Consider the following 225,000-nt stretch of genomic DNA (forward strand, 5'->3'; position numbering starts at 1 on the left):
TGCAGTGCTCTATAGCACTTCAGCAGAGACCCGCATCCATTGGCCCCTCTGGTGCCACAGCAACGGGGGGGGGGGGGCTGTGAAGTCATTGTGGCCGTGAGCAGAACGAGTGCTATTTACAGTGCCTGTTTAGAAATGAGATCTGTGTCAATGAGAGAGGCCTGGTATATTTTCCACATGAACAACAACAGGTTGGTGTCTGGTTCAAACTTCTCTGGAGCACATGAGCTGAGAAAATAGATGTTTGATATGTTCATTCTGAGCATATAAGGCTATAATCGTACAGCATGTCCATTGGTCTTATTTTTGTATGTAAATGTATATTTTCTAATAAATGTTTATTACTTATTAATTTATTACACAGTGAAAGAAGAGTTGACTTGATGCGTGTGTTCAGGAGCAGCACTGGACTGTGTTGTCACTTTGTGGTCACATCAGAACTACAGGTTATTTGATGCCTGAGGAGTTTATGTCTACAGGCAATATATACGTCATTTATATAGAAACATTACTTTATTATTAATCACAAAAACATTACTTCACTTATGTAATAACAGCTTGAAAGCCTCCAAACCCTCTTGGTTCACATTCTGGATTTAAAGCTTGTAGAAAAAGAAAAACACAAGATTTAACAAGGAGCCTGTTTGAAGGTATTGTTAGTCAATCAAGAGCCAACTTAAAGCAACACTTTCACTAAGCAACAGCGCCCTCTGCAGCCACACATGGTGATTCATTCTTTTGGACTCCGTGTCTGATTTCTATATTTTTGGGCATTTCGTCTTTATTGATAGGACGGCGAAAATGTGCAATGGTGAGCGAGAGCGGGGAAGACACGCAGCAAAGGGTCGGAACCGAACCTGCGGCTGCTGCAGGAAGGCTAAGAAAACAAGGCCTATCAATCTCTTGACCTCAATTACAACACAACTGAACACGTAAATATTCCTCATGATCCCTCCTGAACCATAAATGCTGGTTTTTAATGACGTCTAAGTCTTTTTAACAGAGCCACAGTTTAACGTTAGTCTTGAACTCGTTAGACCTGATTCTAACAATTTAAGCTGCAACTTCCATTCTCCCTCTTCCACATCAGTTTCCTCTTGACCACTTGAAGTCCCGTCCTCACAGGGAAGTCCAACTCTGAACAAAGCAGGTGATTCCTATAACATTGCTTCTACTGGTTAATGTAAGGATGCCAGATATACACACGGCATGTACATAAGTCAAGGTTGGAGTTACCAGGAGGAACATTCCTCCTCCTCCTCCTCCTCCTCCTCCTCCTCCTCCTCCTCCTTGTCCTCCTCCTCCTCCTCCTCTTCCTCTTCCTCTTCCTGGCTAAATGTGTCACACCTCCAGCCCGTGAACCTGTGATGTCTTTGCAAAATTTTTAAATTGTAAGTCACACATTACTGTACTGCACACTTTTCTGTCTCTCATGAGCCTCCCTTCTTTTCCCAGTTACAGGTGATTGGGATGAGTCACATCTACAGTCACTGAGAGCAGCTGACCTACGCTGCTGGGTCACATTAGGATGAAGGTCCTCGTCCCCATAAACAGAAACAGCATGAACTCTGCGTAACTCTCTGTGATGCTGGTTTGGGATTAGAACATTTTGTCCCGAGCATCCCCACCCCCTCCCTCCGTCTCTTTTTTTTTTTTTTGGCCACTCCCCGCCCTCGCTTCCTCTCTCTCTCTCTCCGGTGTCTGTTTGGATTTTTGAAATTCTATGTTATGCTCTCTCTCTCTATCATTCCCCTTTAAAAGAAGAGAGACTGAAACTAACACTTGAACACACACAACAATTTAAAACTAACAGACAATTTAGGTGTAGGTGTGTAAGATACACATATTTTACTTGATGCATACATACTCCTGTGTATTTATGTGTGGGAGCTTGTGAATATGTGTATTAATATGTCTCACATTGGATGAAGACTAGTTTTTAACGACACATTCAACTGGAGCAGATGCAAAAAACAATCTGAATTTGTGGGAGTGATCTCAACAGACTGAGAGAATTCAGTAACGGTTTCCACAGTCGTTTGTTTTAAGTGCAGTTCTGCCTGTATTTCCTGTACTGATTATCAGTGGTGGGAATTCATACAAGCCTTAAGGAAATCATACCGCGTTTGCGTTCAGTTGCATGTCAAGGCATGTGTAATTCCATGTTGACATTTAAAGTGGTATTTTTAGTTCCAGCCTCGTCAATGCAAGAAACTGTCATCTGTCATGTTTATTATTCATGCTAAAGAGGGTGCGGACAATGTTATAAATGAATGGTTGTTATGGAACTGCCACATTTTTTGTCCTTCCTCCTCATCATAGATAAATACCTTCCTATTAACCTACCTACTGACCTACTGACCCACCAACCTACCCAGTTAGGAAGGCTACTTCATTAAAGATCACCCCCTCAGGTCACCGTCTCAAGGTGCCTGTTATGAGAAACAAGAGATATAAGGTTTCCTTCGTCCCGATTGCCATTCACATGGTAAACTATATGTCCTGATGTCTCTATCGGTTGTCCACCAATGTGTTAGTGTTTTATGTGTGTGGGCGTTTTGTTTACAGTTTGTGGTTTTGTCTGTTTGTACGATCCTGGCTGCAAATCGATTTATACATTGAACTTTGAACCTCCTAACACCTGATCTCCTCCCTACCCACCTACACAGATATCCTAACTACCTACCTTCCCACCTGCGCAGCTATCCTACCTCCTTACCTACCTACCTATGCAGCTGTATTTATCCAGATGTAAAGCAGTAGGTATAGATGTAACAGAGAGACATGTGGTAACAGTGTCCTAGTTTCCCCTACATTGAGAAGGTACTATTTTTAGAAAGCAGGAAGATAAAGGGGGAAACAGATTCCCTGGGAGTTGACAGCAGCAGCTTCCTTTTCTGGACAATTTACAACCTCTTATGCTACGATGACCTTTCCCTCTTCATCGTTCACTCATGGAAGTCCTCCCTCTGTCCACTTCTCCTTTGTACTGTGCCCTTACCTTTCTCGGTTTCCCCTCTCGACACTTTGTCCTTCTCCTGCACTTTGTTCTCTTCTCTCCTGCTTTCATTTTTCCTCTTGATTTATGTCTCATCTCCTTCATACTGTGTCCTGCTTGCAAGCATTCAGACCTTATGTTCCCCAATCATCTTCCTTCACCTGTCCTCCATACGAGGAGTGTAATACAGCAATGGTGATGTTGTGTGTAAGATTTAAAGAAGAAAATCAGTCAGTGTTTGGATGTTTTTCTTTGTAGTACCAAAAACTTCCACATTACATTCCCTTGCCACTGCCTGTTTGTATGTGAATTTACATACTACACTAATGCTGGTATATTTCTCATTCTATCATAGTAATTTATGAGTGTCAATATTTTCGTCCCTCCGCCTGTTCCCTTCCCATCTGGCAAATTTTGTATTCTAACTCAACACACAGACCAGCTGTGCTCTGGAGAGCTGCTACTGACACTGTGTGTGCATCTGTGTGTGAAGGTGCACACGTCAAGTGCAAGTATACATCCAGTGCATCAGGCGCAATCTACCAACCCATCTGGCTGACTGCTTGTGGAGGCATTTGTAGGGCGAGTGACACTGTGTTTGTGTGTTTGTGTTTGTGTGTTTGTGTGTGTGTGTGTGTGTGTGTGTGTGTGTGTGTGTGTGTGTGTGTGTGTGTGTGTGTGTGTGTGTGTGTGTGTGTGTGTGTGTGTGTGTGAACAATGAACAGGAAATTGCAATATATTCTTCTTCCAACCGGCAATATTCAGTACACAGTAAAAGGACCTGTGTCCTGTGAACACAATGTTAGCTTAAAAAAACTAATTTGTTTTTATTCTTAGGCCTTAGAATTAATGACATTATTTTGTTTTGATGCAAGTCGTGTTCATCTATGACAATAATTTGCACTTATAGAAAACTCAAAACTGTATTGAGGTTATATTTTTATATTCATGTACAGGATTGTGTCTTAACTGGGACTTAAACTGATATATGATTATGTTATTCTGTGTATTCTTACACACTTATAATATTACTTTTATAAACCTACTTTGCTAAATATTGTGCTGCCCCCTAGTGGACAGCTGCATTGATTGCACTACACACAGAAAAACAACAGCACAAGAACTGTAAAATCCAACACTCTTTCACTTTTACTTGATGCTCAGCGAATCTTAGCACATTCGTCCATTTACTATGACTAACTGGAAACTTGCTCAGTAGAATTATGGGGAGAAGCTGCTGTGATGATGGTTGTAGCTGAAGTTTTACTGAGAAACCATGTAAATTATTCTGGATTTCTGAGGTGCTTTAGTTTTCTTCAGAGAAACCAACCAACCCACACCGAGTTCTTCACCGACACTGTGTCACTGAGGACGTTGCCCCCCCCCCCCTCCCTCTTGTACCTGTGTGTGTGTCTGGCTTATTATTATGGTCTGTCTGGCAGGCTGCCTGGCTGGTGGTCTCTCAGTGAACTTGTTACTGGAATCAGCAGCCAGCTGTGATGAGCAGAGCATCAAGGGGGCCGCGTGGAGCTGGTCTGGAGCTCAGCCAGTCACTTAACACTTGTCAACAGCTCTAATGAAAGTGGCCTATTCCTTGGTGGCCTCTTTTTCATTAGGGGGGTCAGAGGTCGCCGCCGAAGGCTGGCTGTATGTCAGTCTGCGTTGTCAGACAGTTGAGGAAGACGGCGGAGGAAGGGGGATAAAGAAGGGGGGGGGCAGAGGGGGGAGGGGGAAAACATTCACTGGTGAGTTGACTCCTTACGTTTTGTTTCCTGTACATCCTGCTGGTCCTGGTGCATTTAATTCTGAAGGCACCCTATGGTTTAGTTAAGCCCAGACTTACTCCTCACATGACATTGCACCTGTGTGCACGTTTATACTCATGCACGTTCTCATTTTTTCACTAGCCAGGATTCCCCCACAATCTTAGCTAGAAACTCTACAAAATACTTTTAATACTGTTGATGAAGAAAATTAAAAAGTCAAGCTATAACGTGACTTTACATGAGGTTTACATCCCCTTATTTCTACTTGACCTTCGCCTTCCATCCCTCTCTCTGTTCTCTACTATGGCTCTTAAGCACAGATGTGTACAACTCTGGGAAGGAAAGAGAGAGAATCAACCGACGTCCCACTCCTCCTCCTCTTCCCCTTCACCCCGGCCTCTTGCACATGAAAGGGGCCGCACAAGGCCAATGGAGGGCCGGTGGGGTGTGTGTTATGCGAGGGCCCCAGACCCAGACACAACACAACACACAGCTCTGCAGGCCACCACAGCTGGGCTGGAATGTGACCTGCTTCAGATTTTAATGCCAGACTAGGCCCCCGTGTGTGTGTGTGTGTGTGTGTGTGTGTGTGTGTGTGTGTGTGTGTGTGTGTGTGTGTGTGTGTGTGTGTGTGTGTGTGTGTGTGTGTGTGTGTGTGTGTGTGTGTGTGTGTGTGTGTGTGTGGAATACAAGTGGAAAGAGGAGGACATGGATGGAGGAACCTCGGCTTCAGAGCGGAACATCCACTGCCCACATGGGTCTTTGAGGAATTTGGTCCCGAGCAGTGACAAACCTCAACAACAAAGCACCAGAAAGCAAGGACAATGTCATATTTTCTAAATTACTTTTATTTAAGTTGCCATCATATTATTCCATACAGGTTTTACCGAACACTAGCATATAATTGATAAAATAAAAATATGTCTCTCAAAGAATGAGAAATAGATCAAGAAAAATAAATATGACGCAGAGAAGTACACATACATATTCTGTAAATTAAAACAAAATAGATTCCAAGAAAATGGAACCAACAAGCTTATTTGATTCTGGTCGATGAACTGAGGCTTCATTGCATTATCATGAGCTCAAGGGCTCAGAATAGTTGTTATACAATGTCTATTATGGGTGATCCCAGATAAAGAGAAAGCAAACAACCTAATTGATTTAAAACGTACTGCTAAATGGACGACATTGCAGGAAATTACATCAGGAGAGGAAAACTATAATGTCATTTAATAAAACAGTTATGAAGATTAAATACTTTATACATGGTATATGTTTATATTCTACTTGCCTTTTTCAGTGTGTCTCGGGCGTTGACAGCAAAACTGTCTCGGCGTGATTCTAATAAGAAAGGACAGTTCTGACACAGCGTCTGAGAGGAAATCATGGATGAAAACGACTGATGATCAACTATGACACGTGATTATGAGACTTTGTCAAGGAGCAAACGAGGGAAAGAAAAGCATCTGAATCAGGCAACAGAACCTCTGATGTTACAGATGAGTGATTGCAGCCGGTCGCGCTGGTGAGGTCACTGGAGCTTATAATAATCTGAAAACAACGAAACTGACTTTCAGCGGTTGTGAGATTTTTAAAAGACTCTACTGGACGGCAGAGAAATCTTTGAGAAAATCGCATGTTTTCTTGTGGACGACCTCGCGGAGCTTCCTGATTCTGCGAGTGCTGGAGGAGCCCACGAAGCTGTCGGGCTGCAGGACGGCCATCCCGTTTTGAACGTCTCCCATGATGATGAGCTGCCCGTTGGCCACGGTGATGTTGGGGCAGGGACAGTTCCAATCCATGTTCAGAAGAGTCACCTCCAACGGTTCCTTGCCGAAGAACCTCAGACCCATCTTCTCATCCTTCAGGATCTCCTCCACGGTCACCAGGGCGTGGCCTGACTCTTGCTCCTCCGTCAGGTCCGTCACACGCCCCAGGATCACAAAGTCACTCTTGCAGAAGCTGGCGAGCATCTTGCCTCGAGGTTTACACATCTTGCAGTTGTGGTTCTTCGGAAACGGGCACATCTCTTCACAGGCCTCTTTGGACTCAAAGTTGTTCTCGTTGCCACCGCAGCCTCCGTAGACGAAGGACTGGCACTTCTTCAGGTCAGTGCTGTAGGCCCAGCGAGGCTCATAAGCCTTGCAAGGCCCTTGGAGGCTCGGGAGGCTACAGGGAGCCGCCAGATCTCCTCCACACGACAGCATGCAGGTTTCGTAGGTGTCGAAATGATTGCGGTTTTTGTTGCACTGGCTGTAAGTGAAGGTGAAGCAGTTGTTCCTCTTTGGTTCATAATACCAGCTCATGCTCTCCTCACCGCAGTCGTCTGTGTCCGGGCTCTTCAGGCACTCCTCGGCTGGAAAAGGCAGGTTTGTACTGTTCCCGTCTGCGCTCTTACCTTTCACTTCTCTCCTGATCACCACCAAGGGAAAGTGCGATGATACTCTCCCCCCAACATTTTTGGCTGTGCATGTATAGATGCCGGCATCCTGAAGCTGTGCATTGTATATGACCAGCTGGCCGATGTTAGTAACCACAACGTTCCCTTGTACGTGATTAGGTCTCATTACGATGTTCTCTTTGCCCTTCAGCTGCTTCTCCCAGGTGATTTCCGGATGCGGCTTCCCCGACACGTCACACAGGAAACTGGCCGTCTCTCCGACAAAAACAGCCAGCTGGGTGGGGCCGCTGTGTATGGCAGGGAGTTGGATGTCAGCTGGGAGGGTGGTCTGGAGGGCAGTGGTGGGATGGAGGGTGGTCTCCGCAGGGATTGGGCTGGTGTTCGGCCAGGTCAGGTGATACCTGTGGGTAGGTTGAATAAGAAAGGAATTAATCAGAGTCAAAGGCTCCTGTTGACATGACACAGAAAACTATACTATGCTGACATTCTGTACACAGTATACACACAGTTTTTTTTACACCGGAACAATTAGAGTTTTCAAATTTCTTAATTGTGATGACTGGAAAAAAATAATACAACTTTACCTTATCACACCAAAAACAAAAAGTAGAGGTCTAAAATACTTAACATGTTACCTGCAGGTGACCTCAGAGATAGAGATACCCTTGGAACAGGCCTCTGCATCCATGTAGCACTTGTTATAATATGTCATGCCGTCAGATGCACACGTGAAGTGGGGCTCCCTCTCGCAGCGGTCGCGGCACTTACAAACAGGCTGGCTGTCCCAGATGTCGCACTCGGACCCTTGCTGAGAGCACATGAACTTGTCGCAGGTGGCACCCTTCGGCATTCCAATGGGGCCCTTGTTGCCCTTGATGTGTATGTAGCGTGCGGCCACGCAGCTCTTGTTTCCACATACATTAGGGCAGCACTTTTCAAACGACTCACAGTCCTATGAGGATGGAAAAGGAACAAAACTTTTTGTACCACATATTTGATTCAATTTGGATAAGAGGGTCCTTTACATGCATGCTCTCAGTGTGGATGGTTCCACGATGACACAATATGAACAAGTTAAAACATATAACATTGCATTACTATTAAGACTTTTTTTGTTTGGTTTGGTTTCCTCTTGTGTTTTTCCTTTAACCCCCCCCCCCCCCCCCCCCCCCCCCCCCCCCCTCCCCCCAGGGGATAAGATTTATCCCACCAGGCAGTAATTTATGCACAGAGCAATGAAAAACAGGAATAATTGGGAGATGGTGATTTGGTTATTTTGCTGTTCAACATTCAGGGGAATCTGAACCCTTTATTTTCCAGTGGAGCCTCATATAAATCGTTAGGATTACACACAGGAGTTGGAGCTGAATATTCATGTTGCCCATTATTTTGGTTGTTTGTTCAACCTTGACAAATATTCAATAATTGCCATATTAAAAACCTCCATATTCAGTAGTGTCGGGAAAGTTGTGCAAAAATTATCTGCAAGAGACAAAATCGGATATTTAACCATCGCTAGACATTGTTTTAAAATGTCTTTTAGAAAAAAAATTGAGATATACAGTCTGACTTTTTTATTTTAACCCTTTTGTGAAACACTTTTCTCAAATCAAATCAAATAATTCTGCCTGAGGTCGTGAAGAGATCAGCCCTATGTGGACTTCACGTCACTCCCAGCAGGCTCCGTCAGCACCAGCAGCAGAACTCACCTGGTCAGATTCACACTCGCGCATACAGGTGCTCATCGCGTCCACCCACAGGTTGGGGTTCAGCTCGTTGGGGCACAGGCCCGCATGAGAGTACACCACCTTCGCCGCGGACATGGGCATCGGCATCGCTCCCACGCAGCGGCTGTCCATATGCAGCAGGAGAGTGTACCAGTGTCCCAGGAGAAACCAAATCCATCGGGGAAACAGCATCCACCACATATCCGGCGCGCGTAAAAGAACCAGCGCGAAAGAAATCCCGAGGGGGGGGGGGGCGGGGGAAACAAAAAAACAAATCCAACGAGAGGCAGATTAGTTTAACACGAAATTAAAGTTGTGGAAAAGTCTTTGCAGTTGAGCCAAAGTACATTTGGGAGCGGAGGGAGCGGAGGGAGCGGAGAGAGGGAGCGCGCAGGAGCCGTGTGGCTGTGCAGAGCTCTCCAGGTCGGTCGCCCCTACGTTTAATAGTAGCAAGAGATTAAGGTTGCGCTGTGCAAACCCACGTAAGATCTAACTACATGAATTACAGTGACCTGTCTCGTCACACAGCAAATCCCAGCTGGGTTACAGTTATGATCAACTTAATTAAAGGAGGAAGAAAAAAAAAAAAAAAAAAGAGTCGGGGACACCTGTGCGTAAAGCTCTGCTGCCTTAACCCTTAGCTTGCAAAGATGCTGTGGGGAATGTTATACATGTTTTGCCATAATGAAACATATAGAAGATAATTTTACTATAACTACAATTTAGACGTAACCTCTTAGAATAGTTTCTTTAGCACATTCAAAAATAAGGCTACTGACTACTGCCTATAAATTAAAAGACAATTTGTATTATAAAGCTTAGTCACACTTTCTACCCAGCTCCTTATTCTCACTTATCAATATTTACAAACCTCAGTTTACATTCCAGCTCATAATTATTATTATTAACACTATTACAATAATATAATCATGATATTATAATGGATTATAATATGATGTAATTATTGTTATGTGGATGTTTGTATTGTGCTGTATGATGCGTAAAAATTACACGTTGGTTACTGTACAATCTGCTGTTTATCAGAACTCTCAGTGTCCAGAAGATGGCGCCAAACTCAGTGCAGTCCCTGTTCGGATTTGGCGTCTTCTAAAAGTTCAATCTATATCATTCTATTATTATATAAAACTGTACATGTTTACATTATGAGTCTGTATATGCTTTGTGAAGGTTTTTGTACTCGTACACTTTAGACTTCTACGTACTACTTCTGCTTGTTCTTTGTCCTCTTCCACCTTCCTCCAAGTGTCTGTCCCACAAAAACCCTGCTACCATCCAAACCCCTATTATCTGAGTTGCCTCTCGTGGAGACCCAAACATTTTCCTTCAGAGTACCCTTGAAACACTTTTAAATCTCTCATACTCGATGCAATAGCCATTCAGTTTGTTGCACGTGGTACGGAACGCGTTGTCAAATGTCCCGGATTAGAAACCATAATGGAAATATGCACAAAAACGCAACATACACTGTGATAGGACAGTGAGTTGTCATCAGTACAGGTGTAGCCATCTGATCGACAATTTCCAGAAGGTGAGTATGTCGCATTTTTCAGTCTACGACACAAATGCCACAATAACTGAAAAAAATCCTAATCTTCAAAGCATTGTCAATGGTAATATGACAATATTGTGTGTGTGTGTGTGTGTGTGTGTGTGTGTGTGTGTGTGTGTGTGTGTGTGTGTGTGTGTGTGTGTGTGTGTGTGTGTACGTGTATGTGTGTGTGTGTGTGTGTGTTGATATGGAGTCTGTGCTTCCCAAGCTGAGTCCCTGCTGAGACCAAAGAGGCCCTGCTCTCTAGGCCGAACCCAGCAGTCTCAGTCTGGTCTGCTGTCTGTGAGCCCTCTCTGAAAACACACACATACACACACGGGTATTCTTCATGTACCTGCATCTATATAAAGTACTTAAGTATAAGTATAAAGTAAGACAGATACTGGTGGTACAGGTTATATCCATCATCTTTCTCTCCCTCTCTCTCGCTCTTGCTCTCTCACACACACAAAGTGCAAGATCTCAAATGTATGCAAATGCACAAACATAGTCAAGCTGTGTTTTCAGTGTCTGCTCTCCCACTCGCCCCCTCTGGCCCTCCACCCTTAACCTTCACCCCTCGAGACCCTGCATTCCCAGCATAGCCGACGCTGGGGCCACAGGGCACGTCCCATGTTGAATAAAGCCACGCGGAGGACCCCACGCAGGGTGCTCCGACGCTCAATCTGCCTTCAGGACGTGTATTGTCTGAAAAACAGACCTTGACTTTGACCTCCTCTGTGCCCCCTCGCCCGCCATCTTTCTGAGCACCGTCCAAAACAACTATGGAGCTCCCGTGACGTCTCCATTTATGTTTATTTACCGTGCAATATGGATGTTTTTGTGCATGTTTACAACTTGTGAGGACATTTACTGTAATGATAAAAAAATCTATGAGGATGGAAGAAGTTTGTGTGGCATTTCACTTTATGTGCAGACTTTCTGGTTCGGCATATTCTCTCAAGTATAAGAGGTTTTCATAAAAATAAAGCCGGGTTTAGTGTCTCATATAATATTCATTCCTAAAACACAACATCATTCAACTAAGTTAAACAAGGCATTTTTATTTAAAGCATGGAAGGTGTGATAAAAGAAACAAAAGGCCACAAGACATGAGATGTAAAGAAAAGTGCAACAGGAAACAGAGAGTTTATGGATAAAGATAAATCATAAAATATTCCTCCGACTGTTGCCCTCACATCCTGGAAGAAATGTGTTATAGGGACAAGGAACAAAGTGACCTAATCTGTCTCTCAGGTCCTGTGTCACTTCTTTCCTTTGGACAAAACAGGATTTTAAAGAGGAAATAGGTGTCACTCCCTAAAGTCTGTTGTCACCCATGTGGAAACTTCTTCCGTGTATGTGTGATGAGACAGTGAAAACATCAATGTGGGTTTAAAAACACAAGTGACTTTCTGCCAACGTAGAGTTCAAGGACCTGAAATGCTTCCCCTATGTACGTTACATCTGTATGACCCCGGTATTTTGTTTGGTCCTAAATATCCTTAAATTTGACTCAACAAGCCTTTAGCTTCACTGCATCATCAAATGGATTCTTTCCTTCCTTTATTCATACTCCAGACTAACAGCACAGTACGAATCAATCACGGGTTGTCCGGGTCTATACGTTAAAGCTACATCTTACTTCAGCATTAATCTTTGTGGCTTTAGGGTGCCATGCATGCATTCGTGTTGTAAATAAGTAGCTCTGTATATTGGCTTTGTGCATTATGCCTGTTGGAGAGGGGCACAAACTGCACCGCGGGCCATAGTCCAAGCCCATCGGCCGAGGCACGTACCTGCGGGGAACGTCGCCTTCTGCCTCCATTGCTAAAATGCTCTTAGAGGTTCCTGACCATGCAGGTCCACAGCTTCTCTGGCCCACGCCTGAGGCCTGGGAAGCTGGCGGAGCTGGTTCGGAACAATGGACGTGTTATGACTGTTCATACTAAGCTTATTATGAGTGTCTCACTCCTGAACAAAGGAGAGCGACACGTCCAGCCACAGCAGGGCCCTAAGCTGATTCTTCAGCCCCCGTCTAGACACACAAGCCAACATGCTGATGGACAGACATGCAGGCATACATGCCCGGATTCACAGGCCTCCAGCAAAATGTATATATCCTGATTGCCATACATTCCTCTGCCCCCATGTTTAGATTACACATACACACACGTTTAACCTTCTCAACGCTGTTCTGCACAGATTATGCAATATTTGTGCGCTCCAGATTGCAGCTGAACATCTGCTCACCACATGAACACTCACTTCACCGAAGAGGTTGTGGATTTCACAGATAGACGGAAAAGCTCAGTATGACCATAACTTAGGTGTTGTTTATGTTCTTTAAATCAGAACTGGAACATAACAACAGGCCGTGTTAGTTAAGTTCATCACAGGATGTACGACATCGGCTCGCTGTGCAAGACAAAGACACAACTACAGCTGGACCGGACAACAATACTGAGCCTCGAAATGTGGAACGATTCCAGATTTCTTTCGTGTGTGTTATTAATGCAGCAAACAAAGTGGCACGTTTAATAAATAGTTGAAAGGAAGTCTAAATCAACCGGCGAACACATGTATCAGTAAGTAAAGGTTGATTTTCCAGCAGTTACAGATATATTTGAATGTATTTAACAATATCAACTTTATTTTACCTGGTTTAAGGTTTTTTTTTTTTATCAAACAGGTAAAATCCCGCTGGAACAAACACTGAAGGATATTTGATTTTCAAACTAAAAGCACTGGGGTGACGTCCTCGTTGATACACGGTGGCAAAAGAGAAAAATGCAGTGTATGGTTAAGTGATATGTCGATATCTACTGTGTGACTTTATTAATTTGAGTTAATAAATTAAGGAGTTTGCCTTTTCATTTATCCCGGAGGAATTGTAGGCATTATAGCAGATATACAACAACATATCCCATCAGCAGTGGAATCAAGGGCAGAAAGTTTAGTCAAGGGCAAGGTTTATTATTGAGGAGTTTATTAGAATCATTGTATAGTTAGGATTTAATGTAAATATGTCATCAGCCTTTGAATGCTACACTTTAGTTTTGAAATGATTCATTCAAAACAGGGAAAAATCACTTTCAAACAGATGTTGACACACAAATGAAGATCATCCTCCTCAACAACTGGAGAAAAATACTTTTATTTTATGATTGCACATGAATTGTTCGAATTTGATTAAGAGTTTTGCATCGTCAGTTAGTCTTGAAACCTGAGTCGGCGACTTGACAACCGAGGCCTCATGTTTGCTTACTCTGAAAGATCCTATATACTCTAATGAGCTGAGTGCTGAAGGTGCATCATCTTGCACAGCAAGACCAAGGCACCGAGACACTGGTGCATTTCAGTATAAAGATGAGATGAGCAAATATTAGAACATTTGTTAGTAGTTCAATTAAAGCCAAGCAGAATAAAACTCTATCTTATTTAAATGGTAAGTAACTTCTGGTACTGTAGTACATGGCTCACCTAATGCCAATATTTGCTCTTCTGCTCTCTCTAGTGGCCATCAGCTGTAACACATATTTCAAATCACCACCAGCAGGGATGACGTGACACAGTAGCCTTCATTCAAAGCCAGACACTGTTCACATGGATCCATAAGTCTGATGAACGTAAGTTTTTACAGGACTCGAGGCCCGTTTGAGAGAAGGAGAGGAAAGAGATCAAGTCGTTCACCATGCTTTATCAAAGAACAGATACAGGTCTCCAGAACAAAAACACACAACTCAAACAGTGCCTTGGATTAGTTCTGCACGTACACAGGACGTACTGTATATAAAAATATCAGACTCTGAATGCATAGGTTAAGTCAAACTGTATTCTGCTTGTTCTAGAACAGTAAGCAACCCCATAAATACAATGTTAGTCATCTGCTTTCCACACGATCAAAACATGATCCTATAAAAAACGATTTCAAACGTGCTGCTCTCGCTCACCCAGGGCACCACACGGCCTGGGGGTGGGGGGGGCATTTTCCCCCCACATCCACTCACTCCTTCCAACCGAGCCCCTACCTTGAACATGTGGCTCAACTTCTCTTAAAGCATTTAAAATAGTTGGGGACATAAAATAAGTCGTTTCACCTCACAGCAACTTCCTGCAAACACGCCCCCCCCTCTCTACATTGCACTTGGCTTCAACAATAGCATCTCACCACTTTACTTTTCACCCTATTGTTAAACTCTTGCTTGTATGACAGTATTATTTGACACAAAACACAACAGGCCTAAGCTGGTTAAGAAAAATTATACAAATTAATAAAAAACATATCAGAAAAAATACAAATACAGTAAGAGCATCAGGTATACATTTGAACAGTAAACAGTTACCACTGGGTAAGAAACTTTTTGATTGTATGATGTATTCTGAGCGCCTAGTGCACTGCTTAAAAGTGAATGAGACCCAGCACTGAGAGTTAAAGGAATAGAACGTGATGATAGAAGCAGCATAAACAACATAACCAGCTGTTCAATTCTTAATATATAGTAGAAGAATGTTTTTTTCTTTTCGTGGGTGTAAATATTCACGTTGTCAGTCTCCATCTAAGACGAACAGCAACGCCTCCGATTTAAGTAATAAATAGAAAACATTGACAGAACTCAAACTAATTATTTCTTTAATAAAAACAAGAAGATATTAGAACTAGAGTGGCCTCGACAAACAAACTGAAGCCATATATACTGATGTCGCCTTCAGTGACTCAGTGCAGCGGACGTGAACATGTCAGAGAAAGTAATGTATATTAGTGTTGAGAGGAAAAAAGGAAGCACTCAATCGTAAAACCAAGATCCTTTCGTTTTTCTTTCCTCTTCGCTGAAAAAAGAAAAGGCAATCTTATTAAGGCTGCTTTCTTTTCTGAAGCAGTCATAGTATTTTTCTGCTGTTAGTATCTTTGCTGGCTAAGTTAGTTTTTGGTTTTGATTCTAATTACAGTTAACACAGACAAGACAAAAATATATACGACGCAGAGCTTAATTTATATGATAAATTAAGTGTGAGCCTCGTACACGACCTTCGCTGGGAGCTTGAACCTTTGTTACTCTGGAGAACAAATGTACGGGCCCTCTATACGAAAGAATCAACATGACTCAAAAATTGAAACGAAATACTTCACAGGTGACAGTTAAAATGTTATGTTGACTGAATTTAGTAACGAACCCTGCAAAGCAGAGGTGCTTTATAACTATTTAAACAAAATGGCTTGCATGAAAAGACACAAGGGAATAATTCTAACAAAAACTAATTATTCCTTTCACACAGTGTACGACTGAAGTACTTCAATATGTAGGGGAATCAATATTCCTATTCAAATGTTTCCATTCGCGTGTGGGTACAGGTTAAAGCATTCTGTATGTGTGGTCAGCAAATTAAAGTACTATAAGTCCAAAGATTCCCTCCACCCTAACAACTAAGCCAGCAACGGATGCCCCCTGCAGGCAAAGACACTGAGGGTTATGCCTAGAGCTTGTATGAAAGCGTGTGTTCGCCAGCAGGAATATCTGATAACTCTACATGTCAGTTTCTTAGAAATCCAAGTCACCTTGTGCAAGTCCACTGTGCTGCCATCCGTCCTGTTCTGTGGACTGATGAAGAGCTTATCAATAAGAGTTTATGTAAATCCTTCCCGGTCGTCCTCTGCTCCCGATCCTCGACAGGCCAATTTCCACTGTGACCATAGATCACAGCCAGTATAGGGATGTGTCCATGTAAGGCTATTGCAAAATCCCATTCAAGTTCAGTCCATACGGAAGGAAGGCCAATGTCCCCCTCTGTTGTCCCATTAGAGCCTTGGCACCAAGCGGGCAGTAGGAGGAGAGACGAGAGATAAAGAGAGGGGCCCAAATACTTTCGCACATAATCGAGTATACCATGCATCAGTAATCGCTTAGAACTGTTTGGGTACACTAAAGCGGCAGGAGGGCCAGAGGAGGACAGGAGGTGGACAATAGCTACAGAACTTGGGAAACAAAAATAAATCCTAGTTAGAAAATAGGCAAAACACCAAACCTAAACAAAGCTGTAACAAGGGACGTGGGCAGGCAACCAGTTGCTTGTGGGGAGCTACAGGAGAGAGACCTCGGGCTCTGCGGCAGCTCTAGTAGGTGAGGCGGGAGGCCTTCATGTTGTAGCAGGGTCTGTCTGTTAGGCCCCCGGCCCCAGAGAAAAGGGACAGGCCCTCTGCTTTCTCCAACACAACCTCCAGCTCCTGAAAGTCCTGAAGCCGAGCCACGTCCTTGTCCTGGACACGGGAGGGAAAAAGATTGAACTAACCATTAGTTTAAAATCAACAGCATAGAGTGTCCATTTAAAATGATTACACAGTCTCACTCTTTTATGGCACATTGAAAAGAGAAGGAATGTTGAAGCAGTGTCTTATATTTTATCTATCTTATCGACCAAAACACATTCACTGACTCACTCAATCGTGTTGCTTTATAATTTGGCACTTGTTTGACATTACACAGACCGATCAATCAACTGAAAGTGATCGTTAATTGCAGTATTAACACAAAAAAACTCCCCTTTACAATTATTCTCATGCGGTCAGACTTTATGCTTTCAGTTTTGTCTTGTTTTGTCAGTCACCGTGGATAATGACACAAACGCAGTGTACACAGAGGGAAGAGACAGAGATTTCAGTGTTATGGTACAGTGAGTCGCAAACAACTTAATTATAGAGCTGGGTCAGTGTTCATGCATGAGTCAGACAGAGACTGAATAACTTTAAACCCTTACGGACACAGTGTTTTTACACAAAGCTAGGTTGTCCTCTGTCTCACTAAAAGACAATCCTGTTTTGAAAATATAGCTCCTATAAGATTTGGGAGGATCTCAAGAGGAAGTATGTTTCCATGGAGTCAGCTGTCATGGACCTTTATTTGCATTTATAACAATGGACAATGGTAATGATGATGAATAAATATATATACCGTCAGTTAGTCACATGGAATCTAAGTGTATCAAGTCTGTGAGTTCAGATCTCACTGACCTACGACTCAGATTAAAACTTTCATCTGAAAGATCGATATATTTTAAGTTATGCCTTTTGTAACCTATTTTGCATTTATAAGTTGTTAGTACACTGAATGTTGCCTTGTGTATTCATGTCACTGACCAACAACCTATGTCAGGGATGCATTCTTCTCTCCCATACCTTTCTCAACATGGTGTTTGGCAGCTTGCGGATCTTCTCCACATGCTCGGCGCTGATGTCCAGCTCGCGGCAGCAGACCCTCAGAAGGGAGCGGTAGGTGAGCTCCTGGCGGTCCAGCTCCACCTCAATGAAGTCGTTCTCCCGTGCACTGGGATTCTGGATTCGCACTTTCAACACCAATTCTAGGGAGAAGAAGAGTGAAGAGGAATGATAATCGTTTAATGCTTATGAAGGACATGTCTAATACACAAGATAACTCAGGCATGAATGATGTTTCTCCACCTTTATGCACGTTCCAAAACAAATACTTGTTTTGTGTCATTATTTTTGTAAAACTTGATCGACCCCTCCCTGCTCGGACCATCCTCAACTGTGATACTGTTTGATTGTACAGACTTTTTTCTGTCTCTGCCTGTGAGTCTGTGACATTTAAGTTATTGTAGTGAGAAGTGCTGTATCTAGGCAACTAACAACCTTTTCAGGTTTGACGAGTTGGCTGCAAACGCACAGGCTAACAAGAGTGTTGGCATTCGTGTGATTCTATCAGTCGCTAACCTGAGGAAAAGTAACTGCTTAGACGTGACAGATAAAAGGCTGAATTGCGGAGTCTACCAGAAGCTTTACCACTGTACATGCATATGGATTTTAAGTGGCACCGTCGTGCAAGGATTAAATTCACAGTGAATGGTATCCTGTCAGTCTACAGTCTGTATGTGTGGACAGGGGGTTACAGATAATAAAACATAGGATTTCTCTCTCACCTTGCACGTTGACAGGGAAGGTGCTAGTGAAGAAGAAAGGCTGGAAAGCCGGCATGGTCCCACCGGCCTGGCCGTAGCTCAGTTGCTGTGGGATCGACTGCTGCCTGCTCATGGTTGGGTTCGCGCTGGCCACTGGGGCCTGGACCCCGCCGTTACTGGCCAAGCTGGGGCTGGGTGAGGCCAGCGGAGGTGAGCACATAGTGCCATTGTGTCCCACAGCATGCGGGTGGTCAGCGTGGTTGACAAGGTGTGGCTCGACTGACAGGTCCATCGGCACCCTGCAGTTCACGACAGTGTGGTTGTGGGATGAGGCCGCACTGGGTGACACGCCATTTTGCTCAGTCACAGGAATGAATTCCCCGGTCAGGGCTTGGCTGTGGGCGGCGGGGTTTGAAGGAGGAAGACAGTCGTCAGAGAATTGACTCTGGGATTTCTGAGGCTCATGGGTTGGAGAGAGGGAGGCTGAATCACTGTGTGTGTCCTCAGCATGTTCTTCAGAACCATTCTGTAAAATCTGTTGTGCTAAAAGGACCTCTGATTTGTTATCCATCTTGGAGAACATGAAGGGCGGGTCAGACAGGTAGTGGGGAATGATTGGCAAGTCAGACTCCTTGACTTCAGGCACTTCCTCCACCTCAACCTCAACTGTGGCGATAATGTGCAGGGGAAACAAGAGGATTATTTCTTTAGAAACAATCCAAGGCAATAACAAAAAAACTTTTTGGGACTCTGCAAAAGCTGCAAACAGCTATAAACAAAGATAAAGCATCAACACCCACCGGAACATTACATGTCAAAGTACTACAAAGTTGTTACAAGGCTGTGAGAGATGTGCAGTTTACCTCCTAGCAGTCGTTTGATCTCTGGCTTGGATGTGAGCTGTGAGGCCAGCTCCTCCTTAGCCGTGAGGATTTCTTTATCTGCTCCACAGCTGAGTAAGTAGGACACTATGTGCTTATGGTTCCTCTTGCATGCCCAGTGCAGGCATGTCCTAATGGGATTATTGAAGAGAGAACTCAGTTTAATAACCCAAACCTCGCAACATATGTTTATATAAAATGACTGTAACTCTAATCATCTATAACAGGGTTCTGCAGATTTCAACAAGCTAAGATTTAGATCATCAGTTATAAGTTCCATGTTAGTCTTGTTTATAGTTTAATTACAGCATGCTAACATCTAATATCGCGGGAAAACAGACTATTCATGCCACTAAAACATTTCACTTAAAATAATGTTTTAAGCACGACTGTTAACATAATTAAGATCTACCTAAACATATTTAAGTCCAACTGTGTAATATTTTAAACGTTTTTTGAAAGATTTTTAACATGACATTTCCATGGGTCCACCCATCATCACATAGGATGTGTATTAAACTATCCTGGAGTCAGTCAGCACCTGCATCTGTGGCACTGACATGCAGAATAAAAGACTTCTAGTCACTTCAGCATTTAAAGATCTGAATAACTAAGCCAAACTATTTTAACTCCACTGGTAATGAGCACAGACGACAAGATACGTTACACATTTACCTGGAAGGTTTGGCCCATGACATAGTTGATCACATATTTCGAATTTAGCGCTCGTGCGATGTGCTGCATGTGGAACACTGTTTGAGCTAAAGTTTAAATAACGTGTAAAATAAATGTATGATTGTAAGATGATAATCAAGTCACCTTGTAAACGGACATTTCAAACTTGTTCAATTCCCTAAACACAATCCAACAAGGCATGTATTTGCTATTTGGATAAGGAGTAGAAACGGTGCCTTGTTCCGGTTAATAGGATACCACTGATCGGGTTTTAATCCCTGTAAAAACTGATTCTCCTCCTCTGAACTGAACTTTTCAACAGGCGCCCTGAATACTGAATATTCACAAATCAGACACCAGCACTTGTTGACTTGCGCAGTGGAGCCCACGTTTGCTCATTTCAAAACAAACAAACAAACAAACAAACAACAACCAAACACTCACCATCCGTTTATTTCGTTCTGCGAGTTGACGTTCGCTCCGCTCTCCACCAGCGACCGCACTTCGTCGATGTCCCCGATGGCGGACGCCTCTCTCAGCCGCTCCTGTAACTCCCGATCCAACGAAGCGGTGGACATTTTGGCGCAGGAGACTAACGCCGTGAGATCATAGGATGCACGGAAGCCTCTCGGATTAGGCTGTCACGGCGAATCAGCCCCCGGCGAGTCGATGGAACACGGGTCCGGTGGAAGTGGTTCGCTAACATTAGCTGCCCGGCTAACCTCAGCCCTTAGCTAGCTTGAGGGGAGGATAGCAGAAGGGGGGGAGAGCTTCTGCTGACGGAACTTGTTCGTGTTGCTGGTCGTGGTCTGGTGTGTTTTATGCGGCAGGTTCCGTCGTCGCCATTTATTTGTGTTGTTGGTCCCGCTGCCGACCCTCACTCACGGCTGTTCCGCGGTGTCAGAGCTCCGTCGGCGGGCTGCTGCCTCTGCCTCACCAGGGGGACATCTTTACATGTAACAACCGTGCGTCCCAAACGTTCGTTCCCCCCTCTCACCCCGCTCCGCATTTTTGTTTCCCCTAATTACCATAATGAAGTCAAACGTACTAATAAACTTCCCACACACATAAAGCAAGGATCTTAAAGTCTCACCCATCCTCTGGATTTTTTCATGTTTTGGGATTTTAAGAGTCTATTCAATGCACCAATAAAACTGGTATGATTAAAAAAAAAACTTTTTAGAGAAATTGTATTCACTGCCTGCCTTTATATATGTTTTATTATGTTTTACTTCAAGTTTATTCTCATTCCGCTACACTGATGTATTTAATTTATGCCTCAGTTCCTTTGTCGTGATGCCTTTGACGTTTTTTTTATTTTTGCCCATGTCATGTCTTGTCCGGGGCTGAAATTTTGGAGAAATGCATATATTTATTTGAAAAAGTGTGATTCACTTTCCGATTTACAAAATTATTGCATTGTGTAGTAATTATAATAATGTTCTTTGCATATTCTTTTCTGTCACCACATGAGGTGTGTTTAAATTGTTGTGTATACTTATTCTACAATGTGTTGTTGGTGACTGAATAAAACAAAAACAATCAATCAAAAGACAATCAACTGTGGGGAACCACGTCATTGAATGTGAACAGATTGTTTTAGTCAGGACCAAAGACCTGAGCTGGGTTCTGGATTCACAGTATTAATAAAAAACTGATAACTGGTTTTATATACAGTCTATGACGTGAACCTGTCCGCGTGGTCGCGCGCTGTACTTCCGGTTCAGAGGTCTCGCGGGGAGCCATGCGCGGGGCGTTGTTGTCACGGCGTCTGCCATTTTGACCAGAGCTGCTTAGCGCGCAGTAGATGGTGTGATCCGGCTCCTCGGGAAACAACCGCTTCACTTCACCACCCAGGCGACTCTCCCCGGCCCCAAACATGCTCTCAGCAGCCCAGCTACTCGACGAGTTGATGGGCCGAGATCGAAACTTGGCCCCGGACGAGAAGCGATCAAACGTGCGATGGGACGACGAGAGCGTAAGTCGGCGTCCGAGCTAACGTTAGCCTAGCATAGCTTCGTGGGATAGCATAACGGTTAGCCGGTTAAAGATGCTCAAAGTGAAACTATATAGGGACGCGAGGCTCAATGCGTCTGAGTGTGTTGTGCTTTACTTTCTTAATAACATTTTTAACGCAAGCTGTTATTTTTCCGACTTTTTGACACTCGTGCTAGTGTCAGTTTAGCTAATGCTAATGTTTAATTGGCTCACAATGAGGTTTGAAGCGTTGTGGCTGTTGCTCTGATGCACATTGAGTTACAGCTGTTGTTGGATATATTTGTCTCGTGCTTTGGGTTGTGGAGCCAGTATCCTTTTTGCTAATTTGACATTTACACGTGAACATGTTGCTGTTAAATTCAGTTGCGTTAAAAAGTGAATTTAGCAATTAGCGGAAGTTTGGAATGTGATCAGAATCGTGGTTTATTGCCGAGCGGGTTCACACATAACACACCCTAACCGACATAAATGCTGTGGGGTACTTGTGCAAGTAGAAATATAGAAAATAGGAAACAAAAATTAAATGTACAAGATTCTATAAGCGCCAGGGGAGGGATTGTGCCCTATGTGCAGATCTATCGCAACACTAAGTTTAGAGATATTTTTTAAAGGTAGAAGTATTATTTGTAACGTCAAGATTATCTTCTCTCTCTTATCAGGTTTGTCGATACTATCTGTGTGGGTTCTGTCCGGCAGAGCTGTTCACCAACACCCGCTCGGACTTGGGTAAGTAAACAACTATAACAATCTTTAATAAAGCCGGAGCTGACAGATGCACCTGTGGTGTTTTGAAGATTAAAAAACCGTTCAAATCATTTCTCCAGGTCCTTGTGAGAAGATCCACGATGAAAATCTCAGAAAAACGTAAGTTTGGGTTGTGGGTTAAGAAATCCTGTGTGTATGAATTGATATTTCCTCTTTGTAACATGTTCCTAACCCAACACATCCAGGTATGAGAAGAGCTCTCGGTTCATGAAGGAGGGCTACGAACGGGACTTCCTGCGCTATCTGCAGTCGCTCCTGGCAGAGGTGGAACGGCGGATTCGGAGAGGGCATGCCCGACTGGCACTTTCCCAGGCTCAGCAGAACGCAGGGGTCAGTGCTTTGGTTTTAGGACATTGATTTGTCACTTGTTCTTATAACTGAGTTTTTCTTGTAAGATGGAAAAAACTAATTTTCAATGTACTCAGATCAGTTTTTATGATGTAAGCTCGAAGTGGAATTGTTTTGTTTTACGTGGTGGTACTTGAGATAAAGTGAGTGTATTCCTGCAGGGTCCTGGTCCATCAGGGAAGAATGACGAGAAGAGTCTGGTTCTAACAGAGAAGATTGAAGACTTGGTTGCACAGGTTTGTAGTAAATTTGAAAATGGTGCATAGATTTTATATTAGTTTTTTTATTATTATTGTTAAGTGCACATTAGATTGATAACTTGGAATATATCGAAGCAAGACCACAATGCAATTTGAACATTTGTCACACATTATCACATCGTGTGTGATGATCTTATAAAACATCAATCGAAATCATCATTGTCTAGTTATCAATGTTAATATATTCCTTTGTGATTTAAAATTGTGATTTCACTGGTCTGTTTTGCCGTTGCACAGATTGAGGAGCTGGGGTCAGAGGGCCGAGTGGAGGAGGCCCAGGGGATGATGAAGCTGGTGGAGCAGCTGAAGGAGGAGAGGGAGCTGCTCAGCTCCAGTCCCTCGGTGAGTCACCTAACTTCAGGCAAATCTGCCCACAGACACTGATCGGGAGAGTAGGTCATGAAGTCTACATGTCGATAAACAAGCTTCATGATCAAAGCTGGCTGGAACTAACATTCAGCATGGCTTGCTGAAATATTTTTCTTAAAAATCATAATTCAGATTTGTCCCAAAAGAATAATGTGTGGACAAGCAAGATGTCTGATATCATTTCTGTGTTTTTTTATTTCCAGACCATTGAAAGCTTTGCAGCCCAGGAGAAGCAGATGGAGGTGTGTGAGGTGTGCGGGGCATTCCTCATTGTGGGTGATGCCCAGTCCCGAGTGGACGACCACTTGATGGGCAAGCAGCACATGGGCTATGCCAAGATCAAATCCACTGTAGAGGAGCTCAAGGTAACAGGATGACCTCTCAAAAGATGATGATGTGAATTATGTATAAATTTTGTATACTATAAGTTGTTGGATCTTTTTTGAGACCAGAAAAAGAAAAAAAGCCAATTTAATAGTGACAGAATTGTGGCTAATTTTGAGGATTCTTGTTTAGAATTTTTTGGACTCAAAAAGAGCGAGAAATTATATATGTATTTGGTGAACAGACTTCAAAAGTCCAATCTAATGTCACATTAAGTTGAATCCATGAACTGTTTACGTCCGAGTATTGGCAATGTTGCAAGAGAACATAGTGCTACATCGTTTCTATCCCATGTACAAATAATGCACGACAGGTTATTCTACCAGGACAGCGTGTTTGTTTAAGCTCATTATTGTATCATTCTTGTACGCCTAGGAGAAGCTGCGTCGCCGCTCAGAAGAGCCTCCAGGTGAAAACCCAGTGGTCAAGAAGGACAGAGAAGACCGCGAGCGTGAGAGGGAGGAAAGGGAGAAAAAGCGCAAAGAGGAGGAAGAGAAGGAAAAGGAGCGTGAGAAGGAGAAGGAAAAGGAGCGCGAGAAGGAGAAGGAACGAGAGAGAGAGCGGGAGAAGGAGAGGGAGAGAGACAGAGAACGGGACAGAGATAGAGACAGGGAGAGGGACAGGAGGGCCCGTCGAAGCCACTCCAACAGCCGCCACTCCAGTCGGGCATCGGACAGGAAAAGGAGCAGATCCCGTGATCGCAGACGGTCTAGAAGCAGAGACAAGGAGAGGGAGAGGGAACGCAAACGCAGCAGGTATGGCTGTTTATCTACAAACGAAACTAAATATTAGTGTGTGAAATCACTCTTGGCTTGATTTTGTAATGGAAATAATCAAGTGAAATGGATTTAGGTGACAAAAGATGATTTATGATGTAATCATACAGTCAAGAGCTACCAACACCCTCAGTTCCTCATCATACAGGATATTCACATGTTCATTTTATTTCTTTTATCACTTGACCATGCATTTCTTTTTTTTTCTTTTTATTAAATACATTTTCCATTCTTCCTGTAGGAGCCGGGATAGAGACAGGGAGAGGAGGCGCAGCCGTGAGCGGCCTGACAGGAAGCGTCGCTCCCGCAGTCGTGACAGGAAGAGGTCACGCAGCCCCGAGCGCAAATCTCACCGTCACCGCAGCCGCAGCAAGGACAGGGAGAAGGAGAGGGACAGGGACAGAGATCGGTCATCGAAAGACAAAGGTGGGGCCTTTGGATATTTTTATGTTTTCATGTCTTAGAATAAGTACAGATTCCTAATTATTAGTTTGTAACAGCTGTAGCTATTACAGCCAAATCCTTAACAGTTGTCCATCAAGGAGAAAAATACTGTTGTGGTGTTTTCTCAGACCGTAAGGCAACAGAGGAGAGGAGCAGCTCTAAGAAAGACAAGCACTCTGACGGCAATGCAGCTGCCATCAAGGCTTCATCAGAAGCGGAACCCATGGAGGCCGAGGCGGCCGCCTCTGCCTCCTCCCCTCTGCTCAATGGCCAGCAAGAACTCTTCCATTCTGAAGGTGACACTCAGTCCAATTAAAACTGATCTGATAGGACCTCAGATCAGGCTCAGGTAAGTGCGTCCTCCTCCTCGCTTCCTTCTGGCTCTCAACCCAAACCCACCACCCTCCCACCCCCACTCCCCCTTACCTCTCCCATCTCCCCTACCCACCCCCTCTCTCCCACCCTGTGTACGTTCAGTTCAATGCCTATGATTTTATCTTATGTACTATGTGCATATATCTTTATCCTGTTTTCAAATAGTGCATCATAAGTATGCACTGAAGATGAAGGACTAGGCCCGATGAATGAGAAGAAGGTAGCAAACTTTCACACAAAGCCAAGAGGGAAAGGCCAGTGTAGCCCTGAGCAAACATGCCCGGAGGTACCCCTCGTTTTGTATCGGTTTTTTAATCCTTATAGATGTATATTTGTCTTTGGACAAAATGGCAGCAAAAAGAAAGTATTAACATATCTAATCAAAAGTTCCTGCCTGTATTTACCTGTTTTTATTTATTTTGTTGTCTTTTTTTACACCTTTTTAAGTAGGAAAATGTAGTAATATTTACTTGATAGGGAGAAGGTTAAACCAGGGTGTTTATACATGTTTGTTTATATATAAATATATATATGATATATATTTTTTATACATCTCCACATATATCATGTGGTTTGGGCTTTCTCATATGTAAACTCAGACATACTTTTTTAGCCTTTTTCCAAGGTGTATGTGGAAAAACAAGCAATTTCTTTTGCTGAATCTTAACTTCAATGCCATGGATTTTTTTTTGTCCAGCTTATTGTGCCTGATCATGCCATGCAGTGTGTGTTTGGGGGTGTGGGGTGTTATAGCACCGGGGGGGCCTAACGTCACTAACTAACTGGAGGGTAGGGTTTATCGAATGAATTGCAGCTGACTTCCATACCTCACACAGCGTTGGTGTTGTGAGCGAGACCACATGAGAAAAGGGCAAATTAAAAATCATGGATACTCTGACTGTCAAACTGTGCAGGTACTCACCCCAGGTACTCCTTTCTCTACCCACATCCATTTCTGAATGCTGTTGCCTGTCAGAAAAGAAACACAATTCTTTACTTCTCCAAAACATGAACGTGGCAACTTGATTGTGTATATTTTTTATAAACAGTTTCGTTAAGTTTGGGGGAAAAATGTCATTTGATAGAAATGTGAGAGACACATTTTTAAAACGCTGAGATGCACAGACAGCCTGCTTGATATACCTGCGCCAACAGCTGAAATTGTCACTGATGTGTTCATTTCTCCACAGTGTCTTGTTCAGGGCTTAAACCTTTTCAAGGATATTTCAATGTCACATTTTTTCCGTTGATAGGATAATGTGGTAATATATTTAATTGTAAACCAGATACAATAATAAAACACATCATGTGCACTTTCAGATTGGAAAAGTGAATATCAAACAGTTCTGTCACAAATTTGTATAAATATGGTAGTGACCAGAACTTTGAGTATTGTTCAATCTTTCAATCAAAGTAAAATATACAGCAACATATTTAGAAGACAGCAGGATATCCTGGCCAAATGCAGTCAGCTCTTCAGAAGTCCACTGTGCTAGTGAATAGATTGTACTTGTGCATCATTAGCAGTGTCTCTTGTGTATGTTCTGCTCTCTCCCCTGTTACTTAACTAAGGGACCTATTTGACTAGTAGTCATGTCGATGTTATTGTTGCTCCAGAAGCAGCAGTTGTTGCTACAAACACATGTTGCGGGTCCTTTGCTAACATCGCATTTTGTGAACATTTTTTTTGCTCGACAGGGGAAGCTGGGATATCTGGTGGAGGAAGAAGTGGAAGAGCGCATCCATCCTTACCCTGAACCTGACACTTCGCTGCTTAAAAACAAGGTGAACCACAGATGTGTAGTGGCTTATCCCAAACCATAAACACACACGTGTAAATGAGAAGAGAGTAAAAGAATTACATAAACTTTTATGTTACCTTACGCATCTTTTGGCTGAATGAGGGTAGTTGTGGTTCATCTGATGTATTTTGGTCTAGACACCAGCCCGACATCACTTAGTTAAAAACCAAACTTAGAGGAGAAGCTCAGTGTGGTTTATTTTTTTTTTTTTTCTTTTTCTTATTTTGGAAATCTTGACACATCCTCCTTGTTTCTTGGCATTTAGTGGTAATGAAATAAAATCGTGCTTGTGAGTTTCTTTTGGTTTGTCAGGTTCCATTTCACTTGACCTCGTCTTTAACAGAAAGCGCATGTACAGTGTTAGACGACGATAGGGCGTGTCTCCTTTCCTCCACTTTAGAGCTCACATTGATTGCTCTTGTCCCCTTACTGTAAAATATACTGATTGAATTTTGATCAAAGGGTTTTGAAGACTGAAGATCTGTTTAATTTTGTTCTGCTTTTAATGTCCATCTTGTCTTGATGAATAAAAAGAAAAAAATTGTCAAAGTGGTGTTTATTTATTTCCCCCCTCAGTGGGACTGTCTACAAGAGATCAGCTCAGTATGTTGTGCGTTTGCTCTTTTCAAGTTTCCCACAAGGAGCATGTTGCAATAGTTTTCCTCCCAAGATCAAGTACTTGTAAAGATGTGGGGTCGATACATGTACTGTCTGCTGATGACTTCAGCATTCTTGATTTTCATTATTGATGATAAACTAAATATTCTCTTTTACACTCTGTATTCTGGCCTCATGAGTATAATTATAATTTAGTATAATAATTAGTTTTATCACATTGGAATAAATCAAACAAATGCCGTCTTGTACCACTGTACTAATCTACAACTAAATAGTGCAACTCGTTGGGATTTGATTGATGCTTATTCATCATAGATATAGAGAATATCAAAAGGGAAACAAGAAAAGCATTTCCTGCCTTTTTTGCAGACCGATACCTTTTATTCAAACTGTAAACTTGACTAAGAGCCATCTTGGCATTTTGCTCAACAATGGCTTTTGTTGTTACTTGGAAAAAAAGCCTAGTTACAGGTCTGTGGTGATCACAGCAGAAGTAAAAAAAAATGATGCAGCAGCTCTCCTCATTCCTGGCGCCCTGTGACAGTATCGTATTACTGCAGACATTGAGACGTGGATGCTAAAGGTGAACTGTATCCTGGCTCAAAGCCTCCTGCCTTGACGGATATATAATCATCAAACTCTTCAATTAAGCAATAGCAAAGTCTTGGTTATGCTTCCGGACTTTCTGAATGCAATCTGCTGTCATGCTGAAAAAGGTAATAGTATATAACTAATTCACGTCTGCTCAAAAACATTTCTATTTCCCTTGGTGCCAACAATGCCTGACACAGGAGAAACAATCGTAGTGAAGAGTGAACGCCACCTAACAGGTTTTTCTGGCTCATTGGTTTACACTTTGCCAAAATAACGTTTGACACCTGACTGACATCTTGGTCTGTCACTAAGACACTTAATTAATTGAATTCTTAATTTAACACAAGTTTTTTTTCTTTTCATTCTCATCCAAACATAAACTCTGTGGACATACCAGAGGCAGATGTTTGTACCTTGGTACAGACCTTTCCAGAATACGCACTCTGGCTATTGTAAATGGTTTGTATTTATGTTGTGCTTTTCCAGTTTAATCGACCACATACAGCACTTTTTATATGCAGCTCCTTCTCTATCACACAGCATTCATGCACTCGGCTCAGCTGTCGGGCAATTTGGAGTTCAGTATCTTGCCCGAGGACACTTCACAATGCACACCGGAGAAGCTGGAAATCAAACCGCTGACCTGGTCAGTGGACGACCTACCTCCTTAGCCTTGGCCGCCCAAAGTGAAGGTTTCCAACTTAACACCCTGCACAGGATTCACCACGAGGGACACATGCCAAACCCTTTTCTCTCCCACTGATGTAATTATCCCACTTGATCCAGGACCTCTGCAGACACGGCTTCATTTTGTCACATTTCCTCTCCTGAAAATGTCTGAAATTAAAACAGTCTCCTTCTGGACTTGTGTGGCACATTTTTGCTCCACACACTGTCGTCAACAGAAGAGTTCAGCTGTGTGTATTTGTGTACTCCCACAAGCAAATCATCCGTCAGTTGCACATAACCATGCTTGATTGTGCAGGTGGAGTGGCCCAGCTGTGACCCCTGCTCTGTCTTTGCCCTAGATTTGCCTCCCGTGAAAATGATTTGCCCCCCCCTCTGTCCCAGAGCACCTCGGTGGCAGGTGGGCCTCAGACGGTCTGTTAATTTCAAGGATTGATGTTGAAATATGGAACAATGAACCGTGAAGTGCAGGCCCCCGGGCTGGAAACTCATGCATCAATTGGGCAGATACATTGGCACCAGGTAGCAGCAGACATGCTTGTTAAGGAGCAGGATGTGGTGTCAGTGGGCTACATTAACGTTGTCTTGCAGCACTGAGCAGCAGGAGGCAGTGTGTACCAACGTTTGAGCGACACTCCAAATCCCCATAGTGAGTGCACACCAGTGCAGATACAGTATTTCCTGAGACGCTGAGCCTGTCATTGTGTGCTCGTTCACACACGGGAGCCTGGACGACACCCAGAGAGTAATGACTTAAAACAGTGTCAACGTTAGCATCCCGTTCCCTCTGCAGCATGTCATTAGGAGAGCATCTCCCCAGGGTAGCAGTCGCAGGGAGCGGAGCAACAGAAGGAAGAAACAACAGGAAGACAGTGAGCTGAAGAGAAAGAGGGGGGGTTGAATGAAAAAGTGATAGAGTAGGAGACAACGGGAGAGATGGAGGGAGTCAGTCTGATGTGACGCTAAACAACCAGGGTGAGAAAGAATAATGGAGACAGATTGTCTCTACTTATACTCTCTTTCACACAGACTCGCAGTCGATCTCGAGAGGAGCTGGAGAGGGAGGGCTGCGTGTAGATTATGCAGTGGAGAAGGCAATTCATCAGTGCTGTCGACGTGCTGTCTGATTAATGATCCAAACTCCAACACACACAGCTTGTGTCAGCTGTCAGTCATGTTCTGAGGGGGGTGTATAATTTCCCCTAAAGGCATCTGCCATTTGTGCTGAGCTGGTGCCTATTGAGTGCTCCTTGCACAGCTGTGGCTCTAATTCTCCATCCTCCGGTGTATTCCTCTATGTTATTACAGGTGATGTAGTGATACTAGAAATCCTTGGCGTTGTAGAAATGCTCAAACTGCAGCATTGCGTTAGTTACACTGATACAAATCCAACTAAGTTTTTAATCTTAATTCAATCTATCAGGTGCAGCCAGTACCCGTCAGCGTATTTGGCTTGAACATCCTCCACCACCACCATTCACATGCAGTACTAATTACTAAATCTGTCCCGTTATACCCAGAGGCAGTAGCAGCGTTCCACCGGCTTGTGTGGCCGGACACGAGCGTCTTATTGTGACCAGTTCGTTCTGGTCATGGACGTCAGCACAAATGTTCCACTTCAGTGTCACCATTGTTTGTGTGAGGAAGGTAGATGCACTGAAAACAAATATTTCACAGCAGAATCATATCAATCGTGTTGGAAACGGCTGTAAAAAATAAAAGATATAAGTTACAGCAAAATGGACACGTACATGATGGTGTTACCACACATATTCCTACTCATTGTCATGGACATTTTAGGAGCAGGGTTGAGTTGGGAAGCTTGAAAGATAACAACTGGAGAAAGGTGCATGTTATCTCTGAGAGGCCCCTCAGGCTTCCCTGGAGACAGACCGATGGCGAGATGAGACAAGGTTTAAATATGTTTGTCCATTAGAGTCGCTCTACATGAAGACTAATGGTACGTGCGTCACTGTGACCTGGCGAGATTATAACACTGCTTTTTGCAAGGACATCACAGATTTGCTGACGGCTTTACTTGTAAATTTTCTGCTCATCAGCCTGGTTTCCCTAATGCATCCGGTATTGAGAGTAAATACTTAAGATATCATCTGTTTTCCAGGAAATACTTCATTCCTTCACACAGGAAGATTTCCCTTCACACTCAGAATGTGTTGCTACTGAAGCACTTTAACAGCAAAGGCTCAACGGCTGCAGGGCCTTGACCGCAGACCTCTCCAAGTTCACCTGCTGTTTTGGTTCATGAAGGTGCAGCGGTGCAAAGTGTAAAACCGGGCTGGATAAGGTGGAGTATAAAGGAGGCTGTTTGTATGACCACATCAATCCAGCCCTGTTTTAGTTCCACTGTATCTCACTTCACACTGTAAATTTGTGTCACAACAGAATTTGCACATCGCAAGAATAAAACCTGTAAATCCGCCTTTGCAAACAGTAAAGTAACAAATGATTCAATGATGCACCGAATTAACGAGCTGCTGTAATCAACGTCCCCCACTTAAAACCAAAACAGTCTGCACACGGACCCGTCTGATGTGTGTAGCATTGTGTGGTGTAACTTTGTAATAGCGTACGTGATTTAATAAAGATAAACAAAGTGGACAGCTGTGTGTAGCGGCGCGCTGCTCAATTCCGAGGCTGCAGATTTATTAACGTGCCGTGCTGCCTTCAGGTGGCTGCAAGGATTTAATAAAGTGGAGGAGAAGATTTTCATGCAGAATAAATCACTCGCACTAATGTATGCACAGCTGATAAATGCAGACTGATTCGCTTTAGGTTTTATTTTAAGACAATGGATGTGGAGTAAATTCACAAAGTGGATTTTACAATTCAGCCGTCGCTGCTTTCGCCACAAAAATAAACAAGTGTCATATTCACACAGATCCAATTATTGTTGTTCTTCAGCAGCCTGCCATATGCAGAGTTTTGAGTGTGATCCCCTGGTTTCATTCCAATTAGTATCTGATGAAGTTGTTCATATGGCAGTTCTTCATACAGGACGCCTGTGTCCATCTGTTCCGTCTTCTGAATGGCCAATTTACAAACTGGACAGTCTGTCTTTGAGGTTGTTTGGCATGATGAAGGTTATCGGCGAAGCACAATGAGGACAAACGGCCTTTACTTGATTATGATCAATGCAACTGCACCAGGAACTACACCTCTAATAGTACCACAGAGTTGATTCGTCTCCTGTGTACCTCCACCAGGGAGATTATGTTTTCACCACTGCACAAACAGTAATGGACAGATTCCCATGAAACTTGTTGGAACGGGCGAATCCAGGAATATTTCAACATTTTCACTGATTTCTCAGGGAATAATTCACTGACCTTGATGGGAAAAAAGGGCACTGGTATTTATAAGGGTGTGCATATGGTTCAGCTTGATTGGATGTAAGTGGGACCATTGGTGGACGTATGCGCTCAATCCTAGTTTAACACAGTTTCCTCTGAAGTTGAACAGTATCGGTTTCACAAAGGTGCGATTTGTTGCAGGTTGCATTGCATTACACGTTCGCTTCTATGATTCGGCTCCTGTGTATTTTTAGACTGTCTGGGTTCAGTGAGGCATTCAGCAGTTTCACCTATACAATCAAAACTCTCAGTAGTGGCGATGGAGCCAGGGTGGATCATTGTTTGTCTCTCTCCTTCCCTCAGCAGATGGCTCCACCACAGGAATGGGCTTCCGAATCGATGATTAACAGCCCGGGCAGCTTTATCTCTGTCTTTCTCTCCGACCATCTCTTCCTTCATGTTCTCTTTTTCTTTCCCCTCTTCATTTCCTGCGGGGCTGGCGGTTCTGGCCCGAGTTCAGCCACCTGCAGCCAGGAACCAGGGTGGCAGCCAGTGAGTGTTTTCAGTCCTCCCACCTGAGCATCAAAAGCCTTTTTGTGGGCGTTGGAGTGAGGACAAGCCTGTCCCCCTGTACCGTCCCCCTGTACCGTCCCCCTCGCTGAAAGCTCTGAAAGCAGAGTGAATGACGAGGATTAAAAAAAAAAACGAAAAAACGTGGGAAGAATGCTTTTGCAAAATGATTTGCATTATTTTTTAGAAGCTGATAGAACGCCCAGAGTTTGGAACATGTTTGTAGAAAATAATGAGCGCATACTTCTGAAGGATGTTCTGCGATTAAAAGAATCTTTAGATAAACAGTGATATGAGGATGTGATGTGTGGATGAGGATCTATTTCAACTCAGCTCCGCCAAGAACGCGCTCACTGACACATATTCTCATCCCCTGATGTAACCCTGTCTCCATGGCAACGGCTCAAGCTGACCTTGCCTAATTTGTACCATAACAACCGGCGGTCGCGCCGCACACTGAAATATGCACCAGGTGAAATGAAAGTAATGCTGCCTTTGTGTGTGCCGGCACACAGGCAGCAGGGGAGAGAGACCTGGAGCAGAACAAATGACGGTTCCCACCAAAGTCTGGCTGAACAATGAAAAGAGCATCATTGAAGAAGACACTCGTTTTCAATGACCACTGAAGGTAAAGCCAAAGATAACAAACCAACATGTGCTTCCTTTGAGCTGCATGTTGAGACTCTTCCTGTGACCCTGCGTGATGAGCTCCAGCATCATTGGAAGACCATTAACATCCCCTATATTTAGTTATTGATCCCAGATCTCATTACAGACTGAATCTATGATGCTCTTCTTTTTTTTAAATCTAGGGATAATTGTTCTCTAAGGTTCATTGGTATCGACAACTTGTTGTTGGTCGATTGCCATCAGATCGATTCATCTGTTGTCCATCAGAGCTGAAGCATTATTGATCACGCTCTGATGCGTTACAGACCCAGAGACGTTTCATAGATTATTTCGTTATCATCAGTGCTTTTACAGTGAGGAGCTACTTATAGATGAATTTAGTTACATGTCTATATATTTGATTTAACGTTGCCAGCCGTTAATATATGGGCTCCATCAGGGTGGTGTCTCAGCTCAAAGGGGTTAAAAGACAACTTGATGTCATTTTTGTTGATTCCACTGGGGTCGAGTTTGTTCTGAAAAAACAGAGCATAGGAAATTTGTGACGGTTATTCTTAAGGAATAGAAGAATAAGGTTAAAGGAATTATATAAAATCTGATTTGCCATCTGTGGATCAGCCACAAAATGTCATGGCGGCCAGTAGATTTTCATAATATCCCCTTTGTCTTTTCTTTTGCTTTTCTTGCCCGGTGTATATATTTATTCACAACTAATTCGTGTACATGTTTATTTCAATAAAAAGTAAAAAGGGGAAAGAAAAGGATGATGATAAATTATGTAATGATAAAATATGGCATGTTTTGTCATATTATGAAGTTCATCAGTTGACAGATCGTTTCAATTTTGTTATTGAAACTCGTGCTTTGTGTGTGTGTGGGTCAAACACAATAGGATTGTTACAAACACACACACCAGCGTTCTCCTCTTAACTTCCCAACAAGGAAGTGCTGATGATGCAGTGTTATCTCCGCTCCCCCTTCCTCATGTTTCCATCCCATTAATTAGGGCCCGAGCACCGAATGGTGAGAGGCCCTATTGAAATTGAAAGGATTTTTATTATTAGGGCCCGAGCACCGAATGGTGAGAGGCCCTATTGAAATTGAAAGGATTATTCTTATTATTAGGGCCCGAGCACCGAAGGTGAGAGGCCCTATTGAAATTGAAAGGATTATTCTTATTATTAGGGCCCGAGCACCGAATGGTGAGAGGCCCTATTGAAATTGAAAGGATTATTCTTATTATTATTATTATTATTATTATTGTCATCCAAATGAATTGGCTTTTTGAGGGCTTTAACATACTGAACTTCTTACCAAACTTTGCAGGAAATTAGAAAGTGGTGAAAATTTACGTATTCTGGAGTAATTTGAAATGGGCGTGGCAAAATGGCTCAACAGCGCCCCCTGGAACACAGCCCCTAGGTTTCCCTTTTACCGATCTTCACAAAAATCGTAGCCCAGGTGTATCGTGACCAATCATGAAAAAAAGTCTCAAGGAGCATTATGAAAAACGCAACAGGAAGTCCGCCATTTTGGTTTTAGTGGCCATTTTGGCCATATTCCACATTTTTACTTTGATGTACTTGTCCCAGGGCTTTTATCTGATCAACTTCTAATTGAGATGAGTGTCATCACAACAAGACGGAGATCAAAACTAACTCAAAGATCGATTTTTCGTCACACGGTGTGACCGTGGCGTGGCGTCAAAATTTGATTACACGCCATCAAAACACGAGGTTCTGTATCTCGGACATACATGGTCCAATCGAGTCCAAACTAGACACGTAAGACAAGAGTCCCGGCCTGATGACATCTACACAGAAATCATGACTTAAAATCACAGCGCCCCCTGGTGGCAACAGGAAATGTCTTGTTTTTGGAACCTCTTACACGTGGAGGTATTCCTCCTCACCCACTGCCCGCAGCCACGTCAAACCTGTGTCAAATGGGTCTCAAGACATTGATAATGAAGGCATAAGATTACTGTGACTTTTCGTCAAACGCCATAATAGTGGCGTGGGGTCAAAGTTCATCAACTCGCCAGGACACACGAAATTACTATAACTTCGGTGTTGGAGGTTCAAACTCCCTCAAACTACATTTGTGTAGCAACAGCCCCCCCCTGCAGACATTCAGATGGTTTTAAGAAATGGGCGTGGCATAATAACTGACTAGCGCCACCTAAAGTGCAGCCCTGGCACTACGATTGGCCGACATGTACAAAAATCGACAGGGACATGTGTCTTTTCATAACAAACAAATAAGTCTCTTGGATAGATATGCTCGACCAAACAGGAAGCCCGCCATTTTGACTTTAGTGGCCATTTTGGCCATATTCCACATTTATACTTTGATATACTTGTCCCAGGGCTTTTATCTGATCAACTTCAAATTGAGATGAGTGTCATCACAACAAGACGGAGATCAAAACTAACTCAAAGATCGATTTTTCGTCACACGGTGTGACCGTGGCGTGGCCTCAAAGTTTGATTACACGCCATCAAAACACGAGGTTCTGTATCTCGGACGTACATGGACCAATCGAGTCCAAACTAGACATGTAAGACAAGTGTCCCGGCCTGATGACATCTACACAGAAATTATGACTTAAAATCACAGCGCCACCTGCTGGCTACAGGAAGTGACATGTTTTATACTTTGATGCACTGCTCCTGGCTGCTTTACAATACACAGCTCAAAAGAGCTCAGTCAAGTCATTTGACCATGGTCAGAATTGTGACATTTCCTCAAACCGTGTAAACATTGAGGTGCGGCGAAGGATCATCCTTCGCCAAAGGACACGATGTTGTCATAACTCCAGTGTGCATTGTCCTATCACCGCCAAACTTCTGTCACATGATTATAGTCCAAGCCTGAACAGCTCCACGTGTCAATATTTCCTCAGTGTCATAGCGCCACCTACTGATTCGCCATGACACAGGAAGTACTTTGTAAATCCACTCTGCATTATCCAACCGGCTCCGAACTGCTGACCTATGATCACAATCTTGACCTGAACACATCCATGTATTAATATTAGTTCAGGGTCATAGCGCCACCTACTGATCAGTGTGAAAATTAAGTTGTTGTAACATTGTCCGATTGACACAAAATTGCTCACGCTACATCAGAGCCCCTACTTGAAGAGATATATTAGTCTGTAGGTAATAATAGTGATGGCGCCACCTACTGGCAACAGGAAGTAAGCTTTGTTTTACAACTATCGTTCGATTTACATAAAATGTTCACAGTGTGTTGTGCAATTGATGGCGTGGATCGTAATGAGCAATTAGCAGGCAAGGATCGACGTCGCTCGACGGACGCAGGAAGTGAAGCGTTTGTCCTTGCCGCAGTGCGCAAAACGCGTGCAACGCGGAGACGTGCGCTTGGTCATTGATCGCTCTCTCCACCGACCGCAACAGGCTTCAACGTGCGGGTGCTCGGGCCCGTCAGTGCTACAACGTAGCCCTAGTTATTATTATTAGGGCCCGAGCACCGAATGGTGAGAGGCCCTATTGAAATTGAAAGGATTATTCTTATTATTATTATTATTATTATTATTATTGTCATCCAAATGAATTGGCTTTTTGAGGGCTTTAACATGCTGAACTTCTTACCAAACTTTGCACAAAATTAGAAAGTGGTGAAAATTTACGTATTCTGGAGTAATTTGAAATGGGCGTGGCAAAATGGCTCAACAGCGCCCCCTGGAACACAGCCCCTAGGTTTCCCTTTGACCGATCTTCACAAAAATCGTAGCTCAGGTGTATCGTGACCAATCATGAAAAAAAGTCTCAAGGAGCATTTTGAAAAACGCAACAGGAAGTCCGCCATTTTGGTTTTAGTGGCCATTTTGGCCATATTCCACATTTTTACTTTGATGTACTTGTCCCAGGGCTTTTATCTGATCAACTTCTAATTGAGATGAGTGTCATCACAACAAGACGGAGATCAAAACTAACTCAAAGATCGATTTTTCGTCACACGGTGTGACCGTGGCGTGGCGTCAAAATTTGATTACACGCCATCAAAACACGAGGTTCTGTATCTCGGACATACATGGTCCAATCGAGTCCAAACTAGACACGTAAGACAAGAGTCCCGACCTGATGACATCTACACAGAAATCATGACTTAAAATCACAGCGCCCCCTGGTGGCAACAGGAAATGTCTTGTTTTTGGAACCTCTTACACGTGGAGGTATTCCTCCTCACCCACTGCCCGCAGCCACGTCAAACCTGTGTCAAATGGGTCTCAAGACATTGATAATGAAGGCATAAGATTACTGTGACTTTTCGTCAAACGCCATAATAGTGGCGTGGCGTCAAAGTTCATCACCTCGCCGTGACACACGAAATTACTATAACTTCGGTGTTGGAGGTTCAAACTCCCTCAAACTACATTTGTGTAGCAACAGCCCCCCCCTGCAGACATTCAGACGGTTTGAAGAAATGGGCGTGGCATAATAACTGACTAGCGCCCCCTAAAGTGCAGCCCCGGCACTACGATTGGCCGACATGTACAAAAATCGACAGGGACATGTGTCTTTTCATAACAAACAAATGAGTCTCTTGGATAGATATGCTCGACCAAACAGGAAGCCCGCCATTTTGACTTTAGTCGCCATTTTGGCCATATTCCACATTTATACTTTGATATACTTGTCCCAGGGCTTTTATCTGATCGACTTCAAATTGAGATGAGTGTCATCACAACAAGACGGAGATCAAAACTAACTCAAAGATCGATTTTTCGTCACACGGTGTGACCGTGGCGTGGCCTCAAAGTTTGATTACACGCCATCAAAACACGAGGTTCTGTATCTCGGACATACATGGACCAATCGAGTCCAAACTAGACATGTAAGACAAGTGTCCCGGCCTGATGACATCTACGCAGAAATTATGACTTAAAATCACAGCGCCACCTGCTGGCTACAGGAAGTGACATGTTTTATACTTTGATGCACTGCTCCTGGCTGCTTAACAATATACAGCTCAAATGAGCTGAGAGAAGTCAATGGATCATGGTCAGAATTGTGACATTTCCTCAAACCGTGTAAACATTGAGGTGCGGCGAAGGATCATCCTTCGCCAAAGGAGACGATGTTGTCATAACTCCAGTGTGCATTGTCCCATCACCGCCAAACTTCTGTCACATGATTATAGTCCAAGCCTGAACAGCTCCACGTGTCAATATTTCCTCAGTGTCATAGCGCCACCTACTGATTCGCCATGACACAGGAAGTACTTTGTAAATCAACTCTGCATTATCCAACCGGCTCCAAACTGCTGACCTATGATCACAATCTTGACCTGAACACATCCATATATTAATATTAGTTCAGGGTCATAGCGCCACCTACTGATCAGTGTGAAAATTAAGTTGTTGTAACATTGTCCGATTGACACTAAATTGCTCACGCTACATCAGAGCCCCTACTTGAAGAGATATATCAGTCTGTAGGTAATAATAGTGATGGCGCCACCTACTGGCAACAGGAAGTAAGCTTTGTTTTACAACTATCATTCGATTTACATAAAATGTTCACAGTGTGTTGTGCAATTGACGGCGTGGATCGTAATGAGCAATTAGCAGGCAAGGATCGACGTCGCTCGACGGACGCAGGAAGTGAAGCGTTTGTCCTTGCCGCAGTGCGCAAAACGCGTGCAACGCGGAGACGTGCGCTTGGTCATTGATCGCTCTCTCCACCGACCGCAACAGGCTTCAACGTGCGGGTGCTCGGGCCCGTCAGTGCTACAACGTAGCCCTAGTTATTATTGTCATCCAAATGAATTGGCTTTTTGAGGGCTTTAACATACTGAACTTCTTACCAAACTTTGCACAAAATTAGAACGTGGTGAAAATTTACGTATTCTGGAGTAATTTGAAATGGGCGTGGCAAAATGGCTCAACAGCGCCCCCTGGAACGCAGCCCCTAGGTTTCCCTTTGACCGATCTTCACAAAAATCGTAGCCCAGGTGTATCGTGACCAATCATGAAAAAAAGTCTCAAGGAGCATTATGAAAAACGCAACAGGAAGTCCGCCATTTTGGTTTTAGTGGCCATTTTGGCCATATTCCACATTTTTACTTTGATGTACTTGTCCCAGGGCTTTTATCTGATCAACTTCTAATTGAGATGAGTGTCATCACAACAAGACGGAGATCAAAACTAACTCAAAGATCGATTTTTCGTCACACGGTGTGACCGTGGCGTGGCGTCAAAGTTTGATTACACGCCATCAAAACACGAGGTTCTGTATCTCGGACATACATGGTCCAATCGAGTCCAAACTAGACACGTAAGACAAGAGTCCCGGCCTGATGACATCTGCACAGAAATCATGACTTAAAATCACAGCGCCCCCTGGTGGCAACAGGAAATGTCTTGTTTTTGGAATGTCTTACACGTGGAGGTATTCCTCCTCACCCACTGCCCGCAGCCACGTCAAACCTGTGTCAAATGGGTCTCAAGACATTGATAATGAAGGCATAAGATTACTGTGACTTTTCGTCAAACGCCATAATAGTGGCGTGGCGTCAAATTTCATCACCTCGCCGTGACACACGAAATTACTATAACTTCGGTGTTGGAGGTTCAAACTCCCTCAAACTACATTTGTGTAGCAACAGCCCCCCCCTGCAGACATTAAGATGGTTTTAAGAAATGGGCGTGGCATAATAACTGACTAGCGCCACCTAAAGTGCAGCCCCGGCACTACGATTGGCCGACATGTACAAAAATCGACAGGGACGTGTGTCTTTTCATAACAAACAAATAAGTCTCTTGGATAGATATGCTCGACCAAACAGGAAGCCCGCCATTTTGACTTTAGTGGCCATTTTGGCCATATTCCACATTTATACTTTGATATACTTGTCCCAGGGCTTTTATCTGATCAACTTCAAATTGAGATGAGTGTCATCACAACAAGACGGAGATCAAAACTAACTCAAAGATCGATTTTTCGTCACACGGTGTGACCGTGGCGTGGCCTCAAAGTTTGATTACACGCCATCAAAACACGAGGTTCTGTATCTCGGACATACATGGACCAATCGAGTCCAAACTAGACATGTAAGACAAGTGTCCCGGCCTGATGACATCTACACAGAAATTATGACTTAAAATCACAGCGCCCCCTGGTGGCTACAGGAAGTGACATGTTTTATACTTTGATGCACTGCTCCTGGCTGCTTAACAATATACAGCTCAAATGAGCTGAGAGAAGTCAATGGATCATGGTCAGAATTGTGACATTTCCTCAAACCGTGTAAACATTGAGGTGCGGCGAAGGATCATCCTTCGCCAAAGGAGACGATGTTGTCATAACTCCAGTGTGCATTGTCCCATCACCGCCAAACTTCTGTCACATGATTATAGTCCAAGCCTGAACAGCTCCACGTGTCAATATTTCCTCAGTGTCATAGCGCCACCTACTGATTCGCCATGACACAGGAAGTACTTTGTAAATCGACTCTGCATTATCCAACCGGCTCCAAACTGCTGACCTATGATCACAATCTTGACCTGAACACATCCATATATTAATATTAGTTCAGGGTCATAGCGCCACCTACTGATCAGTGTGAAAATTAAGTTGTTGTAACATTGTCCGATTGACACAAAATTGCTCACGCTACATCAGAGCCCCTACTTGAAGAGATATATCAGTCTGTAGGTAATAATAGTGATGGCGCCACCTACTGGCAACAGGAAGTAAGCTTTGTTTTACAACTATCATTCGATTTACATAAAATGTTCACAGTGTGTTGTGCAATTGACGGCGTGGATCGTAATGAGCAATTAGCAGGCAAGGATCGACGTCGCTCGACGGACGCAGGAAGCGAAGCGTTTGTCCTTGCCGCAGTGCGCAAAACGCGTGCAACGCGGAGACGTGCGCTTGGTCATTGATCGCTCTCTCCACCGACCGCAACAGGCTTCAACGTGCGGGTGCTCGGGCCCGTCAGTGCTACAACGTAGCCCTAGTTATTATTATTATTATTGTCATCCAAATGAATTGGCTTTTTGAGGGCTTTAACATACTGAACTTCTTACCAAACTTTGCAGGAAATTAGCAAGTGGTGAAAATTTACGTATTCTGGAGTCATTTGAAATGGGCGTGGCAAAATGGCTCAACAGCGCCCCCTGGAACACAGCCCCTAGGTTTCCCTTTGACCGATATTCACAAAAATCGTAGCCCAGGTGTATCGTGACCAATCATGAAAAAAAGTCTCAAGGAGCATTATGAAAAACGCAACAGGAAGTCCGCCATTTTGGTTTTAGTGTCCATTTTGGCCATATTCCAGATTTTTACTTTGATGTACTTGTCCCAGGGCTTTTATCTGATCAACTTCTAATTGAGATGAGTGTCATCACAACAAGACGGAGATCAAAACTAACTCAAAGATCGATTTTTCGTCACACGGTGTGACCGTGGCGTGGCGTCAAAGTTTGATTACACGCCATCAAAACACGAGGTTCTGTATCTCGGACATACATGGTCCAATCGAGTCCAAACTAGACACGTAAGACAAGAGTCCCGGCCTGATGACATCTGCACAGAAATCATGACTTAAAATCACAGCGCCCCCTGGTGGCAACAGGAAATGTCTTGTTTTTGGAACGTCTTACACGTGGAGGTATTCCTCCTCACCCACTGCCCGCAGCCACGTCAAACCTGTGTCAAATGGGTCTCAAGACATTGATAATGAAGGCATAAGATTACTGTGACTTTTCGTCAAACGCCATAATAGTGGCGTGGCGTCAAAGTTCATCACCTCGCCGTGACACACGAAATTACTATAACTTCGGTGTTGGAGGTTCAAACTCCCTCAAACTACATTTGTGTAGCAACAGCCTCCCCCTGCAGACATTCAGATGGTTTTAAGAAATGGGCGTGGCATTATAACTGACTAGCGCCCCCTAAAGTGCAGCCCCGGCACTACGATTGGCCGACATGTACAAAAATCGACAGGGACATGTGTCTTTTCATAACAAACAAATGAGTCTCTTGGATAGATATGCTCGACCAAACAGGAAGCCCGCCATTTTGACTTTAGTGGCCATTTTGGCCATATTCCACATTTATACTTTGATATACTTGTCCCAGGGCTTTTATCTGATCGACTTCAAATTGAGATGAGTGTCATCACAACAAGACGGAGATCAAAACTAACTCAAAGATCGATTTTTCGTCACACGGTGTGACCGTGGCGTGGCCTCAAAGTTTGATTACACGCCATCAAAACACGAGGTTCTGTATCTCGGACATACATGGACCAATCGAGTCCAAACTAGACACGTAAGACAAGTGTCCCGGCCTGATGACATCTACAAAGAAATTATGACTTAAAATCACAGCGCCACCTGCTGGCTACAGGAAGTGACATGTTTTATACTTTGATGCACTGCTCCTGGCTGCTTTACAATATACAGCTCAAAAGAGCTCAGTCAAGTCATTTGACCATGGTCAGAATTGTGACATTTCCTCAAACCGTGTAAACGTTGAGGTGCGGCGAAGGATCATCCTTCGCCAAAGGACACGATGTTGTCATAACTCCAGTGTGCATTGTCCTATCACCGCCAAACTTCTGTCACATGATTATAGTCCAAGCCTGAACAGCTCCATGTGTCAATATTTCCTCAGTGTCATAGCGCCACCTACTGATTCGCCATGAAACAGGAAGTACTTTGTAAATCCACTCTGCATTATCCAACCGGCTCCGAACTGCTGACCTATGATCACAATCTTGACCTGAACACATCCATATATTAATATTAGTTCAGGGTCATAGCGCCACCTATTGATCGGTGTGAAAATTACGTTGTTGTAACATTGTCCAATTGACACAAAATTGCTCAAGCTACATCAGAGCCCCTACTTGAACAGATATATCGGTCTGTAGGTAATAATAGTGATGGCGCCACCTACTGGCAACAGGAAGTAAGCTTTGTTTTACAACTATCATTCGATTTACATACAATTTTCACAGTGTGATGTGCAATTGATGGCGTGGATCGTAATGCGCAATTAGCAGGCAAGGGTCGACGTCGCTCGACGGACGCAGGAAGCGAAGCGTTTGTCCTTGCCGCAGTAAGCAAAACGCGTGCAACGCGGAGACGTGCGCTTGGTCATTGATCGCTCTCTCATCCGACCGCAACAGGCTTCAATGTGCGGGTGCTCGGGCCCGTCAGTGCTACAACGTAGCCCTAGTTATTATTATTTCCCTTTGGGGGACTTTTTCAGGGCCTAGACATGCTCAAAAAGTTATGAAACTTTGCAGGAAATTCAAGGCCTACGGATATTTTATTATTCTGGAGTAATTTGAAATGGGCGTGGCAAAATGGCTCAACAGCGCCCCCTGGAACGCAGCCCCTAGGTTTCCCTTTGACCGATCTTCACAAAAATCGTAGCCCAGGTGTATCGTGACCAATCATGAAAAAAAGTCTCAAGGAGCATTATGAAAAACGCAACAGGAAGCCCGCCATTTTGGTTTTAGTGGCCATTTTGGCCATATTCCACATTTTTACTTTGATGTACTTGTCCCAGGGCCTTTATCTGATCAACTTCTAATTGAGATGTGTGTCATCACAACAAGGCGGAGATCAAAACTAACTCAAAGATCGATTTTTCGTCACACGGTGTGACCGTGGCGTGGCGTCAAAATTTGATTACACGCCATCAAAACACGAGGTTCTGTATCTCGGACATACATGGTCCAATCGAGTCCAAACTAGACATGTAAGACAAGAGTCCCGGCCTGATGACATCTACACAGAAATCATGACTTAAAATCACAGCGCCCCCTGGTGGCAACAGGAAATGTCTTGTTTTTGGAACCTCTTACACGTGGAGGTATTCCTCCTCACCCACTGCCCGCAGCCACGTCAAACCTGTGTCAAATGGGTCTCAAGACATTGATAATGAAGGCATAAGATTACTGTAACTTTTCGTCCAACGCCATAATAGTGGCGTGGCGTCAAAGTTCATCACCTCGCCGTGACACACGAAATTACTATAAATTCGGTATTGGAGGTTCAAACTCCCTCAAACTACATTTGTGTAGCAACAGCCCCCCCCTGCAGACATTCAGATGGTTTTAAGAAATGGGCGTGGCATAATAACTGACTAGCGCCACCTAAAGTGCAGCCCCGGCACTACGATTGGCCGACATGTCCAAAAATCGACAGGGACATGTGTCTTTTCATAACAAACAAATAAGTCTCTTGGATAGATATGCTCGACCAAACAGGAAGCCCGCCATTTTGACTTTAGTGGCCATTTTGGCCATATTCCACATTTATACTTTGATATACTTGTCCCAGGGCTTTTATCTGATCAACTTCAAATTGAGATGAGTGTCATCACAACAAGACGGAGATCAAAACTAACTCAAAGATCGATTTTTCGTCACACGGTGTGACCGTGGCGTGGCCTCAAAGTTTGATTACACGCCATCAAAACACAAGGTTCTGTATCTCGGACATACATGGACCAATCGAGGCCAAACTAGACATGTAAGACAAGTGTCCCGGCCTGATGACATCTACACAGAAATTATGACTTAAAATCACAGCGCCCCCTGGTGGCTACAGGAAATGACATGTTTTATACTTTGATGCACTGCTCTTGGCTGCTTAACAATATACAGCTCAAATGAGCTGAGAGAAGTCAATGGATCATGGTCAGAATTGTGACATTTCCTCAAACCGTGTAAACATTGAGGTGCGGCGAAGGATCATCCTTCGCCAAAGGAGACGATGTTGTCATAACTCCAGTGTGCATTGTCCCATCACCGCCAAACTTCTGTCACATGATTATAGTCCAAGCCTGAACAGCTCCATGTGTCAATATTTCCTCAGTGTCATAGCGCCACCTACTGATTCGCCATGACACAGGAAGTACTTTGTAAATCCACTCTGCATTATCCAACCGGCTCCGAACTGCTGACCTATGATCACAATCTTGACCTGAACACATCCATGTATTAATATTAGTTCAGGGTCATAGCGCCACCTACTGATCGGTGTGACAATTAAGTTGTTGTAACATTGTCCGATTGACACAAAATTGCTCACGCTACATCAGAGCCCCTACTTGAAGAGATATATCAGTCTGTAGGTAATAATAGTCATGGCGCCACCTACTGGCAACAGGAAGTAAGCTTTGTTTTACAAATATCATTCGATTTACATAAAATTTTCGCAGTGTGATGTGCAATTGACGGCGTGGATCGCAATGAGCAATTAGCAGGCAAGGATCGACGTCGCTCGACGGACGCAGGAAGTGAAGCGTTTGTCCTCGCCGCAGTGCGCAAAACGCGTGCAACGCGGAGACGTGCGCTTGGTCATTGATCGCTCTCTCCACCGACCGCAACAGGCTTCAACGTGCGGGTGCTCGGGCCCGTCAGTGCTACAACGTAGCCCTAGTTATGTATGTGATTAATTAGGCTCCTCATCACAGTCTATGGTCAACTGGAACCCCCCCCCCCCCTTCTCTGTTCTGATTCAAACATAAAATGGCCCTTTTAGTTTTCCTCCTTTCCTCCTTTCCTCCTCTCTCCTGCTGTTGTTTTCTGCTGTGTGTGTCACGGACGAGAGGGAGGGCCTTGGGATTTTGCTGCGCCCCTCGGGCCGAAGTGCGGCGCGGCGCGGGGGGATACAATGAAATAACAAGATAACAAGATAAAAGCCTCGTGTTGGACTTCAAAAGCAGAACGGCTCGAATAGAAGTGGAGTGATGCACAATCTGCTGATTTCAAAGACTGCTCGTGAGGGGCTCCAACAGGATATGCAAACCTGGGACGTCGCACACGATCACACACATGTACACGTGACGCCCTCATGCATCAACTTGCCTCTTGGTGCTCCAGGTTTTTGACACCCTATCTCATTTTCACTGGACCTATCAGATTAGACCATATGAGTCCAGGCTTCACAACGTCACATGTTTTTCACCAAGTGACCTAAAGGTGTAAATCTCACGCAAACCTGTAATTCCTGGAGGACCACAAGCCCCCGTCCCCAGCCCAACGAGCCATGTGTGCAATAAATTTGCCCAGCAGTTATTGATCCGGGCTGTGCTCACAAAGGTGGGCTGCCCTGGCACCTTGGAGGCAGTAAAACACACACACACACGTTCATGCTCTCCAATGACAGCAAGGATATCAGTGTATGTCTATCTATATCTGTGCAGATCCCTATACACACATCTTAGAAGCTTTATGTGCAGCGCTCACACTGTAAGGCAATGGGAGGGTGTTGGGAGGTGGCCTCTGCATCGTGAATCCTTTGGCCTTTCATTGATCAGGAGCTTCAGTTGCTCGGTATCGATCGTCCCTCTTTCCTTGTACAGAGATCAGTCATGTACCTGTCCACTGACGCTCTGCGGCCCGCAGCACTGTCTTTTATGCTTACCCAGCAGAGGGTTAATACGGACGAGCCGGTGAGGTTCAACGAGGTGGGCCCCTATGCGAACGGACAACGTGGCTCCGAGTGACAGAAGATTCAAGGGTTCAGACCACCGGGACAATGCACGTTCGTGTGTCCGGGTGTGTGTCGTCATCCTCGTGTCAGACGACATTACTCTTCAGTATTTGTCTGCACTCAAGCGTGTCTCCGTGTAGGTGTTTTTGTCCACGTTTATGTGTCTTCACTTTTCCCATCCTGTGTGTGTGCGTTCCCAGTGACTAATGGAGCGGCGGCTGTCTGGTGCTGCTGCTGTGTGTAATCATGCAAATCAGCACCGTGCTCAATCCCGGCAAAGACATCACAGGCGATGCCGGACACTGAGCGAGGCCGACCTCCAGTTCCCCACTGATTTACTCTCCGCAGCACTAATGTAAAGGATGACAGGCAGGGAGAGATACAAAGAAGGGCGAGGGAGCGTGGATGTAATGAGCAGAGGGGGAAATTGGCCGTAGATAGAAATACCAGTAAAGTTGATGCACAATTTAGTGTTAACACAGTATTCTGTGTGTATTCAGATTCATTTTTGATGGCGAATTGCGAATCGTAATCGTGGTGGCAGCTGATCGTGGATTAGATTACAACTAGTTTGATTAGATATACAATATGGCTGCTCACATATACTAATATTATTAGCAAAACCTCTATCAGTACAATAGTAATAGCTGCTCCCTTCATATCTGACAGACTTTTTATTTTGTAGAAAACTGTACTAATCAATCAATCAAATTGCAATTTCTATGGTTTTTGTCCCTCATTGTTGCTGAGGATTAAAGGCAGAATTGTGATTTGTGAATATGAACTAATACAATTGGATCGATTGATGGAATTTTTAAATGTCGTTCTCTCTTTCTGCATTAACACAGTGGTTTCACCCGAGTAAACAGCTACATTACATGAAGGTACACAGAGTATGTGCATTGGAGGATCTGTGACCACGAGTGCAGGGGGTTGCAACTGTGTTGTGTCCAAGTGTGTGACTGTGTGTGTGTGTGTGTGTGTGTGTGTGTGTGTGTGTTTTCGGGGATGAAGTTGATGAGTAATGGCATTTGCACTGATGTGTACTGAAGTGGAAAATACAGCACAGACTGACACCTGACTCTCACCTCAAACGAAGAGCAGGTCCACTTTATGAGACTCTCACACAAGCACACGCACGCACGCACACACACACACACACACACACACACACGCGCGCGCACACCCACATGATAAAACTCTGAGTTCAGGTTAAAGCACATGTTTGTTACCACTTCACAGAACAGAGCAGAGTTTTTTAATGTCAACATCATTAATTTCTCTCAGACATCAATCCGTTCTGCACCTGATGGGACAAATACACTAATCGCAGGGATTTGAGAGGAAATGAGTCACGTCATGAACCAAACGCTCCCTGCTGATTGGGCCGTGACATTATTTTCCACTTGACTTGACCAATCCTGTGACGTGACTAATCCATTTCTGTGGTGAATGTAAACACACAGGCTGGAGTGAAAGTGGCGTAGATTCATGTCTCTGCGTGTAAATGAGAACCCTCAACTGACGGAGAGGCTCCACAGCAGCCTGCAGAAAAACCACAGGACAATGAGGTTATATGCTTCACCTACGGAGCAACATCTGTTGTGTTTTGTGTTTTTTGATTTGCTGTGTTTGGTGATTTGTTGTGTTTTGTGATTTGTTGTTGTATTTTTGGGTTTGTTGTTGTATTCTTTGATTTGTCGTTTTGTTTTGTGATTTGTCGTTGTGCTTTTGATTTGCTGTTGTATGTTTGATTTGAATGAATTGTCTATGCTTGGTGTCTCTTTAGTTAAAGTCTCCACCACCACACTGGAGGATAAGACCTTTAAGTTGAATGTGTGTAAGTGAATGCACTTGTGCTTGTAGACTGCTGATGTCCACTGATCTGGTGTGGTCCTGACAGATTTTAGGAGTTCAGCCACTTTAGGGGCGATGACATGACTCAAATCAAACATGGTGCATTCAAATGAGTGGCTGTGTAACACTTTTGATGTCTGTGGCTTTGATGCTCGTGTGGTGGGAGGTGAGGGCAGATGCTAATGGGCAGAGAAGAGGAGCTGACGCCGGGACGCTTCAAGGAGATGAATTTATCAAACGGCTTGTATCGAGGTCTGTGAAGGAGCTTCTGGAGAGTTTCTTTTTTTTCTCGTCTGTATGTTTTCTGTTCGGTCGGCTTTCTTCTTCAATCAACTCTTACTTTAAGAACACCATCGAGTATTTAAATTCACACCTTGAGGTATACGTTTGTCTAACTGATGAGGAGTGGTTAGAGGATATGGTTAACAACATCTGTGAAGATTGTGGTATCTTCAGGTTATTGCACATGTGCACATAGACTCGGTTGTGTTTCTTGCAGATGTTTCAGCTCCTCAGTTTGAACTGACTAGTGGGAGGTTTCAGGTATTTAACCTCTGTGGGTCTATGTTGTAAGTCGTTGTGTTCAACATGTAGGTCGTTGGGGTCCCCTTGGTCAAGGTGTGAATGGCTATAAGTCGTATTCCCACCTTTCTATTGTGTGACTTAATGGGGTCAAATGAGTTGTGGATAAGCTCTCTGGGTAAGGGAATGATAGTTGGTTCCTTAAACCACCTCCTCTGTTGAGGGATTTTGAAAAGGATGACTTCTTTCACACCTCTTTCCAACCATCTGTCTTCGCTGGCCAATATAGGAACCTTAACATACTCTCAGTCAAGATTAATTCTCGCAGAGGTAAAAGACCTGAACCCCAAAATAGTCTCTCTCTCTCTCTCTCTCTCTCTCTCTCTCTCTCTCTCTCTCTCTCAACCACCTACCTCCGAATACTCCAACCCTCCCACCTCTCTTCCCATCAACAAAGCCCCACCTACGATGGATGGAAGAGCCCTGAAATATCCATCCAGACTCAAACTCATGTCGTTCTAGCTCTAGTCAGTTAGATAAGACAAAATGGATGAAGGTAGCCGACATCTTTAGGATTGTGTAAGAGAAGAACAGATCTACTCTACAGTCGGTTAGAGTAGATCTTGTCGGTTCTACTAGTGGAACAAATTGAGCCAAGAGAGAAATCTGAGAAAACTCCATTAAGTGTTTTAATTGAACCTTGACTTAAGATTTTATAGTCCAAATCGTTACAGACATTTTTCCTCCTTTATTTACAGGTTTTCATAATGGAAAATCTATGAAGTTATAATGGAGTTTATCAGTCGTCAGACCCTTTTGGTCCGTTTGAAGCAGCTACTGCAGAATCTGCAACCACAACTATTATTCCCTGTATTACTAAAAACCATTAAGTGGCCTCTAGAGCAACTTCCTCTATCAAAAAGAAAGAGCGATAGAGGAAATTAAAGGATGTAGAGTTTTGACAAGACAAAACGATCCGAACAACATCCTGACAGCAAGTAATTACTTCTTGTAAATTGTTTATCTTTTGCTACAATTTGATGTTGATGGGTTTTATGTGTTGTATTATAAAACATACATAACCTCTGGTAAGAAAATAAAATGGGAAAACTGACTTCTGCCATAAAAAGGCAATTTACTTGAATTTGAAACGATTACACTCAAAATAAAATCCAATTTGGCCGCCTGAATGGATTTATTCATATTTGAACGTAGAATATTGGGTGTTTTCGGACACCCAATATTCGGAGGTATTTTATTAGTCACACGGTTTCAAGGGACACTGTGGGCTGATTTCCTTGGTTTATTAGTTTAATAAGAGCTGGGAATGTGTAGTGTCACTGTGTTGTACTCTCTCAGGGGTTTGTATCATGCTACGTGTTGGACTTGTGTGCGTGTGTTTCCTCCCTGTTCTGTGGCAGATGTTCTCTCTCCTGAACATATGTTATGCAGTCACGTAAAAGTAAAGTACACGTCTATTTGCTGCGCCTCCGCTCTGTATTCACAGGTGATAATGCTGGGAATGACAAGGGGTATGTGTGTGTTAATGTATGTGTGTGTGTGTGTGTGTGTGTGTGTGTGTCTTTGTGTGTGTGTGTGTGTGTGTGTGTGTGTGTGTGTGTGTGTGTGTGTGTGTGTGTGTGTGTGTGTCTTTGTGTGTGTGTGTGTGCGTGCACAGCAATAGTTTTCATCCATGTGTAATTTGACATTTGAATTGTAATGTAAAAGTATCTGGTACTTGTATCATTTAATAAACTGGGAGTGTGTTTGCACAGAACATCTTTATACAACAAATCACAAAACACAACAAACAACCAAAAACAAAACAACAATTCACAAAACACAACGACAAATAAAAAAACACAGCGACTAAACACAAAAAACATAATGACAAATCACAAAAAATACAACAACAACACACAAAAAACACAACAACAAACCACAAAAACAATTAGTCATTTCTTTTGCCACTTCCTCTCACTACCCAGAAATGAAGCCAGAATATCTCTGATTCAAACGCTGCCATCTTGTGTCAATGACCTCGTCTGGAGCCGGAGTTTGTGCATTAGCGATCAGGGGGCGGAGCCACGGTATCAAGATCCTGCCGATACACGTACTTATTGACCGAGCACAAGTCAGTGTCAGTGCTTTGCAGTAATGAATGTATTATATAATCATTTGTTCTATTTAAATGCTTATTCCTTTTTTCCTAATAGTTTATCTGGTTCTTTCTTCTCTTTCTCTGTATTTCTTGTCGTCTCCTCTCTTTCCCCTCTCCCCCATCTTATTATCTCTCTCAACCTTTCCTCCCTTTGCCCTCTTCCCCTTCCTTCACCCCCTGTACCCTTAACGCTCACCTTCATATGGATACATCCTGTGCACGGGGCGTTGGCTTCACTTTCACTTCCTTGGCTCCTGTGGATACACAACATATGTTCAAAAGCTAAATATGGACCTTTTCTCCTCTTTTCTCCAGTGGAGTTTGAAGTGAGGCAATGCGACACGCTGCGCTTGTCTTGTCTCGCTGATGCTTTGTTAAATGGCTTTGGCACATCTCTCCCGTGCTTCCATTTTGTTTCAACCTCAGTCATCTTTCCACCTGTTCTTTGCATTCTTTTGTCCCCCCTCCCTCCCTCACTTCCCCAATCCTTCTCTTCCTGTCTCAGCTGGCTCCCTCTGTCAGCGATATCCTCTACATCCTCTCTACGATATCGCTCTACATGAGCGCAGACGCGGCGAGGACAAAAGACTACAATTCGTACAAAGGAAACCTGGTGACTTCTTGATCCAGGATGCAACAAAAGGCAGGAGAACATGACAATCAACATCTTCTCAGTCTTTCTCTGCCTCTGTCTCTCATACACAAGCGTGCACACAGCAGGCTCTTAGGTAAACAGGGCTCCAGTGGAGGAGAAATGTGGGCCCAGTGTGGGCCTACATGCTCAGCAGTGCGACTAATTGCAGTGATAAATATGAGATGGAGGAGATGGGAGACAAAGGCTTGTAGGAAACTCTCCTCACATGAACCGGGGGGGGGGGGGGCGCACACACGAGTGTTCTAATGCATGCATGCAGCACACACACTAAAGAAAGAAGAAAAATGAAAAAATCTACACGAACGTGGCTCCAGAGGAGTGTTAAAGAGGACATTTAGTCTGAAATCACACTGTGTCGATGATGGTGTTGAATGTCGGGGTTTACCGACACTTGGATGACACCACAGGAGCAGTATGGAGGCATGTTGTGTTTTTTCTGTTGTTTTAATAATTGATTTCATACTTCAATTGTATTGGATTTGGCTGCAACACTGTTTAGCCCTGAGAAGTGTTTTGTGGACTCAAACACTTCACCCACCCCTCCATCGGCATAGTGGTGAGTAGATGATGAGGGGATTTTTGGGTGAACTATCCCTTTAATCAGCTCAGATGGAGGTTTTCTTGTTAAATATGGTACGATCAACTTCTGTTTTCACTTAAATTCTGTCTTAAAAGCTTCCATCGCCCAACGTGGGGCTCGAATCCACGACCCTGAGATTAAGAGTCTCATGCTCCACCGACTGAGCTAGCCGGGCCTGTGTTCTTAGAAAAAAACCTCATATTTCCAAACAGAAAACAGAAAGCACTCTGCCTACAAGCTTTCATGAAGACCTGGAGATCATTTATAATCCTAAAGGATGAGAGAGCGTCAACTGAACAGAACACGTCTGTTATGCCTTTTGGGGTATTTTGCTTTCCTTTTTGTCTGTCAAAGGTCTAGTGCGGTCACAGGTGAGAGACAAATAGAAAGGAAAAGCAGAATAACTGTGCAGCCTTCTACTTATAAACATTAGGAATAAAACAGAAGAAGACGATATTAATTCATATTTACCTAATGGTTCAAAGTGACACAATGCATACAAGAGGTTCAGTTGAACACTTGTCTAGTTACATGAAATACCAATATTCTGTTTCATGCTTCATGAATATGTTCACGGACACTGCAGCACTGTGGCACAAGGATCTGAGGGCGAGTCCACGTTCATGTTTTTGAATCCTGATTAAATTGGAGACACGAGTACAGATGTATTTAGGCAAATTTGAGGGCTTTGAAATTCATGAGGGTCGTTTGCCCTTCTCCACAACCTTGTGTCATGCATAATGCCAATTTGAGTGTGTGTTCTGAGTCGGAGCTGATGTTCTGCCTCGTGTTCCCACTTCCCCTGGACCCACGGCACAGCTCGCCTGGGAGGCTACAGCCAAAAGCTCTTAACACCAAGACCCGGCTTCTGAAAAAGGAGTTCAACAGTGCAACAGGCATCAAACCCGTGCACTTCACCATTACGTCCACTCAGCACCTCTGACACGTTTCATATATCTTGACTCGGCTGCTTTTCTTGTGTGTGGGTTAGTCCATATTGACTGAAGCTTCCTCGATAAAAAAACACTCTTCAGTTTTACATATTTACAAGCTGAGAGGAGTCGAAACTCAGCAAATCTAAAACCAGCCACTCCCTGCTTGTGCACAGCCCAACTCCGAAATAGCTTTTTATGTAAATTGTACAAGGCAGCCATAATTAAAGGTCTAAGAAAATATCAAATAAATAAACTGTGGATAAAAATAATGAATTTCTTGCTCTGGATACTCCTCTGATTTGGGAGTACATAAAACAGAACTTTTGTTTTCTACGCCATAATTTGACAGAGGAGAAAACCTTATTACAAATTCAGCAGAGCAAGTTGCATAAGACTGTGTCTGGTCACCTTATGTAACTCTCCTTCAGAGGGCAGGGTTTATTTTGTACTCCAGCTTCACTCACAACTTTGCTTTGTCAGCAGTTTTGGTGAATTTTTTGCAGGTATTGTGTTACGGCTTCCGGGCTGCAGCCGGGTAATTCAATCCGACCCGTGTTCTTGGGCATTAACAGAGGTTAGGTCCGACTCAAACACAGACTGGTTCAGTCAGTGGGACAGTGACACCCTCAGTTTGAAAGAAAAGAATAATGCCACAGTCACTTCCTGCAGGGGGATATTTTACAGCATTTTTGGCCACTTGGGGGCAGTGGAACCTGCGAACGCATGAAGCCATTATCACCTTTTAGGTTGATGAGTCAAGATTATTAGCGATTAGTTGCTTATTCACACATCCTCCACTTGCAAAGGATGAACCTTTGGAGGCTATGTCGTCATCTGTTAGTTTGTGTATTTGTTACTGCCATGAAACTTGGTGGACGGATGGGTCAGAGAGGAACCCATCAAATTTAGGCGTGGATCCGGACAAGGGGCTCCAGAATTATTTTTTTCTTGAGATCTTGATGAAAACAATCAGGCACATTTACATTTGTCATTGTGTTTCAGTTAACCCAACAAATCTATGTCCATTTATCTTGGTTTTTGGTCTTTATCAAATCCTGAGGGAAACATCTGACTCCGCTACACATCCAGCTAGTTGCTAAATGTGTCTAATGTTTGGTGTTGAGCTTTATCTGCTGCTGGAATAGGTCTAAATAACTCTCTGTAGTTTGATCACAATCATTACTTGATACAGTGTAATTTAAAAAATGCTTTAAAGGTGCAGTTTGATGGATTCAAAAGAGGCAGATATTGGTTGGTTTTTCATGAATGTCTTCCTTTGTGTATGATCACCTGAATCTTAGATGGGTGCATTCGACACCTTAGAATACGCCCTTTATATCATTAATGGGAGAAGATACTCAACTGTGTTTCTACAGATGTCCAGATAGGACAAACCAAACACTGGCTCCTGAAAAGGCCTTTCATGTTTAAATGGCCACCGTAGCTTCTCTTACACACTGGGAAGAGGACAGCGAGGCCGAGGGTATTTAGTTGGTTGCAGTTTGCGAAGTTACTGCTCGATACTTTCCTGTTTTGCCAGTAAACCTAAGTTCCACAACATTTGTTTACCTCCCTGATCCATACTTTAGTCCTCGTGCTTTTCATTCTTTCTCACAGAGCGGTGAATATAATAAGAGGATTTCTTACGAATACCAAGGGGGAGTTTTGCCAACCTTTAAAATTGTTTTGAGGAGAGAAAGATTGTCCTAAAGTCAAACAAGGACGTGACAGCTTGAACTGGGATTTTATATCAGTCTGCTGAGAAAAAAAAATAAAATACAGCTGCAAAGCCGAAGCTGCACTTTGAATAAATCGTTCAAAGCATAAACCGGTGGCTCGATATTGTTAGTGTATTATTTTTCACCATAATCTTACAAAACAGCAGGCCAGGTGTTGGGAAAAGCAGTCAATCATTCATCATGATGAAAGCGCAGCCAGGCTGAAACTCGCAGCGTCAGCACTGCTCCCAATCTCATGGATTCAGCTGTCACAGCTTCTTTCTCTGCTGTTACGTTGCAGAGGTAAAGCAGGAGACACGGGGAGAAGAGGGGAAACACTGATATGCACAGGATGTTAAAAGTTCGTAAGCTGCCCATTTGAATTGATGCAGACAGGATGAAATGTGTTTACTGCGTCGGCTTAAATCATCCCCTGAAGTCAAAGAAGGAAGAAAGGGAAAGAAACCAGGCGTCTCTATGTGTGAGAGTGAGAGGGGGGAAGAGAGGGGGAGCAAACAACAAAGAAACACTTAAATCAGGAAAATAGTCCATGGAACCATATGAAATATCATCTGGAGATTGACAGACATTTTCCCCTAATAATATATGGTCGGCTCATTTCAGCAGCATCTCATTTATCCTTTTGTTGTGCCACATTCATAGCCCGCCTTTATCCGCCTCTCTGTCCCTGGGGGCCGTGATACAGTCGATGGGGCCTGGACACCTCCCTGGACATTTAGCCTTGACGGCTGACAGGAGCTGGAGTCCACACTGTGGCGGGGATGTACAGTATGTGTGTGTGAGGAGAGACTCAGGCGTTTCATGGACTGAAATAAATGCAGGGGAGTGAAAGAAGATAAGCTAACATCCTCATTCTTACTGTTTTAACCCGTTAACATCAGAAAACCACTCATGAATCGTTCATTTCTAGTTCGTCCAAGTTCACTGACCTTTCGATTGGCTGTGTCCCAATTCAGGGTCCGCCTCCTTCAAATGCGGCTGACAAATGCGTCCTTTCATCCCCGGGCCACCAAGGCTCCAACGGGTGGATCCTTCACGGGATCAACCTATTCCATGATTCATGTGCTTCAGTGATGACCCGTTTTTCAAAGAGGTAATGGCGGCGGCAAGCAACGAAACCAAACCATCACACGCTTAGACTTTTAAATGCAACTATCAGGCTTCAACTCAACCGCACAGCTCATGCTAAACAAGGGCATTAAGACTTTCTCGAAGGCCGCCTACTCCGTGGGCCGCGATGACTGCAGCCTCCCTGAATTGGGACGCAGCTAATTTGTTTCCTCAGAGCGTGTTGCATCCACATCACGGGATCATGGCCCATGCTCCCTGCTCATAGCGGCACCCAGGCCACCTCTCCACACATCAAAGACACTCATTAGGTGACCAGGCGCCTGAAACAACTCGTGATTTACTCACTTTCCGACTACAAAGCTTCGCAGCTCCCTCAGGAAATGAAAAACTCATCCACAGTAAGAAAACAAGTTGTTGTTAAATGTTTTCAGTTCCTCCCTTTTGGGCTCAGAGACAAACAGTAATGAGATGCATCTGTTTTTCCAGTTTGGACTTTTTTGACAAAACTCTACATTTAGCTTGATTTTCCAGACCTGACATTTGTGCCACATGAACCTGCCCCATGAGGAATAATGACAATTTCAAATTTCTGTAGCTACTGGAAGTTGCAGGTAACAGTCAGATACAGAGGATTGTTGCGATCGGTTTGTAACTTTAGAGTTTATATCAGCTCAATATGGATTGAGTTCAAATGCAGATAGTTTTATATTGAAATTTCAAGTGACTGTATTTAGTCACTTGACAGGTTCAGCACCCAACATGGGGCTCGAACCCATGACCTTGAGTTTAAAAGTCTACCATCTGAGCTTTTTTCACATAAAGCATCACAGAGTAACAGCTGACATACGCATCTACTAACTAATTTCAATTGATCACATTGTCTAGTCTTGTGATTGCTTTGTACCTTTAGGCTTCATAGGCTCAGGTGTATCCTCATGGTCCAGGTCAAATTCATCTGCAGATCCTCTTCTTGACTGATTCAAGCCCTTGTGTTCCACATTTTGGAATATCTCTCCTCTGAAACCTTACATTGTCCAACGCTTAAACCCTGAGACTAAGATTGTCATGCTTTACGCAGTGAGGCAGCCACATCACCTCTAAACAGAAAAACACTGCTCAGATGACACATTTATCGAAGTGAGTATGATGCTTTTCACCAGGACACAATCCAGGAGATCCATGATTCTAAAGAGAAAAAGGAGAGACTCAACTAAACAAAGCTCACAATTTCAATTGATCACATTGTCTGCTACTAATGTAGTGGTCTACAACCGGGATTAAAGAACACAGGGTGTGTCTTCTTACACATTGAGGACAACTGGAAGCAGCGAGTAACAGTTGCAGGAGCTCATTGCAATGTAATTGGCGTGTACCTTTAGATCTCATAGGCTCGTATGTGGATTACATTCGGATGCAAACACTCTGTGACTCTATAATCTTGCCTAAATCTCGAATTTAACTACCGACTGAGCTAGCCGGGTTTAAAAACAGTTAAATAATCAATCAGTGACAGGTGACATGCTTTTCAAACATCATTTATAATCGTACAGTGTGAAAACCAGCTCCTGTTAAAAGTTTTCAGTTTCTCCCTTTTGGGCCCAGAGATAAACATTAATGAGACACTAGACACATTAGTTTGGACTTTTGGACTTTTAACATTTCCCTAAATTTTCTGTGGCAGAGTAAAACAGACAAGATGAGGAATTATTTCTTGGAAATTAAGCCTAACCCACTTAGATTCAACTTATCCAACTTACCCCAATAAGGTTATAGCCGAGACAAAACAAGCAGATTTCCAGGTGAGATGAAAAAATGATCTAGTTACCCAAGAGGCTTTGGAGTCTGAGGACACTTTGTGCATTGCTATGGGGGCTAATCACTCAAATCATCACACGAGCCCCCAGAGGCTTATTGGACATTGACGTTTGGAGTTTATGTTGCAAGACCCAGATGTGGTGGAAGGGAAAGCAGAGGTAAAGCCCAACAATTTCAGAACGCTTATATCCACTCACACATACTTGTTTGCATCAACCCTCGCACAAATGCACTGACATGCACGCTTAGCGCACACACCACACACACCTCCCGCCCCCCGTGGTGACAGTTGAGGGACGGCAGCCTGCAGGGAGAGCTGGTTTTTGAGAGGTTAGACGAGGTGGAGGGCTCTGCTGGTTTGGGGAGTGTGAGGTAAACAACACCTCCGAGTTCAGCGTGCATGCCTAATGTGCTCTCTCGCACTGATGGCTCTGCTGGGCAAGGCTGCCCGATGACAAGCTGTCTCAAGAAGTCTCCCGCTCCTGCAGCATCTCACCGCGGCAGCCTCTCACAATGCTGGCTTCACTCTGTCCAGCTGTCCGCGTCAACTCTGTGCACTTTCGGCTTTTTGTGTCCCTGTTGTGTCTCTGGCTTTCTCGTTCCCTGCTTTAAACTCGCCTGACTCAACCTCCTGCTGTCATATCAGATACGTATTCAAATATACATCACATGGCATCGAGATGAGAACTGAACCGCAGCCTCTTACTTCTTACTTGAAGGATGTGCTGGAAGAAACAAACTCTTCTTTTCCTTTTTTTGGGGCTTGAACTGATTATTATTTTAGTGGTTTCAAATCATCAGTCACAAAACACTGAATCATTCCCTTTAACTTTGTACAATTTTATGAAATGCATACTAATGATATAATCATGGTCACTGGCAGCAATGCATACATGCAGATCAGAATACAAAGATATGTACAAATGTGAATTGTACACCCTTAAGGTCTGTTCAGACCGAACACAAAGCAAATTTCAGAGGCAGCAAACACATTGCATACAAATTCGATGTGGGGGGTGCACACGGGTTTGCTCAAGGCAGCGTGACTTGAAGCATAAATGCGTCCGCACATGTTGAAAATACTGGACATAATGAGTTATCCCCAGCTGTTGAACTCCACTCCACAAAACTTACAGAGACAAGGCGGTTGGGGGGGTGGGGGTGGGGGTGGGGGTGGTGGAGGAAGTCAAATGATGGAAAAACAGCTTGAGCTCCCGGTCCGTTTTGTCAGAGCTACAGCACAATAACTGTACAAAGGCACGCTCTGCTCACACACCCAGTCGGTGCATTGTTAGCTAACATGTGGTGCGCTGGCTGTTCTCCGGCGTTCGGGTTCGGAGCACAGAAACACTCCAGCGGTCAAATTTGTGCGAATAAAAGCGAGGTGAACATTTGCTTTGCATTCCGTCTGAGCACACCTTTACAACTGTCTTAAAAACTTTAATAGTGGTTTTTACCCCCCGACCTGAGTTCAAGAACCTAATTTGTTCATGCCGTCCAATTGCAACCCATCTCTCTACTGATTGGTCTCCGAGAGGGCACAAGTGCTTTTTCTCATTGGTTGTGAGTTCAGACGTGTAGAAGCAAAAGCAGACAGCAACGAATACTGTTGTATTCCGAGGAGATAAAAATCACATTGACATCATTTACTCAGGGCATACACATAGAACATTTATTGCTGTATAGTCAAGCTTTTGCCTTTGATGCCATATTCATTGACACAAGGATTTGTCTCGGAAAGATCGGAGGACACATCTTTGAAGCTAAAACAGCCCTTGGTTGCTCTGTGTTTTCCCTCTTCATCTTTTTAATCTCAGGTGTCTTTACCGACGCAACAGGACACTTCAGGGAAAGGCGTTCGCTTCACCTGAAGTCATGAACACACACGCACACATACGCACACGTAGCTGTCTTTAACCCACGCATCACTAACCCAACGTCTTGTGATAAAACATAGTCATTAAAGTGATTTTGCATGATAAAAAAGGTCAAACCCTTGGATTTTCTCACATCACCTCATTCTTATAGAGAAATAAAGAAAACGTAAGGTAATGTTAAAAAATACGACGGGTACAACAGTCTACCTCTAGAAAATCAGGCTTGAACATGACCTTTTTTGGATGGAGCGATTAGTCAAGTGGCCGAAGCCAAAATAACTTTGCACTAAAAGATGCAAAAGTTTTGTTCTTTGTTACAGTGTCAGCTTTTGATATCAAACTATGGTGTGTGTTGCTACAACATACTGTGTGTGAGAGGAGATGGGGGAAGAGAAGATGAGTGCATTAGGAAAAAAAATCTGTATTGCAATCCCAGAACCATGCTCAAGGAACACAAATGTGTCCATAATCGATATGTTGTGGTGTAACACTCAAATTAAAGCTTTGACAGAGATGGTTTTCGCTATTCGTGGATTTTAGCAGAGGAGGCTGAAAAGCAAACAAAGCTCCCTGTGTGCAGCCGGTAATGTCTGTGAGCTAGAGCGATCCTCATGTGCTAAGTGAATATGGCTGTCCCCATCTCCGGTTGTCCTCTGGGACTCCCAACATCTGAAAAAAAAAAAAAAACCTACAAGGAACCAATGTTCCCAAAGAGAAATGTGCTGGAGGGAACAATCACTTCAGCGCACAAAGTTCGTTTGAAATTTTTTGCTTCGTTGTTTATACACTGTCCAAACCTTTAAAAAATGGTATAAAACTGGAAGCCACTGGCAGACAAAAAGTCCTAGAAAACAAGTCAAAGACCAGATGGGTTAAATTAAATTGGGACAAAGTAACGGCAACACTTGCACGTGCCTATTCTCTTTTTTTCTACAAAAATAGTGGAATAGAAATCACATGGTTATCACCCAACATTGACATCTTGATACACTTCTGTATATAGATAAAACTCTTGGTTAAATGCAAGTCCATCATGCAGTCAAGGTCCCTCGCGACTCTTGTGGTGTCGTCTGTTCATTTCAAATCCTTAAGCCTGTTGATAGGAGGTGCTGTCAAACGGGAGTGTGCTCAAAGTCCCACTTTATTAACCATGCGTTGGTGCACACAAGGCTGCCTCAAGGAATCCGTTATTGTTTCCCCGGATGGGGTTTGTAAAGCTCCATCTATCCACGCCATTTTTCACACTCACTTCTTCATGTCTGAGCGATTGAAAGAAAAATAACCAATTTCACGAACCAGTCCATGCAATCATTTCTTTTCATTTTTCCACTGCCACTCAAGACCAAGTTGACAGAGGCACAAAGCTTTGATCAGTCAATACCTATCCCCTTTTCCCAAAAAAATACAGAGGTATGGTGAGGTGATGATAAGGATTTAAGTCATGCCTTGGATACCTGAGGCAGTGCTCTCACACACAAGCACACACTGTGAACACACACTCTTGAACTCTCCTCCACCTCACATATCTGAACCCAGCAGAAGGTCCTGTGCCGGAGTGAGTAGGACCTGTTGTTTCCGTCTGCCAGAGCAGATGGACATTAGATCCGCTTTCTGCTTTCCCAGCCAAACAAATGACCTGCCTTCTCCGTTCCCAGGCTTACTTCCACCTTCATATATTCCTCCATCTCTGAGCCTCCGCCCACTTGCATGCTGCACTGCCTCTGAGACATAAACGAATCAAAGCAGTCTCTGTTGGCGTTGATAGCTGTTTCAGTTTGGGTGCTTCTGTTTTTGCATTTTAAACCTCGGTGAACCGACATGGAGGAGAGGTAACTACAGTCGAGCAACAACAAGGCTCTTTCTTGCGTCTTCCAATGTGAGGCAGAACCTTCCACAGCCTCCTCCATAGGTACAGCCGCTAAGATGATATCAGGACCGATCTTCAGCGATTGGGCCTCAACTCCGCAGGCCACTTTCTCATCAGCAGATCGCAACCGAGGCCACTCCCCTAGGCAGCTCAAAATGGGCTTGTCACAAATGTATAGAAAGGGGTTGAAGGGGCAGGATGAGGGTTGGGTTTTGGAACACGGGACATCATGTGTCATCGAGCCTCTCTCTCACTGAGGAGAGCAGAGAGAGTGAGAGGGACGGCAATGGGTTTAGATCCAAGGAATGGAAAGACAAAGGAGGAGCTTACAGCAGGTTTCATCTGTTTTTTCGACAAGGCCCCACGGTTGTTTGGCTTGAGCTCTTCCCTTTGAATCCTTCTTCTCCAACTCCTATTTCCACACTTCCGTCTCCTCTTCTTTTATCGACTAATGCCCCTGTCCAGGGATTGGCCAAGAAGCCCTGGGGGTCCATAAGCTCCAGGCCCAGAATCTCCCTGCGGCCATCCTTGCCCCGGGATGACAGCAACACCCCCCCTTGGTCCAGGCTGCCTGTGCTGTTGCACTTCTTCACTGCTCCTCCCGGGTACACCAGGGAGCTGGGGGACAGCAGTGATGTCAGTGACAAGCTGCTCAGTGTCTCTGACAAGTGTTCACTGTTGCCCGCTTGGCTGGAGCCACAACCACCAATTGACGATCCAATGCCTATGCCTAGGTCTTCATCTGAAGGGTCAATGGAGTCGTCGCGGGTGTAGCATGGGCTGGTGCTACCTCGCCCGCTGCTCTGGCTCCGCTGGTGGCCCCTGGTGGCCTGAAGGGTTAAAGCTGACGAGGGACTGGACCTTGGTCTCAGGGTCTGGACCGGGGAGGAGAGGATAGTCCTATCTTCAGGCAATGGGAGAGGGCACACAAGTGGTAAGGGAGCTGTTGGCAGTGGCAGCTCCAAGTTCTGTGGCGGAGAGATGCTGAAGCTCAGTCCCTCTTCCAGGGTGGTCTGGAGGCTACCTTCAGAGCTGCCTGTAGCAAGGGACGAGTCACTGTGGGACGGGAACTGAAGAGACAAGGGAGAAAGGGGGTGAGACAAGAAAGAGAAGCACATTAACTTGTTTCATTTTCATACACGTATTATCATCTGTTGTTGGAGATCAAACTTCAGGCCATTTCTCATTCACATGAGTAAAAAAATAAATATCTTTCGCTTTAGCGTTAACATCAAATTATGTAATTGTTCAAGCTCAAACCTCAATGAAACCTCATAACCATTTTTTTTGTTTCCACTGTAGATTGTGTTCTTCCCTGGCTCTCCCCTCCCCCTACCTGTGTACAGAGCATCTCTCTATGGGCTCCCGGGGAGCGGAGTGAAGCCCAGGAGGCTGGGGAAGTCAGCTTATGGCTCCTTGTCAACCTTAGGCTCCTACTGCGGGGAGGCGCTGGGATGATTACTCCTGCGGGGTGGAAGAACTCTGCAGGCAGATGGAAGAGAGGAGAAATGCCTCTGTCTCCTCCTGCTCCTTCTTTGTTTCTGTCCTTGTTGCTGCTCCTTGAAACGCCACCTTGAGGAGGGAGTACAGTCTTTCCATTTCTATCCTGATGTCAATTCATCTATTGTTTCTACTTCCCCATTGAAAATGACTTGTATGAGAGGGATATTTTTATCAAGTTATTCATGTTTATATATATATAAATACATTTTTTTATCATTTATATGAAGCAAAAGTAGTTAAGAAGCTACTATGACAGCAAGTCAAGTGGGTGGATGTTGTGAGTGAATGATGATGCAGAACTAGCTGTTAATGCTAACATAGAAATAGCCCAAACTAGTCTACCTATGTTACTTCAATTCAACAGATTTTAGATACGTGTTGATACCATTTCGGCATTTGATGATGGAGTCTAATCAAATTAATTTGAAAAAATGAACAGTAATAGCTGGTTGCACCCGTACAACAACACAGATGCCATGTAAACACAATTTTGACAATCTATTGGTTGAGGTTCAAGTGCTGCTTGTAGTCAACCAAGGTAGATTTTTATCTTATCTAATTCTTAATTTGACCCTTTCAATTGGTCGATTGGTTGGTTGATATGCTCTCGTCCAACCAAATTCTCATTGGTCGGACAATCTCTTGTGTTACTTTCATAGGGAGAAAAATGCTACTTTAGTCAAGAATGCGTACATTATTTGTCTTAGTAAAAACACAATTTTTAATCTTTACATTTTTGTTATTTTCTTTGAAAATGAACCTGGTTATAAAGAGAAATCAACTTTTCTAGATTTACTCACCGGGGCTGCAGTGAGGTGAACGCATGTGTGCTTGGTGTGTTTGCAGGTCCATCTCCTGAAGAGTGGTGTCCATCTCAGAACCAGTGCAGAGGGCCCTGCAGGGCTGACCCAGCCCCTGCACCTGACTCTGCACCACGGTTCGAGTCTGGTGGCCTCCACCTCCGGCCTCCTCAGAGTCACTGCTGCTACTTCCCTGGAAGAGAACAGAACGGAGAAGTTCTCTTATCCAGGATGGATGCATCTGTGATTTTCCCCACATTTAAAAAAGAAAATAAATTAAACATGTAGAGGTTGGTTAATTGAAAAAATGAAAAAAGGGTACCTCGCGGCAGGTGCTAGTTTATAGGAGCCTACAGCGAATATTTTAAATTAAGCCTATGTTGAAAAGTGACAATTCCTGGTTCAGAACAAGCCTGATAGAAAAGGATTGTTATATAAAATCAGACCCTCCGGCGTGCAGGAATCAAACATGGCCTCTAATTCACATCATCCCTCGGGCTTTCCATTTCAGTGAGAGTGTAAGGGTGAGAGCTGATCATGAGAAAAAAGAGCCTGCTATTGTCATGTTAATGTTATATATGGTAAAGATAAATGCTTGGTTATGAACGTGTTAGTGTGTGTGATGGCTGCTGGAGCAGGAGGCAGATTAAGGCTGGAGTTAAAGCTTTGTGAGCTCTTACCTTGTTCCGTTTAACTAACATCATGTTGGGACTGCACAATCATCTAGTGTGTGTATATGTGGCCACACTTTTTGATTCCTTCATTAGTGTACCTCATTCAGTCATTCAGGCCGAGCCCCTGAACAGCCAAACACCCAACCCCACACAGCCTTGCCACCCTCACTCACCAAACAACTCTTAAAATCCTTAACCTGAAATCCCTTCTCACCTTCTTCCCCTCTTTCTCTATCCCTCTCTTTTTCCCATCCACTAATGAGCAGGTTCTCAGCCGTGCTCGGCGACTGCAGGCTTATCTGGCTATCCAGCTCCAAGGAGCATTACCCCCGTTACAGAGGAGAGATATCTAGGAAAGGACAGATGATAAGGGATGGAGATAGAGAGGGCCTGGAGGGAGGTGCAGAGAAGGTGTGCAATTACCAGAGGGGGTAACGGTGAGAGAGAGGAGAAGAACGAGCGATAAAGACGAAGAGGGGGAGAGCAGGCGCAGGGGAGGGAGGCATGAGGGCCACAGAGGGAGAGCCTGGTGGAAAGATTTATTCACGAGGTCCGTGGTGGATAGAGACTGTGGATTCTTCAAAGACAAGATAGTTGCCACTGATACACAGAGGGAAAGAAATAGAGCCGCATGTGGAACCCAAGGTTTATAACAGTAATTCACAAGAGGGCTTACAGCACGGCCGGGAAAAATGATTTTATTATGGTCATTTGTTTTTGAGCTTCCTGCAATGGATAGGAAAAAAAAATCATCAGTGAGCCTCTGGCATTGTTTGCTGGTTACTCTCTTGGGGCGCGTCAAGTGCAAAGAGGAGCGCGTACTGGAATCTAACCACTGAATTCCAGGTGCAATTGCTGCTGTAGTGCTCAGTGGGTTTTCTTTCTCTGCAGCTGTTTCCACACAGAATGTTGCAGAGGATCTGATCTGGGTTGAAACGCTGTGAGAGGAGGACACGCAGGTGTAAACTAAGTTCTCCTGGCACTGAATCAGGTGCGTTTTCTATCAAACACACACAGGCACACACTGTTCTGTGCACAGTGGGGAGTTAAGTCCAAGTAAAAACAATATCTTTGTATTTATACATTATTACTATACTGATCAAGGCTCACATCCAACCTTTTCTACTAGTGCATGTACAGTACACGTGTGCAATGATCAGTGCTGTGCATGTTCTGCTCTATGAGGGGTGGAAGCAATAAAGTTTGAAATATAATTCCAATCAAATAAAATAACAATATATCACTCATTTTCATCACCTCCATTTTTTTGTTATCTTTTGTTACTTCCACCCTTGAGGCTACTTTTCCTAGATGATAAATCGTGTTTTGTGAAGGACAAATGATGAATGTAAAAAAAAATCATTCCATTCAAAACAGCTTTAAATTCATCAAATCACTTGATATAACATCCCTCAATTTATCATTTCGCCTTAATTTCTACCGCTCCATTTTTCACTGCACGTGCATTTTCATTACCTCCATTTGTATCAGTCAGTTTTTCTCTCCTCCACCCCTCACACTATACACTTGAGGCTGCACACCCACCTTGCCCCCTCGCGCCAGCAGCTGGTAGGAAGTGTTCTCGTCCAGGCTCAGGTCGTCTGGCAGCGCAGGGGACGAAGACTTGTCCGACAGCTGCTCTGATTTCAGAGACGCCTGCTCAATCTCTGCCATCCTGATCTGCTGCAAGGAAGTGACCTCAGTTATTCACATCTTACAACGACAGGTAGTGGGAACAGCGGCAGTTGAACACTTCCTGTGGTGCTGTCTCATTAACACTCAGGCTAATGATTCGTGATATTTTTCTACAGTTAATAACAATCATGACTTCAGTATCGCACATATTTGTACATATACATAAAGGTGACATTTATGAAGGATCTGCTCCGAGCACATCTTGCATTATTTATATAGAGCTGCATCACGGAGAGATGGGTAAAACCTCCACCAAGCCTCGATATGCTTCACCAGATGTTGCCAATTCAATGTGGCCATAATGCCGAGGCACCTGTCGGCAAAGAGAGCAGGGTGAGAGATTTCACAAAGTAATAAAATGATTTCGTCTGCATCAACTGGACGAATGTTTCCCCAGGGCCACAGTAATATGCGACGAGGGCGGCTGAATGAAAGGCAAACTGCAGATATCCAAGCGGTGCATATGCAGCAGGTACGGCGTGTGGGAATGGTTTTGTGTATGTGCATGCATCCGCAGAATCTGTATGTGTACGACACGGTGCTGTGGTGGCACCGGAAACCTCCCAATTCTGCAGCCAGAGGTGAAAGGTTGTTGCTGCATGTCTGCTGATGGTGTCGGCCGTACTCTCACACCAGCACAGCAAATCCGAATGAGACAACATTACCGAGCACAGAATAATTGGGAAGTGAGAACACTTCACTACCTCCCTCTCACATTTGTTCAAACATCGGCTCCAGCTACGTTTGTTTCATCTGGGCTGCAGGTGTCTCTGCCCATATGGGCTATTGAGCTGGTTTTGAACCATCACTGCATGAGCCCCCCCTGTAAGCTCCAACCTCTCCTCTACCCCCTCTCTCCGCATGCAGCACAATTTCAAAAAAGATACAGCTGACGGCGAACTGGAGGGGGAATTTCAGAGGTCTGTGGGTGGTACAATGCGCTCAAGCAGTGTTTCTCTAAAGAGTCACAGCAATAAATGGCCAGAGAGAGAACACTTAAAGTGATATTCAATGGAGCGAGCCCTCGTAGAGATATATTAACACGTGCCTGTAGATGAGAAAGACAAAGAGGTGCATACAGGAAGATTCATGGCTGATATGCAGCAGTAAATTACCACTGCCGGGGGCCCCAAGGAGGGAGAGAGAGACAGAGAGAAAGAGAGAGAAACAGATATAGAGGTGGATTTAGGCAATGAGAGGAAGCGAAGCAGAAGCAGAGCAAATCTTTGATTTAAATCTGTTTTTCTCTTTTACCTCCATGCATCAACTCTCACTAACACTGCTATAGTATGTGACAGCACTATAGAAGCTGCCAGGCTCAGTGTCTCAGGGGTGGGCTGCAAATATCCAAAAAAAAAGGTCCCTGCGAGTCATTGGTTGGTTCATTTATTGACAGGTAATGGAAATAGTGAAAAAGGTCGATTCGGCAAAGGAAGAGTTTCTACACTGCTGCTTCCGAGGCAACTTCCTCACTAAAAAGACAGAATCCGGTTAGAGAAGTCGTGGTTATTGAGCATCGCTGGGAGGCAATGAGAGGAGCAGATAGTGTAACTGAGCAAGAACATAAGCATGACGAGTATCTCATGGCCACATCACATGAATCATGCTTGTCTGGACACAGCGAGCGTAGGCAATGTAATTTATGCTACATACAAAGCGAGAGCAAGACAAGACAACAAGCGTACAGGCAGTCAGATGATCATTTTACACCAAACTTACATGAATGAACAGGCACACCTCTGCTAACTGAGAGGTGGGAGCCACCGGAGCCAAAAGTGTCACTTCACTCACATGAATCCTTCAAGTGATTTGAAGTATTTTAATGTTTTTTCATAACGGCATCTACAGAATTGTTTTTGCCAGAGTATTAAACATTTGGGCTTATCTTACGAAAAATGAAATGAGGTGTGAAAGATGCATCGTACCTTGACGCAGTATAAAAGTGATTGCACTTCTGACCAACAAAACCTGGTCTGAAGTCAGTCACTGTTGTTTTAAGGTTGTGGTACTAAGATACAGTAGTTTATAAGATAGTAGCCTTATATGCATCTATATCAGCAGGTGTTCAACTCGTGCATACTTCTACTGTCACACGCCCCTGCAGGGTCACGAGATGCTGAGGAGGGGCGACGACACGATCTCCAGAAAACAAATAGCATTTTTATTAAACACTTGTTTTTTAGTTACAAAAGATTACATTTAAATGTCAAATTAGAACCATTAATTTGTTCCCGCATGACCTCTGAGGTCAATGTGACTCACAGCAGGTGAGTGGCGACACCAACGGCTGCAGGAGAAAAATTACGTGACCAGATTTTAGGTTGATTTATTTTGTGGAGTAGTTTAAATCCGATGTTTCAAACCCGTAACTCATTTTCCTTCATTTTCAATCAAGTCTATGCTGAGTGTGCTTTGCTACAGTTTGGCACATTCATATTCAGGTAATTTACAGAATGATACTTTCAAGAAACCTTCTGAAACTCTGATGCCGCCTCTAAAGATGGTGTCCTTCCTAAAACCCTGTCGTGTAGATATTGTGTTCGTGAATGCTTGAGGATTTAGAGCAACTACATGACTGGCACAGGCCTTCACTGCTCCACTGAAGTGTTCTCGACAGACTAAGAACTCAAGTCCTTGTTAGGCAGCTACTTGTTGAATGTTTTGAATATTTCCACTGTCACACACACACACACACACACTGCACGGAAAACACAACCATTCTGCACATAGCTCCCACCAGTCAAAGTCTCATCTGTCTGAAAGTTGCACACCCCCACACAAGCTCTCTCCCACACAAACAAACAGCCACAATGCACAAGTTTGATGGTCGCAGAACATGGGAAAATTGAAGGGGAACAACAGTGGATCAGATACAGTGAATCAGAGAGGGATCCAGCGAAAGCCGTCAGAGCACGGGGACAGACGGAGAGAAGAAGCAAGTAAAAGAGAGAGAGAGAGAGAAGATTGATGGTTTGACAGCATCTGCAGACAGGCAGAGAGCCAGACTGACAGGTGAGGAGGTGCAGAGCCCAGTTATTGCCTCCTCTGTGCTGACCCGCTGCACTTTGTCATTGTGATCGACAACACTGGCACATGACAGTAGATTTGTGAGCGTGTGTTTTGAGCAGTGAGTATCTGTGCACGATGCATGCATATCCGGAATGGTCGCATTCGAGTGTGTGTAGCCATGCAGGGGGCCTCATTAATCAACATGTCTGTGCATATGGAAAGTTGATGTCTTGTGTTGATATTGTGTTTAATTAAGATTCTCCATTATACTGTAACATAATGGCACATTTAGCAGTTGACACGCTTCACAAAGCATGAAACATTTTTCACTCAGACTCTTGGTGATGAATGAAGCCCAGTGTGTGTGTGTGTGTGTGTGTGTGTCTATTAAAGTGTGTTCCTATTGCAAATCCACATGCATGCATGCAATCTGGCTAACAACACCAGTTGTCTTTCTCCCTCTCTAATTATTTGTATCTGTGCACAAAGGCGTGTGTGTGCATGTGTATGTGTGTGCGTGTGTATGTGTGTGTGTGTGTGTGTGTGTGTGTGTGTGTGTGTGTGTGTGTGTGTGTGTGTGTGTGTGTGTGTGTGTGTGTGTGTTTGTATCTAATATTTTGGGTTTTCTAATAACATTGAATCAGGCCAAACTTAGTTTTTCCACATCACACATATACTGGTGTATCCTGTTACATGTAGATTTTTGGACATGTCCACATATGTATGCTGAGGAAGGGCAGATTTTTATCGGTCTCATATTTTTGAATTCACAACTTTTGGATCTGTGAAGACTTAAACTACCACAGTGAGAAAAACCACAGCATTTTAAAATACTCTGGAGGTATTCTGATTCAGTTCGGCTGCAGATTTGACTCTCCTCAAAGTAAAGTATTACATTTGCTCTAAAGTTATTAGATTTGTTGTGAAGTTAGGTTAAAATAACCTGATGACATGTTGGATAAATATGGACCTTATTGGGTGCAGCCTGTCACTAACAATGTCCATTGTAATGTGTGTGTGTGTATGTGTGTGTGTGTTACGTGTGTGCTTGTGGTGTTCAGGGTGGTACCTCTTGCGGGTGGCTCTTGCAGTCTTTGCAGATGGGTGCAGGGGAGGAGTAGTGGTGGAAGACAGAGCCAGAGAGGTTGTCGATCATCAGCATCTCCCCCTCTAGCGTGTCCTTGATCAGAAGAGAAACGCTGTCCAGCCACTGGCTCTCCTGGAACACATACACATGCGCACACACAGACACACACACACACACGGAGACACACACACGAGACGCAGGCCGGCAGACCAGTATTGCACGCAGGCACAAACATGTGCACATGCGGACATGCGAGGACAAAGAACACGCAGGGAAATGCATACACCATTGTAAGGGTTATAAAAATGTTCGAGTGCACACGCAGGTATGTTTTTACACTTTCATATGTTCTCACTCACAAAAGTCACATGTGCACATTCACTCACACACATATGTCGATTTCAAATAGAGTCACACTCTTTCTTTGAGAGAGCGCAGAGCAAATTAATCATAATTTTTTGGCCTTCAGGGCAAAAAACACTGTTCCTCAATATTATGACTCCAAACCTTCATTAACAAGTGACACAGAATGTTTCTATCAAAGCCCTGAGCAGCGAGAGTGGTGCAATTACATTTGATGTATCGCCTCAATTAGACTGTTCAATACCTTGTTGAAACAATTTAAGAGTTAAGCGTTTGCTTTGTGCGCTCTGTATTATTAGGATTAAAGCAATTTAGACTGAATCACTCAGGGCTTTTCTGCGACTTAAATGATCCCCCCCCTTGCTTGAATTTCAGATTGGTTTCTAGGAAAAACCAATCCGGCAGAAAAGGAGGAAACTATAGTGACAGGAAAAAGTGATTTCTGTGTGATTTCTTGGCAGGGTGCTGCACTTCACCGTGAATTGTATGCACTGTGCCTGCAGCACATTTATAACAGCCAAAATAACTGTATTACATCAGCAGATACAGCCCAGAAGACACTGTGAAACAGGGTCACTCCTCCTCAATCCCCACACAAGCCTATTTCCATCGCACATTTCCACAACATTGCTTATAGGACTAACATCAGTTATGCAAACGCACATTTTCTGACTCACACCGTTCTATTACCATCACTCACGGCTCATACTTTGAAAATGAGGGGGCTTCGAATTCAAGAAGCAGGTTACTGTACTGTACCCCCAGCGTTATAAATACTAATAAATAAACCTGCATCATGATGGTTTATGAAACAGTCCCACATTTTGGCCCAATGACAAACTGACTCTGCAGCTTCTTTTTATACACAAAAACGACACGTCCTCTCTTCTTTCTCTCACACCCTCACAGGCTGCCCGGTCCCAAGAGACTTCATTGTGTGTAGGTGGAGAGCTTGATATATAATGTATGATTGACTGCATTGGCCTATGTGCTGCCCTCCATTTATAACTGTATTAGTGGACAACAATAGGGCCAGTCGACGGGGAATGGAAGTTTTTGAGAGAGAGGACAGCGCTGAAATTAATTACTGCCTCTATCTGACTGTCGCTGGCTCAGTTATTATCTCTCCTCTCTTATCCCTTTACTCTCTCTCGCTCTGTGTGTGCCGACTTTCTACAGCGTCTCCTCTGATCCCCGTGAAAGTCTTCACTAGTCTCTCGCTATACACTCAAATGGCACTTGTTAATTGTATAATATAGCACATTAGAGGACCGACGAGTTGTAGCTGCAGTCTTTTGAAACACAGTCTCTGTCTGAACACTATCATTTTTAAATCCATCACGATTATGGGTGACATTTGAGATAATAAAAAAACTGTTTTTGTGTCTGTTAAGAAATACACAAAACCCCCAAAAAGAGAATTTAATTAACTGGAAAATCAATAGACTTTATATGAAGATGAATGAAGCGTCTCCACTTCCCATTCTCCAGAAAAGACTAAATATTTAATACGAACTCTGCTTTCTTCAATTGGTGTGTATTTTGACATTTTAGTTTGGCCCCTAACCCGTCCACCAACATGGAGAAGGTTTTACGCCCTGTAATGCACCCAGCCACCAGGGGGCGATCAAAGTGCTTTGACTTCACTTCATATGCTGTCTATGGGAAAATCTATAAGCTTGGAACGAAACTCATCAAAGGTGTCAAAGTGTGCACAAGGTGTTCTTCACACGAGCCTCATTCAACTGCACACACACACACACACACACACACACACACACACACACACACACACACACACACCAGGACTTGTGTTGTGCAAATCCTTTATTGCGTCACTCTTTTTTTTTTTATGGCAGAGAATGAGAGAGAGGGATCTCGAGATAGATGGGAGATGGAGTGGGTGGTGGGGGAGGGGCTGCAGCCAGTGATTTCTCTCTGGTCTGCACCGACTTCCTTCGTCAGCCAACGCCGAACTGAAATATCTCTACAAAAGGTGAAAACCGGGCTTTGTTTAGCTGCGGTGATGATTTAACAGATTTGGTCATCGTCTCGCTGACTGTAACATCGACGCCTCTCCCTTTCCAACTCCTGCTCGAGGCGCGGCGACTCTGTGCAGTCTTCTCCTTGACATTAGGTGTCGCCACTGAAAAAAATACAACCAGGAAAAGACCGGCTCGTTTCCTCCGGTAGCTCCACTTTGGGCTCGTACGCGCTTCTTTGCCTTGTCAAAGAGTTCGTGGATGTTTTTCCTTAGTTTCCTGAAGCCTCATCTTTACCAACAGTCTCTGCAATAACCCTCATCTATATCCTACCTTCTTAATGACATGGGCTTTATGCAAAAAGAGTATTTTCTGCCCCCACTCCCTTTCCACCATCTTTACCACAGACCCTGGGCTTTTCAACTCTGCTTTTACATTCAGAAAAGAGGAAAAACTGAAAAAGCATAATTTGTCTCTTTTAAAGTTGCCTGGCTCTCCTTGCTGACATCATGGGTTGCTATGACTACAGTAAAGAAAGAAAAAGACATGCTCTCAAAAGGTATAATCTAAATATATGACCGAGCCTTTACTACTTTATATTACTTTGGTAGATTTGTCTCATTTCGGAAAATATTTCCAGTCCCGTTTCCCCCCCATTTGCCGATTCGAACCAATTGCAGCAAAACTTTAAAAGCATCACAGACTTGAAAATTGAAGCTAAACCAATATTACATTTTTCTTTTGGCCCAAACTATTTTCAATCCCTGGCTGGCACATCCCAGACTCTGCTGGCCACTGCCGATATCACTGCTGTTCACTTGTTTACACTTCACTGTTTAAGGCAACGGTTCCAATGGTTTTAAAGACGCATAACAGAGCATTACAGCTAAGATGCAGTTAGGTTACAATAAAGATCAGAAATTGTTCTAGATCTTGATCAGCCTGATCCTGATCCCACTAATCTGGTTTGAGACACAATGCACACACCCTCCACACACACACACACACACAAACACCAGTCATACAGGATAGGCCTCTCTCTCACCAGCATCACATCCACACACACACATATGCACATGCTTACTTGTGCTGGTGAGTAAAGGGTCCGACTGGAGCTGCGGGAGTTGTACAGTCCTTGGTGTGCAGTGGCTGCTGCGTGCCTCATCTTCCTCCCTGCTTCTCCTCGGCCGTCTCCTCTCTCCCGGCCTCCTGCCGGGCCTCCGGGCCCTGATCCTGCGACGACCAGTCCCTTCTCCACCCCCCCACCCCCGCAACTGGGGGCGCCCATGCAACAGAGGGTGCCCTGGGCCAGCTCCAGCTCAATTTCTGCATCCATCTCCGCCTCCTCTTGGGCCTCCTTGTTGGAGTCGTCCAGGTGCTTCATCAGCACAGCCACCACCACATTGATGAGCACGAACTGGGCGGTGAGCACGAAGGAGACAAAATACATGGGCGAGATAAACTGAAGGCTCGGATTGCAGGCGTAGTCCATGTCGGTGCCGTGGTCGGGCGGGCACTCCCGCAATGTGTCCTGGCGTCACAGAGGCAGATTGTGAGGAGAGAGGAGAGGAGAGGGTTTGTCAGGAGGAGACGAAACAAGAAACAAAGACAGATCAATTGATGAATACTGCAACAATACAATAATTATATTTTGTAAAATTGATTCATTCAAATATGACATTATTCGATGGTGGGAAAAAATGCAATAAACTTGTCTCATCATCACACATTTAATTGTTTTGCTTCTTTGCAAAGCAACAGGGGCTTTTTTTTTCTTTCCTCCTTGATCATTTTTCCGGTGCGTTTCCTCTCCGGTTAACTCGTTCACAGCAGAGTTCAGTCAGAGCAGAACCAAAGTGACAAGTGTTTTCTGGAGGAAATACACATATCTCACCCAGGCAGTGACCACACATAACAATTTCATCCCTCTGAGCTGGAGCTGGTCTTTTATAGCTAACTTGGCATGACATTCACACACTGTGCACCTTCACACAACATCTCCCTTTTCTGCCCTCACTCCCTTTCCACCGTATTTATTTACATAGTTTTGTTCTCTCCTCATCCGAATCTCCATTTTCGCACCCCCCCCCCCTCTCTCCTGCTGCGTACTCCATTTTTGCTGTGCTTTCCTGGAAGAGAGGATAAAGCATAATGACTGGCCACTACTTTAAATCCTCTCCCTTCCCTTCATCCGTCTCGTAATACAATTCGATGCTGTTTGCTTTATTCCCCACTGCCCTATTACCCATCGTCCTCTGCCTCATTATTTCCTCTCGACTCTATCGTCACCGCACGACTAATTATCGCTCTGCCTTACCCGCTTCTTACCAAACCAAAGCAGGTCTCTCCCTCTCACAGCCCAGGCAGTAATTTAATGGCTAAAATGACAGAGATTTACTCTGAGAGGAAGCATCTGCCGCCCGCTGGCTCACTTCATGGCCCACTAGCAACCGGGCTGCCTGTATACCCAGTGTGTGTTTAATGGTCCACGCCAGACATGCTCCGGCGTAATCCCTATTCCCACGCACAGCCTAGGTGTGCGGAGGAGTGGTCCTAGCTGCCGGTGTGTAGTAGAAGTGTGTTCAGGGGAAATTGTTGCTTTGTGTGCGCGCGTGCATTGAGGCACAGGCAGTCCCTTTTCCCATCAGTACGGAAATCTGCACTCCCAGTGCTGAGCAAGCACATTTCCTTATCATCAGCGACTACCACTAGAGCGAGAGATGGGATGCATGGGAGGAATAAAGGAAAGTTTATCTCGTCTCTCCTGGAAATCTATTCAGTCAATGGTTTAATTTATTTTCGAACACAAACTCTTATCTGTATGAGGAATTATCTTACTTTAAACACCAGATTAGGGCAATGCACTGTTTTAGAAAACAATAATCTGAGCTTTACCTGACTACATTCAATAATACATAGACGGTATATAAAGAGGGACGATGTGTCTACACTTCCTCTCTCTATCCAGAAATGAAGCCAAAAATATCCTGGACACAAACGCAGCCATTTTGCATTTGGAATCAAAGTCTGCACATGAACCATGTTAGTGACGTCCTGCCGATACAAGTGCTCGACCAATCGTGAGTCAGTCTCAGTTGTCAATCATGATGTTTCACCACAATATTATAGCATCAAATAACAAAATAAAAACAAACTTATAGAGAAAATGAACATTTGAACAAAAATCTGTGTGATTCAAACTAGCTACAATCACAGAAAGCATCTTTGAGAAGAAAAGAAAAGAAGATGTGTACTTTGACATTTTGGGACTTTGGGGAATTTATGACCTTTACAGCAGCCAGCCACCAGGTGCTGATCAAGATGCGTTGGTTTCCCTTTAGGGAGCACTCATGTCGTCCATCTTCACATAAAGTCTGTGATTCACACATTCAATTCGCATTATATCCCAGCAAACGAACATCCAGTTGAGCTGTGTACCTTCATGATGCCATTCCAGTTGTCGCCCGTGGAGACTTGAAACAAGGTAAGGAAGGCCATGCCAAAGTTCTCAAAAGTAGCGTGACGACTCATACCCTCACATGGGTAGTCCGCATTGCAAACTGAGGAAGAGAGGAAGGGGGTGGGTGGAGGGAGAGGAGAAGTGGTTGGGTCACAGATAAGACAAGAGGTGAGGGGAGAAGAGAAATCGAAGGAATGTAAGATCTCAAGGTTTAACAAGTCATTGCTTCCAAAGGTTGCAGAAGCATCAACCATTTGTGTCACTAAGCTGCTTGGATGATTGTCCAAACAAGCCAACTCCGTGTAGACACAGTTATCAAATGAGCAGCATTGGGACAAAACGCTATTTGTCTTTGAGCTTACATCCCAAGATAATCTCTGAAAACTGCCTCAAGAAAAGAGACACTTGCATTTGCCACTAATCCGTTCCAGGCTCCAATAGGAAGCAGCGCTGCAGCTGCAGCAAACAAGGGGAACGTGACAGCTTGGAAGACGCATCTTCCAAATTCAATGTGGGTATTTTAGGACAGTACTTATGTACCAGAATACTGCGGAGTGGGTAGATTCCCTAATGGCTGTCTGACTGCAGGAGAGAGAACTGATAACACACAGAAGACAGGATGGAAGGGAAATAAGGAGATTTTCATGGTAAAGACAATACAAGTCTGTGTACTTTTATCTGCACTAGTGTAGTAAAATTAGTGTACAAATACTTAAAGCCACACTTTTATTTACGTATTCATACCTGAATGGTCTGATGAGGATGGACATATCTCTTTTCCCTGAGGTTGAGAATATTCTTATACTGTTTCCTATTCTTATATTTATGCTTGTACTAACACACAACAGTTAATTCCTCGTCTTCACATACACCAGATCTCAACCGACAGGATTTGGAGCTGACGTGTCAGACAGCGCTCTCGACCTCATTCCCTCATCAAATAAGAGAATATATTTCAGAAGACAGTGTCTGCTCTGGTGTCACATTACTTCCTAAGACACTTACTGTAGGGTTTTTCCTTTGTCACCTGTCAGCAGGTTGACTTCCCACTGCTTTACACAGTGATGGCGTGTGGACATTAGGCTCTTGGACTACACTTGGTATAATCCTGTCATCACACTACTACATATATGCGATGGGAGGATTAATCCAAGTAGGGAATGAGATTATGTACATTATCACACATATGGTGCGTATTTAGTTCCGTGCCAGAAATGGGATAATACACATCTTCTTTAAGGTTTTCAGATTAGCATTGAGATCAAAGCCTAGCCCATCACGTGTCAACACAGAAACTGTCCGAAAGTAAAAATCTTTGAAGTAATTCTTTTGAAGACAATTCCCCTTTGAAAGCCTCAAGCAAGCATTTTTTTTTTTTTTGTCGTTTGATATATGTAAAAACAACACCGCACATATCTTATATAACTCGCTTAACATAATTTATATTAGGTTTAATGTGAGATGGTTTTCCATTGTAGCATCCGACTTACCTAGTTCTCCGAAAAGCTCTACTCCTAAGGCGGCGTAGATGAAAAACAGCAGCATGAAGAGCAAGCCCAGGTTACCCACCTGCAGAACACACACACACACAAATGGAGACACACACCCACACACACACACACAGAGAAAAACCTCTTACCAAGCATATGTCACAAACCATCTGACAGCATTCAAGCATCTGAGACATTAAACTGCTCCCTAAACAACTCAGTGACGAGGTTTCATGCACCGGTTCCATTATAAAGTCAAAATCTGACGTACAACACATTGGTGCTAGTTTCTTGTCTGTAAAAAAAATGAAGTTGAACACATCAGCAGGAAACATAATACAAATAATGAATGTGCACGAAAGTGGTCACACAGGATTACAACTTATTTACAGTGCGCGGCTGCTTGGCTCCGCAAACACCCGCAGAGACTTTGCTAAAACCGAACCCCCGGTGCCGTGGGGAATTTTCAAGTTTGGCTCCATTCCACCGCAAAACAGGACACTGTTCCCACAACTTAATGGTGATGATGATATTGCACGATAAACACTCAGGGCAAATTCTAATCCCATTACAGGGATACAGAGCCCAGTCTCCTATTCACTGTTTTTAATACTCTGCTAACAACTCTGCTCCACTGGGAACGAGGACATGCGCCGAGAAGTAGTTATAAATACACTCCATGTTTTCTGAGGAGAGGTTTAGATTAGGTCATCTGTTTTTCAGGGAAAACATTATTTAAAGAACATTTTAAGTTCAATTAAGTAAAAATTAATTAACTTTATGCCAGTTACAGAACTTGCTTAAAGAGGCTTTGTGATGCAAATAAAGTTTATTACAAGATGTTGAGGTATTTGCAGCAGAGGCTTTTTGGCTGTATTTGAATGGGGTTGGCAGAGCTATAAAGATCTAGCTGCAGGTAAACAGGAGACAAGTTACACGCTTGTGACCATGATTGAAGTTAAATGACATCAAACTGAACTACAACCATAATCCAGATTTAGTAAGAGAAAAAACGTTGCAGATATTTTTGCTAGTGTCTTACTCTCATTAAAATAATTAATTTCCCTCTGACCTATTAAGCTTATTTAGTGTAAGTATATGGATTGCTCATTACGTCTGTCACAGCCTATTAAATATATAAACTCCTTGTGGAGCTTGTTAAGTATTCACATCACGTTTGATATTATAAATTATTATTCGAGCAGAAATCTACCCCTGTGTGTTATGAAGTCATTATTTATATATTCCTGGCTTCTTTGTTCCTCCTCCTGAAGCCATTGTTGAAATGTCAATATTCAATGGGATGTAATGGGGAAAAAAAGTGTTGGCAGCTTGCCACTTCATTTTCACAGTGAAATGAAGAGTAATATCGCCTCAGATTAAATATCTCGGCAGGTGCAACAGTTGCCCGCTGTCGTTCTTTCCGTACCTGAATATGCACTCGCACACATATACACTGGCAGAGACCTCCTGAAACTGTTTAATTAGCCCGAGTTTTAATTACCTCGCCTGCTGCCCTCGGGATGGAGCAAGGGGCTCAGTGTTAATGAGAGGGGGATCAATAGAAAAGAAAAGACAAGGAATCTGTTCTCCCTCACCTCTGCCTGCACTCCTTTCTCCACACCACCTGTTTCCCTCTGTTTGCTTCGTCTTACTTTTCTTGGTCAATGGGTCAGACTATGTGTGTGTGTGTGTGTGTGTGTGTGTGTGTGTGTGTGTGTGTGTGTGTGTGTGTGTGTGTGTGTGTGCCTGCATGTCCATAAATAAAGCTGTGTGTTTGTCCTTGCACCTGCACGTCTAGAAGATTGCTTTTTTTTGGCTTAGTTTTTATTCAAACAGAGTAGGTTTTGTACGGATTAAAACAAAACCACACAACCACGATGCCCACCGTTCAATATAGAGACCTTTGTCATGTGTCACACTCCTCAGTCCTCTCCCTGCCTGTGTTTCTTAAGCTAAGCTAACCAGCTGCTGCCTCCAGACACATAAATACAGATGTGGGAGTAGCATCGGCAAAACAGTAAATACGCATAATCCAAAAACCATCGCTTTAAGTTTTCACAGGTAAAACAATTTGCCAAAGTTTATAGATACACCTAAATATTACATATACAAAACAACTTTTTATCTTTGTTTCATTGTCAAATTTGTTCTATAGAATCAGTCTGAGTGTCTGAACCAGAGAAGGTTTGAGGAGCAACTTCTGTTTCTAGCACACTGTGGTGGGAGTCCGAGTGCTCTCCATGGTCCTGAAAGTGAAAACACTTAAGATTCCCATCGAACACTACTGGAACTGAAATGGCCATTTGGGTCGACATGAGCTGACATGTCACAGTAGGAGAAGCAAAGGTGTAAATGATAAAATGAATGATGTCTGGATTGCATTTTGCTGCTCAAGCAAGAGGGTAAAGGTATCGAACATTCTGGCTCGTTGTCACACTGTCAGGTCTTATCTGAACTGAACGGGCCATTAAGTTTTGCTTTCTATGTCAAAATGTCTGTTGTATTTTGAGACTTTTGAGTTAAAGTTTAAAAGATGACTATCACACAAGTTTACAAGATTTACTTTGTGGTAATTAAATGTGGATTTCTTTGAACACACGCAATTTTCAAACAACAAACGTGGAACATGTTCGACTGACTTCAGATTGATTATTAAAACAGCTCTGTCTACATGTCTTGTCTAGCTTTTTGTTAAAAGAGATAAACTAACATGATGACCAGAGAGTTGTGTAGGAGAAAAGCCATTTTGAGAAAAGAGAAACAAAATCGACCAGAGCCATTGCACAAACATTGGATGTAGCCAGACAATAATTTGGAATGTCCTGAAAAATAAAGAAACTGCTGGTGCACTGAGCATCTGACATCGAACAGGTCGGTCGAGGACAACAACAGCAGTTTAATGATAGAAACCTAGTTAGAGCTTTGAAGAAAAAAACCCCCAAACAACAGTCAGTGACACCACAGGGCAGCGGTGAACATATCACAATCCACTTAGAGCAGAAATAAAGAGGTAAGATTCTGAACTCTCGTCTCATATTAATCTGACAGACGTCTTCAAAGCCGTTCCACAGGTTTACAAAAGAGATTGTTTGTATATGCTCTAACACGGGTGTGTGTGTGTCAGTCCACCAGTTTGTGGTATGAATGAGTCTTTTATTAGAGCTGCCTAAGGGAGCTGAATATTGAGAGAGATCGGCCAACTCCCAGGTGGACATTGTGCGAGTGGTTGTGCATGTGTGTGTGTGTGTGTGTACCTGAGGCAGGGCTTGGACCACCGTATCCAACAGGGCCCTCATTCCTGTCGCCATCTTCAGCAGCTTCAGCACTGTGTGTGTGTGTGTGTGTGTGTGTGTGTGTGTGTGTGTGTGTGTGTGTGTGTGTGTGTATGTGTGTGTGTGTGTGTATGTGTGTGTGTGTGTGTGTGTGTGTGAGCAAGAGAGAGAGAGAGAGAAACAGAGAGAGATATTTTAAGAGTGGGGATTTAGGGGGAAAATCCCTCAGGTTCAATTACAGACTAAATGAGAAACATTAAACTGTGGAAAGGTCAGTTCTTCATTTACACGCCATGTTACACACACACACACACACACACACACACACACACACACACACACACACACACACACACACACACACACAGTAGACATGAGCTATGCTACAGCTAACAGATATGCAAAAGTTGTTTCATTTCACTCATAAGACCAAATCAATATTCTCTGTCCCTAAAAAGGACGCACAGGAAGTTCAGCAGAATTCGTGAGCGAGTTTGTGTGAGTGTTTCTCACGAGTGGAGTTAACGTACCTCGTGCTATCCTCAGTACTCTCATGATTCTGATGATGGTGGGGTTGATGGGCAGAGCGGAGCTGATCTCAATCTCCTCCAGAATGATGCCCATCACGGACAGAAGCACAATGGCCAGGTCCAACTGGTTCCACCTGGCACACACACACACACACACTGTCAAAGTCACACTTAAAAAGCCGGAGCTGTTCCCTTGTTGGCACTTACTACATTAAATGCAGTTCTGCTGGTGGCACGTGTGTTTGTAAGCTACCTGCTACTCCGATAACCCAGTTGTAGAGCTGGCCTGAGAATCACCCCGGATTATAAATCACACTATGCACAATGACTGCTCGCGGCTTTGCTGACACTACATAAAAAGAGACAAAGTGCCAGCTGATAACAGTGTGATAAATTCTCTCTATATCCGTCCATCTCTTTCTCATTTCATCACTCTTTTATCCTGGTCTGTCTTTGTCTTTGATCAGTCCAGCTTCCCTTCCCATATATTTTACCATCTGTCTCTCTCCCTCTCTCCCCTTATCTGTCTCTCTCCCTCTCTCACCTTATCTGTCTCTCTCCCTCTCTCACCTGATCTGTCTCTCTCCCTCTCTCACCTTATCTGTCTCTCTCCCTCTCTCACCTGATCTGTCTCTCTCCCTCTCTCACCTTATCTGTCTCTCTCCCTCTCTCACCTTATCTGTCTCCCTCCCTCCTCTTTCACTTCACGGACTAAAATAGGTCAATGACATTAAACTACCATCAGTGTAATATAAGCTCCTAAATCTGTATCTGCCTTTAATAAGTCACTGCATATCCCTGAAAGAATAAGACGTCTCATCCCCGTGCACATTCAGGTGAGTGACAAATCAATTAGTCTGGGCTCTGAGTGAGGGATTGTGCTGAGGTGTGTGTCCTGCAGAGGTCACACAAAGTACAGTACAGGTTCAGTGGTATCACATGCAGAGAACTAATAAAGAACTAAGACACCTCTGGGCCAAACAGTCCCCTTATGAAACCACATTTAAAATTCACTCGATCCAGATTTTTATTTGAATCGGCACCAAATTGCACACACACGCATATAACAGTAACATGCATGATTACTGTCATCAAGATCCATTAATTTTTCTCTGAGAAATCATTGAAAAATATTAAAAAAACACACAATCTTGCAATGTTAGAAAGTGGAAAAAGTTTAAAAAAAATTAAATGGAAGTTTTGTTTTAATCCGCCCAGTTGTTTCAGTGTAATCCTGCTAACTAACAGACCGAGAGACAGACAACTGCAGATGAAAACATGAACTCCACGGCGGAGGTAATTAGTTTTTGTTCAACCGAATAAAGTCTTTTTTTTCCATTTAGACTGAGGTCATTTAATTCAAACTAATATGATAAAAAAAAACTCTCCTCATCAAAGGCTGTTACATTCACACGAAATGAAAGTTTGATTTAATCAATGTAATTAATTGTAAATTAATTAAAGTTTTTTTTTAAGCATCATAGGATGACTCAATGTAATAAGGGAACTTATAAAAAAAAAAGAAAACCATAAACTTTGAACTTGCTTCTGAAAGAGGACACTTCTGTTTTCTTTCATAAAACTGCTGATGTGTGGTAATAGTCATGAAATCTGTATGAGCACCAGAGAACGGATTAGTCAACTTAACAACAGAACACATGAGAGCCAGCTCACATGCTCACAAGCATATTTCATAATCCTCTATAATATCATCATTCGGTCCATTTATAATGATCAAAGCAAAAGGCGGATTTGTTCAGCTATTACACTTTGAGCTAAATAACTGTTGTTGCGGCACTATTTATATTATATGTTCATTCAAGAGATTATGGCATGTGCCCGGAGCCGTGTTATTTATTTTAACGTCTAATTTTCCTCCACATCATATACAGGATAAGTGACTTCGCTAAACAGACAAAGGCATACTGTAATTTTAGTGACACTAAATCTCCAACTGTCTTGAAATATAAAGCTTATTTTTTTGCAGCATCTAATCCAAGGGGGTGCTTGCGTTTTCAGGCAGGACATTAAAAAAAGGCCCAGAAGAGAAGCTGATACGTTCACTTACACGCAGACACACAGGGGGGGGGAACTCTCACACACAATCACACTGTCAACACGCCAGGTATAAACACACACTGTACCTTTCTTTGAAGAAGCGTCGAAAGCCGAAGGCGATGAGTTTGAGCACAGACTCCAAAACAAAAGTGGAGGTGAAGAAATAGTTGCAGTACTTCAGGGCAAGATCCAGAGACTGGAAAGAGAGGGTTTAAAAAGTGTGTGTTTTCGTGTGCGTTTGTGTGTGTGTGATGGTGCGGTGTGGCTTATCCGCAGCATCGGCAGGGAGACACTGCAGTGTGCCTATTGTTTGCAGAGTGAAATCAAGCACGCCGGAGGCAAACACAGAGCATCCTCACATTATGTCGCCCCAACAAACACATATTTTTTTAAGCTAAACTGTTGTATTTGTCTTCAACGTTCAGTCCAGCTCCCTGTTACTGCAGAGGCTGGATCGTATTTCTAACTGCTCTCTACTCTAAAAGAGAAAAACAGACCTGTAGCCTGTAGCAAGGGGGAGGAGGCCAAATGTCAGGACCAACAGCTGACAAGTGCAGCCGAGACCTGAGATATTTATCTGATGCTCGGCCAGTTGTTGGAGGGAAGCTCGCTCCGCTTTAAAGGTCAAACTGGCATCTTATCTGAAGAATAATCACCTCCCTCTCCCTCGCGAAAAATAAAAAATAAAACGCCATCAGGCTTTTCAGCGTCCATTCATCCCGACTGAATGGGCAGATACACGCACGGTGCGGCTAACACCTCTCTGACAGCGGCCCGCGTCAAATCAGCAGCGCAATCACGGCTCCTTTGTGGCGACTGCAGCTACTCACAACACGGGCTGCAGAGTCTGGACGCAGTTTCACGGTGGTGGAGCAGTCAGTGGTATCACTGTGTCTTTTTGGAGAGGACGGGGATTTATCAGACTGCATGAAACCAGCATTAATTCCATTTACTGATGAGGTGCTTGAAGGAATCTGTTGAAGAAGCTTGGGTTTGTTTTCGTCAAGTCACTCAGTTTTTAACCACAGACTCTATATAAAGATGGACGACATGATAGATAAAGTGTCTCGATCATCGCCCCCTGGTGGTTGGCTGTAGCCCAGGTCATAAACTCCACTTCCTCCATGTTAGTGAATGGGACAATCCAAAGTATACATCAAAGAAACTGATGGTTTTGGTTACTTCAGCTAGTTCACACTTGTTTAAGTGCAATTTCTTCCAGTAAGTTTGGTTTGAATTAGTTATTTGTTGCTATACAAACGAGGTGAAATGTTATGATTGACAGCTGAGACTGACTCACGACTGGTGGAGTGCCTGTATCTACGTGACCTCGACCCTGGCTCCACATGCGCTAGATGGCAACATTCGTATCCAGGATATTTTGACTTCGCTAGTGGGAGGAAGTGGAGACGCATCGTCCATCTTTATACACATTCTATGATTTCAACGTATTTCCTTTTTTTCAAATGAACATATTTTGGAGTGGGGACTAGAGGCATCCCTGTGTGCAGCTGCCTGGCATTTACCAACAGTCTACGTGTGAGGTGTTTAGGGGACAACTGTAAATTGTAGCTTCACAAAAATAACTTTGGGTCACACTCCCCCCTCTTCATGCACATCGGTCATGTGGCGCCCCACGGACAAGTCAACGCTCAGCCTGTGGGAAACCCTGTCTTTGCACAGACAGGTAGACACTCCTTCTTACGTGAGGTTGATTGAAGTGCTCGAGGGACATGGTGATGACGTTGATGCAGATGATGAAGGTGATGATGAGGTCCAGGTAGTGGTTTGTGCACAGTGTGTGGATCATCAGGCGCACGTTGCAGTAGCTGGCGTAGTACGGCAGCTTGTGGGCTTCTGTTGGTGGAAAAATACACGAATGAAGCTTTGAAACATTATCAATTTGTACTTGTATCTTTTCGTTTCAGTTGAAGAAAGTAAATGTTACAATGTACAACAAGTAGATCTCACATTATATATAAGTTAGTTCAAAACAAACTGCTATGATCTCTATCGTGTGGAGCAGAGGATTTTTCCACAGAAGATCTGCTGTCTGTCACCACTTAGATCTGCATTTCTGAAGTACAATTTTATCATTTTTTACAAACTCTCTCTCTCTCTCTCTCTCTCTCTCTCTCTCTCTCTTACTCCTCCTCTTCTTTTCCATGCGCCGCTGACGCTTCTCCTCTCGCCTCTTGGCCTCCTCCACCTCCTGGTGCTGGCGGCACTTGTGGAAGTTCTCCACCACCACGCCGACAAACATGTTCAGGACGAAGAAGCTGACGATGAGCAGGAAGGAGATGAAATACAGCAGCATCCACGGGTTGTTGTTGGTCACCGGCTGGGGTTGGAGTGGTGAATTTGTTCATGTAGAATTATGTGACAGGAAATGAAGGAAGTGAGAAACAAACAAAGAGATGAGAGGAAAGGAAAGAAGAGTTTGTCAGATCAAAAAATATAAGATTTACATTTTGGATTGTGAAGATTGTGCCGCAAGGTTTTTTATGAAATATAAGTTTTGTGCAGGTTATATGCAGGTACCTGTTGGTCCACAGCAACAGCATCCAGGCCGTGATACATGATGTTAACCCAGCCGTCTTTGGAGGCAAGGACAAACAGGGACATCAGAGCCTAGACAACAGAAGCCGGAGAAACAGAAAGGAAAACTGAAATTCTTATTTTATGGAGAAAAGTGTTTTTTTCTGCTTGCAGATAAAAAGCATAACGCTCACACAAAAAGCAGAGAGCACTAACCTGTCCCAGGTTGTCAAAGTTGTACTTGTGGTGAACCCACTTGTAGTTGGCTTGCAGACAGTCAGACTTGTTGGTAATGTTCTTGACGTCGGGGCCGAAGCAGTAGAAGAACTTGCCTTTAAACAGCTGTCGGTAAAAGAACAGGGACATCTATCTGTTAATGCTGTTACTCATAAAGAAACAGAGGAATAAGCCTTCACAGGGCCCGACAGAGACATGAAAAGATGCTCTTGAGTGAAATAATGAGCTGGTCAGAGATCAGCGCAGCTGACAATTTTCTGCAGTGATGAAAGAAGAGGGAAGACAATGAAAGTTAACTGAAAAGAGAGAGAGATGTAGAATAGCTTGTGCGCTTCAAAGAGACGGAAGAGAGGGAATTAGAGTTTTTCAAAAAAGCTCATAATGGGGAGAAAAACACAGTGCACACAAATAGGTTATTTGGAAAAAGTTAACATGCAATTAATTTGCTTTCTACCTGTACACCGAGAATACCAAAGATGATGAAGAAAGCACAGCAGATGAGGACGATGTTGCCAATGGGCTTGAGGGAAGTGATGAGGGTCTCCACCACCAGCTTCAGACCCGGAGCTCTGCTGATCACCCTGCAGAAAGAAGACAACAAAAACAGAGATTAGAATCATTGTGTCTGTGCATTGTACGCACAGACTGTGTATAAAGATGGACGACACGCCTCGTCTAACATGTGTGTGGCTGCTCCATTTTAGCATCTATAAAATAGCACTGATGTTATTCCTGGGGGGAACATATTAGATTTTTTCTTTGACTTCTATATATTTAGTACAAACTGTGTGGCCAGAAGGAAACTTGAGAAAGAGAATTTAAGTTCCCTGTCTGCTCTTGAAAAATAACAGTAAAAAAAAGTTGTTTAAAAAACAACCCTCGTCCAAACCTGAGAGGACGCAATGTCCTGAGCAACCTGAGGACTCGAAGCACCCCCAGGATCTTGGCCCCACCCGCCATGGACACAACGATGTCGATCAAAGACACAAACACCAGGAAGCCATCCAGGACGTTCCAGCTGCTCCGCAGGTAAGCCTGGTCACCCACATACAGACCCATGGAGACCACCTGAAGATGAGAGGAGACAGAGATGAAGAGCAGGGACTACACTTAGTTCACAGCTGCGTAAACACAATTAGAAGATATAAAGTATGTGTATTGTTAGTTTCTGAATCAACTCTGTAAAGTAAACTGTCAAATTTAAAACCCAAAAATCAAATATGTGGCACGAAATAAAAAAAGGTGAAACTAAATTATCTAGATGATCGGCAGAAGATTGGTGTTTGACAAAAAAACGTGTGTAACATGTCTCGTTAGTATCAAACACAAACGCACTAAAAACATGTTCTTATCTGGCTGTTGAAACAACACACACACACACACGCACACACACACACACACACACACACACACACACACACACACACACAGAACTCTTCAAACAACACCTGCTTTTTGAGAGCAGAGCCCCTAGAGCAGATGTTGACTTTATCTGACATACACATACAGTAGGGCACCCACACGTACGGGGGCACACACACACACACACAAACACACCACTCATACAGATTAATAATAACATACACACCCTTGACACACATGCAAACTGACACACTATCCAAAGGGAGTACACGGGTACCAGTGTGTTTGATATCTGGTGGTAGAGTAATAATGTTGCACTGCCTGTGAATCCATTTGTCACATGACTGTACTTAATTCTGCTGTGAGTTAAAACAGTGAGAGACACATGTGTCACAGGCACCGCGTTACTCATGCACAACCTGAGCAGTGGAAGCCTTGTGTCTGACATTTGAATCTGTTTGCCAAGTGTCCGGCGAAGCTTCAGGGGGATTGTGGGGGTTAGAGTACAAACATTTCAAGATGTTTGAAAGATCAGTGTCTGGCAAACATAGCGGGTCTGAATGCTAAAAAGTCAAGTGAATGTACAGCACAAGGCTGCAGTGTGTTTGCAGCTTGACCAATTCGTCAGTCCTGCTGTGCTGTGCTTTTTATTTAGTCTTGCACCCAACAACAAACTGTGTTGGAGTCCTACTGAGGGATGAAAGCTACACAATCAAACGCTCAACAAAACACACAATGGAGACACACAAGGCTCAGACAGAGACATGGAGGGAGACGTGTACGGCTCAGCCAGGGTTCTGACAAGCCTGTAGCTCATTGACGGGCTGTGATTGGTTAATAATTGATCGCGGGGGTGCATAATTGATGGTCCACTTGTCCCGGAGCCCTTTGCAGAGGGTGTAAAGACAATGGCAAAGAGAGGGAGAGCAAATAAATGAGAAGGAACTTGAAAGAGTCTGAAAAGGGACTGATGAGAACAGAGGGAGGTGAAAACCGACTTGAAGAAGAAGCAGCTGGAGACTGGCCGCATCCATAAGAGAAGACTTGCCACTAATTAATGACATTGTTTAATTGCACTATCCTCCAAAGGAACATGGAAACTGCAATGAGAGGAGGGAAAGCACTGAGGCGAAGTCAACTCAATGTGAGAGACAAAACACTGGAAGACAAGGGACAGACAGACAAAACTAAAAATACCCCATTGCAGTTTCATGCCTCCACCAACGAGAAGTGTTTCAGACTCCATTCTATTTTGCAGAGTCATATCACCGTGACCTTTGACCTTTAACCGCCCAAATCTTATCAGTAAATTTGTGAGTCTCAACATTTGTACCAAATTTTGAAAGAATTCCCTTGAGGTGTTTCTGAGAAATGTGTTTTGTGTTGTTGCAGTGACCTTGACCTTGAAACCATCTGAGCGTTTGGACCGAATTTGAAGAGACGGGCGGACGGACAACGCGTAAACAAAATGCCTCCAGCGGCCACTGGCTGTCGCCGGCGCGGAGGCATAAGGAGTGTGACTCTGTGTAGTACGGCCACACACGACTCTTTGGACTCATCGGCGGAGGGAGACAGGCTGTAAAATGTTACCTTGAGTGTCATCTCGCTCACGAAGATGGCCGTAAAGATGTAGTTGGAGATGGTGAGAAAGACTCTTTCCTGGATAGGGAGAGAGAGAGAGAGAGAGAGAGAGAGAGAGAGAGAGAGAGAGAGAGAGAGAGAGAGAGAGAGAGAAGATGGGGCAGTTAGGGCTAGTAAAAGTTTACTCACTGATCCTTTTAGATAGTAAAACTGAATTTATCCTCAGAGAATAGAAAAAGCAGCCGTGCAAAAACGGCACATGCACACAAATGCGCTCAAGCACACACACACACACACACACACACACACACACACACACACACACACACACACACACACACACACACACACACACACACACACACACACACAGAGACAGACACACTGGCGATGGACTTACCAAGCTGCCCTGTAATATCTTGGGCCTCTCCAGAGCTACCGTGATGCAGTTGGAGAAGATGAAGGCCAGCACCACATAGTCAAACAGCTTATGGGCTATAATCGACTGGCATATCTGCCTGAACCTGGAGGGAGAGGAGAGGAGAGGAGGAGAAAGGAAATTAGACAGCGAAAAAGTTAAAATCCTCATTTCAAAAGTGCCTGAAAAATGGGGGGGGGGGACACTGCAGACGTCTGGCTACACTCTGTCCAAAACAAAATGCAACACTCTCTTCCATCCAATCAGAATGGGAGCCAAGTTCCCTCACAGCGTACGGGAGCTCCCTCGCATCTTGGCGAGTAAATAGCCTCATTCAGCCCCTGTTTACATTGCTCCTAATTCAAAACAAATTATATTAACAACACTCTCAGAGGCAACAGACTCCTGAGTGCGCTGCTCTGCTGGGATAACAGAAGAGGGAGATAAGAGAGGAACAAACGGAAAGAGAGATAGAGAGATGGGACACACAAATACTGAATATGTATTTCTAAAACTTCACATGTGACACTGCGTCCTGCCAAAAAGCAATTAACTACCTCCACTGCAGTGTTTACTGGAACAGATGAGAAGACACCGAATGAATCAAGTAATGGAGGCATCAAATTTATTCTAAACTATTTTGGAACACATGGACACATTTCAGTGTCTTTTATTTAAGACTCGACTGAGTGTCTTCCTCTGACGCGCTACTGCCAAATTTAATGAATTGCCTATGGTAATGCGTATAACCCCCGGGGCACGTTTCGTTCTCTAACAGGAGGGGGCAGTGTTGAAAATATCCCTTCGTTATTAACAAGGTGGTGATCGATTCTCTTAATGTAGTCCTTCTCTGTGGAAGCCTGGCAACCTGTCCTTCGTATTGATGAGATGGGGAACAGGAGCTTCCCACCCATCCTTGATTATGCTCTGGTGAGACGCTGTATGACAACTGATAAAGTGTTTGTGTGTGTGTGTGTGTGTGTGTGTGTGTGTGTGTGTGTGTGTGTGTGTGTGTGTGTGTGTGTGTGTGTGTGTGTGTGTGTGTGTGTGTGTGTGTGTGTGTGTGTGTGTGTGTGTGTGAGGCAGTGGGTATAAAAGAGCATTTTAATTCAACGCACAGTCGATGCACTTGATAAATTAACATACCTGCCAACATTTGGCTGTGAAAAAGAGGGAGATTTTTCCACTTTTACCCGTAAAGACCACGTGATGGTTGATAACGTGGCTTGGGGTTAAGAAATTTAAGGTCTTGCTCCAATCTGACTGATATTTCGATGCGCATTTCTTCCTCTTCTGGAAGTGTGGTTGAAAAAATGCACATATGCCACACAGAAACCAAGAAACACCCATTTGATTTTACTAAGAAATCTGGAGATAACAGGAGAAATGATCAATCGGGAGCACAGCGGGAGAAAAGGTTATAAATAGGGAGACTCCTGCAAAAAATCAGGAGTGCTGGCAGATATGCAACGGGGGAAAAAGGACGATGGCGACTCACTTGTTCTGTGGGGAGAACAGGAAGACGGACCAGTCCTCTCTGCTCTCACACCAGTCCGGTCTGTACGCCTCTAACATCTTCTGGATGCGGAAGCACAAGCTCTGCAACAAACACATGTGTCAGCTCACAACGCGGCTCATACACCACGCACAGCAGTAAACACAAAAACACACCGAGAAACTTCCTGTTTGGACTCGCGTTCTGAATTATTTACAAAAGTGAAACACGTCCATAGCAACAGCTCGGAGCATCTTCCAACGCCGCCATCTGCAACGCTCTCTCCCCCGCTGTCTAAATAGTCCTTTCTAATTAACCTTGTTTCTCTTGTACACAGGCTTGTTTACAATGAAAACAATGGGGCTCCCATGAGTGCAGGCTTTACACAAAGTACTCGAAGATCCTACACGAGACAGCAGGAGATTATTGTATGTGTGAAATCCTGAGCTTGAACATAAAAGCTAATGATTCGGTTACTGGGAATCACAAGGATAGATTGTGTTTCTCTATCTGTTACATACTGGTATAGTGATGGTAGATGACTATAACATTACTTCACTTTCTCACCATCTTGTCCTAATGCTGTTACTGTTTGATTCCCTCCCTCCCTCCCTCCCTCGCTCACACAAACACAAAACAGGAACCTACATATTCGATGTCATCATCCAGGTCCTCCCGGTCCTTGCTGCGCGCGTTCACCTGGGGGAAGACGTCAGTCATCAGCTGGCTCTGGGGGTCCGCCCCTCCGGCCTGCTCGGTCTGGTGTCTAGTTGGGGGCTGGAGAAGCTGAGACAGCGGTGTCTTCCCGTTACAGTCCTGGTGGACCCCCCCTAACCCACCCAGACTGTCGAGGCCACCGCCACCACCTGCGCTGATTATCATCCCACCAGAGACGCTCTTCTTCCTGTGGAGTGCCATGGGGGGCGGTAGGTGGTGTGGCGGCGGCGGCAGTGGTGGAGGGTGTGGGGGTCCCGGCACCTGCAGCAGGTGGGGCAGCTCCAGTGATAGAGCTCTGCGGTCCCTCCTGGGTACAAAGTGACCTGGGAGCATAGGGTGGGGGAGGTGAAGAGAGTGGGAAGCAACAGCGGGAGGAGAGAGCAGAGCCTCCTCCTCGTCTGGGTGGACGCCATGGAAGTGTCGGTGCGGGGATGACGAGGCACGGGGACCACGGATACGCAGGCTCCCTCCAACCAACCCTCCCAGACCACCTAGGCCGTAGCCATAGAAGGGCCTTGCGGAAGTGGGAGTGAAGGATGGACTGGCGCAGGGAGATGAGGAAGAACAAGGCCGGCCGCCTCCCAGGCTGTTCCAGCTGGAACGACGGGCCCACAGGGCCTGAGGGTGGTGAGGCAGCGTGCGTCCCCAGTTGTGGTAACGCCGACAGGGATACTGAGGGAGAAAGAGACAGACAGAGAACCATGTCCAGACTGGATCAGCTTTGACCCTCTGGTTTACTAACAATAATAAATAGAGATCCACACATATCTGATAATAATAAAGAAGAATAAAGCAACATAATCATATGCTACTGATTACAAAAAATGTGTGAGAGCAGCCCATACTTAAATTTGTAGTCAATTAAGTAGCGTGGCATTTAATGAGAACTTGCTGATGCATAATATCGTCCTTCAAACCAATAAAGCATTAAAAAATGATTTGAAATACCCCTTAAAAATACAGACATGACCCAAAACGAAAGCAATCACCCACAATATTTCTCTCACACAGTTTCAGAGGAGTCAAAATGAAATGACCAGTCAACAACTAACAAACAGCAGCTATGTGTTTTCCATCCTGTCTCTCATTACGGCCATTTCCACTCACCAAAGCCCTCTGCTCCAGGTTGGCCCTGCCAAGAGAAATAGCGCTATTCTTCCTGGAGCCAAGAGCAAAGGTCAACCTCTCTCCTGGAAACAGACCAGCAGGCAGGGAGGACAAGTCCATGTGCCCATTGGGGGTCAGCGTACAGATCTTTGGGTCTGAAGGACAGAGGGAGTGGAAAGAAGAAGGCATAAGGGGAATAATGAGGAGGGAAAGAAAGAGGAGTGGTGGGAGGGATGAACAACACTCAGTAGAGAGCCTTCCTCCACAGTCCCCTTATGAAGGCACATTTAAATTCACTAAATTTTCAATTGAATCTGCAGCAAATTGCACACACTCCTAAATATCAGTCCCCTAAACTATTCGAGAAAGTGATCTGCCTTGGATCCCCTCTCCACCAAATTTCATGGAACTCTTTTGAGTAGTGTTTGCGTAATCTTGCAAACTAAGAAACAAACATAACCTCGTTGGCGGAGGTAATGAAGGAAAGATCATTAAACAAGAAGTCATTTCCCTTTGTTTGTTCTTCTCTGTTGCTGTCACACGAACAAAACTTTGTATTCTTCATCAGCCGGCACCATAAACATCCTGAAACAAGGTTACGCGCGGCTCAGAGAGACAGAGGAAGGATTCATTTACACTAAACCAACTCACAGGAGTCGGAGAGGAGAAGTGGTTCCCAGACTGTGGCGGCCCGCCATTGTCCAATTTGTCCTGCCACAGAGTCATAATGATCCACTCTTTTTTCCCAAACATTTCTCATAATAACACAAATGATCTGTTTTGTGCTGCGGCTTCATTGCAGCGCTCTTTGCCCCCCCCCCCCCCTCTCTCGGGAAGGTATTTCTTTCGCTGTGCGCATTGCAGTCCTCAGCAGGCAAACACGCCAGCCCTCTCTGTGCACCGCGTGCGTGTAATAATGTACTGCATGCGTGTTCACAGGGCAATCATCAACCCCCCCCCCCCCGCCTGCACCCCGCAACCCAGCAGCTACCGACATAGATTGAATCACATTCTGTGGGAAACACTGGAGGAGACTTGTAAGAAGTGTAAGAAGAACATCTGCCAGCGGTTTGTCCTTCCTCAACATATTCATAATGTGTTTGATTGTACTTGAATGGAACAAAGTAAACTGACATTTAAAAGGTATTTTTGGGTTCAGGAGAACAGCGAGCCCCCCCGGAGTGCAGCTAAATGCTGCTCTACCCTACGCTGCTCAACAGCATGATGCTTTGGAGAGTTCACTTTTGTTATGCCCACAGGGAGAGTAGAGGAGGGGGATGGATGGAGAACTGGCATCAGGCATGCATTATTAAAAGTGTGTGCAGCTTACATTTCAGACTGTTGCTCGGCAATGTTTGTGGAAATCGGGCAACATGTCTGACGCCCGGGGCACAACAAAACAACCTGAATGCTGAAAGGTTGGAAGATTGGGTTCCTCTTTAGCCAATCAGATGTGACTATTTACTAAGGAAACAGTGTGAGATAATGATTAGTCTAGAATAAATATTTAATGCAACAATTCTGTGTGTTTGTGCTTCTTTTATAATAGACCCCTTTTTTCACAGCTGCCACAATCTAATCAGTTCACGCTCGAGTCCTAATTTGAGGAAATTCCCTCGAGGCGTTTCCTGAGAAAAGAGGTGGACGGATGGACAAATCAAAAAACGCCTCCGGTCAGACCTGAGAGCTGCAGAGAGTCTTTCTGCTTTTCAGTCTCCTCAAAATTACAGGAGGACCTGTCATCTTCCGAGTAGGAGCGGTTTGCGTCGCCCTGTATCCAGGAAAGTGACAGAGAGAGAAAAAGAAGGAGAAAGAGATGCAGAGGGAGGCGGAGAAGGAGAGGGAGCCCATGGGAGGAGGTGAGGAAACAAAGAGTGGGAGAATAAGCAAGGGTAGAAAAGTCAAACAAATTTCAACGTTTGATTCATACTTTTTTATTTTGCTCACTGCTAATGCCCTAAATCTGAGGATAAGAAAAAAAGGTCTCACCTCAGCTTGGAAGCCCTCAACCAAGATGGCGACCAGTAAGTTGAAGAGCACATAGTTTCCAAACGTCATGAGAGCCACAAAATAGAGAGCAGCACAGGGGGAGGTGGAGGCCATGCCGTTGTAGAGCACCATGTTCCAGTCCTCCTGAGTCAGAATCTGCAGGAAATAGACACACAGTGTGGAGCAGGGACACACACACACACACAGACACACACACACGTGGATAGAGGTAGAAAGAATTTGCATGCCCTCACAAGCACATCTGTACAGGTTGTGATATGAAAGTGTGTGTGTGTCATTTGTACCTGAAAGACAGTGACAATGGCCCAGAGCAGGGAGTCAAAGTTCTTCCTGTCGGGCACCGTGTCTCCGGCCTCTGTCTTCAGACTGAACTTGCAGCCAAATATATGCATCCCCAGGATACTGCAACACACAGGAGAGATTTTAACATAATAGATTCAGCTGCACATCCTGTCGTAGGAATAAGAAGAGAGTGCATTCATGCTGTTAAGTTGCATGTCAGTGTTTCCCATTAATTACCAAGAGTAGGACGGCCTGCTTCTTTGATAATAAACCATTTTTTACACCTCTCCTAAAAACAAAACACAGCACGAAACTCTACATTAGAGATAAAAGATCGCTAATGTAGTGTTTTGTGCTGTTGCTTTTTTTTGCAGATCTGTCGGCAGCACATCACTTTAACTTATTCTTGCCCTACTTCCACTTTCAGTCTCACAAACACATACAGATCTGTCTGAGCAATCGGGATAAATCCAAGAGAGTTATTACCGTTTTTGCCATATCTCTGATTCTGTCAATCCAAACACTAACTTTATGCCTTTTAAGACAATATGCTTCAGACCATACACTGAAGACATACACAGAAACAGACAAACACACATCAAATCAGCATAACCAGGGCAATTGTCTCTTCAAGTTTTATTCTAGCATTTGTTTCCGGCTTGTGTCACTGTGAAACCCAGTCGGCGCCGTTCATATTCTCATCCGTCACTTTCTCTGGAGTGATTATGAAGAGGTTTTAAATGTCGCAGCTGAGAGGTACTTTGCATTAACTGCCCCAAAAAGCACCAGTTGCTCAGGATGGCATTAGCAGACTAAAAAGCTCTGATGCCATCTGTCTGTACGTGTCAAGAGGCAGGTTTGCAGGGACACGTATATACACACATACACACACACATTCGCACTCTGTGTAACTTAGATTTTGCAGTCTACCTCGTAGAGTGACTGGTATGGTTCTTTACTGGATTCAGGTAAAGCTAAAGCATTGCTAATGGTGTATTACTTCTAAAAACAACATATATTCATGCTAAACTAAAATCATCACTGTGCAATTTGAGCCCAGTCTCTAGGTGTCACTTTGAGAGCTGCGGTTTATTCTTATCACTGTTCTTTGGCCCAAAGCCTATCTGTCATATTTAATGGAATTTCAAATGTTTCATGCAGTCAAACGCTCTGAAGTAATGTTGGAGAAGAAGACAGGTTAACGAGATAATCCCTGACATAGATGGGAAAGCAAGAATGTGTGTGTGTGTGAAGGGGGGGGGGGGTTCAGCCATAGCTTTCAGCAGCCTGCGCAGAGTTCATCTATTGATAATCGATCGTCTTAGGCTTTAAACTATCATTGCACTGTACCTCACAGTGCATACACAGTATTTACATACAGTACGTACAGCTAACAAACACCACAGTCTCTCTTCTCTCTCACTTTTTATCCACACTTCTCTGCCCTCTTATTTTTTTATTTCCTTTCTCTGAGTCACACTCCACATAAATCTGTGCCCCCCCCCCCCCCCCCCCCCCCGGTTACCTGAAGATGAAGATGAACAGCATGAGCAGCATACAGAAGGTGGCCACGTTGTCCATCGTCTTCATCAGCACCACCAGCTGCCGCCTCAGTGCAGGCATGAACCTCACCAGCTTAATGACCCTCAGCAGCCGGAAGGTCCTCAGCACTGACAGGCCGCCGTCTGCTTGGCCGATGATTTCACACACACTGGGATGTGTCATATGGGAGAAAGTGAGAAATTGGAGAATTGGAGAAGAATATGAAAATGGTAGAGAAAAACATGTGTATTGTTACAACCGGGGAGTTAGATTTAAAAAATGAAAATCAATGTAAAGGAGGGAAAGACCAGATAAGAGAAGATTAAATAAGTGGACAAGGCGGTAACACTACTGCACATTCTAAAGAGGCAGAGAATCCATACTGGTGATTAGAAATATTTCTGACGTTACATATTTTATCCCCATGATGCAGGACATTTCCTATATTTATCATTTCAAAAGAACAGTGAAATGCAAAGCTTCATGTGGAATCATGAATATACGCATTGGAAGAAAGTTAACGTTCTCCACACGAGGGGAAATCTTCAAACTGCATTTGGATGCAATTTATTCAGTCAGTACACGTTGTGACAGCTGATGGTATTTTTTCAGCGAGGAGACATTTGAAGCTGCATACGACAGCTTTGAATTCGGTTTTGGGACTTTACTATTGAGGTGAAACAATAACTTGATCAGTTGATTGATTGAATATTAATCTGCGACTATTCTCCACATCCCAGCTTTGCTATAGAGATGATTTTCTATGTTTCTCAGTTTTGTATCATAGTAGATTAAACAGTATTAGTTTGGGAATTATAAATCGGACCATGCAGATGTTTATAACATCAATTTGATATTATAAAGGGAAATGCTCAATCTTTTCTGACGTTTTTGGGACAAAACATGCATTTAACTAATTCTAAAGCAGATTACAGACCTGATGATAACAATGATGCCATCAAATATGTTGTAGGGGTTCCTCAGGTACTCAAAGAAGCCGAACGCAGTCAGCTTGAGGATCATCTCCAGCGTGAACATGCTGGTGAAGACGATGTTGCAGATCTCCAGGACGTTGGTCAGCTCCTCGGGCTGGGTGGAGGTGGGTAAAGGGGTGGAGGGAGGTCAGAGAAACGACAAAACAAAAATAAAACAGCAGGTGAGATGTGGGCTAGAGGTGTAAACTTTCTTAAAAGCAGAGAACTGAGAGAGACACAGACATAAACACATAGTCGATATTAAACCACTGCTTTGCAATCACAGCTACGGCAACAAAAGATGCAGGAGGACTGTGGAGAAAACAACAATGTACCCGTCACCTTCCTCCGCCTGTGTTTAAAAAAGCTGTCACTCAGACTGTCAGTCACTCACAAAGAGAAATCTCTTGTAACCTGGCAAATAGAATCAGCACACAGAGGAAATAGAGAGAGAGAGAGAGAGAGAGAGAGGCATGAGAGCGAACTATAAAGGTTAAAAATCTTGTTTTTTATAGAGTCAGACTGATATGGATTTTCGGTGGCCGATGCTGATATTGACGTGGATATATAAAATATCCAGTACCGATATATCCGCCGATAAAAAAACAATTGGCACTGATTCCTAAGGAGTTGCCATCAAAACTTTATAAAAAGGAAGGCTCAATATTTCACAGGTTAACCATAAACTTGATCATAAATGACTATAAATAAAAGTTGAGTCTTTATTTTACATAAAATAATATACCTATATATCAGTGGAAGGCTCATATCGGTTGCTTTTCATTGACCAGCCAATGGCTCCTGTTTTTTTTTTTTGTTTTATCACAGATGTTTAAGTGAAACTTGCCAGAAGAAAAAAAAACTCTCATTTGCAAATATGAACAGTAAAATGAGAAATAGGACGGAGAGGGTAGAGGGTCACACAACTTGGTGGCTGAATAGGAGGATTTTATCTGGAACCGGGAGAGGATACCCAAACACATAAAAACCACTCACACACAAAAGAAACACAAACTCATCCTCCGGTCAATCCCGGGTTTATTTCCATTTGTATGTGCGCGTGCGTGTGAGACTGAATGTGTGTGATGCACGATATGGATCAGATGCTTTCACTGATACCCCCTGTGAATTTCGGTTTCAAAGCCAGAGGAGAAATAGCCAGTTAGCCCTGCCAAAGTTAGCAAACCATGTCAGAGAAAAACCCACTCTCAATCCTCCCCTCCTCTAATCCGCTTTCTCTCTCAGTCTATCTCCACCAGCCCCCTGGATCCATCCATTTTTCTTTCTCTTTCGGAGTCTCATTATCAGGCAGGGCCATCTATTCCCAGTCAATATCCTGCTGTCCATCAGGGGAGGGTGAACGGGATGGGAAGATCCCGGCCGAACGGAGAAGAAAAAGTGGAGTAGGCGGAGGGATTATTTGGGAGGAGATGATGACATGATGGGAGAGGAGGAGAGGAGAGGAGAGAATAATACTTGATCGGAGGTGAGAATGAGGAAGAATGTAAAAGGGACGGAAATGGAAATAATCTGACAAAACCAGCATAAATCTCTTGAGCTAGGTTTTAACTGGAAGATTTCAGTCTGAGACTCAGGAACTGGGAGCTGGACAGATCGGCAGACGACAGGTTGGTTTCGGTAATGACACGACATCTAGAATTAACACCTCATTGCTGTTTGCCTCCACCACCAGTAACCTTGAACTTTGGTCTTTGTCGACCAAAGCAAATCTCCTTTGAGTCCAAGTGAGTATTTGTGCCAAATTTCAAGAAATCCGCTCCAGGCTTTCGTGCACAGCATAAAAATCTATATGTCATCGAACTGATATTTAAAAAGGTGCTAACTGTGGTGGGGAATGCAGAGCGAAGGGATGAACGTGCACAGACACAAACAAGTTTCCTCCCTCCGCTGTTGGCTCTAACCTTGACCTATGTCCAGAGCTCTCTCACCAGTCGACAGGACAAACACAGGATATGAGATTTATTGCTATTGACAGAACCATCACATCCCCTGACATCACACTTTAACTCAGACAAAATACCATCATTCCACCCTCCCCTCGCTCTCTCCCTCCTCGCTGCTTCCCTTCTTCTTGCCCCATTACCTTTTATTCCCTCGCCGTGTTTCTCCTCATGTCCTCGCGCCTGCTTTCTCCCATGCTGCTTCAAAACCTGCTCCGTCACTATCCATCACCTGAAGAGTATTTCATATTTTATCCGGCCAAACAAATGTCCTCCCTCGTATTCTCAGTGCCCGCAGCGAGTGCACGTTGCTCACATATGAAATATGAATGGATGAGCTTCAACTTTGCCAGCCTTGGATTCTAATGTGCCAATTTATTTTCCACAAACAGACATGGACACAGTTAAAGTAATCTCAAATAGTTTGTCTTCAATGTTAGTGTGTTGCATCCTACATGATTATGACCTCTCATCATCAAAGACAACAGTAAATAACTGCAACGTCATACCAACACAAAGAAATAAGTTTGTTTCCCTCGGGCAGGTTGTGGTGCTCTGTGGTTCCTCATTTTTTTGTCAGGGAGAAGCACATCAGCTTCAGATTTCCTGTTTTAGAATAAAATCTGCTGCAGAACCGAAACACATACTTTTCCCTCTGTTTCTGTGCCAGCCTGGGGAAATTGTGGAGGGAGGAGGGCTCCAAAGAAAGACAGACAAAGCATCTGTGTGTGTGTGTGTGTGTGTGTGTGTGTGTGTGTGTGTGTGTGTGTGTGTGTGTGTGTGTGTGTGTGTGTGTGTGTGAGTGTTTGTGTGTGCATGCATGCAAATGTATGTGTGTTTCTGAATACATGCCTACTTTCAAACGTACACAGAATCACACGGGGAATTGAGCTGAAAACTGCTGTGTAACCGGCATCTGCCTCGCTCTTCCCCATCTCACTCGTCGCCTCCTCTTCCTTGCCACCACCATCTCCCCCCCAACACAACCCCTCGTTTATTTTTAGAGTCTTCCGAGATGAGAGAAAGCAACTACTCTGTCAAAGAGTGTGTGGGTGGATATGAGAGACAGAGAGAGAGAGAGAGAGAGAGAGAGAGAGAGAGAGATAGAGAGAGAGAGAGAGAGGGAGAGAGAGAGAGAGAGAGAGAGGGTAAAACAGAGTCAGAGTAGATGAAACACTTGAAGTAAGGCAGGAAGGATGGATGGGAGGAAGGAAGGAAGGAAGACGATACGGCACAAAGGAAGGAGTGGGGGAATGTGGACGGGTGCACAGAGGGATTTATGGGGGAAATAAGGGGAGAGGGGTGGAACCAGCGAGGGAGAGAGCAGAGGAGATAGAGGGAAAAAAAAAAGTGAGGAGAGAAATGAAGGCAAATGAAAAAGCTGTTTTATGTAACAGCTTGTGAGTGTGTGCGCCTGAATGTGTTCCTGTTTAAAACATATTTATTTATGTGCATACACACAGGATAAAAAAATAAATGCGTATTGTAATGTGTGCACACTTGGATGTACTTGTGTTTGCATGTTTGCGTGCGTGTGTGTGTGTGTGTGTGTGTGTGTGTGTGTGTGTGTGTGTGTGTGTGTGTGTGTGTGTGTGTGTGTGTGTGTGTGTGAGCCTGTGCGTGTTCTTGGCAGACGTCTCTCACTCTCGCTTGCAGACACCTGCCTCGTCTGCCTCCGAGGAGCCGGGGCCGATGTTAAAAGCCAGCTCGGTTTTGTCTGCCGCAAGGCTAAATGTTTAAACCTCTGTCAGGGAGCTGCATGGCAGAGTGATGCTCCACTCCCACACACATCCCTCTGAATGTCATCTGCTATTGTGATAGTTGCAGCAGCGATGGCTCATCAGCGGCGATAGTGGCTTATGTGATGAGGCCATGGTGATTTGTGGGCGTGAGAGAGGAGACAGAAGTGATTACACTATTGACACTATAGTATGTCAGTGTAGATCACTCATATTGCTGCAATGATAGCAGGATGATAGAATGGCACTCAGTAGAGCGCATGCACCGAGGCCCAACGGTCCCTTTCTGAAACCACATTTAAATTCACCAGATCCAAACTCCTCCCCTAAATATGCCAGAGTTTTGAAACATGCCCGATCTCACAATGTCAAGTCCTGGATCTGCAGCCTGATCCGGATCCACGCCAAAATCTAACCCCTACACACAATTTGATGGAAATTGTTTTTTTTCCTCAATCCTGCTTACTAACAAACAAACACAGATGAAAACATAACCTCCTAGATGGGGGATATTATTGAACGTCTTTATTGAGACCTTTAAGGTTTAAGGTTAAAAAAATGAAAGTTGAGTTTCCACCAATTAAACATCATCCTGCTATACTCACAAGCCTGATTTCCTCTTTTTTTCCACAGCAATGTTGTGCTTCTCTTTCAATATTGATATATAATATGATATATAATATATAATAATAAATTATATTCTGCTTTTCTAGATTATTAGTCTGATGTCAAACGCAATTCTCTCCATACTTAAATTTCACAATAAAAGCAAGAGGATAACGGCTTCTGAATCACTCGTATGCTTTTAATGTGAAACACATGGAAGCACTATTGAATTTGCACCCCACAGCAGCAACAGGAAATGGAAGCAGGTCAAATATATTTGTTAATAGAAATTATCACTGTAAAAAAAAATACTTGGTGTGACAGGACTGAGAATCGTACCTGGTTATGATGCTCGATGCCCATACTGATGGTGTTGATGAGAATGGCGATCATGATGCCCCGGCTGAAGTACTTGCTCTCCACAATGCCCCAAAGTTTCCTCCTCATACCCTTCCAAAGGTCCCTACAGAGTCCGAAGCACGTCCTCCTCTTCTTCTTCTTCTTCTTCTTCTTCTCCCCTTCTCCCCTCTCCTCTAAGTGGTTCTCTTCCTTGTCCGTTTCTTTCACAGCATCCTCCTCGTCCTCCTCGCGGTTGTCAGAGTCTCCCGCTGCCCTTGCCCCGTCTTTCAGCGACAGCGCACATATGGGGCAGTCCTCTGGATTTTGAGGGACAGACAGACTGATGGAGTTGGCTTCCGTCTGAGAGCCGTGGTCTTGCTTGCTCTGGTGTGGACAGTGGGATGCTAGAGATGCAGAGGCAGGAGTAAACAGAGTGAGGCTGGGTGCACTTTAAAGGTTTGAATATGAATGCAGAATATACAAGGCGTTTGAATTGTTGGAAAAGCTGCACACATTTATTATTTCAGTGAAAAGATAAACCAAGTATGCATATAGAAATTATACATAACCCCATCATCATGCTCTTTCAAGCAACTAAACCATATTCAGCTGTTTTTCCACATGTTGTGTGAAAAACACAAGGGTCAAATGTTACATAAATAAGACATATTCAGATGACACTTTCTGAGGCCCTCCCACTCACATTTTGGGTGTCTGGAGTGATGCCGCTCTCCGTTCATCTTCCCTCCGGCGCGCCTGTTACCCCTGCCTCCACCAGCTGGCGGGGGCTTGCCCCTCAGCGTGTAGTAGAGAGCCGTCGATCTCCTCTTAGCCTTGCGGAGGACGTGGCAGACCAGCTGGAAGATCTCCTCGTAGCAATCTCCCGGCTCAGCCATGCTGGCCAACGTGGAGGAGGACAGGCACTGAGCCCTTTGCTCCTGCATCAGCTGGTGCTCCCGCTGTTTGGTCTCAGAGAACTGGGTGGCGATGACCACCAGGCACAGGTTGATCATGAAGAACGAACCAATCTGGAAAGATGTGGAGCAGCAGGCAGTTATGAAACTTAATGGGTGAGTAAAGATGTACATGGAGGGAGATACAGGCGGTGAAACACATAGAAATCTACTACAGGGACTATGAGCTTATCTGGCATATAGACCCCATTCAGACCTGGTTTAACATCTGGCCAGGACCATATTTAGGTCAAAGATAGTACTGCTCTGGAAACTGCAGAAATTCAGATTTACAAGACTAAACCGAGAAGGAACTATAAATAAAACAATAAGGAGGAGTGCAGCTTCTGTTTATTCATCCAAGAAACATGAAACAATGTGAAGAATTGTAATGTTGCCAGGCTGGTCTTTCATTTAGCTCACACTTGGACGCAGATTGTGATGACATGTGCCAACCCCCCCCCCCCCTGTAGAAATGTTAGGACTCATGCTAAAGGTCTCTGAGGGTTGGCTTCACAACAAAACCAAGGCTGATTGGACGAGACGGACAGAGCCAACAAAATCCCAAAGCACAGATCAGCAACTAGCTTGTCTTCTTTTTTATGACCTGACTCTGACTTGACTTCCGCTTCCACCCCTCCTCCAACTCAATATCCTGCTTTGCTTTTCTTACGCCCATGAACTTTAACTCATCAAAGGGATTTTCTTTTTAAATCTTTCACAAGAGCTTTTCTTATTTTTCCTATCGTGAGTCAATCTGAGGGTTGAGGAAGGAGGAGGAGGAGATGAGGCGCATTGTGAATAGAACGTGTTGGCTGACCCTTTTAGAGGCGGTAATGGGAATCACTACAGGACTGCTGAAATGGCTTTTATTGGACTGTACTCGGAGCTGGTTACGGAACAATGATTCGATCAATAATGGCTAATGCTGAACAACTCAGAAAGCAGACCGCTGCATGGAAGGAGCAGCTCGTGGCCGAGTGTCAATTCAGTTCATTACAAATCTGAACATGTGTTCCCCTCTTTCTCTCGGGACAAAAGCTCTGAGACCGGCACATGTTGAGAGCACACACAGACATCTCATAAATACATACAAGGCCAAAACACTGGGAGCAGCGTCACTCAATAAAACATCCACGGACATAAAAATTCAAACTTAATGACCTTTCACACATTGACTTTCATCCACAGTGATCAAAGATGCAGGTCAAGAAGGGAGACGAGAAGCTGAGAGGAACAGAAAAGAGGAGAGTCCAGATATATACGGATTAGAGTGAGGATAAGAGGCCTGAGTTCGGACAAATGTTTTTATTTTATTTTGGTTTCGGGCCGGGTGCAATCATTTTGGCTGCGATATCTTTTTTTACACCGCACGTGTCTGTAATCGGGGAAAATGTTAAGAAAGAAAATCAAAGCCTGAAAACCCCACTCTAATACAGTATATGGGAGAGTGTGTGTGTGTGTGTGTGTGTGTGTGTGTGTGTGTGTGTGTGTGTGTGTGTGTGTGTGTGTGTGTGGGAAGGGGAGAGGGAGGAGAGATGCCCATCTGTGGCCTGTAGGTCAAAGCAGGTCCGCAGGTGTGTGGGGCTTTGATTTCCCTCCAGGTCTGCATCTGTATGTGTGTGTGTGTGTGTGTGTGTGTGTGTGTGTGTGTGTGTGTGTGTGTGTGTGTGTGTGTGTGTGTGTATTCTGTGCTTATGATCAGTGGACAGCTTTGTGCATAATCAGGAAAGGCAGCCCAATATCACGCACTCAGATGATCACTGCATTATTCATGCGTACAAACAAACACACAGACAAAAAAACATGTGTGATCGACACACTCGCACACAAACCGCACACACAGATTTAAATGGCAGGCTCGGCTTACCACTGATTACATGTGTCCCCGTGCCTCCGTGCAGCAGCTGTCATATATATTTATGTGTATAAATATCATATCTTTCTCTCGGAAACAGACATGCACTCACACAAACACTATCTCCTAATAACTTAGACTCCTTTGACTCCAAGACAAATCTCTTTGCTCGTAATGTGACACCAATACCACGCAGACAGAGATGAGGCCCAGTTTGACACTTTGGAGGTCAAACGTCTCCTTGTCTCTTGGTTTTATTTCCACAAACACACATGCAGGAACACACACTTAACAGCACTGCAACTTCACAAAACCTCTCATGCACACGCATACAGAAGAATGAAAGACAAAGGACCACTGAAGGAAAGATTGACAGTTAAGGTGACTGAATGTGTGAGCAGCACCTTTAGTGGCTGATGGAAGATCCTGACTGAAAACTTCTCACACTGTCAGCAACACTTGCAAAGCTTCCCTCAGGACCCTCCGACAAACAGACTGACGCCTCGCAGGGAAACCGCCAAATGGGCAGAACAATTATGGCGACCAGGAAAATGAGCTCTCTACATTTTGGAGCCTGTGGTCAGTGGAGCGGCATAAATCAGGCAAAAAGTGATTACGCTGCAGTGTGACACCATGTCAGCCACTGGAGCTATCTTCCAAAAAAAGGTGCTTACGCTGCCAACGCCAACCTCAGGTCAAATCTGCCAAAACAGGGATGTAATTTACAGCTGCCGTCACAATTCCAATTATCACCTCACCTCGCCAAAATAAGGCCAAGCTTGTGAGGATGAGGTGGGTGACAAAAATGTCTCGTCGGGCAGGTCCATCTCATTATACAGTAGTACAGATATTGTGTAGTGTGCTTGCGAATTAGTTGTGTGTTTGTTTTTTCTTTTTGTTTCTTTTCTCTCTCTCATCTTTTTACTCCTCTTGAATTTATTCATTTTCTCACATTTGTCTTTCTTTGACATCATTTTGCAGTGATCCTCTCTCGCCTCCGTCCGGCGTCTTTGTTGTTTCCTTGATCTCATTTCCCAGCTTTACAAAAAGGCTTCATGTCTGTTTCTCTATTGTGCTCTGCCAGTGGTGGCAAAGTGCAACATCTGGGACTTCTGTTGTTCGTCCGCTGCCACACAGAGTGACTGAATGTCGTTTGACCGACAGCCAACAGCGCGTGAATGCGGAATTAAACACCTTTCATTGTGCCACCACCTGCTACTGCAGACAAAAGGCTGATCTAGGTTTTGCACACTCGTTTTTCTTCCTTTGGACAAAGCGCACACTTCCTAGCTCCTCATCTCCCCCTTTTCCTTCGTCACCCACCGAAGACACGTTCACTTAAGAGCCAACTTCCCTCTCTCCTGCAGACATCGATTGTGGACAGTCCTTTATGCTACTATTGATTTTCACAAGTCTATTAACACTCGAATCCGCCACTCAGGAAATATCCTCATTCAATTTATTGATGGCAAGAGACCGCTGATGTCCACACATATTGGAAATGTTATCAGGGCTTTTTTTAATCTCCAGAGTGTATAACTAGACTTTTAATTCACTCTTCAGTTATTCACTGTTTAGTCACCACATCGCACAATGGATGTGTCAGCTGGTAATGTAGACTACTGATGATTCAATAAACCTAGTAATACGTGGTACTTACAATGATGAGTAAGATGAAGTAGATGAAGTTGTAGAAGGAGTGAGCATCCATCACGTAGTACATGATCTCCACCCAGCCCTCCAGAGTGATCACCTGGGAGGAACCATTTGACCGAGCGTCAACACAAGGTAAACAAGACATATTGGGCTTTCTCAACAGGACATAACTGGTAAAAAAAAAGCTTTGCTCTATCCAATATTTACTAGTGCTGCATAGTTTATATCAAACATTTAAATCCAATATACTGTTGTGAATACAATATTACAATATAGAGTCAAAAATACTGATTTAGTGCTTGAGTGTGCTCATAAGTAAAATAAATTAACTGGATTTGAATTGTTTAAAAATCATTGTTTAAACATCATATTTTAATAAATATGATTTATAATGCACCTAAAATTGATTTATTGAGATTTGTCATATTAACCCTCTGGCATCTGCAGTCACTCCACTTACACTTACACTTAAAAAATTAATCTCAAATTATCCTTCATGTTTTATTTCAAATTTTCCACTGTGAACAAATCATGTGATGTGTAGTTTTGGGTCCAATATGTTGATACTATTTCAAAATGATAAATTAACCCCCTGGCAATGAAAAAAAAAAAATTCAGATATTGGCAAGTTAAATATTTTACAAAGATAAAAATCAAAAGGACTCATAAGTGTTGAAGGATCAGAAATCCTCACTTCACACTGAAAAGGATTCTCACCTGAAAAATGACAATCCAGGCGTAGACGATGTTGTCAAAGTTGATGGCACTTTTGTGAGGGTTACTGTTCCCTGTGTGGCAGCGAGTGTAATACTGGTTCCAGTTGATACACAGACCCATCGCTTCACCTGCACCACTGCCGTTGGTCAGCGGCTCCAGACTCAGGCCCAGAGCTTGTCTGTGGAGCGCATCCTCCTTGTCCAGGCAGCAGGTGCGGCCTCCTTCGCGCCTCGCCGGCACATCGGTACACGACATGATGCCATTGTCAGACGGCAAGGAGCAGATGAAGGGGCGTTCATCGTCCTCCTCCGGCTGATAGTACGGAGTTGGAAGAGTCATACCTGACGACCTGGGGTACGGACAAGGTAAGAAACCAAGTAAATATGACATTAATACAAAATACAGTAGAAAAGGGATTCCTATTATCTTTCAATACTTCGTTTGGGGAGTTTCATGAGGATTTCAGTGAAAGACAGAGAGTCAAGAGGGAGCCAGGAATGAGGAATATGAAATGAGAGATGTTCTATAGCGCAGTCACCGAAGTTAATCTCCAGAAGTACTCAATCAAGCCTGTGGGATAAATGCATCAATGAAGGGAAGCAGGTGAATGAGGAAATGCAAATGATTCTGCATGTGCCGGGAGGATATACTGTCTCTCTTCCCTTCTCAGTCTCACATACACACACGAGTAAATACTTTTATTATCCAGCTTATGCTCTACACTACAGATCCTAGCTGGATGTCTGTTGCCTGTCTGGTGGGTTCAATCTGACTTACAGACACACACTGATGTTGATCTGAGTGGAACCTTAAGTAGAGTAGGAACTATTCACGTGTTTTCACTTTATATTACACTTTTCTATTTGAACCTTTTGATCTCCAATCCAGTGTAATTGAGGCACGTATCCTTACTAGACTGATAAACAGACCAGTATATAGAGCTGTAAATAGTCTATACAGAATGTTTTTCAGTGGGGAAAGAAAAGCCTGAGTTAGCAGTGAACCAGCGATCAGCGCCTACAGCTAGTGCAGTGAACCAAAGGCTTGCTGACAAGTGTGGTAAACAGGGGGGAGGTCAGGAGTCTCCTGAGGTGAAACCATGCCTCACCTAAGACTTCACATCTAGTTACATTGAGCCCTTTGGTTATGATCGATTTACTAATCTGAGAAGAAAGGTGTCACCTTCACACTCTCAAGTTTGTTTGTGAGTTTCTAAACAAATCTCTTAAACTGTTTTCATCTGACTCAGTGAACCAGAGGATTAGAATAGGTTTTGTAGCAGCACCACTTATGATTTTATTTTGTCTGCACCTGAAATGGGTCTGGTGGTTTAAAACCGATCCATTATGAAAACTGGAAGGAGCCCAGGTGAAGCCATGGCTGCATTAAGGGACTTATTTTGCTCTATTTGTGTTTTAACCTTCAATGTCTCAGAACTACTCAAAAAACTGCTGAACTGCTTTCTTTTTGCAGCCATTCTCATAAAACGCTGCAAAGTTTCCTTTTCGTGATCAGTGCATGCAGCGGGCGAATCGGGGTCAGGTTTGTTTCATTTGGCAGCGATAAACACAAAAGGCCCCGCAGGTAAATAATTAGTGTGGACTTGACAAAGCAGAGGTAATAAGTGAGTTCTGCCATTTGAAACAGGGACGGCTCGGCGCTGCTGCCCTGATTACTCTGCCGAGCACATGGAACTACAGTAATTTGACTGGGACTGAGATAAGTGGAGATAATCATACATCACTCTAAGGTTTTTAATGAGCGCCGACAGGTCACTGAGGGCGGCTCTGAAACGAAAAACGTCCATACATCTTCCACCGGGAGCAACGCGTATCGTTATCTCATCATTGTGTTGTTGTTCTGTGAGAAATCAGGCTGTTCTCTCTTCACGTATATCAGGGTGTTGGTGGAATGTCCCGGTGCAGAGGCAGCTGGATCATTTTTTGTCAAAGAACACATGGCAGAAGAAAATGAAAGTGATCATTACTAAACTAAACTAACCAGGTGACAAGCACATCATTGGAGATGAGTGTGTTGGGCACCAGACAACAAATTGTTTAATCGTGCAAACTGAGTCACATGGAAAGTGTACGTGAGATTGAGCGAGTGATATCATAGGATACCACCCCTACCTCAACATCGTATACATAAAACACACACAGATATGATTGTGTGAGAGGGTATGTTCATCTTTCAGTCAACCGGAACGTTTGGGTAAATTTGAAGTAATTCCCTCAAGGTGTTCTTGAGACGTTGCATTCACAAGATCCCAAAACCTGTTTTGACCGTTGTCCACCAAAATCGATTCAGTTTGTCTTCGAGTCTAACTGAGATTTTGTAGAAAATTTGAAGAAATTCCCCCAAACACTTACACTGTATGTTCACAAGAAGACAACGCACGGACACACAACCTGAAAACATGACGCCTATGGTCAATGGCAGAAAAATCGATCAGCGAGGCCGAATAAGTGCGTTCGTCTGAGTGCGTGTGTGTGCGTGTAAATGTGTGAACGTGTGTGTGTGTGTGAGAGAGAGCTCTGACATGACTGTGGAGTCAGGTCTGGACCTGGGGTGGACAAAAATAGACCCTCTCCATCTCCAGGCCCATTACTGAACACACACATTCAGGGTCACTCGACCTACAGTATTTACTCATTGCTCTGTCTCTGTCCGTCACTCTGCCTCAGCCCTTCTCTTTCTGGCTCTCCGGTGGTCTCACAACACGTTCTCTGTGTGCATCAGTCTGCTCTCACGTCTTCTTTCTTCTGCACCGGAAGAGTCTTATCAGGGAAAAGCTGGCTGAAGGCAAATCGTATGCAATGCACATACACCTCAGGAATATATATGCATAGAGTTCAAGATTGCCTTGCAGTGCATTTACCTCCTGAACTCTATATACTCCCTCTTTTTAATAGTTTATATCCTCAATGATTCTCTCTTCCTCCCGCCCCCCTTTGTTCTCCTTTTATTTTAGCCCCTCCTATCATTCTTCTTATTCTTTATTATGTCTTTAATATTGAGCCTACTCCTCATTCTTCTCATCTCCTCTCATTTCCCCCTTTCCTCTCCTCTCTAATTCTCCTGATCCTATCCTGTCTAGTCCAGTCAATACCGTAATAGATAGTGCTGACATACTGTATTAGTGGAATTTCTCCTTTACCTTGAGACCACTCACACAACAACACATGTGTATGCACGCCAGTTCCAGGATCGATAGCTGGGCCATATCAGGCTATACCACTTCCCGTCGAGAGTTGCTTGGGAACCATGCATTGATTTAGTGGCAGAACAAAGTTTGCAGGTGAGCACTGAGACACACTGAGCTTGCGATGACCTACAGAACAGTAGAGGTTACGAAATCCAATGGAGGACACAAAGGCCGTCCAACAGAGATGGACATAAAGAGAATTCAGAGAGGTTGTCAGTGATATTCACATTTTCTACTTTACCAAGAGCGTGGAAATTAAGAAAGGGATTAAGCCTAGACAGAAAAAAGCCGCCCTTGTCATAGTAGTGGAGCATGTGAATGAAGGCAGTTGCCCCCCTGCTGGTGACTTGGCAGTGCACAGCATAGCACTGCAAAACCTGGCATCACACTGAGAGAACACCTGCTGACGGAGAGCGAGACGCAGGGAAGGGATCAGGGCTGAACCGGTTCCCCGATGTTGTCGAGCGAGACTCTAGGAAAGTTGGAAATGGAAGAACGGTTTGAAAGGGCATGGTGTGGCGCAACCTCCCATCTTTTTGTCATGGCCTGGAGCCGGTCATGAAAATGATAAAACAAGGAAGGCACAAACAGATCCGGGGATGCCATTCCCTTTGAACCAAAATGACCAAATAACCATCCCCCATAATAACTAACCCATCCCCTCTCAGCCGTTCCCCCACCCAAGATGAAGAGCTGTGTGTGCAGGTAAACATCCTTTAGTTAGTGCTGCTAACTAAACCATGGGATCAGCAGTTTATTTTGAGACTGAATGGAACCGTGCTTTGCCTCTCTCTTCCTCTTGCTCCCACACAGACACACGGACCTGCTATCACATTCAAAATGACCAACAGTTGCACTGGGAGAAATTCTACCCATGTCAGTGGCTTGTAGTTGGCGGCCATCCGTAAAGATTTAATCATCCTCCACAGGAAGGATTCAACATAAACTTTGTATGTAATATTTTCAAACTTGACTTGAAATGGAAAAGGTATGTAGTTAAAATAGTGAGGAGGGAAACAGACGGACCAACTGGAGACTTGCAGGACAAGAATCAAGTGGATTAAGACATGAAAGGAGAAAGGTAGAGATCAAAAGACGGAGGGTGAAAAATGTCAAACCGAATGCTGCACTTGACAGCGACACTCCACTCCATAATAACCTCTCAGTGAGTTAATGTTAGCCCTTTACTTAGCATAATAGTCCTCAAGCACTAACTCACTGGGACCTTCCTAATTAAGAACTCAAGCACCCTGGCTATAACTTGCATAATGTGTTAACACAATGGTTTAAAATGAATCGAACACAATACGTTGTTTCAATAATGAACCCTCAATGTAAGATCACCACTACAATGATGTTGCACACATCAGCAAACGTGTATGAGATTACAGTGTATTAACAGGAGTGACCTTAATACTATAGTTGTCAACTGATTCCTCGGATTATAATCAAATCAAAACGGAGTCCTTGATTTGTCCTGTTAATTACAATCAACCTTTATCCCGGTCAGGATACAGTAAAGTAAACTCATGAAGTGATTACTGCTGAGGTCGTCAGGGTAAATGTCAGCTCTCAAAGCGGGCAGGATGGCGCTGGCTGCCCGACACGTGTCCACTTTCATCTGGATATTAGATCTGTCATTAGTAACCGCTGTGTCAGCAGAACCAGAGACCGTGCACAGTGGCACTGAGGTGCATGTGCATGGTTTCTATACATAACACAGCAACGTCAGGGGCATGTGTCTTTCTAGCGAGCTGATGCCAACATAAAAAATAAAAAAAAGGAAACTGAGAGAATGGCATGAAATCAAATTCGGAATACTTGTGAATGTCACTCACACACACACAGACACAGACACACACAGACACACACAGACACAGACAGACACAGACACAGTGGGTGATGCAGTCATGTAGGGTCATGAATATGGAGGCATGCAGCTGGAAACTAATCATGGTCTTAGTTGCAACCTGAAGAAAAAAAAAAGACTGTTGCTGTGCAGCTTGTGAGAGAGAGAGAGAGAGAGAGAGAGAGAGAGAGAGAGAGAGAGAGAGAGAGAGAGAGAGAGAGATGGAAAGAAGAAGCGGCGGAGAAGTTGGACAGCAGAGTTTGCTAATGGATACTGAAGTCAAATATACTCATATGCAGTATATATAAAAATCTTGTATGAACATTTTTCATTATGACATACTTGTACATTCATATTGGACTGCAGGAATTACATATTTTATAAACCGATACAACCCATATTGGATTTAATTCAATGACAGAAAACCATCTTTACATTCAAAAAAATGTGTTTGACGTGTAGCCTACTTCGACTTTTTATTTCCGTCCATGTCCCATCTACTAACATGGTAGAAGTGGGGTTTATGACCGATACTGCAACCAGTCACCAGGGGGCAATAGATATGCTGCGGCTTCACTTACGGGGACCAGGCATCGTCCATCTCTATTAACAGTATATGACACTAAGGCACTGGCACAACACAGACACCTTTAAAATGCAAACGCTGATGCAAGGCGTTTAACTTACAGAGTGAAGTTCTTCTCCGGGTAGCAGCGGTTCCTCAGTAGCCCCGCCCACAGCTGCACGCCGATGATGCCGAAGATGAAGAAGACGAAGAAGCAGAGCAACAGCACGTTGCCCAGCATGGGCAGAGTGTCGAGCAGCAGGTTCACCAGGATCCGCATACCTGTGTGTTTGAGCAGGTCAATCGATCAATAACAGATTTTCACGGGTTTACACCATTGATTAAAGAAGGATTTCCAGTTTGCATATAGATGGTTTCGGATGTGACCGATCGTGGTCATTTTTGTACAGATCTTGGAGGACCATAATATCACTGTCCTTTTAGAAATCAGACTTGAAAAAAGTTTCGGAGGGAGAATATTTGATGCTCAGATTATGTACATTGCAATTCATTTTGCTTGAGTCCAGGACATGTTTTTAATTTTGTTCTTTTGCTCAGAAATCATAGAGAGACAGTCAGGGTGGAGGGCAGACTCACAGAATGCAGGATAGAAGTTTAAGATACTTTAATTCATGGTGAAAGTTAAAGAAACATCATGTTTTTGGTTAAATATAAGTAAATAATTCCTTTAGCTTCAGCAGCCCTGAGTTTTCCACCTTGTAAAAAAAACATTAACCACAGATCTGTCAGTGAACATTTTACAGTTATGTTTCAAACATTTTGCGACTTTCGCAGATTTCTTTATGAAACTGTTTCCTCAGCAGTTTGCAGAAAATGCCATCTAAATGCTGTTTTAACCTTTCAAAGGTATTTCTTTTTGTGGTAATTCAATAGAAATGGAGCATCTAGAAGTCAAGAATTCCCTTTATTATTGGAACATTTCTATCTGACATCCTCTACAGTAGAGTTCACATTCTGCTTTCGACAGCAAACCGACTTGAAAGCAAAATTCAGGAAATACAAGGAAGTGGGAAAAAAAAAAAGACACAAGGATGTATTGAACATACACAGAAGCACAAAAGTTCAGAAGTGGAAGTGAACGGCCTCTCCAGCGGAGGCAGTATATAAGGCACATCACAGACAACAGCCAGAGACCAAAATAGCTACGTTGTACAAGAACCTTCCCAAAACAGATGAAGAGCTTTAAAGGTAGAATATAACCAAGACAACCACACACACACACACACACGCACACACGCACACGCACACGCACACGCACACACACACACACACACACACACGCACACACACACACACACACACACACACACACTAACTACCGTCCACCCCAGGAACACAGAAGCGTAATTGGACTATATGAGGTCTGATTCAGGATTAGATGAGACCTAATTGCAGAAACGCAAGCGTGTCCCCTGTCGAATAATGATGACCTCATCCCCCGTGGCTGGGCCTGTCCCGCAGAGATGACATATTGAGATGGTGATTAGTGAAACAGGATGACAGCTGATTGGACTAACGAGAGAGAGAGAGGTGAGACCCGCTGATGGGATCATGGCAACCTCACACGGACACCGGAGAGGTGTGTGTGTGTGTGTGTGTGTGTGTGTGTGTGTGTGTGTGTGTGTGTGTGTGTGTGTGTGTGTGTGTGTGTGTGTGTGTGTCCCGGTTTTTCTGATGTGCATTATTTGTGTTCTTCAGTGACACACCAGGATTCGTGAATGACAACTCCCCAGTAGGTTAATATGTCGTAAACACATCTCCACTGCCAGCGTACTGAATGACAGGTGGGAAGCTGAGCGAGAGACACAGGAGAGGAGGAGGAAGAGAGCTAGAGTGAGGAAGATGATGCTCCCACATGTGGACAATTTGTGCAGCGGTGCAAACACCTGTTGTTCACTCACTACACAAACACAAAACCCCAAATGCCAAATGTCAAATTAATTAAAGAGGATTCTGCAATCATCTAAGTACTCGTCCCCCTTTGACTTTACAAAGCAAGTTCTGTTTACACCTGGTAGCGACATTGGTCCGGAGAGATTCGATCACAAGTCGTCAGCGTTACGTTAAATTTGTCTGTTTGTGCTATGAAGAAAGATTTTACCCATTTAAAATGTTTTAATCAATAAGCGGTGGTCAGTGTTGATATTGTGGCAGTGAAGGTTTTGAGTGATCGTATGTCAGGATGTGTTCACACGTGTACTTAACACAATATTTCTATTGATTTGTAGTTCAGTCCTGAATTTAGCAAAGCTCTTCATGGAGGAACAGGCTGAGAATTGCAGATTGTCAGGGAATTATGTTTGGATCTGATCTTTATCAGATTACAAAGTAACAAAATAAACAAAATTCTGGGAATTTATGGATTTTATTTTCTCCAGAACACAGAAGAAATACATTTTTTCCATAGTTTTTCCTCCTCTGGCTATTTTGCCTCATCAACTGGTATTAAATGGAAAGCGCTGCTGGTGTGTGCGTGTGTGTGTGTGTGTGTCTCAGGTGGCAGCTGGAGGCGAGTCTAAATGTGTTTGTTCCCCAGGGTCCTTGTCATTAGGCCACTGTTCCATTAGGCCTAATTGGATGAAGAGAGGGAGAAATGGATGGAGGGAGAGACAGGGCGAACGAGGATTGAGACAGGGCCCGAGGGCACGCCGGAAAATAGGGAGAGCCAAAATAAGAATAATAATAAAGAAAGAAACCGCGATAAAGCAAAAACAATCATTGTCTCTTTAATTCTCGTCCTCTGTCCTCATCCTCCCTCCTTCTCTCTCCCCTCCTGATGACTGTACCTGTTTGCCGACAGCTCCTGCTGTTCCCAGATAAAGATGGATGCCTCCCCTTGCACCACAGTGGAAACACATTTACAGCTACCTGCCTGTGCTATTCACCGACGACCTGGAGACTCCTCTCCTCGTCAAACTTTCTACAGCTTTTGTTTGTCCTCACCATTTCTATTCTGTCTGGCACTTTCACACCAATTTCATTGCAAAGTTTAACACAACAGTCAACACACAGACACACATGGTACACGACTATTATCTGCCATTTTGTTGGAGGGTTACAGATTGAGGTTTATGAGGGGTCACGCCCAGGGTCACAACGGCTGCGGTTCAGCAGCCAAGCTGTTACTGCCAGCGTTATGTTTTTACATTAGGGTTGGTGTGAGACAGAGACAGAGAGAGAGAGAACCTAACATTTAATATAACTACAACCTGGTATATAACTGCAGTATTTCCTTATTTAATAGTCCTGTGTACTAAAATATATACCAGTACTACATAGTATGAAGCATCTTCCACTCCTGCAAATATTTAACGAAAAAAAAGAAACTCTGGAGTGCTTTTATCTTTAGAACAGTAGTCTACAGGAAGTATTGCACACATTTTAGTTTGTGACATATTGGACAGATAAACATTGAAACTGTGCTGAAAAATATTTTTCTCTGTCTATTTTGCTGTGAACCGCATGCCGCACTTGGGAAAAAATCGGCAACACCTTGAATCCCAAGAAGAGCAGCGCGACTTCCAGCTCTAATCTGTTAACATTAAAATGAAAAGCAAGCCGCTCCGCAGCCGGTGGGCCCCTGGCGTCCGAGTGTGCTCATGCTGCCTGTGTATCTGTGGGCACAGCAGCGGCCCAACAGAACAAGGAACAAATAGCTTTATCCCCATGTTTCCTCACCTCTAATGGGGTCGGGGAGAGGGGACGGCGTCAGGCTGCCACACACTCATAACATCCAGCTGACTGATAACAACTTAAACAATGACACACACACACACACATACACACAACTACTGTACAACACATACCGGCTCAGACGAAAGAACAGTAAGCACCTGTGCACATATTTTTACTACACACATACAAATATGCATGCATCTGCCGTATCAACTATAAATATGCAAAATAAACCCGTGCATGCATCTGGAGATTTGTGCTCTGACACATAATCACCTCCTGAAAAGCAGATTGCTTTACAATCTGTGCACTTGTGCCTGAAACACGATACACACTCTACCGCGCACAATATCTTCGAATCACACCACTTGAAGACTAATGCAGTTAACATCCATATTTTCTGAGCGCGGCTGTGGCAGTTTGGAATATTGGAGCGGATTGTTCCCTGGTGATGGAAACACCTGAAAGACAACTCGTCCTTTAAAATGTTTGGGAAATTGAAATCGATTCAGGCGCTGAGGACAAGATACTTTTTTCGGGTAAATGTCAGAAGCCAAAAAAAGGATTAAATGAGGAGAATGAGCCATGATGCAACACAAAAATCTGTATGCACTCACTCGAGATTGAGGAATAGCTTTTAATTTGGATTTGTGTGCACGTATATGTCTTAAAAAGTCTGTTTAATAAATTATTTAAAATTGGAGAGGCTAAGATTAAGTCAGTAACGATAAAATAATGTCTGTGAACTCCTCACACTAGGATCATTTGGTCAGATAATCTATTCAGATCAGACTCAAACGCCCCCGCAATCGTCAGAATTCCAGCAGAATCTGACCCGAAATCTGGGCCGATAATACTCTAGTGTGCAGCAGGTATATGCTAGGTAAGAAAAAGGAGAAGATTTCAGCAGGTAATGTGTACATGTAGCCTGCAGTTAACTAAGCTACAGATTGAATCCTACACGTTATCTCTTCATCTCTCTTCCTCACCTTCCTCATATGTAGAAATCCTCTCTATCTCTATCTTAATGTTTCTATAAGATCCATTATCTAGCTCTGAAATGAACCTTATTAACTGCTCTGCCCGACAGATTTATTCACAATTTCACCTGCGAGGGCACTTTTTTTTTTTGTCTTCTTCTCCACTGAGGGACTCTTCTCTTATTAAAAAAAAAAACTTGAAAATTACTGCCCAGGTTTCTTTTCCTACAGTATCTGTCCCCAAGGTCCAAACCGAATTAGGCATCAGGGCTTTGGTGCGATCAGCTCCATCTGCTGCAGGCTCGTTTCAGGATTATTTAAAAGTTGAGGAGACAGTGTCTCTCAGATGAGTTGAAGACATTCAGGTTCAAGTTTCCAAGTTTATATGGTATGTTTATCCCAGATGTTCTGCAGGGACGAGGGACCGATGAAGACATTCCTGTTCATTCACTTTACTAAGAAGACCAACGTGTGTCCTCAGTCACTTAGTGCACATCTAAGAGGAAGTGGAAAACCGCTTTACCCTTCTTACAACCACAAGACATGCAAGTAGAAAATCGACTAAAATGAATTGTACTTATCCGAAACTTCATTAACAACAATTATCATTAGCTGCTAATACTTGGCTAACCCGTAAAGTGCTAGAACTAAGAGATGAGGCCGGCCTGAGCCTAGCTTTGACAGGATAATTGGTGCTTACGATGATTAAGAGCTGCCCGTTGGGGCAGGAGGACAAAGAAATCGATAGAAGTTAAAAAGTTTGGCCAAGAAGTGAGGTTTAGATGAAAAGAGCGGGGTTATGGTCACGGACCGATCAGTGATGCAGCATTAATGGATGGTCTCTAAATCCGATGAAGCTGTGACTCAGGGCCTTAATGGGCTGTGTGATGAAGCATAAGATATATACGTTTAATGATCGTCATGAGGAACAGGTGGCACGAAGACAAGAGAGGTAAGACGTGTGCATGGATTTATATGGACTGAGAGATGCACTCGAAGAGAAGGCTCAGAGAGACATGATAACGTGACATGTCATGAAAACATAAACTTACAAACGGGAATTGCACACACGCACACAATTTTAAATGTTCTTACTTGGTACTCTGTTGATGGCTTTGAGCGGCCGAAGAACCCTCACCGTCCGAATGGCCGACAGGTTGATATTCTGCAGGTCCAGCGAGTATTCCACCATCCTGGAGAAGCAGGCAGAGGGAGAAGCTGGATGAGACTCATGATTCAACAACAGCTGCTATTTTCTAATCTGGTCTGATCTGTCTCAGTCTAGTTATTCCCAATGTACCAAATTTGGCTCAAATTCACCTAGAGAGCATTCGACAGGTGGTCCTCGACAAACTGGAGTGAATGGAGCTGAACGGCTCAAACAAATAAAGCAAATATAGTCTTGATTATGTACCAAAATTAAAATGAACAAATACCAGGTCCTGATTGCAACAGGTCACCTTTCGAATGCACTCAGAGTCTTAAGAAAGTTGATGAAGTTGAATGATCGGGGAAGATCGTAGTGTGCAACAGCCAAAAGTAAATTGGTAACTGGTCATGGTGGCGTTTAAAAGCTACTTTCTCTGTGAGCCACACTCATGGAAATAGGTTGTGGTGAGACCAAAATGGAGTAAATGTCTTGAGGTAAATTTTAAATAAAAACCCTTTACTCTGTAAATTTTACATTTTTGGGGTTATGGGAAATGTTCCGCACAATGTTCAAAGTGGTGGGGGGGGATAGAGTGACAAAGCATCAAAAGGGGAGAATAACATGAAAGGGAGGTGAGGAAGAGATAGAGATAGAATGGAAAAGAGGAATTCATTCTATTCTAAGTGTTGCCTGCAGGATGTTGTAGCTTAGTCAGAGCCTGGCATCTGTTAGCAAGTCATTTCCACAGCGTGGCTAAGCTGTTTGTGCCCCTAAACCCGAACCACTTTCACAGGAGAATGCCCACGTTTTGCCATTTGTGAGTGTGAAAGCAGCGTGTGTCTGAACGTGCCACACTTATACTACAGTCGTCCCAGAGAAAGCTCACGTGCATTTTATATACTGTATATGTGTAGGAAACGTATACTTGTAGTAAATAGCAGTATTAATGCCAGTGTTTGCATGAAGAGTTTGGTAAATGGTGTAATACTAATTGTGTAAAGGGAGGTTGAGGTCTGTGCCCGGGGCTAAAACAGTACGAGACAGCTTGACACCAACAGCAGCAGCAGCAGCGCCGCGACCACCACAACAAGCTTATAACCACCACCGCGAGCTAATAACGCCCAAAGCAAAGCCACTAACTCTGACAGAACAAGCCAAGCTTCCACAGACTCGCACATAGACAGACTTATGAACCATGTCAATTACAATAATGTGGAAACTTTATTGATCCCACGGGGGGGAAGCTCTTTCCATTTGCCCTTCAACGCAGAGTAGCACCCCGGCTCACACTCGAGTGGGATTACTTGTTGTGACAAGGGTTTGAACTGCTGGACACTTTTAGTGAAATATTTAAAGCCACAGTAAATTAGTAGGCATGTGAGGGCGCTACATCACATTTGATGAAATTCCTTTGCACTAATTCCGCTGTTCTTGGGCTCATGGGTCCGACACTTGGAAGAGGGATGTATAGAAACATCGCACACCAATTTTCTCTTCCCGGTGCTGTTGAAAGTGCAGAAGTGCCACACGGCAGCTTAATGAAAATGTCACAGTATAGAGAGGAGCATAACAGCTGTTTTGGGGACAGTCTTTTTCCGGCTGGGCGCAGTGGTGTTATTACAACCTGCCTGTTCTAATGATGTGATGTGCTGCTGGGAGACTGAGCAGGAGGCTCAAATGTCAAAAGAGACTCTTGAAACAAGGAAAATGTGCATGCTCGCCTCTTAGGGCTTAACGTCGGATATGTATACGGAAATGGATCGAGCCTTCCGTCCGCACAGTTTACAGATATGGACGAAACTGACGAAATGGAGCGGTACCATGAGAAACCGTGAGGGGGCAGTGTAGCCAACGGTTCAAGCGAGACGACCATAGGGCACGAGGAAGAAATTTAAATGGCAGAACATTTTAATGAGAGACTTTGCAAGTTGGCGGGAAACTACAGGCACTCACCCAGGCAGTGACGGTCACATCACATGAAACGGACATATCTCTTTTCATATGTAAAGGCAGCAAAAACAAGCCTTTAGTGAGTGCGAGGGATAAACTGCTGGAAAGAGGACAGATAAAAAAAGCTTTGACAGTTGCGTGGATACTTCACAGGTATTGTTTCCGTGAGTAATCCAGTTGTATACAGACAGACAGAGCAGCGGGTAAAATGAAAGAGAGAACACGAGATCACAGATTTGCCTGCATGTGTGTGGGTCGAATTCAGACATGTGAGTCTCTGCTAGTGTGTGTGCACGCAGTGTGTTTATGCATGTGAGCACTACACATCAATCAGGGTGCTGTGTTTGGGAGGGTAATTAGTGGATTGCCGCAAGCATCCTTTTATGATTGTTCTCTATTTTTCACATTCCCTTTTTGCTTGTGACGCACCTTCATCTTATTCATGCTTTCATGTTAGTGTGTGTGAGTGTGTGTGTGTGTGTGTGTGTGTGTGTGTGTGTGTGTTGTTAATATCATTATGACATGTCGAGGTAAGGAAGAGGGAAATCTAGGATATGAAATTTAGACCTAAAATGAGAGAGATGGATCTAGACATGTAAAATCTGAAAGTTCTGCGTCGATAAATAACTTTGTCTACATCTTTTACATACAAAAAAACCCTTCTTCCATTTATAGTTGAAAAAGAAACTTAGTGCGCTCTTGTCCAGTCATGTTTAAATATGTATTATCTATGCCAAGAAAGGCTAGAAGGGCAAGTGCACCAACTGTGATCAGCTTTTTGTTTCTCAGCATCTGGAGAGATGCTCCGGTTGTCTCCACCAGGTTATGTCAAGATACTTGATATGCAAGATATACACAAAAAGCCTTGCGCAGTGGGAGTCTCGGGCATACATTAGAATACATATGAAAGGCAAGACTGACTTTCTGTAAAAAAAGGGGTCATGCTTCATCCCTGGATCGACACACACTGTGCATTTTCAGTAATTGCTGCAGATACCGGACAGGATGGAAAAAAATAAGCTTCAATGCAGTGGATTAGGCCAAAATAAAATATACAGCATGTAAGATATAACAGACTTCAGGAGGCGGTTTGTGTGTGTGTGTGTGTGTGGCGAGGTGATGGAGCAACACCCTTCAGAGCCTGTTCATCCTAGCATGTGAAGAAGAGAAGGAAAGAGAGATAGAGGGCAGATGAGGGTGAGACAGCAAGGTGCTGCCCGTGGCTAACAGACATGGAGCTCATAGCAGACTGTCGGCTGTGATTTGGTCTGGCACTGCCCTCCGCAATTAGCCTCGACGCTAATCTAATGGAGGCTGCCAAGTGGAGAGAAGAAGACAGAGGCACTCGCACATAAAAACATGGATGCACACATACACAGATTAAACACACTCGGAATGCGTAAATTGACGGATAAGCTCTGCGTGTAGGTCTGTGCCACATACACACCCACACCCACACACACACCCACACACACACACACACACACACACACACACACACACACACACACACACACACACACACACACACACACACACACAAACGATGAGCATCCACTGGGTATAAACTGATTCCGCTCAAATGAAGATAAATGTCCCTCCACCTTCCCTGGTAACTCTGTTGCTCTAGCTTTCTTTGTCTGCTATTATACCAGCAGCTCTCCCTGTTCATCTCTGTCTCTCTCTCTCTCTCTCAAACACACACACACACACACACACACACACACACTTGCTTGATCACCCATGTCTGAGCCTCTCATTTCACTTGCTTCCCAGCAGGTGTTTGAGCAGGTGTGTTTGCTTTTGTTGTGCATGTGCATTCATCTAGCGTGTGTGTATGTGTTTTCCACATTGGCAGCATGTGAGACGGAGACTTATCAAGATCAAGTAAAATTTGCACAACTCAATATGTGACAATAGAAGTGGAGGGTTTGTTGGGGGGTCAGGTGTTATGTGGGTCTCAGCAGTGGGTATCTCACACAAACCTACTTTGGGAGTCCCAGTTTCCATCTGTTGTCCCTTCCTTTCTTTTAAAAAATGTTTCCATCACACCAAAGCACCAAATCCTCATTTGAACCCACCAAAATTACATTATATTTTGATCTTTATATTTTCTACTCTGCACACTTTTGTAATTTTATAATTTTATAATTTTGAAAGCATTCTATAGTATCTTTTGATAGATTCAAAAATTTAAAATAAGCAACTGCATGAACAGCAGAGGCCTGCATTAGTACCATATGGAGTCAGACATGCACTTTAATGGACTGGAGGTGAATGACAGTGTGTGTTTTCCTTACTGTAGCTTAGCGTTTACACACATGCACAGTTTGAGAAACAACCCCTGAGCTGTAAACAGGAAGTCACATGGACTGACAGGTTACTTATACATGAGCCATTTTTTGACGATATGTCATCCTGCATCATCAAGCGTCACCAGGCGCGGGAAAAAAAAAGAAAATCCCAAAATGTCTAGAGTGAATAAAAAAATCTCGCTGCATGCTTAACAACAATTGACAGCTCCATTAATCTTCTTAGAGCTCAGGAATCCAGTGCACAAATAGATATAGTGTAAGCAGCAGTGGAGACTGGCTGGGAGTAACAGTGTCAGACTTCTACAAAGAAAGCGGGAAGACTACAAATCATGTGGTCACAGATAAGTTCCATACGTGCTAAACCCTTCGTATTACAGAATCCAGACTTTAAGTCAAAGTGAACAAAGTCAGTCATGAACACAAGTATCCCTGAAGTTAAAGTTCCCTACCCAGTCATGACGATGAAGAAGTCCAGCCTGTTCCAGGTGTCTCCCAGGTAACAGCGACGGCCAAAGATCCCAAGCGCCACCATCTTCACCACCATCTCCAACGCGAAGAAGATGTAGATGAACGCATCGAAGGCCTGTACGAGACGAGAGAGAGGGAGACAGGGTTGGTGGGAAGTGAGCAAAAGAAGGCGAAAAGATACATTCGCCGTGTTTTGATTGAACCAGACATCTGTTCTCTCTTGTGTGTTCGTGAAATTAGTCGGCTCAAGATGTTTTCAGCTTCTGAGTGAACGAGGAGCACGTGTCGTCTCTGGTGAGAACAAATTGTGTGGATTCAAAAAATCTAATCATTAGTTGATAACAACAGGGTTTTAGAAAAAAAAATGGAGGGACTGTAAAAAGAAACAGAACTATTTTTTGAGTTCTGAACATGTGTCAACTCTAGATGATCCATGATTTGCTGTATTTCACATTTCAAAGGCAGTTTTTACTCCGTGGCACATTCACACTCCACAGCAAGTGTCAAATTAGTTATGTTTCATCCAACTGTCCTTTGAAACAGCACACACTAATAGCACACTAACACAACAGGGCTTTATTGGGTTTGTGTGTGTGCTCATTAATGATGACTAGGAAAGCAACGATTGGCTGTTAACACTGTGATGAATGAATGGTTTGAAACACCTCAGTAACTGTGTGTACACTGCATACACTTTGACATATTGATATGAATAATAATAACTTCCTTTACATAGAACCTTTCCTACACAATTGATGTCAAATAAGATGGAAATAAAACCCAGTAAGTAAAACGTGCGATTAAATAATAGTCTGGTGAATAAGACCACTGGATAATGGGAGTGGATTGAGGTTAAGATGTCATACAAATGGAGTTAAAAGCTGTAAATGAAAACTAAATACAACAGAAAAAGGAAAAGAAATGCAGCTTTTCCTCTACCGGGAAAGTCAGAATATAGTATACGGTTCTCGATTTGAATGAACCCAAACTGTTATACTTGACTCAGAAGAGAAGTAAGAGGTTTACAGAAAAATAAGGAAAGTAACAGAGATCCAGGTCAAACCTTACAGAAAGAGAAACACAGAGGAAGAGCGATGTTAATGTGACATATGATCTCTGCCATGTCCTGCTTGCAATATTATGTCCAGATCACTAGCTAAACCTCTGATGATATTTTTGGAACAAAACTCCTTCCCAGTGTTTTGCCCTGGGCTGTACGACTGTTTGCTGCTGCACGCTATAGCCTGTAACCCGGGCTGCTGCCTCTTGACCCGGAAATGTACAAGGCCTGGACGTTCAAATTAAATCATTGTTGTAATTTGGCTTCGTGATGATGGCGAAGGTTTATTCTTTGTTCCAAAACTGTCAACCAGACATCCACGCACAAATACTGTGCCATATTACCAAATGGAATACTGTTTAAATGTTATATATACATTTATGTTTGATTTGTTTGTTTGACCTAAAATGTAAGAATGTTCACGCATTTTAAAACATCTGCAGATAGAAGATAATGGAAGTAGAATAAGTGAGTTAGAGTCTAAAGGCAACAACAAACAATGAAAACATGCCAATGTGTCAAAAATTAAAATATTGCACTCCAGTTGTATTCCTCTGTCAGTCGGTGCTGTTTCACCCTACAAACGTTTTTTTTCCCAGACTCATGAGGTAAATTGAGACCTTTGACCTTTGAAATCCAATAAGTTATTTAGTAAGGTCCCAGTGACCAACAAACCCTAATCAGTTAATCAATGAGTTCAAGATAATCTTTGTGCCACATCTGGATTGCCTGGACGTGTTGTGAAGATATTGCATTCACAAGGCAAAACATGTGTGTTGTGAGGTTACAGCAACATTGACCTTTGACTGTTGACCACCAAAATCAATGCAGTTCATATTGGAGACCAACTGAGCGTTTGTCCCAAAAGAAAATACCTCATGGCATTTCTTGAGATGCTGTGTTCACAAGAGTGGGACAGATGGACGCACAACCCAAACACATAGTGCCTCTGGCCTCTGGCCATCACTGTCCCGGAGGCATAAAAATAGAGGTTTTTATAGATCACAAGGACTCTCCAGCTGCATGCTGCACTAGGCTGCTACAGCTCAGTAACTATGCCCTGAGAATAGAGTCACTCAACAAATCACATGCCACAAACCAATACATGTGGTGCAATGGGAAAACTATTTTCCACAAGCACTTTAAGGTTATTACCTTTCGTGGGTTTCAGGCAAAAGTTAGATGTCAAACTAGGGACTCGACAACTCGCCCACAGCCGGCCAGAAAACACTGATCTGCAGAACATTTGGACAACCAGGGGTAATAAGCTTCAACCGGAGAAACGCACTGAGCACGACAAGTGGCGCTGGATGTGGAACACAGCATTTGTTATTTACAGGGATCAGATCTCGAGCTGTGCGATTTGCTCTCGTGTGACCATGGCTGTGTGTGTGTGCTGCATGTATGTGGGCTCGAGTCGGTGCTGTTTAACATGTGATCTATCCCTGCTCTTTCGCCCACAAAAACACAAGCATGAGTTCAACCCCAGGCAGCATTCAGAGCTGGCAGCTTCCAATGGGAAAGATGAGAAGATCAGTATCATGCTGGTTAAATGATGTTTTCATAAATAATGCAGCCTGCACGCTTCACATGTAATCCGACATCGGCTGCGCAAGTCAGATCCCTGCCGTGCTCTGGGCTGAGTGAAAGGGGGACTGAATTCATCGTTGTTATGTGCCAGCACTGCCAGTTTCCTCTTCAGGTTTCATCATCAACATGATTTGTAAAGAGGTTGAGGCTGTCTCCTGACGGCCCGCTTCATGATTTGAAATCGGAGCTGGACTGGAAACGACCTCATATGCTGTCACCGCGCGGCTTATTTGGCACGATGAGGAGAGGACGCGGTAAGTAGGTCATCACGATGGTAATGGTGTCAGTTTAAGATAATATATGTGTCTCTTACTCCATATGTGGAGTCGGCGACTGACGAGATTAATCAGTGCATCAAACCAAAGGCACCATGAGGACAAATGTGACGCTGACAAACGGGAGAAGGAATAACTGACACAGTCATTCTACACAGTGTGGGAGTGAGTTTTCTCAACATGTGAAGCTCTGTCTCAAAGCAGGTGCAGATTTAAAGGCACATCCTCTAAAGGTATATCTTCAGGTATTACAACAACTTTGCATTTGCGCGGAATGACAATGCAAAGTGAGTTCAGCCAAATTCCACTAACCCTATTGCAGTCCCTGGCTTCGCAGATACTTCTGGTGATATGCAATGTTTTGTTATATCAGTCTCTCAGAGCGTTTTCACACCTGAAAGTGCGGAACAAGGTCTGAACAAAGGTCAGATTAGTTTTGGTTTCACATTGCAATTTAGGGAGCAAGTAATAATATATGATTTACATATATATGTCTTCATAACCTACATGGGCTGCATCTACCTTGAGAAAATGAATCAAGTGGTTTGTTTTGTTAAAGTTGTTGCCACGGTAATATCATAATGGTATTACTGCCAGGATCACCAACGAATGGGGCAAATTAAAACTCCTCTCTGCTCAAACATTACATCGCCTGAGGTGCTTCTTTTTCGTCATCTTTTATTCAATGTTGTCTCTACTTCCTGCAGTTGGTCTGAAAGTCAGATTGTCTAAACTCCAAAAAGAGACACGCAGCAAACAAGCGGAACAATTGTTTAGTTTGATCCGGAACGAGACCGCCTCTTTCGATCGGACAACATCTTGATCCGCTGGTCTGGGCCACCGCTGGTCTGCGACACCTTTCACACCTGTTATAAACTGAAAAGTCTGAAGGTCTGGACCAAACAAGGGAGGCGTGAAAGTGCTGCAGCACAACACCTGTGCTGAGATTCAGAAACAGTAGATTCAAAAAACAATTTCACACTTAATAATTCCTTCTATTATCGTCTTTCACCGGAACTATTTCCCCGTCTTGACATCCTTCTCAGTGCAGTTATTATCTTGACTGACATGTATATTGATTGGCTGCATGAAAAATGATTATCAATCATAGCCCTGTCGTGTTTAAATCTGACTGTGTTTTTATTTGTTGACCCTTATTTGTCCCCTTTCACTCCCTGAGGCTTTCAACCCTTGAGGTCCTGGGCTTTAAATCCCAGTTTAACACATACAGTATCTGAACTGATCCTAAGGTAATGTGTCCATTGTTTGTGGCTATTACTGTGTCTCTTTCCTCCATGAAAGCGAGGTGGGGGACACTGTATTTCACAGAGGGCAAGGGAAGCATGTGAGGGCCACTCTAACTATCTGAGCCCTGTCAGCAAAATCCCTGCTGTTACCATTAGCAACCGCTGGAACAGGACCCCTCACACTACCTGGGGAGACAATGAGCTTGTTAGAGAGACAAAGGGTGGAGGAAGGGACAGAGTGCAAGTGTGCAGGATGGGGGAATAGGATGGTTCTCGAAGGGAAGGTCGGATGAGGAAGAGAGACGATGAAGCAGGAAGATGTGTGACACGGTTTTAGAACAGCAAGGGATACTTTTTGAAATCTGTACAGTCGACGCAAGGAAGAAAACATCTGCACCTATTCACATAAAGCTGAAAATAATCAGAAAGTTAAAGATTTTGGGTTAACTTAGGTTTGCGAGGGGGGTTAATCTTAACTACGCCTCTAATCACCTGTCGAGACGACATATACCTGGTCAACCCATCACACTCTTTTGGTCCCTGATTTCTCGACACAGCCTTCATCCATTATCCTTCTACCTCAACCCTACTCACAGGCATTCAACCTCTTCTCCGCAAATAAAATTCTCAAAAACCTCTTCCTCCTTGGCTACCACCCTTCATCCTCTTCTCCCTCATCCTTATCCACATATCTCTTCTTCCTACGTTTCCTCTTCGCTACTCATTACCTCTCCCATCTAATTCTAGGTACCGTCTGGGGGCCCCGTATTCAGCTCGGGTGAAATGATGCCTGAGACGGACCCCCCCACACTGACTCTCCCTCCGTCCAGTCTTCAGTGTGCTCTCCCGTGTCAACCTATCAGATGAATCTGCGCCTCAACGCTTCCCTCAACAACTTATCTTTCCTCTAAATCCAATACATAAAACCTTTATTAGACACTGTTGTGGCGTGACCCATGCTTGTGAAGTTATGTCATGTCAAATTAAGAGGATATATTTAAGATGCTGCACTACTTCCAGCTCAGCAATCAAAGCAAAGTTTGGACACTGACCAACTTAACTTATATCCCATCCATTAAAGCACGTGTTCAGATGACACTCAGGTCGATTGGATTTACTAATAAGAGGCTTGTTCTCAAATTTGTGTTTTCACGCGGCTGTAACAGTGGAAAAATGGCAAATGAATTCAAATTCTAAGCAAAGAGGAGCTTTTCTCAGCATCAAAACATGGCTGCAGGTTTCTGAGGAGTCGGTGCAAACCACAAAAGTGCAAAAGTGACCACACCATCGTTAGAAAATAAGAATCGGAGACTTCATCACAGATGTGTAATTTGCCAAATAAAAAATGCAAGACTCTGATCAGCAAATTAATTAACATTAATTAATGTCTGAGGGTGTTTTGCCTTTTCTGGTGTTGGGCATCCCAACCAAGGAGGAGTACCAATCCTAACCTTTGCTTCACAGCTTTTTGAGAAGGATTCACGGTGTAGGAGGATAAAACACATTAAAACGTTGCAGGAACCAGACCAGGGAGTCAAGGACTTTCCTCCACGGTCACCTGACCTTAACCCCCACTGAATATTTATGGAGACACTTAAAGACCGTGAAAGCCAAGACTTCTCTGACAAGATGCTCTGTTGGACGCTGTCAGATCCTGCTAGGATAACATGGGTCATCGGGTTTTCTACAAACCTGTGGAACTTGACAGCTTGAGCGGGAGACATTTCAAACACTACGAAATCTATATACACATATTTCAGACTTTCAACTTCTCACTCAAATTGCTAAACGGAGGAGTGATCTGTTGGCTGAATGGCTGCAGCCGCATAACTGTAGTTTTCATGGTTTGATTCTAGGTGTTGGCTGCACGTCAAACCACTTCTGTTGGCAGTTGACTTTAAAATAAGGCAAAATGTCACAAAAATGATTTTAGCATTTTATGATTTTTAAATAATAGTATTACATTCAAAAGCAAATGCAGAATAGAAGGACCTTTAGGACCTGGAGGCGAATGAGATATAGCTGCACATCATACAAAGCAAACTGGCGCCGGGAAGCTCAGATGCAGGTTTTTCTGCTGACAGATTTTCGCCGTCAACAGACATTAAAATTCGCCAACAGAAATCATGTAAGGCAGAATTAGGTCACTCTTGTCACACCTGAAATTGAGTCTGCCAAATTTGCTCCAGTGAAAAGCAATTACAATCCCTGAGGTGCACAACGAGTCCACAGCCAGTTGGCAAATTACCAAGTCAGCAACAAATAACCTGCATCAGCCCAACACGGCTTACAAACAGAAACAAAAGGGAAAGATTAGCTATTCGCCAAAAAACACGTGAATCTATAGTCGAACATAAGGATCAGGATTAATCGAGTCCAAAGGCAGTAACGAGAACATGAAAACACGATCCTACAAACATTTGTCTCTTTCTTCTCCTAAGAAACCCTCGATGATTTGGAGAACAATCACATTTCAATAGTCTTCATTGGGTCGGCTGTGCACAGAGCCTGCAGGTTTACCTCATTTAGTATCTAGACCCCCGGGGGGTTTACTTTACCATTCAGCCGCACCACGCCAAATAGACTCTCATTCATATCATATCCCTTTCATTTATTGATTTCCATGGCAATACAATTTTTCCATTTTTTCAATTCAAGTCTCTCCTGATTGGACTTATCTCATCTGGGCTAAGACTTAAAGATGATTTTGACAAAGCATTGCAGTAAAACTAAGAATAAAAGCCTGTAGCTGAAGCTTTAGCGTCTCTGTCCGTCCACAACCATATTTTCCACTGCTGCCATTTGTCGAGTGAATCCTCATCACAAAGTGATAAAATCACACGCGGCTCCACAAGACTTATATTAAAACAAACCAAAGTCCCTATTCCCCGTTCAGAGAGCAGGAGAAGATATGAACCTTCCAGGAGGGAAATATTTTTGTCTGCAGTGTCTGCGTCACAGTGTGAGAATCAGCGACAAGAAGAGGGGTGAGTCTCTCTGAGTTTTTGTCAAATAAGTGATCGTTTTGTCTTATATCTCTTCCTTTATGCGCCGACATGGTGATGTTGCACACGCACACGCACACGCACACGCGCACACACACACACACACACACACACACACACACACACACAGGGGTCTGCCTTACCTGCAGAATCTGGCAGCGGTCCGAGGTGCAGTCGATGTTCTCACAGGGCTGGTACATGCCCAGTGTCACACAGTTGAGCAGGATCACCATGATGCTAATCCTCTCGAACCACGTAAGAACAGGGCTGGGGTTAAGGAGCATTGCAGCAGAGAAGAATTACACAGTAATACACATACTATAGAGTAAAGGGGGGGGGACCCCTGAGGGCCGGGACAGATGTGATGATGGAGATATCAGTCAAACACAATATGTATGGTTTTAAATACACGTTGATATTTGTAAAGAAAAAGGAAGACAGAAAATGACGGATGTGGATTAAATGTGTTCAGAACTAAAACAGTTTGACGTGTGTGATGGAAAGATACTCATCATATTTATTTCACTGTAAATAGCCATATGAATAATTGCGTCCGGGGTTTCGATCCTGTTTCTCCACCACCTGCCTCCTGGGCTGGTCATGAATCAGTTTCTCTTTCCTTCACTTTTCTCCTTCATTTCTTTAAACCTTCATACTGCTGCCTTAAAGACTTGGGAATAGGTTATTTAAGCTCAAGCGGACGTGAAGGTATAAGCACTGTTTAACCAACACAGTAAAGTGCCTTTGTACAGACCGGTCTTTGTGGACTTTGTATTAACTCGACAGATAAAAGTGATTTAAGGCAGCTCATTTATTATGCTCTAAGCTCTGATGCATGTCTCTGCCCCATGAAGGCGTCTCCGGTCAGAGTTCATGTCGGTCTTTAGCTTGTGCACCAGGGGTGAGTTTGTTTTCACTTCTTCATAACCTGAGTGGGTGGCGGCTTGGCAGTGTTAACAGGATACAGCGGTGCACGTGAATCACTTCCCAGTACAGAGCGTGTAAACATGTGTATATGGACAATTGGCTAGATTCGAATAGGAAAAGATGAATTGACAAATACTATCTTTGACGTGTATTTGGACTTCTTGGTTTGGTCCATGTCCCATCCATGAACGTGGAGGAGGAAGGATTCATGACCTATACTGCAGCCAGGAAGCCACCAAGTGCTGATGGAGACGCTGTGGCCTCACTTTTAAGGGCCTGGCATGTCGTCCATCTTTATAATACAGTCTATGAGCCGTACAGTCATATTCAGCACCTTTACCTCTGCTCACCATTAAAAGTATGGAAAGGGACAGATTTATGTCACAGTCATCACGTTCAGTAACTGACTCGTTCACATCTGCATGTCGCACATCGTGCGAGCTGTTCACACAGCTGCCACTTTGCCGGCGAGTAATTTATCAATGAAAATGAAATCGAGGAGTAATTTACCAGCCAACCTGTTTTTGCTGCATGACAGAGTTTTCCAAGGCAAAGGATAGAAGTCTTTAATATTTATAGGAAAAAGATGAAAGATAAAGAAAAACAAAGCCAATGCAATTAAAGCTCAAGCCATTGTTTTACAATCATATTGAACATTGTGTCGGATTTACAACCAGCTTAACTTTTTTAGTATTTTTCCTTCGAAATGCAAGTGTCATTAAGGGTTTGTATCTTTTCTAAAGTCCGATAAAATGTAAAAGATGTATATAATTTTTTAGAGTAATAATAGAGAGAGTTAAGTGGACTCTGAAGACAATCTGAACTGATGATACACACACACACACACACACACACACACACACACACACACACACACACACACACACACACACACACACACGCACACACACACAAACATAACCACTAGTTTCCTAACCCTTGTGCTCTAACTTTAATCACTGACCCAAACTTCACATTTTTCCTGAATCAGTGAATCACGTGGCTTTTGTTTCAGATTTCGTGGTATTTCGTCTGAAATGTGTACCCATAGGTTGTCAATGACACACACACTCACACACCAACATATTCCCAATTTCCTCTCATCCAGGGATTATGTGATTGCACACATCTTAATTATACATTTTTTCAATATGTCTCACTCCTGCACACACACAGACACACACATGCACTTTAATCTGCGTGTCTCTCCTTCCTGCTAGCTCGCCTCTGCCGTCGCCGTAGCGCAGCTCTCTGGGGTAACTGAGTGAAATTGGGAGAAACAATATCACAACAATGTGTCTGTCTCTTCTCCCATGTTTCCTCATCTAAACACAACCCCTACTTTTGAAATGACGCCCTAACACCATTTAAGTTACAGAATTTTTTTCCCCCTCTTTTCCTTTCGGCACATCTTCGTCCTCAATATCATTTCAATTTCCCATGTGTCCCTTCTCCTCTCTTTTCCTTCTATCTCTGCTTTTTCTCAGCTTTTCTATCCGTTCCCAGGTGTGACAGAGCAAACAATGGACGGTTTTGCCCTCCCAGCAAAAAACCTACGCAAACCCTTTGGGACATATTATACCACGACAGGCAATGAAAAATCAATCAGGCCTGCGTATGTGTATAAATTTATGTGCATGCATGAGTGTATGCATGAGTATGTGTGTGTGTGTGTGTGTGTGTGTGTGTGTGTGTGTGTGTGTGTGTGTGTGTGTGTGTGTGTGTGTGTGTGTGTGAGTGCAGCATTCCCATAGCGCAAATAACGAGCCTGCCCTGAGGTTCTGTATTAGCAAAGCAAGAGCCAAGAACAGAGGCATGGCATGAACTCGCAGACAAAGAGGGAGTAAGACAGTCTGAGAGATAAAGGAAAAGAAGGAGAACAAATACACATGTCTTCAGAAAGCGTGGAGGAAGACTTGTTTGGGACAAACAAACCCAACACACGACACAAAGGACAGAAGCCGTGGCGATGAACAGTGCTCGTTTTGCAACATTCTTAGCAACCCTTCATATCTCAGAGTCTAGAGTATAAAAGCCTTTGTGGAGCAGCTCGGGTGAGCACGCACAACTACCTCCACGCACACCTCATTACAGGAACAACGCCGCCCCTCTCACCCCTACGGACTCCATAGGGGCGCATCAAAGCTGACAGTATCAGCAGCATCTGCTTCGACGTGTGAAGTGAATCAGCGCAGGTTCGAGTTCGGTCTCTTTGTCGTACTGACCCCAAACCTCTTCCCCTCCCCATGGGAGATGAAGCAGCGGGCGGCTGACTCACACCCAGCTGATTCCAGCACACGAGCTCCGTCTCGTCTCCCCCAAATCATGCTGGGAGGGCGCTAACTCAGTCTGACAGCGTGGACGCTTTGAGGAAGAAAGGAAGGGCGGCCTGCTGTTATAGAGCTTCAGCGTTTAATTTGATTGTTCTTTTGAAGCTATATTACCCTTAAAGTGCTCACGTATCGGGTTGCATCTTTCCGTCTCGGTCTTTTCCTCTCGTCAGCATCTCATTTTCTCTTCCTTTGCTTCGCTCTCCTTCTGATGCAGACAAGGGGCATCTCTCTGTATTTACCCTTTTCTTCTTCATCTCCCTCCTCTTCGCCTTGACGTCACTACCCATTTTTATGCCTGTCTCTCTGTGTCAATACAGATTTTGTTTGACACTCGCTCTCTTCTGTCATCCCGGGTTTTTTTTGGGGGTTCTGTTCGGTGCTTTCCATCTATATCAACCTCCCTGTCTTCGATCATGACAAATGATTTAAGGATATTCACTTTGTGTCGCTGATTCTATCTTTTTGTCCGACTTTGTGATGCATTCAGGAAACAAAAGGCAAAACTAAGTAGACAGAAAACCATCTAGAGAAAAGAAATTCACTCAAATCAAAAAAATGTAAAGATGCAGGAAGCTGGTGCTAAAACAAATTTATTACCTGTATGCATTATTTATTTTGTCCATGTATTTCTGTTTTCCTCGCTGATTGCAGAATCTTAACTTTTTTCAATAGCAGTCTAACAACTGAGATTTATTCCAATGTGCTAAATATTTAACCTCTGCGCTATTTCCCTGCCTCTTCTTTCAGGGCTTACATGCCATATGTGGCTGTGTCTTTTCTAAACTCCTATTCGCATGTTGTGAGGATTACTGGATAATCTACAAGGATTTATCCTATGAAAACAGCATGTTTGAACAATTTCACATCTTTTTTTGGGGCCTGGTTGCTAAACCACTGGTATTATCAAATGTGTGGACACAGGGAATTTCCATGTGCAGAGGGTATTATATTCCTTTATACTGTGGAAGAACTAATTATCTATAATGCTTATCCTTTGAGGGTCGTGGGGGGGAGCTGCAGCCTATTCCTGCTGACATTGAGACAAACAGAGACAAACAACCCTGTGTGCTCACATTAACACCTGTGGTCAATTAACTTAAACCACACACACATGGGGAGAACATGCAAAGTCCACGGCTGAAATGGAATTAGAACCTTTTTGCTGTGAGGCACCAGTGCAATCCAACAACACAGAATTGATTTATTGATTAAAAAAGTACTAATTATGTTATTAATGTTCTTTTGCCTTTAAATGTTCAGTGACAGTCAGAATGGTAAGATACATGTAGTGTTATTGCCACAAACACCATGGTGGCTAACACATTCTTGTAGGTTGAACTGATGTCTGCTGTAAAGTATTGACTTTTGATTTCCTTTCGGTCTCAGCTTCTGCTCATTTCTTTGCTGCGAATAGACTGAGACGCAGGACAAGACCAAGCTGCTGCATGACAATAATTTGGCTTCATATTGATGTAAATAATTAAAGAACCCAAATCTATTTCTGTGCGATTCTTTTCTCTTCTGTAAAACAGTAGGTTGTGTGTGTGTGTGTGTGTTTTGAGGGGTGGGGGGGGGGGCATTCACATAATCCATAGAAAATGGATTATGAAGGAATGGCTCCATTAAACGCATGCACCAAATCAACAGCTGTGCGTGCATGTGTGTTTGTGTCTGTGTGTGTGTGTTCACGTTTGTGCGTTTAAGAAGAGGATGACTCACGGCTGAGTGAGATCTCTCTAAATTACAATGAGGCTTTTGGACAGAGCTTTCTATATATATATATATATGTGCGTGTCTGCGTGTGCGTGCGTGCGTGCGTTGTGCGTTCCTGTGAAAACCCTCGGGATCAGTCTCATTGAGAGTGAATCAAAATGACGTTCTGCTTCTCACTGTGGCGCTGAAGCCTGTGCCTGTCTCTCCTCCCAGTGAGAACACAGCATGATAAGTCACACGCTGTTACACACTCACACCCACAAACGCACGCTCGCACACACAGTTCATGTGTAGTCCCAGTGAACCACTGCAGCAAACATGCACAAAAACAGTCCCACAAACACACACACACTCACACACAGATATCCTCCCCCAACAGGACTTGTGTGTGACAACCTGTCCCATCTAGTCGGGTGTGTTTTCAGAATTCGCTGTCTCCAAATAAAGAAATCTGTGGTCGTGGCGCGTGCCACACTGTCAGCTGCTGTTGTGTGACCCGGCGAGAGAGGTCCCAGCTGCTGGAGGAACTCTGTCAGTGTGACTGAGCGATGTGCAGGTAGAAGCTGATCCAGAAGGTGTCTGTGCACAGTCCTCGGCTTCAGACACTCACACTTTGGTTTGGCCTGTAACTGCTCACTCCCTCTCTCCGTGACAAAGTAGGCAGGCAGACTGCCAGAAATCTCCACACCTCCCTCACTCCCCTCTCATCCCTCTTTTCATCTCACTTAATTTCCTGGTTCCTTGTGGCAAAATTGATCAATGAGTCCATCTATGTGTCCGACTGGGTGGCTCGAGCTCTTTTTTCTGTCTGACCCTCTGGCTGCTTGGCCTCGTTTCCTCTCGCCTGTTGTTCTGGAAGGTTCCTCTGTCCATCCTTTGTCTGCCAACTCTCATTTTCTGCCTAATATTTCTTGCTGATGATTCTGATCTCTTCCACTCAGGGCGGCACACACAAAATGAAAGAAATTTAATAACACAGGGAAAAAAGTAACAGTTTGTTACCTATATAAATATTACAATTTATTATATATATATATTTATGATGTGTGTGTATGCATGTGTGTGCATATTTGTATATATATATTGGATTCTACTGAGATGAGGAGGTGATGTGCAGTCACTACAGGTAACGTACAACTGAGAACTTGTGCTCCAACTCAAATGTGCACACCCTTCACTATGCAAACAGTTGTGCAAGTGACTTACAGTGAACCTTAAAGAATGACAGAAGGCGATGCCAGAGAGAGAGAAAGAGAGAGAGAGAGAGAGAGAGAGAGAGAGAGAGAGAGAGAGAGAGAGAGAGAGAGAGAGAGAGAACGTCCATCATATTCTCATGAACCTTTCCCTCCCTGAAACCTCTGCAGCCAAAGCAGCACACACACAGCGGAGCGCTGAGTAGAACAAGTAAACCACCATCTTAAAAGCCTCAAGCAAACTGGGTTGTATGTTTTAAGTGCTGCTGGGCTTGTCTCAACCAATGTAACCAGCTCCAAAGAACAAGTTTGCTCATGAGGCTATAATCACACTCGTACGCACGCTCTTCCCCTCACATTAAACAAAACGATTTGAAATATGAGGGAGTAAATTTGCATCCTTCCCATCACACTAAAATCCTTCCGGAGTCTTTCATATAAGACCTTTCTCGAAATATAAAGGAGTCTCTCAAATGTCGAAGATCCACAAATTTCACTTCTAATGCCATGAAAAGAAAAATGCATTGTCACTCAGTAGAGCTCATATCTACACCAAGGCCCAACTCTCCCTGTGTGAAACCACATTGAAATTCATAAAAATCCAGATTTTGATATGGATCTGCACCAAACAAACCTAATGTTGTTAAAGAAAGTTCTTCCTTGGGTCTGAAGGAAGCTTCAATATGAATTCTACCAAAGTAAAGGTGATGGATGAATGTTCCTAAACTGTTCATGTTCTTGTTCGCAGCTCTGAAGTGATGTTGTCATTAGTATTGATTCTTCATTATCTACTCGATTCACTTATTTAAAACCTATTTGATTTTAACAAATGCGTTTGGTCACTCTTTGTGATGGTCATCAATCCTGTTAGCAGCCAATCAGTTGGTCACTCTATTGATCATTCGCCAATTCAGAACAGGAAAAGCTACGTGAAGACTTTGTGCATCACCTTTTTTGTATTATGCAAAATTATGGCGCTGTGATGTAAAAACCTTTAATCCAATCAAGGCTGTTTTTATTAAATTCCGCCTTTATCAACATAGCTTTGATTTTATTAAATCTGCTTCACGCCGACAGAACAAGATTAAAGTTAAGAAAGTTACATAAACTTTACTTTAGTGTTTTCTTTAATCTAATTTCTGTGAGTTTCACCTGACGCACAGTGAAGTGGGAGATTAGCATAATTTTCCTCAAAGATAAAGTCTAAGCATTACTGGCTGCTGTATCCCTCTGTGATCAGGGAAGAAGTGCACATTGTCATGTCAGCATACGCTCAGCAATATGAAGACAAGCTGTGTTTTTGATCAGTTTATAAATAAAAGTGGAGACACAGGCAGGTTTAATCTAAACATTACAGCCCCGGTTTGCCCCGCTGATGAAGGTTTGAAAATGCAGAAAAATAGTGGTTCAAAGAAATCAAGCATGATATTAATTTGACCCGAATTAAAATGTGTAGATTGAATCTTGGTCTCACACTTTTCCTGTTGGACAATTTCAGTATCTGCTTGAATGTTTGTTGACGGCAAAATATACATATATATTTTTTAATGAAACTGTAATGTCATTTGATAATTGCAATACCCTTCACACTAGCACACAGATGCACACACAGACACACACATATGGCCGAGACAGACGGACACACAGCGCCACAGCCCCACACGGCAGGCAGCGACCTGGAGCACCTCGCAAGACAAGCCTATGGCCTGTAACCAAGGCAACAGGAGCAGACGGGTTCCCTTTAGCCACCGAAACAACGCAAACTGTCTGTGTCAATACTTGTGTGTGTGAGTGTGTGTTTTATGTGTTGCGTGTTTTGCAGGTAAAATGTAAAACACATGACTTTGAAATTGTTTTTCGTTATGCACAGCATCTGCATTGTAAGACAGAGGGTGATTATGTTTTTCATCCATATCTGAGCATTTGAAAGCTCATGGTGTGTGTGTGTGTGTGTGTGTGTGTGTGTGTGTGTGTGTGTGTGTGTGTGTGTGTGTGTGTGTGTGTGTGTGTGTGTCTCACTGTATATGCATTTCACCTCATATCAGCTCAGCACAGCAGGTGCCTTGCTCCAGTACATTGCTGCTGCTAGTGAAGCTGAATGCATTGCAGACGCCATGGGAAATATAAGCCAATACTTTCTTTGTGTGTGTGTGTGTGTGTGTGTGTGTGTGTGTGTGTGTGTGTGTGTGTGTGTGTGTGGGAGATAGAGAAAGAGCGACATGACTCAGTGAGATGGAAAGAAGGAAACTGAAACACAGACAGAGGGAGACCAATATAAACTGAGTATAGTCGCGAGTCGGGGGTGAAAGAGGATGTCAGTGAGAGCACAAGACTGTGGGCAAAAAAAAAGTGAAAAAGGAAAGCGCAGGGGAAAAGGAGAAAGGTAAGAAGAGAAGGGGAGACATCAAAAACTTAAAGAGTTTTGTGGGTCGGTGGATAGCGACACATGGAGTGTACTCACAAGCCATTAGTTTGGATTGGACACAGAGTCAGAGTATTGGGAACAGGCAGAGGGAGAGAGGAGAAGAAGAAAAAAAGAGATTTGTGATGACAGGACGATGCTGCTGACATCTGCAGGGACTAGTCAGACTGTGATGTGACAAGCGACCATCCTAACCAGCTCGCAACCTCCCTCCAGCCATCTGCCTCCCCCCATCCGTGATGTATTCTAACTCTCGTCACGGGTAGAAACCCTCGCATTAGCATTAAAAAGAGAGATATTCCTCATCGAGGGACACTACTGACAGTCATCTGTGCCTCCGAATGTTTGAAACCCTGAAGTCATGCGCCCAGTCATACAGCAACTTGGCTGGACACATGTGGTGACACCATCTGCTCTGTGATCTCTCCCCCAACTTCCCACCTCCTTGGAGCCACTATGACAGCAAGTCGATGCCAGAGGAGCAGGAGCTGGATATTGTTTGCTTCAGACTGGTACTGGTTCCTTTCAGTACTATTAACAATCACAGAAAGAATAGGAAACAAAGCAAAAAAAGAGACGGTGATTCTAGGTGAGAGAGAAAAGTAGTTTTTGTGACGCTTGTAGCTGACGGAGTTCCTCAGGGCCACATGACGTGACAAAAGAATCAATGTGGAGCTTTGTCCATATGGTCACATACCGTGAGCTCTCAGTTTTCAAAACTGGGAATAATGTACTGGTCCTTCAGTAGCTGCCTGCAGCATTTGTTATCATATCATTCAAGATGGACCAGAACTAGTATGTTGTGATTAAATAATCCAGGCTAGAATAATGCTGGCAAGTTAGACTATTCTGTTAAATTTGCCTCATCTAATGAAAGAAAAGACAATACTTTGAGGTCTTGATGGGAGATGCTCATATTGAGCTGGCACATCATCAAATTAATTAGACGATTCCTTGGGAGAATGTGTGCGATATGTGAACTATATTAAATTTCAGGTTGCTCCCCTGAGCAGCACACAAACAACACCCTCATCACTCTCTGAACTGACGGAGGGGAGTCAGGGTAACAGAGATCAGAAGGAGGAGAGGGGGATGAAGAGGATAAGGGGGAACTATAAGCTCTCATCGCTCTCATCGCTTCATCCATATTTCAACAGAGGTCTAATGGGCTGACATGATCCCTTGTTACAAACAGAGGGAGAAAAAGGCACGGGGGTGTCTGTGAGAGGAGGAGGACACAGGAGGCAAGGCAGCGAACACAAGACAGTCCAAGTGTGGTCTTTTCAAGGTTAAATCAATTTGATATTGATTAAATATTCCATTACACAGGAATACCCATAAAAAGCTAAATCAAAGAGGATACAATTTTCGCAGAAGGCAGAATGAATAAAACCAAATGAGTCCGGTTATATTTATGCACAAGAAAGTCTGCAAGACTCTCGGAAGCTCGATTTGCCTGCTCCTCGAACCACAAGGGTGCACCTCCAACTTTCAGATTTTCCCCCTCACTTTGTGTCGGCCTTTTCTCTCCCTGGCAATCGATTTCCTCACGATCGGTGTGCGCCTCTTAATTGCAGGCATGGCGAGTGCTTCGCAGGTGTTTCATGAAAGAAGAACAAACACGGCGAGAGCAGCGCAGCAGATGAATGAGGCGACGCCGAGTGGTGGTGAGTGCGAGAGGAGTCAGTGAGACAGAGGGGGAGAGGGAGAGAGGGAGAGAGGGAGAGAGAGAGAGAGAGAGAGAGAGAGAGAGAGAGAGAGAGAGACTTAAAAAGAATTATGAAAAGGCTGTGATCCGTCCATTTGTGATGCTAATTCCCCAGCAGAGCAGAGAGGTGAGAGGTGAAGGGTTCTCTGTCTCTATTTATTCCTTCCTCTCTCTCTCTTTCTGTCTCTCTCTCTTTCTCTTCCTCTCTGTTTACTGTCTTTTCAGTCAGTATTGCACAGTGTGTTGATGCATAAATAGCTTCTCTTGAAGGTCCCATATTTTTCATTTCCATGGGAAGATATATTTGTGGGTTTAAGTACTGGAAACAATGTCTATGTGAAACTCATCATAAATAATTTAATAAATGACTTGAAAACAGCTTTAAAAAAGTAATCCAACAATCAGTAGTAGGTTAAAAAAAGATTAAAAGTTGAGAAGAAGATGTCTCTGATTGCAGGTTATGCATTTTTTGATTTATTTAGTGTTTTCCTACTTTTCTAGTATCTACTGTATACACTGTCTACTGCTTTATAATCAAATACTTTATCCAATGTGGGACCTTTAGTCTTGAGGGGATTTTGCGTGTACTGCAATCAAATGTGTCCGCTCAGAATGAAGCTCGGGTCACAATTTTCTGTCCGAACCCGACCGAGCCAAGAGGAGTTCTGTATTTTCTGTCTGAACCCGACCAAAACCAAAGGATTTCCCAGATTAAAGGCAAGCGCAGTGTAAACAAATCGGCCAATGAGACCAAACCCAAATATAATTTCAGAATTTTTGTGCAAACCTGATCAGAGCTCGTTGGCTCCCAAAGGGTTGGTATCCACACTCTAGTCCTCAATACAATATGATATGGATTCTGACGCCATTTGTAAACGTCTAATATCACTTTCTGCTATCAATCAATTAATCCTATTGAGTAAACAAACAACAAACATTTGCTGGCTGCAGATTTCCAAATCAAAGCTACACTGACCTTCCCTTTATCAAGTTTAAGTTATATTTTATCAGCGGATCAAATGAAAACCTGATTTCAGAACAACCCTATTGAATTCCCAACCACACAAGCCTCAGTCTGCCCGTGAGCGCATGTTGTACACATCTTTGGCGAGTTTCCTTATTGCCGTTAAATAATGCAACGTGTGTCTGGGGAGGATTGGGTGGAATCATTGCGTGTTTGACAGCCTGGCCCAGTTCTCAGTGGCATTGAGGAGATGTTCACGTTGTGCAAACATGCCCTGCTGCCAAAGCCACATTCCAGAGGCAGAGACTGATCATTCAGTTGGTTTATTTCCTACACGTATGTAGATAATGAGATCGTTTTATCAACGTTTTTTCTGTCGGGCTATGACAGCTCCTGAGAATTCTGCTATGTATTGTAGTCTAGCCCTGAAAGCTATGTGGCATTTACTGTAACCCAAACTCTTAAAGGCGTATGTGGACGGATTCTTCTCTCTTGACTCTGGGTTCATTTCATACATGTTTGTGCATGTTTTCTGAAACTTCATGGAGAAAATGGAGTCCTGCGAGAGGAAAATCGTGGGGTGCAGTGTAGCCAATAGTTCTTGCAAAACATGGCTACAGGACACAACGAAGAAATCTTTAAAAAATGGAGGATTTGTTTGGACGAGACGCCGCCTTTACCAGTGCCTCTTTTTTTAACATTTAATCACGACATCCTCCACTGTCTCCATCTTTGTTGTCTTTGAGCTGCCTTCTCGCAGACATCCGCGCAAACATAAAAGCAGCATCTGAGTTTACTGTAAAACCAACTCCGGCTATACCGCGGACTTGAGCTGATGCCACAGGAAAAGAACTTCTATTGTGGCCTCAATGTTACCCCGCGCTCTATAGAGCTGCTGTGACAGCTCCCACTCGGCTCCTGTTCCTGCAGCAGTCTCTCTGCCAGCACCCAAAGCACCAAAGTAGTCAGTTCCATGTCCCAGAGTATAATCCACACACTGTGATACAGAGTGACTGACAGCTAACATGACTGAGAGATTGAACATCTTCTTAGCTGGATGCATGTGGAGTAAAGCTTTTAAATCCTGGGTAAATGTAACTATTTATAAATCATTCATTTATATGTTCCGTGTTACACATCAGTTTTCTTATAATGAAGGCTACTGTGCTTTATTATTTGTATTTCTTTAAGTGCAGCCACTTAAAATGCTCTTGCCAAATTCAAATTGAACATTAAACAAGGAAGGAAGAGTAACGGAGGAAGGTGACACACACACACACACACACACACACACACACACACACACACACACACACACACACACACACACACACACACACACACACATACACACACACACACACACACACACACACACACACATACAGAGAAAAGATTCCAGCTCTTGAATTATTTACGGGAATATGAAGTCAAATTATTGTCACGCAGCAGCTTGTGATGGTCTTTTCTTCTTCCTGTGCAGCAGTCGTCGCTACACGTGACGGAAACAGAGATGAAGATTGCAGCCCAGACTAAAGGACATCCAAAGTCACTACTTCAGAGCAGATATTAAACGTATAGAGTTCAAACTACGCTCGTTCTTGCCAAATTCAAATTAAACATTAAAAGCCCAGGCCACACTAAGAGGGGATGAAAAGCACGCACACGCACATACATGAAGTAACTACATAATTTCCATTTCCCACATCCTCGTTCTCTTTGACCTTGCTTTTCTTTTCTCCATCCCTCTCTCCCTTCTTTCTCTCCAGTTAAAAGGAGGTGACTTTTTTTGACCCTGTCTTCTGGCTTTAAAAAGAATTCTGTCAAGCTGATGGAGTTAGAAATCTGAAAAAATACATTGGTTTTCTCAGCCGCTTTATTCTCAAACCAGGAAAATAAAAGAAAAAAGTGGGCTGTGGAAATCAAAACACACATGAATACACAGACAATAATATGAAACTGATTAAAATTATTTGCTTTTATGCAACTAACCTACAACTAACTGGGAACTGTAATCTTTGTTTGTTTTCTTACTGTGAAATATTATATTATTGCTTCTGGCGCGTTTTGTTTTCCCCTCAGTTCACTACAATGGATTTTGTTCTAGTGAAAGCACACACACACACACACACACACACAGACACAGACACACACACACACACACACACACACACACACACACACACACACACACACACAGACACACACACACACGCACACGCACACGTATAATTTTTCCTCAGCTAACCACAAACCATTATTTTCTATTATATTTTGTCTCTCAGTTGGATCACTTCAGAGAATTCTCATTGCCTCTGCAGCAGCGAGTGTGGAGAAAACCCTGCAGGTCCAGTGGTTAGTTTGCAGGGCACGCTGAACCCTACGTTCCCACTAAGTGACTTCGCCCCGACTTGCCTTTTGTTATTTGTTTGCGAGTTAACTTTTTGGAGAACTTTGGTCTTTGTGAAGGGCTCGGAGGGGCGAACACTTCACAACTTCTCTGAGTCTACACACCCTGTTCCCTCGTTTCTCTCCCCCAGTCCCTCAGTTGTTTTTGTCCTCATAAGACTACTACAATATTAATTCACTGAAAGACTAAAATGAAATAGAGGAATGGACTCAATAATGCATAGCACCCTCTTCTGTATTTTGCTACCTTCAGACGAAGCCCCTACAAAATTAGGACACTGAAATGAAGGGCAAGCTTGACTGGATTAATCAAGTCAAAGTTTACTTTTGAAATGGCTAAGAAAGTTTTTTTTTTCTTCGCTGCAGTTGGTTGGAATAAGTTAGTCTTTATTTCCAGCATGTGTGAGTGTTGGTGGCAAGTCCCTTGCATGTCAGCACCACAGGAAAGCCTGTCTTTACTAATTACTACCTGACACAGACACAGACACAGACACACACAGACACACACAGACACACACAGACACACACACACACACACACACACACACATTTGTCTGCACATATATACCCAGACCTCCATTAAACGACTGCAAAGAACATACGCAATTACACTCAAACACACACCTGTCTACAACAACATCTCCGCCTTTATTTTTGAAGCAGCTCACATGTCACCAGACACACACACATACACACACACACACACACACACGTACACAGAAGCAACAGGAAGCTGGTAATTTGTCCCCTTTCTGCACTTCCACTCACTCATGCTTGGTCAGGCCAGTGAGAGCAGCGACGAAGCAGATGAAGCGGAATGACGAGCCAAGCTGCCGCCCTCAACTAGAGGCTGCTAGCATGACCCAGCAAAACCTCAGAGCGCTGGAAGCACGACATATCATATTCAAAGAGGTCAGCCTTTCCAGTGTGACACATAACAACGGTTCTGAGCCTAAAGAGCCGGCATGTCAAACTGTTTGTAGCTTTGCATTATTCATAATCTTATCTTAACAATGGCATTGCACGTTGTTCCCGGCTCATTTGCAAAGCTTCCAAGTCTCCCCACAGGACATTACTATCATTACAAGAGTCAGACGGCCATTCCCTCATATTAATGTGCCCAATAATGAGCCAGCAGCCAAATCTCTGTGCCAGAAAGGTAACTAAAACGAAATGTCAAAAACATTGGGCAGGACGAAGGCCGGTGGGTTTATCTCCCAAAAATTGAGAGTAAACTTTACACAGAGGTACAATAAGAGTGAGTCATCTTAACATTTGTCAGCGAGTCCTTGAGGCGGGTAGGGGACAGCGTACACAGATAAAAGACTCTCTGCCGTCTCTCAACCGTCAAGGTGCCCTCGTACAAGTCATGTAAACCTCAACAGCTCCAGTGGTCCTGTTGGTTGTTGGCACATGAATGTGTGTGTGTGTGACTATGCAGCTGTCAAGCTAATGTTGAAAAATGCCTGCATGCTCGGAAAACCGCTCACCGTGTATTACAGTTGTAAAATAAGAAATGGGCCCACATGATTATTAATCATGAAACCGAGGCACAATCAGCTATAGTGGCCAAAAAGGACAATGACAGAACACGTCGATAATAACCATTCCACTGATGTCATTATTGACCCGTCTGATTTGAGAAGGATGGAAAAATCGAGGAACTGTAAGACGTGACAGAAACATGTTCAAAAATGTGTCCACTCTTTGCCAGCCAATTCAGTGGAAATAACAGGCTTCATCTTTAATCTCATATTACAACTTCAAATATGGCAGCGGTTGCAAAAAAAAGCCCATTGACGCTCACAATGCAGTGAGACAAAATGAAGACGGGGGAACAAAAGAACTGTTCTCCGATCATTCCATTTGTTTAAATAGGAGCAATTTCAGTCACGCTTTGGCTCCGTGTTGCTTTTCATGTCTCTTTTCTTTCAGGCGGTGTCGTCCTTCTCTCGCTGTGCTGGGGCTAAATATATTCCCCGGAGGTGATGTCAGGGTTTGTGAGGGGAGACAAGCTGTGTGTGTCTACTAATGCTAAAGTCATTTGTGACTATATTACACTATATTTTTCTGATCTTTTTTTACAGATAAATGTTCTGGTGACAACCGGCGAACACAGACCTGCTCTTACTGGGTTTAACGAATTAAAGTCGACTAATTATCACGTTTAAAAGAAATCATATAATAAAAGTAAGAATTGCTCACAAGCTGCAGAACAGATAGCACTGTCATACAGGCTGCATGAGCTCAGCGGCTTTAGCTAAAGCATAACCAAGGTCAGTCATTGCTGCTCAACTGGTTCCATTGATATTAATAGGCACTGGCAGTGACTGCACCCTGTGGGATCACATCTCCGCAGGTTGGCAGGCTCAGGTATGGCCATGCACAATAATGCACAAGCGCACACACACACACACACACACACACATAATGGAGCAGACGTGCACCGATTTGAAAGCGTGCACACAGCCTCTGATACATGCTTTCACATGAACACACATTTCACTTTCACATGAGGCACATGCAATGAAAAAATCCTTTGAGATTCAGGTAGAATATATTTCCAAATATTCCTGAACTCTTACTCTGTAGTTTACTTGAGATCCCCCACTATACCTTAACCAGTGGTGTTTCGTTGATACACAGCCCCACCACTAAACACACACTGCAGACACCATCATCCAAACCTGTCCTCTGAAGGAAAATACAACAATGTAGAAATGTAATAAACAGAAGCATATGTTCCTATGTTTAAGAAGCTAAATATCTAAAATCTTCTTTTATTTTTACCATGAAAGACTAACTTATGGATTCATTTGGAGCTTTAAATGGACGAGGAGCTGCTTGTTAGTGTTCGTGTACACATCCAGTTTCTAATCTACATAAAACTTCAGTATTCCTGACAAAATATCTTCACGTGACCTGGCGTGACCAATGGAATAGTAGACGATTAAACCCACTCAGTACCTGTGTAGTCTCGAGTTAACTTCACATCTGCTCGCTGACTCGCCAGTGGCTCTGTGAGTGATGGGACGTCGGTCATGGTGACACTCTTACCTTTGACTTACAGATCGCTGAGGCAACTGTAACTTAACGAAACAGAGGCCGAGCATATGTAAGAGAAGAAGAGTGACAAAGGTGGGCAAGCGACAAAGAGAGAGAGAGAGAGGGATGGGAATCCTATTTATCACATGTGGCAAGGAGGCAAATTCAGCATATTCCGACAGAGTAACTCTATCCTCTCATTTCCGTCTTCCCGAAGCAATATCTCATGTACTGAATCCTCCTTTTTTATGTTTAGGCTATTTTCATTTCATCTATGCTGTAAGTGGTCCTGTTAAATTGAGAGAAATATAGTTTTATTCAACACTGTTGAATCTTTTGTATCATGTGGTTAGGGAACTATGTATGTTAATCATATTTAACCCTGCAGTTTTAGACTACATACATTTGACCACTCAATGCAGATGTGATCAGACGCCATAGAAAAGACTAGTGGGAGTGGTCTTTAGATACAGAGGAAACCTATTTGGATACGAGGATCACTGCAAACAGCATCAAAGAGAGGAACAATAATAAACCACCCAAGGGCATCAATTTTAGCACACCCTGACATACATATTGAATAGGAAACCCAATAAACCAGCATCCGTCACTGAGCTGTCTGGTCTCTGAACCAATAAAACAGGCACTCACACACTAGCGCTGGCCTTGAGACTGTAGAACGTCCTGTAGTAGTCCTGATCAATAACGTAATGGGGAATTAAAAAGCAAAGGGGCATGGCCGGAAGGATGAGGACTGTGGGTGTGGGTGTGTGTGTGTGTGTGAGGGTGTGTGTGTGTGTGTGGTTGTGGGTGTGTGTGTGTGTGTGGGTGTGGTGGGTGAAGTATCCGTCACGTTTCTTTCAAAAATCTGCATTAAATAACCGTAGACACGTATTCATATATCCACATGACACTCACCAGTCAGTTCAGTGCTCATTGTGACAAACTGAGCAGGGGGGGGGGGAAATGGAAGAGGGTGAGGGATGCAGAACTGAAACAGACGGAATGAAAGCAAATGTGTTGTGATAACATCATTTAAAGAGTGCTTGGCTCTCTGAAGGCCCTGGCTGTCTTTGCACTACCGCTCACACTCGTTTGACTGGGAAAATAGCCAAAAGGACACACTCTCTCTCTTTCTCTCTCTCACATGCATACACACACACACACACACACACACACACACACACACACACACACACACACTCTCTCCAGTGCCAAGAGACTAAATTGTACAGAATTGTGCTGTCAAGTCTCATTTGTGAGATAAATAGTGCACTGGGTATGATTTGAAAACAGCAGGTTGTTGGTGAGTTCTGATGAATGATCTTATTTTGTGTGTGTGTGTGTAGGTTTAGGTAATAATGCACTGCATGTGGTCCAAAGGACGGAGGGAGAGTGTGTGTGTGTGTGTGTGTAGGTGTGTGATCACCTAATGAAAGTAAATGTGGAGGGATGTATCGAAATGCGTGGGCATATCTTCGCTTGTACACACACACACACACATGAAACGCACACATGAACACACACATAAATGACCCTGCTACAAACCCTAAGTGGGGTTATCAGGGGTCTTCAGGGGAGAAGGGTGCAATTAGAAGAGATGACATGTCAGCCATTTTGCACAAACAGAAGTCAGAGCAGAGGTCGGCCCGGTGAACCGCCATGTGGGTGTGAAGGCTAACGTGATCTCATGGGATGGCGTAAAAATAGCATGCCACTGCAGGAACCTTTGCGCAGGTCATGTTTATACATTTTAAGCTTTTCTGCAATGTTTTTTTAGGATAGTGAGGAACATTAGAAGAGAAAGTAGAGAAAGGAGAGTGAAATTAAACACTTAAAGCAGAAAAAGCACAGTGGTAACACGGAAAATGACTTCAGGAAACCGGTTTGTACTCCAATAGCACATATATCTGTCCTTTATTCTACGTGATGGAATTAGCTTAGGAGACAGGGTTGGACTAGCATGTCTGTCTTCATATGGAAGAACGATGGCACATACTTCCACCAAGGCCCCTCAGTCCCTTAAATTCAATCAAGCCACACCAATTTGCAAAAAAAACTCACAATCCCATAAATGTGCCTGATGATGTGTTGCCACATTGCTGCATTTATTTCTCCTCTACACCTCCTTTCACTCCCCTTTTCCCTCGTCCTCTCTCCTCCCCCACTGGGCAGTGTGTCCCTCTGTGGGCTCACATCACTGGAGCTTGTTGCAATAATGTCAGTGACTCAGGCGCTGATTCTGTTACATGACAGGCTCCAGAGTTTCAGAAGAAACTTACCAACTCAGCTACTTCGGGAGACCATCAAGAGCTGCACGGCCGTGTGTGTGTGTGTGTGTGTGTGTGTGTGTGTGTGTGTGTGTGTGTGTGTGTGTGTGTGTGTGTGTGTGTGTGTGTGTGTGTGTGTGTGTGTGTGTGTGTGTGTGTGTGTGTGTGTTGCTAAGTCGAAAGCTGATACTTAATGACCTAAGCCCCAAGGCTCATTTGAGCTACAGATACCAGCAGTCAACTTATGTCCAAACATCTGGAAACACACAGACACACACACACACCTACACACACATATACACGGGCACACACACTCACACACACACACACAAGAGCTGAGCTTTCATCATTGGCCAGAGGAAGGGTTTTAGAATCCGCCCTGACAGATGCCGCCCACACATCATCAACACACACACACACACAAACACACACAGGAATAGGATTTAGGCAGAGTAAGATCCATACGTGTGTAACATATATCTGACAGCTTGGATTATGTGTATATATGATACTAAGAAAAAAACAAGAGGGTGATTTGTACATGTTCGTGCATGCATGCGTGTGTGTGTGTGTGTGTGTGTGTGTGTGTGTGTGTGTGTGTGTGTGTGTGTGTGCGTGCGTGCGTGTGCGTGCGACAGTGACAAAGCAGGGCCATTTCAGTAGCTCCCTTGTGGTCACTAACTCTTCCTCACCTCTCTCTCTATTTTCTCTCTTTGATAGTCGCTCCATCTCAAGCCTCTGTCTCTTCTCTGCTCCCCCTCACCCCCGTCTGTCTCTCCTTCCAGAGCTGACGGAGCGATAAGCTGATTCGCCCAGGAGAGGCTAAGGGTCACTGGGCAGAAGTCGAGGGAAAGGTGGTGGGTCGGTGTGGAAAGCTCACGTTATAGATATATCATCGTTCCACCGGGTCAAGGTGTGCGGATAAAATTACTAAATCACAGAAGCATGGCCTGAATCTGCCCCAGTCATCTGGATTCTTCCACTCTGCGTATAAAATGCGACATCCGCCTGCCCTCTATATATAACACACATCTCACCATCAGGAAATATGAAGATAAAGATGGAGTGATACTGCAGTGGAATCATCTTTCACCTTCAAGTTTACTTGCCAAGCATTTTTGCACATTTCATCACAGTAGTTTTTGCTTTGGCATTGCACTGCAACTCTGTTTCTGCACATTCCGTTAAAGTTTCGTCAGCTACCTTTTACACCTTACATTAAAATACATCTTTGGTGATTGGATTGCAATCAGTGAGAGCTTGACTCCACGGAAGTACAGTTGTAAATGCACCCAAAGACGCACGGAGAACTGATTGCATGCGATCAGATCAGCCAAACTACCGCATTGAACACAAGAGTCCATCTAAATATGCTGTCAATTCACATACAACCACCACGGGGCGGAAATTATAATCGCACATGACTATTTCACACCAGCGAGGAAGCAGCAGCTAGCAGACACAAGCCAGACCAGACGGTTCCTCTCCACAGTCTGTAGGTTTACACACAGAAAGGACTTGGCTTGGTTTTGAGGAGGATCATGGTTTTCGGTTTGAATACGTTTTTAGATAATGCTATAGGGAATCATTGTGGTCACGGAAAATAGAAACAGAAACTCCTCAGTGCAGATTTTTCGACCTCATGCTCCCTCTTCGCACTTCTCGTAATTACAAATAACTGGTCACTTGAAAATGTGGTTTTGGTGGGACCTGGTTCCTCGGAGGACAATCATTTTCTGCCTCGGTCCCTGATCTTGTGCGTAATCTGCTATTTGTTTGTTTGAAGATTTCCCGCTCCTCTATAACTTCACTTAGTCCCTCTTCCTGTTACGGGCACCTTTTGTCTTTTTTCTTCCAGATCTCCGTGTTACTCTGCTCTCCCTCCCACTCTGTCTCTCTCTCTCTCTTTCACTGTGGGAGAGGTCTGAAGTTGCAGTCACCAGAGCAATTACAGACTTCATGTACCTCCTCACTGTCAAGAAGAGGAGAGGATACACACACACACACACACACACACACACACACACACACACACACACACACACACACACACACACATGCATGTCCTCTGCTGTTCTCAGTGCTGACAGGCGCTGGGCAAAAGTTCACTTTGCCACTGTGCTAACTATCTCCCTCTCTCTTTTCCTCCTTCACACTGTCGACTTATCACGCCCTGCCTTTTCAAGAAAAGTGCTAACCAGCAATCTCTCACTCCTTCCCCCTTCTCTCCCTGTGCCCGCCTCTCCAAGGGGCTGTGATCCTCCTCTTTTGTCTCCGTCTTTTCTTGTCCTCTTTCATCCGTCTCTCAGAGAGAAGTTACAAGCTTGTCCTTCACTCTGTATCGTGCTTTTGGGGCTCTCGCTAACTCCCTGTCCCCTCCGTGAGTGTATCTGCAAGATGATTACCTCCCTCTCATCCACCAGCTCCATCTTTCTCTCCCCTCCCCTTGTCCCATTCGTTTACCTTTCCCTACTCAAATCAAATCAATCAAATCACTCAATTCATTTTCAGTCTGTTATATATGTTTGCAATAAACCTATCTGCTTTTGAAATGCTGGTTTGGCCACATTCACAAATCACCTGGGAACAAATATTGCAGAACCTCATTTGACTTGACTTTGTCCATCGTGTCGATTTCAGTTCTGAATAAAATTAACAGAAAGGAGCATGAACCCAAAAGCATTTTTTTTATTTTAATCAAGTCACATATAACAATGAGCATCCTAAAAAAACTCCCGTATTTCCAAACTTCTAGGCAGACTTGAAACGATTGGCACATTGTGATATTCGAGCGCCTTGAAGAAATTCAATTACTCCATCCGTCAGCCCAGGGAAACTCAGTGTGATCTCTCGCAGGTGAACACCGGCTTGGCCATAAGCCTCCTCCTCCCTTCTCCTCCTCCTCCTCTTTTATCAGGGGAGATGTCAAATGGCAAAGTTATAACACAACCGTTGTGGCCTTGCAGGAGAGGGTACCGCTACACATCACAGCCGGGGGGGAAAGTGAATCACCATCCACTTTATGCAAATCGTGTGCACCGATGCAGCTGGTTTCAATCACCCAGCGTGGCTTCGGTGACGAACCCGCTCGAGGTTCCTGCGACTTTTCCTCCGACACGTGAAGGATGCGTTTGTGACAGACTCGTCCAACCTCGGCATTATAGCGAGCGATGGATGACGCTCGTGCCTCATATAGCACGGACGCAGACGGATGGGAGCTAAAAGGCCACGTGATCTCCTGGTCTCCTCGATATTGGTATGAGCCTTTCTCGGTCGGCTAATGTGCTCGTAAGTATTCATTACGGACCTCGACTGCAAGTGGGCAAATGGCTCATGCTGAAACATACTGATGATCAATGAAAAAGCAGAATATTCATAAACATCCCTCAGTGATTCACGCTATCCCTCACACTTCCCTGCAAACCTACAGAACTTGACCTGAAGTGCTCCCAGGGTTCATAAGAGCTGGTTGCTCCCTGATTGTGAAACATTATGTTGTTTGACGCCATTTCTACTGAGCCAAATTCATAATTACCTTAAGTTTATAATTCTATCCTCTAAAGCGCCGTTTTGCTAAAGCTGCCCATGCACTGTTAAAAAGTACCATCGCTTCGTCAGTTGTTATGAATCATAGGGTTAGAGGCTTTGCTGTAGCTCCACAGACCCTGAATATCTTATTTATGAATTAATATTTTACTCCCATATTTTAATTACAAATAAGGGAGATATTAATTCATAAATGCATATATACTATATATACACAGGGATACATTATATGGTGCAGCACGTTTTAGCATGCAAGTGGAGTTTGCAATCCATTTTTATTTTATAGCATAAACCATAGGCAAGACACAGCACAATCTATTCTGAAAAGACTAAATTTATTCTAGAAAATAAGAACAGACTGTGAGCTGTCACATTTGATTTATTAGTAATTCTGTCTGCTGGCAGTTTAGCTTCCTAGTGTAACAAGACAAGAATATTTCGAGTAGAATAATTATTGCTTCGCTTATCTGGAGCTGTCTTTACAGCCGCCTCTGGTTATAGCCGTAGAATTAATATGCAAACTACTAACATGTAAGCTTTTGCTGCTTTTGTTCTCATCCTTCTACTTTAAGGACGAGTCGCCCTTCTGTTCTGAAGGGAGTAAAAGGAGCAAAATACGAGTCGGAGTGCTTATTACATATTTTATGTTAAGACGTGAAGTGTCTTTAACTCCAGGCAAAGCTCTGGCCTGCAACTCATTTATTCCCATATTGCAATTAGTAAATTCTAGCCTTGTTTAAATCAGAGGAAAACCAATGGGAAGCACTTTCCACAGGGTATAAAAGATAATGGTTCCTTTTTTTTTGTGGGAGTGATTATTGTAAAGAGGAGGAAAGAAAAAGAGAAGTTAGGGAGTAAATCTGCAGTCATGACTGAAAAGGACAAGTTATTTCAAGAGTATGAAACTTTTGTCCTCCCATTTCTCTGACTCCATTTGCAAAGCTACTTTTTCCAACCAGACTATGTTCATCCATCAGGACATGTGGCCACAACTGTGTGTACCCGTGGCATCATGCAGCTGCAGTCTTCACTTGAAAAGAAGGGATAACGAAGTGCGTACGGTGACAAGTTCTCGTCCTCAGATCGAGCTCTAATATCTTCCACAAACATGTAATTCATAAGACGGGTCACTGTAACTCTCCCCAATTGTGTTACCCGTGTTTTTGAGTAAAAAACTGTGTCTGAAGATTTCATATCTGCAGGAGAGTTTTTCGGGAGGTCGGAGGCAAAAGAACAGACTCGCTGCAGTGAAGAATGACTCATACAATTTATATAGCACTTTGTGGATAATAGATGAGAAATAGCAAACTACAAAGCACTCACTTGGATAAAATGTACCCTGCAGTTAGTGGTGATGGAGACATTAAATAACTTATTAAATTCTCCCAGTTTGTGTAAAGCAATACTTCTGAGTTGAGCTGACATTGAAAGGAAGACAGTTTTTTCTTTTTACAAGTTAAAAAATAAGGCAGCGAGAATCTAATGATGACGGGAGACAATAAAAAGCAAAAAAAAAGCATTTGTGTGTGATTGAGTGCATGTGTTTGCATGTGTGTCTACATGCGTGTCTATGTGTGTACCGCTGACATGTATCTGTGCAGTTTATCCAAAAGCAATCTGCTGGGCTGTTGCTGAGTTCAGACAAATGGGGGCGCCGCTGTTAAGAAGTATTGCGGCAATACTCTGCATAGAGTGTGACACAACACCAGAGCAGTGGGTGGCTGATGTCAGTCAGCCAGCGAAAGGTAGTTATCTTGAAAGAATGTGACATTGAACCCATAACACAATTATAGCTGCAATTCAAGAGCTGTGTCCACATAAACCAAAAGCCAATAGCGATGGATTGAGATAACACACACACACACACACACACACACACACACACACACACACACACACACACACCGCAGGCAAAAGGGACCTGGGAGGGCCTCACATTTCACCAAAACGACGCCCCCACACACACACCACATCCCCCCCCAAAAAAGAAACACATGATAAAAGATAAACATTCTAGTCTTCAATCCAACCTCTAAAATTATGAATGCTTTCGGCAGAAAGCTTGTGGCCTCGTTGGGGTTTTCTAGTACATATTCCAATCATAGAATTTATGGGGGTTCTAACAAGATGTTTTTTGTTGTCATTCAGCCGTCCAAGCCATCAAGATCAATTTATTTATCCCTGAGAAAACCATAGAAATATTGTAAAACTCCTGATGTGAAAGAAAGTGAAAAAACTCTGATCCGGATCCACGCCAAAATATTATGGATTCTTTCCTGACTAATACTAAATAATCCTCCTCATTAAGATACAGACAGACAAACAAACAGAGGAAAACAAAACCTCCTCTGCTGATCAATATGCACATGTAAGACACAGACCATTTTGTTTTTAAGTTACTCTGCTGTCCTTCACAATATGAAAAACCAGACCAAATGAGATGCCAAACATAATGTGGTGTTACATGTCTTCTGTTAACATTCCTCTTCATCTTTAACATTTAAAAAAAACATCAACTTCAATCTACAATCACATAAAAAGCACATGGTTGATGCAACGTAACCACGATGTAAGAGTAACGCATGTGAAGGAGGTCACACAGAGTGTGTGTGCGCCAAAGCTTCGTACTACAGCAGTCATTAGAGTCACTTTAAGCCCTTCATCTTTTCCCTGCTCTTTCGCCTCTCATCTCCTCTTCCTCTTTTGGTACAGGCACTAATGGAGTTTAGACTAGACCTGAGGGGGAAGAGAAAGGGAGGAGGGGAAGGAAAAGAAGAACGGAGGAAAGACGAAGTGATAAGGAGTGATGAGAGCGCGGGGATCGTTACAATCAGTATTGGTACTTGTATTAGCGGTGGGATTTGTTTTGGGAGCATAAGCATTAGTATTCTAATAAGTTTTATTCAGCCTTAACAGAGGTTTGTCTCATTAATGTTTGCACATCTTTCATAAAAAAGACTTTCCCGCAGGTAAAAGGACAACAGTTCACACTCGAAGCAGGGGCTCATTAAAATAAGTGGAGCACTCACATTATTGCACAAGTTCCAGGCATAAATGGAAATTTGGGATAAGACGGCATCTGAGGGAAGAGGGGAAGAGGGAGTGGAGTGAATGAATCTGTGAGAGAGCAGAGAGCGGAAAGTAAAGCAAAGAGACAATAAGGAATGACAGAGAACGGACGGGAGAATGAGGAAAAGATAAAAGACACAAACACGGTGTCACGTTGAACCAAAGACTCAGTTTTGATTTTCTTTGATAATACATTCGTCAAAACTTAGGAAACAACAATTCAACATCCACACACAAATCCATCAAGTTGCACGCCAGCACAGCCAGTGACATTGCGTAAGAGAAGACATAAATCTATCATGTAGCCCAGCAGCAACTTCTCCAACTACAACCGCAGAGAGCAGAAAAACAAAACAAAAAATCTGAAAGCAAAAAGTTGAGGGAGAGGAAAAGGAATAAGAAAACGATAGAAAGAGAAAGCGAGAAGGTGAGAGAGGGAGAAGGTGATGTGTCCCAGGTGTGCTCTCTATCCTCTGCAGTAGTTAAGAGCATGGTACGGCAACGCCTCAGCCATCCGTCACCATGGAGATAACAAGCTGTCAGGGCCAAAGAGGACCACGGGCCACAGAGGCCAGTCACTCGGCTTGAACACCACAGGAGCCAATCAGAGGGGGAGAGGAGAGGGCGAGATAATGCGAGCAGAAGGAGAGGCGCTGGCATCGAGCTCTTCGGTGGCGGAAAGAGGAAAATAACCGACCGCAGAGGACTCGGAGGAGGGGATGACGAGAGAGGAGCAAAACATGTAAGAGGCTGGACAACAGTCATTTCAGAGAAAGACATGAAGTAATGGGGAGCGGGAAAGAACATATAGGACAGTGCATGCAACTGTAATGAGGTTTGGATGGGTAGAGGGAAAAAAAGGACAGTGCCCAGAGCCGTCCATCAATTAATTCTCTGCTTCAAAACAAGTCATGCAGCACATATCCTTTCTGAAATGCTGCAAATAATTGCCAATGCATTTTTTACTTTAAAAAAATGCCATTATCCAGACTGCTTACTTTGCAATTAGCAGTCTGGAACTAGTGGTGCAGAAAAGTGCAAAAAAGCAAACAACAAGTACGTTAATAATCTAAAATAAACAAAGAGAGATTATTGCACTTAAAGATGTAGAGTCACAGATTTTTTACCGTATGATCACACTAGAATGTTTGAAGCTTTAAAAACCACAGCGGATCTTTTACCTGCAGATAAGACTCCACTGTTTCTCTGCTGACAGGTCATTGAATGAGTTTCCTGACATGTTGTCATCACCATCTGAAGCGTAAAGCTTAATGAGAGCAAATCCTACATATGTGACACACAAGAAAAAGTTGCCCGTAGCTGTTGGTAACCTTTGGCCGTCACAGTTAATTAAATTACTTTTTCTTTTCTACCTCTCTAACAGTAACCGGTGAAGATGAAAAGGCAGCAAAACAGCCTTTCATTCCTCATTTGCTCCTCTGACAGTTGCTTTATTTGTGATGCGGTTGCAAAGAAACGTTACAAAAGGCAGCCTGTTAAACTGGGACAGCTTGTGCTGCGTTCACAGCCTGCTGGATATGAAAGCTTGCTTATGCTTTCATAGCCCGGACAATTAAAAGGAGCTTGACTTCTGCCGGCACTGCAACTTCTCCTGCGCAGGATGGATGTTTAGTGTCGGCTCCATTCACCCGTGTTGCTTAATGCCACACTAATTACGACCTACTACATACATGGTGCGGTCGAGTTATGAACATGAATCTCTCTGGTAAACGAATAGCACCGCTCCTCTGTTGACGCCACAGTTAAGACTGGATATGTTGTGCATGTATGTGTCGGCAGTTTAAGAAGAATTAGCTTCTAAGGTGCTTAAGTAACAGTACAATTTGACCTCCTCAATAATTATATATGTATAATAAGTACTCATATCCATTATGACAAGTTTCAATATAATTTTAATGACTAGCTTCATTGAAACTTTGGTGTTTTTGTTTACGGGTTTTGTTTTAAAACCCTTGACTCTCGTGGTCTTTTAAAGTTGACATCTGGGTCTCTATGGCGCCTTGTTTTCATCCGGAGATATTTGTATTCTTCAAGTTTCTCGTCCGATTTTCAAGACATTTTCCTGCTGTATTCTCACGTAGGCTCACTCTGACATTTTCCAGCCATTTTACCAAGGGGGCTGGACACGGAAGAGTTCTGAGAAAATGTGCGGAGCGACTGACTCTGACATTTACGTTGTCGCAAAAACAGCTCCTTTGAAAAATTTCAGGAAAAAGGTTGGGACTCCAGGGCATGTCTGAAAGCAGCTTAAGTCAGAATAAAGTGAAGAAGAACACAGAGCAGAGCTCGGATTTAAAAACACAGATAGAAAACATTAAAATTGCCTGCGGGCGGATTAAGCTCATTTCATGTGTCTGTCATGCCAGACACGACTTACGTACAATAGTTGTCTATACATGTGTACTTATTAAAAAGATTGAGTTTGGCAAGAGGGAGGAAAACCATTGGGATTATATGGAATCAATATATTCATGTAAAAGAGGGGATACGGTGAGATGTTTAAACACAACGAGAGGAGGAATGGGGTTTATCTTTACAGTGCGGCTATGGAAAGAGTGTAAGTGTGCACTCCGAAAAGCAAGAACAATAGAGAGAGGCACAAGAAGTGTGTGGGGTGCAATATAGAGAGGTGCTGCGGGTGCTCTGCTGCAGGCAAGCGTGGGAGAACATCATTTTGTGTGTGTGTGTGTGTGTGTGTGTGTGCCCATGTGTGTGTCACTGCATGCCTCTCACAGCTACTGAGTGGTGGACAGAATTATTGATCTGAAAAGAGATGGTGAAACAACCACTTATTTCCCCCCCCTACACACAGACATCTTGACAAACTTCACTTCAGACACACAGGCAAAAACAGTGAGGACGGGAAATGAGGCCATCACTGCAGTGTGCTTCATGTGTGACTTTGAAACTACAAAAAACCAAAATGTCAAAATGTCTTCATATCTGGTATATATACAGTATATACACACACATACACAGTCTACTTTGGTATCAATGCACACAGATACACAAACGGGTACAGATCATTATTCCGGTGCACTAAACATCAAACACACAGTTCCACATACAGTAGATACACACACACACACATCCTCCATATTCTGCACAAGTAACTGTGGCTATACCGTCATCCCGCACACACACACACATCCACATCCACACACAGGCACTCTCACACACACAGAGTAACACCTCACTAACCACCATGGTGACTGAGGTGTGTGTGTGTGTGTGTGTGTGTGTGTGTGTGTGTGTGTGTGTGTGTGTGTGTGTGTGTGTGTGTGTGTGTGTGTGTGTGTGTTTTCTCAGTTCGCCAGCTGATTCCACAAGAGGAGACATACCTCAGCTACAGCAATAACAACCTTCCCTCAAACCACCCCATACGCCATCAGTCTTCTTCACCTTTTCTCACACTGACGTTTTATTTTTCTGTCACATTCTCCCTCTCTCCCTCTCTCTCACACACACACTCACACACACACAGACATGTCTCTCTGTGTTTTAACACGCTTACAGCTTTAGCCACCATGGGCGTCAAGCAACCAAAAGAAGCTCAGGCGATGTGAAATAAGATTGGGAGTGTGTGTGCGGTGTGAATGCACTGGCATGTTTGTACCCTATGGCGTCGGGCCATTTCCGAGTAGCAGAGCTCAGCCCTTAGCAAGCAGTGTAAAATCCTTCTGAAAGCTCTTTTCCCCCCCCAAACATCAAAGTTGGAGACTGAAAGGCAAATAAAGTCTGACTGTCCAGCTTTGTCTGTCTGACTGCCTCCACCTCCCTTTGCCTCATTTTCTGGTCACACCATTCACTCCCTCTGTTTTCTTTTCATACTGCACTGCAACCAGACTCTGTCTTCCGCAAGTGGAATTTTAAACAAGACAACCTGGCTATCGCTGAACGATCTGAAGCCAAACATTAAGCCTGCATGCTCGATTAATTCTGAAAGAAAATTGTTTGCAGAGCAGAGTGCAATTGCAATATCAAGTAGTTTTGCAGTGCTGTTAAAAAAGTAGATATAATGCTGCATCAGCATTTGAAGTAAATAATACAAAGCACCATTAGTTCAATAAGGTGCTGAAAAGGTATATATGGAAGTAGATAGGGCCATAGCTATACTGTACTTGGATGTGCTCAAGCTCACACGCATACAAATACACAGATATACTGTATACTCAAACAGACACATTTTGCAGCAGTGTGTTCTTGCCTGTCCCTAATGTGAAGGGATCATCCTTAGTCCCTCTGCCGCTGTCAGTGTAGTCAGCAAACAGACAACTGCTTCTTATGGGTAGAAGTTAAAACCATATTTACACACACATATTCTCTGACACACACACACACACACACACACACACACACACACACACACATACACACACACACACACACACACACACACACACACACACACACACACACACACACACACACAAACATACAAATATGCCAATTCAGTTGTTCAAGCAGTGGAATGCTGATAACTGCAGTTGAAGTTGTACAAGGATGTCAAAAACACTTACTTTCAGAAGATTTGGGGATGACTGCTGCACTGTGGTTGCAAATCCAGCAGATAATGGAGTGAGGGTGGATGGGAGGAAGGGGTCCGAGTCAAGATGGGGGAAAGTGTATCAAAAGTAAACAACAGAGACAGGGGGATATCACAAAGAAGAGAAAATGTGACTCTGCAAAAGCGCGGGACGGGTAAGCGGAAAAAAGGCTCTGAAAAGGAAGGAGTGGATTCGGAGGGGGTGGGAAGGAGCAGTGTCGGATAAGAAGATGAAAAGGAGAAGGTGGAGGAGTGAAACGGACTGAATGTTGAAATGAAAGGTGTGCGGATGAACAGAAGATGTTAAGAACGGCGAGAGGGATTCAAAGAGGAGGGGGATTAATGAAGCTTAGAGACTTTAAAAACCATTGAGGGAAGCGCCGATGTTTCGAGGACAGGTGAATAATTGACATTTGAGTATGATGGAAATTAACAGGGCAGAGAGTAAAAGTTATCTTTAGGGTTAAGGGATCCAATTCCACCAGTGAATGAAAGGATATGGGCTGGAGACCATGCGGATGCACCAGTTGCGAGGACAGGTGGTCTGCTTAAGGCAAAAAAAGACCACGGGCGCCAGCTCCGGGAAGGGCAGCACGAGAGTGCTGAGGTCACTGCCGATGCTGACATCGTCGCCCGGACCCACTTCCTCAATGATGTCATCAGCCTGCGTCGAGCCGTAGTCCTCACTCTGCCCTGGCACTGCTGAGGAGACGCTCCCCAGCGGCACAGGACACACCTCGCTCGTCATGGCAACTCAGCCGAGATCTGAAAGACAACACGAGTTGGCGCTGGGATTAGAGACGTGATACGAGTGTCACATCGTCAGATCAACAACAAACGTGTTGTGGACATGTAGCAAATATATATATATTAACTGAATGTGTTTATTCAATGAAGGTTTAATGGGACAAAGATATTTTGGATGTGCAGCCACTACCAGACCATTAAATCACCGACGTGTCATAACTTCACCTCAGAACTCAAACATATTTGATGCTTGTTGTTTTTAGTCCCAAGGGCCCATTTGTTTGTGTCTTTGTCTCTGTGCAATGCTCTTATCTTAATCTCGATTGTGTGTATAACAGAATTATTTACTTACAGATAACAATCACTTATCCCAATCACTCACGCACAGAAATTGACGACAGCAGACAGTAAATCAATGTCAACAGTCATTGCACATTCATTGACAATTCATTTAGGCCCATCAACGGTGTTGAGGGCGAGGAAATGGGTTTCAGTTTCCTACCACTTAGCATGAGAGCATTGAATGGATTCACTTTAACCCATCAATGATCCCAAATGTAGTTAATTTATCACTTACATCTGATGCCATCCACACAAGCTTCAGTGTTACGTGAGAAAAATAAAAAACTTAATCCACTGTCTCATCGAATATCATCAAGCAGCACTAAGTGTAAAGTATTTTCGCAGGTATTTATAAAGAGTTGTTTCGTAATAGCTGAGCATATCTAACAGTTCCTTTTATGAACCTTGTGATAGAAGTAGTAAATTATCCTCTTATTATTATGGCTTCAGATTTCAACTCTACTTTAAACTTCTGGAACCCACAGGAAAACCTATTCGACATCTCTGGTCTTTGGAACACAGTGTATCCCATCATATTTCTACAAATGATTCCCTGATGTAAAATCCAGAGTGCCACAGGGCTCTGTTCCTGGCCCTCTGCTTATCTCTCTTTATATTTTATTTATTTATCAGTTCCCATGGTTACACTGAGCTCAGCGGTATTTAGCCGTAAAGGCAGATTACCCTCTCAAACTGTGAAAAGCTTTGACGTCAGAACATTCCCTTCTCCGAAATTCAGTTAAAACGGAGATGCTTTTCACGGCACGAGTGCAACAAGTAACAGTAACAACAGTGTGATCTCTCAAAGTATGACAGCCGACAACCATGGTGATACATTTAATCCTACCCTCTCTTTTGATCAGCACTTTCTTTTTTTTTTTTCTAGCCTGCCATGTCAGATTTGACCACATTAAATCACTGGCTCCGAGCAATTGCAGATCGGACTTCAAGGTGCTTTGGATGACTTACAAACTCCTTAATGGGCGGGGGCCTTCGTACCTGTGTGAACTCCTTAAACCTATTTTATCCTCTTGCTCTTCACACTGCTTTGTTACCAGAGTTAAAAAGTCAGGGGTCTGACTATCAAGAGCCTCTCTCCCCCCCCCCCCCCCCCCCCCCCCCCCCCCCGCTGACATCACTATCTGAATGTATTTCCACCTGGCATGCACCTCATATCCAGGTTGTATCCAGATTTTAACCTCGTTACATTTACAACTGATATCAATGTGTCTACATTCAGATCACTCTTTCCAGCTAACGTCACATCCTCTTCTCGTTTTTGCAGTCCGAAGAAAAACAACAATTAAAAGGAGAAAGTAGAGAAGAAGATTAGAAGAAGAACGTAAGAAAAGCAGAATATAGTGGACGATAATTACTTCGAGCCTTGTACCTGTAACCATTCTGTAAATTAAATTAAACCTAGTACAGTATAGTCCGCTGACACCATTACTTTAACTTTCCTGATAACAGCTGCATCTCTCTAACCCTCTGTTTGTTTATTCCCTCAAGCACACAAGCATCCAGGCTGTGTGCCTATCTCTCTCTCTCTCTTTCTGTTTCTCTCTATCCCTGCGATGTTCTCCTTCCTGTCCTCCCTCTTCACTCAGGCTCTCTGAGCTGGACCATTAATCATCCTGGGACCTCTCCCCTATGGAGTTTCTCCCCTATCTTTATTCAAGAACGTAGCCTTTCATCTTGAGAGCATTATTTCTTCATTTCTTGTTCGGTTCTCGTAAAGCTTCCCCCCTCTGTTTCAAATATCCCCTGCTTATGTGTGAATTTGCTCATCGCGCTCCGCCTGATTCTGCCTCATGGAATTTCTGCTCTCGCTAAGAGAATGGGCCAGTGCTGATTCAGGGGCTGATATCTCTCACAGCTCCAGAGCGCTTCCCCTGATGAGATGTTAAACCAGGTCAAAAACATTCGAAAGCCACCATCACCACACACACTGACACACTGATATGTTGAGTCTCTTTCTCTTTCTAGTGATCATCTATGAGTGTATATGTACATTCCAGTACACACAAATAGAAAATGCGTCTCAATCCCGGCCGTTGTTTTTTGCCTCTGCATAACTGGCATTTTGAATTTAATTTACCGTGGCAACAGCGGCTTCCTGTGGAAGCAGGAAGTTTATTCTTGCTCTGCTGTGTTTTATTTCCCATAACAAAGCGTCTTAGAGAGACCCTGCAGCTATTACCGGCGACTACAATTAAGCAGGAGACAGCTATGCAGAAATGGCTGGAAGGACCGAGCTCTGTGCATTCTGTGTTTTGTGTGTGTGTGTGTGTGTGTGTGTGTGTGTGTGTGTGTGTGTGTGTGTGCTCCTTTCCTCCGACTCTCTTTCTGCAATTTTCCTGCTGGGTTAGCTTCTTCTCATTGTATGTTTTTTTTTGGGGGGGATATAATGATGACGATTGATGAGTGTATGTGACACTAACAACCTGAGAGAGAGAGAGAGAGAGAGAGTGAGAGAGACTATGCACAAGGCACTTGCTGCTGCATTACCACACACACACACTCACACTCTCCCAACTTGCACACTCACACATTAACACCCTTAATTGGGGAAGCGGATATACAGTCACCCATTTAGCCGCACTGTGAGCTAAATGCTGTGATGAGCCATGGAAGGAAAAAAATAAAAAAAAACTTGTTTTGCCCCTCCCACACACACTCACTGCGACAGTCTGAGACACACGAAGAGGCTGGATGGAAAACAAGAGTGAAAACATACTGTGGATCCATAAGGGGTTTGAGCAACACATTATTCATTTCAATTCATTTCACAGGGCCAATTTGGAAATTAAAAAAGCTGTGAAAGTCTGTTTTCAGTCCTTGTTGTGTGTTTACACAAAACTGATGCAAAATATCTGTCAGGAAACAGGCACAATAGACAAGGGACGGAGGTGTAAAAAGAGAAGAAAATTTAAATTGAAAAAAGGAGACGCAAAATAAATTAGGCCCAAACTCATTGGAGATCGATTCAGCAGCAACTAAACAAAAATAAATAAATAAATAAAACACAACTAATTAGTTGTAATCTTCCAAATGACTCCAAAGGTTATACACACATATGGACTATATCCCTACATGAGACACAATTCAAAATCTAATAAACTTTAATAAAGCAATAAAAAATGTTAACAAATCTACGAAGAAATAATTCGCTTCTATAAAATGATACCAAAGCCAAACTAGAGAGGCAGTAGAGCATCCCTCTGTCGAGGCTAAAGCAATGTCTGACAGTGTTAAAGGAGGCATAACAAAACAAATCTAAGTCAAATCCACTCCAAAAGGAAATAAGTTCTTCATTGGCCCATATCACACCCGTCAACCAAGTTTCAAGAAAATCGGTGCAGTAGTTGTTGCGTGATGCTGCTAACAGACAGAGAAACAGCAGTGAAAACATAACCTCCTTGGCAGAGGAAACCAAATTAAACTAAATATGGATAAATATAAAAGATGGTGGTGTTGCAACCAAAACACTTGCGTGATACAAGTACCAACAACTTGCTTCCATTAAGTAATGATCATTTTGTGTTTTTAAACTGCAGCAGAGATAATGCTGAATGAGGAGAATCTGTGAGAGTCGTTCATCTCACAAAATCAAAATGTCACCGGCAGGCCAGGTATCAGGAAAGTGAATAAATCATTGATCTGATGAAGTCGGGCAGAAGTGCTGCTGCCACTTGTGTGAGATGGTTCGTTCATGGAAGACATTTTGAAAATGTCACAGAGAAGCACATTTGTGGATAATGAAAATAACTGTAATGTGCATCCTACATTTTGATGGCTTATAGTCAGGCTTTCTGTTAACAAATTACTGAGGATACGCATGTAGAATTTTTTTTTTAAATTACTATTTAATTATTACTATATATGTACGTGTTCTGGAAAATTATATATATATGATATTCGTAACGTAAGCATGCTTGTATAAAAATCTCGCTGTAGACACTGGATATATGCCAGATGTTTCATACATTAGTTTTGTGAATGCTGTGTGTACAGGCTGTGAATTAATCCAATGCATTTTCTTCCCAAAGCTTCCAGTCTGCAGCTTCATAAGCTGTTAAACACTGTCACACAGTCAATTAGTCAAAATGTATCACTTATTTCAGCTTAAGTAGTAACTTCATTTAATTATACTGGGGAATGTGACTGTTTTCATCTTTAAACGTTTCTGTTTTGGTCAATTTCAGAATTAGTCGACTGTACATTGTGCTTTTGGACTAAAAAAATAGGTCATACCTTCCTTAGCTTGGATTATACGATTTTCTTATAACAGGCAATTAAATCTATCAATGTAACCTAAGTAACAATTTGCATCCTTTTCAGCATCCCTGCTTAAAGTGAGTTGTGTACAGTGTGAGGAGGGAGCTCAAATCTACTGTGACAAATCAGGACATGTGGGAAAGAACTGATACCTTATTGGACACATTGTAGAACATAATCCTCAGTTTCTACAGGGAAAAGTTCCCCCTTGTAATGTTAAATTATGAGTTGCAGATCTTGCTGAAGGAAGATTCGGTTTTTTTCACCCTTTTAGATTTTCTTTCAGCAAAAATACAGCTATAAGGGTTGGAAGTGAGTATGGTGTGTTTCTGTATGCATGTGTTTGCATGTGTGTGTGTGTGTGTGTGTGTGTGTGTGTGTGTGTGTGTGTGTGTGTGTGTGTGTGTGTGTGTGTGTGTGTGTGTGTCAGGTGTTTGGGGACAATGCTGAGTCCAGCACAGCGCTCACACACAGCCAGGGATCGGAGTGTCACACCAACTTTACACAACATCAAAAACATCAAATTCTTTCTCCGACTGCTTCAAAACACAGCGAGAGAAACACAACATTATCACAAGAGAACACACACATGTGCAAGACCAGCTGAGAAAAACAGTGTGTGTGTGTCAGAAGATACATAATCCACCAATGGACCATTCAGACACAATTGGCTAATGCTAGTCTCGGGAGCCTTTGAGAACTAATTTTATGCTACACGCCACATGCACAAACATCACACACACTCCCTGTCTTGTCAGCGACGTCAGGCAATACTTCATCCAGTGACCTGAGACAAACCAGCTTTGGCACCTACTGCTGAGTGGTCAGAACAACACATTATTTTGTTAGTGAGTCCATCAATATATATTCAGTGGGAGAGAATAACGTATTTATTAGCCGGCTCCTGACAACGCTGAATAAGATGCCTGGCTTCTCGACAGCAAATATAAAGTAGCTTCCAAAAATGTGATAAATGTGATTCTTGCATGATGGAGAAGAGCAGAATTCCCACTTGGCACCTGTCAAGTAAACCGTAAGATGTCTTGTGTAGGGTCATTGTAACACTGTAAGGCACAGATAATATTTCTCTAAAGAAAGTAAATGGGGCACAGGAGTTGCTGGGCAGCCTGCGTGGGCTTGGGTCATTTCGAAAGCCTCCTGGTTTGTCGGAAGTTAGTTAGAGTCAGAGTGGGACATGCAGCATCAACAGAGCTGAGTACAGAACTCACAGATAAATTAGCAGTAGTATTTGTGCTCAAGGTTTTCCGGGGAAAACACCAAAATCGACAGTGTTTTGTTTGAAAATGACGGTTTAAGACTTAAATGAGCAACGCTAAGCCTCTTCTATATTTTGCTGCTTCATATAATGAGGAAAAACAGTCCTCTGGGAGCATTAAGCTTTGCCCTAAACCAAACATGATGCTGGAGACAACCCCCAAACTGTTTCAAACAACAGCTGACTTCATTTAAAGAACATATTTTTCTTTTGTATTCCTTTTATCCACCTTATTGATTAAATAAATCAAATTCAATGTAAGACTACAAAACTCAGCAAATTCCTCATGACAACACCATGATTTATGGCGTATCTTTTATTCCTCCTGTTCAGATTTCTGTACTTATATTAAAAATAAATCCACAACCACTGCAGTGAAATGGGTCGTTAACCTGCAGCCACAGCCAGACGCCTAAAGGTGTTTCTGTTTGCTGGGAGACATATGGGTGTCAGAGGCATCTCCTGCTTCCAGCAACATTGTCCTGACTCTGCAGAATATCCACATTTGTCCCAGACATTTTCTATGGATCACAGACCAGCCGACTGGGCAGATTTACCCCTAACAGCCATATGCTCTGTGAAAATGACACTTTATCATTGGGCCATACTGTGAAGAAATCACTAAAATGTGTCTCGCAGTGGGATTTGGAATGGAAAGTGCCACATTGTTGAATTCAATAAAAAGTACTTCTAACATTTTACAAAGGCCTGAGTATAGAATTTGATGCCAAGAATGAAAGAAATTATGTGGTTGGGTGTTGATGTTGTTGAAGTTACTCAGCTCATTCCTTCATAACCACAACAAATCATATAAAAACATGGGCAGTAACACACAGTCCAAAGTTGTATCCAATGTAACACAGTGTGAATGATGGTGACACTGTAATTTATGACATATGAATGTTATTTTCCGTTTGGACTAAACTGAAAAAAGTCAAAAGTCTGCACCAAACAACGTAGCTTAATAAGCCAAAGAACTGTTCATGATAAAAAGCTCTTGATAAGAGTTAAAATTGTCTGCCCCTCGTCCCATCGGGATTTCACACATCAACAGTCAGTAAAGTTTAACTTCATCTTCTTAGTTAAAACAGAGTACAACCTCTCGAGCTCCTTCGGGAACTGACCGCTCTACTGTGTTTGGTTTTGGTCTTCACAGTAATAACATTTTTTTTGTCTGAGGAATGGATGAAAGATTTCCTTTGATTCTTCTTTCATCTCAAATCTTCCTTTAGGAATTTTTATATTTCTGGTTTCCATTTGAATTTCTTGATTCGTCTCGATTTCAACTCGTCTTTGCCGTCACTTTTTCTCATCTTTGTATCCACTCTGACGCCCCTTTAACTTATATCTCTGCGTCTCCACCCCGGTTCCTCTGTCTCTTTTGGTACACTACTCTCTCCCGATCGCTCTGTCTCTCTCTCTCACTCGGTGATGAAGAGGACTCTGAGCTGCGTGTGAGAAATCATCTTTGGAGAGTGGCTGCCAGTGGATTACACTGAAGCGGTGGCTCCATCAGGCTAATCTGTTTTAACAGCATTAGCTCTGGCCAAGCAGCCAAGGTATCGTTTTGCATGCACAGTTTGTGTGGATATCGAGCGTGATGACGTGCTGATGATGATGCATTGCTTTGCACTGCAACAGGGCTCAAAACTATTAGCCGTAGCATCATGCTAGCAGCTTTTTGGAGTTTGGGTCGTGCTGAAGTTCAAGTGTAATAATATGATTTCACTGGGTGGCAGGAGGACGCATGAGCTGGGAAATGAGCTGGAGACGAGCGAGTGTTTGCCAGGACGTACACATCGGATCTCAGTTCACTGCACAGAGTATATGAAGGCTGGATCTTGGACAACCACAAACAGCTACATTAAGAAGCAGACAAGCCCCACCACAATGCTAAGATCCTCGTTTTCATTGTCCCATTCATAATAACCATGAATGATGCATAGAGACAAAACCAAAATATCTTGGATATGAACTCTGCTATTTTTCCCCAAAGACGTAATTTCGAGCCAGAGTCTGAGACGGAGCGATTGGGTCATATTTATACTTGGACAAATATCATTGTGATGAGATCTAAGAAATGACAGAAACCCTCTTTGAGAAGATTGTTTTTCGGCTTAGTTTGGCCCATGTCCCATCCACTAACATGGAGCTGGCGGGGTTTTATAACCTATACAGGGGGGCTATCAAGACACTTTGACTTCCTCTTTTGGGAAGCCGTCATGTTGTCCATATACAGTCTATGGTAGTAACCAATCTTTAAATAAACTTGTTGATTAACATCTGCTGAACATCTATGACACTTAGGTTTCAGCTTTAAGAATAAAAACACTGATGAACCTCGCTGTGTATTTTGAACTTTGGGTCAGGAAACGCAGGTTAAAGGGTCAGAATATTCCGATTTAAGGTTGTTTTTAAGGTTTAACGGAAATGTTACACAACTGTCGACACAAGACAACACACTGGGTGTTGGTGTGCTCGTGAGTCTGTTTGTCTGTGTAACTCTGCCAGTGCCAGAGATGTGGGGAGGCGGGTTTGTGCTTCCATGCTTTATGGAACTTGTGTGTTATGAACTGATTTATATCTACGGTATATATTTATATCAGTCTCCCTCTGCCTCCCGAAACAAATCCATATTGGCAGGGGAGAGGGGGGGGACGTCCAGTAATGCTGCTGATGATTTACTATTAGAACTCTTGCTGTCATTCTCTCACCCTGATAAATGCCACGTGTGAGGTGGAGGGAGCTCATAGTTGTGGGCGTCGCCGAATAAAACAAACCGTCAATCTCCCAGGCTGATGTGCAGCTGCATCTAGTGCAGACTGTCAGCTTCGGTGTGTGTCTGTGTGTGTCTGTGTTTTCAGGTCCAAACCAGATCAAGCAGTTACTGACAATGGCAGAGGGACTGAAGACAATCAATTTGCATTAGGGACAGACTGCTGCACAGCTTCAGGTGTTCATATAATGTGTGTGTTTGCGTGTAGTGTTATTTGTCTGGATGAAAGTGTGTTTTGTGTACGTTTCTGTGTGTGTGTGCTTGTATTGTGTGAAGAGATCCTCCCTTCCATCAGATTTTGTGCTTTGCCACTATGTCCTCTATCCTCCTCCCTGTTTCTGCTTCGATCGCTCGCTCGCTCGCACACACACACACACACACACACACACACACACACACCCACACACCCACCCACAGCCTAGGTAACTACTAAACACACAGTCTAACAGTAATGAGGACAGCAGGTGCCATGATTGTCTCCGGTGATCCTTAATTGGCTAGAAGCTCCATTGTCTTCCTAATTTAAAACGTGAGATGTGCAATTGCATTCGAGAGGCTTCGTAATTCAGTTGGAGTGTGACTCCTTCAGCCTCCCTCTTTACTTTAAGTTGAACTTGTGGCTGTTTGAATTTTGCAGCATCACTGTCTGTAAGGGCTTGAAACTCCATTGTGCTCCATTGTGTTGTATTCGATTTAAAGTTCCCTAAAAGCTTCGGTGCCTCGAGATCTAAGAAGTGAAGTCGATTCTGTTTAATTCGAGTTTTACAAAGGGGACAACAAGCAGGGGAGGAGACTAGCAGAGAGAAGAAATAAGAAGAAGTGAAGGAGGAGGAGGAGAAGTAACGACAGATCCATTCCTCTTTTTCCCCTCTGTGGGGCAAAAAGTGTTGAGTTAAACATCTGTCAGCGCTTCTTATCTCTTCTCCCCCCCCCCCTTCCCACCGTCTCTTCGCTGTCTCTTCTTCTCCCTTTTAGGAATCTCTTTCCCCTTCGCTTTCATTCCCTGACAGGAAACTGCCATCAAAAGTTTGAAAACTCAGGGAGAAATGACGCGAGCGTGCGCAGGCATGTGTTTGTGCACAGCTTTGTGTCTGTGCTAGAGAGAGAGGGGAGCGCAGGAAGAACAGAGAGAGAGAGAGAGCAGACAAAGCCTTGATATCATGCCTGAGGAGGCAAGTCGGAGAAATGAGAGCTGCCTTGACATCACGTATGTGAGCGCGTGTCCACGTGTATGCATGTGAGATCTCTTTGTACATTTGCTACCATTGAAAAACACTGAATGTCTATGTCTGTGTACAGTTTATACGCTTGAGTGTTTGTGTACGGCATGTCTATTTAACGACAACTCCAGCACAATCCGAAGCGAGAGAAGGAAATACAGTTATGAGTCAAACAAGACGTGAAGATGGAGAAGAGAAAAGATGAAACAGAAGAGGAAAATGGACGCAAAAAGGGGGGAGGGGGTGGAAATTTGATTGAATCGGGTGAAGTGAGAGAAACACAAGAGTGTTGTGGGAGGGCAGTGAGCGGCAGCCAGCAGCTCAAAAAGCAGTGGGAAATATGTGGATTAAAGGAGACGAAAAATAAGTTGGAGGGCCGGGGCGAAGACCATGTTAGTGAGGAGACTGAGCGAGACAGAAAAGACTTAGACAGGGAGAGACAACGCAGCGAGAGGGAAGGCTGTAAGCAAGACTGACAGAAAGAAGGTAGGAGAGGAGAGGAGAGGAGATAAGAGAGCCGAGGAGGAGGAGGACAACACACAGGCGAGGCAGGAAAGAGGAAAACAGAAAGACAGAGAGCTCAAGTGTTTCCAGACAGTTGTGGCTGCAACTCGTGCAAAAAAACTGAAGTTATTAGGGATAGAAGTATATGGACGCATGTTAAACTGCACATACAGACACATTCCTTAGCCCCTTACCTGAGCCATCGCAACTAAATGCGCTAATTGTGTAGCAAACAGTCCAAGCAAGAAGACCCTATGACACGAGGAAATGTCAACAATGGCAGAACCTTTTGAGGAGAGTTGGTAAGAAACGGCCGGCATCTATAATGTTGCTTCGCCTGAGCAACGGCACAAACAGCACCGAAACAACCTCCTACATCGTCACCATGTTTTTTGTTGTCATAGCGATGGCTGAGGGGATCTCGATGCGAAAAAGCAGCCTCGCAGTAAAACAGCAATGGTCGAAGCTTTCAACTCGCAAAGTCTCGTTTTCAGAAAGTTACGCCATGGTCGAAATTTCGAGTATCTATTCGCTACACTGCCCCCCCGCAATTTCCGGTGGTACTGCTGTATTTTGTCTGTTTCATCCGTATCTGTACGCTTTCACAATACGTGCACAAATACGGAGAAAAGGAACGCAGTGTATGGAGAGAACGTTCCGTCCATGTCGGTATCTAACATTAAGAATAAATGAGCTTTAACCATATAAACAAGTCTTAACCCTCAAACGGCCCTTTGAAAAACTGACGACCGGCCACAATGTCCTCACTTTCCCAAAATATCCTCACTCTGTAAAATCTATGCTCAAAATAGTACTAACAAAGATACACACACACACACACACATACACATATGTGATAATATATGGAGGTGTAACACTCTCTCGAATTCTTTCAAACAAACAAGCAAAGTCCACTTCTCTCCATTCTTCCTTCGCACCTCTTCTCCAACCTTAGAGCTCGGAGGAAGCCAGGCAGCTCCCTAATTATCTCATTTGCATAAACAGGCACATTGTGCAAGCGGGAGGAGGTGGGCTGTGGTTAGTGGAGGTGAGATGGGGGGGGGGGGGGGGGGTAAGGTAGAGCGGTGTCACTTTAGAGATGGAAAAGAGATGGCCACAAAAAATACGATGCTTGACGGTAAGAAAATCGTCAAAAGTTGTCTTCCTCCTCTACACGGATGATATTCTGCTCTCTCTTCATCCCGTCTCCTCTCTCCGTCCTCCTCCTCCTCTTCTTCCCTTTTTAGACTTGGCTGTATGCTGCTCATTCTTTGCTCCCTGCCTCCCTCTCTCTTTTTGCTCCTTACTGTATGTCGCTCGATGCCAACAGCCATTATTCTCCTCCTCTCCCACGTTGTGTCCCTCACTTCCCTCCTCCACTTTCAGCACTGTCTTCACCATTATTTCCCTCCCATCTCTCACAGTCCTCCCCTCTCTCTCTCTCTCTTTTTCTTCCTCTCCTCTTTCTTTCTCCACAGAGTGCTGTGTCAGGTCTTTTCATCCTTAGCAGAGTGAAATGAGATTTGAATATGGCTCTTGGAGCCTTTGTGGCTTGCCTGTACCCCCCCCCACCCGCTACCACACACACGCACACACACACACACACACACACACACACACACACACACACACACACACACACACACACACATACAGAAAGAGAAGGCCCCTCGTAAACTTGAGTGCACGCTCACATGTCAACGGAGGGGGGAGCAGGAGCGGGAATAGATGATGGTGGGAAGCTGGAGGAGACGGGAAGCATGGGAAGGTGAAGAGAGGACAGGGAAGGAGGGAGATGTGTGGAGTAGATGAAAAGCAGAACGAGCTGCTGTAGAATATAAATGAATATACCACGGATATAAAGAAGGGATCAGCAAGTGAAATGGATGAATATGAAACACAGACAGGGATCAAGTGGAGCCAAACAATGGACAGAATGGAGGGACATTCATTAAAATGCACTAACCTTTGCATTTTGAATGGAAACGCTCAGCTGAGGGAGCGACAGAGGGAAGGACTGAGAAGAGAGAGGAACTGAGCTGAGCAATAAAATGACCATGAGGTGCCAAGTGCTGGCCTCCGCTCCCGAGAAGGGGGAGATACGAAAGCTTAATCAAGTATGTATGTGTGAGTGTGTGTGTGAAAGGTAACATTTCCTACAGAACGCACACAAATCCGCGACATGTGTTTTGTCAATGCAGAATAGACAAATGACATGTCACATATTAATTTCTCATATTAACCTCCACCCAGGTTGGACCTTGTAATTGCAAAATCATTGTGGCTCAGAAGGTCGAGCCAGAAGGTTGATGGATTGATCCCCCAGCTCCTCCAGTCGGCATTCTGAAGTGTCCTTGGGCAAGATACCAAACCCCGGGGGAGAGTGGACGCCCTACATACAGAGGCTTGACTCCTCCTGCAGTGGCCGCGGGTTTGGTTTCGACCCGGACCTTCGCTTTGTGTCTTCCCCCCCGTTCTCTGTCCCCATCTCATTAATATACTGTCCTGTCAATACAGGCGAAATGCAGAGCACATACCCCAAATCACGGCATATAGAAGCACTGTACGTGAATTGGTGAATGCAACTTGTACTGTAAAACGCTTGGAGTGGTCAATACTGGAATAATTATATATACACAGGTCAATTACCAGTGTACACATCAATGATCTCTACCAAAGATCTTAACCCTGCACATTCTTTAAGATCTCAGCAGTCGTGTGTAATGGTGTCAGCTTTGACATTAAGGCAAAGCAACACTTTTAAAAATTACCCTATAAACAAAGTTGCTTTCCCAGCAAGTCCATTGTCAAATTCTACAGCCACATAGTGTATACACAGTCGCTGCGTGGTTTGCAAGCAGTCTTGCAAGGAAATGAAAAAACAAGGGGAAGATGGGCTTTGAGTGACTCTGCAGTGGGAGAAGAGATGAAGTGAAAAGCAAGAGGTAGAAAGGAAGGAGGTGAGATAGACCCAAAGAAAAACAGAATGACAATGGAACAGAGATTGCCCATCACTTCTTTCCTGCCTCTATACCCTTCTGTTATTACTTTGTTATACTGTGCACATTTTCTGCTGCTGCAGCAGGAGATGAAGCAGAAGGAAATGGTTGTAACACACGATGATATCTTGAACACACATCAGCTCCTCACGGACACTCTCACTTGGAAACCCATTCAACAAAAGCCTGAAAATGTATCTCCCAGAAAGAGAAAATACAAAGAGACTAAATCGGTGTGAGGAGTTCATTCATTTACAAAGCAATAACATGTAAATCTTTAATTTCATTAGTCACATTTCACTGCATATTACTCCAGGCACCAGTCCTGCCATTTACAGCTCCGTGGCTTCCACTAAAAGCATTTTAGGACTTGGTTGCCCAGCACTTAACCTGTTAAATTTGACTCAACAACATGAGTTGGCTGTAAATGTATAGAAAGTGCATCCACCATATTCAAAATGCAGTATGAAAAAGTTAAGTATGGAAAAGGATTTTGATTGTAACTGCAGCCCTGATTTCTGGCTGGATTCTGTAACCTGCAGGTTAAAGTTTCTCTTCGCACGGTCTCATTAATTTTCGAATACAAGACGTCTCAGTTTTAACACAAAACTTTGTATTATCTTAACTGTACATGTTCAAAACCAACCATCACTCTTTTCAATCGTCCTCTTAAAACACACGGGCAGGTAGGAACCAAAAGCGAGGGGAATGAAATAAGAAACATGAATACACAAATTGATATATATATATACACTTATTTAAAACAAACTAACAAACTATGTCCGCACTAACTAAGGTCACATTACTATTAATACCAAAACTCCATATGCCACTTTAAAAAGACCATTGTAAAATGGTCAGTGTTTGATGAATTGTGTCTCTTATTCATTATATGGTTTTGCAAATTAATTAGAGAATGTGCATTAGGAGCCAAATTACTGAATGACATAAACCTTAGAAATTAATAATATTTTACTTTAACTGCTTCTAAGGAGTTTTAATCTGTCATCCCCACTTTGAACTTTAAATCTGTATTTTAATTTATTTTTAACATTGTGTAGTTTTTATGCAACTTTTCAGTAATGGTGTGCTTCACATGAACTTGAGATTGGCTGGAAGTTAGTTGGCGTATCTGACACATGACATTTTTCAATGAACACAGTGAGACAATTTGTTTTTAGGCGCCCACAGTTTGAACACAGTGTTCTCACATTTCATATCAACATGTTCAGGCACGCCCGCCGCCACTCACAGCACATTCTCTTTCAATTGTCCACAGCAATTATTTTGCACTAAGCTCTTGAATTACGCCTGAACACAATTTTCTTTGGAAAATCTGTCGCATTCTCGTGGCAATGAAAGACTTTTTTCTTGTGTTTGTCACAAAAACAGTGATGTTTTTCCATAAAATATGAATTCGTGATTAAAAATGTAATTAATTATGTTTAATCACAGACAGTGTGATTAATCACAATTCAAAACAATTTGACAGCAGTAGATGAATTATGTGACTCAAAATGTTAAGCATGAGTAATTGCTCATCAGAGAATCAGAGCACAACACCCAACGCACTGACAACACGACTGCAGAGATAGTTTCTAAGGCATAAACACACTCTGCATCAGCGCTGAGTTTGGGTGCATATTGAAATGCAAATTTCCGTACATGTACACCAGCCGTGAGTGCGTTTGTGTGTGTCTGTGAACAGGTGAGAAGGTGTGTGTGGTGCACTAAAGGCAAATCGGAGCTCTGCTGAGGGGAATCTAACCATGGTGTGTTAAATAATTAATCATCCTGGTTACTCCAATGTTTCTCCCTCCTGATCGTGCTCAAGACGCAAGGATATGTTAAAGGACTCGGGAGGTTTGACTGTGTTAATCACCAAGTCAACAAAAATGTTCCAATCTAATCCAACAGCAGGTCCACTGCTCCTGACACTTGGCGAACATGTATTGGTCCATCGCATCTATCCATATTCTGACGCTTATGTGAGATTGAATCGCGGAATTTAAACAGGATTTTCCAGACATCCCTCTCAGTCACGCTTTCCAGCTCCTGATGGGAGATCCTGAGGCGTTTCCAGGCCAGATGGGATATTTAGTCCCTCCAGCCAGTTGTGGGTCAACCCCTGGGTCTCCTCAAGATGACTGTGCCTCAACTGGCCCATGTCGACACGAGGGAGCAGCAGCTCGACTCCAAACTTCCTCCAGATTCCCTTACTCCTCATCCTATCTCTGAGGCTGAGCCCAGTCACCTGCTTGTGTTTGCAGTCTTGTTTCTCTTTGGTCACAACCCAGAGCTCATGACCACAGGAGAGATAAAAATGTATTCAAATGTATGTTATGATTATTTCGTCAAACAATTTATTGATTAATTAAGCTTTAAGAAAAAGGTTATCTATGTAATAATTGGCAATATGGAAAATAAAATGTCCTTGAATCTTCTTGGAAAAAAAACTAATTATAAACCTTTAACTTTAACAAAATGGACAAATCCATCTTCTACCTATAAATGCCACATGTCTTTGCCACTGAGGGAATGTTCTGGTTTTGCTTGGCTGGACTTTAATTTGACTTGACGTATCTGCCTTCGGTGTCGAGGTTATATTGGTGTTAATGTGGTGAGCAGGTGGGGCACAAGAGTCCTGTTGGCAACAAATTGACTTTAATACCCCCATCTGCCCCCCCCAATCCCCAATGTGAATTTTAAACCATGATATTCACATGCACTAAATTATTTATATTCCTCTCAAACCAACGCGTGGTTTTCCCTTCCCTTCATTCAGCTCTTACTGAACTCTTCCTCTCACATCATTTCACTCTGTCTCTCTCCTTCCCTGATCTTTTAAAGTCTTCTTCATCTTTTCCTGCTTTTCAGTTAAGAATCTACTGAATAGGAAATTCCCTGGAATCAGTTCTGTGTGTGTGTGTCTAACTCAGCTCCAGTCTTAAAAACGTCCAGGCTCATTACTCAGCCTATTAATCATGATTAATACCTTTAATAGTCGTTGCTTTATGAAGTAATAATCTTTACACCTCCTCGTTCTAATGGTTTCTCCATTGACTCACAAAACAAAGTAGTTCTATTTGAGTGTCACTCTATATTTTTCATAGAGTATGTATCCTAGCAACAGCTTGTTCCACACCCTAAGTACGTTTTTCACACCTGAAAGTCCGGACCAAGGGCCAAACCAAGGTCAATGTCTTTGTTCCATTGTTTTCATTTGTTCCAGTTTAGTATAGTCTTGTTTTCAAGTTGTGATTTAGGCTAAAACGTTTGTATGACATACGTATGTTCTGTCTTCCATCACCTGAATGGGCTGGGTTTAACTATACTTGACATTGGTTGGCTTGTAGACAGGAGAGCATCTGACATCAGTGTGTTATCAGCTCAGCACGTAAGTAGTCTTTGCGTTTGAGTCGGAAATTTTGTTTTTTGGTATTATAACCAGCATCAACAACGTCAGGAGCAGGACTCAACACTAGTTTGAATGCGTTTGGTCCATTGGTCCTGACCGTGGTCCAAGGCACCTTTCACACCAGCTAGTTTGGTTTGAACTGAAATGAAAAGTGTGACGGACAGGACCAAACAAGGGAAGTGTGGAAGTGCCCTAAGACCATTCAACGAGGGTTTTCTAGATGAAATAATGGTATCACTTCTCAATCAGGTATTTATCTATAGCTGAATGTAACTAGAATTCAATTTGGGATCCCTCTGTCTCGCCATGCAAGCCGCTGACAATGATGAACAAAATATCCTCATCTCTGCCCGCGGATGAAACGTTGCATTAACTTGCTAATGAGCGAAAGCCGATAAATCAGCTAAAATGCTAATCCCACTAAATCCACAGTGTTGTTTTCTCTTTCAGGCTCTCGTGTAGGTGGGCAGCAGGAGGTTCAGGCCTTCCAGGGGAAGACTGAGGGTCAAACTGAGGTAAAGGAAGAAACAGGGAACGACTGAAGAGAGATGCAGATGAGGGATCCCAAGGACTCACGAGAGAGCGCGATCAAAGACAGTGGGCCACATCGTGGAGTGAAGGAATACTCTCGACGAAAGGAGTTTGTGAAAGCACTGAAGGAGCGTGGAGGGTGCACATCTTGAGACACGACGAGAGGACGTTTGAGACTTCAAAAGATAAAAGCTGATACATCGATTCAATTTATGGCCATGACACTTGCACTGTGAGCCGAACCCCTTACACTGCCCATTACTATCCTCAGCCTTCGATTTAAACAGACTTTATGTGTGGTACCAGATTAGGAGTCCATTTATTAGCACTCACGAGGTTCATACAATGAAAAAAGGCGTCCATGCTTACATCAACTCTGTAAAAGAGTTTGTGTTATTTGATATCTTGGTTGCATTGCTTGGTTGTTAGTCATTTAGTATCACTCCATCTTTAATTTGGATTAAAAATTCAAGATAGTCGTGAATCGTAATTGCAAGGCGTCCCCTCCAGGAGCACATGGGATATTTTTATAGTCGAGACCCTTATTTCTTTGTCTATAGGGCAATTTCTGGTGTTATTATTACGTGTCAACTATGAATTTCATCCGTTCCCCTGAACTACTCATAATGGCACCTAACTTTTACTAAGCCGTGATACAAGTCAGGCTCTTTCATGCTCAGGTGCTCATTTAGATGAATCATCCTTGTCCCACTTGCTCTGTGTGTGTCTGTGTGTGTGTGCGTGTGTGTGTGTGTGTGTGTGTGTGTGTGTTACATAACTTCAGTAACAGAGAGGATGCTGTGGATATTCAAATAGCAGGAATCAAAGTGAGATTCTCAGTGATTCTCTGCAGTGTCAATGAGCCAAACACAATTATTATTATTATTCCAGCTGATGGCGGTGCAGTTGACCGAGAGACAACGTGCAGTACTGTGCAAGACACAAAGGAGCAAACCACTAACCACTGCTTCACGTTCATCAAACATGGTGTCAAAGCTAAATCTTAGATTATTTTATTTAAAATTAAGCAATTCTCATTATGATAGCAGTTATAAAATACTCTGAAATATGGGGAAGGAAACACACATGCAGTATTTTGCGATTACAGATGTTCATTCCTTGTTTTTTGACTTGAATAAAACCTTTTGGCTCGGTCTCTACAGTCGTACACTGTTATGAAGTAGGACTAATAGGACGAATAAAAAACAGCGTAACATTACTAGCTTAGTTTACTTATCGGTCGAGAGGGCATGCAATAGGTCAAGCTGACAGTGATCGCCCTCTGCTGGATCCGAAGAAAAACTGCCTCAAATTCTGAATAAAAACTGACGGCTTTACTTATGATTTAGATGATCTGTGTTTTATTTTGTCAGTTTTAACGCCGGTGTTATACTGTTGTTTACTTTTACTCCTATTCCATTCATTTCTGAAAGTGCCCTGTAGCTTTTCAGCTCAGCTCGTCCACTGGGATGATTCAAAATTCAAACTTTAGGTGCCAAGAGGAGAGGAGAACAGAGAGAGGCAGAGCGGGTGACAGGAACAACGAGAGGAGAACTAGAAAGGAGAGTTTAAAGAAGTCAAGGAAATGACAGACAGAGGGAAAGTTAGAAAGAGGGAGGGAGACGAACTGAGAGAAATAAAAGGGAGAGAGAGAAAGGCTGAGATATTGTGACGGCGGGCAGAGAGGCTGTTCCACACTGTCAGGCATCAGCTCCCTCGGGAGTGGTTAAACGCATTAGGGCTGTCCACCGGGAAGCAGTGAAGTGATTAGCTGTGCTTCAGCTTCAGGACGGAAACTAGTCAAGATTCAGGACACACAGACGCACACAGACGCACACAGACGCACACAGACACACACGTGGTTGTGCTAATTAGACTGAATTAGTTAATAAACTGATAACAAAGCCTTTCACATTCCAGACAATTAGGAATTCATGTACAGTAAAAGACACATTGAAATGAGTTCTAAATACTATGAGATTGTGTTATGACAGCCACCTAATAGTTTGAGCTACATGGTTATTAGCACTAGAAGATGTAGTTAAGGCTAAGTAGTTGGAAAGTGGCATTCAGGCAGCGCAGCAGATTTTTTTTCTCATTACAGCTTTGAAAGAAAAAGCGAGGAAAGGTTGCACGTAAATAGTTGGGAGTCAAACATGTTCTATGCAATATAGACTGGATGTAAAGATGGACGACGTGTCACCACTTCCTGCCACTATCCACAAATGGAGTGAAAATATCGAATGGTTGCCCTTGTGGTGAACGGGGGATGAAGCTGTGGTTGCAAGGTCCTGTCGATACACGTGCTTGACCAATCATGAGTCAGCCTAATCTGTCAATTATGGCATTTTAACAAATTAAAACCAAACTTACCAGAGAAATGATCTCTTATCAGTGTGAAAAGAACTAAAATGTGTTCGATGTATACTTACACTTTATGGTTTGGGCACTGTCCCATTAAAATAAAATGGAAGAGGTGAGATTTTTTTTTACTTATACTGCAGCCAGCCACCAGGTAGCGATCAAGGTCAATTCCACTTCACTTATGTGATTTCGTCCATCTTTCTATACAGTCAATGATCTGTGCTCAAATGTTGCTTCAATCCGCTCAACCTCGGACGACACAAACAATCTCCGATATAAATCTCTGAAGACAAATGAAACACATGTGTATCTGGCTACAAAAAAATTGAGAACATGGATTTATCCAAAAGTGAGTAAAGCAAAGACGGGAGTAAAGAGTTCAGAGCTCTCAGCATCAGAACCACATCATCATATGTCATTTGTTATCGATCATCTCCGTATTTGTATCAGCAAGCGCTCAGTTCACATGGTGGTCTGGGGAACCTGGGCGTGTGCTCTGGGGAACCTGGGCGTGTGCTCTGGGGAACCTGGGCATGTGCTCTGGGGAACCTGGGCGTGTGCTCTGGGGAACCTGGGCATGTGCTCTGCGTGCCCTGTAAGTAATCCATGGATGGCTGTCGGCAAAACAGCATCCGAAATTCAATTACCCCGGACTTGGCTGGGAAATCTGTTGAGCAATGACCTTACATAAATGTCAAACTAAATGTATGCAGTTTAATTTTACATAATATTGAAATCTCCCACAAGACCAAATTCATCATGACTTGTCAAAGAGCCAATGCTACCTAAGTGGACTGAGGTTGCACGCTGTGCATGCGATGTGTTGAGATGACATATTGCATGTCCTCGCACTGAATCGTTTCAGTGACCGCTAGTTTATGAACGTACTATATCACAATCTGAAAGTAATCCCTAATTTAATATATATTCAATATTCTGCTGATGAAGGTTTGGAAGTAAAAACCTAAGCGCGAGAAGAGATTATCACATTAGTTCCCTAACAAGATGCTGTGACTGAAGTGCTACAGACAAACGATAGAGTGCATCTCAGTTGGAGTTTCTAAAGAGTTTTGGCGAGTTGATGCTTTGGCCTGCAGCCGAGCTCTGTAACCCCGAGCTATCAACTCCTGTCAACCACGAAATGCTGCCAGTGATGGCTGCAGCGTCTGCTCCACTGATTACTGAAGGTGTGGGGCCCATTCCAACAGCCCCCACGTCAAAGTAGATTTGACCAGATAGGCAGCCACGTGTGACAGGAGGATATGTGTCTATACATGTCAAAAGAAATTCTGTAAATGCACACAAACTCACACGTAATCCAGCACGACCGTGTCAAATCATCCACAAAGAGCAGGGCTGAAACCCCCTCTGAAGTCCCCCGGAGGCACAGATTAGGCCCCTATATGTCACGCAGCTCTTTGACATATGAGCCATCACCATGGCTGCATCGCATGCAGAGGAACAGTGACGTCCGGTGACACATGCACTGCACACACGTACACAACACGGCGAACGTACGTCTTCCCCGTTGTATTAAATCCGACAAGTGGTTTCAATTTAATGTTGCGCTTGCATAACACGTGTTTGTAAGTTCCTGTGGTGTTGCTCATGTGTGATCAGTTATTCAGAAGAGTCTTTGATTTGTGTTTATATCAGAACCCTTGCAGCCTCCAGCACCTGGTGATAATGTGCCCTGTGTTACAAATGGGCGAAGGAGACGCGCACATGCAAGAACACCGTGTACCAACGCACAAACAAACACGCAAACACCGTTGCACCACAATGAACAGACGACGCCATCATCAAAGGGAAGGTTCACCTGCTGATCTTCAAAGGTCTCCCCCTCATTTCAATGAACCAACCCCCCCACCTCTGATTTCATCTGTCATTTCTGATGCTTCTCTCTTCCCCTGTCTCACAATCAATCCGGATCTCTTTTTTCCTTTGTCTTTCGCGTTGCCACTCGAGCTTGATTGCTTTTTGCATCTGGTGTTGGTTTGATGTTCAACATGCGGAAAACGTGATGTTGCCAGCGATGGCTGATTCAGGCGAGAGGTACTTTTTTTCCAGCCTCTCTGTGCTTGTGGTTTAAAGTTAAAGAAACCTTCCTGCTGCACCTTCCTGCTGCACCGTACTTTCCTGCTGTCTCTGTCACTCTTCTCTGTAGCCTGTTATTTTCCCCGGCTCACTTCTCCATGCACTGCTTTAAAATAAAAAATAAAAAAACTGAAAATATTTCTTTAGGCAGACTTTTCCATAAAAATAGAATTGAACTTGGGTTTTGGATGTTAGCATGTGGAAGAATGACTCTTACATTTGAAATTGGAATGATTCAAATGATGTTATTTTTGTATTATTACGGATGCTACAATTAAACATATAACTGAATGAAATGACTATACTATCAATCAAAGGCTTTAGGAATCCCAATTTTATTTATTTATTGAGAGCTGAAGAGTTCAAGTCTAGTGAATAACCTTGGATGGTACAAGGGTCATTGGTAAAATAATGTACATTTCATAAAGAACTTAAAGCCATTAAACAATACTTCCTGCAATAAATGAAGTATATATATATACATATATATATATATATGTATATATATATTTTCAATGTGTATTGGTGACTTACAAACCCTCTGTGTAGCTGCACCTTCTGAATATACCGCACTGCAAGAAGTGGTACTGTGTATTTCTATCAGAATGGTAAGAAGAGTAACAGACAGAACAGGTCAGTTGTTCATGCTACAGAAAGACAACGGCAGAGAACTGTGGAAGAAAACAACCAGATGAGGTTTCACATGATGGAGGAGCAGCCCAGTCTTCAGACGTAAACCCCACAGAACAGAGCAGAGCAGAGCTACAGTGTTTGCTTTCCATTGTAGAAAGAATGTCACAAGTGTGTTTGGCTGCTGGATGAGTCCAAATTTTGATTAAATATTGATCATCCTTGTTTTTTTTAAATCTCAGCTCTATGCTTTAATTTGCAGAACGGAGAAAGTGTGAAAGTCACTCGCAGCCACGAATTATCCCTCAGCGTTTTTCGATCTTCACTCAGTTTTAGTGTTTCGGTTTATTGTCACTGCTCTTACAGCATCAACAGGAGCAGGAGGCTATTTTTAGACAAAGAGCCCGAAAAACAGGCACTGACTCACTTACCTGTTGCTAAATTAATCTGTTGCTTTCACTCGGGATTTTAAGCCATTTTACTGATGGTTTTATTAAGCTTCTGCATTTTTACAGACTTTTAACTTTTGGACAGACTTATTTACCTGATTCAAAGTAGGTCTGTCACCTTCAAGTCGGATTTTTAGCAATTTTACAACAGGGATTTCATGTAGAAAGATTCAAACTTGAATGTGATCCCGATACCTTCTAAACACCCCCACTACATAAGAATGAACTACTTTTTTTAGACGTCTCACACCGGGGCTAGCATATCTTCACTGGTTGCCGATAACGTTGAGTAGAGATTGTAAAATTCTCGTATTTGTTCTAAAACCCCAAAGTGGCCTGGAACCATCTTATCTTGTCACTGTATTCTGAACGTAACTCACACAAACTGCAAAGAAATATGGTAAAGAAGATTTGTAATCGTGCATCAAAGTTTTAAAATAATCTCCCACTACAGATAGAAATGCATCTTCCATCGTAACATTACAAAAAAAAAACAACTGCTGGAACTGATTTTGCTTTTAATTAATGCAAATGACATTTTCTTGATGAAAATCTTGATATTGCTTTCACCCTTTCAAAGATTTTATCGTTACAACATCTTTTATTATTTGTATCTGTTCTTTCATCTTTTATCTTATGAATTGACAAGTGATGTATAATAAAGTTTGATATTATTTATTATTAGACACAGCTAAGGCCTACACACAGCTTTCAATCACCTCAGTAACAGTGCACTTCAAGTTTGACTCATTTTCTACTCCCCCGTTTCCCTTTTTCTCGACCTCTGTGAACGTGTGAACGTGTGTGTGTGTGTGTGTGTGTGTGTGTGTGTGTGTGTGTGTGAGTGTGTTCCCTCTGAAGTTTCCCCCTCTCTTCCTGTCACACTCCCCCCTCACCTCCTCTGCAGTTCTCCCTAACAAGCGGCGCAGACTAAAAGGCAAAGAACTTACCAGTCACAAATCACCCTGTTTTCTGTGAAGCAAAGGGGGCTAAAAATACTAATGTCTCTCTGCTCCTCCTCATTACTGTCTGGGTTTCTTGATACAAGCACACACACACACACACACACACACACACACACACACACACACACACACACACACACACACACACACACACACACACACACACACACACACACACACACACACACACACACACACACACACACACACACACACACACACACACACACGGGCTGAGCACCAGAACCTTGGTTCTGACCTTTGTCTTAAGAGTAAACGTTTTCATGAAGAGACGATGCACTGTCTGTATTTCTGTGAGATTACTTTACATGTCAGTATATTTTTTTTGCCTTGGGCACTTTCATACATTATGCAAATGTACATTCTTTTTGGAAGGAAGTCAATTTTTCCAACTTTTTCACTGCAAACAAAAGCATCACTCAAACACTGCATTATTGTAGTTAAGGCTATTCTGCAACTGACCTCGGACAGACTGACTGACACAGTTCTGGGTCAACAGAATCTTGTTATGGTCCTCTGCCTCCGCAGATGAGGCACTTGTATCCCTAGTGGGACCTCAGACGTCTCCACTGACAACCTATATGTCTGGAACTGAAGCCGTGGTCCATCTCCAGCTCCTCTAACAGACGGTGGAACTCTCCCTCGCTCTCTGATGTGACGTTCATCATCACTGGATGCATATAAAAGCTATCGTTATTTCTGAAGAATGACCTAATGTGACTGAATTCCAATATTGAAAAAATTATTGCAACTGTCACAACTTTGCATCAATGTGTGAAGGATTTTTCATTTCCGTGGCATTTATTCATCACGTCCATGGTGTAAAGGCCCTGAAGGCCCAAGTCAAAACACATTAACACCTCCTCATCACCACATGCACCCACACACACACACACACACACACACACACACGTCGCTGTAAGTCAAAGGCTGCCTCAATCGAGACTCGTTTTCGTGTGAGAGCCTTGGATGATCTTAGGTGCATTTGGAGACATTACTTGTGTTTAAGCATCTCAATGACCGCTCATGTCTGTGTCCACCATGTCCAGCATTGCCTGGTATAGAAGATCCCTCAAGGGGAGGATGACTTATGTAAGTGAGTGTGCATTCCTGTGTGTTTCTGTATTTATCGTCTTGCATTTTTCAATTTGTGTTAGTCTGGGATAGACTCTGATCTGTTTGGCTGCTGACCACTGCTTTTTTGGGAATAAAGAAAAATCCAAACACATTTCACTTGAACATGCTCCCAAAGCACCTCCACGTGTAGACACCCCCCCTTGCGTATTTGTATGTCCTCGAACGACCTTGTATATAGCCTCCCACCTCTGTAAGTCAAGTGCCAGTGTGTTTGTGTGTGTCTGTGTGTGTGTGTGTGTGGGCGGAGTGATGCCCCAGGATGCTCGCTGCCTCTCCAGGGATGAGAGGTGTCGTCAAAAATAGAGAGCTTTCATGGTCTAGTTCACTGCTCGTGTCTGCATCCACAACAGATTAAATCGTCGTCGCTAATTGCTTGCTCCAGTTCTTACTAATAAGAATAGTTTAGAAACATTACATGACGCTTTCTCCATTATTGGGACACTGCCTGTTATTTGGAACATCTATCTATCCATCTATCCATCTATCTATCATTTCATCCATCCAGTCCATTCCAAGTGTTTCCTTTGTATTTTTTAAGTGGTCCGGGCCTTTCCTCTGTGTGTGTGTGTGTGTGTGTGTGTGTGTGTGTGTGTGTGTGTGTGTGTGTGTGTGTGTGTGTGTGTGTGTGTGTGTGTGTGTGTGTGTAAGCCAGATGGTCTCTGGTCACAGTCCCGGTGGAATATGAACTCTACAGATGTTGCCACTGAGGTGTCTGCACCTTGTGCTCATTTTTCCCACGTTTCCTCAAGACATCAAACATTATGTAAAAATGATTGTCCCTGATGAACTTTATGGCCCCGAGAAAACTATCAAACACTTATTGTCTCACTTACACCCAGTTGTATCCATCCCAATAGAGGTGGTTAAATCAAACTATGCAACAGTAGGTGGAGTAATGTCTGTCTGTATTTCAATTCTCTCAACAACCACTCATCCAATCAACTCCACACTTGCCGGGTGTGTTGATATGGACCTGAGAAGTGTTTTGGATGAGCGAGTCATTACAATGCTTTATAAACGTCATGATTCCAGACCTGTGTGTTGCACGAGGGGAACTCGCATGCCAGGATTTTAAGCACGTCGCCAAATGGCACTTTCTATTCCTGTTCAGTTTTCCTCTGCATTGTGCTCAGTCATGATGGGAGCTGTCGGGTTTCTCTCCACAATTTTCTATGGTCTTGACCTTACTGAGATAATGTAAGCTGCAATTTAGTGCCATATAAATGAATCAAGCATATCATTTATCGCCGCAATTCTTTACCTAATCAACCACAGTAATTTGACCAAAATGCCTGTGTGGATTCAGGTGCAGCAGAGCTTTTATCACTGGAGAAAGCCAAGGGGTGAGATGTCAGCACCAATCAGTGTCACTCAGAGAACAGCGTGTGGATTTTGATGTTTTCTTCCTCAGTCTGCCCTCATACCTCAGGGTGCGCAGCCACATGCAGACATTCTCGACACGCTCACCTCCATGCAGCCCACCCGTCCGTGAACTGAGCACTTAATATGCGGCTCGACTCGAATGCTTCACCGAGACCTTTCCTCTTCCCCTCCGTCTCGTCCTGGCATTACCAGGGGCCGACTTAATAGAATTCATAAAACAAAGAAGGGATTGATTGGTAAATGAGGCGTGTGAGGGGGGCCAGCGTAGAAATTAATTATTAGAGCAGCACAGTCCCGACTTGTGATCAACAAGCGTGGACCTGTGGAGCCTTCTCTGTGTGTGTGTGTGTGTGTGTGTGTGTGTGTGTGTGTGTGTGTGTGTGTGTGTGTGTGTGTGTGTGTGTGTGTGTGTGTGTGTGTGTGTGTGTGTGTTTTTTCCAATTAAACGCAAGGAAATTGAGAGACTTGGCCTGTAGGAATCTAATTACCAGAATCCTTGGGGGGAAAGAGGACAGAGTGCCTTCAATGTGTCAGCACTTCTTGCATTGAGTGAGTGTGTGTGTGCAGAGGCGATGATATATGTTTATGTATTTGTGCAGGTGTGAGTGTGTATAAATTCATGAAAAATAATTTCTGCATCGATGATTGTGTATTTTATTAGTGTTGCATTTGGTGAAGTTGCGTGTTTCCTTGCGTACGGTGCATTCATTTAGTCACGTGTGCGTTTATGCTCTATAGGTTTATGAGCAGCCAGGGGTAATGAATCGGGGAGGGGCTCAAAGGAACCGCAGCGTCATCACCATCAACAACCACAATGGCTCCATACATCTGTCAGCCCCCCGCTCTGGTCCTTAGAAAACACAGCTGGCATAAAACAGAGAGATCAGACAGGTGAGAGAAGGAGACAGGAAGCCATAGAGGGAGAGATGAGAGGCAATGAAGGAGGTCGACGCTCAATTCAGACCTGTGACGTCACATTACGGACATGAAAGCTGTTTAATGTTTAATCCAACAGTGGTTGAGCCATTTCAAACTACAAATTTGAATCTCATGAAAAGCATAGAAGGACGACACGTCTCCACTTCCTCCCACCATCCAGAGATTAAGACAGAATATCCCGGGTATCTTTGCGAATTTGGAGTGAGAGTCTGTGTAGTAGCGATCAGGTGATAGAGCCGAGGCGATGAGGTCCCATAGATACACACACTGAACCAATGGTGAGTCCATCTAAGCTGTTTATCATGACGTTTCACTCCTTTCCTATAGCATAAAATAACTAATTAATGTAAATGAGTGCTTGGACATACATCCATGTGATAAGAACTAGCAAAAATTTAATATTTATTTATTTAAAAGGTACTTTTCAGTTTGGCGCATCCACTAACATGGAGGAGGTGAGATGTATGACCTACACTGCATCGAACCGCCAGAGCAGTCATGTCGTAAATCTTTATACAAAGATGAGAAAAAGTACGACCCGCGACTGACGTATTGTCACATGCCAGTGACACTTGAGAAGAGGGAGCAGGATTCAGACGTCACAGGAGGAACTACATTGTTTCCTTGTGATCAGGCTCAGGTGTGTGACTGGACAAGTTGTTAATCAAGGAATACGTTGCTCTGTGATTGGTGGGAAGTTGGAAATAACTTGAAAATAGCCAATATACAAAATAAGCACCATGGGGATATTTCTATTGGTCTGAAATTAATGACACCAAAACACTGTTTGTCACTCAGCTTGAATGAGTATAAGTCTGTGTTTGTGCTGTAATTCTCTCGCTCTCTCTCACACACACACACACACACACACACACACACACACACACACACACACACACACACACACACACACACACACACGGAGAGTCCATGATCAATCAAATTTATCAACAAATAGCCAGTGAGTGGGAGCTGACATTTACAGCCCTGCAGCTCTCAGATTTATTTGTGTATGTGTGTGTGTGTGTGTGTGCAATGACTATAAAAACAGTATTTGTAGTGATAACTAAATGACGCTGCTGATGAAAATGTCTATGGTTCTACAAAGCTACTGTTTTGAAGCGTTGTGACCTTGAAGGTGCTCAAGAGATTAAGTGAATGAAGAAAGTCGTACGTGGCCACCACCTCTTCTCATATGTGAAAGATGAGAGGAGAACAGAGTTGGATGAGTTTAACGGCTCGACTGAAGAGGAGGGGAGGAGGAGGGGAGGAGGAGGGGAGGGAGCGATGTGGAGCAAAAGGAGAGAGAGTATAACGAGTTTCCAGCCCAAAGCAAGTTTGTTTTGTGCTCACCTCGTCTCAGATACATTTCTCATCTACACACACACACACACACACACACACACCCTCTGGCAATAGTTGACGTTAATCCATTTAATTTACAACCAACTAATAGAAAACATCGAGAATAGAGGATGTGTGTGTGTGTGTGTGCGTGTGTGTGTGTGTGTGTGTGTGTGTGTGTGTGTGTGTGTGTGTGTGTGTGTGTGTGTGTGTGTCCACATTTGTACAGCTTGACTGATCACCTAACAAAGATCAAATCTGATTTTCATTCCACTGCAGAATGCGCTGCCGTATTCATCAGTTCAGTCACCGCGGTCGACAAAAGATCAATGTCGAGTCTGATCAGAAATATACACGCTGGTTTCAATCAACTATTTAATCTGTGAGTGGAAAACAAAAGGAATCGCCGGCATTTAAACTGCCACAGATTTGTCGGGGTTTGAAGTTTGCTTCAAACTTGTGAAAGATGCTGCATTCTAGATGGAATAGGAATTTGGTTTTATTTGTTTTTGATAAAAATCCTGTACAAACATCTTCATTCAGGTCTGACAATGGTTTTAGAGCGACATTTAATGCCTCTTTTAGGACTTAACAAAATACTGCCACTTTGTTTTACTCTGAAACCAAATTATTGCTAACTTTTGCTCTGTTTGGCTTCTGCCTCCTGGATCTGTTGCAGAATAATGCAGGGCAGGAGCCCAAGAGCCCAAGAGATAGAGACAGATAGAGCAGAGAGCTGTTTTTCACAGATAACTTGTATTATCCAGTCAAATGTCTCCTAAAATGATTAGGCTGAGATTCTATAAAATTGTTTCGCATTTGTCCTGGTGACTCAATGGGCAGAGAAACATATAGAATGGATATCCACATTTATATTTTACAATTTAACGATGGAAATGTCAGAAGTTTCCTGACTCAATGTGAGTTATGTAAGGAGAGTCTGCACTGTTTTGTACAGGTGCTACTTTAAAAAACACTCCCAACATGCAGCTCATCATTTCGTGGCTCGTTATTGTCGCTGATGCAAGTTCTGAGTTTCACAGTTTTGTCAACATTACAAAAATTACCATAATGCACAACTACAGTCGCTGTCAATCATTTTGCACGAACACCAGAAGGATCTAAAAGTCGAATCCCTCTTGCCACAGCATTACCTTGCGTTACCTCGCGAGTGATTAATGAACCGTTAATCATGCAGTCGGCCACGCAGAACGTCACCAGGCACTAATGCTGAGGAAGTGACACCCCCGAATCCAAAAGGTCACAAATCTTCGCGGCAGGGGAGCCGTTTGTTCACATCAGCGAGCAGCGAGCGGAGTGGGTTTGAACAGCAGGATGTGGTCTCCGTCAAAATGACTTAGTGACGGTGGAGTAGGCCGGTGATGCCCTTCTCCGCTGGTGTCAGACCTGACAGGTGACAAAACAGCTGCGGAAGAGGCACGCCACGGGACCACATGTGTGTCGGTGTGTGTCGGAGGGAGCAAGAGAGAATAGTGTCTGCGTGGGAGAGACACACATCACTGTATCACAACATGGTACAGTGTGTAGTTCAGCACCACAATAGATATGTGGAAATATTGTTTTTCTGATACATTTTAGGCAATAACTTTAAATACCGAAATGCCAGGAAGGTGAGATTTACATGTTGGTCCGAGGAAACGGGTTAAAATTAAGAATGAAGGAAGTTTGGATGCAAATAAAAAATGGTGGCGTGGAATAAATGTGTGTTAGGTTTAGTGTCAGGGTGATGTAGCTGATCATTAATGTGGAGAGCAGGTGGGAGGGTGGATGTTTCTGGGGCAACAGAACAGAAGAGAGGGGCCTTCTGGGGGAGTTGTGGTCCAAATTCAACCAAACACCTGTGGCCCACATACTTCATGGAATGATGGCACTGGGGCAGTCCACTCCTGTTTGCTAGATCTGGGCCACAAGTAAACCATAGCAAAACCGCATGCCAACCAAAGGTGCCAAAGGCGGCCCGAATTTGTTTTGTGCTATTTCGGTCATATTCACCATTTACCACATGGGCCACTTTAGGTTCACATCCGGATTACACCTTGCAGAGTGCACCGCATGTTTACCAAAAAAGGCCCACATTTGATTTGGGCTATTTGGAACACTTCTGCTGTTTGACAAGGGCCCACATCCATTTGGTCCAGGCCACGAGAAAAACCGGAGGTGCCACATCCGTATGCTATCTGGCAACCATTTCAAAACTGATGACAATTAATCACAATTATCTGCAGAACTTCAGCTGCCTTTGCTCCAAGCAGCTAGTTCGCTTCTCTGAGCATACAAATTGAAAATGGGGAAACAGCTAGCATGGCTCTGTCTGAACGCACCTGCCTAACAACACCTTTGAAACTTACTAAATCACACATCAAGTTGTACAAAACCAAAATGTCATATTGAGAAGTTGGAGAACAGGAGTTGAATGTTTGCTGCTGTCCCCTGTTTTTATATTTTTGTGCTAAACTAAGCTAATAGCCAGCAGAAGATCATAGTCAATAAACAAAGATGACAACGCATCTCTACCTCATCCCACAATCCAGGAAGGAAGCCAAATATATCCTGGACACAAACACTGACATCTCAGGGATGGAGCCACTGTAGCGGGGTTCTGCTAACGTGCTAAACCAATGGTGAGCCAGTCTCAGCTGTCAATCACGAAGTCACAAACCATTTTCATAGCATCAATAACGAATAAATAGGCAAACTGACCAAAAATATGAGCACTTGAACAAACATCCATGGACCATGTCCCATCCAGTAACGGGTAATGGAGGAGGCAGGATTTATGACCTATACTGCAGCCAGCCACCAGGTGTCATCAAGACGCTTTGGCTTCACTTTTAAGGAGCAGTCATGTCGTCCATCTTTATATAAAGTCTGATTATTACAAACTGCTGAGTATGTCAGTGCAGTAAATTTGGTCATTTTAAATGTCTTAATTATATAATTTGATTTTGAAGCTAATGGCTGATCGAGTACCACCGATGAAGGAAAGTACAGTATGGATGAATGTAAATATTCAGTCCACTTTTATATAACGTCAGGACAAATCTGAATTACAAATCAGCCACTTTAACCTTTGCTTCCTGATCCAGGTGCAAATTTCATTTACAAGCTGATCTGCAGCTTCACCGGCGACTTTGTGCTGTCACGAGGAAGCTCAATAATCCCTGACATGACAAACACATCAATATAGATACATACAAGTCCAGTTACCATAAATCCACACCCTCACATGCTGCGCAGCACAATAATTGGGATGTTGTGTGACGGGGCAACGGCTGCCTGTCAACAGAGATTAGCTGCAGATGCGTGAGCGTATATGCGGGTCTGCAGCCATTGTTGCACCTGAGCACCTGGTTTAAATGTGATACTGTGAATGCACTTACACAAATGAAAGTCTCTGTAAACATAAAACAAATCCATAAAATAAAATGATATAAAATATAAATCACCAGAATTTAATGTCAGGTTGTTATATCAGCGCTTCAGAATGTTTTTGTTGTTTTTCCGGATGAGGAGTGATTCACTTTTTCCTAGACCAGGCACGACAGCACCTTTGTCAGTCCTGGTCTCTTCACCCTTTCCGGAAGCCAGAGTGAGGCTATAGAAAATATGGTAAACATATATTGTTTGTTTCAGAAGAAAAGAAACATCCTGATGACGCCAAACCAGGTATTGATTCATTTTGTGTTAATATTTGAGTCTGTAAATTCTTTATCAGAAAGTCTAGTGTTTATCTGTCCCTCTGGTTCACAGCCAACCTGCAGCTGTTGTTCCTCATATCTGGAGTTTTATTCAGTGAAGAGTTTGTGTGTTTTTCCCCCTTTGAACAGTCTGTTAAATCTCCATTGTTTGAGTCCTTTGACTCACCTGAGGAGCTGCATGTGTAATCACGATTTCTTGCTCACAGTCAAAGAAAAACTACGGCTTTGTGAGGTGTTTTATATGCTTTTTGTTGACCCGCGGGTCTTTGTGCTTTGCATGCAACCTGTTGAATACACAAACACCCCTCTGGTCTCTCTCTCTTACACACACACACACACACACAAACACACACACCTTGGGTCACGTTCAGTATGAAACAATAGCAGGTTGAGTGTACATGAGTCAACAGCCTTGTCTGTTGGTGGCATCCGCAGTGACTCACATTGCCAGTACGACACACACACACACACACACACAGACGAATAGAGGCCTAATATCAAGACCTCCTGATTTTTTTAAATCATAAAAATTCTCCCAGGCTACGACTTGCGTTGTTTTCGTTTTTGCAGGGCAGATACAGCTAATCCCAGAGAATGTCGATGAAGTGAAAGACCGGGTGGAAAAGTCTCTGGAAACACACAGTCAGACAATTAAGATCTGTTTTCTCTTCCTCATTTTCACTCTCAGCCTCGTTTCACTTGCAATTTGAGCTCCTCTGTCATTATGTCTTCCCCGTGTCTTACTCTCGCTGCTGGCGTTCGCCCCCCTCCCCACCCCGTCACATTTCCTCCTCCTTTGTTTCCTATCACAGAATATCGACAGTCGCAGCCACTGAACCTCTTCTCTGCTGCCTCTCCCTCTCTCGCTCTGTCTCTCTGTCTGGAGCGGGAGGCAGCTCCGTCTGGCCCTTCACGGGAGGCTCTCAAGGCGCAGTATGTGGCTGCCCTCGCCGCACAGTTGTCGAGCATAAACCGATCGTTTTCACCTAACTGAATAATACCAGCAAACACTGCAGACCCACTACACCCCCCCCCCTACTCTCTCGTGCTCCATGTCCTCCCTCTGTCTCTTTTCTTTCTCGTCTTTTGCCCTGATGGTCAACTTGTCTTCTCTTTCACATTTCCTCCTCCCTCTCTGACTCTTTCTCTATCATTCCATCTCCTTTTCAACACACACACACACACACACACACACACACACACACACACACACACACACACACACACACACACACACACACACACACACACACACACACACCTCTATTTGTGTCACCCCCTGTTAGTTTCAGGGCATTGTGAGCTGCTGCTACGAAATAACTATAAATGCCCGCCCCCCCACAGTGAATCATTATACACAGACCAGACCTGACGTCCATTTGTACATTTGTACATGCGTGTGTGTTTGTGTGTGTGTGTGTGTGTGTTTGTGTGTGTGTATGTGTGTGCACATACTCGTATGTGTCAATGTACGCAAAAAAGTATACCTTTATGTGAGCAGGATTTTTTTTTAACCTGGAAAATGCACCTTGACCCAGGTCCATAAATTGCACATTACATCATGCATTGATCCGCCTTCACTTGATTGTAATGATTTTTGCATTGATTGCATTGATGTGGTGTTTGGTTTTTAAACAGCAGCACATTTTGTTTTTTACAACACTGTCTTTACCTGGCAAAGACCCTGATCCCACACCAGCAGATGAGAGAGACTCAGAGACACAATCTAATTCCCATCCACGTGCAACTCAGAGTGCATACGGTAGTACTGGCATTTACTCAACAACTGGAATGTTGCGTTTATGAAGAGTGTGATCGAATATTAAACTTTTTTTACACAAATATACATACAAAAGCTTAAATAATCCTTTAAGAAAAGCATCAATTTGCTCATGCTACAGCCAGAGCTGAGCAGCAGCCTGAGGCAGACACAACTGCAAAAGCCTCCACAGAATGGGAAGGGGGAGAGGGCGGACACAAATGATCAGGTTTATTGATGCTCTGTTCCAAGGGTCAGAGTTTAAACAGCTGCGTCTCATTGTGCAGGTCTGTGGTATTTCACTGAAAAAGACTAATTAAGGTGCATCAGATTGGAGGTTTACTCCTCTTCAGCTGGGAGCAACACATGGACAATGTGTGTCTGTGTGCACGATCCAAACCCGAATTATACCATGTTGATGACTTTAAGATGGCAGTCTTATGCGGAGTCACTAACAATGGGTGCAGCACATTTGGAGAAAAACATTTGCAAGCATATCACTGAAGAGGCAGAGGAAGAGGAGAGGAAGAGGAGAGGAGAGGAGAGGAGAGGAGAGGAGAGGAGAGGAGAGGAGAGGGGGGAGTGGTCTCTAGTGAGATCATAGTCTGATCAGATGTTCACACCGCTGTCTGAACTGGACAAATCTCTTTGAAACAAATAGAAATCTTTCAGCAGTGGAGTCTGTCACATTAAATGACATAACCCAACTTTGTGTGCATCAGTGCATGTGGAAGAAAAACTGTTCAGCATCACCAGCACATTGGAAACATGATGGCAAAAACATATTTTGTCTGTATTTTCTGCTGATCGAAAATGTGAATAAATCATAGTCTTGATCATTTAGAATTGAAAGAATATTGGACATGTTCAACATTAACATGGTTGGGGGGGGGGGGGGGGGGGGTGTCTGCCTGTGTCTGTCTGTGTCTGCCTGTGGTTTAACAGTGGAAATGTTTGCTCAAATTATTGATTTGAGAACTAAGAATCTATAAGGTAAATTTAAGATTAGAAACACACTGTGAGTATACACACTGTACACAATTACACCTGTAACAGGATGAAAAAAAAATCTCACTTTTGGGATTATTGAGGTAACAGGTCTAATGAATGCCTCTGCCTCCTCTGCGCACTTTCTTTCAGCTTTTTCTAAACCCTGGAAAATCAGGAGCCAAGAGGACAGCAACCTGCGAATAGGCCAAACTTACCTTGACTGACATTAAAAAAGGTGTGTCCAGGATTTTACTGAACCAAACCGCCGCTGTTTCGCCCTCTCTGAGACACCCGGCCGGCGAACACCATGGAGAATCAGTATCCGCTGGCCATTTACGTAAAAAAAAAAACGATGCGCAAAGAGGCGAGGAAACGCGAGTCCGTCTCGGCTGCGCCGCGGTGCGAAGCCCGGTTCCCCCTGTGGAAAATTGGGTTGTGCGTCGCAGCCCTGGCGACTCTGCGTGACACGCACTGGTCTGTTCTCCACTGGACTCACATTTCCACAGACAGACAGGAGGAAAACCAAGCAGAAATTCTTCCAGCGCTTCTCAAGTTTAGTTTTTTTTGGGGGGGGGGGAGAGCTCCTACACGACCATTCCGAGCCAGTGATTGTCAATCAACATTTTCAGTTCCCATTCAAAGCTGTGTGCACTAAGGGATTTGGAACGTTGACTGAACACACCGCGAAATAAACGTCCTACGATGCAGGAGGAAAATATTTGTCCCAACTATCGCTTCTCAACAAGGTTCCCATCTTTCCCACTTCCAAAAAAAATGGCACGATGAACATTTCGCACCTTCCGGACCTCAACTTGATATTCCCAGATCCCGTATCCAAAAAGGCGTTTCTGTTTTCAAATAGCTGCAGCTGATAATCGCCTACAGGCTAAAATACTAATAAGAAAATACAGAAATCAATACGAGCTTCACTTCATCGTGCGCCCGGTCCTCCTCCTCCTCCTCCTCCCGGTGGAATACGCAACGGAGAGGCGCATTTGTCAAACCAGCCTCTTCACACAGCCAAAATATCCCACGAAGGTTTAGCCAAGGAAATCGGAGAGTGGAAAAAAAGATTCCTTCACTCAGAAAAAGTGGATCTTGTCTAATTATTCCCCAAAACACACGGCACGGTCATGTGCCTCCCGCGCGTCAAAACCTCATCCTGTGGTTGGATTCAGTGAGAAGAGTTCCGAGTGTGTGTGTGTGTGAGACAGAGAGAGAGAGAGAGAGAGAGAGAGATAGCCAGACACAGAGACAGACAGAGAGACAGAGACACAGACTTTGGGCCATATGTGCCAAAACAGACTCCCAAAAGGGAAAGTAACACAATATTGATTGAGGGTTCATGCTCCTGATTATGTAGGAAACGCAGTCATGTATTTAGTCCCCATCTGAAAGTGACAGTAAATCTCTCCCTCTCTATTGAACATCACTCTGCCTGCGTGCGCGTGTGTACACCGCGTGCGCGGAGGAAAATCTGTGGGAAAAATGGTTCATATATGGCGAATTAAATATTTGATGAGGCGTGCTTATATCCTCACCACCGGTTCACACCAGAGAGTTGCGCAGCACAAGAAGCTATACGCACACGCACACACACGCACGCACCCACAAAGGGAGGGAGACGTGCACTCGGGCCAGACGCGCACGCGGCGGTGGATAATCAGGCTGAGCGTCTCATGTCTTCATGGGATCGGACAAGCGGACTCACCACCGCAGCGTGAGCGCGACACACACACACACACGCACGAGCAACTTCGATTCAAGCGCGGAATGGGTGTGTGTGGGTGTGTGTCTGTGTGTAGGGGGGTGCACTGCGGTTCGTGTCGGTAAGTGGGTGGCGACACCTTGGCATATGTTAAGATAACACACTGTATACATTACAGCATGCAGAAAGCGGAGTCAACTCTGGGTCTGTGTGTGTGTGCGTGTGTGTGTGTGTGTGTGTGTGTGTGTGTGTGTGTGTGTATGTGTGTGTGTGTGGGGGGGGGGGGGGGGGGGGGTCTCTCTCTCTCTCTGCAGCGGACTCTGCATTGACTTCCATTCATTGTAGAAAGCCTATAACCAAAATCTTATCTCTTACCTCAACCAGAGTGTTATGCTGGAAGAGGTCCTGAAGAGGGACCAAAAACAAGTACAGACAGACACACACATACACATACACGTATACGTATACGCACACCTTCTCACACACACACACACACACACAGACACAGACACACACACACACACACACACACACACACTGTGTAGAAAAAGTCTTTATTCGGTTATATTCTTCTTTCAGCACCATGGACAGCTAACAAGCGTGCAGGCTCTTTTCGGTTGGCGCTGTCCAGCGTGCTGAAAAGTTCTCATTTGGAAAGTCTCCCACTAATGTGGGTCATTACTGCCTCGTTCCCTCCATTTATCTGCCTTAACCTCCTCCAGAGAGGGTCAGGGTGCTCGGTCGACTGTCTCACCAACTCTCTGAGAGACTCCCCACATAGACTTCACTATAGCACTGTGAAGGCGAAAGACTTATTATTTCTCTGAACTTTCCTCCAAATTAGTCCGAATATAATATGATAATAACAATAATTGAAAATAATATCTGCCTCCTCCTAACCTCAGGGGAGGGACAGATCTCACAACTATTTCATGCCACCCATCACATGCTGTATAATTGATATAATTGATATATAATGATGGTCGTTTATTCAACTGTGGTGAATCGGTGAATAGGTCAAAGTTGGAGATCTAAGGCCATGCCACACTGTGTCCCAGATATACAGAATGTGTAGGACTACAACACGAGTGCTCCGCAAGCAAAAAACGTCTCTTATTGTTTGTCGGGTCATTAGAAATAACGCTGATCCACACAACCTAAAGAACGAGGTTGCAGAGATTTTAGATCAATTAAACATGACTACATTCCTTCACATGCCAGGTCAGTCACACTTAGAGCTGAAGAGCTCCTCGCGTCGAAGCTGATGCATGCAGGAGACACTTTCTATATTATTATTATTGCACTTTTAAACCTCACAAAAGAAAAAAAAGAGGCTGGAGGCATGGAAATTGTATGTTCTGCCATTGTGAGGTTATTACTAATTTAAAGTTCCATGTGCAAAAATACCCCCACTTGCCAGCTTGAGGTAAAGTGCGTTATTCATAAGTTGTGAATAATTGAGGTTTAGGGAGCACATTTGGAACTGAAGGGGGGGGGGGGGGGGTATTTGCTGACTCTGTGCGGCTGGCACTTATGAGGAAACACACAACGCTCGGGTCAGGCAATTAGCAGAAAGAACAAAGAAACAACCCTGGGAACCCTGTGTGCTTTAATGATGAAGAATAAGCTACCAAATGTCTTTTTTTTAAAAACTAGTTTGGATGTTGTGAACAGCAGATGTGTCACTGACTCGAGATCAGTCCTTCCAGAATTTCCAGGAGCTTGTTCTGGTAAGAGCATGACAGTGTAACAACACTCATTAGATTGCATTAGCTGCCAAACAGTGTGGGAATACCTGGCAACATATTGTAGCATCATGTTGCACTGCATCACATCATCATGTCACCTCATGTCACAACACATCAAGTCCGTCTTGTCGTGCAGCAATGCAACGACATTGTCAGGGCAATAACATTATTGAATTTAGATTAATAGCCTATATTATGTGATATTAATATTACATCAACAGCTGTATTCCAACATATTATAAATATGGCAGCCCCAGTTGTGTAGGAGACTGATGCAAAATGAAAACATTTACTCAACTAGAACAAAACACTCCCACTGCTCTCGTTCACTGAGCGATAGTGATGACCTCTCTGTCTTTGTGTTGAGTCCACCTGAAGAAAAAGAGCATTGTGTGTGAGTGGTGGGATGTAACAAAGTACATTTACTTCATTATTGTACTTAAATAGGTTTGTCATGTATCTTTCCAGGAGCACTCGTGCTTCATCGTGGCAGAACCAGGATTACATGGGCTATACAAACTAAATTTGATTGATTGATATCTGTACTTTACTTAAGCAGATTCATTATCAGGTACTTTCATTTTTAATTCACAACATACATCAGCAAATACATGTACTTTCTACTCAATTACATTTTACAAGGCATTGTTTTCCAAAGTTTTTTTTATATACTTTTATAAGCAATCGCCACCGCTGAGTCTCAGTCATAATAGTTTAGTGGAATGTTACATTATAGGGAACAGGTTACACTCGACAAGTATTCAAAGTATATTAAAAAGATAGTTATTTTAATCAATTAGAAAAGTTAAGTGTTATACTTTTACTTGAGTGCATTGTTGCCTATTCATTTGTACTTTTACTTAAGTGAAATGTGTGAATACGTGCTCCACCGCTGTTGTGTTCTTACCATAATTAAGATAACAGCTCCCCACTAGTCAACACAGCTACAGATTGTCAACAAATCGTACGGATGTGAGACTCCAGTGCTGATGGAGTGCAGGTGGTGTGGTTTGTGCTATTATTAAATTTGTGTTTGACATTTATATTAGAGTCGTCTGGTAGGAGAAAGCAAACATGCCTGAAAAACTTTGTTTCAATCAGGTATTTGAGCTCGGATGACCTGAGCGATAAAGGCTGGTTTCCACAGAGATGCCAGATGTACAGAGCCTTCAGGGCTGCTGGGTAGAGATAGGCTGCATCCCAATGTGAGTGAGTGTGTGTGTGTGTGTGTGTGTGTGTGTGTGTGTGTGTGTGTGTGTGTGTTGTGAGTTGTGAGTTGTGTCTATACGTGAAAGTCTGGGTATAGATAAGGGGAAGTCCTGGAGCATGGAGGGATTTGGAGGGAAAGTGATTAGTGCCAGAGGCTGAAGACACACACACACACACACACACACACACACACACACACGCACACACTTAAATACACACGTGTGCGGACGTTCAAGTAGCTTGTTGGTGTGTGTGTTACATATCTATATGCACAGGTGGTCGTGCACATGCTCACACAGACAAGTTAAGCACTTTGGATTCTCCTTGACACACAAGGACACGCACACACGTATACCTACCCAACTGAATCCTGAACTGTGCCCCCCTGTGTTCTTATGAAACATTCAAAGTCCCACTTGACTGGACATGTGTTCACCTTTGAGTGGATAAGCCCCCGAACGTCCGCGCCTGTGGGTGAGTCTCACATCCGTCATGTCTCTGGGTTATGCTGAGGAATCCTGAGAGAGAGAGAGAGAGAGAGAGAGAGAGAGAGAGAGAGAGAGAGAGAGAGAGAGAGAGAGAGAGAGAGAGAGCAGAAGCGAGCTGAGGAAGTTAGGAACAGGAAAATGACCAAGAAAGAAAACTCAAAGAAAACAAATCCCTTCCTTTATTTTGAAATGTTCACATTTAACAGACCTGAGTTCTCACATGTGAGCACCGCCACAACAAAAGCAATTTACACAACAACTCTGCTTCAATCAATCCCCAGCAGTGTTTTTTTGTTTCTTGCCCAGTGGACTGATGGATTGTTTGCTTTGCTGTGTGCTGTTAGTTTTGTGCTTTGGCAGTGACTGTTTTGTTTCAAACAGAAATAATACAAACCAAACAATATTTCTGACATTTGAATTGTTTCCTGCCAGGTTTCAGTTGCTGTGAATAAAACCTCATAATCTCCGGTGTTGTTTGAGCATGTTCCAGCAGGTTCGTGAAAACGTGTGATAATAGATTGTGTTTTTTTTGCATCGTAATATTTAATTGTGATATTACATGAAAGTAGCTTTTTATATTTTTTTAAATACTTAATGCTGTAATTACTTGGCCTTTTATTGGGGAAACTCCCTATATCTTTCTATAGCTATGTGATATTATAAAACCAAAATATTGCGTGAACACGATTGAGAAATGTAGGATCTCCGGTTGTCTGCAGTCACACTCATCAACTGTGGAAAAGTCCATTTACCTGTTGTATGGACAGCAGTTGAGGATTAGCAGCAGCTAAACCAATTTGACTCGATTTCAAGTCTGTTTACAGTATCGCCCTTCCCCTCACACACACACACACACACACACACACGCAAAACTTGAACACGTACAGTCTCATTTCACAGTCTGCTCTTTACCTACCCAGTACCCCCTGGAGGGATTTAGTAAATAGAAAGCTAGTTTGTACTTTCCATTAGAGCCTAATTCTATTACGCAGCCGGCTTTTATCGATCCAAACATTCAGGCAGACATGCAAGAAGAGTAGCAGCCGAGCGGAGGCCACTGTGGTTTGAGGCTGAAGGTGAGAAAACGCTTGTGTGTGGGGGTTTTAGGAAAAGAAGGTAAGGAGAGAGCTGTACCAGCATCCACCTGTTAAACTATGTCACACTGATAGTACCTGTATGATAATACAAGAAGTTTGCCTTGATGTACAATATATTTGATCGCTTTATTATATTTAGAGGTAACGTTACACTTGTTGAAAGACACACTGAAAGATTCATGGCTACCTACACACTCACAGACACACACTTATTTTATGCTATTTCATTTTATCCTGTATTTTTCCAAGTAATACCGTGGACACGAGAGAAGTAAGAGTGAGCATGTGTGTTTTCTAATGTCCTGAGATTATACATACACGCTGACTGCAGAACAGAAAGCACTGATTCAAAGTGACAGCAGCATGCATGTCATTTGAACAATGCTGAGACCTGAAAATGCCTCACACACACACACACACACACACACACACACACACACACACACACACACACACACACACACACACACACACACACACACACACACACTACACAGAGAGATTGGAAGGTGACCGCAGCACAGGAGATGTGGAAGCAAGAGTGGGAGAGATAGAAAAACCCATATAGCCGAGGAATGTGAGCTCTACGGCAAAGAGATTAGTGTGTGTGTGTGTGTGTGTGTGTGTGTGTGTGTGTGTATGTGTGTGTGATATTTAACCCTGGGAGTTTTGGAACCAGAGTTGTGGTCACACCTGACTCACCCTGCCTGAGGGGGCAAGTGTAAGTAAACTGAAGGGAAAAAAAAGACTTCTGGAGAGATGCTATGATATGGAGAGAAAGAGAGAGAGAGAGAAAGAGAGAGGGGGAGGGGGGGGGGGGGGGCAGTGGCGAGAGGCAACAAAGTGCATAACAGAAAAGATGAGTTCAGAGAGGGTGTGAAGAAGCTATGGTGAAAGAGGGAATCAGGTGAGGCACAGAAAACAAATCATTTTGTCATCCTACCAATAATTATAGAATTTTTTATATCTGTGTCTGTCCGTCCTCTACTTTTCTCAACAACCTCTCATCCAATCATCCGAGTCCGAGGAACCCTGAGAAGTGCGGTGTCCACTGTGATGCGGTGGCCGATGACATCACAGGCGGTGCCCAGTGACATAGAAAGTCAGAATGTCGCTTTCTTTCCACACACCCACGGGTAAAGACACATTCACTATAATACACACAAAAATACACCACATGTCACTGCTACCTGCATGGACCCAATGTCCAGTCAGTCAGAAGTAAAACACAAAGACGGGTCTTGAACAAATACAGGCTCAGTGACCACAAATAGCAAAGTGCACGGAGGATCACATATGAAGAATAGTCATCATTCAGGTTAAGTATTTTGATGAATAAGTAAGAGAAAAAGTTTCTATTTCCTATACGTATGAAGGAGACGTTAAAAGATCTTGTCACGGCATATTTCACAGGAGCATGGGAGACGTCACACTCACAGAGATCAGTGAAGCAAGAAGGAAGCAACATGTAAACATAAGAACCTGAACAAGATGCTACATAAAGAACGCTACTGTCGGACTAAACAGATGTGGAAGAGCTTTTCATTTGAAATTCATTCCCTGTGTTTATGGTCAACAGCAAACACACAGTAGACATCCTGGAATCGAACCTCTTGCACATTTGGAGCCAGAGTCTGCGCAGTAGCGATCAGGGGGAGGAGCCGCAGTAGCCAGGTCACTGCCGATACACACGCTCGACCAATTGTGGGTCAGTCTCAGCTGTCAATCGTGAAGTTTCATCACGTTTTTTATAGCGTCAAATAACTAATTAAAACCAAACTTAGCAAATGAACATTTCAACATACACCAGTGTGATAAGAGCTTAAAATGACAGCAACCATCTCGGAGAACGATTTATTTAACATGTTCTCTGACTTTTTAGTTTATTCCATGTCCCATCCATTAACATGAAGGAGGCAGGAATTATGATCTACACCACAGCTCGGCCACCAGGTGGCGACCAAGAAGCTTTGGCTTCACTTTTGTTCCACCTTCATGTCGTCCATCTTTTTATACAGACTTAGAAGCAAACTAAAGACCACAGCTTATGGCCTATATGCTAATCTAGTATCTATTAAACACCCACAATCCCAATGCAACTCGTTTCTCGTCAGCTCCGTCAGTGTAGGTTTGTCATTTAGAACAATGTGCTGCTCGTTGTGGAAGCATCTTCCTTTATTCTTGAGATGTTCGAATGACAGGAACCTTAGTGGAATATTCTTCTTACAAAATATGAATCACAGAACTCAGCGTCAGAGGTTTCACTTGATGTACGACAAAATGTGTGCGATATTTGGAGCAGTGAGAACTGATGGCTGCTGTGATAGATCAGTTCATTCCACCGGTATCTAGAAATGGGGAAGATTTAAAATATTATAATACCATGATGGTGCTATCCGGGTTTATAGGGACATTAAATGCAAATTCTGTTTAAAGGTGGACATGGCATTTAAATTGTGAGTGTGACTCATTATACACTTGCAAGAGGTAAATTTATGTTCCCACTAGATCGCATATAAACGTAGATCAATGCATTGTACGGCAGCTGTGACTCACACGGCCATTATTTTCATTCTGGGACCTCGTTGCCAAATTAAACTTAAAACGTAACTGTTGGGCAAACACATTTCTCCAAAATGACCTTGTAAAATAAGTGTAGAGATAATTCAAAGTGACATGAAAAGGAAGGGTTTTATGATCAGGAGAGAAAGAACAATTGCACGTATCAGTATGAAAGTATGAAAGGCTAGAACTCGATTTACAATGGTTCATCTGGCTGAACTCGGTCAGTGCTTCCTGCGCTGAACAGTACGACATCACACTTTACAAATTGCAGCATCTGTAACTCACTGAAAACAAGAACTACCAGGTCGTCAGTCCACGTGTGTGTGTGTGTGTGTGTGTGTGTGTGTGTGTGTGTGTGTGTGTGTGTGTGTGTGTGTGTGTGTGTGTGTGTGTGTGTGTGTGTGTGTGTGTGTGTGTGTGTGTGTGTGTGTGTGTGTGTGTGTGTGTGTGTGTGTGTGAGGATTCTTTGGTGATTAGCTTCACTCCTGCCCAGGAGACAACTCAAGCAAACAGGGTGCAGGGACTTTGACACCAAATGTGTGTGAGGTGCCTCACAAATCTGGTTGGAGTGTACAAAGGTGTTTAATACTGCATTTGCCTGAAAATTCTGTCTCACTCTTTGTCACACACACATTAAAACAAACGCACCCAGACACATACAATATGCAGTGCAGTTATTTTTATCACTTGCAGACATGGCAGCAATTGTACATCCATTGCTGTGCCTGAATCTCTGTGTAACAGGCTGCTGCAGCAGCAGGTTTCATAACTTTCAGATGTGACGTAGATATATGCAGTGCAGACGGATACTTGATGTTTGAAAGGGTTACTCCATGTGAAAGGTCACCTGTGCTGCTGTGCACACACGTGTCTGCACATGCACACGCACACAAAGAGAGAGGCACTGTAGGGCAGATCAATGACAGCGTACTCTCCAAGCTGTCAGTGCTATGCTGCGGTTTACCTGCAGGGACCAAACAGAATTTTTTCCCCTGGGTCTCCACCTCTGCAGATTGACTGCTCCGTGGAACAGTAATGACTTACAAACAAAGACAAACAGAGGCACCGACAAGACAGTGACAGAGCAAAGTAAACCTGAGGTGTTTCCACGTGACCAGACGATTATACAACCAATCCCTCTCAGTCTGATTTATAGATGTGTGTTTGTATGTCTCCTCTGAGATGCAAGCTGTGTGTCAGTGTCAGAGTTCAGCTCAGGTTAAAATTTGTATCTAACTCTGTTATTAATTAACAGAAAATATTCTGAACTCGTTGGGCGGCACGGTAGAGCAGTGGTTTGTGGTGCTGCCTCACAAAAAGGTTCCTGGTTGGAAACCGAGCTTGGCTTTGAGTCTTTCCGTGTGGAGTTTGCATGTCCTCCTCATGTCTGTGTGAGACAAACACATGCACACTGAGGTTAAAAGAATTTGAGACTTTAAATTATCAGTGAGTGTGATGGTGTGTTTGTCTCTCCGTGCGTTTCAAGGATGAATATTCACTTTGTTTCACATAGAGCAGCAGAAAAATGATTCAGTGACAAGAAAAAACACAAACGTGCAGTGAGGAAACATATCGATCATATATACGTTACATCATATTCACCTTATTAAAACATGACGTGGCTTCTGACAGCAGGACCCCCCCCCCCCCATGTGCATTCTGCACAACTCACCCTCAGCTGCATCTGATCCACACTAGACTCCTGCTGTGTTCGTTTTGTTTGTTTGTTTTGTGTGTGTTGGGTTTTCTGTTCACTCTCTCAGCTCTTTGGGGACAACTACTCCAGCCCTCCTGGGTTTCTGTCTTTCTCCCGCACGGCTGTGATGTTTTGTGTCTTTGTTTTTATGTCACGGCTTCTAAATAAACTATAATCTACATCTAAGCTCCCACGGTGACACAAGCATGACGCTGTTACCCAACAGGTTTCTTCGGAGTTTTGCATACGAGATAAAAAACCGAGTCTGAGGTGATGCATCCGTGCAGAATGTGAATCCAGGACCGCAGTCAGCGGGGCGGGCCCACGCACATTCTCAGTGTGTGGCTGATAGCTGCTGTGCAGAAATCTGGAGTCATGCTGGCGCTAAATATAGACAAAGGTTTTATGTAAGCTGAGGTGAATCATCCCATTCCACACGTTTTAGCGCATTTACTCGCGCGCACACACACACACACACACTGCAAGAGTGACATGGCACAGGTGAAGACAACACAGGGATGTGTGAGACGTGTCATGAAGTGGTTTAAAGCAGTGACGACACAGCATATGCCCGTTGTCTGCCTGCTATAAACATGCAATCACACAAACGAGTGTGTTTGCGTGCACATGTGCGTGTTCCTGCAACGAGCAAGGTTATTTGACGTGTGTATTAATCAAAGCTTTCGCGGGATTGATCGGATGTGTGTGGACTGGCCTGGAGAGTTTGTCCTTCACACCAGCATCCCGGGGTTTTGTAAAGAAAACCACACACAGCCCACCCAACATCTGTGTGGCACAGGTTATACAGAGGTTATACAGATGTGGTCGTCCTTTCAGTCGGGCTCACGCACTTCACTTTATCTTAGGGAGTGTCACCATGAGCAGGTGTAACGGGAACAGAGAGAGTCAGGTCGGACTTGATCCAGGCTAAAGATATGTGAGTGGTTCAGAACGAACACAAACACACACTGATAACAAAGCCCTGGGTATTGATCGTGTCTGCCGCAAAAATAATGAGGAGGGGAAGTGTTAAAATGTGATATTTCAAATTAAGACTGCGGGAGGAGGGATGGGGACCACAGAGGTGAAGAAGAGCAGAGAGAGAAATACACAGACAATGAGGGGGGAGGGTGGAGAGTGCAAAAAGAAAGAGAAAAAGGGAGGAAGAAAAAAGATGCAGATATTGTGAAGATGGGAAAAGAAAACGAGAAATTGGACTGTGCTCATCAAGACAAAACCAAATCTGCTCCTGCCCCCCCAGCTTCACAACACTTGTTACCTCACACACACACACACACACACACACACACACACCTGTGTATGTCTTGGAGAAACCGCCTGATAACGTCGCACAGCCTTTATTTTCACTAGAACCTCTTCACACAGACATTCCTCACGTCCTCAATTCCTCTTCTCTATCCATTTCTCCTTATACACATTGCCCTCTGTTACATCAGATTAGATTATAAAAACACACAAGCCTCTCAAAACACACACACACACACACACACACACACACACACACACACACACACACACACACACACACACACACACACACACACACACACACACACACACACACACACACACACACACACACACACACAAATTGTGCCTGGCTGGAACCACTGCAGAGATTTGCATCTCGTCCTTGATTTCCATTTTCCTCTCTGTGCCAATGCACATGCTGAACACATTGTGCCGGTCAGTAAGAGATGAATAGAGCTGTCACATTATATCCAGGGTTTCTGTGTAAGATATCACTTCAGTATCTTCTTCAAAGTTTTTCGAGCTGAATCACCTTGAGCTCAATTCAAGTTTGTATTGAGTCATGTGAATTTACAGAGAAAATTCACAGTGAAGATTCACAGAGGCGATCATTCGCTGAAGTGAAGTCAAAAGCAACAGTAGCCAGAGTGTGACCTGAAACATTTCCCCCCACAATCATCTGGCAAATTGCATTAATATAGCAATGGTGACATCTGGTGGCTAACACAGCTAGGCATCTATATTCTTGGGTCTATTTGGGTTGTATTGCTGAACATGTGCATCCATTTTTAGCCCCAATTTATCATATTCTAAAGGATGCATCATCCAGCATGACGATGAAACAAGAAACGGTCACAGTAAAGGTTTCATGACGGTGATCAGAGCTGAATCCAGTGTAAGGCACCTTTGGGATGTGGAGCTGACGATTCTGCAGAAATCGTGTGATGCGGTCGTCACGTCAACATGGAGCAGAATCGATAAGAACAGTTTCCAACATCTTGACGAGTCCACGCCTCGAAAATGGAGGCAGATGAGAACAGAGGGAGGAACTAATTATTGACAACATTTTTGTTTGTCTGGGATTATGCGTAATTGTCACATGCCAGTTCAGAGCCTGTAGAATGTTTTAGTTAAGTGTTCTTGTCCATGCACTGGACCAATGTCACAGGTTGCAAATACTATTACTGGGTCAGGAAGGGACTTTTTCACAGACATCATGATTGTGTAACTGAGCAGAGGACACAGAATATACATGTAAATACTGTAAATACTGACGGCAGGGAGTCGTCCAGTAGTTATGACGAACCACCCAACAAACATAACCTAATGTGGCTGTTAAAGGAATAACCAAAGTCTGTTTTTTATTTGTATTTTAAAGCCGTGCTTTAATACATGTTGTTACAAATCTGGAATGTTTGGGAGGGAAAACAAAACCAAAATGAACATGCAACATTTCAAGGCACCTTCAAGAAGAACATGGTCACATTTCAGCTAAACTCTGCAAAGTAAATAACAGTCAGATAACATAGGCTTGGAACTACTTTATGTTTGGCTTGTTTTTCCAATGAGTAGTTTAGCACAGTGACATCAAACTAAGTCAAGTAAGCTTGAAATGTGCAGACATGATTCACAAAATGTCCTGAAAGGGACTTGCTCTTCATACGACATCACATTGAGACGTTCTGTTAAATCATTTGTTCTACGATTCGTATCTGCACATGTCAACAAGCTAAATTCTTGCATAATGCGATAATGTGTGATGAGCATGTATTCAGGAGTTTAAAAGCTGGAGTTATATGTGACCAGATGTCAGAGAAATTGGAGGGGAAAAAAAAGTTCCTGGGATGGAGCAGGATTACTTGATCTCGATGCTCCTGATGCGAGCCTCCCCCTCAAAGCTCATGAAGGAGTACTTCTCCGCCCCGATGCGGTTGGGGAAGTGGATGTTGGAGCCATCGGATAAAGTCACCAGGAACTCCTGAGGGGTGAATTCAATGGTGATCTAGAGAGGAAGGCGGGAGACGCAGAGAAAAGGGGGAAGAATATGGAGACGTTACAATACGAACTTCTAATCCGCACCTGGATGAAGTATTTGGGTTTCGAATATTTCAACCCAAACACCTTAACACCACATCCTATCTACTACCTAAATGTACTTTATCGGATGGAAAATAAATGGGTAAAACTCTTATATTAGTCCTCAAGTTAACAAGGATTATTAATGTTGCCAGGCACGGGGGAGATTGCATATGACAGAAACAGAATATGTGTACACGCAAAATTCAGGCTCTGGATGACCTGCAAAGACCTGTCGGGATACACCACACACACACACACACACACACACACACACACACACACACACACACACACACACACACACACACACACACACACACACACACACACACACACACACACACACTGTCCCGCTCACCTTGAACTCCTGTCCTAGCTGGAAAGGAAAGCCTCCCTCACGGAGCTCCTCACACCACTGTCCTCCGATGTAAGAGTTGCACACCACTGCGTTCTCATCGCCGTGGGCGTTGAAACGAGGGTTGATGTGCATCACAATGTCCTGGTCAGAGGAGCCAATATTCAATGCGAAACTGCGGCACGGACAAAAAGAAAAAGCGTTCACCACATTTCATTAGGCTCCTCGTGTCTCAAATGGGTAAACAGCAGTCTTGTTTGTGGAATACAGTTGTCAACTAATGGAAAGTAGCCTGAACCCCAAAAAAGACTGTGATTCATTTCTATCGAGATACTGCTTCACGTCAGCGCTTACTTTGTCGCATCAGGTTTGGCAACTCCAACAAGGGTCAGGGTCTGTCCGACCTTGAAGGACATGTTCTTTACCATCATGTCCTGTGAAGACAAAGAAGCACAGGTTAATGATACAGTACCGATATTGTGAGGTAATACGATTGGATTTTACAAGAGCCAATTATTACTGCAACTACAGGCAGAAAAAAAAACACCAGCAGCAGCAGGAGCCTCAGCCAATTCTCTAATCCTCACTCCATCCTTACAAACACATGTTTTCAATTATACTCCCACCGATGGGGCTGCTCAATGATTCCACCTCTTTCCATTCCCTCTTTTCCACTACGCCACATTTTGGCAGAGATTATGTTGGAAAACGAAAAAAAAAGGCTGAGAGCAGCAGGAATCCTTAGATGCTACTGTACATGTGGCAGGAGAATACTGAGCTTGTGCTGCGGTTAGGAAATCATTATTGAGCAACCTATTATTTGCTTGTGAAACACAGATCGCCCCTATTTAACAGTTTCGCAAAATGGGAACAGTGATCTGTCACCAAGTACAAAAACAGCAGCCATTTGAAGATTTACAAGTTTTCACAGTAATGTTAAATATCTGTGCTACAGTGGAGGGTCGACGTGACATGTGAGAGAAATCAGAAATCGGAAACATGAGCACAGCAATTGTTTATCCTGTTGTCATGGAAGCGATTCTGAAACATTCTTTACTTGCGAAAAAACTTGAAACTTTTGTGAAATGTGATTTTTTTTTTTTTACTTGACAGCATTTCATCAGAGGTCGATCCTCATCACATCCCTTCAGGCAACAGGAGCAAGAATTTGAATGTGGGTTTTAATGCGCTGCAGCTGTTGTTAATGTTAGATACAGTAAACAGGAGATGAAAGTTGGAAAGGACTTCCTTCAGTTGATAGAGTTCAAGGAGTTGAGAGAAGTGAAATCACATAGTTCCCCAGTGAAAATGACTCATTGAACTCCTTTATTAAAAAGCCCTTATCCAGAAATAGTGTTGGTTTGTTGGTTCTGGCAGAAAACTAGAAGCTATATGTGGAGGTAAAACTAAAGAAAATGAATTGAGAGGGAAGAGGATTGGATGACATGGGTTCGACATTCTTTCCATGCTCGAGTCCAGTTGTAAGGCGCGCGTATGACACATGGCACCAGGGTGGGAGCTATGAGCTGCGTGTGGGGCTGGGCTGCCGGTTGGAGTCAGCTGTCACTCTGCATTTCTCCCTGATTCTGCCGTCTAAGGGGAACTGCATATTGGGAAAGACAGGAACAAAAACCTGCTACCAAGTAACGAGAAACACTCCAAGTTTCTACAAAAGGAATTGTGTTAATTAAGAGGCATTTGCTGACAGTGGCCTGTGTCATGAAAAAACGCCTCCACTATTTGCCACTCCTGATTTCTTTGACTCCAAGGGGGTAAACTTACACAACACAGTGTGGCAGCATCTATTTTAACCTCTGAATGATGACTTTATTCTATTTAACGCTATAATGTGATTTAAGCCTCCTGACCCTCGCTCCCCGGTGCCGTTTCCAAACACATGATCTGTAGCCAAGCAAGAAGCCGGAATGATACAGAGCTTTGGTTGTGATCCAAGAGAAAAACCACAATGCATTGCTCTAGATACTGAGACTGAGAAAAGGGCATGACTGGAATAATAAAATGGACAAAAGTTAACAATGTATTTTAGCTCTGTTGGTCGTGGAACCCACGTATGTTCGATGCATGTCTGAATGAATGAACTTTCTTTGTCATGCGCCTCTTTTAACACCACGTGCTCTGCTTTGTAGCCAAAGACACATTTCCATGCAAGTGCAACAAAGATTTTCCATTTCTTTTTCAGTGTGTTTAAGTTATCAGAGGACGAATATATCTCAACACCAGCAGCTGACTTTCTCATGCATTTGCAGTAGTTGATATCTCAGTCGAAAGGTGACTAATGTGCAGTGAATACTTTGACCATAAAAGGCAATGAAACGAAATCTGCCAGGCCAGGACTCTGAGAATCTCACTAAAAGCTAAGATACAATGAGACGCTTCTGTTAAAGCACAGTCCAGCTGGTCCGGCTACATCAGCAGGGCTCAGACCGAGCTGACAAATGTCAAAGCAGCTGTCATGTCCACTTTTAAAATGGGCCCTGACACTGCTTGACCTGCTGAGTCGTACAATACAGAGAGTGAAAGACATGCAAGAGCACCGTTCTGTGTAAATGATACTTACTTTCATTATTTCTGCAGATGTGGTCCAGGAGCTCGGCTGAGAAGAAATGACAGTGCTGCAATGAGGGAAGGCCTTGCCCCTCTGCAGCCTGAGTGGAGAATATATACGGAGTGGGAGGCTCCTTCGACCGGAGTGACATATTAGACAGTCAATAGAGTCCGGCCATTAGTGAACGTCGACAAATGGATTCAGAGTGAAGTTATCCACTGTAAATAACTAATCTACTGCTTAACAAGTGTTCGCAGACTTTGGTGAAGAGAGGGTAACTGGTGATGGATCGTTTGTTGACGTGAGGCTGCTACATTGGAAGTTTTAGGTTGTTGAGTCTGACTGCGAGGGGGAACCGAGGCCAGAGGGGCGGACATAAATAGAAATGAATTCGTTGCCAGGGAGACGTGTAAATATTTAGCACACAGCCAGGAGCCTTAATGGCCGGTTAGTGGACATGGGCTGTAACTCACTGTGGGATCAGATGGCAGAGTGGGACCGCAGAGTAAGAAAACTTTACTGAGGAGACGAAGCAGACAGAGTGAGAGGAGATGAAACTGAGTCAATCACTCGATTTGGATGGAATCTCTGACTCACAGCTGGAAATAGATGGCACTTTCATCTGCTGACACACGCTGCTCTGACTCAGACTGACACACGTGCATGAACTACAAGCTTAAGATTACAATCATGAGGGAATTGCAGGTAAGAGAAGGATATAAGAGGAGGAGCAACTGTCAGGGAACAAATAGACACATTATTAGGACTTTGCATTGACTTACATTCCTTACCCCCCAACTTTAACCATGACCAATGCATGCCTAACCCAAACCATACCTAATCACAATTAACATCTTATCCCTAACCTTAACCAGGAGCTCAGAAATAACACTTTGCCTCATCAGGACCAGGTTTTGGTCCCCATGTGGTCCACTGGTCCTGACAAGGGCTGTGTTTGTGCTGGAAAAGGTTCTAGAAAGATAACAAAAGCAAGTACCCCCCCCCCACACACACACACACACAGACACGCTTATTACACTTCCTCAGTCCCATCCCCTCATGCAAACTTGTGTGGTTGCTACATAATCACATAATCAATGCTGTTGTCTGTCTGTCTGTCTGTCTGTCTGTCTGTCTGTCTGCCTGCCTGTCTGTCTGTCTGTCTGTCTGTGTCTGTGTCTGTGTGTGTGTGCTAACCATTAGCTTACAAAAACTAAGCTACAATACATTATTCAAAGTCTCTGTGATTATTATACGTAAAATAACTTCAGAGGTTTGATATCCTCTCTGCTGATTAACAAAAGTCTCCTGATTACTAACATCCCATCTGCTTCTAGGTTCACTGACAGACAGGCACACACTCACAGACACAGGCGGGTTTTCAGCTGTTTGTTCTAAATGTTAACTCACGACCACAGTGTCTCTCTTTTTTATCTCCAACACCTGGCGTGTGTCACTGATCCAAAGAATGGACACTATCCGAGCCACAGCTTGTTTTATGTTGACCTGGTCCTCAACACACAGAGAAGTGCCTCCCTCATCATATGATTTAATCTGAAGGGTTTATCTCTCCACTCGACGTATCTGGGAAGATAATAAGCTTCGGTCACTACTGGGAAATGCAGTTCTTGCATCAGACGTTCGATGAGGCACGGAGACGTGTCACATTTCTTCTTGCCCTAAGAACTAGTCTATAGACAGTTAGTAGCTGCAATATATATACACATAGTACTTATGATTCATACATTATGATTTACCCTTTATCATAATACTCTTTGAAACACTGCATGTCAATAAATAGCCCATCAACATACCTTTGTGAATATTTCCACACATTTTTACATTATCAGCATGGGAGAGATGATGTAGAAATGTCATGTGCAAGACATTTTGAGGAGCTGAGCTGAATACTACAGAGACGTCATGGAGGTCATGGAGAACTCAATTAAATCCAGGCCTTTGCAGTAAGAGTCAGCTGTTATAACACAGTAGCTTCACACCTTCACTGTCTCATCGTCATCATTTGTTTTACTATATTTGTGTGTGGTATGTGTCCCTGCTTTTATTTATATTGTAACTTTTAGTTTTTTTGGACCACACATCTTGACCAGGACTCCCTGGCAAAAGAGATATTGTACCTCAATGAGAGCTTCCTGGTTAAATAATGGACAAATCAATCAATCAGTAAAGGGCATTGTATCTGGTCTGGGTTGTATTTAGCAGAGCAAGGAGGGGACTTCCTGGATTGTTTCCCAACACAACATCGCCCACTCTGTTGAACAATATACCACTGGAGAAGGATGATGAAATTACAATGAGCAGAGTGTAATTCGAGTATCACTACATTTGTCTTATCGTTGATTCTGTTAAATTAAGTTGTTTTTGATCGTCAACTGAGATTCAACGCTTATTACATCATATTTCACTGTAAAATGTAAAATGTTTTAAAAGGACCGGTACCGACTGTTGAATGAGTCGACTTTGATATGAGCTGAAACTTAAATCAAAGTGACTAGATTACAGGAAAGTGTTAAGACGTTAGTATTTTATTACTATTTTATTACTACATAAGATCGTTACATCTGTTTCATGAAAGTTGCATCAACTGAAGTTACACTGTGCAGCATCGTTTATGTGGAATTCTTTCATCATGTTCAGCTTTTAAACTTAAGTTTGTTCAAAGTACAATTCGAGAATCCCTATATTTGTCTTATCGTTGATTCTGTTCAATGAAGTTGTTTTTGATTATCAAGTTAAATTAAACCGTCACTGAATCATATTTCACAGTAAAATATAAATGGTTGACTTTGATAGGAGCTGAAACTGAAATCAAAGTTATTGGATCAAAGGAAATTGTTATTGTTATTATTGTATTATTACATAAGTTCATTACATTTGTTTCAGGAAAGTTGCATCAACTGAAGTTTCACTGCGATTACACCTGGTCAGCCTGTAATCATATGAACCAGCCCCCTCGCTGGGATTGGTCCAGAGTTTTCATATTCACAGACACTGAGACACTATTGGGGGACAGACAGGACGTGGGCGTGTACACACGAGCCTTATCTATTATTATGAATGAGGCGGATTGTGATGTTTTTTGAAATGGCTCGAACACAAACTGACTGAAACTGACGCACAAACAAACCGCGTGTGATTCCAAAAGGTAAATATTCAGACTTGTGTGTTGACTCTGTGTCAGTTGGTGTGAAGCTAATGTTGGCTAATCAACGTTAGCGTGTGTGTGTGTCTGTGTGTGTGTGTGCGTGTGTGTGTGTTTGGTTGGCAGGAGGAAAAAACATCAACAGCTTCAGATCCAACACTGGCACAGACATGGCATCGCTAGCTGCGGCGGAGGAGCCCGGTGCGAGCCCGGTCTACATCCCGCTGGCGGACGCTCTGGCCCCGGAGAGTATATTCGCCCCGGACCGGGGAGGCTGCGGGGAGGACGCCGGGGACGAGAGCTTTGAGGACGAGGACCTGATCAACGGCGTGCCCGAGGACCGCGGGGTTGACTTCACCAACAAGGTAAACTAGGCCCCTTGGACGTAGCAGCGACGTGGGGCTAACGTTAGCTAGCTGCTGCTCACGAATGAATGAAACAAATACTGTGTTATTAGCAAACACTGGTCGCTGCACCTTAGTCATAAACCGCACACACCACTGGGTCTGTGGGCGGTGTCTGGAGTTTTGTTGTTGCACTAGCATAACAACACCGCGGCTAACGTTAGCCTAGCCGGACTGTTAGGATTACCCATCACTCAGGGAACAACCTGATGCTAACACAGCAGGTATATGTAAGCTTTTCATTGTGTGTCTGAGGGAAACGCGACCACAACACGATCGAACCCACAGGCTGATGAAACACCCGAGGTGGGCTCTTCTCCAGCTGATGTTTACATACGTGTGTGTTTACATGTATGTGGAAGGTCAGGTGACACATGGCAGCGTTGCTACGTGTCCCATAAAACAGCTGATGCGTCAGGGAGGCCCGCTCCTTGTTCACCTTTGGCTCATCAACTTCATCAATAAACCAATAACTTTTAGTGTCCAGAAGAAAGTAGGTGAAACGAGAACGACCATCGGAGACACAGCGGGAGGAGGTGATGGTGTCAAGAATGAGGTGTTGGTCGTACAGGTGTAAACAGCACCCGTAAGATACTGAACAGGCAGATGTGACAGTAGAGCAGATGTTTTGAGTCTGTCCACAAAACCACAGACAGAGACAGACACTTAAAAACTTTAAAAACAAAGAAACAGTTTGGAATTAAGTCTAAGATAAATATTACAGAGGGACTCGGGTGATGCAGGATATAGGTCGATATTCAGGTTTCTAAAAAACACAGGACTCTGTAACTGTATTTAGGCAAATATCCATTCTGACTCACAGACGGTGGCGGTAATGCGCCGATAAGTTGTTTGCCAACCGCCATTAAACGTCAGAAGAAGAAGAATAACTTTGATTGACGTACTTATATTGAGGTTATTCATGTGACACCACACTTCGGGCCTTTTAGTGTAATTATTTCGCATTATTATTATTATTATTGTACATAACACTTTTAAAGGTTATATCTGAATCGTAACCAGATTTTCAAGGGACAACCCTGTGCTGTTGATTTTAATAGAAAAACAAAATGTCCCACTACATTCTACTCATGTGATTTTTTTTGGTATAATTGTAGGCTTGATCTAGTGGTTTCACTGTTTTTTAGAAAAAAACACACTCTTTGGTTTTTGATAAAAACAAAACAACCACACAGTACGAGAAACTTTCACAGTGTTGAATCAAGTAGTGAGAGAAATGATTTTGGTCGAACCTGATCTTAGTAAACACCCTGATACCGTTTTACTTTGGCAATGGTTGGAATCTATAGCTTTTTCCGTCTGTTAAAGCATCGATAACACTTGTGTGTTTACATGTAACCTTGAGGTGTGTAATGGGAAGAGAGGCAGCTGTGTTTGCGTGAGGAGAACAGCTTTCAAACTTTCTACTGCCGGGGAAATGTCCTGAGTGAAGCCTACTCTGAAGTCCAGTCCCTGTTGGGAGCAGCCACATCTGATGGAATCCCCTCTAATGCTTGCATCAGTCCTTAGAACAACCATCTCGTCATAACAGCAGCAGTGTTCATTGTTCTTTTTTCTTTTCTTTCTGTGAACCAACAGCAGGCTCTTGTTAGCCCCAATGGAGAGCAGTATGACTCGTTACTGCGCCAGCTACGGGACAGGATGGAGGAGGGATGCGGAGAGACCATCTACGTGGTCGGGATGGGCTCAGGTGAGAAACACACTGTGCACATGACGCAAATTATTCATCATCCTTTTGACCTTATTTGGAAAATTACATTTCTATAAGTTTGATCAGTGACTTTGTGAATCGAGGTTCCCTCCTTACCCGTGTTTCAGTCTGTGCCGGAGCATTTCATAACAAATCACAGGGCTGTGTGTTGTATTATGTACTTACTTCTTGTTCCCCTCCCTCCTCCATCACTCTGTCAGATGGTGGTGACTGGGGTCTGGATGAGAAAGATATGGAGGCCTCTGTGGCCACAGTGCACTCGATGTGTGAGCAACTGGACGCCGACCTCATTCCACTCCGAGAGCGCAACGAGGCCGCAGGTTTGGTGCACGACTATCTGATCCGCAGGCGTGTGGGTGAGCTGGACTTCCTGGAGGTCAGGTGAGTGGTCAGAGAGCAGAATACAGAGGGTTGAGCGGATTCCACACATAATTATCCACAGCTATGGTCATAGTTGTTTTTCATTTACCAGTTGTACAGGAGAAGTCTTTCCTCCAGTTTTCCAGCAGTGCACGTATTACGTCTCCCCCCTCAGTCCTAGATTTTCAGATTAGAAATACTCATTTAATACTCATTTGAATAAACTAAGTTGTTGACAATTGTACAGTTCCCTTTTTTTTTTTTATTGGATTACCTTTTTCATGACATATCTTTTTAATGTCTCAGTTATGTTTACTTTGTTGAAATGATTGAAATGTTGAAATGATGTTTTGGTACTCCTGTGTCCCCCAGGGTTGCAGTGGTGGGGAACGTGGATGCTGGCAAGAGTACTCTCCTTGGGGTGTTGACGCATGGAGAGCTGGACAACGGCAGGGGCTTTGCCCGCCAGAAGCTCTTCAGGCACAAGCACGAGATGGAGAGTGGCAGGACCAGCAGTGTGGGCAACGATATCCTGGGCTTTGACCAGGAGGGACAGGTTAGGGCCAGGGAGGTCGACTGGCTGGGTTGATTCTAAAAGAATTGTAATTGCTAAACATTTAAAGCAGTGGTTTATGTTGTTGATTTGTGTGCTGTACAGTGAGGTGCTTGACTACACGTTGAATGGACTTTTGTGTGAAGCAGCATATGGACAGTGTGACTGCTGGGAATTGAACCCCTCTCCGTCTGTCCCTAGGTGGTGAACAAACCAGACAGTCACGGAGGAAGCCTGGACTGGACCAAAATCTGTGAGAAGTCGTCAAAGGTCATAACCTTCATAGACTTGGCCGGCCACGAGAAATACCTCAAGACTACTGTGTTTGGGATGACTGGACACCTGCCCGACTTCTGCATGCTCATGGTCAGCAAGGAGGAGCCAGCGAGGGGGGGGGGGTTGGTTGGTTGGTTGGTTGGTTGGTTATCAGGAAGGGGTGGATGTGGTTCTATCTGGTGTGGGGGGGTAATAGGAAATTTGCATTAGGCAATTAAACATGTTGTGCTATATATTAAAAAAGGGCTGACTACATGACTTAAAAAGCAATATTTGAATATGGCAGAATCTTACCTGTTATTAATTCGTAATGTGGAATGAAGTCTATAAACAGTGTCTTTAGAAGCAGAGTATAGAAGTGAAGTTCTCTGTCTCCCCCCCCCCCCCCCCCCCCAGGTGGGCAGTAACGCAGGTATCGTAGGGATGACCAAAGAGCACCTGGGCCTGGCCCTCGCTCTGAATGTGCCTGTGTTTGTGGTGGTAACCAAGATAGACATGTGTCCAGCCAACATCCTACAAGGTCAGTCCCCTCTCATGTGAATGGAATAACTCACACGCTTGCATTGTCGACACTACTGTGGATATTTATTTGAACAGATCGCTCCCCCTCTGAAACACAAAAACTAAAACAAATGCTTACACAGTCATGTCAGGCCAGCAGGTGGCGATAAAGTCTACACCAACGATTCTTCTAATACTAGGAAAGAGCTCTTTGGACCAAGTAATATGAGCTTGACCTACTGTGACAAGTCAAATATGATATTTCATAAACACAGTGTGGCTGCTTCTTCTAACACAACCTGACTGTAATGTGTCATTCTCCGTATCAGGCTTTGTGGTGTAATTCTTGTTTTTCTTTTCCTTCTAACAGAGACACTGAAGCTGCTCCAGAGGTTACTGAAGTCTCCCGGTTGTAGGAAGATCCCGGTCCTGGTGCAGAACAAGGATGACGTCATAGTCACAGCATCAAACTTCAGCTCTGAGAGGTTTCAAACTTTAATCGAGTGTAATAATCTACTGGAACTGGACTTTTAGAGCAATAACAGTGAAAAGGCCCCTTTGTAACGTGTGTGTGTGTGTGTCTTTCCAGGATGTGTCCCATCTTTCAGATTTCCAATGTGAGCGGAGAGAACATGGACCTGCTCAAGATGTTCCTCAACCTGCTCTCCTCCAGGACTTCCTACCGAGACGATCAGCCTGCAGAGTTCCAGATAGACGACACCTACTCTGTGCCGGTGCTCAGACTAATCACAAACACAACACTAAATACACCTTACTGTGTGGTATTATTGATAAATCTACCTAATGCACTCTTTAACCATCAGTTTTGTTCCTTCAATATCTCAGGGAGTGGGCACCGTAGTATCAGGAACTACTTTACGTGGACTCATACGCCTGAATGATACCATGCTCCTGGGGCCGGACCCCCTGGGCAGTTTCATCCCCATCGCCGTCAAATCAATCCATCGCAAGAGAATGCCCGTGAAGGAGGTCCGAGGTGGCCAGACCGCCTCGTTTGCTCTCAAAAAGGTAGGGGGGGAATCGTCTCCCACTGTAGAACTAGTAGTAGTGAAGTTTGGGATTGCATAGGTGTATAATGTAATGTTTGTTTTGCCGATTCTGTATCCACAGCACGGTCGCAATGTAATCTAGTCTCAGCAGCAAGGATTTAAAATAATCTGGAGCAATAATTATTAAATGAACAGTTGTGTCTTCCTCCGTCTCCTGTTGTCTCAACCCCTCTTTTCACACGACTCTTTGCATAGATCAAGCGTTCATCCATAAGGAAAGGGATGGTGATGGTGTCCCCGAGGTTGAGCCCACAGGCCACTTGGGAGTTTGAGGCCGAGATCCTGGTGCTGCATCACCCCACCACGATATCCCCCAGATACCAGGCCATGGGTGGGTAAAGGCTCATTTCTGCTGCCTCTGCTTATGATAAAAGTCGGTTTTACTCGATGTCTTCACCCACATGCTGCTATGGGTCCTTTACGGTTGGGATGGTTGTTAAGCAGCACATCCACTAGAGGGATGTGCAGAGTTTATGACAGTAACAAACATTCCTCTGCAGATTCATGGTCGTGACAGGACGTTAAAGTTTTGTATCTAGTTTTCCCCAATAACATTTCATATTTCTTGAGTCTTGCTCGGTTTAAATGATAAAATGAGAATAGAACATTTGAACAAAATGTCCTGAAGCCTTGTGCACACTGATGAGAATACAGAGCAGTAGAGTGTCTCATTACTCGGTACACATGTGATTCATCGTTGTTCAATATGCATAAACTCACATCTCCCCCCTCGTCCTTTTCTCCCATCTGATCAGTCCACTGTGGCAGCATACGGCAGACCGCCACCATCTTGTCCATGAACAGGGACTGCTTACGAACAGGGGACAAGGCTTCCGTCCACTTTCGCTTCATCAAGACGCCCGAGTATCTGCACTGTGACCAGAGGCTGGTCTTCAGAGAGGGTCGCACCAAGGCTGTGGGGACCATCACTAAGGTAGCAAAGCCTTCTGGAAGACGGGCAAAGTTTCCCTGAAGGGAATCTGTAATGCCGATGATCCACAAATGTAGGATGTGCCTTGTTAATAATTATTTGACCTGCTGCCTTGTGAGACATGTTCCAGTGAGATAAGGCCTTGGACTGAGATATAGCTTTTTTTTTAATCTGATTTCTTTACCTCTCCGAGAGACTCACATATTTACTCAAATTCCTTTCAGCTTTTGCAATCCACCAACAACTTGCCGTCAAATTCCAAACCGCCACAAATCAAAATGCAGTCTACAAAAAAGGTGCCGCTCCGAAAAGAGGACGGCACCCCGGTGGCCGGCGATGACGTAGCGACGATAGCACAGCCAGCGGGACCGAACACTACACAATCAGTGAGTCACAAGTCAATGGATGTGCTGCAAATATACTGTACTGCACATCACTGTGGATTTCCTATCTTCGAATGTACTTGCCCTAACATTACCCCTCTTTTTCCTTTTCCATCCTTTACTTTCTGCTTGATTTTGCCTCATTTCATCCCAAACTCTAATTTTGTCACGTTGCTCCCTCACACCCTCTGCTCTGCTTGCCTGACTGGCTCCATAAGGGAGAGGGAGAGGAAGACCCTCAGATAAAGGAGGGCAACAAAGAGAACAAGGTAAAATGGGTTGATTTAAAACGAGCCAGAACAATGGAGAACCTGAATAATGGGAGTTTTTTGTTTAAAAAAAACAAGATTCTGGAGTTGGTACCTCAGCAGTCTTGATCCTTCGTAGGTTTTGAAGGTTTGGGCGGTGTCTGCTCAACGTCTCCATCAGCTGCAGCTTCTCGCTTTTAGCTGCGGGTTGCTGGAGATTCATGGTTTCAGCTGTAACCAATAAACTTGATGACAGGCCTAAATTAGATTTGTCTGCTCTCCGCGTGTCGTCGTCTTGTCAGAGATTATTTATGAGCAAAGAAACGAGACTCATTCATACAACGTCAACAAAGTGAACATATAGATTTTAACCATAGAAATTAATTATATTAAGGTTGGGATCAGACTCGTTTTTAGCAGATATCCAAAAATAAAGAGCAGAATTTGGGCCAAAAAAGTCCATCAGGACACAGTACAGATTTCTACATTACAGGACTTTTGAATTTAACTGTGCGTCAGCCATCAGTCCAACCACAGCTCGAAGAACCAGTTAAATGTCAAACATTTGAGTTCGGCCGTAACAATGTTTGTCTTTTGTTCTCTCTCCTTCGTAGCCAAAGTCTGGAGGAGGCGGGAGGCGACGGGGGGGCCAGAGGCACAAGGGAAAAGGCCAGAACAGCAGCGCCAACCCGACAGCAGCTCCGTCCTCATCGGGGACGGGAGGCTGCTGAACTTTCCTCCTCTTCCGCGCAA

The 225,000-nt window shown here is 43.6% G+C and overlaps 6 protein-coding genes, 1 long non-coding RNA gene and 1 other non-coding gene across 14 annotated transcripts in view; 3 read left to right on the forward strand and 5 right to left on the reverse strand.

The window, feature by feature from the left end:
* Positions 1–5,600: 5,600 nt before the first annotated feature.
* On the reverse strand, positions 5,601–9,801 carry wfikkn2a (info WAP, follistatin/kazal, immunoglobulin, kunitz and netrin domain containing 2a). Its single transcript, XM_034593923.1, has 3 exons — positions 8,878–9,801; positions 7,804–8,120; positions 5,601–7,569 (listed from the first exon to the last, which is right to left on the reverse strand). The coding sequence occupies exons 1-3, from the start codon at positions 9,094–9,096 to the stop codon at positions 6,369–6,371; spliced, it is 1,737 nt and encodes a 578-aa protein (XP_034449814.1). The 5' UTR covers positions 9,097–9,801; the 3' UTR covers positions 5,601–6,368.
* Positions 9,802–13,587: 3,786 nt separating this feature from the next.
* On the reverse strand, positions 13,588–20,900 carry ankrd40 (ankyrin repeat domain 40). The gene is made up of 5 exons (XM_034593482.1): positions 20,356–20,900; positions 19,219–19,367; positions 18,377–19,021; positions 17,616–17,797; positions 13,588–16,700 (listed from the first exon to the last, which is right to left on the reverse strand). Exons 1-5 carry the CDS (start codon positions 20,487–20,489, stop codon positions 16,557–16,559), a joined length of 1,254 nt encoding a protein of 417 aa, XP_034449373.1. The 5' UTR covers positions 20,490–20,900; the 3' UTR covers positions 13,588–16,556.
* A 709-nt stretch (positions 20,901–21,609) lies between these two features.
* luc7l3 (LUC7-like 3 pre-mRNA splicing factor) lies at positions 21,610–27,730 on the forward strand. Its single transcript, XM_034593449.1, has 11 exons — positions 21,610–21,889; positions 22,569–22,635; positions 22,734–22,773; positions 22,860–23,004; positions 23,184–23,258; positions 23,520–23,624; positions 23,855–24,016; positions 24,411–24,790; positions 25,053–25,237; positions 25,384–25,604; positions 27,329–27,730. Exons 1-10 carry the CDS (start codon positions 21,791–21,793, stop codon positions 25,569–25,571), a joined length of 1,446 nt encoding a protein of 481 aa, XP_034449340.1. The 5' UTR covers positions 21,610–21,790; the 3' UTR covers positions 25,572–25,604; positions 27,329–27,730.
* Positions 27,731–51,340: 23,610 nt separating this feature from the next.
* cacna1ia (calcium voltage-gated channel subunit alpha1 Ia) lies at positions 51,341–199,045 on the reverse strand. Of its 6 annotated transcripts, none has more exons than XM_034593931.1 (37): positions 198,059–199,045; positions 162,456–162,720; positions 131,933–132,044; positions 124,594–124,727; positions 119,825–119,922; positions 114,176–114,335; positions 108,432–108,780; positions 107,719–107,811; positions 103,951–104,275; positions 103,248–103,651; positions 98,566–98,717; positions 97,612–97,797; positions 96,089–96,206; positions 95,784–95,939; positions 95,475–95,565; positions 93,795–93,949; positions 92,619–93,359; positions 91,974–92,074; positions 90,458–90,581; positions 90,067–90,135; positions 88,004–88,182; positions 87,569–87,695; positions 87,094–87,219; positions 86,881–86,970; positions 86,488–86,680; positions 86,045–86,196; positions 84,426–84,535; positions 82,282–82,415; positions 81,734–81,804; positions 78,477–78,555; positions 76,965–77,086; positions 74,611–75,057; positions 71,164–71,313; positions 66,936–67,070; positions 64,717–64,909; positions 63,750–63,985; positions 62,687–63,483 (listed from the first exon to the last, which is right to left on the reverse strand). In XM_034593931.1, the coding sequence occupies exons 2-37, from the start codon at positions 162,701–162,703 to the stop codon at positions 62,752–62,754; spliced, it is 7,092 nt and encodes a 2,363-aa protein (XP_034449822.1). In that variant the 5' UTR covers positions 162,704–162,720; positions 198,059–199,045; the 3' UTR covers positions 62,687–62,751. The 6 variants fall into 6 exon arrangements, with proteins under 6 accessions (XP_034449825.1, XP_034449822.1, XP_034449823.1 ...); XM_034593932.1 differs by having other exon boundaries at positions 63,750–63,895; positions 66,936–67,073; XM_034593933.1 differs by having other exon boundaries at positions 62,752–63,483; positions 63,750–63,895.
* Positions 53,212–53,284, reverse strand: trnak-cuu. The gene has a single exon. It is a non-coding gene; the product is annotated as a tRNA-Lys (tRNA).
* Positions 71,072–91,467, forward strand: LOC117766670. The gene is made up of 3 exons (XR_004614731.1): positions 71,072–71,125; positions 75,425–75,427; positions 91,434–91,467. It is a non-coding gene; the product is annotated as an uncharacterized LOC117766670 (long non-coding RNA).
* An 11,938-nt stretch (positions 199,046–210,983) lies between the features above and the next one.
* Positions 210,984–214,794, reverse strand: lgals2a (lectin, galactoside-binding, soluble, 2a). The gene is made up of 5 exons (XM_034593940.1): positions 214,639–214,794; positions 212,415–212,494; positions 212,064–212,235; positions 211,467–211,628; positions 210,984–211,430 (listed from the first exon to the last, which is right to left on the reverse strand). Exons 1-4 carry the CDS (start codon positions 214,642–214,644, stop codon positions 211,482–211,484), a joined length of 405 nt encoding a protein of 134 aa, XP_034449831.1. The 5' UTR covers positions 214,645–214,794; the 3' UTR covers positions 210,984–211,430; positions 211,467–211,481.
* A 2,868-nt stretch (positions 214,795–217,662) lies between these two features.
* The window catches only part of gtpbp1 (GTP binding protein 1), an 8,817-nt gene continuing 1,479 nt past the window's right edge, over positions 217,663–225,000 (forward strand). Inside the window, exons 1-15 of one of the 2 annotated variants that reach the window (XM_034593938.1) lie at positions 217,663–217,789; positions 217,914–218,154; positions 219,793–219,904; positions 220,126–220,306; positions 220,658–220,841; positions 221,040–221,204; positions 221,511–221,634; positions 221,986–222,100; positions 222,205–222,349; positions 222,462–222,644; positions 222,881–223,016; positions 223,441–223,619; positions 223,841–224,002; positions 224,218–224,268; positions 224,862–225,000. The exon at positions 224,862–225,000 is cut by the window's right edge and continues 1,479 nt beyond it. In XM_034593938.1, coding sequence (XP_034449829.1) covers positions 217,960–218,154; positions 219,793–219,904; positions 220,126–220,306; positions 220,658–220,841; positions 221,040–221,204; positions 221,511–221,634; positions 221,986–222,100; positions 222,205–222,349; positions 222,462–222,644; positions 222,881–223,016; positions 223,441–223,619; positions 223,841–224,002; positions 224,218–224,268; positions 224,862–224,978 — 2,049 coding nt within the window. In that variant the 5' untranslated portion in view covers positions 217,663–217,789; positions 217,914–217,959 and the 3' untranslated portion in view covers positions 224,979–225,000. The remainder of the gene's footprint in view (positions 217,790–217,913; positions 218,155–219,792; positions 219,905–220,125; positions 220,307–220,657; positions 220,842–221,039; positions 221,205–221,510; positions 221,635–221,985; positions 222,101–222,204; positions 222,350–222,461; positions 222,645–222,880; positions 223,017–223,440; positions 223,620–223,840; positions 224,003–224,217; positions 224,269–224,861) is intronic. The other variant, XM_034593939.1, reaches the window with a different exon arrangement.

Source organism: Hippoglossus hippoglossus, chromosome 8 (genome assembly GCF_009819705.1).
Source record: "Hippoglossus hippoglossus isolate fHipHip1 chromosome 8, fHipHip1.pri, whole genome shotgun sequence".
NCBI lineage: Eukaryota > Metazoa > Chordata > Actinopteri > Pleuronectiformes > Pleuronectidae > Hippoglossus > Hippoglossus hippoglossus.

What these genes read in the sequence shown, in the direction of transcription:
- luc7l3 (XM_034593449.1), top strand. Translation starts at nt 21,791, where the DNA reads ATGCTCTCAGCAGCCCAGCTACTCGACGAGTTGATGGGCCGAGATCGA. An exon ending in TTGAAGACTTGGTTGCACAG is followed by an intron (nt 23,259 to 23,519) that starts GTTTGTAGTAAA and finishes GCCGTTGCACAG; the next exon opens with ATTGAGGAGCTGGGGTCAGA. An exon ending in TCGGTCATCGAAAGACAAAG is followed by an intron (nt 25,238 to 25,383) that starts GTGGGGCCTTTG and finishes GTGTTTTCTCAG; the next exon opens with ACCGTAAGGCAACAGAGGAG.
- lgals2a (XM_034593940.1), bottom strand. An exon ending in GCCAAACCTGATGCGACAAA is followed by an intron (nt 212,236 to 212,414) that starts GTAAGCGCTGAC and finishes TCCGTGCCGCAG; the next exon opens with TTTCGCATTGAATATTGGCT. An exon ending in AGCTAGGACAGGAGTTCAAG is followed by an intron (nt 211,629 to 212,063) that starts GTGAGCGGGACA and finishes CTTCCTCTCTAG; the next exon opens with ATCACCATTGAATTCACCCC.
- cacna1ia (XM_034593930.1), bottom strand. Translation starts at nt 162,703, where the DNA reads ATGACGAGCGAGGTGTGTCCTGTGCCGCTGGGGAGCGTCTCCTCAGCA. An exon ending in CCATTGTCACTGTCTTTCAG is followed by an intron (nt 95,940 to 96,088) that starts GTACAAATGACA and finishes TATTTCCTGCAG; the next exon opens with ATTCTGACTCAGGAGGACTG. An exon ending in CATGGAAAAGAAGAGGAGGA is followed by an intron (nt 86,197 to 86,487) that starts GTAAGAGAGAGA and finishes TTCCACCAACAG; the next exon opens with AAGCCCACAAGCTGCCGTAC.
- wfikkn2a (XM_034593923.1), bottom strand. Translation starts at nt 9,096, where the DNA reads ATGTGGTGGATGCTGTTTCCCCGATGGATTTGGTTTCTCCTGGGACAC. An exon ending in GCGAGTGTGAATCTGACCAG is followed by an intron (nt 8,121 to 8,877) that starts GTGAGTTCTGCT and finishes CCATCCTCATAG; the next exon opens with GACTGTGAGTCGTTTGAAAA. An exon ending in ATCTCTGAGGTCACCTGCAG is followed by an intron (nt 7,570 to 7,803) that starts GTAACATGTTAA and finishes ACCTACCCACAG; the next exon opens with GTATCACCTGACCTGGCCGA.
- ankrd40 (XM_034593482.1), bottom strand. Translation starts at nt 20,489, where the DNA reads ATGTCCACCGCTTCGTTGGATCGGGAGTTACAGGAGCGGCTGAGAGAG. An exon ending in CAGAACGAAATAAACGGATG is followed by an intron (nt 19,368 to 20,355) that starts GTGAGTGTTTGG and finishes TAATCCCATTAG; the next exon opens with GACATGCCTGCACTGGGCAT. An exon ending in GATCAAACGACTGCTAGGAG is followed by an intron (nt 19,022 to 19,218) that starts GTAAACTGCACA and finishes TTATCGCCACAG; the next exon opens with TTGAGGTTGAGGTGGAGGAA.